Genomic DNA, 213,968 nt, shown 5'->3' on the forward strand with positions numbered 1-213,968 from the left:
GAAAACAAACTTTTATTTAAATTTGGTTTATTATAAATCAACATATAAATAAATATAATATATTTAAATTTATCAAAATCCACTTATATATTTTTTGAGTTTATAATAAATTAAGTATAGATAAATTTTCCAGGTCAAAAATAAGAATGTGAAGTGAGAAGGGATCATTAAACTAGATAGTACAAAGAATAATCTCACATTTGCCTGATTAAAGAAACATGGAATCTGTAGTTATATTTTCAACAGGACCACAACAAATTGTTCATTATTCATTAAACAAATAAGCAAATTCCTGTATATGCACAATTCAATTTTACGATCATTAAAAGCTATCGCACGTGATCTTATCATCCTTGGAAGTTCTTATCAGGACAATCAGAATAGCAAGTATTTGTTATTAAAAAAACAAAGAAGAAAAAGCCATGATAGCAAGTACTACGTAGAGTTGCAGCTCACTGCATCGAATGCCGTACTCCTTAAAAGATAGAAGCGGTTAAAATCACTCGCCTATTCTCTAAACTCAATTGTTCCAAATCATAGGTTCCTTAACAACCAATTGGCATCTTTCCACTCCAATCTTTTGTGACTGAATTGTTACTTCTTCAATCTGCAAAACTTCTCAAAAAAAAAAAAAGAAAAAAAAAACTGCAAATTTTCTCCTCTAATTAATGTGTTTTCTATTAATTTCTTCACATCAAACGCCATTGGTCAGGCCTCCCTCTTTCGGTCTCCATGCGAGAGAGGATTTTATTCGCTTAGCTCGTGTGCTAGTGCATCACGTGCAATGCCCCTTTCTCAACCCACAAGCGTTACTCATCTCTCTCTCGCACACACATACAGAGTCAAAATTTTCTCCAATAACTGTACTTAATGGTAATGTTTTTTTTTAAAAAAAAAAAAAAAACAGCAGTTTTAAATTAGTAGAGTATTTTTTTCTGTTTTCCTCAGAAAATAATCAAAGAAAACTAAATGGAAAACACAAACCATAGTGATCAATATCTATTAACACTGATCACAGCATTCAAATTGCAAAATGAGAGTTAGCAAATTTCGAAGTTCTGCTTGGGGTGGAGATGGTGATGGTAGATGCGTTGTTCCTCCTGCTGCTGTTGCTGCTGCATCATCATTTCCTTCTGCCTACGTAGCTCCAATACCTTACGGTGGGAGTTTGAGTGCTGAGTCAGTACGAATGTCGGGCTGGCCGCCGGTCTATATTCGGGGACGAGCCTTCCCGATTTGTACCTTACACCGCAGGCATTGCACAATGTTTTGGGACCCAGTGGGCCTGTGCGCCACTGTGGAGTCTTCTCTGAAGCGCAGTGGGTGCACCTCCTAACTCCACCCTCAGCCGTCGGTGATGATGCTCTATTGATCTCTTTCTTCGATTTCAATTTCCCAGTTGTAGGAGATGGAATTTCTGGTGAAGATGATATCCAGGGAGTAGCGTTGATTGCTGTGCCTCTTGAGCGTTTGCTGCGAGCCTTCGCACAAAATGATGTTTCGGATCGGATGTTGATCGTACCGGAAAGCGAGTTAGCAGGAAACTCTATGCACGAGTCGTCTACAAATTGCGATAGCCACTCCAACTCAGCCACGTCATCACTCTACAAAACCAAAACTCAAAATGAAAAGACAAAAAAAAAAAAAAAAAAAAAACACCCAGAACAAAATGTAAACCATGAACTGAAATGAAGAAGTTAGTAGGTAGCAGGGAATACAGGGACGAGAAGGTGATCGGTGAAATCCGTGGAGAGCCCGGAATTAAAGGGAGCGGAAGAAGGGAAGTGGTGAATGGAAGGATTTTCAGGTAGAGAAAGATGGCGATGGTGGTCGGTGGCGACGGAGGAAGAGGTGGAAGTGGAGGAGGAGAAGAGGTCCTCGTTGGAGAAGTCCAGGAGGTCGTCAATGCGGAAACAGTCAGGTGTGGAAATTCCGTAAACGTCCATTCTTTTTCTGTCTTTTAATTAATGATGGGGTGTGCGTGTTCGCTTCAATTCTTGGGTTTCAGCTCACCAAACCTGAGCACAGAGAGGGAGACCGAGAAGAGAGGAAAGAGAAGAAGGAATTGCTGAAGTGAGAAGTCTCAGAAGGAAAGTAAATAGAAGAAGGCACTTTAAAGGGAAGAGTGCATGGAGTATTTCATGCAATCATCGACACATGGTTTCACATGCTCAGCCTCTGGCAATAGTATGGGTGTTTTTGCATCCATGCCCCCTTCTACCTCAGCATCTGCATTACTCTAATTAACCCTTTTAACTGCCCCCTTTATATATTTCTCAATTTTTATATATTTCATGCTGGGCGGTAGGTGCAATGCGTAAATATATTTTCATAGAAATTAAAGCCAATATGATGAAGACGAAAGTGTCATATCAATTCAATCAAGTAAATATAAAAAAGGTACACCACTTTGGATAGGGTGCACCGTACGATGGGTACTTTGCTATCTGTCCGCCTCTGCCTCCGGCTCCGGTTCCGGCTCAACCGCCCTCCTCCATGATGTAGTTACTACTGCTTATGTGTTAGCAGCTATCCTTCATAATTATTCTTTTTCTAAAAACGAAAATTGAAGATTTAAAAATAAAAAATAAAAAGAGAGAAAGCGCCAGCTGGATCCAGTTGTTAGGATAGTTTTAATAATTTGAGCGAACGTAACGGAACACGGCCCGTTTCTTCCTCACAATCTTTTACTAGTATTGGTTTCACCTTTCTGTGTGCTGGGCGTTACGGAATTCCAGAGTTACGAGGGTGTGGTCCCCAGCTTACCCTTTTCAGCCGCCACGCGTTCAATTTTTTGTCTCATCTGGTAAATTTCTTGTGCAATTGGCAGTCAACCAGTATTAGGCAGAGGAATTTGACAATTTTTTTCATAAAATTTAAATTCATTGAAATTATAAAAAGGTCGAAGATAAAATATATAGAAAAATGGCAGGTGACCGTGTCTGTAAATTCATTTGCCGACAACTCAAAGTCTATGAGGTGTTGACAGATAAGGCAATTGCATGACTTATTTTTATTTTTTATTTTTATACATATTCAAGGTAAATCGTATGCATTTGTTTATCTAGTTTATAATTTAAAATTTATATAACTAAAATAATAAAAATAAGGTAAATTTATATGAAATGAGTGAATTTAAAATAAAAAATATTTTCACCTATTTTTCTAAATAATTAATGGCTATAAAATTAATATTTATATGAATAAATATTTTGTTTAGTTTCACTCTAAAATAATGTAAGAAAAAGATTTTTGTTTTTTTTTTCGAAAGAAGAAATTGAATATGGCAAAGAAGGAAGAGTGGTGGGAGAATTGAGGGTAAGTAGTATCTTAGAAAAATGGTGAGAATCATGAGAAGATAATATTTTATATTATATATAAACGCATGCAATACGTACCAAGGCTTTGGGCTTTTGGCATTGGTGGGGAGATACCTTGAATCACGTGACATGACGAGGTGAAATGATCCCAATGCAAAAGCCAATGCACGTGAACGATCATGTGCATGTGCTCCTATATTATTATTTATTCTTTATAACCATGCTACATGAACTGTCACAGCTCCAAATTCTTATATTCAAACAAAAACGTTCCCAAAGAAAAAAAAAAATCAAACTAAAACGCTGTTTTTTTTTATAAAAAATATATTATAATAAATATTATCTTAAATTAATTAATAAGTTTTTTTTATTAATATAATTATAATAAAATATGTTAATAATATCTCAAAGAAATGCATAATTTAAAAAAAAATCTTATTCCTTCTATTTGGAATAAAATTTTTATAACAATTTAATTTAATTAAATTTATTTCTTATAAAATTTTTATTTGAAATAAAAAAATTCAAAATTTTTAATTTAAAATTTTTTATTATTGTATAAAAATGAAATTGTGAATGATTTTATAAAAATTTATTTAATTTTTTTTAAAAAAATTATTGATGTCAAACGTGGAATTGAAAAACCTGAGAAAGAAATCTGTGAGATTTTATTGGGAAATTAGTCACTTTGCTATTTAAAGGAAGAGTCTATGGAGATGGAGATTTTATTAGAGTTCAATCTGTTATTTCCAGTTTATATATTAGGTAACCATTTGTTTAATAATATTATAAAAATGATTCTTTAACATGGAAAAATTAATTTTAAAAATTTGCATATACGTTAATTATAAATTTTAAATAATCACAAGTTTTTAATTATTATTTTAAATAACATTTTTGTAAAAAAAAATTCATTAAATTTTCAAGTTCAATTCTTCCAAAATACTTACTATTTTTTTAAAAAAGATACATAATAGTCATCAAACATAGAAAAGATAAAACTTAATTCAGCTATTGCGATCCACTCATAAATTATTGGGCAACGACTTTTGTTTTTCTTTGGCGTACATGAAGGAAATATGCTAAAGAATTTTGAGGAGGTGATGTCGGTGAAGATGAGCAATGGGCCATGGGGCCGACCAATTTACATGAAAATAAGATAAAAAGTAAAAGCACACATAGCTTATATAGGGCACGGGAATTCAACCCCATGGTTACGATTTTAATCAATATCAATCTATACATTATTATAAAAGTAGTTGCTGCACATGTGAAAACTATTACTTAAGGACTCCTCTTACATGCACCTTGCTCACATATTAATTAAAATTATAATAGTTATCAGATTTAGTGTTAGAATTAATAAAAATGCTTCCTCAGCAAGTTAAAAAATTTCCTATGCGATCTTCCAAGAAACAGCGGTGGTGGCCTCATTCAATTATTGCTCTCTCCTTACTGTCACTGGCCAGCCTTCTTGTTGTGTTTTAAAGAGGATGCCTTAGACACAGACTTTCCATTTCTTTAAAAATTTTGCTCCCAACTTGTGCAAATACAAGTGTTTTCTTTTTCCCTCCCAATTTTACTCGTCAGAGGAAATGTGCCCTTGCAGAAATATTAGAATTATTAGCTTTCTTTAAAATCTTTACAGGTTTATTTAAATAAAAAAACAAAAACAAAAGATCAATAATTGGGCAATGCCAGTAGATACCTCTTGTCTGCTTAATTTTAATAACGATGTCAGCGTGAGCTCCTCTTATTCCTATCCGAGAATCTAGCAATATCATGTTATTTATTGGGTAAGTTTAGGGTTCAAGAACTTGCAGCTACTGAGGAGGACAAGTGAACCCGTACAATAAAGAGCAAGGCAATGCACATGAAACCTTATGAAAGGTCACATTCACATGACATTTTTTTAAAAAAGAAATTAAAAATCTCCATAAAACTGTTCAAAAGAAAAAAAAAATAAAGCTAAAAATTTAATTCTAAAGTAATTCAGTGCAGGTAAGGCTGCAAGGGTTTATTGAGAAATAAGAGATTGCAACCCTCGTGCTCTAGACACTGGAGAGGCAGGGTTAAACTTTCAGATGTCAAGGATTCAACCATCTCATGTTACAGAAAATTTCTACTCGTTATCTTCGCGGAGGATGCAGTGAAGAATGAAAAGGTCGATCAGATCTCCAGGACACCTATGAATTAAGGATTGAAACAGTAACCAGAAAGCCGATTAGGAACCTCTGTACCTATGCACTTCAGACTTTCGACTCCCTATATTCTGGTTGTGATTTATAATTGATCCCTTTTTTATTAAGTCACCAGCTTCAACTCAGTCGACCAAAGGAAAAAGGTTATTAAAAAAAAAAATTGTGTTAACACTAGTCATGCCAGAAAAAAGGAAAACTACTAATATGATGATAATAATTAAAGTTTTCACTCGATAAACCTACAAAAACAATCACGAAAAAGAATCCAACCCATATCGTCCAACTCAACGGTACAAAATGACAAAATCAAGGGTAGCACAGTTGACAGTGGGACTTCATGGCTCGCAGGTTACTGTTTTCATCAATAACATCACACTTGAAGGCACCGTATTTGCTATATAAGATGGCTCTAGAAAACATGCATCCTTGCGTTTAAGGGCAAAACAAAGAATCATCCAAGCCCTTACTCTTGAAGGTATAACAGCAATGGGAACAGCATATCAATTTCTCTCCTCCCTTACCAGAGAAAAAAGATAGGACTAACAGAATAATAGGTCCCACCATATCTTCAAATATACTGACACTACGCCTCATCATTTTGGCTTTCATCTTTCACAAGCCTGATCATGTCATCAATTCGAAGGATGGTTATGGCTGCTTCAGTGGCAAACTAGCAATCAAGGAAAATTTATCAGAGATTTGTTATCAGAACAAAATTTCATGAATACATCATTTGTGTTTTCCACAGCAACAAACCTGAATTATCTTCACTTTGCTCATTGCAGGTTCAATAACTCCAGCTTCTAAGTTGTTACGAATGGTGCCCTTTGAAAGATCTAGCCCCATGCTGCAAGAATTTTAGTATAACAGAATGTGATGTGAGACATGGAGGGTGAAATAAGTAGAGCTAATGTTTCCCCCTTTATATAACACGTCCTGGTAAAAGCTACTAGTGATAATAGCACACACCATTTGAAGAGATCAAACATGCTGTTGACCATGCATGTTAAACCAAGCACAAGCAGTAAACCAAGCACAAGCAGTAAACCAAGCACAAGCAGTAAATACTACTAGAATGGTAAAAGCTACTAGTGATAATACCACTTTCTCCCTTTCAGGAGACATGGGTTAGGAAGCAAGTTGAGAAAAATGGAAATGGCTAACAAAATCAGATAAATGTTATAACACATGCAGAATAGTACCTTGATAAATGTTTCTTGTCAGCCTTTGTTTGAGCAGTGTGGTGGTAAGCACGTAGTTTTGCTACCAATTCAGTGGCATCCTTAGCCGCGTTGACAGCAAGTACCTGCACCAGATACCTGTCATTATTACACAACTCCATAGTTGAAAGCACCATATGCTATGCACTCATAATTTTCTACACCAAACCTTTGGTATGATCAGTAAAGCTTCAGCGAACTCTGCAATTGCCAACTGTTCTCGAGATCCTAGAGTTGTAGCAAGATACTCCAAATACACAGACAAGGCAGCCTCAACTGCACCTCCACCTGCTACTACCTGTAATAGATACAGATGTCTAATGAATAAAGCTCCGGAAGTCATTGTAATAAAGCATTCCCACATTGTGTTTTCTTAAACACAACAAGATGGATAGTTAAAGGAAAAAACCCTTATTTTAATTTAAATTTTCAAAATTTAACATCAAATGCCCACTACAACTGCAATGGGCCTCATATTCCAAACATTTCTGGGCTATATTTGTAAAAGAAAATATTTATGGGGTGGGCTCACGGCCCATTGCTCTCCCATCACAACCTTTAAAGATAAGGTTAACCTGGATATTTAAGTATTCCAAGTTAAATGTGGCAGGGCTGATGCAGCCAAGGCCCAAAATGCATTCCCTGCAATTGTTTGGAATCCAACAAGACTGATGGATGTCCGACAGTAAAACTTTTAAATGTCTTATCATCATAATAATTGTTTAGTCTCTCCAACTCTTTCTTCTTCTTTTAGAATTAATTCTATTCAGCACTTTGAAATCAAAGCACCATCAAATAATGAAATCCCAAGTTCTCAAACTAATATTATCATATATAAGCTCTATTTGTTTCAAGGAAAAAATTTTACAGAGAGAAAATTTTCCATCATTTTCTGACATTTGGGTTATTATGGGTAATGGAAAATATTTTCCTTGTCAATGAGGAAATTAAGTCATTTTTAAGGAAAAATGGAAAATAACATTCTCTTTCAAAGAAGAAACTTTTTGGACCTTGACTATATTAACACTACTAAGTTAACATCATATTTATTTTTTAAAATTACAAACAGCAATAAGAAAATAAGTTATTCTCTTGGAAAATATTTTCCATGGAAAATATCCTATTTGCCCCAAGACATCCAATTAATAATCTACACAATTTTAAAATGATCATGATATTAGCAGAGCTTCTTGCTGTGATGTAGATGGAAAAAGAAAACTAGAACTTCATTTATCATTTTAGAAGTATAAGAGAAAAACTATATAATTACAAATTACAAAGAATAATAAGCATGCATTTTCTTTTTCCTCTTTTTTCTTTAAAAAAAAATATCAGCACTTGCTATAATAATTGTAGCAGGCAGTTCCAATTGTGGCGGCATTACCAATTTCAATTTACAAGACAAGGTTAGATATTAAAATCCAACATTATGCAAAGAATATAATCAGCAAATATATTAAAGCTCACCATATTGGATTCAAGGGTCCTTTTAACAATAGATAAAGCATCATGCAGAGCTCTCTCCATTTCATCCAACATATAGTCATTTGCGCCTCTAAGGATTAGAGAAACCTAAGCACAATAAATCAATAAGACAACTTCAGAATCATGAATTCCATTGACACGGTACAACCATTATGTAATTATTAAAAAATGCAATAAACTGTAGCAAAAGACTTGCAGTTCCAATATTACCATAATTTTTAATGTTAGAGCTTTATAAATTTAGGTCAGATCGGAAAATGAGAAGAAAGTAAATCACGCACCGCACTTGTAGATTTGGTCCCTTTTATCATAATCACATCATCATCAGCAATGCGCTCTTCCACAACCTCATCAGCATATCCAAGAAGTGACTGATCAAATGTTTCCTCCCCTTCCATATCAGCAAAAGTTGATACCTAACGCCACACCCAAAGGAGCAAATGGGCAGTTAAATAAAGCACTAAAAACTGGTAGGAAGCAGTGGATAAATTAAAGAATACAATAAAAGTGACAGATCCAATCCAAACATGGTGAAACCAAAGCTAGACTTCATACTCAACAATAACCTGCATCCCCATTTGCAACCAAGGGAAAAAAAAACCAACATGCCAACATGAATTATATTGACTAATACAAATATTACCATGGTTGCACCAGTTGCCTTGGCAACATGCCGCATATCCTCTTTGCGAACACGTCTCACAGCAATAGCCCCAGCTTCCACAAAATACTGCAATAACAGTTAAAAAAAAAAAAAAAGAAGAAGAAGAAGATTAACATAATTAAAGCGGAGTGCACAAGTTAAAAAAAAAAAATCCAAGTAGTTCAAGTCAGCCTGAGCCAATCATAAGCACAGCTAACATTAAACATAAATATATAGACTTGACTGGTACTGCAGAATAGATCATATGGTTAAACAATTCTGTTAGCAGTGGCAATTGCATAACTGCACAATGCCTGCGGCTAAAGCAAGGTTTGATTAAGTTGGAAATCTTGGTTTTAAATACCGGCCGTTACATAACGTAACAACCATTATTTACAGGTTTTGAAGGAGCCCGTGGCCGTTAAGGCCTTCAAATAAAGGTGATGAAATTTTGCTGCTGCAACGGCCGTTAGTTTTCTGTTCACAGCAGGAATCTTCAGATCAGCTTTTTTTTTTAACTTCACCATAAGCCTTAGTCACACGAATATGAATTAATGGAGGGTCCTTCCACAGCAGCCTTCATTCATATTCATATTCCAACGCAAAAAACTTAAACAACATTCATATTTCTCTCAAGTTCTTTCACAGCAGCCTATATTTACTGATATCAATCAACTTCTTCTTAACACTCTTTCAAATTTCTCTCCAACTTCACTACCTTTTAAGTGTTTATTTGATATATTCATACTTATTATTTGATATATTTATACTTATTATTAAGTTGTAAATTAAGTTGTACAACTTAATAATAAGTAGAAATATATCAAATAAACACAAAACTAACCTTTACAATATGACCGTTACAAGGCTGTTTCCGTTACCCGCGACCGCGATTTGAAACCATGTTGGAAATACACTTACAGAAGCTTACCTTAAGAGCCATGTCATCAATTCCTTTCGTAGTTAAAACAACATTGGCTCCAGCTTTCAAGAGCTTCCCTATGCGTTCCTTTGTCATATCCGCTTCCCTGTCAAGCACAAATATATCAAAGCCACATTATAAATCCAATCACAAGCGCTATTCTTAAGGAATAATCTTATTATGCCAACAGCAAACAAACAGAAAGTTCAAACGGCGAGAAAGTGAACTCAATAATCAAATTATTTGAAATGCTATAATGTTGTTACAATTAGGGGTTCAGGTTCTCAAGAATTCATAATCCCCATACCGCAATGGGTGAGGGATCATTGGAAATGAAGGACAAAGACATCATATAATCTATTAAACTGTCCACTGATTGCTACAAGGCAAGTTGAAGTAAAATTTTAGAACATAAGAAACAATAACCAAAGTGTCCAAAGCAGCCTATAACAAGGTCACCTTTGACGAATTTTCTCAAGCTCCCTGGGGTCAGTGACTAAGACTTGTACTCCCAATTGCATCTTTGTCTTTTGAAGATTAAAGTCAAGGCATGCAATTCTAGCAGGTGCAACTCTTGTAGGCATACCTTGAGCAGCACGACCAGTATTTAGAGCATAGCCATTCAGTAGGTAGCTATCTTTTGCACTTTTTCCATGAGCTTTCAAAATATTGATACTCTGTAACATCAAGGAAAGTAACAACGGCATTAGAACCACCACCATGAAAGGCAAAGGAGACATACCAAATTTGATGAAATCTTTTCGGGGTAAAACATCAGTTTTGTTTTTCTTTTAAACTGTTTGAAACATGAAATCTCTAGTACTTTGACTCTTCATTTAGCCATGCTATACCTAATACTTGTGTCAACATGACAAGGCAGGGGTTACGATATAGAATGTGTCCAACACATATTCATGTACAGTTTAATAGAGCACAATTTTTCTCAAAAGATGAAGAGCATGCATTTAGATAGAAAATAGATATTTGATTGTATTTTGGATGATATATTTGGTTGTATTTGAGCATCTATTTAGACTAAAAAATATTATTATATAATTTTATTTTATATAATATAACATATCCAAACATCTTTAGAACCATGACGCCGTACTTTCAATCTACAAACTTGACAAGTCAGACACGTGTACATGTATTCATTTCTGACATCCATACCTCGGTCCATATAACATACCATGAAACTGATTAGTTATATAGACAAATAGCTGCAAGGACCTCTTACATAAGCAGGCATAAGAAAGTTTCCAGGCCAAGATATTGATGCAAAAGAAAGACTAACCTTGATTGGGTATTTGACTTCGCCTCGTGCATTGGTCATCTTTACTGCTTGCACAGCATCTACAACCTATGAAGAAATTCAGTGGAATAATTAATGGTCAAACACATGCATGTGAATTCCTTGCTAGCTCCTGTAGAAGCTACAAGCCTACAACAGAGTTTGGTCAAAACTAAAAATGTCCAGATAAGGCACATAATCATCATGAGAAACTGGTAATATCTGATAGAACTAACAGATGCAGCAACGTAGCAAGCATAACACTAGAAGCAGAATGGAGACGGGAACACAGAAGTCAGCAGAGTTCCTCTCAGCCAAAGACAGACAACAGATTCTAGATCAATCCATGAGTTTGGAACCTAAAACTGCTCTACTCATGCAACCCATTTCAGACAACAAATACAGTCACACACTGCGTTTTACAATTTTGTAATCATAAACAAGTATCAGTTGTATGGTTACACATGAATCCCTCCAAGACAATCAAGTTATATTACTTTGCCAAGAATAATCTTACCAGATTTGCAAAGAAATCACTGTCATCAGCTATCAACTTTGAGGACATGCTTGTCTTAGCACAATTTACAAGAGAATCTTTTCCAAGCTTTTCAACCTATGATACAATTCAAAATACTAGTCAATGACATTGTACATTTAATGTATCAGGAATATGCATTGTTGTAGCAGATTAAAATATGTAGCATAAAATCCATAACCAACAGTGTAAAAATAAAAGAGAGAGAGAGAGCCAAGACAACTTTTTCTAATTTTCACATGTGAAACTCTTTTGTTTAACAAGAATTCCCAACAACTCCTGAAAATAGTAGGGTTAAGAACAATGAGCTTTGGCTAAATGATTCTGGAGTCTCCTCTGAAATTAAGCACAGCAGGGATAGCAGAATGAATTCTTATGGCTCCTAGATGTCAATACATCAAGCCAAGAAAATGTCTAAAAATCCCCTATCTATCACTTAAAAGCAACTAAATTCATATATGACATTGCACAGCCATCACAATTGTGATTTTTTTTTTTTTTATCTATGCCACACAGATAAGTAGTGATACTGTTTCCCAGAACTTATACAACAGCTTCTATGGGAGAAATGATGTGCACAATTATAAAAAGAGGTACAAGGAATGGAGGCTTACCTTCACAGCCAATTTTTCATCAACATATTTACATGCCTCCCTCATAGCAAGCTGTCAACAAACAAAAGCAGTCGCAGAAGCTAAATCAATCAGGAAAAAAATCCAAAAGTAAAGCCATGCTAGATCTTTTTCCTAGATGCAATTGAAGGGTATTATATAGCATGGGGATAGAAGACAATTGAAGGGGAAAAGACAGAAGAAGGAGATTAAGAACTCACTCTGTATCCACTGATTATTGATGTTGGATGTATCTTATTCCTCACCAGATCATTTGCTCTCTGCAAAAAATTATGATCCAGTCATGGAATTCCATTCCCTTTAGAATGAATGTCAAGGAGCTTAAACTACTCATCACAAGAACAAGTAATGAACTCCAACAATAACCCAAGGCCGAAAAAGGCACAAGCTGCAATTACCTTGAGCAACTCTGCAGCAACAATAACAACTGAAGTTGTTCCATCTCCTACTTCTCGATCTTGAAGCTCCGCCAACTCGACAAGCACCTATATACCCCAGAAGAGAAAATTGAAGATCATGAGTTAGGAAGGATGAAACTAATAACTCCAGTCTACTATAATACTGATACAGCATCAAAAGAGTAAAAATGAAATTATATGTCCACCTTGGCAGCTGGATGCTCCACTTCCAACATCTTGAGGATAGTGGCACCATCGTTGGTAATTGTTACATCACCAATATCATCTACCAACATCTGTAATAATTAATCCAGGCTTTAGCACAAATTTAAATTTCAATCGACAGCAATAATGGAAGCACCACAAATGAAGGCTTTAGCACAAATTTAAATTTCAACCTATATTTATATTATGGTTATACTTGTACTGATGAAGCATTGAATTGAGGGGTGCTAGTCCTTTCGATCTTAAAAAGTGCAGTCACAAGTAAGCCTAAACGTCCCTTTAATATCGTTAAAAGAGTGCTCGCCCTATCTTTAATTTCAATCAACAGCAATAGTCAATAGCAATTGAACAGGTTTAAGGGGGGTTCAGCATTTATAGATGCAAACAGTAGGAGCCAACCAATTGTAACTAAACATCAGCTAAACATTAGCGTTATGAGATGATCAAGAAATCAATGACAATATGGAGGAGGAATACCTTGTCCAGACCAACAGGACCAAGTGAAGATTTCACAATGTTAGCTACAGCTTGACAGGCCACCACTAGAACGAGATAACCCCGACGCATAACACAGAAGAAAAAAAAAATTATTTTAGTCCAATGGCTAGGAGCACAAAGTCTATGAATATTGAGAGAGAAAATGAATGAGGAGGAAAAAAAATGAGAGAACTTGAGTGAAGAGAGTTAACCATTCTGAGTACGAACGTCTTGGCCGGATTGCCGTTCACCTAGAATGTCAAGAGGTTGTGCAGCGATTGCCATTTCTGCTGCAAGTGATGGAAACAACAAACCCTAGATCGGATCTGTGAGTGCTGGTGGAGAAGGAAACAGAAAAGTAGCTGGAATGCTCAGGAACAGCCTCTGCTTATAGGAAGGAAAGTGCTTATGTGGTCTTATCAGAAGGGTTTCGCTTGCCCCTTTGCCTGTGTTTGCACTAAAACCCTAGTTCCAGTAGAAACTAGAAAGGCTCTAAAATTAAAAAGGGAAAATAATTGTATAAATATATAAATAAAACTTCAATTTGTTTTGTTAGCCTTTGCAAAAAACAATTGTAGGTCAATATAATAATAAATAATAATATTTAGTTGACACTTAAAAAAAATAAAGATAGAAGCATAATTTCAGGCAAAATAATGCATTTATATTATATATAAAAGTGGGGAGATAGAAAAATATTGGAACTTCTTAAATTATCTCAACTATTTGTTGTTAATTATAATTTAGTTATATTAAATTTTATTATAAATTTTTTAATATTTAAATTATTTAAATTATATTTTTATCATAAGTTAAATTAATTTTTTTAAAAAATAATTATAATTATTTAAAATTTTTAAATATAATTATTTAATTATATAATTAATCTATTTAAAATTAAATTAATTGAAGAAGTTCTTGATTAAATTTTATTTATACATTTTTTAACTTTTAAAATTTTATTTATTAAAATTTAATTGTAAGTTAAATTGTATTTTTTTTTTAAATAATAAATTAAAAAATTTGTGTATAAAAATAAATAGTTTATCTTAAGAATCAAAATTTTGTATGATATATTGCATTTAGAAATAAATTAATAATTTTAATATTAATTTAATTGATTATTATCATTATTAAATTTATATATTTTTATTATTTTTCATTTCACATATAATTTATATATTTATATTATATATAAAAATGAAAAAATGAAAAATATTGATATTGCTATTATACCTCTATGTTGTTTATTTACTATACTTTAAATTTAAAAATAGATAATAATTTTATTATTTAAATAATTTTAAATTAATAAATTATTAAATACCATCTAAAATAATTTTAGATATTTTTCATTTAAAATTAATGGAGGTTTAAATTTTTTATTTTTTAATTTAATTAATTTTATTTAGTAATTAGATACGATAATTATAAGACTTAATTAATTTTATAATATTCAAATTTTAATAAAAATAAAAAATTTGAGATAAAATTGTTAAAAATAATAAATTTAAATATTAATAAAATAATTAAAATAAAATAAAAATTAAATATTAATAAAATAATTAAAGTATTAAAATAATTTCATAGTATTAAATTATTAAATTTTAAGTTTTCAATTTTTAAGTTTAATTAATTCTATTTAGTAATTAATTATTTTGAGGATGTTATACTCTTTATTGAGTTTTATTTGCATACATATTGGATCGGGTGAGTTTTATTTTTAATGTGATGAATTTATTCTTTTAATTTCTTAATATGTTGAATTTATTCTTTTAATGTTTAATTTTTATGATTTTTTTATCAAAATAGATCGATGTAATTAAAAATTTTAATTATAAATTTATTATAATAATGAGATTTTTTAATAAAGTTTTATATTATTTAAGGACAGATTATTTAATATCTTTTTTATTTTAAATTTTAAAGTAAATGATAATTTTATTATTTAAAATAATTTTAAGTTTATTTAAATTTGAAGGTAGATGATATTTTATAATTTTAAAGTATGAAGTAATTTTATCATTTATATTAATTTAAAATAAAAATTATTTGAATTTTGAGATATATATATATATATATATATATATATATATATATATATATATTAAAAAAATATTTTGTTAGTATAATGGGACTAAAATAATATATTTAAATATTTTTAAAAAATGATTTTGATAATATAAATCACAAAATAATAAGAATTATATTTTAAATTTTAAATTACATATTAAATAAACACTAAAAAATGTTATAAACGATTAGATAATATATTATATATATAATTTTCATAATTATATAATTATATTTAAATTTTAAAGTTAGTAAATGAATATTTTATTTTTATTTATATACATATATTAAAAAATTAAAATGGTGAAATAATTAATTAAAATAAATTTTAATTTTGACAATATTAAATTATTAAGTAATCATTTCAATTTTAAAAAATAAAATAAACTTTCTACAGAAAAAGGGAAATTTATTATTTGTAATCACGATTTATTTTACTCTTAATAATTTTAAATAAAATTTATATAATTTAAAATGATTATCATATTTATTAAAGATAATTAAGAATATGATTCAATTTATTAAAAGATATTAATAAAATATTAAATAATTTTAATAATAAATTTATTTAATTTATACAAATGACATTAAATATTAATATATATATATATATATATATATATATATATATATATATATATATATATATATATATTCAAATTTAAAATTTTTTACTATTATTTATATTAATATTCTAATATATCATTAGAATTTTATTTTAGTGATATTTGAGATTAATTTTATTATTATTAATGATTAAATTTTTAGATGCTGCTTTATTAAAAAATTTATAATAAATTTAATTTAATAATATTTTATTATTTCTATTAATATTATGAATAGTTTTTATATGAAACTAATTAATAATAATTTATTATAATAGTAAAATATTAATTTTTATTAATAAAAAACAAATAAAATTGAATATTATTAGAAATGGAGCCCTGTAATATTTTAATATTATGGATTTTTTTAAAAACTCTTATGGAGTTGGTATTGCTTGTCACTAAGTAATTGCTTAATTGGGCCCAATTAATTGGTTTTTATGGGCCACCGTTGATCGCATCTGGAAACAATAGTAATCAACAAGAGCGGCCACGTTCTTGTGTGAGCTGAGCTGTGCTGTGCTGGGCCTTGTCCCTTTGAAGTTGACAATTTGACGTACCTTGGCCATCTGAACTTCATACTGCACTAAAAGCTTTTATCAACATCCAATTGTTTTCCTTTAAAAAAAATTTTAAAAACAACGGATAATTGTCAATCAAATGGACCATCTCATAATTAAAGGTTAGCAGTTTTTTTTATTTAAAGTAAAAAATTAAACTAAACCTAAAGGACTAAATATAATGAGATCAATAGATACAGACACTTTAACTATAATTTAATTTGATAGTTGGATTAATCATGAATTGTGATTGATACGATGATGAGTGATTGTTTATGAGATTTCATATGGATCCTTATATGTTCAATTTTGAGGAAAAATTTAATAAAATATGAAAAAATGATTATATCTACCGGGAATGTTCATTAAAGAATATATGACGTTCAAATTAGCTCTAAAACTTTTAAAGTGATACTTTATTGGAAAGAGATAGAAAAAAAAAAGAGAAAGAGATGCGTCCAAAGAGTGTGAGAGAGAGTTAGTGACTTATTTTTTGTTGGATTAGTGGTACATACACTAATTTATCATTCTCACATCCATTGTGTCATGTCATATACCGAAGGGATGCCAAGTGTATTAGGCGCCTTATTAATAATAAACGGTTGGCTAATAAATGTGTAGTTGACAAATCTATACTTTATCTACCACTAGCGTCATGTTAATCTATTTTACCTGTATCTGCATTTATGACATCAACTATATATCAGGAGATGACCAATGTATAGAGAGGTCGGCATTCTATTCTTGTCTCATTAGGTCGCAGTCGATTCACTCGATTTATATTAAGATGAATCTCCCCTAGTCACTTATGATTGATTGGTCTTTGTTCCAATACGTAAGGCTGTAAACAAACTAAATTATTTATGAACTATTCGAGACTTGAATAAAAACTCAATCGAGCTCGATTCGATTTCTAAATGAGTCGAGTTCGAACTTAATTTTTAGACTCGTTTATTAAACGAACCAAATTTATGCTCAATAGTATTCGGCTTATTAAGGTTCGCGAATTAACTCATTAAGAAACTCGTGAACAGACTCGTTAAGAAGCTAGTGAACAGGCTCGTTATGAAGCTCGTGAACAGTCTCGTTAATATACTTGTGAACTCTTGTGAACAGGCTTATTAAGTGGCTCGTTAAGATACTCGTCGAGTATGCTCATTAAGAAATTCAGTTCGATTCGATTACACCCGCCACTTAATTTATTTACCATATGTATTGTTAATTTTTATATCTTTATTTTTTAATTATATAACTACATTATTAATTTATATATTTATTTTTCACTATATGTATTTTAAATAGATATTCTTTTTAAATTATTAAATCTCTTAATAAATTATTATTATTATTATTATTATTATTATTATTATTATTATTATTATTATTATTATCTTTATACATTTATATATGTATTTGTATGATTATTTTTTTATTTAATATTATTTGCTTAATTTTATAAATTAAAATTTTTATATAATTTAAATATAACTCAATATGATTTTATTAATAAAATTTGAGTATAATGTATATATTTATATAGTTTTATAATTTAAATTGATTATATTTATATTAATATATTTATTTTATGTAATATTTTATATTTATATTATATGTATAGTGATAAATCTTTTCCTCCTCCGGCTCTATGATATATTTAGTTTTCTTTTTGGTCCATCATATGGATCCATCAAATGGGTCTCTCAATGTTCTATTTGATGAAAGGACCTGCAAAATAAGGAAAAATGGTCAGGGGTCCACCGGGGATGCCCCGGTGGAGACCCTCTGACGTTCCAGTCAGATTTTATGAATTAGATTAGTACATTTGGGCAAGAGTTGCAGAGAGAAAAATAAAAATGGAGTCCCGCCCGGAGAAGGAAGAAGAAGAGGAGAGAGACCAGAAGAGAGATCCCCCCCACCTCTATAGTGCTACCTGTCTGTGTCCTTCAGGCCCGTACGTACGGACGTGTCAGGTCCCTTCTCCATGCAGGCGGCCATTTAATTCACCCTGGCATGCATGCGAACAAGGTTGGTGAGTGATTGGGCCTACTCCCCTATTGGGCTTGTGCTCGTATCTGATCCGGATTGCCCTGGGTCGCTGGCCCAGGCTCATGAAGTCGAGCCGCCTTTCGAGCGTATGATCTTATGGGCTTTGGACTTGTGGCCTTCTTTTGGATCCGACCTTATTCCTGGGCTAGGAAAGATCTGGAGGTTATCAATTGCCCCTTTACCTCCTCAGCAGTTATTCCATGACTGGTGAGGGGGTAAATACTTAGGCTCCATTAATGACCGTGCAGCTCGAGAACGGCTCTTGTCAAAACGTCCTTTACTTGCCTTATTTCTTTATCTCTTTACTTTGGTATTTAAATGTATGGCGATCTGGAGATGTGTTCTTGATGATGAATGATATTTCACCTCGGCCTATGCATCATCATTATTTTTTACTCAGACTGTCTTCTGGCTTTATCCATTTTACTTACTTGATGGACCAGGCTGGCTCTACTGGGACTTTGCTAGTCGAACTGACCCGGGCTAAGTGCTCAGAGTCTAGTTAAGCTTCTGACTTGCGAGTTTTTCTTATTCCTATGAGGGCATTTCTGTTTTTGACTTACGATCTCGTCATTGTTGCGAGCTCGGATACATAATACCTAGAGAAATGTCTTATTTGTATGAGTGCCCCACTTTAGATGATTTTAAATCTTATTCTTGTTACGAGCTCAGACGCCTTGTCTCTCTTGAGATAACCTTCTGGCAGTCAGTGAGGTTTGAGCTGTGTGCGCCACTGGGATAGAGAGCTCGTTCTTTTGTCGTTTTCCTCTTCCTAGGTTATTCTTGCTAAATATTTGTTTATTGCAAATTAATCTGAGTTGTGAGCACGATCCTTTGCCTTCGTTTATCCTTTTATGCGTTCCTGCATTTATGGGCCTTTTCATAGAGGGAGCTCGATTCTTTTGTATCCTAATGAGTCAGGGCTTTCTACTGCCCCATTCGGTCGTTCAGAATGGTTTATTTGGCTTTTTACATTGCTCTTGTCTCCTTGATTCTTTATCTGAGCATTTGGCTCTCGTGTATGTATCGGTTAGTTGGGTTTTTTGCCCCCGAGTGTTCCCTGGGCTGTCTACCCTTGAGCGTTTTGCGGGCTCTTTGCTGCTTAGACCTCTCTCTAGGCTAGTTGAGCTGGTTTAGTGCTAGCGGTCAATTCTCAAGGTCGGTGCCTCTTATGACTGCCCCTGATTCTTTATTTGGTTCTGTATTTTGGTATGCATTTTGCTTTAGAATTTGTCTCGCCTTAATTCAGTCTGTCTATTGGATTTACCAGTACCAGGCTCTTTTTCTTGAGATCGGCATGGTGCTTTGGCGCCGTGAGCGTTGCATCGGCCTTTAACAGGTTGCATTGTTACACGATACAGGCGTTGGGGCGACTTAATTTAATTTCGTTATATGCTGGTTACTTTGCGAGATCGAGGTCTTATTAGCCTATAATCCGAGCTCTTTCGAGAGGTCGGATTCAAATTCTTTTATTTCTATTCCAACACCCTCTTGAGGTTAGCATGGCACTTTGGCGCTTTTGGCTGTTGTGCGAGATCAAAGTCTCTTTACCATATGACTCGAGCTCCTTTGGGAGGTCGGAGTTTAGCTTTTCATTTATGGTCCCGTGCCCCAGTCTTTTATGCGAGGTCGGAACTATGTTCTTATGAGTTGATTTTGCGTGTTGTCATTGTATATTGTTGTTTGCTATGAGCATACATTATTTTTTTTTAATAAAAGGTAAAAGATTAGTCCCCTTCGTCCTCTCAGCTCGGTTTTGTGGTGCTGGCGGTCATTTTTCGAGACCAGCCACCTGCCTCACTGAGGGCTTGCTCAGGATTCAGGCTCTTAGGCCTTACTGTCACTTCCAGACTCTTTAGCTTTACATGGGATTCAGGCTCTCAGTTCGGTTTTGTGGCACCGGGAGATCTTAGGGATCCCGGTCCTATGGCACTGGGAGATCTTGGGGATCCCGGTCGCTTTTTCTCTGGGAGATCTTTGAGATCTTCGCCGGCCATTTTTGCTCTGGGAGATCTTGGAGATCTCGCCGGCCATTTTTGCTCCGGGAGATCTTCGCCGGCCGTTTTTGCTCCGGGAGATCTTTGAGATCTTCGCCGGCCATTTTTGCTCCGGGAGATATTTGAGATCTTCGCCGGCCGTTTTTGCTCCGGGAGATCTTGGAGATTTTCGCCGGCCGTTTTTGCTCCGGGAGATCTTTGAGATCTTCGCCGGCCGTTTTTGCTCCGGGAGATCTTGGAGATTTTCGCCGGCCGTTTTTGCTCCGGGAGATCTTTGAGATCTTCGCTGGCCGTTTTTGCTCCGGGAGATCTTTGAGATCTTCGCCGGCCTTGTACCTCCTTGAGGTTTTGCGCAAGATTCGGGCTCTGTGCCTGCCTGAGGTCTTTGAGCGAGATTCATGATTTTTCTGCAAAATAAAAGCTTGCACAGAGCGTATATAACGAGGATGCTCGTTGTTAATTCAATAATATTCATCAATAAATAATATGTCGCACATGTCACTTAGTTTCATATTTCGGATGAATGTAAATATTAGCTCTAACTAACAATGTTAGCTCATACAATTTAGAGATTCAATAAATAATATTTTGCATGTGTAAATTTCTTTTAAATATTCTAATTTTTAATTTTTAATTTATAAAACAATATGCTTGAACACATAAAATTTTGTAAATTTAATTTTAAGTATCATGTAAGCTTTATAATTTTACAGTCAATAATAACTATAAAATGATAAGTAAAATGAAAGCAGAGATAAGGAGCTCTCAACTTTGAAGTTTATCTGGTTGTGATGATGAATAATAATTAATTGTTTGCAGCAGGAGTGGATTGGGTGCAAGCTACTTTTAACAAATTATTTACAATGGCATCGTTGTAATATTTGTAGGGAATTTGGATACTTACCTCCGTCAAGAGCCATGTCGACCACCTATGAGTGGATCATGTGGACGCGTGGCTTTCTCCACTCTCATCAAACTCCATCTTGAAAAATTTATAATTTTAATGTTTGGCCGACTTGCTATTGTCCGAGCTCCCCACTTGTGATTTTCTGCTTGCAACCTTCCAGCTCCATTAAGAGCCACGTCGACCCCTGAGCATTAAATAATTTACGCTTATCCTCCACCCGTTTCATCATTACACAGGATGTGGATTTCGGTAGTCCGTTCCCTTCATCGTTCTGGGATTTGCCAGAGGATCATCAACTTCATTATTAGGCTTGTTTTTCCTGGCTTCAAGCGGATCACTGACCATACAGCTTCTATTCATGATCCTTTGGTGGATGGTGTGGGCTATGTGGTTCAACACCAGCATCCCAAAAGCCTTTCATAACCCAGAGATGCTGAAATTGGGATACATTTCAAGCAATCTGATGAAGAAGGTTTGGAGCGGTGGACTCCTGTGGACAAGCTTGATTCTTCGGTCCATAGCGAGGAAGATTACCAAGTCCAATTCAACAAAGGCCATAACATTTCCAGCTCTTCATCTGCAATGCCCTCTGATAAGGTTTCAGGAAAGAGAAGTAAAGTCATCGAGTCTCCCAGGGAGAAAGAGGTCCAGCTCCCCATAGTTGATGTGCATGGTAGCTCCCCTCATCAAGGGACAAAGAAAGCTAATCAGCCAACCCAACAACAAAAGAAAAGAGAGAAAGTGCCCAATTTGACGAGCTTGGCTCAAGGAAGAAGCCCGCAGAATGATTCTGTAGTTGGAGTATATGTTGCCGACCTCGATTAATTGGGACTTGCTCTGGTTAAGCTCGTGCACCAGTCAACCTAACTTGCTCTGTCGGTCCATCGAGGTCTTCCTGCTTGATTCCTTTTGTCGATCTTTCGAAAGTGACTGGCCTGACCTCTTTCACTGACCTCCTGAAGGGAACCCGCCGAAGCTCTTCCATCAATCTTTAGCCGAAGCTCTTCCACCAACTTGCCAAAGGCGGCTAGGTCGGTTCTTCTACTGACTTATCAATGAGGGCCTGACCAAGCTATTCCATCGACATTTATCTCGAGATCTTCCATCGATCCGTCAGTGATTGGCTGTCTATCTCAACCTTGCCGACTCACTTTTCCAGTCCGACCTCGTCTATTTTTTTTTTGGTTAAGAAAAAAATTAAAATTTTATACTCATATACAAACATTTCGATCTGAAGTTTTGCTTCACCAGGTTTCAAAGAAAAAATCAGCTGTAATAAAATCTAATAAATATTAAAACAAACTATCTGAAATACTATCAAAATATTCTTTAACACAATGAACCTTTCTTTTCAGCTGGGTTATTCGCTCAAACTTTCATACCTCATGTGGATCTCAATGGGTGAATCTGAAAACTTTAGAGATAGTAAAATCTCTTTCGTTTCCCACAGACGGCGCCATTTGATAAATCTTTTCCTCCTCCGGCTCCATGATAGATCTGGTTTTCTTCTTGGTCCATCATATGGGTCTATCAAATGGGTCTCTTAATGTTCTATTTGATGAAAGGACCTGCAAAATAAGGAAAAATGGTCAGGGGTCCACCGGGGATGCCCCGGTGGAGACCTTCCGATGCTCCAGTCAGATTTTATGAATTAGATTAGTACATTTGGGCAAGAGTTGCAGAGAGAAAAATAAAAATGGAGTCCCGCCCGGAGAAGGAAGAAGAAGAGGAGAGAGACCAGAAGAGAGATCCCCCCACCTTTATAGTGCTACCTGTCTGTGTCCTTCAGGCCCGTACGTACGGACGTGTCAGGTCCCTTCTCCATGCAGGCGGCCATTTAATTCACCCTGGCACGCATGCGAACAAGGTTGGTGAGTGATTGGGCCTACTCCCCTATTGGGCTTGTGCTCGTATCTGATCCGGATTGCCTTGGGTCGCTGGCCCAGGCTCATGAAGTCGAGCCGCCTTTCAAGCGTATGATCTGATGGGTTTTGGACCTGTGGCCTTCTTTTGAATCCGACCTTATTCCTAAACTAGAAAAAATATGGAAGTTATCATATAGTATAAAATAATTTAATATAAATTTATACATTTCAATAAAAATAAATAATGATATATGAATAAGAAAGGATAACATATAAATAATTAATGATAATATATTAATATTATATTAATTAATAAAATTATATAAATTTAATTAAAATTATGTAATTTGAAAATAAACACTCTCTTTCCTATTTATATATGCATATATACATCTAAATAAATATATGAGAAATTTTAAATTCTACTCCCTAATTTTTAATTCTCAGTTAAAAATAAGATGATTTATATATAAATTTATATATTTATTATATATATTTTAATTATTTTTTCATATAATATAAATATTAAAATAAATAATTGTTAAATTTAGCATTATATCAATTTTATATTAAAAATATTTTATATTATTAATTAAAAATTTATAATTAGTATTTGAATAATAAATATTATTTGATGTTATAAATAAATAAATAAATATTAAAATATTAAAATCTAAAAAATAAAAAAATAAAAAATTTAAATATTAAAATCTAAATAATAATAAAAAAAATTTAATTAACCACGTTTTGTTAACCACTACACCACAAACCCACTTTTCTAAAATCACAAGACATTATTTTATATATAAAGTATTGAACTCATCTATAAATAAAGATTTTACTTTATATTCTATTATATTTTAAATTAAGAATTTAATTATAATAGACTTTAATTAAATTATATTAAATTTTATTAAAAAACTTTTATCTTTTAATTTAAAATTTTAATATTTAAAAATTTAAATTAATTAAGTTTTATTAACGAATTTTTTAATTAGCTTTCGAGCTCGAACTTGAATTAAACTCGTTATTAATTTAACGAATTTTTTAATCGAGTTTGAATTAGGATCGTTATTAGTTTAAATGAGTTTTTCACGAGTTGAGTTTGAATCTAACTCGATTATAGTATTTAATTTTTGAGTCGAGTTCGAACTAAATATTAGAGTTCGAGTCGAGTTTGAACTTATAAAATTTTTTAATAAACGAGCATGAATTTTACAAAGTTCGGCTCTGCTTGATTCGATTATACTCCAATACAGAGTTTTGAAAAATCTTTTCATCCATTTCGAATTTTGATAGTATCAAAAGTGTTGTTCTGTTTTTTATATCTCATATATTGGACTTTTTATTGATCGGTCAGACTAGATGATAAGATTTATAGAATTTTTTTAAATTTTTATACACTGATTTTAATATATCTATTATTTATATATTATCGGAAATTAACTTAAATTAAAAGTTCCTATATTTTATCAAATCAATCATTCATGAAAACACCCTATCTATCACACAATATTACCAAAATAAACCACAAACTATCTCTTATGCATCCATCTCAATCATAACATTATAAGAGTCCCACTACAAAATTTTTAGTCATTTCTTGGATTGACTAGGTGTAGATAAACAGAGTGTGCGATAATTTTACCCTTACAACTAGACGTGAAATTAGAGAAATAAGCCAAAAAAATAAAAATAAAAAGGTGTTAAAGAATATCATTGATGCTAGAAAACAAAAATGTTGTTGTCACACATAAGAATAAAAAAAATTACTTGCGTATCACGGTAGACAAAGACATCATATTTGAAGCAAATTTTGTTTGTTGCTCTGCAATCTATGCATGCATTGGTAGGTGCGATTGATTTCTAAGTACGATACTGTAGCCAGGTATCCATCGTTCCTCGTGGTAAGTTGGTGGCCTTACATTCTTTTGCTCCAACGTTTAAATCATGTAGCCTAATTAAAGGTGAAGGGCCCCTTTAGCTCTAGAGTACTGTTGAACTTCAAGACAGATGCACTTGGCGTGTTGTTATAGATGACAAATTAATTATATACTAATCCAAATTAATAACTCAATTTATTATGAGGAATTATCAATTTCCCTTACCAATTAAAGACATCACCAAACCTTCTGGCTGGATAAATAATAATTATTAATTTTAATATATATTCATTATTTTAATTATATATATATAACTGACATTAAATACATATATTTCGTCTTATAAATGGATGCTTTAGCGACTACTGCCCAATTTTCTTTCCAAATTTAATGAAAAAATCGACTAAAGGTCACATTAAAATCTGCATGACTGTGATTTTAAAATGCTCGATATATAATAATTAGATATTGACAGTTGATAAGGGTAAAATTTATATAGAGTTTATTATAATAGATGAATATAATAAATTTATTATATGTATATTTATTTATTTATTTTAACGTACAGGGTAAATTGTATAGATTGGCGTCCTAGTAGACCAAATAGCTAGGAATACCGGTTGGTAGAAATTTGGGCTCATGCACCGCTAGCAAAGTGGGCAGGTAAACGTCGGCTGCCTTGGCTTGGAGCGGCTTCCTGCTAATTTTCTATCAATGATGTTCTAAATATTTGATTACGTCTTTGTCTATAATATTAACTTTAAACAACTTTCTTCAAGCACGTTTTAAGTCGCTTAACATTAAATAGTAAATTGTACACCATAAATTACACATACAAATATCGCATATCATCTAAAAAAATTTATGTTGTTATCAAAACTATGATAAAAAACAACAATTCTCAAAACCTTCAAGCTTCTTAGTTATTATAAATCACCCAAAATTATAAGTCACATAATTTATCCAATTATCGTCTTTCCAACCTGAAATATCACCTAAATACTTCTTATTCTTGAAAATACTCATTAAGTTATGTGTCTTATATCTATGATCTCAAATCTCTACTATTATCATATTTTCTTTTAACCATAACTTTTAAGAAATTAAGTTATAACAGAAGACCACATTTAACTAATAATCACATGTTTGAGTATTGTAGATGACCTCTTAATAAAGCAACATGGTTACTCCTTTGAATTACATATACGCAGTGAACGTCTTTTGAGATGCTCACACAATACTCTTTATGAATATGTGATTAATATACACATTCATTTCATGAAAAAAATATCGTTAACTTATTTCAAAAAGCTTGATAATCAAGCATAATAATCGATGAATTCAAAATTAATGAATCACAAGATGTGGACACGGGTTTGATTTATTGGGAGATCAATAAATTGTAATTGGTTTGATAAGAGGAAAATGACTTAAAATTTTATACAGGTCCCTTCATACTCGATATTAAGGAAAACGTCTGTAAAATATATGAAAAAAGTCAGAAGTCTACTGGAAATATTTCGGTGAAAATTTTTCGACGCTCAAGTTATATTTAGAACTTTTTTAGTAATTCATTATTGGTAAGAGGTGTAAAGAGAAAAGAAAAGAGAAAGATTCGGAGAGAATGTGTTCAAGAGTTTATGTATGAGTGTGGAAAAGAGAAAATCCGATCTCTTTTGGGTCAGATTAGTGATATATATATATACATATATGATTGTTCTGACATCCAGTATCATGTCTCATCGAATTGGACGGATACTCTCTTACAGGTGTGTCAAGGACTTATTAATAATAGACAATTCGACAATAAATGCGTAGCCGACTAGTCCATATCTTGTCTATTTGTATGCGTTACATTAATCTATTTTACTATAAACACATTTATGATTTCGGTAAAGTACTAAGGAGATGACCAATTGTAGAAAGTCACTATTCTACCCCAATTTAATCAGGTCGTGGTCAGCTCATCCCATCTCTATTGTATTGAGATGAATTTCCTTAATTACTTGTGATTGGTCGGAGTTACCTCCAATACTAAATCTTGAAAAGGTCTTTCTATCTGTTTCGAACTTTGATAGGATTAGGGATTTGATGAACTGATTTTTATATTTCACAAATTGACTTTTCTGCTGTCCATTCGGATAAATCGACTGAATTTAGAGAATTTTTAAAATCTCGTATACACGTATTATAATTTTAATAAGTCTTGTTATTTATATATGATCGGTGCTTATAATTATAAAAGATAACTAATTAAAGAATTAAAAGCTAATCTAATTAAATGAAAATAATTATAATTAACATAATGAACGTCTGAAATTAATCGAAGTTAATCGCAGAACTCTGATTGCAGTCCAAGGATTCTCGAGTCTCTTTAAAAAATATAACAATAACGGCAAAAACAATCCTTGGCACCATGTATGGATGGAGGAAAAAAATACGAGAATGAAGAAAATTTGAGAGGAAAACATTCAATTTTTGTTATAGGAAATAACGTAGAATAGAAAATATTTAAAAGAAAAAAAAAATTCACAATCCTTTCCTATTATCTCTCTAAATAAGGGAAATATGAGTAAATTTTATAATATAATAAATATTTCCCATTTTTTTGAATATTTATTAAGCTCTACTTGAATATTTAAGGCTAAAATTGTAATTTACTATCTCAAAAATGACTTTCCTTCCAATATTTTCTTTCCAATATTCAAACAAATAAAAAAAATATATCTTAATCATTATTTTTTCTCCTTGTTTTTTCTCATCCACCTAACGGTAATGTTATATTTAGATAGAAGAAAAATGAGGGATGAAGGAAATTTTAAAAGACAAATAAAAACATTTTACTCCTTTCTATATTGAGATTGAAGGAGACTTAGAATAAAAAGAAGTTTAGATTTTATATTTATAGTTATTTTTAATTTTGAATAAAAAAATTTAATTTTTAAATTTATTATAACTATAATAATTTTTAAATTAATTTTAATTAAATTTTAAATAACTCAATACACCGTGTCATTATTTTTACTATATAAATAATTTAATTTCACTCATAGATTTAGTTTAATTGTAATATCTGAATAAATCTTAGAGTTCTCAAATTCTATTATCCCAATTCCCTATTCCCCTTTCAAAAAAAAAATTGAATTAAATTTTAATTAAAATATTAAAATTTTAATTATTTAAAAATTTCAAAATCTTATTTAATTATAAAAAAACTAAGTATTTTAATTATATAATTTAAAAATTTTATGTAATTAAGAATTTAAAATATTAATTAAAATTTAATTTTAATTAATCAAGTTATTTATATAATAAAAATAATAATATATGATATCGTATAAATTAATTTAAATTTAATTAAAATTAATTTAAAATATTGTCACGCTACAACAAATTTAAAAATTAAGATTTTTTTTTCAAATTAAAAATTTAAATTATAAATATAAAAATTTATAACATTATAATTTTTTAATTTAATAAGCTTAAAAAAATAATGGTGAAATAATAAAAAGTTACTATGATCGTCTTCAATAATAAAAAGTTATCATTCATTTTCTATGTAAATAGAGAAAATTATGAAAAATAAATGAAATTAAAATTCCATCCCTATAATTACTTATTTCTCTATTTAAAAAGTTATTTTGTTCTTTTATCTTCCTTTCTAATATACAAACAAGGGGAAAAAAAAATTAATCATTTTATTTTTTCCATTTTATTTTCCTCCTTGTATATTCTTTCCTTCAACAAAGTCCCAAACAGAGTGCAAGTCTCATAATTTATAAAAAAAAAAAAAAAAAAAAAATCTCAAGAATGGCCACCTCGTCGAAGCTCGTGGCCTGCAAATTGCACGGAGAATTCTGTCGGATCCCAGGGCTCGCCTAACGAAAATCCAGAGAGCCCCCACCAGCAGCAGCGATATTATATGATCCACATGAAATGCGGGAGCTTGGCCCAGTCTCCACAAGAAGCTCTGCTGCATGAAAAAACATTTCTGATGATGGAGTTGGGTGAGGTGGATCCCCACCAACAGGAAGCAGAGCTTTTATCCTTGGATGCAGCCTAAAATTCCTGGAAATGGCTAGTAGGAGTAGTAGGACAAAAGCTCTGGCCACACGATGCAAAAGCAAAGGCAGCAAGCAAAGGCAAAAGTTTTCCATCATATGAGGCAAATGCAGTGGTGGGTGGACGTGGGCCTCACTCCTCACTCCTCACTTCTTGTGTGTTTGAGATTTTTGTGTTTCTGCTGTTAGCCTTACGAACTAGATACGTGGCATGTTGTAATATTTTTGACAGTGATACAGATCCACCCCTATCATTATTTTTTGTGTTTGCTGTCAAGTTACGTTATGTCGGGGAGCTTCTTCCATTCAGAACTGATGGCCACCAGTCCGCCCTCAGTTGATTGAATTTTACTTTCTATTTTAATTTTTTACTTCCATCTAATTTTAATTATTGAATTGTATTTTTTTGTCAACCCCTTACTTTTAATTAATATCCAAAACTAATTACTATGAACAGTTTGGTAATTAATTAGTGTCATCAATTGAGCTGGGCCATGACTGTGACGTTGCCTGCATTATTAATTTAATTGTCAATGAATAATTGAGAAACTTTCCTTGTGTCATTATATTTCACGACTTTGGTGATTCATTCCACTCGTTGCATGTTTACACATTTGTGTGTAAAGTCTTCGTCAACTCTACCATGCTTCTATTTCAACTGTTTGTTTTGGGTTTTTCCCTCTCTTCTACTCTGATTATTGGAGGTCAAATGAATGTACCAAAATATTAAAAACCATACTGAATTTATATTATAATTTTAATTATTTATTAAAAATTATACTGTACTGAAATGTATTATTCAAGTTGAAAATACTAAAAAGAAGTTTTTGAGTTAAAACTGTGATCGAGTTTCGCCTGCGCACGTTCTGCAGAGAAGAGGAGCATAGGGGGAAAGCTTTTTGTGTCTCGAGAATTGTGTGAAGTGTACGAAAGCCACGTGTACGGTGAAGAGTTGAGTAAGGGAAGAGAGTGGATGAGACTGTAGAATGGGCTAGCAGGTAATTGTGGAATTCTGGTGCAGATCTTTGGTGGTCCCAATGACCATGTAAAGGAGGAGGAGAGGTGTGTGTTTTCCTTTAGGGATACACTTGCGTGTGGTTGACGTGCACAAAAGTTGCCTTGTCCTATTGACTTGCAGCATCTTCACGGTCTCTTTTGCCAACTGACTCGCCCCTTCCCTTATCCCATGTTGTCGTTTTGAGAGGACACACCTCCTAATTCTAATTCACAACTCATTTTATAAGTTGCAATCCCCACATGATATTAAATTTTCATGGATTAATCATTTTAGACTAGCAATTAAACTTTTCAAACCAACGTGATATTGAATTTTCATTGATTAATCATTTTAGACTAGCAATTAAAATTTTCAAACCAAAAGAATTAAACTACATACTTAAAATTTCATAATACTAAGCAGTTTTTATTAGCAATAATATAAAATTTATTATTATTCGTTTTGTGAGACTTTTTTAATTTAAATTATTAATTAATTAATTTAAATTTAACTCATTAATTTTACTTTATTTCGACGCTATAGACCCATCAATAAAAGATTTTTTTTTTTAAATTTTAAAAATACTTTAAGATTATTAATTAAGGAAAAAAGAACTTGTATATTTAGTAAGATTTTATAACAAATAAATTTTATTTTGAGTATATAATAAACAGTGTGGGATAACAAAAGTTTTTAAACTTTTTTGTAATTTTAATAGACATATAATAAATCTGATGATGTTAATTCACTTACTTGTATTCGGGACTTTTATTTTTTCCGTATTGTGAATCAGCAAATGGATATTGCAACCAAGAGATGTGTTCTACTTTGGTACGTTTGAAATAACCAAAGTAGGATGCTTTGGGAGGGAGTTGGTTGCTGATCATCTCATCAAATGGTTGCTTTTGCTAATAGCTATTTACATGATTGGTGTGATGCCCGTTTGTGTTCAGTTTCTATTAATAATGGGAATGTGTCTGGTTCGACTTGTTCTCGTTGGATCCCCCACAAATTGGTTTTCTCAAATAATTAATGTAGATGCTTCAATATGTTCAGAATCTCAGTTGTGTTGTTATGGAGCTATGGTCCACGGACAGATGGTCTTTTGGTTTTTGGATATTTAGGAGTTATTCTAGGTATTTCCTCACCAATTGTTGCTGAAGCATTGGCTTTTAAGAGAGGCATTATTAATGCTTGTGACTCATCAATTTTCTCATGTCATAATAGAGGGGAATTGCCAATTAGTTTTTACTACAGTGAATTCTTCTTCTATGGATCTATCTGAAGCAGGAACTATATTTGCTGATGGTTAAACTATTTTAGTACAGACTTCTCATTTTTCTCTTAGACAAGTCAATATGTTATCTCGTGTATATTTTTTTGTGAGTCCTACCATTTGGTCTGTGCTTCACTCTATTTATAATCACTTTTTATTAGTTGATCTATGAAGTATTTTTACATTAAAAAAAATACTAATATTCAATATTACATATGTTAATTCATCATTGGTTTGTTTTGTTGGATATTAAATAAGCATGTCAGTCGCTTCAAAAAAATTATCCCTTCCGGTACCTTTCAGACATATAGAATCCTAAAGACGATGGTAATAACAGAGCTTTTCCATTACTTGAGATCCATCCTTCTCAGGATATAATTTACGTTAAGTTGGTATAAATAAGTGAGAAAATAAATTGGAAGTTAGCTAGAAAAGAATATATATAAAAAGGGTTCAAGATTCTAACTACAAACAGTATCACTACAAGAAATGTGATATTAAGTAGCACCAAACTCCATCCAAAGTGCTTGACAGAATTAGCTTTCGTATAAAACGAAGTCTCACCTGTTTTAGGAGTGTGAAATCTAACACATCCGGCTGTATTAGGGTTAGATTGCCAGCTTGGGTGGGTCAGGCTACTTCCTAAGCAAATTAATTCAAAGAAAAAAAATAAAAGCAAAGGGACCCCTTAGATCGATGGGTCATCCAACTCGCCAAATCATCTGTGCTTGAGTTTGAAATAGAGCCTCATGACCTCCTCTTCGCTTAGCAATGGTGGAAGTTTCAGCAGATCTCTCTTTTATTACGCTATATATATATATATATACCAATAAAGATTCGTAGTAGACATCCATGGTCGCGACAGTGATTGAAGTTTTCTTCCTGGGAAATCAAACGGCAAAGTTTTTGTTTTTGTTTTTGTTTTTAAATATACAAGGAACTCCGTTGAGCATTACGAGTGTTGTGGTTAATACTGATAGGTGTGTTAGTTTAGCGATAATAACAAAGGTTCAAATTTAAGGTAGGAGAGGAATCATAATCCCGCAGATTGGTAGATTTGCCAAACCCACCAAGCAGCCTCTAGCTATCAGCCCGTCGCAATCACCGTACCATCAAATTTGCATCGTGGATACCAAACGATACAAAACACTATCTGCCAGAAACAAACCACAGAACCAAATGATTCCAAGAGAGGAAAAAAGAGGGCAGTTTTTTTAGTGGCGAATTTTTCAGTTATATATAATGAGAAATGACGCAGGATATCTATCAATTTCCTTCTTGTCAGCTTCAGGATCCTAATTAATAATTAAGTATACAGACTTAACATCTTCTTTATAAGATTTAATATTAAATAAATAAAGAAAGTTTTAAGGTGGCATATCCACTTGCTCTTAAAAGCGACGGCATTCGCCTTGCACGCTTTGAATGCTAAAAGAGAAAGGGATTTGAGGCATGTTGAAGTGATGTAATCTTCATCATTTAAATATTATACAAGGCTTATTATAACATAGACGGCTGGTAAATTTTTATACTTTAATAAATAAAAAAACTTATATAATAATTAATTCCGAGAATTGACTATAATATTTAAAGGAAGCATTTTATTTAATTTAGTCCTTCCACTTATACAAATTAGGTATAAATAATTTAAATTTTAATCAATTCACTGGGACCACTAAAATTTATTATAGATCCTTTTTGGAGTAGCCTCATTTAATTCGAATATAAGTGCTATATATCAATTTTTCAAAGTTATGAATTATATTATAATTAACCAGCAAAATATCCCTTAATTTTTATTTTTCAGTTTCTTTTTTGGTGGAGTACAATGAGATATTGCCATGGGAATGAGTAATTGGAGCAGGCCAACTCATGATGACAGATCCTTCTGTGGGAATTCTTAAACAAAAAGCAGATGGAAAGACTCCTGCCTCCACGTGATGCTTATCAGCTTTTTCTCGTACAATCTTATGTATCACACAATTCTTTTTTGTCCTAATCCGTGTCCACCTTTTGTTTTCAATTTTCAACTTTATTTTTTTTTTAGTTCTAAAATTTTAAATAAAATACTAATTAAGTATGGACTATTTATAATAATAACAATTGTTATATGGAATATTCAAAAATTTGAAATCCATGAAAAGTAATGACTTTTTTAAGGGTTGAGGTGTGTGATCAGAAGCATTGCAATAGAGGTGCGAAGCAGGGTGGGGAAATTTCTCCATGGCTGCTTGCCACTTTTGATTATGGTGTTTAAAATAAAGTTGCAGCTAGGCGGTACTGTACTTTTTAATTGATGAAATTCCTAAAAACCCCTTTTATTGTCCACATAATCACGACCATACCCCTTCCTTCTTATGGCCACCATCAGTTGCCAAGTTGACCTTTTTATGTCGTCTTTGCTTCCTCTTTTTACCTCTTAACGTGTCCCAAGAAAGCCAACTCATTCTCTCCATCTGCGCGTGATTCACACACCCACTCCTTTCAACACGAAGTGTAAAAATATAAAGTTGAAATTAGAAAGTTTTCATTTCAAATTTTAAATTATATTCACATTTATTTGATTGAAATTAATCTAAAATTATAAAGATTATCTCTTCAGCATCAGCTGCTTTTGTGACTAATGCTTCCATAAGCGATGTTATCTTTCTTACCAATGTGTTTATTTAGTATTTGTCCAACTCATCTGTGCTGAAATATTTCTCGAAACTCTCACATATAATATTTTATATAAATTTCACGCCAAACTTTTAATTGACTATGGATTTGAGCAAAAAATTTCATACGTTCTCAAATTTAAAGAGAATTGCTAAAATGAATAAATAAAATTTATTTTTTTAAAAATAGTTATTTAAACTTAATTTGTCTCTAATAAATTTAATATATAAATAAATAATAAAATTTATATAAAAATGAAATAAAATTTATTTATTTATATATATAATCATTTACAAATTAAATTTATATAAAAATTATCCTACTTAAAGAGAAACGGATGATTCGGTGAATAGGAATATAAATAGATAAAATATATAAAAAATTAAACTATTTAAATTTAAATTTAATTTATATTAATAATATTTAAATTCTATTAAAAATTAATTTGAATCGATTAAATTTATTTTAAATTTAATTATTATTATCTAAATAAAATTTAAATTCATTAATTTTTATATTTTTTAATTAATAATTTTTATCAAAATATTTTTTATTAATTATTTTTATTTAAAAATTCAAAATTTTTAAAAAATTTTAATTTTAATTTTTAAATAAAAAATATAAAAAATTATAAATATTATTATAAAATATTTTTTATATTAAATTAATTATTTATATAAGCGATTATAAACGCAACATATCTTATAAATAATAACTGAATCTATATGAGTATTATTTTTCAAATTAAATCTGTTTCAATCTAATTATAACCACTTAAATCTATTTTGTTAGGATTTATTCGGATTGCATATTCAAAAACATTCAATTTATTATTAATTTTATCTGTAGTATTTGGTCAATTTAATTTAAAATTGAATTAAATTAAATAAATTAAAATTTTAATATGTATAAAAATTGAATCGATTTTAAGTAAAATCAATTTAAATCAAACTGATCTTATTTAGTTGGATTCAATTTAATTGATTGAGATTTTTAATGGTATTTTTATTTTTAATATTTTTAATTTAATTCAAATATTTTAATTTTGATTATGATATAATTTTGTATGTTATTAAAAAGAATATACTATGTTATTAATCAATTTCATTTAGTTTAATTAATTTTTTTATTAAAATTAAATTGAAATAATTATTTTTTAAAAAATAAAAATTAAACTAAATTAAAAATAATAAAAAATTAAAAAAATTTTAAATTAATTTAATTCTATAATTTTTTTTATTTAAATGGAACACTGGTCAATTTTTAATTTTTGATGTGTTCCTAAAATGCAAATTTCATGCCAAAACTAGACGGCAACGCAAGATAAGCGCTAAAAATATTAAAAGTCTTTTTTTTTTCTTCATTATGGACATCTTAGGCCTTGGTGGCTGGAAATTGAGTAATGACAAAAATTAGTATATACTTGAGTATAATATTTAGGCTCATCTTTCAACATTATTCAATAGCGGTGGTGATCAGGAAAAAAAAAACACTGTCTCAAATATTAATTAATAAATGAAAATTAGCCTTATTAATAGTTAATTGTTATAATTGAAATTAAATAAAAAAAATTATTGACGAACGCTGAGAGCTTAGTTCAAAATTACTTTTAAATAGAGTAAAACAATAAATTAGAATTAGTCCTGAAAACTAAATTATAAGCTGAGTGGACGTCACGCACCTTCGGGAAGCGCGAGGGTACCAACCATAACTGCCAAATATGAATGGCAGAAGCAATTGGCAAGAAGCAGAACAAGACAAACAAGAAAAAAAAAAAAAAAAAGAGAACAGGTAAGAAATGAAATAAAGCAAGCTTAGCCTGGGACACAACTGTCATTTTTGCAATCTCAAATTTTAAGGTTCACATCTCTCCCCCACTCTCTCTCCTAACTGAAAACGACTGCAAGCAACCTGTGGTCTAACTATGTGTTTATATTTCCCCAAGTATTTATTATTTGATGTGGGATTTATACACCGACTCAAACTATTCTCATTTTTTAATATATATCTCCCTCTCTCTATATATATATTGGAAAATGAGATAGATGTCGCTCTTGTAGTTCTCTCTTTTTGTTCTTGTTGGGTTGGGTTTATCTCTCACTAGCTTATATTCTCTCTGTTTAAGGAAATTGAAAGGCTTTTTTCTTCCCATCAATGGTGGATCTTCAAACTGTATGTTGCATGTGCGGCGACGTCGGTTTCCCTGACAAGCTCTTCCGTTGCAGCAAATGCCGCCATCGCTTTCAGCACTCGTACGCTTTTCTCCTCCATCATCATCACTTGCATCATCATCTTCTTCCATATATACATGTATGCACAAACACATGTACATCTATCTACATATTATCTCAGTCTCGGTATCGTCATCCTGGTCGTCTTTGATAGCCACCTGTAACTGAATTCATATCTTTCTCATCAAAGGTATAGATTTTTCCATACCCACCAAGCTCCGTGTCAACAACCGCCACCACAACTCCTGCCATAACCACATAGCCGACACAACCAACCTCGCTAGGCTTCTCTATTTACAAAAACACCGATTCATCATCGTATAAGATCGTCTTTCTTGTGCTATTTTCTTATATTCTTTTAATCTTGAATCCATGTTTAGATACTGCAGCAACTACTACAGTGAATTATCGGAGTCAATTGAGCTGTGTGATTGGTGCCAGAGCGAGGAGAGGAATGCTCGACACGGAAACTCTTCGAAGAAATCCGCAGTCGGACATGATAGTGGAGGAATTACCAACCGATCGGAGTATTCAGGTGACAAAATCAAGCAGCACGACCGCGAAGAGAGCACCACCGAGAAGGGAAAGAGCCCAAGCGGGGTACCTTCTCCAAGAACAGCTACCCGCAGGTACAAGCTTCTCAAGGATGTGATGTGTTAGAATGTCGACGGGGAGTGGGGGAATCAAAAACTTTTCTTGGGTGTTTATATTAGCAAATACTAGTTATATAAGCTGTTTTCTTAGTGTGTTTTCTTTTGAGTTTTTTTTTTTTTTTGTTTATGCTATGTTTTTATCAGTAAGTTGTTAATAAAATAATGCTACCTTTTTCTTCTCATTGTTATCGGTGGCACAAGTTCTCTAGCTCTACCCTTTTTCCAGACCTTATTAGCCTCTTCTGGTATAATATTGCCGCTAATGATATGGATTTTGGTAGATATATAGGTTTCGTGGAAGGAAAATTTGAGCCAACCATAACACAAGTGGCTAGTACTTATCAAAAGAATCCAATGCGGTCGGAAAATATCTTTAAAAAAATGAGAACTGGGCTGAAGACAAAGAGTTGGATAAAGATTGAGCTAATATAAATATAATATTGTTGGGTGGTGTCTTAAAAAATATAAGAGATGATAGCAGTGGTGAGTGGTGACTGTAGCGGCTAGCAAAGGTGGTCTGATTTGATAGTAAATTGGAAGGGTTTTGTGTAGGGTTTGTCTGAGTTACAGCGGGGTTCTTGGGAAGAGTTGCAGTTGCACCCCTCATTTTGGTTTGCTTTGGTGAGTGTCAGAAGAAAGAAATGAATGCAGACGGGTACCTTTTGCCTAAAGAATAGAATTCATAGTACCTAAACCTGCAAACTTTTACAGATTCATTGAAGACCTTTAATTGCTAGGCCCCCCTGTCATTGTTGGCGGAAGTAAGCCCTCAAGGGTAAGAGGGAAAAAAAAAAAAAAGATAAAAAATAAAACGATTAGAAAAAAGGTCTAACAACCTTAAATTATCTTTAGTCTAATCTATTAAAATTGATAACAGTTTTAATTCATTTAATGAAGGGAAATAAAAAAAAAAGTATATTTATGTAATCTTATATAATTATAAATCAATCAATTAATTAGCAGAAAAAATAATCCATTTATTTAATGAATGTTAAAAAGTATAAATAAATTTTCTTTTACCATATTTATTACTTTTAATGAGTTGGAAATAAGAAATGTTAGTTTTTCTTTATACAGAAACAATTTAGATATCGTTATAATTTTGTAAATATTGAAATTTATATTTTATATAGTAGAATAGTTTTGTAGATTCATATGTATATTTTATTTTTAAGTTACTGAAAAGGTTGCAAATTGTTATAATATTAATAATTTGGGATAAAATTATTAATAAAATTAAAAAATATATAAAGCTTAGAATTTAGTTTTGGTCTTAATAAAAACATAACTATATGTTGCTATAGTATGTTAGTGTGATATTTTGAATACCTAACCTGATGAAATTATAATAAAATTGACTTAGATAATTATCTAAATTTGTTATATAAATTAAATTTTATATATTTGAATTCGAATAGTTTAATTTTCAATGGATATTTTAACCGTTTACATTCCGAATCAATAAAAAAAAAACTTATATATATATATATATATAAATCCTAATTTTTCATAAATGAACGTACCTTTAAAATTGTTGTGGTTTCTAAGTGATTGCTTGACAACCATGATTTCTCAATATATTTATTTTATATAATAAGCTTGACCAGCTCGCAATATTTATTACATCCTTTATATCGTGTTCATCCTTAATTGTATGTAAATGAAAGAATTTTCAAACTCCACAGTACACAAAGCTGATAATCAATGTCTCATCCACTTTATCTGCCTTGACCATTTATAGTCCCTGACAAAGCTCATTCTCATTGGGGTCCAAAAATGACAATGAACCCATGACCTTTATCTTTCTTTTCTTTCTTCCTTAGACGACCTTGCGATAAAATTAATCAACCCGTAACCATTTGAGGCTCTTGCAATTAAATCATGTCTTTGGTTAAAATAAAAAAAGACGTGGCCAATTGGATCACTCGCAGTTTTATTTATCTACCATCTCTCTCCCCCTTACTGCTCCCAAGGCTTGTCTGATCTTCATGTGAGCCTAATTTGAAGATGAAGGGAACGCTGCTATATCTGTCTACACTTGCCTTTATTTCCAAACTATCAACAAGAGGCACATGGTTTGCTTTTTCATTAGCAAACAACTCGAAGGCGGAGATTTATTTTAACTCTCAGCCATACAATACATGTATCATCACATTTTCTATATTGTCTTAATTAATTGCTTTATTCTGAATCTACTGAGAGAGTTTACTTTTCCACCTTGGTATAAGCAAAAAAGAAAGCTGTCTAGATTTAGATCAAATCATGTTCCTGGAAACAATGTTGGGTTGGTTCTTTCTAACTTCCTAAAAAGCTCAAATTGCTAAAGGAAAACAACGCTGATACGATTTAATCTAACTTCTTACTTGCTAACATACACATGTATATTTTCTCTTAAACATGGTTGGAATGAAAACTTTGAATTTGATTATAACCTGAAGTAGCAAATTGCAGGGACGATATATTTTGCATCTTAATATGTTTAACTACTCTCTCTGAGTCTTCCGTTCAGGCATGCTATAAAAGGAAAGAACAAGAAAGAAACTAGTAAAGTTGGGACATTAACGGAGTCAAAGAGAAAGATAATGATCCAGAACTGTAAAGCAAAATGGCCCCTATAGTATCAGTTATTTTGGTAGAGATTGATCGCCATCATTCGCTTTATCTCGTATTGAAAAACATTCGATAATGCGGGAAAATCATATCCATATATATATATAAGTGGCGCTGGATATGGATATTATGGTAATTGTAAAAACACACAAAAATCTACCATGAAGATTCTGCATGATTATCAGTTGTTTGTCTTCCAGGAAAAGTAGAAATGGTTGGTTAATTAAAGGTATAAAGAAGATATGCGCAACTTCATTATCTTCTAAGGTAATAATTATGAAACAATCTCTTGCAACCAATAGAAACATGATAAAGTCGTCAAACTTAGTCCATTAGCTCCAATTAGGCTTTCCTAGTAGAGTCAGGTGGGGCATGCACTATCTCATGAGGTCGATAATTTTACTTTATTAATAAAATAAATATATTTTAATTTTTAATAAATAAATTTAGTGTAAAGGAAATAATATAATATAATAAAATTAATTAATTTATATATATAAAAAGACAAACTCGTTATCGATGGAAAAATAGACCGTCTGCTTGGACAACACTTGGATGCCATTAACATCGAAACGTCAACGCTTAATAATCTGTAGTGTTTGCTACTGTTTACTTGGTGATGATAGATATGGTTAAGAAAAGGCCATATATTTTATTTAAAATTATTTATTTATGGTTGGTGGCATGGCATGGCAGCCCATTATCGCAAGCAAACAAAGTTTGCCAATCTCACTTGTATAGATAACTTAATTAGGGATGATTCTGCAATGAGTGTGTTAAACGCAAGGATGGCCATAACGAATAACGATGTTAGTTTTTGTTTCCAACATATACATTATTATTATTATTATTATTATTATATGGTTGTCATTAGTCAATATAGTCAATGAGCATTTCCTTTCTTTTTTTTTTAAAAAAAAATTATATATATATATATGACTGTCGTGTTATCCTCCATTAATCAATTGAGCTTGGACCTGATCGAACTAAGCATCGTCTCTAACATATAAATGGTAATTTACAGGTCTGGATCCAGTACTCCAAATTTTATATAGGGGTTAATGTTACTTCCTTTCTCAATAATACTCTTTTTCTATTGAAATTATAAATATTTGAATATTTAAATATATAAAAATTACAATACCACATGGTACATCCAATTAAATATTATAACACAATAAAATATTAAAAAATGTAAAATTAAATATTAAAATCTACACTATAGACTAAGTATTATAGCTTAAGATTAATTTAAATTTATTTAAAAATGATATTATTATATATTGCATTTTATTACAGACTAATTTCCTATCAGAATATTATATATAGCACCTTTCTATCATGCTTCAAATTTTAAGTTGTGGTAGTTGATTATCGAAATGGATTCAAGGCCGACTGTAGCTTTGGTTTCTTTGTCTGATGGGCACATCTAAGTCTAGGGATTCTCTTTGTTGCAATGCAAAACTCTTCAAGTACAAATCAAACATTGCTCAGGGAGGCAAATAAGGTAGCCGACTTTTTGGAACCAAAATTTTCCTTTCTCTTGTTTTTTAAGAAAAGAAAAGGAAACTTAGATTACAAATCAACAATCATCACAAGTGATTCAACAATAAAAGGAGGAGGAGACATAAACCACTCTCTTGAATCTAGTTGAATTGGCTACCTATAGCTAACAATAAGAAATCAAATTCGTACAACGACGCACAGGATAAATGACATAATGTCTATGTCAAAAATAAAAATAGTTATTGAGGCATCCGATGGCTTAAGTTCAAGACACCCATAATTTATACCATGACGGGAGAAATTAAAATTTAATATAATGAAATTTTACATATTTATTCATACAGTTTTAGAATTACATCCATCTATTTTGACTGATTTTTATTAATTTTATTAAATTTTTATATTTAATTTTAGGATTTTTTATTTTAATATGTTACTTGATGTTTTCATTTTATTTATTATGGTTTTACGTATCAAAATAAGTTAAGGATGAAAAGAAACATTTTTAAGAGAAATCTAAATAATTTGGAGAGATTATAAAGAAACAAACAAAAATATGGAACAATTTTGTACTGTATTTTTATTATAATGTACTGGTAGACCCGTATTTTTATGGTCTACACTATTTTACTCTTTTTTACGCACTTCGCCCATGTTTTTACTAGAAGTCTAACACTACAACTTTGAATTAGAAGTCTCAAGAGAGTATAAATATATCATAATTGAAAGACTCAAGAATTTTTTGTTTATTTTTTAACACCTAAATACGGCGGAAATTACAAAAAACTCAAAAAGTAAGATTTGGAAGATTTAGAAGGATAAATCTATACATTTATAGTTTTTCTTTCCTCCCTTATCTTTTTGATTTGTTATTTACAATTATTTTATAATGATTTTGGATAATTTTTAAAGAAGTTTAATGTTGAATTCTTGAATATAAGTAACTCAATTTCTTTGCTAAAGAACTTGATATAATTTGAATTATTAATTTTTTTTAATTTATTTGAATTGATTTTTTTATCAATTTATTATTCAATTATTGAGATTAATGCTTTTGAATACTTACGAAATATTTGAATAATTTTATACAGAGATTTATATGGGAAGGAAAAGTTTTAGGAGTAAATTAAAAATTGAATATCACATAATATTAATTGAGAATGAAGATTTGATTTAAGGAGTTTTAGACAAAATAATTATAGAGTTAGAAAAATGAATTAGAGAATTATTATATTATTGAGAGATAGGTGATAATTTTTAGTTAATTAATTTGGTTTTACGCGGAAGTACGAGATAAATTTTTTTAGAATTATTTATTTTAAATTTAATAATTATAATTAAATTGTTAACTAAATAAATTAATTAAATTAACTTCAAATGAAATCGAGATATCTTAATATTTAATATATCTTAATATTTAATATTAATTGTTTCACGAATTTTGTTTTGAGTGTTTAGTTTTATTTTTTTTTTATTTTATTTCAAGTTTGCACTCATTTTTCCAAGATTGATAGTCTAAATAAAAATTAAATTTATAAATATTTTATTACTTAATTTTTAATTTTTATTAGATATAATACTCTACTCATATTTTATTATTTGAAATTGTGTGCGATATTATTTGAAATGGTGTGGATATCGCACAGAGCAGTCTTTCAAAATTAACCCAGCAAAATGAACAGACCTAGCAGCCAGCATCCCACCATAACAATATCGAACAACCATACCCATACCCATACCGGAATATATATTGAGGGCTAACATTCCTGGTCGCATCAATATTGAACTTGACCAAGATAATAATAAGCTAACTAAATTGGTACTTTATAATATTTCTTTTTAAAAAAAATAATTTTAAACAAAACAACTTCGAAAAAAATGATGCTGATATACTTGTAGATCATCAAGCACAAGTGATATAGAATCAAGGAATTTTCCAATAGAGAATTGGAAGTCGCAGTGGTTGGGAAAAAAGAAAAGAAAAAAGAGAGAATAGAGTTGGTGAAGCAGCATATCATTTTCCAACCATCCGATGGGGACACATCCTTTGCTTTTCAGAGGCGCTTCCTTACATTCCCAGAAAATTAATTGTCTAAAAACGTAATGTCCAATTCAGTTATATATAGTTGCTTGTCATTAACGGATGAACCAGTTAAAAAGTCTGTATGAAATTGTAACTAGCTAATTAATTATGTTTGAATAAAGTATTAAAATTCAACAGCTGGTGTTTTCAATTTAGGTTGTGCCATCCAATTTCACCCTATTTCTTCCATAATTAGAGAAGTAAGTTAACAAATTAATTAGTGATCAAAACTCACATTAATAAACATGCAATTACCAGAATGATTCATCACCTTTTATAAAAGAAAAGTAATTAGTTTTAGTTTATCAGTAATAAATATTTTAAAAAAATCTATAATATGACTTCAAATATAAACAAAAATAAATTCAGTGGCATTGAAAACATCTCTGGTTAGGAGAGAGATCTCCAATTCGAATCTTAATCGAATTTATAAATTCCAATCATCATTAGAGCTAAACTAAAAACAGAAAAATAAACAAAACGAATGTCACGATTTACAGTACGGGTGATGTCTATGTAAAAAATTACATGCACGAAGAAAACATTAATATTAAAGCCGTAAGCAATGAAGGAGACAGGGAATGTTCTACTCTTTGATGAACTGCTTGATTTGTAGAAATATCGGACTCTAACAAAGACCCAAGTGTGAAATTAGGGTTAGATCCATAGAGAGCTTGGACCCCTTGTATATCATCAACACTCAAATCCACCTTCTTTTTCCTAGGTTTCAAGCTTGGGTACATGACCGCCTCACGAACAGAAGAGTGAGCCAAACCCAGCAAGTGTCCAATCTCATGTATAGCCACTGATTCCAAATCTATTGCGACCTTTGATTTCTCTATTTCGAATTCAACAGCCCACGTTTCTGAAGCATCAAGATGAAACCTGCCGCTCTCTGGCGAAAATGAGTGCGCTAGCACTCCTAAAACCCCATCAAACGGTTCTCCATCTCCATGATCGCCACTGTAAAATCCTATTTTAATATCTGCGGAACCATAATCATCCGTTTCCATAAATGTTACTGGAATCACCGATCCCCATCGGCCGAAAGCACTTTTAAACACGTTCTTTATAGCCGATAAGCTCAAGTAACTGATCAAATTCTCTGGTGAGAATGCGTACGTGAGAGTCATCGGTATGCTGCGAGTCCACCTAGGTTTCCCGGGAAAATACACGTAACTTCTTTTAGCATGCAGTTTGCGAACCGTATCTGGTACTCCACATCTGGGTGCCATTATTTGCGAGAGGGTATGAGAGTCGAGCTTGCCAGTGACTGGCAGAGCTAGTTTAGCTTGATATCGGAAAACCGCAGCTTCAAACCGAGAATCAAAATTATCTGTTATGTTATTGAAATCTCGTAATTGGAGATAACCGAAATGATGGAAGTATCTTTTGAGCTCAGACATGCCGCTGACGTGGCTGCCCATCTTGGCATTGAGGAAGGTTTTGAAATTGTGCCACGTATAGTTGTTGTTGTCCTGGATGGTTGTCTCCATTGGAGGCGATAGTACCAATCCTGGTGTTCGTCTGGAGGCGTTGCATGGTGGGTTCTGGAGGAGAAATAGAACAAGGAAAGTGCTGAGATAACAAGGGAGAGATGGAAGCATGGTGAGGTATTAGGTAGTGTCGTGTTTGGGACTTTGGATTGCAGGTGTGGAGAGAAGCTAGCTTTATTGGAAAGAAATGGTTATATGGGTAATCTAAGTAGAGGGATTTAGTGATATTATCATAGTGATTAGAAAGTTAAAATGTATGATACGCAAATGAGTAGGGTCGGAGTTATGAGAGAGAGGTGAATTCATGTGAAGTTTAGAACAGCTTTTCTATAGCTTTGCTCCTTTTGTGGAGTTATATTCTGTATCCTTACAAGAATTTGATGACGATTATTCCATTATGCTTGGTTTTGTTGTTAATTAGATATCTCAATACAAATGTGTTATTAGTTCTAAATCTTAATTAAGGTTTACAAAAGAATGATATACCATTTTGGAAACTTTTAGAGAGTTTGGACCGAATTTGTTATCCAATCAACTTCACTACGTAAACTCTAAAAATCAAGTTACCTCTTGACTTTTCTTTGTATGGGTGTGCTTTTTGAGGGCTGAATATCCATCACTGTGTCTTAAACAAGATTGATTTTCAAACTGAACTGTTTTGGAATATAAAAAAGAGAGAAACTCAAGTAGATTGAGATGCATTTGGCTGAATGAATCTAATCCTTCAAAAATATAAGTACACCTAATGTTGATTGGCGGCTTTTAGACGATGTTGATTATATTAAAGTAATAATGAATGGATAATGCATGGATGTGCAATGAATTTTATTTTATTTTTTATCGTTTTCTTTTTGTGTTGAAGAAGATATAGGCTGAGGGTTCAAAGCAGTAGTGGTCGTTAGAACTTATGATTGTTGCAGTTGTGGTCTCTCTTTCTCTCTTCCATATTTTAGACGTGTGAATGACTCAATGTGCAGAGTCTGAAAACTGCATCTAAATATTTTGAACGTGTAAAGTACTCAAACTTCTTTCTTCATTCTTCAACAACGTGGCTAGCTTTTGTGTGTGACTAATTGCCAATTTGCACAGTTACGCCTTTTAGGGATGGGTTATTTTTAGTTACATGATCCAACTCAATTTTAATAGAATAAATTTGAATAATTATAATTATATTTGAAACAGATTTTAATTTAAAAAAATAATATTCGTTTGCAGGTTTAAATAGAATTTAAATTTCATGTATAAGGTATTTATTGTACAAATTTATTTATATAAATAATTAATTTAATTAAAAAATATATTTTATAATAATATTTATAAACATTTTTATATTTTTTATTTGAAAATTAAAATTTAAATATTTTTTATATAAATTATTAATTAAAATATACAAAAGGAGTTTATTCAAATAATAATAATTAAATTTGAATTAAATTTGAATAATTTAAATTAATTTTTAATTAAATTTAAAATAAATTTAAATATTATTAATATAAATTGAATTCAGATTTACAGAGATTAATTTTCAGAGGTATCCGTTTCCATCACTGACGTCTTCTTTAGCATATGTTTCCCATCGGAGAGTGAATTCAATCACTGTGTGATCATTTGGATTGAAATGCATCAGCCATCCCAACCAAACCCTTTTTTTATTATTATTTGGATAAAGGTTGACAGCCACATTACACCTGTGTTCGGCTGACCCAATAAGATAACATGGGCTATTTGTGTAGAAATTGGGCCTGGAAATGCCCAGTTAGAATTTAATGGGCCGAAAATTTAAAAAAAATAAAAAAAAGAATGAAGGCAGGCACATAGATGTAGAAGTAGTATTCCGTGTTGATATAAATATCCATGTTTTTAGAAAGTGACAAAGCATTAGCTTGATTGGTTAGTGGTTAGGAGATGGGCCCTCTACGCGGCTCAAAACCTACTTGCACAGCTGAAACAGAGCACTGGCCAGAGGTTTCTTTATGACTACAGAGATCACTGCTATAATAAAGGAGGCCCCATATTGACTCAGCTTTGATGGAACAACTTCATCGTCTCTCACCTTTACCTGTTAAGGGTATTTAAAGAAAACAATAAAAATTAAAAAAAAAAAAAAACTCCCTGTAGCTCTTTTGTAATTTTGCTAAAGTTTTTTGGTTTAGTGAAGGGTCTTAATCAGCTCATTGCTTTTTCCCTTCCAAGATTATTGGTTTTGATTTTTTGTTTTCACGCCCACATGGGTCCCAAGTGGTTCTATAGCTGAGTAGCATATATATATATTAAGTGTAAATGTGAAAATTTTTCTTATTTTCACAATTTTTATTCGTTACTTTTTTTCAAACATTTCGGCATATTTTATTAGTTAAAAAACATTAAAAACTAATTTATATTTAAATTAATGCATTTTTTAAGGAAAAAAAAATCTTAATAGTATTTTGAAAAAATATATATATTTTTAAAAATTTTCAATTTCAATCCCAACAAAAACCCTTATACCTCAGGCATCTAAAAGTATATATATATGTGGATTTTTTTATTGAAAAAAAGGGATAATGGTCCCCTCTCCTTATAAGTATGGCATGGTTTGATCCCCATTGCAATCTTTTTGGTTGTTTCATTAAAAGGAACAATATGGTCTCAAACTTCCCAGCTCTCTCAGTTGCCCAAATTCTGTAAGTACGGGCTAGAGAATTTGGAATCAAGTTTGCTGGGTTACACGTGTCAAACACCCACTTAATCAAGTACAAAGTGATAGTTTCCCTCCAACTCGCTCCCCGCTTTATGGGAAGTTGAACTCGCTCGTTTTTTGCTTTGTAATTTTCCTAGTGATTATCGAATCAAAAAGTTTATCAAGCTACCACCATTTTCACCGTACACGTGGCTTATCATGACACCTTGGCATTGATTCTTTGAAACTGGGTCCCGCGACATTGGATACCTATTTGCCCAATGCACAGTAAATGATCTATCAGTCTTTTATTTAGGATTATGGTCGGGAGGTGTGAAAATCGATTTCAGGCTTTTTAACAAAAATATTATTTTAAGCATTATAAAACAAAGTTAATTTGAAAATTTTATTTTATTCGATTAAAAACTTATAATTCAAATCATTTAAATTTTATATTTTAAATAATTAAATATTAAATAAATTCTTATACTGTGTCAAACGATAAATCTATTTTTTTATTATAAATAAAAATTTTAAAATTAAGCACCACAGGTTGGTCAATTATTAATTTGCTCACTGCTCACTTACTCGAATTCTTATCAACCCCTGTCAAGTATGTGTCGTCATTAATATATATTAATTTATGTTTCAAATAAAATATAATTTTATATTCAAAGTATTTAAAGACTAGTGTTTTGGTAATTTATAATTGGGAAAATGAAATAAATAAGAAGACAGCAATTTGTTAGATAAGGTAGAGATAATTATTAGTATTATAAAAATTATGAGTGAAAATAAAATAAAATAAAATCAATAAATTAGAATGACGTAAGTAGGTGGAATTGAGGATGACTAGTGTCCATCAATGCCAGGGAGCTCTTGTCTGCTTTTTTGCATGCAGTAGGTAAAACTGATAATTATTTCTCCTCCCTCAATAACACTCATTCATACAATACCACCCGCCTCATGAGCGCGTGATAATTTTATTTTTGTTTTTTTTGTAATTTTACCAATTCATTACACGTAATTAATCAGGGCATGACTTTTTGCTAAATGCAGGCTCTGCTCTGCGAGGTTGTCTTAACTTTTCCCCTCAAAAGAACAATAAAAAACGTAGGAAACATCCCGTGTTTGGAAGCAAAGAGGGAACAGAAAGAAAAAAGAAAAAAGAAAAAAAGAAAGAAATAAAAATCAAGGATAATGAAAGAAAATTATTCTCTCTTAAAAAAAATACCGTTTAAATGCTTTTTTAACAATACTTTTGTACAAACTGTTTGTTATTTTAAGATGTTTATAATAAAAAATGTCGATTTTATTTTTAAATTTATTTTTAATAGCCTTTATTTAATTTATTTAAGAATATTTTCTTTTCAACGTCAACTCAAATAGTAGCGTACCAAATGAAGACATAAAAGTCGTCAAGACCATCATTTCAATTTGAAACAAAATTTGCAGTTCCAATTTAATGGGCTGGGGTAGGGTGTAAATAAATTGAGTGGAACAGAATTTTAAAAATTTTCGATAAATTTTTTTAGTTTGAATTTAACTTAAATTATTTATGTGAAATTTAAATTTTATTTATTTTAAATTAATGTTTTTTTTTAAAAGGATATAAATATTATTAATTCAAAGCGATCAAAGAAACTATATGAGAAAGAGAGACATGAACCCAAACTCTTTGACCTGACTCAGAATGAGCCGATGTTATTAGAATATGAGCGACATCATTCGCAGACCTGTGAATAAAACCACATCTTGCTTCTTCATAACTGGATAGAAGCAATTTACAATCTTCAAAAGACCAAAAGGTGATAAATCATCTAACGAAGCATTGTTAATGGACACAACAAGAACCTGAGCATCCGATTCGAAAAAAACTCGATCCCATCCGCACTCTTTAATCCAGCTCAACGCCTCTCGAAAAGCCATTGCCTCAGCACACTTAACCTCCATCTGACTGCAAAAACAGCCTGCTTTAGCCGCCATAAATCTACCATTAGTATCTCGGACTACACAGCCGAAACCTAGTAAACTTCGTTGCGAGTTTAAAGAGGCATCAATATTAACCTTAATCCAACCCTGCGGTGGTGGAGACCAGACAGTCAAAGCCGATACAACATTGGTGCAGCTAGTAGAATCAGAACAGGCCCCCCTCCATTGCTGCAAAAAATTCAGTGCCATGAAGAACACACCACTCGCAGTTTGATCCTGAGCTTTCCAAACAACATTATTTTTGTTATGCCACAAAGCCCAACATATCATTAGAATAAGGGAAGCATTCTCCGCAGAAGCAGTAAGGAAGGCTAAAGAGAACCACTCCCTAAGAGAGGCAGTGGAGAATGCAGGCCAACCCAAAGGCGAACTCAACCAGCAACTGCGGACAAAAGAACATTGAACAAGAACATGCAAGACAGTCTCAGGAGCCTCATGACACAACGGACACATCGAATCAACCGGAACTCTCCTGGACTGAAGCAAAGAGAGGCAAAGAACAACATTAACTAAAGCACGCCAGCAGAAATTAAGCACTTTAGGAGGCACCTTCGTCTTCCAAAAATGACTCCATATCTCACTACCTTCCCTATGTCGAAACCCAGCAACCAGAAATCTGTAAGCACTCTTGACAGAATAGTGACCCTTGGACGTAAACTTCCAGCACCACGCATCTGGGCGCGAAGAAAGACTTAGAGGGATGTTCAAAATATAACTCCTATCTCTGTCATTGAACAACTGAGCTATTAAACTCTCATTCCATCTATGGCCGAACATAAGATCTGCAACAACAGAAAGAGTACAATTTGGAGGAGGGGGTGTAGAAACCAATGAGTCGGGCGCCTCTTTCAACCAAGGGTGAGACCAAATAGAAACTGACCTGCCCTTCCCAATTCTCCAATAAGCACCATCTTTAACCAGACTTCGAGTCGCCCATATATTACGCCACAAAAAGCTAGGATTGTGGCCCAAAGAAACTTCAAAAAAAGACGTTGTCGGAAAATAACGAGCCTTAAGAATGCGAGCCACTAAAGAATGAGGCCTGGTAATAATGTTCCAACCCTGCTTACCAAGCATGGCTAAGTTAAACTCATGGAGCGATTTAAATCCTAACCCGCCGTCCAGTCTGTGCTTCGCCATTCTATGCCAACCCAGCCAGTGAATACCACGATTTTGATCAGCACCCTTACTCCACCAATACCGGGTCATCATAAGCTGTAAATCAGCACATAAAGTCCGAGGCAGTAAAAACAAACTCATAACATAGTTTGGCAAAGCTTGGAGGATTGTTTTCAAGAGGACCTCTTTACCTGCTTGGGACAGCGCACGATGCTTCCATGAATTCTGCCGCTTTCACAAACGATCCTTAACAAAACTGAATATTTCCCTCTTGTTACTACCAACATGAGAAGGAACTCCCAAATAATTACCCAAATCCGGCTTCTCCTCAACCTAAAGCACTGAACAGATAGAATCCCGAAGAGCCACAGGAGTATACTTGCTGAAAGAAATATATGATTTTTGAAAGTTAACCAATTGTCCAGATGCGTTCTCATAGATGCGAAGAATACGCTTGAGCTCCAATGCCTCTTGAACATTTGCTCTGAAGAAAATCAAGCTATCGTCCTCGAAAAAAAGGTGGGAGATCTGCGGGCCACCCCGTGATATCCTGAACCCATAAAGACTGCCACGGTTTATACTGTCTTGCAGAAGGCGGGATAGCCCCTCAGCATAAAGAATGAATAAATCAGGCGACAAGGGATCTCCTTGCCTCAGTACCCTCGTCGGTAATATAGGGCCGATTTCTCTGCCATCATGCAGAATCCAATAACGAACACTGGAGATACAAGAAAATACCAAAGCAACCCATCCCTGCGCAAACCCCATACGGATGAGCATGTCACGAATGAAATCCTACTCCAGTCTATCATAGGCTTTGCTTATGTCCATTTTAAGGGCCCTAGATAACTCTTTCTTTCGATGAAACATATTAAATCCATGCATATTCTCAAAAGCTAAGATTATATTGTCCTGAATGCTGCGCCCAGAAATAAAAGCGCTCTGGCTTTCCGAGACAATAGACGGCAAGATGGACTTAAGCCGATTAACTATCATCTTAGTCATGATCTTATAAACCACGTTACAGAGGGCAATAGGACGCAAATCACTCATTCGCTCAGGGACACCCTTCTTAGGTATCAAAACTAAAGCAGTCTCATTCACTTTCGAGGGGAGAGACTCTGAATGCAAGCAATCAATACAAAAACGAGATACATCCCCACCAATAATATTCCAATAATGGTGAAAAAAACCAGGATTGAAACCATCTAACCCAGGAGATTTATCAATTTTCATAGAAAAAGCTGCAGATTTTACCTCGTCACAACTGTAAGGAGCTAAAAGAGATGCATTTTGATCATGTGACACCAATAACGGAACACACTGCAAAACTGGTTCAGAATTACAATCATGAGAAGTAAAGAGAGACGTAAAATATCCAGACATCACCTCCTCCAGACCCGAATTCTTATCATGCCATATGTTGGAGTCATCCAACAGTTTAACAATTGTATTTTTTCGTTTCCGAGCAGAAGCAGCACTGTGGAAAAATCGAGTATTAGCATCACCCTCGTTAAGTCAAAATTGCTTGGCATGTTGCTTCCAGAAAATCTCACGGAGATTTAAAAGATGAAAGAAACGGGATTTGGCTCGTAAAAACTCATCCATATGCACCTGTAGATAAATTTATGTTAAATTTAGATAAATTAAGTTTTTATTAAGTTTAATTATAAATAATTTATAAACAATTAAATTTATTTACATTTATAATAAATTTTAATTTAAAATTGATAAATTTAAAATTAAATAATTTTATTTAAATAAATATATATATAAATTAGCATATAAATTTATAAATAAATAACCTTTAAATTTTAACTAGTTGAATATCTATAAATTTTAAAAATATAATTAAATTATATAACTTATGTTTAAAACATAAAAATATATATAGAATTTGAATTTAATTTTTTTATAACATTAATTTCAATCTGTTTAATGAGATTTTATTTACGAGTCTGCTCCTATATTCAAAAATGAATAAAATTTATGAATTTTAATGAAATAAATATTATAAAGTTTAAATTTTATTAATTTATTAAACGAAATTAAATAATAAAGTTAAATTTGATTCATCTAAAAATCAAATTGAGCTCGATTAAAAATTTAATCGAGCCAAATTTTAAGTAACATTTGAATAATAATTTGGATATTTAAATTGGATTAACGGGTTCCTATAATATTAATTATAAATTATTTAAATTTTGATTAAATTTAAATGTTTGAAATTTTCTTTTAAAAGGTGAAATAGGATTTTGGTACGAAACTAAACTGGGGGATGTCAGTATAATTTATTCCAATCAAGATTAATTTCTGTGTACTAAACCAAAAATAAAAAGCTATTTGGTCTCAAATCTATTAAAAAAACAAAAAAAAAATGATGAAAAGTAAAATGATATTTTATTCTGCTTGGAAAGATAAAAGGAAATTGAAGAGGGTGAAGAAATGTTACACTCCTTATACCGTAAGTTTTTTTTCTTTTTTCGTTGAAACCTTATATCGTAAGTTTAATTTGAAGAGAATGCGCCTTCTCTACTGCTGTTGAAGCTTTTTTCTATTAATATGGAAGTCTCCCTTAATTTGAGTTGAGTTTGTGCTCTCTTTGTTTTTAGATTTAATAGTTGTGACCGACTCTTTTAGCTCTTCTCTTTGTTTTCTCTTCCTGGCGATTATCAAATCTGTTTAGCGGAGCTAAACTCTTGTGCTTCAATATGTATTTTTTGTTTATGAGCTTCTTGCCGCCGTGCATAGATGAAGGTCTTTGCTATTGGAAGAAGTTTCTGGTATCTGAGGAGGACAACTATCGGATTGGATTTCGGGTCAACTCAAGTATGGGAGCTATATTAAATTTAAGAGCTATGCCTTTTTCTTTTAATTCAATGAATTACATCTTCCGATTAAAAAAAAAAAAGTTTAATTTCAAAACTGAAAAGAAAATAACAATGAGGGAATAAAAGGGGTAAGTTATATAAATTGTTCTTTAATTTTGTTGTACTTTCTAACATTTTTATTCGATTTTCCATTGATGCAAATGAAAATATATTCCTTTTACTCAAAATCAAAATCAAACTATAAAAAATAAAACATATACATAACAAATATTTGGGAGAGTTAAAAAAAGCATATGTTTATATAAATATTAATTTTGTAGTTATTATTTTTTAATTTTAAATTCATCTATTCTTATACGATAATGGTTATAAAGTTAATATTCACATAAATTCATAATTTTTTGGGCCAAATTTTCTTTTTAAGGAAGACTGGTCTTTCCATAGCATCGAATTGTGCGAAGTCTACAAATAAATATTAAGTTTCAATTTTTGAATAACTTTAGCAACTTTAATGGAGGAGGAGCTCCGATAGTTATAGGCATTCCTTTGAAAAATTATTTTTCCAAGGTTCACTTTTCCTTCATTGAAGCTCGAATGCTGTTGTAAGGGACAATAACGCTTGAAATTGGAATTTATTACGGTGAGAAACAATGTGAGAAAAGAAAAGAAAAGAAAATGGTGAGAAAAATAGAAAATAATAAAGAGAAAAGTTTAAAAAAAAAGAGAAAGAAATAACTATTATTTGGCAAATTAGGGTTTCATTGTTTTATGTGGTAAGAGATCAACTTTGTTATTCATAATTCAGTGGCCTCACTTTTTGAGGAATATAAAATTCTTAGCAGTGTAAAATTTCAAACAAATTTATTTTTCTTTTCAATTGTATGGTTGGCACATAATGACAAAATCTTTAATGAAGAGGAGCCCCATGTCCTCTCGACATGTTTAATAATTTTGCAAAATCTGCAAAGTTTGTGTTTGGATGAGCATCTTATTATTACATTCCTCGCAGTCAAATTCTACAAGTCAAAGCTAAATCTATATCTTCGTGGGCATGGGCATGGGCAATGAATTTTCTTTCCTTTATATATGATGTCATTCCAAGTAACAATAATTAAAAAAAGGAAAAATTACTGTTTAGTCCCTGAAATTTAACGTAATTAACACTTTTGTCCCTCTATTTTGGCGACCCAACACTTAAGTCCCTCACTTTCTCTTCCGTCCAAATTCGTAGTCCTTCCATCCAAAATAGCCGTTTGGTCAAAGAGTCAAAGGTGAGAGGTGAAATTTTTTTCCAAAAATGCCCTTAATGAACTTATTAAAACTCCCTCAACCTGAAATCTCTCGATCTTTCTTCTCTTTCATATTCTCTCCATTTCTTTTTGCCCATTGTTGATTCTCTTTTTTTTTTTTCCTTTCTCTTTTCCATCTTTTTCTCCATCACGAATTTGATATTTGGTAGCACAGTAATTATATATGAAATTAAATCTTGTCAACTATCAAGACAATCACGTAAACCATCCAGATCTCACCATGGATTACAGGTGGGAAAAGACTTGGAAAGAAAATTTTCAACGTTGAGCAGAGAAAATTGTTGAGACAATCAGATGCAAATGAAAAGATGTCAAACAGTTTTGATCTAACACAAAATTGAAAATTTCTTGTTCTAATATTAAAACCCACATCACAAAAATAACCAAACACCAAAATCCAAACTCAAAAGTTACAACTTTCAGAGAATAACAGAACAAAAGAGAAAAAAAAACAGCAATCACAGAGACCCAAAATTGGAAAAAAAAAGTGCTAGAAGCTGAAAGGAAAATAAATTGAAGAATAGAGTTGACACAAGAAATTACTTGAAAATCAAAGGGAGTTATCATTTTCCTTTCCTAAGGAAGAGAGAATCAAGGTCAATCCTGCAACAGAGAAGCTATATTGGCGAGATTGCAATCCCGCCATCTCGCACTCACAGCTTTTCCAACTTCTACTGGGTCTCCTCACACTATCCGCCATCCCGCACTCACAGCTTTTCCAACTTCTGCCGGGTCTCCTCACACTATCCGCCATCCCGCACTCACAATTTCCTAAATTAGAAAGAAAATTATAAAAGAAATCAAGTTTCCATGGAACTTTCATCAAGTTTCCATGGAAATTTCAAGAATTATTTAATGATTTTTAAAACTCATTGAGAATAATGATTTCTAGAACTCATTGAGAATTTCAAGAAATGGAGAGAAAAAAAGAGAGAGGGAAGGACTGAGAGGAAGGAGAAGAAAAAGAGATGCGCGGAGAGGATAAAAGAAATAGAGATTATATGAGGGAGAAGAAGGATGGAGGGAAGAAATAGAAAATATATGAGGAAGAAGAAAGATGGAGGGAAGAAACAGAGAAGATACGAGGGAGAAGGATGGAGGGAAGAAACAGAAAAGATATGAAGTAGAAGAAGGGTTTAATAAGTTCATTAAGGGCATTTTTGGAAAAAATTTTCACCTCTCACCTTTGACTCTTTGACCAAACGGCTATTTTGGACGGAAGGACTACGAATTTGGACGGAAGAGAAAGTGAGGGACTTAAGTGTTGGGTTGCCAAAATAGAGGGACTTAAGTGTTGGGTTGCCAAAATAGAGGGACTTAAGTGTTAATTACGTTAAATCTCAGGGACTAAAAAGTAATTTTCCCTTAAAAAAAAATCAAGTGTAGAGTAAAATTTAATATTGGAGCCTTTTTTAAATTTTGGGTTTCTATTTCATGTCATTTTTTTTTTCTCTTTATTTTTATCCCAACCACTGGGTAAAATGGAATATTTAAAAAAAAAAAAAAAAAAACTTTTTGGCATTAAAGAATAAAATGTGAAGGTGTGGTCACGATCAAGTCAATCCTGGCAATCTCAATAGGGAAATCTTTAAGTGGAACCCACAGGGTGAAACGTGTATGGACTAGCCCAATTTAGCACTGCCCCAAACTTTACAGACTGTGTTGCATTAAATGAAGCATGGACATGATTCTTCACATCTCCATTACCTATCAAATAGGACGACTTTTTATTATTATTATTATTTTTTTTTCATTGTTTTCCTTTTTTATATAAAAAATAATGATTGCATTCTTAGCTAGAAATTCTCTAATGATTGCTTGTAATGAGATTCAATTACATTTTAGTGTGTATTAATTAGATTCATTTGGAAAGTTCAATTATGTAATAATTGATTAAAAAAATTATTGTAATAATAATTTAGTTATTGTGTTTCTCATATTTAAGTTATTTCATTAATTCTCTGTCAAGTTAAAAGGAATATCATAATAAAATAAAAAATGAATATTTAAATTTTTAAAATAAATTACTTTCTAGTCTATATATTACGTAAATTTTGATTAATTTAATACTTAAGTCATTTATCCAAATTTTCCTACGGATATTTCAATAATTTCATAGATAATTGACCAAAGAATTAGATGGAAAGACTTTTAAATAGTAATTAATATGAAAGCAAATGAATGAGAAGAGCCCACCTTCTATTGGAAGGAAAATCTTTGGTAGCATGATAATATGCGTGAAGATTATTAGAATGTGAAGTGATGAGTAGGCATTGGAGCAGAGATTTTACGTAGATATTGCAGAAAATAATCGAGAATATTTGATCTCACTCTCCAAAAAAGAGCGTGGAAAGCACGCATATTTCATGCAGGATAAGCTGGACGTAACATAAAAACCTGCAAGGCACAGGTCAGAGATTACGTGGAAAATGCATGCAAATTACTTGAGACAGGACAGTGTTGTACACGACCTTTCTAACTGCGTGTGGATATAGTACAGCAATCATATTCTGTACACTTGCTTTTCCATAAAGAGGAAAACAGTGGGCAGGGGAGAGCGGATCGACTCTCTCCACAGACTACACAGGATATCTGATCTTCTTCGGTCTCATCATTATCTCTCTCTCGAGCTCTTTATTATATAATAATAATAAATACTATTATTATAATACTATTATTTCAGTTCTTGCACATAGCTAGCAGAATCACAGAGGATTCTTCTTAATCAAAAATCATTTCAATACACCTGGATTGGGGCCCCCTTCAGTCTTCCCACGTGTACACCCTATCCCTCACACGTGCCACAACCCTCTCTCCCTCTCTTTTCAATTTGCAGCTTTTAACTCGAGCTCCCATGCCCTATTTGAATGCAACATCTAAGGAGCAGGCACTTTCATTCACTGCTCTCTCTTTCTCGCACACATTTTTCTTCTTTTAATACAAGCAGCCAGTGATTCCATACTGATTGGAATCGTTGCAGGCATTTTCTCATGCACAAAAACAGCAAATAAGCGACCTATTCACCGTAACTGAAATACGGAGTCACAGAGAAAGAGAGAGAGAGAGAGAGAGAGAGCGAGAGAGTGAAGTTTAAGTAGGTGGTACGACTATAAACACTGCTAAACAGGAAGAGAAGCTAATTTTAGAGAAAAACAACTCATGGAGAATGGCGGTAACTTGTACACTGCTCACAACAATCGTAGCAGGGGGCAGAATAGCGCTAATGCCAATCTTGTTTGGGATATGTGGGAGACTAATTCTTCAAGAATTGACTGGGGTAATTCTAGCAATGGCACCGCCTTTTTCACCTCCGCCATCGCCTCCGCAACCACCTCTGCTGCGGAGACTATCTGTTCCACGCACCCAGGAGCCGCTTCAGCACAAGCGCTGCTGTTTCCGCATCAGAGTCTGTACCACCAACACGACCACCACTATCAGCAGTTCTCCCTTTATGGCGGAGAAGGCTCCCACTTCCACCCTGACCCGCATCTTATGTGCTTGAAGCTGGGAAAGCGCCACTACTTCGAAGATAATATCCCCGTGGGTGACCGACATTTAGGCTTTTCTGTAGGCAAAAGAGGCAAACCCTACTATAGCGTGGTGGGTGGTCATGCGGGACCATCCTCATCGGCGGTGGGTGGGGTGGGTTCTGCGGCAAACGTGGCTAGGTGTCAGGTGGAGGGTTGCCAAGTAGCGTTGGTGAACGCCAAGGATTATCACAGGAGACATAAAGTTTGTGAGATGCATTCCAAGGCTCCCAAAGTAATCGTTCTAGGGCTAGAGCAGCGGTTCTGTCAACAGTGCAGTAGGTAACGTTAATAGTTACCCACCGCTCTTTTATTTGTTTGAATTGCAGTAGTTCCATCAAATAAAGAGAAATGATTATTTTTCCTTTCATTTCATTCCTTTATTATTATTGTTGTGCATGCTATATATTGAACAAATTTCTAAGGCAAAAAGTAAAGTAGGCTGATAGCGGGGTTTCTGGGGATAGGTTTCATGTAATTTCAGAATTTGATGACTCAAAGAGGAGCTGTAGAAGGAGACTGGCTGGTCACAACGAGCGAAGAAGAAAGAGTGCTCACGATTCTGTTTCCAGGAACTCTTGTCAAGGTATATATCTTTTGTTTTATTTGTTTTTGGTAAACATACATTTCTTTTCAAGTCAATACGCACATTTATTTTTTAATAATATTAATTATTCAGTTCATTAACAGTTGGGTAAATTATATATGTTGGGGATGTGAATCCCAAGAAAGACATATCCTTTGTCTGCTTTTTAATAATAGACTGGTTGAAAGCAAGTCCTTTGCTTTCCTCAAAAAAATAAAAATAAAAATAAAAATAAAAAAGCAAGCTAAGTCCTTTCTGCTTGTAATCAAGCATTTGAATACGTACACATTCAATTTAGCTTGTGATCATTCACTCTCTCCCAGTTATATATATAATGCAATTATTTGAGGATAATACACAATTAATCTGCTGCCTCAAATAGAACAAACTTGTCATGAATTGGTATTGAAAATGATAATCGGAGAGTAAAACAGAAGTCTGCTCTAGTTAATGTTTGGGATTCCTCCCATTTCAATGGAAGTTATTAGAACTGTAAAAGGAAAAATCAAATTGCTCATATTGGAAACCCCTTAATAGAAATGACTTTTGAATTACTGCAAGCAGACGTTCGTTGGCTTAGTTTTGACTCTTAAATTATTGCATTGAGTTAGAAATTCAGCCCTTAAATTATCAGCTTGTTTCCTAATAGCATTACATAAATTATGTCGAGAAATTAAATAAAAAAAAAAAAAGTTAAACTTAATGAAGCATTTGGTCAATTTCTTCCTCAACAGACAAGCTGATGGCAGGGAGCTTTCCATATTTAGCATCACCAGCAGACCGTGCTCTCTCTCTTCTGTCATCTAAGGCTGATTCTTGGGTAAATTCATCTGATCTTTCTTCAAGATCCAGCGCTGCATTGCGTGAACTCATTGCAGAAAATCGTGCTGCCATCTTGGCTAGGCAGCTGTTCCATGAACGACACCTGCAACACAATGCAATGGAAGACTTAGGTGATCATTCCCAATCCAGTTTCATCCCTCATCATAATCAAATTTTAGCTGATGCAAACAATTGGGAGCGCTTCCATGACACTGGAACACAACTTACTTTGGACCTAATGCAGGCTCCAACGTCAGCGTTCGGGTTCTTGTCTGCGAGAGGGAAAAACAGCAAGGAAGAGGAAGAAGAATGTTCTGAGTTATGGAACACTTGGGCAGGAGCCCATGTAGTTTAAACTACCACTTTCTTTCATGGATATTCTTTTCGTTGTGCGTTTTTAAGCATACTTGAACTGCTAAGTCTTATTTAATTCTTTCATCGCAGGAATATTTTTTTCTTAAAGAAAATCTAATTTGTCTCTAATTTTTGTACAATAAGCATAAGGATTGATTCAACAATGTAGAATTTCGTTTGTTAATGTATTCGGAAGAATTTAGGTTTGGGAACAAACATATCAAAACTCAACTGTTCGGAAATGGAGTTCCATGTGCATTGCTATAGTTACCAGCTATAATTTGTTTAAGTGCAACCCACTGTTTAAAAGTGCCCAAGTATTTGTCTGATTTGTTCTATCGTTCTCTAAAATTTTTAAAAAATTTAATTACAAACTCTTCAAACTATAAATACATTTGATAAAAAAAACTAATTAAATTATATTTTTATTTGATTCTTCAATTAAAAGCTTCTTTTTTTTTCGATTTAGTTATTTTCATCAAATTAAAAAAATTAAAAACCAATAGATATTTTGATTTACAATCCTTGAGTTTATGATTTTTTTGAGGGGATTTAATACATAGTTTAGCAATTTATAGTATGTCTAAAGAGAAAATTATAGAAATTAAAAAGACCAAAAAAAGCCGAACCAACAAACGAAATTGAATTTTTTAGGTTATACTCGGTAGAATTTAACCCATACTTCAATTTGGTTTGGTTAATACTATATTTTAGTTCGAAAATCCAATTATGTTGATTTAAATTCAAAATCAAATGGATCAATTGTATGCACCTACCTGATAGTGGAGGATGTGTCGATGGTCTAGTTCATCATGACGACGTTAAGGTCTAGAATCTTTTGATAGTTTTCATTTTTTGAAAGCTAAGCAAAGATAGAGCAAAAATACTGACTTTGGTTGTGCTAAACATGTTAAAAAGGTAGGTCGTGGTACAGATTGATGAAGGGGAGACCCATTAATTTGGATGAAAAATGGCAGATGTGTGCAGGAGAGATTCTGCATGGCTTAAACAGCTCAGCATTTTATCCACATATAAATATAAAATTCTATTACATCTATTATTATAATTTAAAAAGATACTAATTTCAATTAATAAATTGAATTGCACTTAATTAAAACAATACATCATATATCAAATATTTCATAAATAACTTACCAAGTGGAGTAATTAAAATAATCTATCCATGCATATAAAAGTTAGTTTAATGATAGCAATTAATAAAATAAAATAATTCTGAAAAAAATCACGTTTATTAGTCCATTTTTTAGAAGGCTAAACATTTTATTAATAAAAATTTAATATTTCAAATTTTAAAAAATTTAAAATTTGTTTAGTTGGATTCGTAAGAAAGATAATAAATATAAATATCTCTTTAAAGAATCGTCATCACCAAAACAGAAGGAAATCACAATCCCATATATCACTAAATATGTCAGTATCCATTAGTACAAAGAAAATTGAAGATTTTCTACCAAACACCAAGTCTAGAGCCATGAGAGAGTGAGGAGCAAAATCAATGAAGGTAAAATAAGGCGTGCTCTTTGGTAACCTAATAGTGCCTTTCAAATCTTGATCCCCATGTACCAATATTGAGCTAAGGGAAATAGGGAAGAATCATTAATATGGAGTCCAAACACCTACGTGCAAATGAAAACACAACCTAAAAAACAAGTATTATCTGCGTACTGAGAAAAAATAGTCATATACCTGCCAACTACCGCTTAGAGGAAACCCACACTCCGAACCATGAGAAAAAAAAGACATCGAGCACTCTTCCTAGAATTCTGTCTCTAGAAAGTCTGGAACTCACTCTCTACTCTACTCTACTCTACTCTACTCTCTCCCTCAGTATATAGGTGGCTATTTGAGGTTTGAACCAGGTGTTTGCAGAATGGCTTCTTTCCGCAAAATGATCACAGAAATGGGTAAGCGTTATCAAATCATCGATTGTCTTTTCAAAAACAGTATTATCTGCGTACACATTGTATGATTTTTGGAAGCATTCTTATACGGCCACTTCTTTGTACACCTAATTATGAAATAAATAGCAATATTGAATCTGTTTCTTTTTCCCCCAATATTCCAGTAATTTGAAGTCATATTAATGAATTATTATAATGTATATGAAGTTTGCTTTATTTACAAAGCACTTGCTTGTATTTAATATTTTTATTTTTAATATATAAAATAAATAATTTATGATATAAGAATAAAGCGCTCACTTTTACGATTTAAAGATACTTGTTTCCAAATTTTAAAGCACTCCACTCTCGCTTCTAATTTGATAGTGGTTTCGATTTCAACCGACATGAAAAGGGCTGGGCCCACACCAATCAAAAAATTTCATACTAAAAATAAATGTCAAATATATATTATATATCTGTTCGTAATTAAGGATTAAATGAGAAAGCTAGTTAAACGTCATCTGAAGAGCAGATGGAGTTATCTATTTGTCTTCATGTTAATTTGTCGCTGAGCTAATAACTCAAAAGCCTGAGGAAATTTAATTCACAATGTAGAAAATTATTTTTTAGAGGAAAAAACACATGCCCTCCTCCATAATATACCACTATCATACCACATTTCAATATATCTTTCCGTTTCTTTCTTCTGTTCTGTTGGATATTCTTTAATTAATTAAATCTCATTCTTTCACTACTTTCTTCATTAAACTTCTGCTTCCACAGCTTACAAATTTAAAAGTTAAGTTATGAAAGAGGCCGTATCTCGAACTATCATGAGCGCCTTTTTTATACGTATTGATTTTATTTCAAAAAAAAAAAAAAAAACCAATCTATATTCCTATGTATAAATCAGTTTTATTTCTATGTGACAATTATTTTTCTGAAGAAGAAGTTTAAGAACATTATACATACTAGGGCACGTTTATCTCTCGTAGCAGGTGCAGGCTCGTGGGTAGAATCCAGCCCCACGGCAGTCAGCAGCAAGCAAAGGCCGAAGGTTGAAAGGCTGAAAGGACAGAGGTGAAGAAACAGTGATCACGTGGAATGCACGTGAACCCCCTGAAAAAGCCACATCTCGCAAGATCAGGCCCAACCCCACAATATCAGGCAAGACTAGCCTAAAGGGAGCCTCCACGTGCAGGGGTTTGAAAAGTAATCCTCCATCAACAGGGGGCATCTGAGTTAGGAGTTGCATTTAAAAGAGGATGGGCTCCACATTCCCTCTATCACCAGCAACTGTAGGACCCAGCATTTATGATAGATTAAAGGAAAAAGGATACTTGGGGGGACCCACTAAACTGGCGATTGGGGAGCTATGCCCAACGCTGCACTTGTTCCACGAGGCACTCCTATTTCCACCTTTCACTTTCACTATCCCTACATATCTCCAACCTTCCGTCCCTGCCTCGCCTCCTCTGCCCACGTCACCACATTTATTTTCTCAATATTCTAATTTCCCCCTCAAACCACAATTACGCATTTATTAAAAAATAATTAAAAATTAAAATTGTGAAATTGCAAATATTAAAGTGATGGATTTTAATGAATACATAGTGTAAGGGACCGAGCAGGGGGACAACAATTTGAGGTGAAAGGTACGAGACAGAGACCTTTCTCCAAACATTTTAATTAGAGATATGATCCAAGCGACTAGATTTTTGTTTGCTTACTTTAAGGAAATATCAAATTTACAGATGGAAGAATGGTACCATTCATTTGAATTCGAATTCCTAAAGCTTTTAACGTTGGTTTTCTTCTGGCTGAAACCTTAAATCTCCAGGGAAAATTAAAGTAGCCTCAAGAAATTTTGCCCCTTCAACCCTGTGGCTATCCATCTGTAATATTCAGTGTGGGCCATATGGAAGCTTATTGCTCTAAGGCATCGACGTGATGTGAAAATTTGAGCCACCTTAAAACTCTGCAAGAAATATTGGCAGCTTCAATAATGTCATTACCAATATCATATATCTGAAAGACGAAAGGAAGGAGATGAAACAAAGGAAATTAAAATACTTAGCTTGTCGGTGAATGGACTAGAAACATTTATACGAAATTTCCGGCTGCTGTTTTCATCTCAACACTTTTGTGTATTGCATCATCATCAGGTGGAAGTTTCTTAAGACATTGCTCCACCCATCGCAGATTTGGATTCACTCGATATATATACCATGAAAATTTCTCATTTTCTGGAAAAACAAGAACAATCTCACCAAAAAAAACAAATCTTGTTTTTGTTTGTCTTCTCCTCTGTGAACCCAGAAAAGACTCAAATCTTATTAATTGTTTTTCGTCCAAGAAAGTCTTAAATATGAACATAAGCATGTATAATCGGAACGAAACTTAATTATAAAGAGTCGAAGGACCCACAATTAAATTTCCAGGAAGTTGCATGGAGGTGTACGAATCATTACAAGGAATAATTATAATAATAATACATAACCTAACACATTAATATTTTTTTTATAAATTTTATTATCCTCATGGATTCATACATTAGGTCTCATTTGATTGATGTAAATGTGTAAGAAAAAAAACAAACCTGGGATTTCAGCATCCACCTTTTTAGCCATCAATTGTTACACAGTGAGAGCAACTTTTGTCTGAGGATGTAATACGAGATGTCCATTCGAGTCACAATCATCAAGAAGTTACGTATTAGGGAGGAAATTAATGGGGAAAAAGAAGAAGGAGAAGAAAAGGAAACCAAAATGGAAACCTATAAAAAGCATATTTGCAAGAATATGTCAAGCTAAATTCTCTAATTACATGATATATAAGATCATAAAGATCCCAAGTATAGCTATTAGAGTAACTAATTCAGGAATTATTTCTATCTAGCAATCCCTCGGCAATGCTTGTATAAATATCAATCTATTAATTATTTCCACTTCCTTGTAACATAGAGACACCATTACTAATTAAAATCCTTCACTAAACTATGCTATATTGTCAATGGAGCTAATAAATGAACATGTAGGTTCATATGGGGTATTTTCATTTACCGTCTTTCAATTTATTACGCTATTTTCTCAAATTTAATTTGTATCATAAAAATTTATAATTTAAAAATCATTAAATTACATTTAAATGTCATTCAATTTCATTTGACCGGTTATTAATAAGTTACATATTTTTTTTATCATTATTTATCGACCAAACAAATGTACTAAAATTATCTCTTAAATTTTTTTATATCATAACAATTTAATATATAAATATGTTTTTTATTGCAATGTGCTTAACAATAATCTAAGATCGGTTGTTTTATTTTACTAATATAAATAAAAAGTAAAAAAATAATCCTACTAATTAGTGTTTGAATACAATTTACTAATGTAAAGTAATATATAATTAAAATTTTATCACACTAAAATAAAATAAAATTCGATTAGATGTAATGAATTCATTGTACAATAATCTCAAATGGAATTATGAAATTTTAAGCTAATATAAATAAAAAAGAAATAACTAAAAAATTAAATTTTAGTTATAAAGCATCCATATAAGTTGAAGTACGAAAAGTGAAATTTAGACATAACTTAAAAAGTAAATAGGTAAGTTGCAAAAATTTTAATACTACTTCATTGAAATTCGAAGGTTTTTATCATACAAATTGAAATATGGATTATTAGAAAAAAAAAATTGCATGGAGCTGTTTATTAAAAACCAAAGATGAGAACTTTTCAGTGGTCTGTACTAGATTATTCTTTCATTAAACATAAAATATATACTAGTGCTAATTCAACTCCGAATGAAAGCAGTTGCCACAAGTTCAGATGCACAACCAAGACTTTCACTTGATAATAAGATATAACATTACTAGCCACGACAAGCTTTCCAGCAATAGCAGGATTTTCACAATTACGAAACTACACTGATTTTACTCTCAGTTTAATTCGGTAGAAAGCCAAAGATGATGAAGTATATATATAGGAGACAACTTGGCAGCTTCATGTCTTGGCTAAATATTCCCAGAAAATTCGTATTATGTGATAATTAATATGCTTGTTACGTGTCCACTGTGCTAACTGCTAAGCTTTTGGTTGGGGAAATTCCTGGAGCAGACACGAGGGTAATAATGCAATTCCCTTAAGTGATAATAGTCCTGCACTCTCGTGCCTACCAGTCCCATTTCTGATACAAAACAGTCTCTTTTATCGGAAAATGTCCAATTTTTTTTTTTTTTTAACGCCGTAAAATAATTTAAGTTATTAATATTTTTAGGTGCAATGAATGTATGTACCACATCATTTACAACAAAAACTAGATATTTATAAATATATATATATATATAATTAGTTGATAATAATCCATTTTGATGTTATAAAATAACACCAATTCAAGGGTGAACATTGAAATTTAAGAAAACGAAAATGAAAATGAACATGAAAATTAGACGTAAACACTATGTTACTGCTCTCTTGAATTTCAGTGGCACTACTACCCACTTGAGAAAAACAGTGAGCTTGATGATGCTGAGGAAGAAGATGGAGTAGCTTGATATGTTCTTTGCTTGAAACAATCCAAAAACATTCGAGGTGGGGATACTGCCACAGTCACTGAAGACGACGGATTATGAACCCCAGAATCCGGTGGAGACCCTGTTAGTTATATGCATGTAAAAATTCAGAAAAAAAAAACAGAAGAAAACAATAAATTCAATTTCTTATCGCATTTTTCATTTGTGCATGACTGTATATAGCCAGTTTGTAATGCAATAAACAAGAATTTTGCTCACTTGTGAGATTCTCAGAGGAAGAATTGCGGGCACTTTCCGTCTGTGACTTGTGAGTTTCTTGATTTATCTGGTGTGATTTTCGCCGGCGGCGGTTATGATCCGCCAATCTCTTTCTGCAACTGCGCTTCCCATTATCAAATTCTGAAAGAAGATGGAATCTGGGAAACAATTTTACACACACCTAGTCATTGTTTTTAACATTTTAGAATTGTTCTAACACATAATGCAGCTTTTTAAAAAAAAAAACAAAAAAAAATCCAACTGCACAAGACTGCTATATCTGATCAAGGCAAAATGGACAGTACATACGTTAAAGGAAATAATAATAATAAAAAAATTATACGGACACAAATGCCCTCGGGATTTCCACTTGTACGGCATACCCAATCATTGGCAAACAAAGCATAATTCCAGGGGCATTATCGTCTGGTGGGGTGTTTCCGACTAAGTCCGGGAATGAAGTTAGAAAAAGACGGGCTTTTGTTTTGCTTCTCGCCATTGATACAAAATGAAAATATGGAAGGATCTGGTGGGTGTTTGTGTAATTTCACTAAGCTAACTTATACTATTGTAAAATAATGTCATATCATGCACCGTAATAAGAAGCAAAGCAGAGATTATTAAGAAAACCATTTACGTAAACGGAAACCAGAGCAGAAGTTTACGGACGCAAATGCCCTCGGGATTAACCCCGTGTTACTGGAAACCAATGATTGAAGGATCAGGGGCATTTGCGACATTCCAACACTCGTCTATCATCTTCCTTCCAGAGAGCTATGAAATAGTAGACCATTGATTGAAATGCAAAGAAAAAAAAATCTCGTGAATATGGGAATGCATGGGTAGGGCGTCTAGGTAATTTCATGGAACCTGCTGCACTGCTGGCAGAATCGCTGAGTCAACCCGGCAGCTATGACTGTGGACGCTTTGGAGTGGAATTCACAGACCTTATGGCGCCTATGGTAGTGCTTGGCATGGGTCAGATCGGCATTGCACCCCTCAGCCTGGCACCTGGGTGCGTTTGACGAACCGGCCTCTACTGGTCTGGCCCGGCGATAGAGGCGGTTCACGAAATCATCTTCCGCTGACGAGAAGTAGGTCCGACCGCCCAAATTCAGCCCAATCCTAGCAGTATAATCTGGGGGTCGAGAAACCTCCTCGGACTTTGGAACGAGGAAATATGAGGGACCAGCTCCGGCGGGGTTGGTGATGGGGTCAAGGGAGAGGAGGGAAGGATGGGGAGATGTGTATGAGGCGGCACCGGCGTATGCTCGTGGGTCATAAAGGGAGTTTACTTGATGTGTAGCCGGGTGGTGAAATAAAGTTGTGGGTTGTTGAACGAGGTTGTCGTTGAATGATTGAGCGGTGTAATGATCGAAAATTTGGCGGTTCTGGTCAGGGTCTTGGGTGGGTTCGTCTCCGGTGAGCATCATCGTTGATGGGTTTCCCCATTCGTATTCCAACATTTCTGCAGCAAATTACAAACTTTGTTTTCCGGTGAGAGTGTAAGCAAGGACGCTCTTAATCTGTACCAAAAAAAAAGAAGAAGGGGCAAAATTTTCAGTATAAAAAAAAAAAAGAGTTCAAAGTGCGAAAGGGAAATATGTCAGCAGCTTTCAGAAGAGATAATTGAGGAAAAAAAGCTGCACGAAAAGCTTTGATTTTGCTGTTTGTTGCTTTGAAATGAGTTTTTTTTTTTCTCATAATAATAAAATTTTTTTTCTTGAAAACATTTTGAGGGGTATATGAATTGCTTTTGGGGACATGTGATAGACAGTTAAACTCACCTATGGCAGTGTGGAACTCAGTGAAGCGATGGAGAGAATACGAATTTCGAAAACCCTAACTTGCCATTTGCAGAGTTGGACTGTTGCTTTCCCCTCTGTATTGGCGTGCACATTAAGTTCCTTCTCTGTATCTATAAGCTCTCTTTCTTTATTTAGCTGCCCAGTACTCTACATCTTCAGCTAGGCTCCCCTCTCTCTCTCTCTCTCTCTCTCTCAAAAGCCCACGCTTTTTTCAGTCCTCTGTCTCTCTCCAACGAGTCTGAGACCGAGAGCAGAGTTATGAGGCGGCTTGCAGAGAGAGGTGATTGTGTGTAAATAATAAAACTACCATTTTACCCATGTGATAGTTACATAATTATGGTGAGGCCACTGCTTGCTGCTGGGAGTGCAAGTGCTATGAATTTCTGTGTAAAAAAAAGGCATGAATGAGATAATAGAGGGCGTTGGGTAGGGGACTTTCACTCTTTTCCCCAACTTGGTAGGACTGTTTCCTTACGGTAAATATTTGCCACGCGGTGTTCCTCAATACTCTGGGCCCCTTTTACTGTTTTGGCCTGTCTAATTCTGGAGGTTTTCTTTCTTTTTTTTTTTTTTTTCTTTAAAAAAAATGCTCATTTTGGCATCATCAGTCACTCCAATGAGTTCCTGTTTCACAGTTTCTACTCTCTTTTTTTCTCTGCCTCTTTGATCACTTTCATTACCTAAGGAAATCATTCTTTTTTATTACTGAAAATCTGTTAAGCTTATGGCCTAATCAAGCAGCTTATTGGTTAACATAAGCCTCTTTTAATGCATAATGAGTGCATAACACTATACCATTAATTTTCCAAACAACGAAATTCATATAAACTACTTTTGATTTATAATCAATAACGTGTAATAATTTATCCTAGGAATTGAAGGAGTAGGTTTCCTGGAAATGAATCAAAGGTTTGGTTCGTCTCTCCCATAATTGTAAGGAACAACATTGAATAGGAGTGGCCTCACTGTCAAATCACTCTTCACCTTATTCCTTTTTAACCTCTCTTCGCCACTCTCCCATAATCCATTTCTTAAATACTTTTTTTCTTTACCCTCTCTTTAATTGGCAAAGTTATTAAAAATTTTATAATGTGAATAAATTAATTTTTTTATATTTGAGAAATTTATTAAAATATTCATAATTTTTTACTATATCAAAGACTTTAATCTTTACATTCATTTTTCTAAATATATTTTAGCACTTTTTATTTATTAAATTTTTAAATAAATAGCTATATAATCCCCAAGTCTTTGATAAAATTAAAAGATTTTTAAAAATATGAGAATTAAATTATTAATAAGGGTATTATTTTAAAATGTTTTTATAGTTTAAAAAAAAAAATCCAATGTTTAATATTGGGAGTTTACCAGCTGGGACGGAACTCAGAAAATTCTTTATTGTTCAAACTTTTAAAAAACAATGTAAAGAGCTTTTAAAAAATGTAAGGATTTTTAGTTTTTGTTTCTTAACCAAAATAATTTATATTTAAAACTATTTTTTAATAGAATAATTTATTTTTTATTTTAAAAAAATATAATAACAGTTCATTGTTGAATTTCAATTTAAAAAATAAAAAAAATTAATAAAGTTATATATACAAATTTTAATAAAATTCTAAATTGCAAAATTACTCATTTTTAAAAAGGAAAATTAATTTTTAAAATAATTTATTTTTTTATCAGAAAATATTTTTTATTAACAAGTTTTTCCGAGTTACTCAAATATTAAAAGATATATAAAAATTTTTTCCTCATTTTATGATATTTGGTGCATATTTAAAAAAATTGATCACCAAAAATTTTTTTTAATTAAAAGTAAAATATAGTTATTTTTTAGATTTTATGAATTTTATTAACATTATTATATATAAATTTATAAAAATCTATATTTTTTAAATTGAAATAAAAGAATAAAAAATAAATATTTTTATAAAGGAGTGCAGAAAAATACCCAGTATATCCTTTCACCAACAATTAACAATTGAAGCCATGAAAGTTGTTTATTAAAAAAACTAAAATTAAATCAACAGTACATAATAACAAAAGTTCTCTTTTTTCTACAATAAAAAATCATAAGGTATTTGAAATTAAATCAACGATCAATCCACAATACAAAATAATGCATTTGCTCTTTTTTAACCCCATATGAAATTAAACAACAAAACAAAAGAAAAAGAAATTAAAACTTATGGTAATTTCATTAAAAAGGAGAAAATAATAGAACTCATGATTTTAGTGGAGTTAAAAAGCAAATGCAGATTGAGGATCTTTTAAATAATAATTTCACCGGGTGATGCCTTCTACTTTAATTAAAGATGACTTGATACAGACTTACCTGAATCGATGAAGATAATAATAGGACAAAATATTTGTACTAAAGACATGAGAAAATCTAAAGCCAAAACGATAGGAAGAAATTGATAATAAAGAGGTTAGGAAGAAGAAATTGAAAGAGAAAAGTACAAGCTGAGAGGGATTGAGGGAAGGGCGGCATATCATTAAGAAAGAGGAGGGAATCAATGAACGGGGACTTGATTCAAGGGCGTACAGTACTAATGAATTTTGGTATTATCTTTAAGAAGCTAAGATTTTTGGACTGTAAAAATAATAAGAAAAAATATAAAAAATGTCATGTGTTTTTATAGATTTTTTACTTAATTTATAATTTAATTTTTATCAAAATAATAAATATAATATTATGCTGTGATCAGTAAAAAAAGATAATTTTTAGATATTTTAAAAAATATTAATATGAAAATTATATCATGATATATCAAGTTAATATAAATTAAATTATATATATTAAAATTATAATATATTTTTTTATATTTTTATTTTTTTAATTAATTAATTATCACATCGGTATGTTTTTAGCATCATATAATTCTTTCTATTTGTTATAATACCATATATATACTATTTTGATATTTGCTATTAATATGATATTATATATATTATTTTGATGGAAATTAAATTATAAATTTTGAAATAAAAATAGTAAATTATAAATATAATTTTTTTAATAATTTTTAAAATTATTTATTTAAAATAATAAAAAGATATTTCAATTATGCACGATCGTACAGGATAAATTTGCAGCATATTCCATTTAATAAGATAAGTATACTTTTATCAAGTTTTTAAGACTAATTGTTAATTGTAAAAATAATTAATTAATAAATATTGAGTCCGTTAAATTAATACATAAGTTAATATTTTTACAGTAAACTCTTTTAAAATTTCATACGGAAAAAATAACCAAACCCTTAACTAGTAGAGCAATGAAATTAAAGGTGTTAGTGTTTGACCTAATTTTCTACGGATCGTATGTAAAGGAGCTCGAAATTTCTTCGGTCGGAATTAAAAAATTGAAAATACACGTGTATATATATATAATGTTTTACAGGTCATACATAAAAGGAGTCTGATCAAAAGAAAGAAGTTTCTAGAATCCAGATCAAAAAATAAGAAAATATATTATAGGTATAAAAAAATGGATTAAATCGCAATTAATGTTCACCCTAGAGACGAGGGATGCGCTGGTTCAACAAAATCAATTACTCTAAAAAATAAAATAATGAAAAATTCATATTGGGAGTCAGCCGACATATTATCACATTCACGGAATTACCCTTTGTCAAGCATGGCCCTCGAATTGATTGCACCTTTGGTTACTTTTTGAATTCCGCATAAATTAAACGATTCCAACGCCACCCGACAACTTTAATCTCCAAAAAATGCTATTCATAATTTTCGTCAAAGTTCTCTTTAAAAAAAATTTAAACTCATAAACAAAAATTAGCTTTGACTCTGATAGTTTCAATGATATTATGCCCAAATAAAATCTAGCTTATTTATGGGCCATTATTAAAGAACTTAAACATGTGAATTTTTTAATGTAAAAAAAGTGGAAAAACGAAGGGTATAGGAGTAAATTAATGTCAGACAGGAGAGGAGACGATCGTATCCTCAACCGTACGATGTATTATTCGGTGTTGCAAGTAGTTTTGTTCATATCCGGCCCAGTGTTTTATTGTGTGCTCGCATGTCTCTGATAAAGGAGTAGTGGTTAGGTTGAGGGGAAGGTCAGAATTACAAAAGTAGCCTTGGGGAGTATGTGGTGGGATGAGGAGGAGGATGAAGAGGAGGAGGAGAGAGAGGACAGGCTGGTGGCATTTGGTGAAAGGCTGACACAGACGTTGACTCTTCTGTACGGAATGTCTACTCTTTAGTCAGAGACTTGTTTTGTTACTTCAAATTTTTACCATTTAACTGTTGTGGCTCATCTCCCGTTGTGTACGTGTAGCAGATATTCTCCTTTTATTTTATTTTTTTAATACCATAAATTGTTTAATTGTAGATTAGGTTTTGGCTATCCCAATCTAGGAAATTTTATTCCTCAATTAGAAATTTAGAATCAGTAGCGTGTAAAGAAGAAATTGCACTTCTCTGCTTTACATTACTCTTACAAGCTGCCATTAATTTTTTTTTTTAAAGTAAATCAATTATATATATATATATATATTGAATAATTTAAAATTAAATTTAACATTTTAATATGTTTCTCTTAAGACATTTTATAGAAATCTTGATATATCTATATACACGTATATTAAATTTACACATATTAAATGATTTTTATATGAAATTAATTTATATGAAACAAATATATTTAAAATAATATTAAAAAAGTTTTTAATCTCTTAATCAAACTCCAACTAGAACCGTATACATTCCGTCAAACAGCTTTACAATGTCCGTACTTCACAGACTTTTCACATTTTTTTTAACGAAAACCTGTCATCATATACCAGGAAAGAAAACATCGTGAATTCCCCGATAGTCAATTGAAAGGAATCGGTGCTCGCAAGGGGAGTGTTGAAGATTCTTTTTCTAAAATTCAAGGCATCATTTCTGAATTAGAAACAAAGGATGGCCATGGAAAGGCAATACTTTCTTTCCAGGTCTCAAATTCAGACAATCTGTTCTAGTAGAAATTGAGAGATTAAAAGAATTTGGAGATTTTCAGCATAGGAGGAAAACAACCATAATTCAATTGTATTTCAATTTCTGAATTCCATTCGTGCAAATCCTATGCTAAATGTCACCTAGAATTTACAGTAAGCACACAGAAAACTTAAAGTACATGCGTACAGATGAAAACGAAAATGGCATAGCGTATGTGCTAACCCTGGGTCTGCCCTTTCCTCCTTCGTTTTTGCACATGCAAATGGATCGATACTATAAGAAAAGTAGAAAAGCGACGAATAATCTAACCGTCTATAGGATCCAAGCCTCGTCCACATTTAATACAGTTGTTGTACAATGAAACAAATGAACAATAAACACCCAAATGAAAAGGATTATGCAGGCTTTGCATATACCCACTTGATTTCGTATGCTAATCTTCACGAAACAAGTTTGCCCAAATATAAATGCGGATTTACATCTTATAAACATAGTTGGTTCGAAGTATCAGTCTTTAAGTCATGGTAGCTGTGTGAAATTTAATGAGTTCTCTGTTCATTCAGATGCATCCCTGCACCGAGTCTTAAGCAGATTCCATAATCTATAAAGAATAACAGTGTAAAATGTGTGATAAATGCTTTAACTCTTCGTTTGAAATGAAAATTTTTATAAAAATTCAATTCAAATGATTTCTTTTTTTACCATTCTCTTATTTGGAATAAAAAAAATTAAATTATTTTTAATTTAAAATTTTTTCAACATGCATGAAAATAAAATCATACATGATTTTATAAGAATTCATTCGAATTATTTTCTTGAAAAATCATTCGAAGAGTAAAAGAATATGTTGGCAACTATTAACAAACTTTGGTTTAGGAAAACAAATGTGGCATCTAAACCAAGCTCCTAGAAGTTCATCATACACAATGTGAACATAAACCATCCAAAGGTTGCATTATATTTACTTGTTACTATTGCAAACTGCAAAGTCACATCAATGTTCTTGGTGAAAAATGAAGGCAAGAAAGAGGAAAGACAAAGCGAAAGAAAAAAGGGGGGAACAATTTTCATATGTCTATCTAGACCATGTGGAAACTTTTAGTAAAATTGGACCACATAAAAACAAGATGACAAGGTTCTTTCATGAAATCTTCAACTGTTTCAGCAGTCCCCACGAAACTTCCACACTATTTAGGTGAAAGGATAAAACTAAATGGACCCTGAAACTGACACCATTCTTTTCTAACAATTAATTTGAGTACTGAGGAAGAAAACGAGAGGAAAGAAAGAACAGAAGAAGCCATTATTTGTTATGTGGTCACATAAAAAAACATACCAAAATGACAGACTCCAGAAAATAATAGAAATACAAGCAACTACAAAAAATCTAAGCACCAGGATATAGCTTTGTTGTCTATTGATACATATGAACAAAAAACTCTTCAATGGCCAAGCTGGAAGAAAAACCCATGCAAGATTAATATTTTACACATGTAGACTCAACAAAATAAGTTTTTAGAAGCAAGAGTTTACCACTAAAGAATAAAACTTTTAGCCAAAATAAAATACACCTAATTTTCTTTCCCCAACATTTAAATACAAAGAACGATGTATCTACTTAATATAAGATTCACTCATCCACTCATCCGACTAGCCATCTTGTTGTTGAACCAAAGAATTAGACGAATTATGAAAATACATATGAATAGCTTGTTTAGTTGTCCCACATCATACTACAATTGGTGGCACAGTGAGATATCTCAGAGAATGGAATTCTAAAAGTTGCCACAGGAATATGCCATTTCGCAGCAGTTATATAAGTGAATAATCCAGATGGTGGGTTTGGTAGAAAAAAAGCAAGGGAAAAAAACTATCTTTCCTAAGCTGAAAGGATGGGAAAAACAGAAGGAAAACTATTATTGTATTCATCATCGTTTAAGAACTTGATTGTGTTAATTATTTACTTTAACTTCTTATGTCATTTATTCTGTGAAACAAAACTTACTTCGGATTGTGTGTTAATGTTACCAAAGATCTGAGCATGCCAAGATTAATCTTGTCAGCCATAGCACCTTTTTTTGAAATAGAAAAGGACCGTTCCTTTACACATCTTTGTAGTTCTTTTTAACCTCATAGTAAACTTGATCTAGATCTGCATAACACAAAGATAAGATTTGAGGAATTCATAAATTCAAATGCCATAAACTTCAAGAAGAGAAATTTAAAACCATAATGCTTGGTTTGGACTTTGGGTAACTATAAAAAGGCAGAGGAAGAAAATCAACGAGGGAAAAGGAGGGAAAAGAAGAGAATATAATTGATATTAATTTTCTCTAATGTTGTTTCAGTGTTTCACAAAGTATTGAAGAAAGCTGAATTTCCTATCTTTAGTTACATGCATGAGAAAAGGAAGACAATATTCTTCGTTTCCCTTGGTTAGTCTCAAACTTTGAGGAAAAACTTTGAGAAAAATGTTTTGTGACTTCTAAAGGAAATTGGGAAAGAAAAAAAAAGTTTCCTCTCTCAACTATTCCTTCCTCCTGTAGCATCCAAGCAAAGAAATGACTAAAATTTCATTTCATTTCTCCTCTTCCTTTCTCTTCGGTTCATAAACAAACAAAGAGCAGAGGGGATTTTTTTTTCAAAAGGAATTAAGACTTATGTACAAATCTAACATTCGATTTTTGTATATTAAGCTTAAGATTACCAACTTTATATAATTAAGGTAAAGAATACCATATTTTCTATGGAAATTTTCACCGCAATGAGAAAAGGCAAGGAGATACTCTACAGAATCTAACTTCACCGCAGTGCTCTATTACCTTGAAATAAGAATCTTCTAGCAATTCCAATTTTATTAGAACATGGTTCAATTTTTTGAGGGAGCCCCAATGCACGAGGCTCCTCTATTTGTGAGGTTTGGGGGGGATTCATATATTGTACACAACATTCCCCTTTCTTTTTACAGAGGCTACCCTTATGAATGCCATCCCATGCTACTGAACCTTGACTTCCATTGCAGTTTCAACTACATAGTGCTCTTTATTGTATTTAAATTTGTAACATTCTCAAAACAAACTCTCCACATAGATTCTTCAAGTTCTGCTTACAACAAGATGTTCTTCTCCCTTCTTTTGCCACAGGAAGTTGTTCATCCAATGTTTGTCCCGCATTAGAGGATTAATTCAACTTACACCAGGTAAAGGTGTTATGAATCCTTAAATGGCTAACACATCAAAATCAGGTGGCGAGTCAGGCCTTAACCTCCAAAGGTTTTTCTCAACATTCACTTTTCTAATTTATTTACACTACATTTAAGCTCTTTGTCTCTTCCAACTTCCAAGTGCCTTGAATTCACCATTAATTGTTGGTTACATAATTTACCAAAAACCAAATTTGGTTTCCCTCGTTTAGCCAGATAAGTGCTATAATAAATATCTAGCTGCCTTTGCTGCTTAAAGATCATATTCATGCCATTTCTGTTGGCTTAAAACAGGCAAGGGAGAATTTCGCCAATCAATTAGGATGTCCATAAATCCAGAAATTTTAGACAAACTATTAAGTTGATCGTGAATTGGACAATTTTAAGTAATATGAGTGGCTGTATGTCAAAGGGCCACCTCAAATCATAGGAGTTCATAAGAGAAGCATACCTCAAATCCACAAGGTTTCTCATACTGTTGGTGATGGTATGCATAAATTGATAACAATCTTAAGGTTTTCTATTCTTCCCTCCTCCTCGCCCCCCCCCCCCCCCAAAGGAGAAGGGGAAAGTATATTTCTTGTATATGATTAAGGGCACCACTAAGTGCAACGCTGAAGTCTTAGTCTATGATTGCAATATCTACATGATTTTGTGAACAAACACCTCATGCAAAACAGCAAATTTGCAGGACAACATCCAGAATCTAAACTATTCTTAATAGTCCCAATCCGCTAGTGGCATAGCTGATTAATGGCTTTCCTTAACAAATTACTAGCTGTCCTAACTACAAAGTTGCAGTAGAAATTTGTGGGAAGCGGACTAACACATGTTCTACCATGTTACACGGTAATTTTTTAGCAATATCTCTGTTGAGAATCCCACACATGAAATATATAAGAATACAAAGGTGAATATAATTAATTGGATTATAATATTCATTTTGATATACAAAACAACTCGGTAACTTATATAAGCCCATATAAAATGAATCAGTGATTAATATCTAGACACTCTTTCCAAATTTAACAATCTCAACTGCTCAGCAAGGGTTCCCAATCCCAGCGCTATGTTCTAACTGAACTGACACATTGAATAAGTGACAACAGACACCTACTACTCAGTTTATGTAGTATATTGATCAATTCACACATAAATCAATTGAGGATAAAAGTTCTAGAGAAAACCTGTTTCCAGGATGGTGCAAGCAGCTGAAATAGTACGGTAGCAAAGAACATCAGTTCCATGGAACATCATACAGGTGCATTTGCTTTAGTCATGATTGCCAAATGTTGCCAATAAATCCTCCACCAAAGGCCTTGATGTAGACTTCCCAAATCCTTCATGATCGACTGATAAGGTGAAGGACTCCCTTCCTCAGCACTTTTGAGTGATTCCTCGCTTTATGGGTTCAACCACCTGCATAAGTAATACTAAAAGATGAATAATCTGATGCGGAACTAAAAGAAGGTGCTCAGCGTCGGTTTCAAGCTCAACCAAGCTGTGCTGAAATTACTTCATAGTCTAATACTAATCCATCTTTTTGATGCTTTATAAGAATCCTCACCTGAATGTATCATTTAAACAGGTAAGAGAGCCAGTGCATAATCATAATAGGAATCACGCACACAACCAGAAAGTTATTTAATCTAATAAGTGAGACATAGCAAAAAAACACCTTTGACATACCTCAGGCTCAGAGAACACTGAGTAACAGCTATCTGAAACAGAATACAATCAAATTTAGGCTTTTAGAGTATGAGAACACTTCCAAGTTCCAAAATGCCAAAAGTCCGAACTATCGAAGAGAAGCGAGGAATTCTGAAGGCGTGGATTTTGGAGGGCGCAATTGCTCAGCAGAGGCACAAGACTGTTGGGTTTTCTTATTTAGATCTCCACTCCGCTCCGTTTCCCGCTGCCCAATTTTTCTTTTTTACACTGTTAAGCGCAGGTACAGTTTTCAAAAGCCAGGTTTGGTTAATGGTGTTTAAATTTTTATATATTTTTTTATTGTTTATGAGAAATAAAAAGTTACCATTTTTTGAATATTTTAAAGAAACTTGCTTTTACTCGTCAATTTGTTGATCATTAAAATTATTATATTAAAAAAAATCTCCAATATCTGCTAAATAAAGATTTAAGGTGTTTAAATTTTTAAAAAATTAAACATGATTTAAAAAAATTCATCCAAATAAAGATTAAAGCTCTATTTATTTTAAAAAATAAAATTTTCCACTTTTTAGTATTTAGATTATTAAAAAATATTTTCTATAATACAAGTTATTTTAGGTAAGTAAACGAAATCTGAGAGATTGAAAAAATATATATCTTGAATTTAGATTAACTAAGTGAAAAATATAGCTTAAATTAATGAATTGGTTCAATATTCGATCTCAAATTAGAAAAAGAAACACATAAGTATTTTACACCAAAACTAGGGTTAATGATGATTAAACATAAAACTAAGAGAATAATTGAATATATCACATAATGGAAGAGTATGTTAATTATCAAGGCATGAATAGGCAAGTGATTTCTCCTCAACAAGTTCTTTTGCAGTGGCATCCAGCTTCTCCCTGGAGAACTCATTAATGTTGAGCCCTGCAATGCAAACAACAAGACTGAAATTAGTAGTTTAATTAAATTTTTTCTGATTTGACAGGATACCATTTTAATCTTTTGGTGACTCACCCTGGACAATTGACCATTCTCCTTTCTGGCAAGTAACAGGAAACGAGTAAATAAGACCAGGTTCGATGCCGTAGGACCCATCAGAATACACTCCCATAGAAACCCATGTTCCCTGATTGGAACGTGGATAAAGAGGAAACAGAGCATTAAAAAAAAAGGAGAATATAGACTTTGTTTGCAAGTTCAATATGACAGAATCAACCTTGGGAGTGCCAAGAACCCAATCACGGATATGATCACAAGCAGCACTTGCAGCAGATAGTGCACTCGATAGTTTCCGAGCTTTGATGATGGCTGCACCTCTCTGCTGCACAAATGCAACGTACTCTGTATCTAACCTAAGACAGATTAAACAGTTGAACAATTTAAAGGCTATTAATAAACATGGGAAAGATTCTGAAGGTGTGAAGACCCAGAATTGTCATAATAGTGCAGAGACTAGAAACTTAGGCCTACCAATGATCATCTGCAATAAGTTCTTTGACAGACTTTTCACCAATGCTGGTGATTGCAATGGCATGATGAGCATCTGGGTACTGGCTGGAAGAATGGTTTCCCCATATAATTACATTCTTCACATTGCTAGCCTGAACATTTAGCCTATCTGCAATGTGGCTAAGGGCTCTGTTATGATCGAGTCTTGTGAGGCATGTGATGCTCTTTGCTGGGATGGAGGGGGCAGATTCCTTCAAGATGAGCGCATTAGTGTTTGCAGGGTTAGCAATCACTAGGACCTGCCAATTAACACTTTCAGTATAACTTGGTAGTATTTGAAAGCAAAGGAATGCAAAGCAGAAAGGTAAAAGTACAGGAACTTCAAGACACACTGTCGGAGACATGTTCAGATAATAGAAAATTTCCACTAAATTAGAATCAATAAATTGAATGGAGACAATTGACAGAGTACGTAACCTTGCAATCTGGAGCAGCATGCTGCTCCAAAGCTGAAGCTTGAGCCCTGAATATAGGCACATTTCTAGGCATTACATCCTTTCTCTCCATTCCTTCTTTGCAGGGAAAACCACCAACCATAACAGCAATATTGACGCCTCGACAAGCTTCAATTACATCAGTAGTTGCAATAATACCTGTGGAAGAACAAATGCAAGAGAATTGAGTAAACTTTTCGGAGGCAAGAAGAACTTCGTATCCACTAAAGGCCAGCTATCACATTAATGAGATAAACCTTGGAGAAGAGGAAAGGCAGCATCAATCAGTTCCATTTTCACTCCTTCCAGGGCCTTGGCGGCAGGTTCAACGTCAAGCATGTGCAGAATTACAGGCTGGTCTAGGCCTAACATGATCCCTCTTGCGATCATTGGAACAAGAGCATAGCCTATTTGTCCTATGCATGAAAAATTAAGTCGAAGTTTACAAGAAAGTTCTTATCTCTACAATTTACAGCACACTGATAACTTGCTTTCAAATGGTTAAACAAGCCCTAAATTCATTTCTTTCTCCTGATTCCCCAGAAAATAGACAAAAAGTTAAGAAAGGGAAGATTGATTACCAGCAGCCCCAGTGACAAGAATTTTGATTGCATCTTTTGCCATTGTTGCAGACCAATAACTTACTTGTCGTCTACCCGAACAAAATTAAAATAAGATGAGCTCAAGAGAGAGAAGAGAATGTTATATAGAGAAAGTAAATGTGATTACGCAGCTGCAATCATTTTGTCGATTGCAAATTACTTCATTTCCATATTTGCTTGCAAGCAATCATTAATAATTTCAATATTTAATTTCTTAAATTGATTTACAACTTATTTTAAGTTATTTATATTTTGTTTACAATAAATGTTTTATATTTATTTTCAATATTATTATTTAATTATTACTCAAAATGATTTGTTTTATAAATGAAACGATGCAATCCTCTGAGATTCACCAAGTTGATATTTATTTGCATTGGATAGGCTAAAAGCCAAATCAAGTCTATTGAACATTGAATATAGTCTAAATTAGCAAAGGAAACTGGTCCCCTCTTAATTCTGTTATTGTTGGATGTGCTACGCCGCTCTCATTATTCTCCTAAATTGAAAATAAGGGAATTGTCAATTGAGACATGAATAAGCCAATGATTTCTCTTCCATGAGCTCTTTCGCTGTTGCATCCATCTTTCCCCTTGAAAACTCGTCAATCTTAAGCCCTGCCATTGTAACAATCACAGAACACACTGCACTGAGCATAGTCATCTTACAAACCAGTTATATTCTGAAACTAGTAATGAAATAAGCACAAGTTACCTTGCACAATGGACCACTTTCCTTTCTCGCATGTAACTGGGAAAGAGTAAATGAGACCAGGCGGGATCCCATATGATCCATCAGAATACACTCCCATAGAAACCCATGTTCCCTGAAAATAAGATTCACAGATAACAGAGGTGAAAAAAAGGGCGCTGTTTGCTGACAGTTTTGCATGATCAAATAATATTCAAGACATGGACAACTAACCTTAGGTGTTCCAAGAACCCAATCACGTATATGATCACAAGCCGCACTAGCAGCAGATAATGCACTTGATAGCTTTCGAGCTTTGATAATCGCTGCACCTCGTTGCTGAACTGTGGTGATGAAATCACCGTTTAACCTGTGCAAAAATTCATTTAGAGACGTGTTATTTCTTGATACTTATCAAGAGAAATGTCAATCTCAAATCTGAAATGTCATCCTACCATTTATCATCAGCGACAAGTTCTCTGACGGGCTTCTCTCCGCTGCTGGTTTTGACTGTTGCGTGATTGACATCTGGATACTGAGTTGAGGAATGATTTCCCCAGATGATGACATTTTTCACATCACTAACTTCAACATCTAGCCTTTGTGAGATTTGGCCCAATGCTCTGTTATGATCAAGTCGTGTAAGGCATGTGATGTGTTTCTGTGGGATTGAAGGTGCAAATTCTTTCAAGATGAGTGCGTTGGTATTTGCTGGATTTGCCACCACTAGCACCTGCATAAAAGAGAAATGAAAATGCATCAACATAACAGAGTAATTATGTTGTAAATTGTTTCCTGTGGATTTGATGAATAAGAAACCACCTTGCAATCTGGAGCAGCATGCTTCTCCAAGGCTGAAGCCTGAGCTTTGTAAATTGATACATTTCTGGACATCACATCCTTCCTCTCCATACCTTCCTTTCGAGGAAATCCACCAACCATTACCGCAATATTGACACCCATGCACGCTTCAACAACATCAGTTGTAGCAATAATTCCTGTCCAATATGATACAGGAAATGATTCAAGAAACCTGAAAGGTGAGAAATCTGAATCAGCCTTAAACCAAAACCCAGATGTTATGCCTAGTACCTACCTTTGAGCAGAGGAAAGGCAGCATCAATCAATTCCATTTTCACCCCTTTCAAGGCCTCAGCTGCAGGTTCAATATCAAGCATGTGCAGAATTACTGGCTGATCAGGGCCCAGCATGACCCCCCTTGCAACCATTGGGACAATAGCATAGCCTATTTGCCCTGTAGCAGAAAACCAAGTGCAAGAATCACATAATCGTAGCTTAAAAAACTGAAAACCCAGGGAGCAGTTCAGAAATTTATCCAAATATTTGGGAAACGTAGAATCAGATTATACAGACATCTCCTTCTCCTTCTCCTTCTTTCCATTTCTTTTCAAACGAAATGACGCAGAACATTTTACTCGGAAAAAAAGAGGCAAAGCTAAAATTGAACTTGCCTGCAGCACCAGTTATCAGTACTCTCACAGGTTCCCTTTCTACATTCAGTAAGCTGCACATATATCTAATAATCTTCCAAGACAACGCAATGACAAATAAAACAACAGAAATTTTTTGAAGCAGAGCAATACAAGCCGAGTCCATCTCTTAGGAACAGACAATAGATAACAAATTGTTACTGTTGAAATCAACAACATGCGATGCTATCTTTCCAACCTTGTTTAAAGATATAGTAACAACGAAAGAAAGTATCAACCGCAAACACCTCCACAACAAGGCACAAAGATACCAAAATAAACACTATACGCCTACTGCCTACACCCATACGAAAAAAAACATACAAAAGATCTCCACATTCTGAAGAAAAGAATCCATTTTCCACATGCAAAAGGAATATATTATTTAAAAGCATTGTTGAAGAAACAACATTGCTGAACGAGTAGAAAGAGTACCAGCAGCGCCAGTAACCAAAACTCTAACTGGGTCTCTCGCCATTGCTGCGAAGATTGGCTGTCCAGATAGGAAGTCGAAAGTTCTGATGAGTTTGAAAGAGTAGCAATGGTGATACTGATGTAAGGGGTGGTGCAGGTTATATATGCGGGAAGGGATTGAGATGAGGAGACGAGATCAATAGTTTCGAATATCGAGGATAAAGATAACAGTGACGATGAGGATGAGATGCCTGCTTTCACAGTTAAAATGGGACGAGTCGCCATGAAACCTGTGAACCTTGCTTTTTTTATGCTTATGCTGGTTGGTAGGGATTGAAATGTGTAGCCAATGGCAAAAATTTACCATATTTAAAATTCGATCACATTAATAATTTTAAAAAAATTACAATTTAATTCTTATCGTACCATAAAATTTATTAATTAATTTATTAATTTTTTTAAAAATTACTATTTAATTTTTATAATATGAATAAATTAAGTAATACATTCATATTTTTTTAAAAATTTATTAATTAATCTTTTAACTAATTTTTTTATCAAATATTTTATTATTTAATTTCTATAATTTTAAAAAATTTATTAATTGGTTATTCAAGTTTTTAAAAAATTTATTAATTAATCTTTTTATATTAAAAATATTTTAAATTTTTTAAAAATACTTAATATCTAAAATTAATTGAAAGATTAATTTTTATAATATTTAATAATTAAAATTAACTGATAAATTAATTAGTAATTTTTTAAAAATATCAGAAACGTTTTAATATATTTTTAAAATTAAAGGAATAATAAATTTGATAAAATAATAATTTTATATTTAAAAAATATATTAAATTTTTTATAAAATTTACTAATTAATTTTTTTATTATTTTATTATTTAATTTTTATAATTTTAAAAATTTATTAATTAATTTTATAGATTTTTTAAAATTTATTATTTAATTTGTTTGTATTGAGAGCAGTTTAATTTTTTTATAATATTTAATGGTTAAAAATAATTTAAAAAATTAATTTATAAATTTTTTAAAATATTTTTAATATTTTAATATATTTTTTAAAATCAAAAAAATTAACTATTAAATTTCTATATATTATAAAAATTATATAATAATTTTTTAATTTTAATGTCTAAATTTAATTAAAATTCATTTTGCCAAATAATTTATATTTTAAAATTTTAATAATATGATAAAACAATTAAATTTTTTAAAATTACAATATAAATTTAAATAAAACGTTATTCTAAATGTAGATATTTTACGCTTAATTAATATTATTTTATATAAATAAATTGTGATGTTAAGTATTTGAATATTTTAATATATAAAATTTGGATCAATATAAAAATTATTTTAAATAAACTATCAGAAGCTCAAACATAAATTATTTATTAATTATAAGACATATTATATAAAATATATCAAAAAGTGTATGTTAAATTACCATCCCATCCTCATGCACATCCATATAGCAAGTGGGATTTTCCTTTACGCCAACGTAAATGGATACAGCTTATCCTCTGGTCTGGACGATGCCTGTCAATGTACTCACCGAAAAGTAGATGTATAAGGTTAGGGTATCCGTAACATTACGAGTATTCAAATCTGAACACGATTATATATATAATTTTTGAATTCGTCTTAAACCTGTTTAATATTTTAATTTTACTATTCCAAACCCGTTTAACAATATCCGCACAATACCTTTTTTACATTCAATTCAATTTAATGATAAAAACTACCAAATAAATTATCTAACAGTTGCACAACTCAGCAGGAGAAATGTTCAATGACGAGAACCAGCAACTCAGCAAATAATTTTTTTAATTCAATTCAATGACAAAAACTAGCAAATAAACTACCTAACAATCCAGTAGAAGGAGAAATGTTCAATGACAAGAATCAGCAACTCAGCAATCCAGCAAATAATGATTTATAATCAAATAATCAGATTAATTATCCATAAATTCTAAAAATCAACAGTATTATATTAATCAAATAGCAAATAATTAAATTTTTTAACATATTCAAATAATCAGATTAATAGTCCATAAATTCTAAAATTCTTTAAAAACATGCACATAAAAGATCTTGAAACCTGAAGAGAGTTCCAGCAGATGTCGCCTATTGAGGAGAGAAAGGGTTGTCTCTAGCGTCAGTGAAGTGTGGGGGAGAGAAGCGTAAATCGAAAAGAGTAGATTTCACCCGACTGGGGAGAAAGAAGGAGATATCGAGTTGTCTTCAACTGGCAAGTGGGAGATGTCGCCGCTGGAGAGAGAGAAGGAGATATCGCTGACTGCGAAGAGAAATGAGACGTCGTCGGTAATGACTGAGCTGCCGGCAGTCGTCAGTGAAGTGGGGGAGAGACGTGACTGAGAACTATGGGAAGGGAAGCAAGGGAAAGCAGAGTAAAACGAAAAAATGAATTAGGTATTAGAGTTAGTTTTGTTAGTATAGTTAATCGGATTTGGGTAACGGGTATCCGATCATCCAATCCCGAACCCTACCCCGAATCTGAGACGGGTAAAATTTTTCAAACCCGAATCTGTCCAAATACGTTTAAAAATTCAAATCCGTCCTAATAGGGTTTGGACGGATCGGATACCCATGAAAACCGTCCGCCTACCATCCCTACCGAAAAGGGCCAAAAACAAAAAAATCCATCGATTTAATTAATTATAAGTTAGATTTAACAAGATAATTCTTTTTAAATTTATGCTCCCCCCCTCTGCTGATATTATTTTTCATATATATATTAAAAGATATCATAAATATAATTAAAACAATAGATTTTATATTATATTGTTTAACATATTTTATATTTTTTATTAAATTATTTATAATTAATAAATTTATTTTTAAATATATATCAATTAAAAATATATTAGTAGATTAATAAATAACTAACTTTTGAAACTGAAAGTACTTTACAATTTAGTAGTAATGAAAAAAGAAAATAGGATTATTTCTGTGGAATGAAGGAAGGATATAATATAGTTTTTTTATTAACTAAATTAATTTTGAGCATCTTAGTTTGTTTAAAAATATTAGTTTATCTTAATTACGAATATTAACAAGGTGTTTTATATTTTATATCACTCAACTCTTATTTTAGTTATTCACCATATTTTAGTTGATAAAAAAATAATTTCATGTTAAATTAGAGTTTTAACATTACTAAGAGTAATTTTTTTCCTCTTCATAATTTTTATTTTATTTTATATAAAATATACTCTCTGAAAAGGGCCAAAAAAAAAATGTACGCAACGTCCCAATCCTGGATGAGGATAAAGATGGATCTGCAGCCAAACGATACAGAAATGCACGCAATCAGTAAAGCTGAGAACTAATTTCTGCGTTTCTCTTGCAAAACCAGAGAGAGCAAAGCAAACTCTTAAGGACAGAAAGCGTTGGAAGAAGTAGAAGACAACAATGCAGGGATTGAAGGCAGCGGCGGCCTTGCTTATAAGGCGGAGTAGAGCTGAGAGTTGGCGCGCCCTTCCCAATTACCACTACAGAAACCTATCTTCTCTTCCAAGCAATAGCTCAATCGATGATGATATCCAGAATCAAGTTGTTATTTTCCTTCTAATTCAATATCATCATCACTGTCTCTGTGTTTATTTTGTGTTTAATTAGCACTTTGGTCTTGCTATGACTGGCCGACGCAGGTATTAGTTGAAGGCGAAGCTTATTCGAGAGCCGCCATTCTCAACAGACCTTCCGCCCTCAATGCTCTGAATACGAATATGGTTCTGTTCTAGCTTTTGCCTCTTTTTTTTTTAAAAAAAAAAAAGTAATACTGGTCACTATTTAGATTAGAATTGCTCGTCTAATTATTTTCTTTTTTTAATAATAATGTTAGTGTGCGAGATTGCTAAAATTGTATAAATCTTGGGAGGATAATCCAGATATTGGTTTTGTGATGATGAAGGTAAAATTCCAACATTCGCTTATTGGTTTAGGTTTTTTTTTTTTTTTTAAAGATTGTTTAAATTAATTTCAATGTGTGCTAAGGAAAATTGGTCAATGTTTTGAATATGTGAAGGGCAGTGGCAGGGCATTTTGTGCAGGTGGGGACATTGTTTCTCTTTATCACTTGATAAAGCAAGGTAAAAAGTCGAGGCTGTTATGCCTCTGCTAACGCCTACTTGACAAAATTCTCACTTCAACCGATTCTTTTTTTTTTCTTAAAATAAAATAAAATAAAATAGAATGCCTGCGTCAGTTCATCAGCTTAAGGCTTCCATTAAAGTTAGCACACTGTTGGGTACTGTATTTGCAGGGAAGTTAGAAGACTGTAAGGAATTTTTCCGGACAATATATAGTTTCATATATGAACTAGGTACATATTTGAAGCCACATGTGAGTATTCACGACTCTCAAATCATTAACTTGTGCATACTACTATCCTCTTTGGCATTTTATATTTAGCTACCAATGAATGCATCTCTTCATGTTTCTACGTGTAGACATTTCCTCATATAGCAGACATTTTTCACGACGCCAATTATTCTGCTATAATATGACTTCTGTTATTTTAACTCATGCATTAAGAATCTCGCATCAGGTGGCTATCTTGGACGGCATTACCATGGGTGGTGGTGCTGGAGTTTCAATCCCTGGTACATTTCGTGTTGCAACTGATAGAACTGTATGTCATAGAAAACATAATGTATCTATTACTTTTCAAACATCTTGGTTATTATTATTTTTGGGAAATTTTCACTCAGTCACTCACTGAATTTAAGTCATTGTTTCATTATAGTCACTAAATTTCAATTTGTTTCAGACAAATCATTAACTTTTAAATACTTATCTTAAATAATCACTCGGGTGAGTTTCCGGCGGATTTTTTGACAAAACGCACATGTGGCATGTTCTACGTATCTATAAAAGAGGAAAAGTTTAACTCCTTTGCCACGTCAGAGAATTCCATGATGGGCTTCTACACATGTAGTGTGGGACTCCATCGTATGTGGCGCCAGAGGTTCTGAGGAAGAAGGAATACAGTAGATTCAAAGCCGATATATGGTCATGTGGGGTAATCCTTTATGTTCTCCTTGCTGGGTTCTTGCCATTTCAAGATGAGAATGTGAAGACCACTAGCTTTTTTCATCGTAAAAATATTAAACCCAGATAAAATAGGGGAGGAAGACGAATAAATTTGCAGATTTCTCATAAGAATGCCCAACAAATGCCACCATTTCAATAATCCCAGTTCTTGAATCCTAACCAAGAGGTAGCTGGTATGTTGTAGAGATAATTTGGCTCATCTGCAATATTGGATCTTGAAATATCTATGGTTTTATAGCCCAAGAGCTCCTTTTCCATCTTTGCAAGTTGTTTTTGGGAAGAATTAATCTCACTTAAGATTATAGAGACTTATTCAGAGATTAGAGAGATGTTCTTGTGGGTGTTATGGAAGATATGATTTTGATAGTATTTGGGCGAGAATGTGGAGGCATAGAGAGCAAAGAGATTAATAGCGATAACAGAGAAGATCATAAGAATGTTGACTGTGGAGGAACACACGGTTGCTCTCTTGATATGACGGACAAGGTTGAGGAATTAATGGATCAATGAGTAAAGAAGAAAGTGATTTTTTTTTTTTTATCTATAATGAAGGTTGTACAAACTCATTAGGAGAGAACTTGAAAATCTCTTGAGTTAAGTACTCAACAACTTTTAGCAAATTAATTATGTTTTCTTTAAGATAACCTTTTCTTATAAATAAGGGAAGTTATTAGCATGATTAGAACATGAAAGATTACCCTCCTACAACTAAGAAAGAGAAAGAAAATAAAATAAAACATTAACACCACTACTAACAGCACCATCAATCACTAACAACACTACTAATATCACCATTAATACATAGGAGACAACACTACTAGCAAGTAGGATATCATGGGTAGTAATAACATATGGAGCTAATTTTTCTCAACTGCATTAGTGACTTTGACTTGATCTTGCATTTAAGTATTTTTCTTTTTCTACGTGTGAATTTCTTGTATATTAGCTCTCTCCCATGTTGGCGTGCTCGTCTTCAAGCACGAGAGAGGGAATTGTTGTTTCAATTGAGTGGCAGTTTCCCAATATGGATCCTTCGCATCGTTCTCCGTTTGTTGATGACGGAAAAAATGCTTACAATGAGTTAACCGACCCAGAGGATCTTCTTGCCCATTGAATCGTGGAAAATCCAATATAGCAAATTTAGGGACCATAGGAGCGTTACTGGAAGAATCATATTATGCACAAGTTAAATTGGCTGTCCTTTTTGATTTTGAAGAAGCTCGACTTTGGTATTGCCATTTGAGGTGGATGTAGACTGTTTGGCACTAGTATCAACTCTTGTGAGGTTTTTCAATTTTGTATTGAGTTTCTCTTGTCGGAATTTATTAACAGCCTGTTTTTCAAGAAACAAAGCTGAAATTCTATTGTGTTGATGTTGGATTGAATCTCCCATAACTCCCGGCCCTGATACCAAATTGTTAGTCCTTGGAAATGGATCGAGGTATGGGTCTATTGTTGAAATTTGTTTTGGGACGAAATTTTCTTTTTGCGACTTATGATTGCAATGGAATAGGCTCCTTAGAGAGAACCTAAAAATCTCTTGAGTTGATGTACTTAAAAACTTTAGCAATTTTCCTCATATTTCTTTTATTGAATTGTTGCACTTAAATATAAGAAGGAGACATAACCATCTCGTAAAAACATAGAACCATTAAGCAACATGGAGGATCACCTTCTCACCACTGAGGAAAAACAAAAACTAACTTGCATTATCTACACATTATGGGTTAACCACTAAGAACATGGCTAAACCACTAACTACACGACTCTTGAAAATAGGACAACTTAACTTGCATGATTTGCTAACATTAGTCAAAGTCACTAATGCAGTTGTTACTACCCATGATGTCTTACTTGATAGTAGTGTTGTCTCCTATGTGTTAATGATGATGTTAGTAGTGCTTTTAGTGGTTAATAGTGCTATTAGTAGTGCCATTAGTGGTTAATAGTGCTGTTAGTAGTGTTGTTAATGTTTTGCTTTATTTTCTTTCACTTTTCTTAGTTGTAGGAGGATGATCCTCCATGTTTTGATCATGCTAATAACTTTCTTTCTTTATAGAAAGAGATTATCTCTTTCCTTTGTGTTTAAGTTCAGCTGAGATAATAAAGGAAATACTATTAATTCATGTGAGTTCTCTTTTAATGAGTTTGTACAACTTTCATCATAGGTAAAAAAAAAACAACCACTTTCTTCATTCATTGATCTATTAATTCCTCAACTTCATCCCATAACTCGATCCCATTTCTAAGGACCCTAACATTTGGTATGAGAGACAGAGGTTATGGGTGACTCAATCCAACAACTTGATCGAATTCTTGCCTTATTCTTGGAAGAGCAAGTTGCCAATAAGGCTCGCCAAGAAGAACTAAGTGCTCAATTAGAATCTTTTACCTGTGACATTACCAACTCTAATCCATCACCTGTGACTGAGGGAAGCAGCCACTCTCGCTCATCCAGAGGCAAAGGAGTAGTAAGATCAACAAGTTCAGATAATTCAGGCAATGGTATGATTATTTCAAAATTCACCAAATTAGATTTTCCTCATTCAATGGACAAGAAGATCCATTAGGATGGCTGAGTAGGTGTGAACACTTCTTTCAATACCAACAGGCCTTTGCAGAAGAAAAGGTTAGTTTAGCTTCTTTTCATTTGGAAGGTACAACTCAATTGTGATTTTTGCAGTTAATGCATGATTTTCCTAACTTGACTTGGGAAGAGTACAAGCACCAATGCAATCTCCATTTTGGGCCAACTATTGCTGACTACCAAACCCAATTTGAAATTATTGTCTCTCGAGCTAGAAGTCTCACTCAAAATAAAAAAATACAGCTTTATCTCAATGAGCTGTAAGAATACATTGCTGTGGAGGTGGAATTTCACCAACCAATAGACCTAGTCACCGCCATGAGCATGTCAAGACTCTATGAATGGAAAAATTGATCCATATGTGCTGTAAGTCCTTCAACTAATCATTTATCTCAACAAACAATGGAAGCAAAAGGTACTCGAATCATTAAGCACTTGAACCGCAATGAGATGGAGGAATGACGACGAAAAGGATTTTGTTTTAACTGTTATGAACTCTTTGTTCAAGGACATCAATGCAAGAAATTATTCTGGCTGAATTTAGTAGATGACGACCCAGGAAATATCGCAATGGACTAACTATTGGCTGAATAATTTTTAGAAATTTCCTGAGTTTGCACTTGAGGACAAGTGCATAGTGGAAGAGGGAGTAATTTAACAAATAATGGAAGTTAGTTGTCCTATTTTCAAGAGTCATGTAGTTAGTAATTTAGTTATGTTCTTAGTGGTTAACCCATGATGTAGATAGTGCAAGTTAGTTTTTGCTTTTTTCCCGGTGGTAGGAGGGTGATCCCCTGTGTTGCTTATGCTTGATGGTTCTCTGTTTTTAGGATATGGTTATGTCTCCCTCTTATATTTAAGTGCAACAATTCAATAAATCCTGTTTTCAAGAGTCATGTAATTAGTAGTTTAGTCATATTCTTAGTGGTTAACCCATGATATAGATAGTGTAAGTTAGTTTTTGTTTTTTTTCTAGTGGTAGGAGGGTGATCCTCTATGTTGCTTATGCTTAATGGTTCTCTGTTTTTAGGAGATGTTTATGTCTTCATTTTATATTTAAGTGCAACAATTCAATAAAAGAAATATGAGAAAAATTGCTAAAAATTTTTAGTACTTCAACTCGAGATTTTTAGGTTTCCTCCGAGGAGCCTGTTCCATTACAACCATAAGTCGCAAAAAGAAAATTTCATCCCTATGAAATTTCAGCAATCTAACATCCCATCTCCTATTTTCTGCGAAACTGACCCCATCTTGGCCTTCTTATGCTTCACAGAGAGAGTGATTTAGGTTGAGTACCAAGTATGGGTCTTGAAATATCAAACCCATATAAAACAGAGGAGGAAGATGAATCTTTTTCAATAGTGAAGGGGGTTAAAGAATTATGTCATGCCGAGGTTAACAGCCTCTGACATGGCAAAGAATTTCTTTTTTCTTTTTTTTAGTCATGTAGGATGTCACGTGTGCGTTTCGCCGAAAAATCCACCGAAAATTTATCCGAGTGACTATTTCAGGTAAGTACTTAGACATTGATGATTTTTCTAAACTAATTGAAATTTAGTGATTGCAACGAAACAATGACTTAAGTTCAATGACCGCGAGTGAAAATTACCCATTGTTTTTTCAAACTGTTCTGAATCTCCTTATTATTATCTGCAAAAAACTTTCAGGTTTTCGCTACTCCTGAAACTCTTATTGGATTCCACCCTGATGCTGGTGCATCCTTCTATCTCTCACATCTGCCTGGTCACTTGGGTATTCTTGCAGTAGCATATTCTCTTTTTTCTCCATGTTATTTTTCTCAAGTACACTATGCGGCAGTGGAGTATTTTATGTTCTTTGAAAGACCGAAAATGAAGGTTTCTGATTGATGAATGGTTTATTCGTGCAATATATTTTTTTCCTCCTTTTAATTTCATGTAGAAGTACCAACCTTTCAGCACCTTATTTTTTCTCCCTCGGTGTCCCTTCCCTTTAGTTACTTTGGCGACCTTCTCGTAAATGGGTGCCTGATGATTCTTGTGCTTAGCTTGAGGGATATTGCAGACTCTTTCAGCAGAATGAATATTTCTCCTTGGAGTTAATTGTCGAGTCTCAATCCTTATTTATTTTGTTTTATGTAGTGGTTGTTGATTCTCGACAAAATAAAGAGATGGGCTTCATTTCTGCTACAATATCTGACTATTTTCATGATCATTTGGATTAAAATGGTTATCGGGATGGCACTTCTTTGTCTGCTATTTGACAATATAGTATGTCAGTTGGCTATGCTGAAGTTGGGAACCAACTGTCTGAATGGATTCAGTGAAGCTAGTTGTTTGAGACGCTTAAACACATCACGATATGTCTACTTAGAAGAAATTGGTGAATGATTTAGCTAAGCTTGGAAAATGATGAGAACTACTTATTCGCTTTAGTATGATTCTGATTTGAAGTTGATCCCTGTTTTCAGGGGAATATTTGGCTTTAAGTGGAGAAACCCTCAGTGGAGCAGAAATGATTGCTTGTGGCCTAGCTACACACTATTCATATAGTGAAGTTAATACTGATGGACTCTCCTCCACATTTTTCTTGATTTCTTGTTCAGTATCTTTCCTGGTTATAAATGATTGATCTATCTTGTTATTTTGATCCTATAGAGGCTTCAATTAATTGAACAACAGCTTGGGAAACTGGTCACCGATGATCCTTCAGTCATCGAAGCAACTTTAGAAAAATATAGTGACCTTGTACATCCAGATAAGATGAGTGTACTTCACAGGTTTGTTTTAACATTTTGAAAACTTACTCATGGAAGTTGTAATTATAAGTTCTTTTTGGAATAAAGAGATGGTTCACAGCAGAAGCTGTAAAATGTCTAATCTTTATAACATGGAAGCTACAAAAAAAATGCCTATTTTATCATTAATTCATTATAATCATCAAGATAGTTGATTTCTTGTCTCATTTATTTAGGATTGAAACTGTTGATAAATGTTTCAGCCATGACACTGTTGAAGAAATATTTTATGCTCTGGTAAGCATATATTTTGAACTGCACTGTTTTTTGTTTGTTCAGAACCACAAACCCAACTGGATTTTCATAGCATGTTTTCCACAGTATTCATTTCAGAAAGTTTAGATCTGAAGGACTTGTCAATCATGGGATGGCCCTGCCAACCGTGCTTTTAGAAATGCCTCCACCAAAATAGCAAATCAAATTGCACTAATATCATTACAATTTGATAACCATTTCTCTTAGGAAAGTGAAGCTTCTGGAAGCAATGATGCATTTTGCAATTCCACTCTAAGAAGACTTAAAGAAGCGTCACCATTGAGCTTGAAGGTTTCCTTAAGATCTGTGAGTCCCCTCTGTCATGTTTCTAGGTGTCTTCTGAAATGATTACATTATAACCTGAACTGTAGCTAATGATTGTTCCAGATACGAGAGGGTAGATTTGAAACGCTCGATCAATGCTTGGTCCGTGAATATCGAATGTCCTTACAGGGAATATCCAAGAATATCTCTACTGACTTTTGTGAGGTATAAAAATTAATCTATTTGTCAATCGAACAACTATACACAATTTGTCACAATGTTTTTTGTTTTTCTAATTCCTCAGGGTGTTCGTGCGCGAATGGTGGACAAGGATTTAGCACCAAAGGTATAAATTGTCTGTACATAAATGGTGATTAAGAGGACTCAAGTATGTATCCTAGATGGACTAGGGTTTGGCATGAATAGTGGCATTTGGTAATCTGGATTAAATATTCCAATATTCAAGTGCAGAATGGAGCTGCAAGATTAGCCGATAATGTGTTCTCGTAGATAATTAAAATAAAACTGCAGTAATTGGGTCGGCTTTTCTTCAATATGCAGTGGAATCCTGCGAGCTTGGAGCAAGTGTCAGAAGACATGGTGGAACATTATTTCTCTCCTCTTAATGAACTGGAGCCTGATCTAGAGCTTCCCACAGAACAACGAGAAGCGTTCACCTAGTTATCACTAAAAGATCTTCCAGTTGATTGTGTTTTTGAGCGATAAGCAGTAGATACGTGCAATATGCAGATGATAGCAATTGAATTAACGGGTAATATCATTATTTTTTCTCTGAAAGCATCGATTTATTTGATCTTTAGTGCTACAGGCTAATGTGTCGTACAAATTGCATAGCTTTAACGCGTGGGAGTAACAAATCCAAACCAGAGTTTGTATAGGATAACAAAGACCTCAAAAAGAGTTTAAAATTTTATTTTCCATTGCTGCTATTGGTTACTGTTGATGTTGCTGCTCTCTAGCTTTGAGAGTTTTAAGCTGCATTGTTATCAGGTGGACGAAATTTGAGTCTCAATTTAATATTAAATTCTGGCTAATAATTGCACTCAATATTAAATCTTGGATTATCCAAGTGAAATTTGTAATGTTCTATTAAAAAATAATGAACTACCGCAGTCGGCCCCCTCCCCTCTATCCTTAATTGTCATTTTACAATAATTCTCATTTTAGAGAATTTTTGTTTTCAAATTATTTATCACTTTCACGTACTACTAAAATTTTCATTAGTAATTACATTATCTAGTTTTCGAGTCGCATTATAATAGTCATTTAATTATAATGTGAGAAAAGCATTAACTATATAAAAAAGACTTTTTGTGACCTTCATCTCGTTAGACGTAATCTGTCCCCACTATTACGTAGCAAACTTGTCTCAAATTTGCAATCTCATTACCTAGCACCGTAAAAGGTTGAAATGGAAACATCCAAAAAACGTAATTAAACGAACACATACCATCGTGCTTTACTATGAAACTTGAGTATGTTAATGTAATCTCCAATATATTTCTCATAGGCAAACGCAGCACTTGCGCTCCAGTGTGTTTCTATCGATTGATATTCATAGAATAGAACTATAAATGTTAACCAAACTAACAGAAACAGAAAAAGGGGGAGGGTGTGGGAAAGAGAAGAATATGAATAAGAATCTTAGTACAAAAATTGAATTTTGCTGTTGTGTGCGAGCAACTGCCAAAAATTCCTAAATAATATGATCTGATTCGAAGACCCAAAAAAAAAAAACCCAAAAAAGTTGAGGAATCTTTAGGATATCTGTGCATGGTAAATCATGAAATCTACACTGGCCGTATCTCCAAATTAGTGTGTGTACCATTTCTAGTAGATTTATTGGCTGATGTATATCCTTGGTTCATCTGTTGAGCTGGTGGAGGATTAACAACAGTCATCTGCACAGCAGCATCTTCAGATAGATGGTTCTTCATCTCCCTGTGCTCCTGACACAAGGCACACCAGTGCATGCAACAGTGCACCAGGCACGGGTCACATGGTGAATTCTGCAGAGGAGTTTCTGAACAGAGTCAGTAAATAATAATCCGATTGGTCCATAATTCTACAAGTAGGAACAGATGGGCCCTTCAAAGTTTATAGGTGTTGAAAAAAATTTTCAGAGCAAAGCCATTAGCTTAACCAACTAAAATTTTATGTATGGTAAAATGATAAGACATTTCTATGCTGAATGGGAAATTGACAAATACAAATAACAACTCCCAACTCCAAATGTATACAACGCGGCAGCCCCCTGCATTTTGATAACCCATTAAATCAAACTTAAATTGCAGAAACGTACTGCCTGTCTAACAGTCCCCAGATTCTGCGTGTAGAAGCTTTTCAGACAAATATTCAACAGGCCCATTGTGGTAAAAAACACGTTACTCAATATAAGAATAATTACATATCTTCTGTGGTGTTGCAGGCTGCAATGTCAAAAATAAACAAATACTCCAAAATTTAAGCAGCAGTTAACCAGAAAATCTCCACAACTTGGAATTCAACATTACCTTAAGATGATATTTCTTCTGCAGTGATTGTCGAAACAGCCCAGTGTATATTCCACACATCCACCAGGTAAAAAACAAACCCTCGCAAATGAGGAAAGAAGTCTTAGGATCAATACCATGGAAAAACAGAGTAGCTGCTCCAAGCGCCAGTCCACCTTCAACACACATGGCATGGCAAACACATGCATTGGACCAGGGAATATCTTCCCTCAGTGTTTCGACATTATGTCCAAACAACACACATGGGCAAAACAGTCCAGTCCGGCCTGCAACGCATGTAATAACTCAAAAATCAATTAAAAAAATGAAGTACCTTGTGGACATGGCCATAATTTCTAGCAAATCCACAAGGTAGTTAGGGCTTCGCACACAACCTTCAGGTTTCCTATTCCCAGCAATCCGAAGGATTCCCCCAATTTAATCTCTCAATGCAGAATCCAATACCTCTGGATGAGCTATGAAGCATCATAGACGTGGAAAATCTAATTTCTTTTACCGCATCTTGATTTTCTAGTCACAATAAATTATCATTCACTGAAAATCATTCCCTATGACACAGGGCTTCTATGTCTACTCAATGTAATGAGTCTCAAAAAATCGTTCTCAAAAGGGACCAAATTCTCGATTATGTTTAGAATATCAAACTGATAACAGGTTAGAAACTCACGCAAGCAAAGATAATATGACCATCCACATTCAAACGTATGAGAGAAAGGATGACTGTCCTTACTTTTTTCCATGGATGTTTCAGATGAAACTATGAATAAAATAAATAGTAAAAAAACAGGATGGATTCTTACAACTCTCAGTATCATCAGCACAGCGGCAAATCCCGGTAGTCCAATCTTCATCAGCAGGAGGCTCATAGCTTTCAGGTAGAGCCTGCCCGCATTCAATACATCTGTGAATGACTAACTGTAAAAAGGCGAGTTAGCGCAAATAAGAGATTCTGTTGCTGAGAACAAAATAGTAATAATATGATAACAGGACGGAAAATTCATAAGAAATCCCTAATTGGAAGCGCATTTCCCCCACACATCCCATGCACGTTGTGTACACAAATTTAAAGAGAAAGTGACCTCAGGAACTTGAATAGGCTGATTAAGCTCGCCGGGAGTGATATCTTCGGTCGGCGATTGATCCTTTGTCAACTTAACGTACCTTGATTGCGCATTGCCGTCAGCCATCTGATCCAAAACATGATCCAATTAAATACTAACTGTATATACACACATATATAACATATATCTGCAGAGAGAGAGAGAGAGAGAGAGAGAGAAAGCAAACCTGGGAATGAGAATGAAATTCTATTGGAGGCAAAATGAATCTACTCCAAATGTGAGAGCAGAGGATTGCAGGAATTCCTTGTATCTGGAAGATGGAAAAGAAGTTTTCTCCTATATAATTTTCTTATTTTATCTTTTACATAAATTTTCTTCACGTCTGAAACCGCCACATTGCATTTTCCTCGTGACGAATCACTATTTAAGCCGGACCCGTTAACTCAACGTCGTCGTTTGTATATTCCTTCTTTTTCATTTATCTAAATATATACAAGATTTGATATTTCAAATAATTAATAATTAAATAAATGTAATAAAAAAAAAACTTTTTGAAAGTGATGTCATAGTAATTGAATAAGTATAATTTTTATGCATCTAATATAAATTTAAATATATAAAAATATATTCAACAACTACATTGAAATTTATTAAATTATATACAGCTAAAAAGTTTAAAATAATAAATATATAAGTTTTATTGAATAATTAATATATTAATTTATATATACAGTATTATGATATATTTTCTTGCATGTCAAAATCAAAAAAAAAAATTATATATGCCTCTAAAAAATTCATTTATAAAATTAAATTTTAATTTTTTTAAGGAAGAGTTATGTTTTCTTAATTACAAAGAAAAAAAAAAAAAGGAAAGAAAGAAATTAACTTTATCTTTCCAAAGGAGAGTGGAGAGCACTCGATGAGGCTGAGAGAGCCAGAAACACCTAAACAGTAGATAGTCGGAGGAATTAACGAAAGATGGGAGGAGGAGCCATGCATATTGACCTTCAGATGATCCATTCCAACACTTCCTTATCTTCCTTCCCCTCTTTATCTCTTCCTCCTCCTCCTTCCACTACTCTTAATTTCCCAGTCCCTGTCAATAATTTTGCACCAGTTTCACAATCTTCTTCTTCTTATTATCCTAGTGGAACTTCTACGAGAAACGGCTCTGTGGTAGGGAAAGAAGAGAAAACAGCAAGCGAGTATTCCAACCGGGATATTTTCGGCCTTGTTCCATCTCACTCTGAAGTTGAAGGTGCCATGACTGCTCTGCACAAGTGAGTGATATTTGTCACGATTCAAATCTATAGTCACCTATTGGCTTTAACACTAAATGAACTTATGACTTGCTATGTGAATAGTTTTATGAAAGGGATTTCTTCGTCTGACTTGGAGTTGGTGCATCTGCTGCAAACATTGGGATGTGGTGATATCAGAAAATCGCTATCTCATGGATATGCAAGACTTTTGAATGCTTTTGGTTTGCTGCAAAGAGAGCCAATTATTATGGTAAATCTTTTTTACCAACTACAAATTTGAATTTCATATTGTAAATTGTCACTTATAGGGTTTCAAATTCACTTAGAGAGTGGTGATGTCTCTATCATCTGATAAAGCGGTGTGGGATGCTGTTATGAACAACGAGTTAGTGCGGCAGCTGCGAGAGTCATGCATCACTCCAGGTTTATCTACGTGTGATGGAGAAGAATTTTAATGGCTTAAAATTGAGTTAATTTTTGTTTAATGCTCTTCTCTTCTCTGAACTTGTTTCGCCTTCCGCAGCCGTAACCCGTAGGATACAAAGCTGTAATGAAGGAGAGGATGTGGTTACCTGTATGTTGAGATGGATTATGGACATCACTAAAGCCCAAGTTACTCGACTTATCCAGAAATTTCGGCTGTTGATGAACGAGATTTTCCAACCTTTGGAGAGGGAGAAACACACTGAAGAAAGCACAGGTGAGACAGATGACAGAATTAGATCATCGTTGCTTCTCTCCATTGTGATCCTCTTGATTGTAGTAGTGACCAGGATTCAAAGGGCTTGACCACATGATAGAGAGAAAAACAGCAACGATTTCGTGTAATGAAGTACGCTTTTGTTTAGTATATTGCTTAAATGCCAACTAAAATGCTCCTCGCTGAGATTTGAAACGCGACTTTCCATTCACAATTGAATTGATATTGCGGTGGCTATCTGCAGGCAAACAAGAAAACGCTGAAAATTCCTTTTTCTTATTCCCCTTAAAGTTGTCAAACTCGGACAATGATAAATCTATTGATGGCTATGCAGCAACCAATCAGTAACATAACACTAATGCAGAACATCCGGAGACTGACAAGACAGCCATTCTTATCAAGAAATTACATCAGTTGCATGCACCATTACGCATCTCGTTTCTTACTTAAAAAAAGGTTAAACTAAACCATTTCTTCTTTCGGTGCATTTTCATGGATCTTTTCTGATTTCACAATTAGCTTGGCATAAGCTACAAATTATGTGAAGTCACGAGTATACAAATTCATGATCAAGACATCCAATATTTTGGACCCATCAGCTCGCGATCTGCTGCAGAACCTTGAGTAGCAAGCTTCTGAATGCGAGACGAGAATTCTTCAGCCTAATTAAAAGATTAAACGGTCAGTGATCTCGCCAAGGAAAGTTAAAACGCAACAAATGCTTAGCCAACAATAACAGTAACGCTAAACCAGAACGCTTACCATAACATCTGAAAAGAAATCATATATATAAAATATAATTAAAAAATACCTAACAACCATAACAATAAGGGGAAAAGAAAACATAAATCCACAAAAGAGATCCAGTGATGAAGAAAAACAAGATGATAACCTTCTCATCAATCCACATCAAAGAACTCAGTTGATTGTTCAAGATTCGGACAACCACATCCAATGGAGTCATCTTATCAATCGTGTCCAGATCACCACCCTAAATATAGCAAAATGTAAGCATCACCAATCATAATTTGTTGAAACTCTCATTCAATCATAAATATAAAGGCTAACCTGGCTCGAGTTCAAGGTATCAATAACAGATTTTATTTGTTCAGTCATCTGCTCCAGTTCTCTCTCTATAAGCTCAGCTTGCTCGTACCTGAAATCAAAGGGGTTCAGAAACAGAACAGGCAAGGGACAAAGAAAACCTCTGTATTTATTGGCCTTTTTTCAAGACAGATACAAGTAGGTTCTCAAATAAGCATTTAAAAATAACAGAAATAAGTCTAATTAAACCCATGTACTTTCACTCAACGACTAAATAAGTCTAATTTAAAATTTTGAACCAATTAAGCCCATGTACTTTCATTAAGGACCAAATAAATCATACTTTAATATAATATTTTTTTAATAATAAAATATTATTTTTAATAATTTAAAACATCAAAAAATTAGTATTTTAATTATCATAAAAAATTTTAAAAATATATAGATATAATAAATAATTTTTACAACTACAAAAATAAAGTTTTATCATATAAAAAATATTTTTATTATTAAAAAATAATATTATATTATTTAAAAAATAATATTATATTAAATAAGAGCTTATTTGACCCTTGAGTAATAATACAATAGTTTAATTGGTCCAAAATTTTGAATTGGCCCCTGAGTAAAAGTACAGGAGCTTGGACTTGTATCCTATAATAACTGTACCCTCGGTCAAAACTTCAAAAAGTTTCAGTTTCCAAGATAACAAAAAAATGACAATTTTTGGAAGTCAAAACTGGATTAATCAATTATCAGCAGACAACTGAAAACTGGACAGCAACTTCCACTAAATTATGGTTAGATATCATGACTATAAAACGCATGTCAGATGAAAGGGAAATAAAGCATATAGTTCTTACATAGCATCTCGAGTTGATGCAGCTTCATCATCAAGAAGCAGTCCACGCTCATCCTTGTAAATTCGTTCAGCTTCTTCTTCCATACTCTGCAAAGCCTTATCAACCTAAAAACATAAATAGATTTAATTAAAAAGAATACTTAACAGAAGCTCATATAAGGTTTTGTGACTAACGCTCCCTTATTTAGATGCATATCAGTGATTAAAAGAAATTCAGAATATGGGAACAAGGAAAAAAGATTAACTAAAAGGATAAGGGCTGAATACATAAATTGGAACAAAAGCACTGCAGCATACCGAACTTTTAGTTTGACCCATCAGATCTTTTATTTTGTATCCATTGAAGTTTGTACACAAAGAAACATAGCCACCCAATGATTCCCCTCCTTCATTCCTCTCACCTTTGTTCCTTCAGAAAAAAAATGTTATCATCAATTCCACCCCCCCCCCCCTTCCTCTTTTCTTCTCCTTCAAATCCACGCAAAATCCCTCTGTTAAGGTCCCGAATTATGGATAGCGTCACAAGTCTACTTACAGTAGACAAGGCCGAAGCCATTGGTCACCCAATGATTCCCTCCTTCCTTTCTCTCACCTTTGTTTCTTCAGAAAAAAATGTTATCATCAATTCCCCCCCCCCCCCTTTTCTCCTTTCTTCTCCTTCAAATCCACGTAAAATCCCTCTGTTAAGGTCTCAAGTTATGGATTGCGTCACAAGTCTACTTACAGTAGACAAAGCCGAAGCCATTGGTTTTCCTTGATTCTTTCCCCGCCCAATTGTTGTTGTTATGAGCTCAATAAAGAGAGCTCTAACCTTTTAAACTCGATGAGAAAGAGTTCAAATCTCAATTTAGATGAAATAAATCTGCTTATTTCATTTCTGATTTTTCAGCAATATATATAGGAAATAGTGTCACTGTTTAACACAATTCACTAAGATAGCAGCCCTAAAGAATAAAAAAAATTAAAAGATAAAATAAAACAATCTAATCCTCAAATAAAAGATAAAACAATCTAATCCTAAATTAAATCAAATACTTAGCAATCTAATCCTAAAATAAATCAAGTACTTAGCAATCTAATCTTAAAATAAATCAAATACTAGAAAATAGTCCATAACATCCTCTCACTTCGAAGAGCAAGGAATGCAGCTTTCACAAGTAAAACGATGCCTTGGGGGAGCTACCTAAGGTTGAATGTAGATTTAACTGTCTCACATTTTTATTTTGCTGACATTGGATTTTGAGTTTGCTATACAGCCTATACATTGGATTGTTGCTAACATACTCTCACATATTTTCCCAACACTGAAAGAAATTATTTGATTTAAATAGTGATTCTATTAGTGTTGCAGTTGTCATCCAGGCCACTTAAACATAAATTTTGGAAACTAGTTGCTTACCTAATAGTTTTAGTTTACCTATTGTTCTACATTGAGAAACTGTTGCTTAGGCCTTTGGCATGGAATTTACCAACATAGACCAGCTATATGTATTATTTATTTGATAATAAAACATAATAACAAAAGCCTAGGAGGTGTGGATCGAGGCTCAAAGCTATTGAGAGTATGTTACAGACACCAATGGAGGAAGAAAACAAAGGGGCAGTCTCTACAGTAGCAGTCAAAGAAAATTCTGGAATTGGTTAGCAGACAAGGAGTCCTTAGAGAGAATCTTGGGACTCAAGTCACAAGGGAAAAGAAGCATTCTTTACATAAAATAAGCATCACCGAGAGGAAGGGAAGCAGGTAGTGATTTTCTTCAATTTCAGCATTGGGCTGGGGCTAGCTTGTTAGGCTAGCACGAGAATTAGTTCCATGGGGCTGCCTGTCAAACATTTCTTTTTTTGTTTTATGTTGAGTAGCATGTCCTCATTGTATTGTTGAATCTGAAATTTCCTCTTTCTACAAATACAAATTATACAATCTCCACCACAATTTCACTTCAAATCTGATTTAACTCGTTCCTAACTCCATTACACAGTATATCCTACAATATAATTGACAACATCTTTCCTTTTACCCTTTGATCTACTTGTTCAAGTGCTCTCCATGGGGAGATGGGTGCCACTGCCATTAGCTTCCACATAAGTGTTTTAGTCACAAGTCAAATGGATAATGCTGAGTATAAAAATGCCACACGGCTTTTTGCTAGTTATTAAAACAAAAAATTGAGGTTTTTGATGGGTCAAAATAAAAGTTTAAGGTGCCACCAAAAGTTTGGCATAAATTGCAGGTTTCAATTTACGCATTCAGCAAAAAATATAATTCTAAATTCCACCTGATACCGAAACAAAAGAAATATCCATTCATTTGCAATCCTACAATATTCACTTATATTTTTTTTTTCTAAGTCCTGTTTGTGCAAATAATGCTCTAGTATGGATCTCTTTGGAAGGATTTACTTTCAAGCAAACACAGTAAATGTCATCATTAGCAAGGGACGAAGTGACAGATTTATGTTGCAAAATGCCCCTTCCCCCATGCCAATAATCTAAAATGAGAGCCATGAAAAGAATATTTTCATCAGCATTGACCAAAAGAGACGTTGATGAACCATTAAAGAGGATAATAGCTGGTGGCAAAACAATGCACTTGCATCCTCCGTACGGTCTGACCATTACACTTGGGGAAACTATAGAAAATCTTTTACAGCATAATAGCACAACTAGCCAGATCCTCATTCTAGTTAGTGGCAATTAAAAAAGAAAGCTCGCAGTGATAATAGGCAAATTAAATTTGGAAGATTTACTATTTAATCCTTAAGTATTGCTATTATTAACAAATCAGTCTCTGAATTTTCATAAACGTCCTTACCTTTTCTCTCCGTCAATGAAATAATTCTCCTCCTCTCCTCCAAACGAGAAGAAGACTCCTCCTTTACTATATTTTTAATGGCAGAAAATGATGAAATTAGATGGAAGGACTATTTCGTTGACAAAGAAAAAAAATAAGAATGTTTTATTAAGTTTCTTAAAATTGAGAGACTATGGCAATAGTCAGGGACTGAATAGCAAATCTATCATTAAATTTTAGGATTACATGAAGTTACCTATTTCCAAAATTTAGATAAAATGGCAGTCATGTGGGAAAACTAACAAAATAACAAATAAAATAATCAATGTGTTTCCTCACCCACCACAGCCAATCAAGTCCCTAACAACCAGAGTTGAAATATGGCAGTTTAGTCTTTGGAGAAGAGAAATGGCAGAGGGTATTTTCTCATAGAATAGCAACCATGCTCAATCTTTATACACAAACCAAAATCGCTAACGACAATAGCATATGATAATGTAATCACTTTACCTGATCTAAATATAAAGTGAAGAAAATTTTGTGACTGAAAGCATGCAGAATAAAGTACTTATTGAAGTACCTCCTGTTGATGGGTCTCAATTAACTCCAATTGCCGTTCCAAGCTAGCTTGTGTCTCAACAACTTTTGCCACCTCAATCTGAAGAATAATTTATTATCAGATAATAAAATGAAGAGATGAGCACAAATAGAAAAACTACTGTTTTTCTTCTAACAATTTCCTTTAATCTCAATTGCCACTACAATACAAAATAATTGCTGAACATGGATACAAAAGAAAAATCAATTCAAGACATCCTTGATAAAGAGTCATCTTTCGCATAACTAACAAGGCATAAGAAGTTAAGAACCAATGCTTTGATATATGTACAATGTAATGGTATAATAACTTTGCCATGAATAATATCTACAAGGAAAATGAAGCAATTAAAACTAAGCTTTCTCATTTCATAATTCAGTTTCTCTTAACAAACAACAAGAAATATAATTACCTCAAGCCTAAGAAGAACATCACGATTGTGCAAGATCCTCTTATCCCATTCAGCTATTGCAGCAGCTTGCTTGCGAAATTTCCCGGTGCGCTCTTGCAGCTCTGCATTCCACTCTTTGATGATCTTCAAATAAATCAAAGTACATGTAGGTTTAGATAGAACGAACAAAGTGACACAAATCAAAAACTAGAAAATATACAGGACAATATCATAATAAAGACAAGGCAGTGATCAAGGGAGGGGTTGCTTTCAGCTGCGTGATTGGCCATGACCACAGAGAGTTTCAGTAGGATGTTGGCATGGTAATCAATTATAATATGGCTTAAAAACACAGCAGAAAGAAATATTTCTATGAGGTACCTCCTCAACAGTCTTGCCTGTAATCTCAGATGGTAATTTTGGTGTAGAAGATATAGCAGCGGTCACACTTGAAGTTGTCCTATAAGAAAACAGAATATGAGAGAAAAATGCAGACAAATTCTCTACCATGAGAAATTTTATGTTGATTCAAGGCCCCTGGTATAACTTATACTTGGAAGAAATAATGGGAAAAATACATGATATATAGGAAACATAAGAAAAAATTATTCATAAAGCAAGATGGAAAAGAAGTACCTAGGAAAAAAACATCTGAGGGGCAAACAAAAGGATTTCAGCAATAACAGTAAAAGCTTGGTTTAGATACTACAGAAATTGAGAACAAAAAATTTGCAACTGAGGATATTCGTACCCACTGCTGGAAGCCACAGCAAGAGGAAGTGTCATCTGAGATGTGGTAGCACTGGAACTGGAAGTTGTTGTAGCTGCAGAAGTAGAAGTAGAGACACCTGAAGAATGGTTTGCGTCAGAAGTAAGAACTTAAATCCTAAACTTGATCTAGACTCCTTAAGATCCAGACCATAAGCACCCAAATAAATAAATAAAATAGAAGACTCAAATAATTAGAACACTTGAGAATGTCTGTAAGGATGAAGATGTGCTGGCAAAAGAAGGGGAGAAAAAAAAAATAACTATGAGCTGTTTCATAAAGAACATAGGCAAAGGAAGTGCTATCATTTTGCTCTGCCTGAAGTAAAAAGCTATGATTCACCCCCTTTTTTCATAGATAAAACTTCATTAGCATCACAGAACAACCCAAACAACTTTCACGTGAGAAAGAAGAGAATCCTGATATGCATCATTGAGGGGACACTTCATCTCAACTTGACTAACAAATTGAATTGAGATTTTCCTTTACCCTTTGTTGGATTAAGGGAAATGGAGAAAAGAGAAAAGAAAAGAAATTGAATTTCTAACCTTTCCCTTTTTTGGACAATAAATAAAAGCGAGAAAAGAGGAGAAAGGATGAGAAATTTGATTTCCCAAATCCACTTCATTCACTCAAAACATTTCTCTCTAAAGAAATGGAAGGAAAATTAGATATTCACATACTATTTATATTCAAATTTCTTACATACACTTAATATCACATAAAACAAAAAATCATTCATGGCAATTAAGTAATTGTATTATGAGATAAGTTCATTTCTCCTCCATTGCAGTAAAGTATCCAAATAATAGAAAAGAAATTTAATTTCTTTTATTTTTTTTTCCACTTCATTTCTCCTCTTTAATTTCTCCTCATTTCCACTCAATAATGGATCCAAACAAAGGGTTAATCTACCCACTAGTTGTCACCTGTAATATTAAACAAAACCCTAGGCTCTACTAGCTTTCTGAAGACAAATCAATAAAGCATTTCGTGTAACTCCAGTTGTTATAACCACAAAAAGAAGAAATTGGAAAGATCAACATCTGCTTTTACAGATTTAGTAGAAATCCACTTATCTATTAATAAGCAAATAAAAAAACATGAATGCAATACTTCAGGCATATAATGACCATCTTATAACAATATACTATCTCAAGCACGAAGAAGACGTTGACACACTCACTGAATAAGGGTGCAGCAATAGTTGATTGAGCTTGTGATGTTGACGCAGGAACTGATGGTTTGGTTGATAAGGAAAATCCTGTGTAGGAACTAGTACTCCCCGAGGAAGCAGGTGCAGTGGACACACCAAAACCAGTAAAGGAACTAGTAGTTCCAGAAGAAGCAGCTGTGGTAGCTGAAGTAGCAGAAGAAGAAGCACTTGCACCAGATGCATGTAAAGTAAGCGTAGAAGCTGTGGCAGAAGAAGAAGCCACTGCAGTACCAGCAGCTGGAGTAAGAGCATTTGTGGTTGTGACTGTAGAAAACAACGGCGATGGAGATGTTGGTTTTGCAGGAAGGGTGGTGGAGACAGCAGGGGCAGATGAAGAAGCTGCATTGCTAAAGCTAAAGGAAGATTGGGACGATGCAGAAGACGGTGTCCCAAACGAAAAGCTAGAAGCGCTTACTGAAGATGCAGAAGATGGTGTCCCAACAGAGAAGCCCGAAGTGCTTGCTGATGAAGATTGTGTCAGAGGAGCTACCGTAGATGTTAAACTTGGAGTGCTTTTCGATAAGGAAAATCCTGTTGCAGCCGTGGAGAATGGCGACGCAGAGCTTGAATTCAAAGAGGAAGTTGAAGAGAACAAATTAGACGAAAATGCAGGAGTTGAAGCTGTTGTAGACGAGGCAAACAAGTTAGATGTAGTAGTGCCAATTGAAGCACCTGATGACCCAAACAGGGACGGCCCAGAACTTGTAGCAGATGAAGACGTCCCAAACAGGAATGAACCTGAACTCGCAGCAGATGAGGATGTACCAAACGGAGATGGCCCGGAACTGGCCGCAGACGAAGTTGTTCCGAACAAAGATGAACTTGTGCCAAACAGGGGTGAAGGAGAACTCGCTGCAGATGAAGTTGTTCCAAACAAGGGCGAAGAAGAACTTGCAGCAGAAGAAGTTGTGCCAAACTGGGGGGGAGCAGAACTTGCTACTGATGGAGTTGTTCCAAACAGGGGAGAAGCGCTTGTTGCAAACAATGGTGAAGACGTATTTCCCCCAAACAAGGACGTGCCGGTGCTTGATGCCGCTGACGCTGCACCAAACAGAGGCGACGCAGAACTTGGAGCTGAAGAAACAGTCCCAAACAAGGTAGACGCAGAACTAGTCGCAGATGAAACAGCCCCAAAAAGGTTTGAACCCGAGCTTGCAGAGGAAGCAGCTTGTGCAAATGGCGATGAGGTGGAACCAGACGCAGAAACAAAGAGAGATGGAGTGGAACTAGTGGCAGCGGGAGCTGATCCGAAGGAGAAGGAGAAGGAAGGGTTGGAGGAAGCGGAGGAGGATGAAGAGGTAGAGAATCCGAAACCGAATGGAGAAACGGAAGAAGCTGAGCTAGGGTTAGAGTTTGACGAAGTGTTGAGGGAAAAAGACAATGGGGTGGAGGAAGAAGAGGAAGATGAGCTAGGGTTTGCAGAAGCGAAAGGGGAAGATCCGAAAGATAATCCGGAACCAGTGGTTGTGGATCCAAACGGAGAAGTTGAGGATCCGAATGAGAATGGAGATGAGGAAGATGATTGAGAAGAGGATGAGAAAGAGAAGCCTGACATTGTGGCGCTCTCTTTCCCTTTTTCTTTCAGAGGGATTACTGAGTTCTGTGTTTTGAAAGGAGGGGTTTTTGGAGGGTTTGGTTCTTGAAAGTAGAAAACCCCTTTCAATTCGATTAATCAATATGATCCAACCACGGACTGGAAAATGAACCAGAAGGTCTGAAAATGTCCAAATTTTTTGGGCCATACACTTACTCGTGGGCTTTTTAACAACTGCTCTTGGCCTTCGTTTGAAATGAGATTTCTTAAAATAATTAAATTTTTTAGTTTAAAATTTTTAATTTGTGTTTAACAGGAACGAGAGTTTGTAAAGATTTTTTTAGATTTTTTAACAACATCCAAAATCCTTTATTTCCAATTTATTAAATTAGTGAATCAAAAATATTTTCTTTTTAAAATCTTTGAATATTTTTAAAAAGAGTTCATTCCTTTTAAATTATAGAAAATTTTAAAATTTACTTTATAAATCTTAGTTATATTATTTCTGACTAAATAAACTAATTGTTGAATTGAAAATGATGAGATTTTAAATAGCACGATAAATATTAAAAATATATAATTTTAAATGCTAATATAAAATTGTGATATGAAATAAAATAAAATAAATATTTATGTAAAAAAGTGAGGATAAAAAATGATAAGATTTGAAAACTGAGAAAAAAGTTGTAATTCTTAAATATTAATGTAGAATTAATCATAAGAATAAAATCGATTAAAAATCTAACAACATGATAACCACCTGGCTTTCCTAGCCTAGGAATAAGGACGGATCCAAAAGAAGACCACAAGTCCAAAACTCGTCAGACTATACGCTCGAAAGACGGCCCGATTTCACAAGGCCGGAACCAGCAACTCAGGGCAATTCGGATCAGATACGAGCACAGACCCAATAGGGAAGCAGGCTCAATCACTCACCAACCCTGTTCGCATGCGTGACAGGAATAATTAAATGGCCGCCTGACATGGAGAAGGGGTCTGACACGTCCGTACGTACGAGCCTGAGTGATATAGACAGGTAGCATAATAGCAGGAACAGGAGCAGGTAGAAAGGGGGGATCTCTCTTTTCTACTCTCTCTTCTTCTTCCGCCTCCTTCCTGGACTCCATCTTTATTTTTCTCTCTGCAACTCTTGCCTAAATATACTACTCTAATTCATAAAATTTGACTTGAACGTCGGAGGGTCTCCACCGAGGCATCCCCGGTTGACCCCTGACCGTTTTTCCTTATTTTGCAAGTTCTTTCATCAAATAGAATATCGAGAGACCCATTTAATGGACCCATACGATGAACCAAGAAGAAAACCAGATCTATCATGGAGAAGGAGGAGAAAAAGATTTATCACAACATATTTTCAATAGTTTTAAAATAATGCTTAATTGTTTTCTTTTTTTTATAGGAGGGAGAGATCCTAATTAAATTAATCTAGGCCAACCAACTCCAATACAATCTGCATTTAGTAAGTCAGCTTCATAGTCGGGATTATCCAACCACACAAACTCAGCCTCTCCTGCCACTGCTAATATCGCAAAATGATCTGCAACACTATTAGTTTCTCTAAAAATCTTTTTAACTTCCACCTCCCAATCTTGCTGCAGAAGTCTATTGATGTTTCTTAATAAATTAGCAATTCTGAAAGCTCTTTGACATTGTCCTTGAACTAAAGCCACAGCAGCTGCACAATCAGATTGTAATTTAATTTTCTTCCACCCTATTTCCCAAGCCAACCTTAAAGCACTGTAAATTCCCCACAACTCCGCTTCCAAATGATCACATCTACCCAAAGCAAGCGTAAAACCACCAAGCCAGCGACCGAAATGATCCTTGAAAATACCAGCACAACCTCCACCATGAGAATTCACACTACCATCTGTGTTAATAGTTACCCATCCTAAGCCACCTGGTTGCCAAGCAATGAAAGATAAATACTTCAATCCATCATTGTGCAACGAGTCTCTCTGCCATGCCACCTGAACCGTTTTAGCCTCCTTCAAAATAAAATTCAACGAGATCTCAGAGTGGTGAGAATCACGATCAAAGACAAAGGAATTTCGCCACTTCCATAGCCACTATAGACCGACGGCAAACACAATATCCCAAGAAATACCATTGATCTGAACATCAATACTCTGTAAATTAGAGGCCAGCCACATAAACACATCATTGGTACAAAAGAAATTATTCTCAATTTGTTCAGCACCAAGCTGATTCCACAATCGCATTGCCAAAGGACAATCTCTTAAAGCATGGAAGACCGTTTGCAGTGCAGAAGAGCATAAGGCACAACCATCAAAATTAGTGAAACCTCTCTTCTTCCTCTATACGTTACACATGATTTTTCCATGAGCAACCTCCCACATAAACATTCTAACCCATTGTGTTCCTCTAGCCTTCCATATCCATTTCCAAACCCGCTGATGGTCTTTCCCATTAGAATTTAAAAGAACTTCATATTCTGATTTAACAGAATACCTACCCGATGAGTTTCTGCTCCAAATCACGCCATCAGCATTCTCAACACCATTAGATAGACTTAACGGTTGCAAGAAACTCAAAATATTTTGGGGAAGAACTTCTCTCAAGACATCCCAATTCCATCCTACACCCTCAATCTAGTAGTTGCGAATCTTGTCTAATAGACTCAAATGGGAAGCAGGCACCAAAGCGAACTCAATTAAAGATCCTATAGACAGCCATGAATCTGTCCAAAAGAGTATCTCATTCCCAGAAACCACATTGTGACTGATTCCTTTACGAAGAAGTTCCAAACCAAAACACACTGCCCTCCAAATCATAGATGCTCCACTTTTCATCTTCATATCCCATGAAGCTCTACCAGCAGCATATTTCTTAAATAAATATTTAGCCCAAAGCTCATCAGAACTATGCAAAGCTCGCCATGCCAGCTTGCCCACAAGCGCCTGGTTCATATGTCTCATACAACGTATACCCAGTCCACCCATATGTTTAGGCTTAGTCACTGTCGCCTAATTGACCAGGTACAACTTCTTATCACTATAATTTCCATGCCATAAAAAGTCTTTATATATCTTTTCCATTTCTTTGCAAACTTAAACAGGAAGCACTATAGTTTGCATTAAGAACACCGAAATTACATTAAGAACCGAGCTAATCATAGTAACCCTCCCTGCTTTAGAAAGCGTAAAGCCCTTCCAGCCATACAATCTATGTTTCATCTTGTCAATGATTTTAAGGCCGGCAAACAATTGTTAGTCGGATAAATTTTATTTTAGTTAATATATATATACGTGAGTAATTTAGTGTTTTTAAATACAATTATATTAATGATTACGGTTATTAAGAATAATTACTATATTGTTATTATTTATCAAATGAGTATTATACTTATTTTTTTGTGATATTGTTAATTTTTTTAAGCAATTGTATTATACTTGTTTTTATATTTTGTATAATTTAATTATAATTAATTTTATTTATAAATTTTAAAATAAATATATAATAACTAAATACAAATATTATTCTTGTATTATTTTAAAAATTGCTTAAACAGTTTAACTAGTCTACAAATAATGATTCATATATAACATAATTTAGAAAAAAAATCCATTTTTTTATCATTACTTTTGATTAGTTGAACTAGTTTTTTTAAAAAATAAAAGATTGAAAAATCTATCAAAAGTATCATTTAAATATATGAAATAATTTAATATAAAGTCATTATAAATATATATAAAAAGTTTAAAATCGAAAATAACATTCAAATTAGGATTTCGAAATAAAACTAGTTACTGTAAGGAAGCGTATCACCACCGATGGAAATAACCAAAGTTAAAGCCTCAAGAACATGCTAACTTCTATCCATTGAACCTCCAACAACGAAAGCAGCATGTTACTCATAAACAAGAATCCAAAGCATCGTGAAAAACATTAAAAAAATATATATATTATGGAAAACTAAAAATAGAGAGAACTGATTAAATTGTTATAACTAAAGATATTTCTTTATGATGTTGAAAAATCATACTAAATAAAAATGAGAAGCAAGTATTAAGAAATAAAAATAAGTCAAAACCACCACTGCGGATAAGGAGGAAATTTGGACAAAGTCTTGATATTAAGAACATATGTCGGAAAGGTCATCCATCTAAGTGTCAACAACTATAGAACCTCAAGTTACTTTGGATTCAATTTTTAAATAACCACAACTATAATTCATAACTAATTAAATCTATTGAAGTATCTATTAATATTAGAAAGATAAAAAAAAAAAACAAAACAAAATTTATTTACACTCGCCCAAATGGTAGAGAACCACTTACATCCCGGTGGGATAAAAGAGTAAGGAAAACTATGTTCATAAATAAAAACTTTGTCCTGAAAAAATAAAAGATCACAAGACTCCGAGAACTGTAATAGTTAAAGAGCAAATTTACTTCATCAAATACTGGTCGGGACAATTTACTCATAGTGAACCAAATAAATTTGAAATAGTTGTGGTTATAAAAAGAAAAAAATCCAATTCATATAAAAGCCCCTCAATTCAACAACAGATGCATAACAATATCAATCTAATTTGATATATTACTAGTGTATATATAACTTAAAGTATAATAATTTATTTTATATAAATTAAATATCCATTATAAAATTCATATTAAATATCATTATTATTCATTTTATTTGCTTATATTATAAGCAATCTCACAGTAAATATTTAATTTAAATGCCAATAAACTCTCATCTTATATATGTATGTGTGTAAACAAAGTTTAAAACTTTGTTTCAGTAGTATCAGCCCAAAAACCATGAAAACCAAGTGGGAAATTTAAATGCCCGGGGACCTCAAATCTTGCTACTAATGCATCAGCTTCCCCAATCCTCTTTGGATTCAAAATCACAAGATAGCATCTCTGTATTGCCACTGCATACTGCAAAGCAACAAAAAAAAGGAGCATATTGGTAAGGTTGATTCATCCCACAAGGCCACAATATTCATACTTTAGAGCATTAATTAACATGCTGAGTTCTCACCTCAACTACGAGAAGATACCCATCGTCTTCTTCTCCTGGCTTGGGAACAAATATAGGCTCACCGATAAACTTCCGAGCACCAGCAGACCATGTCTTTATAGACTCATCTCGTACATTCAACTTCACCACCATATCAAATGGGAAATGTGGCAATGTCTGGCGAGACCCCGAAGAAGTTGCTGCGTATATGTAGGTGTTCTTATTGCCAGAAAATGTTGGATTAATGATGGGAAAATCTGCAGGCTTCTTCCATTTATTCAAGGGCTCCACACTACATCTTTGACAGCTTCCATCAGCATTCAAGTTAATAGATACCTGAATTTTACAAATTTTTTTGTTTCATTACTTAAATATCAACAGTAAAATATTTTATTTTTTTGCTGTCATGGATGATTATTACCTGAACTAGATGAGGCAATAACTCGTTTCCTCGTTCTCTCACGTTCATAATAGAAGGGTCTAGTCTCCCACTTTGCCAATCATACCCTGTCAACACCACAATTAATCAGATTAATTACAAATTTTGACCATATCAATCACTTGTCTATTGAAGCAATTAACTTACCAAACATTCTTTTGAAATTGAACCATTGATAGGAGCAACAGCAAGCATGTACTTGGACCTCCAAATTCCCATTGTCATCCATGACCTCAAAAGCATTGCCGACGTGCAGCAGCCACATCTGTGAAGGTGCTTCTACAGGCACTCTCCAGTCTCGGTAGCCAAAGGATTTATCAGGAGAACGAGGAAGTAAATATATGGGAGAGGTTGACTTGCTAGGGTTCACTGACAGGGCAGATATCATGGGAGACAACCCACAGACTGCCGCCATTGATCCTGCAATTAAATTACAGATTGGCTTATTCTAATGGCTAAAAATATATTATTCACTTGATAGATTCATATTTTGAGTTTCATTCTCTCAGTTCATACTATCACAAGATTTCAATTAAAAAAAAAAAAAAATCTTACCGCTAACATCAAGTTTAATTCGATTGGCAAAGAGTATGTAATGAGTATCTGTAAATGCCCAATCATGTATCATCAAATGATCGGGAATGTTGAATTCTCGTCTTTGTAGTAATTTGAAATTTGAATCATATTCTGAAAAGGAAATTAAAAAAAAAATTATTCTGATTATTTATATAGCATTTAATATGATATATATAAAAATAATTAATTAGTAGTAGTTTGTATATAAATATAAAGCTTACCATAAAACGTAAAATTACTGCGAGGCAGTAACATATCCTCCGCATTGCATGACAAGGTAAGAAGCCTATTTTTCTTGCTGTCCAGCTTATAATGAGACAACAATCTTTTGGGTGGCATCTTGAAAACTCCTATTCAAAGTTACCAAAATAGGCAATCATTAACATATAATACATCAATTTATTATATAAAAATAATTTATTGATTAAAAAATAATAATAATAATTTAATTAGATTGGATTGGGGTATTTTTTTCAAATGAAGACAAACTATTGATTTTTCAAAAAATATAAAAAAAATATACTAACTAAACAAAAATAATTTTCACACCTCATAAAAATTTTAAAATTTTTAATTGAATTATTTCTAATTAAATAAAATTTAAGTGTTCAGATCAAAATAATTTAAAATCCATGACGCATTTGCGGAATGTAAATATGTGAGGCACTCAAACTCCATTCGCAATTGTAATAACATAAAGTAATAATTACAGCTAGTTAAAACTATTTTATAAAAAATTATTATTTTAGAGGTTACTGTTGTAATTAAAATATTTTCAAATAATATTTCTCAACGATGGATAAATAGTACTACTAAATAAATCTTTCCAAATAGCTTGAGCTTCTATAAACATTAATAATTCATGACCAAGAAAAAACAAAAGAAAATTTAAAAAGTAGTTGAAGAGATTATTTGGTTGGTGCATTTTTCATAGAGACGTTTTTTTTATTTGTAAGAAAATTATCTCAATTAATGCGACCTATGAAAATCATGCTGTAACGCCATTTAATCAACAAAAGTTTTCTGAATCAATGAAATACATACGCACCATACAGTATCGGCTTCAATAAACCTGCGGCTATATCCAATAGATCGCCGTTATGATTTACTCCGTCCGTCGCTAGATCACAACCATCGACCAAATCAAATCTCCCAATCGTATCCAACGTCCCTGATTCAATCTCATAAGGAATCCCGCCTTCCCACAAGCACAATAGCCTCCCACCCCACTTGAGTACGCTAGTATTGGCTACATTTTTCATGACCTTGGTATTTCCGAGCCTCTGACCCCCTTTTAAGACAGAAAATGGGCCCCGATGAGTAAATCGCCACGTGCCAGTCTCTGGATCGTGTTCCTCCACCTGAGCCTCTGTCTTCACGTACCTAGCCATGAACTTCAAATCCGCAGAGACTTCATCAATAATAAATGCCCTAAGGTACCCATGACCATCCAAAGGATGCACCGTGGATCCATGGTCATCGGTGAAAAGACCAGGCCCGGTTAGATAATACGTACCGGAAGGGAAGTCCGGCGGGATTGCACCGTCTACAGCTCGAAGGGTGACTGGCTCCACAGTCTCAAAACGTTGAGACACAAATAAAAATTGATAATCCCAAAACGCAGCGACTGAATCATCTATAGCACTTTCCAAGGCTAAGTGGCTATTATCAGTAGAAGAAATGGATATAGCTCTTTGTATTTTGGTTCTCGACGGCGTTGGAATCCGGTACAACGGAGGGAGTTCTATCGGAGAAGGGAACTTTGTCGGAATAATATGAGATGGCTTGGCCTGCATATTCTCCGAAGAATAAAACAAGAATTTTGGAAGCAAGTGAGAGTTTGATCTGAGGGTGAAAAGCGAGAGTGCATATATATAGGATTGTGATTGGATAATTAGGATCAATTATTTGTCTTAATTACGGATTTGCCAGCCCTTCATGTGCATGGTGGTGGACTATGTGTTGAACCTAGGGATGGCCACGAGTAGATCGAGGTTCAAATCTAAGATTTAGACACATTAAATTGGATACGATTTTTTTTTTTCAATTTAATTTGATTAATTTATTAAAAATTTAAAATATTTCTTAATTAAAATTTTTGATTCAAAATTAAATTGAATTAAGGATTTTAATCTAATTACAATTTAATTTGATTTAATTTAAAATTACACCTATTTATTATAATTTAGAAATAAAGAGTGTCGGGTGTAGTTGGAGTTACCATTCAGACCACTTAAGAAATGGCAGACATGCATATTGTCTAGTTTCTTACTTTTGCTTTTTTTAATCTTATGGGAGGAATATTAAAACCCCAATGATATTAGATATTTGTCAATTTATTTATTTTTTTCTCCTCCTCTGTTGTATTTGGGACGGATTTTTCTAGATTTTGCATATGAGCTTCAAGTTGCGTCTTACTTTATATTCATCAGCAATATGTATTTTAAGACTGCAAATACAATAAATTTTACAATAATAATGGAGACAAAAAATAATGTACATATTTAATTTAATTTAATGATAGTAACTTTCATAAATTAAATTTAATTATAGTATCAGGTTAATAGTTAATTGTACATAATAATATTGATATAATATTTAATAATACATGAGATCAACGCTACTGTAGAAATTATTTTTGCTCTAATATTCTATAGAGCGAAGTTGAAAATACAATTGAAGGTTGGTACTTTATTTCTCAACTATTACTAAAGTCTCCTATCAATAGCATTAGTAAGCTCAAATACTTATAAGAAGAAGCCAACTCTTATATATAGAATATGAGTGAGATATTTCAGCTCTAGATTTAACGGTATATGTCTATTAAATAAGATATGAAATTTTGTAAAATTTATCGACTGACTAATAGTTGAAGTATAAACCTGTAAAAATACAATAAATTATTTGCTTTTTCTTTCACGACACATGCAAATAATATAGTGTTATTAGTAAAGAGACCATCAATCAGTATCTAATAAGTGTCTAAAAGAGACTTTAATACTTTTAAAAAAACCACAATGATGAGCCGACAACAAAAAAGAAAGTGTCTAAGAAAAAAAATAAAAACAGATACATCTAATTGTAAGTTTTATACATATTAAGTTTCAAAGCCATGAAATGCAAATGACTTTGTGATGTTTTGAGATAATGAAATACTTCACGAGTAATTACAATATTATCCCGAATAGCTCGATTTGGGATAAAAACATCATAGTATGCAGGAATAAGGGAATGTATCAACAAAGTTTGAAATAACTTTATATACAAAATTGTACAAGCTAATACCAATAAAGTTACAACACTTCAAAATAAAAATAATATTAGTCCTATTGAATTCTAGAAAAAGTCACAAGCAAAAAACTAATGAAAACATAACAAAGAGATGAACCCAAAATATGTCAAATTTTTTTTTGACATTAAAGACTAGAAAAACAATCAAAGCCTGGGGCTTTATAACAATTCAATTGGAAACATTTGTTCTTATTTATCATCAGCTAAAAGAGATAGAAGTGCCTCATTAATTGTCGGTGTACCACGTGTGGAATAAGATTTAAAACATGATCACAATTATAAGGTGTCACTGTTGTATACAAGTGACAAAATAAATCTCTGATAAAATATTGAATCTCAATCTCTCGTCCAATCCAATCATCGCTCAATGCTTAAAGGAGAATATAATAATTATATTGTCAATATTGAATATTAGGCAACTAAAAAACATCTTATGTTTCTATTCTCTCCCTAAAGCCATTGGATTTGAGACTGTTGTTTTTGTTGTATCTCGTCCCAAAATGAAAGTTCATGGAGTTGAGCAAGCAATTGAGCTTAGATAATTTTATTAGTAGGATCAGCCAGTCAAGAATAAACATCCATCAATTTGTTGCTAAATCAAACATAACTCATGCGAATAATGATGAAAATGAAACACATGCGATCCACGATCAAGAACAACTTATGCTAATTGAATCACATCGGGGCATCGAGAATGCATCGACCATTTAGATTCAAACTGAAACAAACATTTTCATTTAGCAATCATGCCAGTATCAAGGAAAGTTACTAGAGGATGATAATCTGATTTTAACAAAGTCTCATGTAGAACTCGAGCTTTAAGAAGACATTCAATCCAATTAGAAGTGCTTCACTATCTAAATATTATTGAATTGTTTGATGACCAAAACGCTTAATAAAATGGGTGAAGGTGGAACCTTTCCATGCCCATCCAAGTAAAGAATAAACTGCATAAAATTATCAAAATATGCTGCTTGAGATGATCGTACATAACATCCACCCATTTTATCATCTTAACTTCAAATGGAGTTAAAATTTCCAATACAATACTAAAGAAAATCCTGCATATTATAGAGACATTTTAGGTCATCTCTAAGTTTGGATAAAGTCGCGTCTTGTTGCAATATGCATGTGTTCACTTAGATATGATTATGATTCAACTGTTAAGTAATTGTTGATTGAGTCATTCAAGTATAGATGGTCCACACAATAATACGTGATGGTGTAAAAAATAAAATAAACAAAAAAAAAATCAACTACATAATTGTAATCATTAAAATTTTATTTAACGGCCGAAACTCTTGATAAAATAAGAAAAGAGATCAGTTGTAGACTTAAAAATTTAAATAAGGGATTCAATTTAAATAAATAATCAAATAGAATAAAACACATGAAATACATATGGAAATAAATCTAAATTAAACTTATATACTTTTATTCAAGTGTCAAATAAATTCATATATTTTTACTATAAGGTCAAAATAAGGTCAATTCAATTTTTTAATCAAATAAATCTATGTATTTTTACTTAAGAGCCAAACAAATAATGATCTAATATATATTTTTAATAATAAAATACATTTTTTTATAATTTGAAATATTACAAGTTTAATATTTTAATTAATAAAAGTAATAGTAAATAATTTTTAAAGATTTTTTATATATAAAATATTTTATTATTAAAAAATTATATTAAAGTCGAGATTTATTGTGCATTTAAACGAAAATATGAGGATTTAATCGATAAAAAAATTAAATTGAATTTACGACCAAAAATATAGAGGTTTAGTCAGCCTTATTTTCAAATAAATATAAAAATTAAAGATTAATTTTTTATTAAAAATTAATAAATACTATAATTAAATTATAATCATCCTTATCTATTTTATTTCGAAACATATCTTTCAATGTAAGCCACCAATTAATCATTTAGTGGTTTATCTATTATGAGTTGACTTTTAATAATATTTATTGTAAAAAAAAAAAAAAACCTCTTTCCACTTTAGTTGAATTATACAAATCCTACTATTTAGGCTATGTATAATTAGTTTATTAATTTTAAAAAATATATTAAAATATTTTTACTGTTTTAAAAATCTACTAATTAGTCTATTTTATTAATTTTACTCATTAAATATTTTACTAATTAGTTTTCATTATTTAAAAAATTTAATTAATTATTTTTTCAGTTTTATAAAAAATTTACTAATTAATCTTTTTATATTAAAAATACATTAAACTTTTTTATAATATTTAACAATAAAATTAATAAGGAGACTAATCAATAGACTAAATATTTTAATATATTTAAAAAATTGAGAGATTAATTAGTAAATTTTTACATAATATAAAAATTAAATAGCAAATTTCTATAAAGAAATTAAGTCCTTATATTATAATAATATTTCAATTAACATAAAAATAGTAACTAATTTTTAAGATACAAAATGAAATTTTTATTATTATAAAATAAAATTATATTAAATAAATACTTATTTAATCCTTAAAAAATACAAAAAATATAATTGAACAAAAAATTAAATTAAACTTATTTAATTTTTAAATAAGAATATAAAAATTTAATTGGACTTACTCTCATTTATTTTCTGTGATGAAAAAAAAAACCTCCCAAATGAGCAGATCTAAAAATAAAGGTGGATAGAATAAATAATTGCCATAATACTGAAAATGAGAGGACTACGCATTATGTATTACATTTTATTAGAACTTATAATGTTTAAAAGTACTCTTTTAAAAAACTATTTTAACTAAAACCTGTTTAAGTTTAATTTGTAACTAATTTATAATATACTAATCAAAAATATTTTTTTACTAATCTTCGTTTACAATACCAAATAAATCCTAAAATATAAATATATATATATTATATAAAAAAAAGAGCACTGAGAAAGACAATGATGAGGATTTTGATACCGTGAGTGGTGTTGGTGGGATTCTGCGGAGATGATGACAAATGAGAGACCACAAACCCTACTTTGGCCGTCGATTGTGGAATATTGGAATCTGATGACCACATCAAAACCACTTCTGACACACTTCCAAATTAGGAACATTTCGCATATTTATGCATGGATGAGCTTCTATTGTTTTCCATTTTTGATTCTCCTCTTCTCGGAGTAAAACTTGTTTCTTTGTCATTTGATTTGATTTTAGTGCTCCCGCAATTTTAATGTTTCCTGATTCCTCAACATTTTAAGGAGATTCTACCATTTACCTCATGGTAAATTGTCTCATTTCACTATTTGAGAATTCCCTAATTAGTTCATCTATACAAATTAACTTTATTTATAATGCTTTGCTGTCTTAATGGCTTTCAATGAATCTTGAAAGAACCAATCGCCTAGTACTAATGATCTAACTAGAACTATAAGCGAGTGTCATCACCAATTGGCCAGATCACTCCATTCTTAATATGCTGCCAAGCATCCTGAAGTCTCCACTAAAGATGAGCTATTGTTATTTTGGATCGGAAAACCTCAGCCCATAAGTTTGGGCATTAAAGCCCAACCAATTTTCCGAGAAAAAACCTTTGTTCAAGAAACTAGGTCCAGAATACAAGCCCCTTGCTAGTTTTTATTTGTGAGCCAATATGTTAAGATCAAGGGCAGCCCTAGATTGGTATGGAATCCCAAACGAAACTCCTGCAAGCCTCCTCAGCTTCAAGGCAAGTATGAGACAATAACTTAGGAGAGATTGGTTTAATTTATGAAAATTAGTTTATAAGTACTGATTATTTATAAGTTATTTAAAATTTTAAATAATTATATATTTAGTTTAAATGTTTATAATTGGCTGATAATCAAAAAATATTAAATAAAATATATAATAAAATTTTAAAATTAAATGAAAATAATACCATGATTTGATAAATTAACTTATAAATTTAGTGCTTATTATCAAAATGAAAAACTGTCCTTTCTAGCTTATTTTTTTCAAGAAAAAAAAAGTCATAAATAAATTTGACATTTAATTTTTCAAATTTATAAATTTAAACAAAATCATCTAGGTAAAACCACCTCTACCCCATTTGATATTAAGATTAGGATAAAAAAATAATTTTCAGAAAAAAATCATTTTAAATGCTGTTGAAGGAAAAATTATTTTTATTATTTTAATGTTCATATAATTAAATTATATTTCAAATAATTTTTAATCAAATTATATTTTCAAACTGTTTTATAAAAAAAATTAAACAATAATGCTAATAAGGAGTATCAAGTAATATATTTATATATCATCAAATCTGACCAAGGGGACCGTACCACCCTCCCGATCTTTCACTTTAATAGTATAAATAATTTTATACTTACATTCTTATAATTCGGCGCCCAGACCAAAAAAAGAAAAAGGTAGTTTTATTTTTTTTTTAAAACAAAAAAATCTAAAAAGCTAGTTTTCTTAAATTTTAAATAATTTTTTTATATGTTGAAATATATAACTTACAGTGCTTTCACCTTTACAATTGAATTTGAAATAGTTTAAATAAAAAAATAATAAAAAAAAAAGCTTAGATTGAACTTATAAGGTGAAATTAGCATTAATCCTTAAGTACTATTGGACCGTTTTCCCTGCGTTTCTGAATCTGCTGAGGTAGGCATCGTAGTCGGGATCGGGAAAACTCTGCAAATAGTGTATTGGGCTAATGGCAAAAATCTGAAATTTCCTTATCAACGGATTTTACCGCTTTGTTTTTTTAAAGAAAAAAAAAATTTTTTTTTTAAATAGAGATCAAAATTTTTAAAAAAATAAAATATAAAACCTCACACATTTAGTAAAATATATTTATCATAAAAATAAGTATGTGAATATAAAAAAAATTCAAATCTTTATAAGTTGATGTATATTTTAATTTAATTTTTTAGAATAGTTTTAATATTGTTTAGTATTGCTTTATTTATATCATATTTTTTAATTTTATTTAAAGGTAATTATTGAAAAAATAATTTTTAATTAATATTTGATAAAACATATTTAAATATTAAATTTCATTAAAAAATAATTATGTATTTAAAATTTTAATATATATATATATATTACTAGCAAACAAAAAGTATAAAATTTTTCTTCCCCGTTTTTTTCACCTTGTTTACAAATTTTACTAGAATAAAAAATAAACATCGGAAGAGAGAAGAACCTTTCAAGAGTTTCTGGAATTTGTAAATTCTTAACTTTCGCGGGGGGAATCTGTCCTATCCATTGCGGCCCAAATCTATTGCAAACCACGCTGTCTTCTATTCTACTTCTCCGCTCACCCTTCGCCGTTAAGATTTCCGATTCTCTCTCTGCCTTCTGAACAAATAATATTTTAAAACCTTTTACGAATTCTCTGATTCGCAATTCTAAACCTGCCCAGTCTCCTGGTAAGGCACTAATCCAACTTTCTAATTCAGGCCTTCGGCTTTCTGAATTTTGTGTAATTTTTTTTTTCAGATTATTCGTTGATTTGTCTTATTTTCATTGCGATATGATTTTACAATTATTTGCGTCCATGGCTCTAGAATCGCCTATATTTTCCGTGTATACATTGGATTTGAACATGCAATGTTGATGGACCATAATACGTCATCATTTTTTTTTTGGCAATTGTTCGGTTATAATAAAAGGAAGCATTGAAGGAGCTTAGTTTTGTTGCTTTTCATGAAATGAAGAAAAGGTTTGTGGGTGTTCGGCATATCCGTTGAAAATCTAATTTGTTCTGCTTTCGTCTGTGTTTGTTTGAAGAAGGTGTCCATGGGAGAAGCTGGACGTCCGAGAACAAGCAGAGAATCAAGCCCCTCATGGACGGTTAGTTTTTATTTATTGTTATTATTTTTTAAAATTATGTGTGTTGTTTCTTTGTAGTAATCAAAATTCTAATGAGTTCATAGATAAATTAGGTAGTTCGAATGTGTAGGAGATTATGATTTTTGTTAAAATAAAACTTGTGGACCTATATGTAATTTGGTAGTTTTCAATTGGTAAAGATGAAAATGAATTTTGCATGACATCAAGAACATTGATGCTTCGTTTGGAATAAATCATTTGCAAGAAATGATTCAAATGAATCCGTGCAGTTTATTCTTTTGAAATATATATATATTTTTTTAAAAAGGTTAAAAAAATTGAATTTCATTCAGAACAGTAGATTATCCTAAGAACGGTTAATACTAGACTCTGGCTAGAGGCTGATTCAAACCTCAAACTGGACCAGACCTGGCCCCGGTCAAACCATGGACTGGCCCGGGTTAACGGTTCATGGGCTCAAAATGACCTTGAAATTATTAGTAGGCTGGTTTGGTTCTCTCTTTTGGTTCTAAAACGATACTGGTGGTCTGGTTTGAATCATATTTAGAAAAAGGTGACATGGTACATGCAGGAAGGTGCCACATGGACCGGATCACTTATAAAATGATACCAGAATTGCCTCAAATCGGAACCTCCATTGAACCAGACCGAACTTGTTCCTGAACCATCTTGAACTGGAAGTGGACCTGGCTGAAACTGCCAGGGCCAGTTCAATTCATTCCCTTTGTCAATTCTGTACTGCTGGAACCGGCCTGGACCAGACTGGTGGCCAGCTGTAGTTGATAGCTTGCTGTAATACATAGCATCAGCAAATGCTTCATTTAATTTAGTTAATCTTTCAGAGAGTTTTCCTTAATTGAAGTAATTATATGAAAAGCTTTACATTTTATATTAGAGCTATTATTTTTTCAGGCACTGAATGATGATCCGTGGAATGATACATTCATTCCTCAACTATTTACAACAGTACCAGCTCTCAATGAAGCTGCATCTTACCTTGCTCAAACAACTTCATTACTAACTCGTTGCTTCTCTGATTATTCTTGTAAGCTTGTTTTACTTAATTGGATACTTCGTTTGTCAACATATGTGCATGCACTCACACATAGGAACAGACACACACACACACACATCAAAATATATTTAATTATGTACTCATCCATCAAAAATTTATTATTTGTATTTTTCTGTTGTTTTGGGATTGCTGACCAAACTGCTTTGAACTGCTAATTATTTTTCCTCTTCTTTGATGCAAAACAGACATCAGTCCAGAACTGCGTACTGTTTGAGCAGTCTAAAATTAGCATAGAAGAAATTGCAGTTACAAAATTGTTCATTATCCTGATAATTTACATGTTCAAGAATGGTTGATGCCAGTTTTTTCCCCTTGCCTTTTGATTACATCGGACTTGCTAATATTCATTCAATCTTCATGTCCATTCCTTTTTTTTGAAATGTGAACTTAGTTGAAGTTATAAAACTAGTATTTCACATCTTGTTATCACCGGTAGGAACAAGCTTTTTAAAGTATAAAAAACCTTCCATATGTTGTAATTATGTAATGGAACTACTGAACTGGAAGAGATCCAAAGTGGTAAATGTCAACTTTCAAGATAGCATTTGTTTGCTTAATCATTATTTTTGGTTATTACTGAAGTTTGCATCACTTGATTAGAATTATTTGGAACTGTTACATTGGGATATTCTTCTATAGATTCTGCGAATTCAATTAGAGATGCACAGGAGTTAGTGACATTTTCTTCTGAACAAGCTGATGAGGAGTATGCAGATGGTGATTTCCCATCTCCAAGTCGAAGGCATTCATTTTTTTCGGAATCATCTACATCTGTGTCTGCCACTGCTCCGCCTCCTATCCATGATGGAATAACAAGAATCCCTTTGGAAGGCCCATCTCAAAATGCTAATGCAGCTGTACCATCAAATCACAGTGGCCAAAATGGCATTTCCCTTTTTCAAGGGTATTGATTCTCTTATTTCTTTTACTACTAATTGGGGATGTCAATGTGAAAATAGATTTCAAAAAATGGGATGTTAGGTACTAAGTCTCCAATTATTATATGTTCAATATTGATAATTATAACTCATAATATGGATAAGTTTCATTTTGTGGAATTTTTGGGTTCTTTGGGAGCAGGGGTTGGGAAAGTTTGGAGATAAACCCTAGGTTCAAACTTAGCAGAGAAAGGGAAACAAAAAAAAATTTTTATTGGGTTGAAGATGCGAGGATTTTGTGGTCCTGATGGCCTGCCAGGCTTTTAAATATTGGTTAACATGTACTGGATCAGTTGATATGAATGGAATCTTTAGTCTTTTGAGGTGGGATAAACCATCACAAAGCAAGTGGATTCACACCATTTGGACTTTTAGTCTAATTTGGGAATATGGATCAAATATGACCAATACATAACAGGTTAAATGGCCTCAATCTCTCTCTCTCTCTCTTTTCTTTTTGGGAGGGTGGGTGGGAATGTTAAATCATGAAGAATCATTTCTTTTTAAAGTTCACAGTAGGACCAGCCAATACAGTTCAATTCTATAAGAATCTTGTTTTTTCTGTAGCATTTCAATATCTGCATCCCTGTTGCTTGCTAATTTGTTGGGCAGGTAGAGTAGTTTCCTTTATCTCTTTTCAACTACTCATGATGATTCCTTTCAGGCTTATTGAGAGAGCACGGAGGACTGTTCGTGGATCTGCCGATGATATAGGATGGATGAAACGCGCTTCAGGGATGCCTCCAGTTGAAGATGGCACTGAAAGGTTTATGGAAATTCTTGATAACATTAGGTATATGAGCATTTCTTTTTCAACTTTAATATGTTATTATAGTTCATTTTTCAGTCAATGATTCTCCTGTTTTTTTGTTCTGTCAGGCATGGTCTGCACAAGTTGCCAAATTCAATGGTTTACTTGTTGGTTCCAGGTAGCAATTATATACTGGATGCTAGGTTTACAATGTGAAAAAGTTATTGTTCATTTTCTGCCAATATCACATGCATTATGATCATCACTGTTGCATCATGAATCCTGCACGTGAGAGTGAGATGCTTTGTATTTAGTTTCATACATGCCTGGGCAAATGTACCTTTTTTCCTGCAGAATTTCTTAAATCATACAAAATAATCATATTAAAGTTTGTTAACAAGTTTTCATCATCTGTTAGCTCAGCATGTCTTCGGGATCTTGAATATTGTATGTATACAAAAACCATTGTTTTGGAGTGACAAAAAGCAACAGCAGCTCTGAAACTAATCTTTTGGCAATATAACAGATTTCTCAATCATTGCTAGAGAGAAATTTTATGTTACAGTGACAACAGCTGTGTAATCAGTGAGCTTACCTATATTGGTATCTTTCTTCAGGAGGCTTCATTAATAAGAGGCCATTTGTTGCCCTCTGTGATTTTACTTAAATGACAAAACCATTTATATTTAAATACTGTATATTGAGAGCGTGGTTTTGCTTTCTGGTTTTCTTGATTCTGTAGTTCTAATTTCCTATTAGTTTTCAGAAACTCAAATGGTTAACGGAATTTTAATTGGTTGTTTTGCAGGTCTTTTCAGTAATCATGGACCACTTTATTTTGTTAATACAAAAATGAGTTTTTCTAAGATGGGCCTAGCCTGTCACATTGCAAAGATTCATAGTGAGGTATCCTTGTGTTTTCTTGGTGATATTCTTCCCTTGTACAATCATGTTCAAAATCCTTTACTAAGCTTGTAATGATCACAAATTAGGCTTCAGTAGAGAAAAATGCCAGAGAGATAAAAGAGTACATCGAGGAAATCTATTGGGGTTCAAATAAACAGGTCATGCTTCTTGGACATAGTAAAGGAGGAATAGATGCAGCTGCTGCTTTATCATTGTATTGGTCTGAATTGAAAGATAAGGTCGCTGGATTGGTATTAGCGCAAAGTCCTTATGGTGGTAGTCCAATAGCTTCAGATATTTTACGTGAAGGACAACTTGGTGATTATGTTAATGTGCGAAGACTTATGGAGATTATAATATGTAAAGTGATTAAGGTATGCCCGATTTTTATTCATTGTCTTTAAAAAATTATCCCCCGGGATTTGTCTTTTGTTTGTTTGAATATTATTTGAGAAATTGCTAAAAGATAATAGACTCGTGATCTTTTTTTAATATAATGAAGACTTACAAAATCAATTTGTGCTTGTTTTTGTTGCAGTTCTCTTGATATGTCTTTTTAGTTTCACCCCTTAAAAATGAGAAATCTTTTCATATATTTGATTTATTTCCCTGTTAGCAATGAAATTTTGTTAGGAAACATGGATTACAATAGCCAACCCTTAGTCTTATTTCCCCTTTTGTCATGGCACTGGCACATGAAATTGTAAAAAGCAACTTAATAAACAATCCATCAAATAGGCTAGTAATGGATATGCTTCATTAATTGCTCAGAAAGTGAATTGTGTAATTACGTAGAACCATGTTTATAATTTAGATAGAATAGTTTAAAGATAAGATCACACAAATATAATTGACTAATTTTATGGAGATGATCTTGTACCGAATGGAGTAAGATAAGATTTATCAAAATTTGAAAGCTTTTATGGAGATGATCTTGGTGCAAATATATTGGATTATTGCTGATCAATGTGTGTATTTAAGCAGCTATCCCTGCAAGTGCTCAAGTTAAAAGTGGTTCATGAGGAGGGATAGAATCAAGGAAGAAAGAAAGAAACAATTACACCTTATGATTTAACAAGTATTGATGCAGATAACATAAAAGGAGAGGTGATTTGAATTGTGGAGTCCAATCGGTCAGGATATGGATTTTGATCAATATTTCTAGGATTTTTTGGGGATTATTTTTAAAAATAATTCCTCTTGTGAGGATTCTTTCCAGTAATATGTTTTTGTTGCGAAATTTATTTTCTTCTCTGTGGAGTTTGCTAATTTTGTGTTATTTGCAATGCTAAAGGGTGATCTACAAGCTTTGGAAGACTTGACTTATGAGAGGAGGAAAGAATTCTTGATGAAACACCATTTGCCAAGAGAACTTCCTGTTGTGTCATTCCACACAGAGGCCGGGGTTAGTCCTGCAGTTCTATCCACATTATCCCATGTTGCTCATGCAGAGTTACCCCTGGTGGGCGAGCCAGCGAAACTACCTGTAGTAATTCCCCTTGGTGCTGCGATGGCTGCATGTGCCCAGCTGCTGCAAATCAGGTATGGCGAGAAGAGCGATGGGCTTGTCACATGTTGTGATGCCGAAGTCCCTGGATCCGTTGTGGTGCGCCCTAAACGCAAATTGGACCATGCTTGGATGGTCTACTCATCATTGAATGACGATTCCTCTGAAGCAAGTGCTTCTCAAGTGTGCGAAGCCTTATTGACGTTGCTTGTGGAAGTTGGACAAAAGAAGGGACATGAACGTGCAATGAAAGACGAGTGAACCTCATGCCATTTATGCCTTTCATCTAATCCTTATGCTACTACTTGTACATCAATAGATAGCCCTTGGTGCCATTTAAACTTGCAAAAATAGAATCCTTAGTCCCCCAAAAATGATAAAATGATAGATGTGCCTTTTTCCTTTGCTTAGCTCTATGTTGACTTGGTTCTGATTCATCTTATAGGGTTTGACGGTATCCTTGTCTTGGGTGAAAATGAATACAGTCTCCTATATACTTCTTGGCTTCAGAAGGTTTAGCTTGTGAAATGCAGATCAAAATATTTAGTGCTTATGATGCTTGTAATTTTTTTAAAATTGCTTTTGATAAGGTATTTGGCCGATTCTATATATGGTTTTAAAAAAAAAACAACTCTTTCAGGATTTGTGGCGGCTCTTTTTAATAATGTTGAATTCAAATATTTAACATGTATTCTCTTTTTTGGTTTAGGAGGTCACTATATTTAACACTTACTTTCTGGTATGGAGGTGGGCATTGAATAAATAGAAAATTAAGTATTTGTGATAATCGAACACATAAATTAATTTGAATACAATTGGTATGATTTATTTTGGTTGGTTGAGTTTTTCTAACGGTTTTTTAATTTTTTAAATTTTATTTTTAATATTTTAAAATTCAATTGAAATATTTTAATTTTGGTTATAGTATTTATTTTCTATATTATCAAAATAATATAATATTATTAATTGGTTCAATTTTATTAAATTTTTATGATTAAAATTAAATTAAATTGAAATATTAAATTTTATAAATTTTAATTAACTAAAAGAAAATATATGATTAAGCATAATCAAATAAAGTTGCATAAACATGTGTGTATCACACTTAAATTTACTTAACGTGTATTAAATAAAAGAATGATCTCCAATCGATTAAATATTAAATGAATTATTCAATCATGTATTAAATAAAAAAATGATTTTCGATCGTACTAAATATTAAATGAATTAACCGATAAATGAGCATATTGATAAATCTTGGTTAAGTACAGTGATATAACTTAACATGAGGGTTGTATGGAGGGAGAACATAAAAGCTGAAGCTATCTTATAAAATTCAATTTTCACATTGTCTTCACTTCATAACTTTCCATTCCACTTTCTTAAACACTTTAAACACTGATCATTACTCTCCTTATTGAATACCCTCACTCTCATACATCCAAATTTGACCCTTCCTCACATAACACGTGTTTTTTATGTTTATGTAGATCTTATAGTTATCATGTAGTAGCACGTAAAGTTAATTTAGCTTTATATTTAAAACTCTAGGTAATTACGTATTCTATTTTAAGTAGCTAAAAAATAATTGATATTTTAAGCATATTTAATATTAAAATTATTAGAAAAAGTGTTAAATAAGTTGTGGTTAAATTATTTTATAAATTTAGTATTTTTTATTTATAAATTATAAAAATATTATAAACAAACAGATTAACTTATGTCTAAATATTATAAGATAGTTTGATTGTCATTTAACTATTAAATTAATTCGTTAAATCGTATTTCTTATATAATTTTTAAAATTATTTCTATAAAATATTGAATATAAATTAAAATTTCAATAATTGAAGTTTAAAAAATATTTTATGAATTGATTGGGGTGATGTAGCGTGATTATATGATAGCTGTACGTAATAATTTCATAAGTCGAGTTTCATTTTATATTTAATATTTTATAAAAGTGAATTTAGGGAGTGGTAGTTTTAGAGAATTAGGCTTAGTTTTTGATTTTGGTTACAATGTGTGTCTATTAGCAAGACAATAATTTTTAAAGATAGTGGGGTGTAATTTGATTATTTTATGAGATTTGGATTTGTAATCTGATTTCATTTAATGGAAAACTAGAAAATCATATGAAGGAAGGAGTTACTTTCTCATATATTTTGAAATAGCCAATAAAAATATCTTATATTATTTGTGCAATTGATTGATTCGATTTAAAAACAAAAGCGAATCAATAAAATTAAATTAAATTGAATAAAGAAATGATGTTTTTTTATTTTTTAAGGAAGGATTATATTAAGTAAAAGATGCCAATAAGGCAATGCAATATTAAATTATTATACCTAAAGGGATTGATCCAGAGTAATTTTCCCAGCTGACCTAGGGGCAATAGCATCAGCATCCCGTTTCGCAGCTAAGCGAGATATATCTGATATTAAACTAGCTATTTGACAAAATACATATTTCTCATCCACTGAATCAATAACATTTTTGGCATCTTTCTTAATGATGACAAAACTAAAATGTTCTGTCCTTGCAAGAACAACTTCTCTGTATTCTAAAAATTCCAGAGTTGTTGGATCCATAACTCTTGAAAAAAACTTTAAAGTTGTATCTACTGTTTGTTCATATTCATTTCTAACTATCACTCTTATAGCACTAAAAATTCTATCTTTTTATACTGATGTGAAAATAAACTTTTCAATTGTATTTATGGCTACATTCGTAATTTATCCCCTAAAAGTTGACTTTCTAATAAAAATCAAATTATTTTGATTTTTTAAATAAATTAAAGTAAGTTTCATAATTATTAGATCTTTTAACTCCTGAAAAAGCTTTAAAATTGCATTTCTATCTATAACTATTGTAGCATTAAAATTCTCTTAAGCGTGACTATATTTTTTCACTGTTGTGGAAACAAACTCTTTAATTGCATTTATATATATATTTTTTTACTGAAGCACTTATAGCTCCCTCTAATAACTTATTCACTAAAAATTGGTTTTTTATTAAAAACTAAATTATTACGTTTTTCCGGATAAACCAAAGTATGTTGGCATTTCAACCCAAAAAATTGTTGGATTGTTGTTTAGTTCCTCATTTCCCTATACGAGGAAAGGTTTAGATGGAAAACATGTTACCTAAATTAGCAAAAAGGAAAAAAAGTAACTAAAAAATGTAAAAATTTTAATATCTCCAAAATTATTTAAATAAATTTATATGGCCAGCAATATCAATCAATTCTTGAATTCCAAAGCAGAAATCAAAATTAATACCTTTTTTTCTCAATGCGTAATCATATTTATTCAAATTCATCAGTTGGATTTGGTTGGTTAGATTTGTTTTACGGTAAACCTAATACTTTTTTCCTGGCAAAAAAAAAAAGAAAAAAAAAAAAGAAAGAAAAAGTGGAGGGCAGAAACTTGGTCGCGCTCAATACCAAAACTACCCTTCTACCATTTACGAAATTTCGAGCTCCTTGTGCAAATTACGTTCTTTCTCCTCTTGCAGCTCTAACAAGAGGGATCGGCTATAGAGAGAGATAGAGAGAGTAAGGAGAGAGAGAGAGAGACAGACAGAAACAGAGAGGGGGAGGAGGAGGAGGAGGGGGAGGGATCGAGCTCTCAATCAAAGATAGACGTACAAATTCATGGATATATAAACAGAGGTTTGGATTAGGGTTGTGGAAGTAAAACAAAATTGGGTGTAAATTAGGGTTTCGAGAAATTAATAGTCTAGTATTTTCTATATTTAATTAGTCTTTATATTTGCTCTCCTATTTTTGGATTGTGAGGAAAATTGGTGTGCCCTTATGTGAGTGAAGCTGCTGTGGGTGTGGGGAGTTCGGTTTTCAATGGGCAGCACTGGCGAACCAGACCGTAAACGGCGTCACTTCGGTTCCATATCACCCACGGGTGCCATGGCTAAGAAGCAGCCATCCTCGCTCTTCTCCGAGGACAAGAAGGTGTTAGCTTTGTGCTCAGTCGGTTTCTAATTTCTCCAAATTTCTTATTATTTAATTACAAAAATTATGTAGGTTTTCTTTCGATGGTTAATTTATGGTTCTGCTTTGCTGATCAGATTTTGTTTGATATCTGAAATGTCACGCATCTGTAGTTAGTATGCTTTTCACCGTAAATATTAATCGACTTAATTATTAATCTATGAGAAATGGTTGCTTATGGGCGTAAAAAACACTAATCCTTTTGTTTTTAGCTTTGTTTGCTGGGGACCTGAACTTGTGCTATTTCAGTGCTTTTCTGAAAAATTGGACATCTATTCTTGTTACTTGATTTAGATGCTTGAAGTGGGATGGAACTTATCTCTGTTAACCTTTTCCTTGGGATTGATGGTAGGGTACAATATTGATGCAAACGTTGAAGAACTCCTCTGTTTTGAGTGTTAAAATTATATAATCTCCAGGTTATTTAGAATTATATAATTTTTAGGGTTTACTAGTCAATAAATCTGTTTGGTAATTACATTTTGCTGTTCCTTTAGTGTTTCTGGTTCTGGTGGTTTGTTAGATCATTTGATAATACCGCAGTTGCCTTCCCCGTTTTTGTTTAATTACATTTCTTTGGATGAGGATTTTATTTTGCACTTGTACTGATTGGAGATCCCATTCATTGATCTGTACATGGTTGCTTTCCATGTGAGCAAGCTGAATTGAAAGAGATAAAAGTAACATGCCAAAGTCTACCGAACTAAAATCTAGTTGTGAGCTGTGACTAATTGATGTTGTTGGTTAGATGATTCCTTTTGATTTTGATTTTATTTTCTTTTTGATTTTAATTTTTAATTTTTAACTTTCTTTGATATTCCCTTGCAATAGCATGCAGAAAACCAATTTGATTTTTCTTCATTGAACATATAGTCCATTGTATTCCTTCTTTAACTTGATTATAGTGGTTGTAACTGCTTAATTCTGTTTTCATGTTTTGAATCCTGAGATAAATGAATTCTCAAACTTTTTCCAACTTTGGATTTTAAAATGGTATATTGAAAATGCTTCATGCTTCTGTAATGTCTGATATTTAGATATCTAAGATGTAATGCAATTAGCATATAGCTTATCTGTGTTGAGCTCATACTTCATCTTTGATGGTGTAGCTTGATGCTACTGTTCTCCAATTTCAAAATCAAAAGCTTGTACAGAAGATAGAAGCTCGAAAGATCGAGTATTCTTCACTAGAGAATAGGTTCTCTCAACTAAAGGAGAAACAACAGCCTTACGATTCCACATTGAAATCTGTCCATAAGTCTTGGGAACTGGTAATTTCTTTGTAGTATGTTGTTCTGCTGTATTTTGTGTTCTTTTACTCTTCTCTCCTTTTTCTAAAGAAAAAAAAAAGAAAGAATTGTTCTTTTTTATTTATGCGTACAGAATTGGATATTACTTTCTGAGAAATTGGCTTCATGTTTTCACAATAGCTAGTTACTGACTTGGAAGCATGTTCCACCTGCATAAGAGAGTCTAGCATTGGGCAACAATCTGGGCGTTTATCAATTACTGAGGGTGAGCAGATTCCCTACAACATTCCCCCCTCCCTCCCCTAACACAGACACACACGCACACACACACACACACGCACACACACACACAGGTGTGGTTCATGAACTACTTTATTATGTGGACCTGGAAAATATTAAATGAAGGTTGTCATTCAATAATAAGCATTTGCTGTGAGGGCATTGGATTAGCTAACAAAATCTGCCACCTCCTGCTTCCTGTGGTCTCGGATTGTTTTATGCATGGCGAGAGCTGATAAAACACTTTTTTGGCACACAATGTGATATATACCTTCAAATTTCATCTTGCACCGTCTCTGCCTAGTGGTTCTTGGCATTGGACTTATGCACACTTGTCTTAGCATGGTACCTTATTCTTGTTATTTAAAGGAAAAAGTAGCCAATTTATTTTATGTAAAACTATGAGTACCTATTCACTCTTCAATTTAAAAGCTATGCAATATGAGGGAAGCTCAATGCATCTTTTGTTAGCATAGCATATTTTCATGTGTAAATAAACATGAAGTGGCAGTTGTGTATGGATTGGGAGATTTCAGCACTCCGCTATTAAAGCATATTGCATTTTCTGATAGGGTGTTTCAAATTGCTTGTCAGATGGGGTGTCATCTTCTTTTGAGGAAGCTTTCCTTAGCCGACTTGTAGAAACGGGTGCAACTGAAACTTCCTCTGCAAATGATTGCCTCAATTCGATGAAAGAAGATGAAGAAAATGCTTCTGAAAAAATTAAGAACATTTTATTTAATATAGTGGCTGCAATCAATGGCATTTGGCAGCAAAAGGATGGATTACATGCGAATAAGATTTCTGAGCATGGTAAGAGTTTAGTTTGCTGGTGCATTGTGGATATCTGTTGCGGGCTGCCCCCTTTTATTTTTTTCTGTGTCCCATGTGTACTGCTTCTTTTGCTAGGTGCAGGCAGGCATAAGGAATCTTGTGAGTTGGTGGCAGAGGTTAAAAACTTGAGATTGGCACTAAGTGAACTTCATCTCAAGCACAAATCAGTGGCAAGGGAATTGCAGAGTTGTAGAGACATTGATGCAAAAAGTAAAGCTGAACTTAAGCAGTTAAAAGGTATCATTCCATTGTACACAGCTGAAAGCTATTTTAATAAATGTACATACCTCATGCAAGATCTATGGAGCATCAGGTCCTACCTTTTGTTTATATGGGCTTATCTGTTTATGCATCAACAAATATGCAGATGCATGTTTATATTCACTTGCATGATCATGTGTAGATTTTCTATTTTTTCTTTTATTTTCTTCTGAACTGTAAGACTTTTTCTTTTTGATTACAATAATGCAATTTGTCTTACATCTTTTATCCTCTGACACTGTCTTTTGAACTATTTCCACTAATGCTCGAGTGTTATGAAATTAGGACAACGGTTGTTTTTTGCTTAAATGGGTATATGACTGATCAAGTGATGTAACGAGCATTATATGTTGTTTACTTATATGTTATGGATTTATTTATTTATTTTCCATTTGCGTCTGTAAGTTTGACTGTCTGTCTTTTTCTTTTCATTTATTTTTTCCCCAAAGGGGAACTGGACAGTGCTGTTTCAGAATTAGAAGAGAGTAATTTGAAACTGGCAACACTTAAAGCTGAAGAAGATGCAACAAAAGGGACGTTTTTCCCTGTACTAAACCTTGGAAGTAAGCCTGTTCCTGGTGACAAGGCAAGAGATAAACAAAAGAATATGAAAGAAATGGAGTCTGCTCTCAAAGAGCTTCTAGTAAGTTTTTCCTTTTCTCCTTACCCTTTTTCTCTGTGGATCACTTGACCTGGAAAAGTACATATATTAACAAATATAAGCTCACAGGATGAAGCTTCTTCCCGGCTGCTGAAATTGAAATGTCTTCATGATGACAGGATAAAAATATTGCAACAGCTATCCAATTTGCAGGTTTTCTTTTTGAAAGACTATCGATATTACTTCTTAGTACGAATATAGTGCTAATGATATCTCAATATTGCAATCCTGCTTATCGAGTAACATCAGAAGAAGGGGGGATTTTTTTACTTTGCAGGACTCATTGAAGAATGTGAAGTGTATTTCTTCTTCACAAGGATACATTTTGGTGAGGGATCAATTGGAAAAGTCAAAATCAGAAGTTCTCCAGTATCAGGCCTTATATGAGAAACTACAGGTTGTAACTGGTCGGTAGTTTCATTTACGCCTTAGACTGTCATTTTCTTTATACGGATATGGGTGTGATACTGATGATACTCGTCTACCTTGGGATCACAGGTTGAGAGGGATAACCTTTTCTGGAGGGAGGAGGAATTGAACATGAAAAATGATTTAGTTGATGTTTTTCAAAGATCTTCTGCAGTTGTTGATTCTAGAATTGCTTATTTAGAGACAGAGATACAAAGACAGATCAAGGAGAGAATTATGATTGAGACTAAGCTGGAAGAGGCATCAGGAGAACTTGGTAAGTGGCAGCTAGATTCTTTGATATGATCACCTTGCAATAGTTTATAATTCTGCCTTCTTACCTTCAATTGTGTGCTCAAATCTGATGGAGTTGCTCTATTTCAGGAAGAAAAGAAATCATTGCTGAATTCAAAGCCTTGGTTTCCTCATTTCCTGAGGAAATGGGAAATATGCAACGTCAATTGAGTAATTACAAAGAGGCTGCTTCCAATATTCATTCTTTACGGGCTGATGTGCAGTCTCTTTCTACTGTTCTTGATAGGAAGGTGGGTACATTATGGTTTGTGTGCACATTTACATTTTTGTCTCCAGTTGAAGTATCCAGAGCTTTTTTTCCTGTAGCAGGTAAAGGAGTGTGAACATTTGTCTTACAGATCCAAAAATAAAGTTGCTGAGATACAAAAGTTGCAATCTGTGGTATGTCATGTTTTCACTCTTCCAGGTTATTTGAATTTTATCACACTTAATTTTGGAGGAATTTTTTTTGCCTGCAAAGCTTCTTTTGCTTTCATATATTAATTTTCAAGGCCTGGTTAGCATTGGGGGTCAAATTTGAACTGAATGGTATTGTTTTTAGCAGTGGTGCATGTGTAGAGGTGGGCACATGCTCCGGTTGGTCATTAATTAGGTTCTGTTGCTCACTACTTCTTTCCGTGCATGTGTATGGCAAATCCTGTATCCCTTTTATGTTCAGAAAAAAGATGACCAGATTTCCTGATTCTCTTTTGTTGGAATCTTGCTTAGTTATTAATAGATATCGGATTATTGGTATCTTCTAGTTTGCTGGGCTGACAGCTACCAAGATAACTTCGTTGTTAGGTTCTGTTGGGTATTGCTATTTGAGTTGTTGAAAAAAAAGACCACCTTACATATATTAGTTAGAGGCTACTAAAAATTAGTTTTAAGGTAAATTTGACATGTTTTAGTCATAAGAGCTCTAACACAACTAAAATGCTTCTTATTTTCCCAATATCACCAGTGGTGCTTTTTCAAAAGCAGTTTTACCACAAAGTAAAATAGGCACATAAGAGGGCAAATACTGGGATGTGACGAGTTAATTAGGAAACTTTTCCTTTAATATAGCAGGTCCTTCATCTTTCTTTCTGCAGATATTATTTACCGTGTTTTGGTTTATAAATTTACCACCATTTTCTTTGGTTGCAGGTTCAAGATCTGAAGCAAAGTGATCTGGAGTTGAAACTGATATTGGAAATGTATAGATGTGAATCTGGTGATTCTAGGTTAGATCTGGTTCTCCTACTTCCTCTTTAAATCCATGTATTCATGTGATTGAAGGGACTTTTGACATTTCTAACCGGAAATAGTTCATAGTTGCTTAATTCAATTTGCCTTGTTATGAATTTTTTAGATATTTGTCTTATGCTGGAAATTGAATAAAGTGAACTCAAGAGCTTCAAGTTAACTGGTCTTCTGATGAATCCTTTTTTTAATTCTATTATACTGCTAGCAATGGTAGATGTCTTGTACAACTAGGATAAAGAACTCATACTGCTCAGCTGCCCCATCTTCCTTGTCATGGTTGGTTTGATGATGTGAAAATGAATGCTAGTTTTGAAGTTTACTTTGCAAATGCAGGGATGTTGTGGAAGCCAGAGAACTTGAATACAGGGCTTGGGCTCAAGTTCAAAGTTTGAAGTCCTCTCTTGATGAGCAAAATTTAGAATTACGAGTGAAGACAGCTAACGAAGCTGAGGCCATATCTCAGCAGAGGCTTGCCACGGCAGAAGCTGAGATTGCTGATCTGAGACAGCAATTGGAAGCTTCCAAAAGGTAAAATTTAACTTATTGTAGAGAGGTGAATTCTGTTATTTTGTCCTCTTATTAGATGCTCAAGTAACTTATCTGTGGTGATCAATATTTATTTATTTTTTCTCTACTGTGCAATTATTTGTGTTCAAAACATGCTTGTTTTGAACACTTTTCCCGATAAACCTTTTAAAGATTTCCACTCTTGAATTTAAAATTTTCCCATTTCTTTTTAATTCTTTTAGACAAGCAAGCAAACAATCTTTCTTTTGAAGGTAATTGAACCAGTTACCAATGTTTGTTAATAAATTTCTTAAAATGATAAAGTTAAACAGCTGAGTGAGCATCTTATTTTCTTTTTTTGGTTTGCTTGGTGGAAGTATCATATGATGTTTATCATGTGGTATTTATTAAAATGAGATCTGCAAATGTTATTTATTGCTATTTCAGGGATATGTCTAGAATTTCTGATGTTCTGAAATCCAAAAATGAGGAAAATGAGGCCTACTTATCTGAAATAGAGGTTAGTTTACAGCTGACAGTTATGGGATTTTTGCTCTTTCTTCAATCTTAGCATTGATGAAAATCATTAATCTGGTTTTTCTCTTTTTCTTCAGACAATTGGACAAGCATATGATGACATGCAGACACAAAACCAGCATCTGTTGCAACAAGTCACAGAGAGAGATGACTATAATATTAAGGTGATTGGCTATTCAGAACCCATCTTGCATCTTTGAAAATTTTGTTTAGCGATGCTAAGTTACGGATAACTGTGAATGCTTGTAGCTTTATGGTCCTCAGTTGTGGGTTGCGTGTATGCTTTCTTGTCTGGCAATGTATTGGAATTCCATTGTCAATTTTCTTCTTCGTATATATGGGCCTAATAATTTGAATTGTCAAAGATGCATAAGCTCTCAATTTAAGATTTATGTGTTAAATTACAATTTGCATGCATTATTTGTAAAAGGCATGACAGATGCTAATGTGTTGAGTGATTGATTGTGTACACTGTGTGATCAGAGAAAATTAATATCTTCATATGGATTGATTTAACTCACCCCAAAAGCTAGCTCAAGGGGAGGAGTGCCTATGGCCCATATAAGGGGCACATTACCCCCTTTCCACAACCGATGTGGGATTCAATACACCCCCACGCCCATAATTTTTACCGGTGCGTGGCACATTTATAGGGCGCCCAACATCGGATGGGGAGGCTCTGATACCATGTTAAATTTGGACCAGGCCTAACTCACTCCAAAAGCTAAAGCTAGCTCAAGGGGGAGGAGTGCCTATGGCCCATATAAGGGGCACATTACCCCTTTCCAAGGCTAGCTTTATTGTGTGTTAGAGTTAGGAACAAGAGAAAGATAATTTGAAAAGAAAATTGGAGAAATGTAATCTTGTATCGAGTAAACAATGACAGAAATGCCTTGCAAGGTAATGCAAAATTACAGATTTTCCTTTCTGTTGAATTCTCCCCAAACTTCTAAAGGAAATACAAGACATAAGAGAAATAAATCCCAGGAGAATGGTCTCCCGAACTAGCAAGCTAGCCCCAGCTACACAGCTGCAAATTAAGATGAAATATTCCATACCCCCTTTGTTAAGCATGCTCCCCTTTATATAAGTCTCTTGCTCCTCTATTTTGTTAGCATCTCCATGTGGCAAGGCCTCCTTAAATCACCCTAACAGAAAAACTACTCTGCCAGCTAATGTCCTTGTATGTTACTAGAATCTTCTTTTCTATTCCCTTTTAATCCTCTTCTTTCTTTTCTGCAATATACTTACAATTGCCTTGAGCTTTTATTCCCTTTTCTGCATCTCTATCACATTCAATCTTGGAGAGGCAATCAGGTTGTTCTTGGCAAATATGTAGGCAATGCCATTCTATCAGACTTCTGATGGATGTATCCCTAAGAAGTGGACAATAATACCTTTAAAATAAATGATACACTTGGATAAATTTGAGATGTAGGAATCAAGTTCAGTTACAGCATTCATGTCTAGTTTGTCTGGAATTATTAGTTTTAAATAATCGTAAGGGCTATTTTTGTGTTAGTTGCATATATAATATGTGGTTCTGTTTCCTTCTTTGCATCCATTCAGACATCTGTTTGCTTATACCTTCTCCAGGGTTTATTAAGAGTTCATTGTGGGGTTAACATAAAGAAATATTTATTTGTTTTCTGCCCTGTTTCAGCTTGTTTTGGAGGGTGTGAGGGCAAGACAGCTGCGGGACTCTCTACTCATGGACAAACGAACCATGGAAAGGGAGATTCAACAAGCTAACCTTTCTCTTGATTTCTACAATGTGAAAGCTGCAAGGATTGAAGATCATGTATTTTTTTTAAATAACATTTTGTTGCGTAATCACCTTATATGGAGAGTTCATGTATATTGACTAATGCAAACCTCTGTCTTGCAGTTAAAAGTTTGTTTTGACCAGGTTCATAAACTTAAAGAAGAGAAGTTTCAAAACTCAAGTACATTGGAAAATACTCAAAAGCGATTATTGGATGTGAGAAAATCATCTAATCAAGCAAGAGACACACTGGAGGACTCACAATCCAAGGTTGGAAGAAGTCGAGCGGCTCTTTTGGAATTGCAGATAGAACTAGAGAGAGAGAGGTAAGGAATGATATTTTCTTGCCTTTCTTTCCAATTTGTTCCAAATGCAGGCATGCATCCATCATTATTCATTTATCAGGTTTGACAAGAGAAGAATAGAAGAGGATTTGGAAGTATCAAGGAGAAAGGTTTCATGTCTACAAGCGCAGATTGATAGTTCATCAATTCTAGAAAAGCTTCAGCAAGAACTTAAAGAATACAGGGAAATTGTGAAGTGCAGTATCTGCCTTGAAAGACCAAAAGAGGTACAGCTTCCCTGCTTATTTTATGGATCTGGTGTAACTTGTTTATTAGAAAGGGTTACCCAGTTCACGAAACATTCCACATTTGTGGACTCTGGGGAGGCTATTTCCATGGCTTGAACCCGTGACCTTCAAGTCACAAATGGAGCAACTTCAGTATAGGATATAAAAAAATAAAGGGAAAATTACTTTTTAGTCCCTGAGGTTTAACGTAATTAACACTTCTGTCCCTCTATTTTGGCAACCCAACACTTAAGTCCCTCACTTTCTCTTCCGTCCAAATTCGTAGTCCTTCCGTCCATTTAAACCGTTTGGTCAAATAGTCAAAAGTGAGATGTGATGATTTTTTCCAAAAATACCCTCTTTCAATGTAAAATTCCAGAAGAAGAAGAAGAAGAAGAAGAAGAAGAAGAAGAAGAAGAAGAAGAAGAAGAAGAAGAAGAAGAAGAAGAAGAAAAAGTTGCTGGGTAGGAAGAAGAAGAAGAAGAAGAAGAAGAAGAAGAAGAAGAAAGAAGAAGAAGAAGAAGAAAAAGTTGCTGGGTAGGAAGAAGAAGAAGAAGAAGAAGAAGAAGAAAGAAGAAGAAGAAGAAGAAGAAAAAGTTGCTGGGTAGAAAGAAGAAGAAGAAGAAGAAGAAAAAGAAGAAAGAAGAAGAAGAAGAAGAAAAAGTTGCTGGGTAGGAAGAAGAAGAAGAAGAAGAAGAAGAAGAAGAAGAAGAAGAAGAAGAAGAAGAAGAAAAAGTTGCTGGGTAGAAAGAAGAAGAAGAAGAAGAAGAAGAAGAAGAAGAAAGAAGAAGAAGAAGAAGAAGAAAAAGTTGCTGGGTAGAAAGAAGAAGAAGAAGAAGAAGAAGAAGAAGAAGAAAAAGAAGAAAAAAGAAGAAAAAGAAGAAAGAAGAAGAAGAAGAAGAAAAAGTTGCTGGGTAGGAAGAAGAAGAAGAAGAAGAAGAAAGAAGAAGAAGAAGAAGAAGAAGAGGGTTACTTTGGTCAATTCACGTGTCCCAAACGGCTATTTTAGACGGAGGGACTACGAATTTGGACGGAAGAGAAAGTGAGGGACTTAAGTGTTGGGTCGCCAAAATAGAGGGACAGAAGTGTTAATTACGTTAAACCTCAGGGACTATAAAGTAATTTTCCCAAAAATAAATAAATTAAATTAAATAAAAAATAAATAAATTAAATTAAATATGAATATTTTTTATATTTTATGACACTTTATTATTATCATAAAAAAATTATATATTGATTATCATGTGAGCTGGGTATTTGCTTTTCAAAGTTTGAGTATTTAGTCAATATATAATTTTCTCTATTAAATTGAATATTATATTTTAAATATTATATATATATTTGGAGTAGGGATATTTATGTTATTTTTATAGTCACACTCTATTTACTTTATGGGAATTTAACATACCAGCCAAACGTATTCAAATTACACTTCCTAGGAAATAATTTCCCTGGAAGTACACTTCCTAGGAAATTAACTTCCCGAGACTAGGCCATTTTGAACCAAACGAGGCCTTAGATTAGAGACATTGTGGAAGTTATATTGATCATTCCTAGGTATTAAGTTATGTTCATTTGTTGAAAATGGCAAGGACATGCTATTGCTTATGGAAAATAGTTTTCCAATTTTCTGCCATGAGAAATTAAGAATATTTATTTATGCATCAAAATGGTGTCTTACTGAAAACTAGAGCAAGAAAAAAGTTCTCTAATTTTCTAAAATTAGATGAACTTGATAGTTTTCTGAAGTCTCTTTAAAATTGGAAGTGAGAAAAATGGTATCTCATATTTCATGGAAAATTACAGTTAATTAATATTTTGACTTGTGTTACAGTTGAATCAGTCATCATTGGTTTTCTTTCAGATGCACTAATAAGAAGTTCCGATGTTGTCTCTTTTTGTTTCCATCAGGTTGTCATTACAAAATGCTACCACTTGTTCTGCAATACGTGTGTACAAAGAATTGTGGGAAGTCGTCACCGAAAGTGTCCGGCATGTGCCACAAGTTTTGGATCTAATGATGTGAAGCCTGTTTATATCTGAGATGGATAAGTTGTCCTGGGCTCTGCTTGTTTATGAGACTCGGTTCTCAAATTTGACTCGCTCTTGCCTGTGTGCCTTGAGCAAAAAGGCTTGAGCTATGGGTCCCGCAGGTTCATGTCTATTGTTATGATAGAGAATTGTGGAGAGAGAATGATGACAGGATCCAGTGCCCCCATCTGTCTAATTATAAACACTTAGAAATCATCTTTAGATTGGGTTTAGTTTAGGTTGTGATTTTGCATAGTTTATTGATTTCACTGTGTTGACAATTCTTGTTTCTTCTTATAACTGCTTAGAGCCACTGGAATCTTTCAATTTATTATTTGCAGATATTCAGAATCGATGAAATGCTATGGCCCAAGGCATTGGAGATTGTGCTATCCATAAGAATGACAAGTGATGTTCTAATCCTCTATAATGGCATCTTGGTGCACTGCATTGGTAATTGATGCCAGTTTTCTCCATTGCTGAAAATATAGAGCGTTAACCAATTGTTTTGCTGTACAGGTTTACAGTAAATGCGTTAGATTTTTTTGTTTTTTGAAACATCAGTTCATGTCCTCCTGGTTTACAAACTAGTGATATTTATAATAACAATAAGAGTAATTGTTGTCATAATGATTAGTTGTGCAGGATTTCTTAGCATTTCTCTCATTTATGTACAGGCTTCAGAAAGAAATAATTGTTTTCTACTAGGTAATTTTTCTGATATGCTTTTTTTTTTTAAAAAAAAAAAGTGAATTGAATAACCTTGACCTCGAGGTCTCCGTTCCTGAATAATATGCAGCCTGGTGTGGACCAAAAATTATGGGAGGGCGTACTCTGGTATCTGAATTGATTTGATGATTGTTCAGCAACTGCTTTTAAGTCTCTGTTTGAATAGAAGTCCATTAATAAGGAAAGCTGAAAATTACTAAAACAGCCGCATTATTTATCTCATGGGAAGAAGCTCCTGTCTCTCGAAATGCATCGTAGCATTTCCATTATCGCCTCTATTCATTTGATTTGATTTGATTTCAAAGTGTCCGTTTTGGGTGTGGATGATCAGGAGAAATATGACGGGTGAAGTTATTGTTGGAAAAAAAAACCCTTAAAACTATTAAAATTTAACAAAATAGTATACTAAAATTTTTTTTAATCATAAATGACAAGATATTTTTCTGCTTCAAATTGTTTATCTAATAAACTCTAAAACGATTTATATATTTTTATTTTAAATGCTAAATGAAGCCTGTTTTGGAAAGTTCATTTCGCATTGTAATCTTCTCTATTTAAGTTTTTAAATTTCTTGCAGATTTATAGAAAATATATTTTGAGAAAAATATTTTTTATGAAAAATATTTTTAATGAAATAATTTATTTTTTATTATTTAATTTTAATTTAAAAATAAAATTTATATATAGAGATTTTAATAAAGATATTAAGAGCCTGAAAATGACTTATTTTTAAAAGAAAATTGATATTGTCTTTAAAATGATTTATTTTTTATTTGATTAAAAAAGATTTTTTATTAATTAAATATTTTAAATGCTAAAAAATATTTATATAAAAAATATTTTTTGAAATTAAGTGAGATTAAAATTTGATCCATAAGTATCAAATACTTATTTGAAATACTTTATTTTTAGTGAACCAATTTAATAATAAAATTTAGTCTTTAGTGAACTAAGTATACATGTGATTAAAATATAAAAAAATTAAGCAAATTAGAATATTTAATTTTTTTTAAACTTGAAATTTTATGAATTTGTGGAATCGCCATCTCCTCCATTCTTTTTAGTGAACTGTGAACCTAATCCTTCGAAAAAAAAAAACTGTGAAACTAATCATTCTGTTAGTGAACCTAGTCTTGCTTTGATTGCTCTCAAGGCAAGGCAAGGGCACTTCACTTTTCACTGCAGAAATAAAGAGAGAATATAGAGAGTTGCAACCAGCAAATTCCTTGTCTCTAAGTCCCCCCCCAAAATATCTTTGCATTTGTGGTGGCCCTTTCTCCTCCACTCCAATCTGAAGCACTCCAGAGTAGACACATGGCTCCATTGGTTTTTAATTATTTCTTGGAATTCCAAAGCTCCTTCTCCTTCTCAAAAATATTTTAATTACAAGTTAAAAATCACTATCAGACCCTCCCAAAAAGGTCTCATCTTTTATAAAATATTGATATTAACATATCACACACGGTGCACATGGCAAAGCCAACAATTATTATAAACAAACCAATCAAGAAGCTCCTCCTCTTCCTCTCATCCAAATTGTCCTATAAAAGAACAATCATGCATCCCTCTATTGGGCCCCTCTCCTTCAGCCCACAGAAAATTGAACTCTGATTTTCATAGTATAATATAACTGTACATTAAATAATTACAGTTTCCACAAAAACAACATTGGATTCCTTAGTTCTCTTATTCGAACAAGGGTATCTTCCTTGTACACGAAACATCGCTGTCTTTGATTCAAGGAACTCGCCTTTCTTCCTTTCTCTTTTGGTTGAATTACAAAAACATCCCTTGGAAACAACATTAATAATAATAATAAGATGCATCAAATTAAAAGCATATATACAAGGAAGAGGACATGTGATGATTAAGAAGCAGCTCTTTCCAACTTAAAAAGGAAAAACAAGGTTAGATTCTTTGCTCTTTTGGCCACTTTGTAATAATCCCATTTGAAAAAAATTTATCATTAAACCATTTTCCATTTTCTCACATCATTATCCCTTTTGATGGTTCCTTTCTGGTTTACATATACACATGAATATGAAGAAACTCCAGCGTCATTGTTTTTGATTTTGACCACACCCACCTTTAGCTTTTGACGATTCTAATGCACGTGAATTCACGCCGTTACCTTTTCTGATCTCAACGCCTACTTACTTTTTCCTTTAATTTAATATCTATATTAATTACGCTAGTCTCATAATTTTATATAAATTTTTAAATTTCGTTTATAAAATTATTACCATAAAAATAACTTTCAACATTTTATGCCTTAATTAAGTTGAATGTATGCTCATCGAGTTTCTGATTTTATTTGCAAATAACTTTTTAAAATATTTTTTAATATATATAAATAAATAAAAATTATAAGACATAGAAACTACTTGACTTCAATTTTGATATTAATTAGAAATTAATATGAATTATTATAGAGAAGTGAAGCTTACGTGAGGATGATGTCAATATTTGCTTTATGTAGTGAAGGAAGAACATTATAGCAGTTAGGGCTTGCACATCTCATAAATGGTAATCAATGTATCTGTCCGTTGGGCCAATGCATGAAAATTACGCTTCATGCGTACATTATCAGTACTTGGGATTGCAAATGCCATATCTTGTTTGGTAAATTGATGAATACTTCCAATTTTATTTTTTTTAAAAAAAAAAAAACCTTATGATTTAGTGACAAACTCAATTATGTTAGAATTTACCAAACCATTAGAAAGAGGGCGTGTGATGCCGCTAGCGTTGCATGACCACAAAGTACCTGCAAATAATGAATTGGTCTTTGGAAATTTAGAAATAGAACACATCAATTAGAGGCAGCAGCAAAAACCCAAAACCAAGCCAATAGATATACTCTAGAAGATGAAGCAATTGCAAGCAAAGACAACTCAATCAAATTGTTTCAAGAATAGTTTATGATAAGAGGAAATTAATCAAGGTACTTCAGCAACAGGATTAAACCACCTGAGACGGAATCTGGGATTTGAATTAGAAGCATTGGAGTCAATGATGATGGGAGTCAAATAGCAGGTCTCAGAGAGGTTGAACTCGGTAGCCACAGCTTGCAACCAATTTTCTTCTTTTTCTTTTATTAAAATTAGTAAAAAAAATTGAGGAATTAATTACTCATATTTCCTCCTGCATATTGATCAAATTGATCATAAAATATAAAGCTAAATTTGCATAATGAGATAAAAGGAAGGGGGGGGGGATTTTGCAATTAATTAGTTAGTGAGACCAACACATGAAAATGGGGGAATAGATGGCATTTTGATGGTGGCCAATAAGAGAAGGAAACGTAAGAAAAATGATGGGGAAGTAGAATACAAAGAAGATATTGATGGTGAGATCAAGTCTCACTAATAATTAATGCATAGTGGATTGAATAAGTCTAATTGAATGGACCCTTTTGCTTTTCTAATTAGATCACACTTTCACTAAAGATGGCTACTTTGAATAAAAAAATAGTAATAACTTTAGTTAGATGGAGTTTTTTTTTTTTTTAATTATTTGGAGGTGAGATGTGAGATGGAGGTTGTCACCTTGTATGGGTGCCTAAATACATGTCCACACACTTTGGGAATCTAAATTACTTTCTTTGCCCTAATCATGCAAGAAAAAAGTGATGTTGGCAAATATATTCCACACCAAGATTTTTCTCTCTATGTATGAACACAATAATTTCTTTTATATATCTTAGTAATTACTAAAATGTAAAGAAAGATAAAGAAAAAGAAAGAAAGCAAAGCTTCCAAAGGCATCATTGCCATATGATGCAATTCAAGCTCTTTTGAGTTTTTTTTTTCAAATAATAAAATATTAAAGTTTAAAGAGATGAATGATGTGATATAATAATCATTTAAAATAAATCCTAAACTGTTAACATAGACCAAGTTCACATGGTATAAGTTAAAATGTTATTTAAAAAGAAGATCAGAACACTTTAATATTCGATACTCTGTCATGATTCACTCCAGTCGAGTCTTTCATGAAAAGTTATCGTTAATGGATATAATTTCTTCGTTATGCCTATAATTATAGAATTTCTTATCTACTAGTCAAATTTCTAAAATGTTTAATAACTGATTTTATCTTATTAGAGTATAAAAATAAACATGTATAGAATTCAAGATATACATTATTACACACTCATGTTAAACTCAAAACAATCTATTATATTTGTCCATTCTAGTAATTTATTAATTTGAGTGTCTGGTGACTTTTCATAGGCGCCAACCACTTCACTCCTTTTTTTCTGCAAATTGAACAATAGCAATTCAGTTTTATTTTCGGTAAGATTAATTACTATGAAAGATTAATTATTTTTAAATTTAAAGTCATGGAAGTTTAATTTATGAATTTTTGGGTATCAACAAGTCTACCTAGCAAGAATGTTTTTCTTTCAAGTCAATTGCACTATATATACATACACCCTAGATGAGAAACCTCTTGAGGAAGGTAAACTATTATATTATATAAAGCATGTTAATATATAAGTTAACTATATCATATTTTCTTGTCAGAGAATAGCCTGATTAGTTTTTCTACACTTTGTTCTTTGTTCGGGAGAAATTTTTTTTTCAAGTAATGGAAGAAGGCTTTTCAAAAATTAAAAATCTTAAATCTGTGTTTAGGAAAACTTCCTCCAATTTCAATCAACCAATTGCAAATTTGAATAATAACATTTGGAAAAAAGGGAAAAATATCATCTTTATTGTGCTTATATATTACAATGAAGTAAAAGTTTTACCGCCCTCGTGTTGTTTCAATGCAGAAACGTACTGTGATCTTCCAACAATTCCAGAGAGAACCCAACTGGTACAGATAGAAATTCTGGGTTCAAATGAGACTTTTCTCAACTGGGTTTCTTTTTGTTGATAGGATTGGTGCAGCGACTTCAATGGTTAAATGTATCCAAATTGTCTACGGTTTTTACTTTTGGTGTCAAAAAAATTTCTCTAATAGTACTCCCATAAGTATGGCTCCTCCAGCCGGAAGCCGGTATCCGCTGCACACAGCTGCCATGATGAAGAATATTGGCAAAATCCATTCCTTAGATCAACTCCGTCGATGAACAAATCCGGCAGGTCAAACAATGTGTCATCAGGATCGGCAGAAGGAGAGCATGTTGATTCTTGCGTGTTGTCCAAGGCCAAATTATCTGATTCTGATATGTTCTCAGCTTCAGCTTGGCACTGCATCCTTTCTGGGAAAGCTAAGGTTGCTGCCTTGGCAGCGGCAACTTGAATGTCTTTGGGAGACTTGGTGATCGGACGGGGAAGTTCGTGAGCTAGTTCCGGGAAATTCAGGTAAGCAGAGCTCCCCTTGATGGTTAGAGCAGCTACATCATGGGCTCGAGCCGCCATTTCAGCTGTAGGATATGTTCCAAGCCATATTCTTGATTTCTTCCTTGGCTCTCTGATTTCAGACACCCATTTGCCCCAACTCCGCATTCTTACTCCTCTATAAGTTGGGTGCTTGTTTCCGTTCTCATTGTTAGTCTTTTGCTTTTTCTGGCTCTCATCTTGAGCTTTCATGGGAGCTGCATGGTTTTCTTTGGTTTTTGAGCCTGAAAAGGTTTTTGAAGAAGAGGAGGAGGACGACGAGAAAGAAGAAGAAGAGGAGGAGGAAGATGAAGATGAGGGAAGGAAATTGTCGTGAGCATCAATCTCTACGTTGATATGCTTTTCCATGAGAGAAGCTTAGCTGCGGAGCTAAAGAGAAATGTTGAGTGGTAGGCACAAAATATAGGGAGGCATATAGCTTTTTATTATTATTTTCATAAATAAAAAGAAAAAGGATTAAAGAGAAAATAAAAAGAAGTATTCGGGTCCATAACATAAAGGCTATGTCCAGCTCAGCTAATTTGTTCCCCATGTGGCAATTGAAAATTTATATATTAATCCCTCGGAAACTTGTTGCATCAGTTTTGTACCTCTTTTGCACAGATGATCATGAGATCACTAATCCTTTTTCTAGTTTTCATGTCTATGCAGTTTCGGCCTCTTATTTTCAATGTTTCCTTCTCATTTCGGGAATGGTAGGCCATCCATGTTTTGCTTCGGCACCCCCTCCTGGGCTCCTCCACGCATTTCAACTTTCCTTTTCTTTTCTTTATTTATTATTATTATTATTATATATATATATATATATTAGCTTTATTTAGATTTAATTTTATAATTTAAAATTAATTAAATCTGAAATCTTTCAAAAAGTTGAATTAACTACTGCTGATTTAGCTTATAAGTGCAATTCTAATTAATTTGAGATTAGAAGTTTATTTAAGATGTAGATTTTATTTATTTAGAGAAAATAATATATATTTAAAAAATATTTTATGTAAAAATAATTTTTATATGATAAAATAATTTATTTTTATTATTTAATTTTAATTTAAAAATAAAATTTATTAATAAATTTTTATATAAAAATTTTAATAAAAATATAAAAATGATTTATCTTTCAAAAAAATTAATTTTTTTATTAAAAAATATTTATTTATTTTTTCATGAGCGAATATTTATTGAAATTTGAAAGGAGTTTAGACTTTGTTGATATGTCCACTTCAACTAGACCCATAAAGTTCTCAACTATGTAAATGCATAATTATATATAATGACATCTTGTGGTGTACTGAACATTAATTGGATAGAAAATTAAAGATGAAGTAGCTAAGAAAATAAATTAACCAATTGAAATCTGATACGTGGCCTCTCATTTAACGAAGAAAAGGAGGCTGTAATAAAGGCTCAAACGGAGCAGTTTGGAGGTGGCAATGAAGAGTGTACAGGTGTCTTGTGTTAGAAGGCAATAAGACAAGCAATGCAGCGGACAGGACAAACACATGAAGAAACAGCGATACATATAATCATCAAATTACATATAACTAATTTTGATTTCCATTTAAAATAATCCCACTAATTAATAATCATCTTGAATTGAAATTCTAACTGAAAATACGACGGATCAATCACAGGTGTGTATACTTTTAAAAAAGACACACATCACAATCTGACACATGGCTCACACATGGCAATGGATCCACTGCCAGATTTTCCACCCAATGGGTGGTCAACCCTGCAAGCAATTCTTTCTCCTTTTTCTTTATCCTGTTAAATTTTATCCTTCAGCATCATCTTTGGCTGTATCTAAGGGTAATGATAAAACAACATATATAATTAATATTTTCTGTTATAAATATAAAATTATTTTTTATTACCTTCATTTGTTTTTTCTTAACGATAAAAATTTATTGCATTAAATTTTCAGTCCGCTACATTCAAAGACAATTAAAGAAAATAAATCAAAGTTTCAACTAAAAATAACCCTAAGCTTTTTAAGGAAAACTTACTTCTTAACCTCTCTCATTTCTCCTTTAACTACAAAGAGAGGCCAAAATCAAAGAAACCCATATCTCCAAAGGCACAAATCCTGCCTGCCACTATCAACGTTAAGCGCACTTCCATTGAGGCGGCGATAGATGGTGACACTTGTTGCCGAAGAAGAGATTAATGATAGCTTTAGCATTGGAGGACAAAAAATTTTAAATTAAAATAAAAATAAAAAGAAATATGTGCTTTAATTTAATTTCCAGAATAAGTGCCTCCTGGATTTTGATCGGCAGGTCTCCATCTCTCATAATTTCAGAGAAACCAACGCATGCACGCCCTGACTAGCTCGCTGGGTAGGTTGATTCCTTTTCTCGAAGGTTACATGTGTTGGATGGATTTTTCATTCCCTAGTTAGTAAGTGGACAAAGTGAGTAGTTGTGAGAAGAGAATGATCGACACAGTGAGTAGTTATGATGCTGTTGGCGAGTTGTCGTACAAAATTAAAGAGAAAGAAAGAAAGAAGACGAGAGAGAGAGGAAGGGAGAGGGAGAGGGAGTGGCGGAGATAATAGAAGGAAATTGGTCCTTATTTTCAAATAGCAACTAATTAGTGATTAAAATTTTAATGGCTATTTCACTATTTTTTAATAGAAATAATGAGAGGGAGAAGTGAAGAGAAATAAAGCAGTTATATTGAAAGTTTAATTTTAAAGGAGAAATAAGACAAAAACATTAATTTTTCGGCCATTGATTATGCATATATGTCGTACAATGCCATAAGTCTTTGTATGTATCCATGAAGAACACTTCAGACATGCATTGCGTAGCAGGGAGCAGCTCTGTATGTCGTCCTCCATGCGTGTCATGTTAAGGACGGTGACGGCCGGTGGTCCAATTCTTGTACATGATTTGGTGATCTTTATTCTCTCAGAACTTGCCTGAGCAGTGACTTCATCCTCTGGGACCTGTAGTTGCAGTGGTTAGTTCAAAATCCAAATGAAAGAGTGAGGTGATCGATTTCTTTGTCCCATTCTTACCAAAACAATGGAAGCTCAGCTCAGCTCAGCTCTGTGTGTTGTGCCCCAAACTGCTAGAGATCATTGTGGGGAACTCCCACTAAACATACTGACAATAATGCATTCCAATGTACAAAATCTTACATAATGCTCAACCTAACTTTGGGCCACACACCAAATCCTGTTTGCTGTAAACCAATATTTCTTGTACTTTTAACTCACTCACTTATTTCTAAATAGTCTTTTTTAATATTAAATGTAAAAAAAAAAAACAACTATTTTTAACATTTTTTTTAGCTGCCTCAGCTAAATTTAGCACTACTACTATTTTTCTTTTTAAATATACATTTGATTTTTTTAAAAAAATAAATTAATTAACCTAATAAATATTGAGATGAGTAATTCGTTTTTTTTCAAACAATTTAATGGTAGTAAATAATGGTACACTGTCTTGCCAATTGGCCAAGATCTATCTAGTTAATTAGCAAGTTCCTGACAAGTTTTTACTATTTAACTGGAATAGATAAGATAGGCATTTGGCTGAACTCAAGAACCTTCGTGCATGTAATAATTTCAACCCAATATAATGTCTTGTCTGAAACGCACTTGCTTAAAGTCACCATCAACGATTAAGACTGTAATTAATCATTAAGGAATACAATTCTCAAAAGGCATTTACCAGATCTGGAAAAAGAAAATTTTATACTAAATTAAACCATTAATCTGTGATAAAACCAAATTGCATTTCTTTTATGGTTTTCCTAATAAAAAAAGTATGTTAGCTTATTATATTATTTTCCCGTTGGGATTTTTTGCGTAATTTTTGGCTGTTTAGATGTTAATTAAATAAGATTACAATTTGAATAAATCATATAAACTTTCAGGTTCGATGAATTTTTACCAAACTTTTCTTATACCCATTAAATTAAAGAATCAATTCTGATGAGTGATCACTTGTGGGACTCCCACATGGCTGCTCAGCTGTTGTATTGTTCCCTTCATCAGGGGGCTGATGTATTAACTTGTCCAAAGAAAATCAGATTGGACAAGTAAGCTTTTAAAGACGACGACAGAAACACATGGAAGTTAAAGATATAATTAACATGATGTTTAAATTAAAAGAACAAATAAAATTTAGTCTTGAAAAAGGACCCCACTAAAATGTCAAATCATATGTTGCAAAATGGTGGATGGTGTAGATAAGCATTATTAAATTGTAAAATGAAAGGCCAAGGCCAAGCTGGAATCCTCAAAGAGTCATAATCCATGTTTCTGTAGCTTGGCCTTAGACGCTGGGAGAGCTTTTGTCCGAATTATGATTCCTGGTACTCTTAAACATGTGCACTAACAGTTGATTACCCTCAATCATCACGAAAGAAAACCAACCAAAATTTTCTTTTTTCTAAAGAAAAAAAGAAGGGAAAAAAATGGAGGGTGACAGAGAGAGAGAGAGATTTCACCAAGCACACACATCCGCTGATCATATCAGATGATTTCCTACTTTCCTTAATTAACTTAAGAGGTACTTTAAGTTAGTTTATGAAAATTAATATACTTTATAAAATTTTAATAATTATATATTTAATTAAAGTGTAATGGTTGACTTCAGTAGAATTCAAATTTACAACTACATTTTATCATTAAATTGGTGAAAATTTTTTATATCTCAAGCCGTAGCTCCTACCGTCAGTCATCACAATTTTGAGCAACAAAAATATTATTCTTCATGAATTTTACATATTTTTACAGCGTTTATCATATTTAGGATAAGAACCTTCGCTGAAACAAAGTGATTTCCCCTTTTTTGTTTATGTATGTAATTAATAACACGATCGTATTTACAATGACATTCATCTCCAAGCCTCTGATTGCTAGTAAAATTGTTCACTGATGTGTACACAGACTTAGCCATGTATAGGTTAATACAATTCAGAATTCTAAGAGCAAATGTTTTAATTTAGAAAGTTATACGAATCAAACCATTTATAAACTATTTAAAATTTGATCTAATAAAATATTTACCGAATTCAAGACAAATTAAATTTAAACTTAATTTTTAAAATGTTGAAATTTCATAATATTAATCTTAACTAAAACTCATAAATTCAATTTATTTTCAAATTGATGAGCAAATTCACAAACTCATAAATAAATTCATTACAAAAATTAAAATTAATCTCATAAAAAAGCTAAGTACAAACTTTCACAAATCAAATTTAAATTTTTTTATATCATAATTTAAATACTTTTAAAGTTTACAGATTAAATTATTTTCTAAAATAATAATTTAAATACACTTCTAATGCTTAAAAATAAAATTTACATGCCAACTTGTATATATATATTTATTTAATTAAAATTATTTAATTTTAAATTTATTAATTTTAAATTAAAATTCACTATACCTTTAAATAGAACTTGAGCTTGAAAAAATTTTAATAATAAAAAACTAAACTTCAAACTCTTTAAAACTAGGCTCAGCTCAGTTCATTTGTATCCTACTTTAATCATATGTTCTGCAATCCTGAAGTATGCCAACTACTGTAATTTAACTCCACCATCAAAACTTGTAACAACCGGAGAAGAATGGCACAAACCATATGTAGGTCGCACCATATATGGTGTAATGATACTGTTATAAGCCAAAAACACCCAATTTGTAATGATGGCAATTAGCTGCTGTAACCAAAAGGCAGTCCTGGCTTACTGCTGAGCACATTGCACACCCGGCATTGGCGACTCATCTTCATCTTCATCTTCATCTTCATCATATGCCTCATACCGCTGCTGCTGTCTCCGCCTCTTATCTTCCTCATTCATATTGACATCGTGCAAGATGGTCTCTTCGCACTCATCAAGCTCCATATCAGACAAGTGCTTTCTTGACCTCAAGGGAAGTATGGCCTCTATACTACGGCACTGCTCAGGGGATAGCACCCCTGAGTCTGGAAAATCCACATTGAAATGGATATAAAGTTTACCTTTCATGAAGGGCCTGCCATATTGCGGCATTCCCTCATCATTGATTGCTTTGTAGTGACCTGCATTCAAAACAATCGAAATGAACAAACAAGGAACAAGATCACAAGAATGAAATTCCACAAAGACATACCATTGAAGGCCACGAATAATACCAGGTTTTATGACCTCGCCAGGATTTGATTTGATCAGAAGTTGCCTGCCATCAAGGTGAGTCAGGACAAACTGAAATCCACAGAGAGCCTCTGTTAAATTGAGTTTGTGCTCCACAACAAGATCATCAAGCCTCCGCTCAAACTTAGGGTGATCTTTCAGTTGCAATACAAAAACAATATCTCCAGTAATTGTATCAGGCTGAAAAATGGTACAAACAAAATTATGAGAATCTTCAAGTTATTGCTAAAAGGGATGGTTGTGACGTTCCAAACTATAAAGATTACTATTTTATTGTATATACAGAGTTCTGTGTGAAATTGTCAAAAGCTAGAACACATTGATCATTCTGTTCAGATGTGTACAAAAATTGGAGTAAGGTGTTCCCAACACCCAAGTTGGTAATTAAAAAATGCAACCTAATTAAAAAATGCAACCTCCTCAACTGACATGAACATCCAAGACATAATTCTGTAGCTAAATGATTCCAAAAGCTAACATGTTATTTCTATTCCATGTTCACAGTCACACTTTACACACTGCCTTTCAGATTTCAAAGAAACCATTTAGGTATTGTTATGATCAATTTAGCAAGAGAAGCACAAACTAAAACCAATTTGGATATCAATTTAACTTACTGCTGCATCAGCCTGACCCTCAAAAACTATTTTCTGGCCATGTTGCATCCCCTTCTCAACATGTATCTCCAGCACCTTCTTCTCTTGATGTACCTTGCTTCCCCTACACCGTGGGCATTTATCCTTCTCAGTGATGATCTCACCTGCACCAATGATAGGTACAATCCACAAAAAAGCACCATCAAAATGAAGAAAGTGGAATACATCTGTATGAAAAAAGGCCAAAATGAATAAAGTGAATCAGTAGTTTCATTCAACTACCTGAACCTCTGCATTCAGGACAGATATGTTGCATCTGCTGAACCATGCCTAGTCCAATGTGTCGTGTTGTAATTTTCATTCCTGAACCTTGGCATCCATAGCACGCTCCAGAAGCCCCACTCTTTGAACCCTTCCTGGAACATTTAGAAATAAAAAAAATAAGTAATTTTTTAGCCCTCTTCACTGGCCACGCACGCTCCTATGATTTAGAAATCACCAAGGAGGGGGAAAAAGGATTGGTTGCTTCACACACAATTGAGGCCTCATGATCCGTTGCTTTAACATTGGTCCTTTGCCCCAAGATTTTCATTTTCCATAAGTTACGCGTGTGTCTTCGAGCATGACAATAACAGTTATATTGAAATTACATAAAAAAGAAGAAGAAGGAGGAGGAGGAGAAGACATCTGGAGAGGGTAAGGCACAATACAAAAGCAACTCAGTGCAAAGGAGGTATGAGAGGACATTAGGGAACAAAATCAGGCATGTTAAGAAAAGAAGGATGACTGCATCAAAAAGAACACTACCATATAATATGATCAGATGAAACCTTAACCACCAATTCACTATGATGAGTTCAACTGATTAATCTGAAGTAGAATGAGATGGTGGCAAAAAAAAAATGGTCCCCAAAAAAAAAAGTAACCCATCAATTACCTCAAAAAAAAGGAACATTGTATGCACATACTACCTAGAAAACAAGCCAAAAGGATAGAAGGAGAGGATGGAATGACAAGTACATACCCTTTACATTTGGGGCACAAAATATTTCTAGAAAGAGAGAGTTTCTTGGTTGTTCCATTATACAAGTCCTCTAAGGAAACCATAAGAGGATGCACAATATTATCACCACGCTTCTGCCTTCTTCCTCTTGAGCTGCCTGCCCCTACAAGATCCAGACATTAGTGACCTTCCAATCCAATAGATTAATAATTTAATATAAACAGAGGAATAGAAGACATAAAGGAAGGAAGAGGGAGGGGGAGTATAGAACAAGAAATGCCAGTAAGCGCTCTCATACCACCAAAAGCTCCTCCGCCAAAAAGGGAATCAAATATATCAAATGGGTTATGAACACCACCACCTCCTCCCATCCCTTCCTTCAGTGCATCTTCACCATATTGGTCATATATATCTCTTTTCTCTGGATCACTAAGAACTTCATATGCATGACCTAGCTCCTTGAACTATAGAAAAGACCAACAGAGATTAGACACGCAAACCCATGTCAATCCACACTTTCAGATTTGTCTCCTGCAGCAATGCTGCCAGCAGTTTTTTGTAATTATAGAAATTCAGATCTTAAAGGGGAAAAAAAAAACATATTTCATTCTTGGATTTGTTCAAATCTTATTTAAAGATAAAGAATCATCACCATACCCAAAAACAGAAAAAAGATAAAAAGAAGATAAAAACACGAAGGAGAATTTGAATATCTTATTCATTTAGAACATCAGCGGATGATCGACAGGTAATGTCATCATACAACGCTGTCTTAGCTAGACGTGATGTAGCTAGACGTGATGTAGATCCAAAGACCAGGCCTCTTGTAGTTTGATAATGAATTCAACTAAGCCTTGGTAATTGGACAAACAAGAAGTCCAAAATAATAGTTATAATTAAACCATCATGAAGCAACGGAGGACCTACCTTCTCAGGATCTCCACCTTTGTCAGGATGATTCTTTATGGCGGATTTCCTATAAGCCTTCTTCACTTCATCTTGACTTGCGTTCTTTGAGACACCAAGAATCTCATAATACTTGGTGTTATTACTCCTCCTTCCACCATACCCAAACATGATTCAGTGACTTGAATACCTCTGCTTCAGAGTTGAAGAGTTGGACCAGCAAACTGAATAACAATCAGCAAAGTTCAATATAAAGTTCAGAAATTCCGGGATGACATCACAATTCATGCATTTCTGGAGGATGTTAAAACAAGTTGAATTGATATTTCCCAACAATTGCTTTTTCACTTAGTAGAAAATAATTGCGCCTCTTTGTAATTAGTATACAAAGAGAGCACAATTAAAATTTGAATTAGGTACTTTATTCAGTGAAATTACTAAAAATGAGCAAACAATCAGAACTGAATATATATATATCTACACTTGCAAATTTCAATATATATATATATATATATATATATATATATGGGCAAGTCTTCCAATAAGCTCATGTATAAAGGGTAAGCAAGGCACAAAACATTCCCACACAAGTAAGGCTCTGGGCGTGGTTTATGCATGCAGGCAGGGAGACTGTTTTCTATGGCTGAAATCCATGATCTCATTTCAGAAAGAAAGAAACTTTACCGTTGCACCAAAGCCACCCTCATACAAAAATACAAAATCTCACACACATTAATAAAAGAGAAATCCAATCGAGGAACATAAATCTTAAATCACATCTATTCAGCTCGGAAATTGAGATCACTCTTAAAAGGGGTCCAAATTGAAACAACCCGAATAAGCTCATAGCGTGTAAAGCAAGTGGCAAAAAACAGCATCGGTATCCAATCAAAAACTAACGTATACGGTGATAATTTTTTCTTAAAGAAAAAGGAACCCGGCAATTATTGAAGTCGACAGAGAGAATCTCAACCCTATTTAATAAAAGCCCGAGGCAAAGATCAAAGGAATAAAAAATTACTCAGAAAGAACAAGGAACTGAAGTTTAGACAGAGAAAAGATACCTTAAAAAGTTAAAAGGGATGATTGTGGAGTTGAGTATGTAGAAAAAGAGAGAGGGAGCCGCTTGCAATCCCTCGAGTCTGTCCTTGGAAAGCACGAAACTGCTTAGTTTTTCTCTTCTCGCCGCTTGTTGCTGAAGTAATACAGGCAAGGCAATAGTTTGGACGTTTAGTGTGGCCACACGCCTTTTATTGATTCCACTCCTTTATAAGCCGCCGCCTTTTTGTTGAACTCTGTCTCTCAATAGAGTGCCAACCCGTTCTTGATACGGTGATTGATCTTAACCGTACAGCCTAAATATCAGACGGTGTTTAGGTGCCTAAAGGGCTAGTGGTGCGGGATAGCTGTGCGCTGTTCATAATTGCTGGCTTTAGGTAAAAACGAGGTCGTCCCGACAACCCCGTGTGGCCACTAAAGAATCGACACGTTTTCTATTTTACTAGGGGAGGTCACGAGTCACGACGAGGTTCATGGATTTTATAGTTAAAAAATAAATATTAGCAGTAGTATTTTTTTAAATGATGGTCTAATACTCTTTATATTATGGTTTAGTATTGTATTTCTCTCTTAATTAAGTATTAATTGAGAGCCAACATAATAAGGTGGTGTGTAGCTTAGTTTCCTGGAGATTTTTATTTTTTATGTTTTAACAAATTTGATCTTATTGAACAAGTGATTGGGCTTTCAAAAATATTAACTTTCTGACGAGCCCTGATTCATGAAGGCTATACAGTTAGTTCATCTTTCCTTAAATTTGTGTTAGGTTTTCTCCGGGCTGTCCATATAATGGGCCATAGTCATTTCTGCCATCTAAAGCCATGTCCCTTATCTCACTGTAATTCATTTACCAGCTTAAATTTTTCAAAAAAAATTTTCTATTGTCATTTTCTTTTCTTTTTCTATAAATAAATTTTATTTTACAAATAATTATTTATTTTGTAAATTAAGTAAATTTTAATTTAATAAACCTAAAACGAGTGTGGATTTGTATTATTCATAATACTCTTTATAGGCCTTTTTTTACAAGAGCTATTTCTACAAATTTTAAAAATCTTTCTTATTATTTTATTTTCTTATTTTAATTAGTTAATTTTTTTAAAATATATACTGATAGAAAGAAAATTATTAAAAATTAATATAATTGCTGGATGCAAAAGATAATTAAATTAAATTAAAGAGTCTTATTATAATTTAATTATTTAATTACTGTCAAAACTTTAAATGGTAATAGGAGTTGATTTTAAAAAAATAAGTGTTTATTTTTTATTTTATTATAATTATATTTATATTTATATAATTAAAAATTAACATAATTACTATCTCATTTTTCACATTAACACTATATTATTCCATCACGTCAATAAAATTTAGAATTTATCAAAAACTTTACGTATATTACTTTTTATAATTTCACTCTATATTTTTATTTTTTATTAATTAAAATTTATTTTTTTAATATTTGATAAATACATAATACTGTTATTTATATTATTAAAAATTTATAAAATTATTAAGTTACTTTTTTTTTCATATTTAAAAATTATTATTTATATTATTATTTAATTTTTTAAATTTTTATCAATAATTTTATAATAATAATTTATTTTAATATTATTTTAATTAAAATAATTATTAATTGATTTTTTAATATATCTAATATATTTATTATTTAGTATTACTTTTAAAATTATCGTTAAGAAAAATAACTTTATTAAATATTTTAGTTATAAAGTATTTAAAAAATTTTAAAATAATACTATATCATGATTTAATTTAAAAATATCAAAAATAATAAAATAATCTTCTAACTTTTTTAAGTACTCTGTTAGCTCTCGAGTATAATACTAATTCACTATGTTTTTTCTAAATTATATTAATATTTAGAGTAAATTTAAAAAAATTAATAATATATAATTTAAATATTTAATTATTTGACTTGATTTGATTAAATAGCTAAAAAATATATAATTCATCTAAAATCATAAATCCAATATCCAATCATTTATCTCTTAAAAAATTATTAATAAAATAGATATTTATTTAAAAAATTATATACTTTTAAGTTTATTGTTATTCTAACTTAAAATTTTAAATTATTATTAATTTTATTTAAAAATTTACTGATTAATATAATAATTTACGTGATAATTCTATTAGTTTTTAACGGTATAAATAATATTAAAATATAAGTAACATAATTTTAAAAAATTAGAATTTAATTAATTAAAAAAGTAATTACAATTAAATTAAAAGTTTTAATTTTTTTACCATTAGTTTTAATAAAATTAGAAAGAATTATTACGAGTAAATAGGATATAGGCCCAGCATCATGGCACTTCCTCGTGCCTGGTTAAAGATTTCTGAGAGAAGGACCCAGTGAATCTAGATCCTCGACCGTTAGAATTGACTTGTCATACTAAGGTGATCGAAGGATCTAAGCTTCAGAATTTTGCTTCGCCATTACTTCTTCTAGACAGTCCATGATCTCCCTTTTTTTTTTCTTAAAAATAATTTATAATTTGGTATATTACAAAAAAAAAAAGGTTGTAAAAAGTGATATATTCAACAGAACAGTTGGTCAGTACAAAGAATAGCAGTATCATGTCATGAGAATTGCAGCTAAAGAAACTAGTTAGAGTTCGTCTTCCACTACAGAGATGAAAACAGCTCTGTGATTGACCACTGCTAAGGGCTTGGAAGCGGTTCAATATTGTCAAAAACGTCCGAAGGGAAGTCATCGAAGAAGGTACCATGAGTTGTTGGACTCCTTGCTTCCCTCCCACCATTTATACAACTTGAAACTGGACCAAATAATGGCGGCCCCAGTGAAGGCTGTGCTCCCAGTTCAGGAGCATCTACTGCTCCAAACATATTGAATAGGAAAGGATCATCAAGTCTGGCCAACAGTTCCTGGCTTTCTGGAGAGAATGTGAGGTCTGGTTGGTTTTGTGAGATTTCAGGGAAGGGAATTTGCGTCTGGGCCTCCATTTGAGCAAGATTTGCTTCATAGCTAGGCAACTCGGTCTTAACAAGATCTGCATGGAATGGCAATGGCACCGTAGAGACAGGCTCAGTGGTTTCAATGAATGATGATGAACATGACTGTGCCTTTGTAGATGATTCTTCCTCCATTGAAAAGCTGAACACCGGAGCCTTAACATAGAAGAAAAACCAAACAAAACAGAACAAAACAGAACAGAGCTTTTCATGCATGATAAACTGGCACGACTAGATAAACAGAGCCGATATTTTTGCCCTTCGATTTAATGCTTCTTGATTCTCCTATGACTTCCATTATACCTCCCTTAAATGCAATTTAATAAATTGAACTCAAAATAACCATTACCCAGAGGTAGAATTCAAGTCCAAGTAATCCAATTTGTTTACCTGGTGAGTGGGAACTTCATGAAAGACAGAAACTTCCTTTTTAGCCTTCCGCGGCTTGAAGTTAGAGGAGGAGGAAGAAGACGGCGTCGCTGAAGTCTGTAGAATCCTTGCTAGCCTCTTCTGTCTGCTACTCCAGAAATTCTTCACATCATTATCAGTTCTACCTGGCAAATACGTTGCTATTTTGGCCCATTTGTTCCCAAACTGTGCCTGCAACTCTATCACCACTCTCTCTTCCTCCATTGAAAACTTGCACCCACTACACAAACGACACCATCCATTATAAAAATACGCCACAAAAATCTGAGAATTGCAATCGAGAAATAGCAAAACAAATTGGAGATAACACCGTGATCAGAATTTTATATCCAAACGATTGCATGAGAAGATAGAGAGTAGAGAATTAATCAATTACTTCTTCAAGTTGGGCCTAAGCTTGTTGACCCAACGGAGGCGGCAAGACTTGCCGGTCCGCTGCAAGAGGCCTTTGGATCGAATGGAGCTCCAATCACGAGCGCCGTATCTCTGAACATGGTTAATGAGCACTTCATCCTCCTCCGCTTTCCATGGCCCTTTCCTTATCTCGTCTCTCTTTGCTTCCATTGATTGTTGCTCGTCACTTTGGAAGATTAAAGATTCATTCACTGCGGTATGCCTTTCTCTTTCTCTGTTTTTATTTTTTATTATTTATTTATTTTTATTTTCTTGGCAGTGACGGTTTAGGCGGTTACTTCCACTACTATCCACTAATAAGCCCACATTCCCAAATTTTTCTCTAGTTCGAAATTTATATGAAATTACCTTTATATCCTTTTACGTTTTGGATTGATCCATTCAAGTTTGGGCCGAGCCTCTTTTGTAGCCGAACCTTTTTGCTTGTATAAAACACCAGATTCTAGATGTTAGTCATTATAAATAATATATATTTTTTAATTTAAATACATTTTAATTATAAAACTCTAATTGCTTTCAAAAAAAAAAAATTTATAAAACTCTTAACCATTTTATTTTCAACATTTTAAAAAAAAAATTTCGCCCCTACCTTAAACTTCAACTCAGACTGTGTTTTAGAATCAGTCAAAAAATAGTCTATTGGAAAAAAATTCAAATTTTGTAGAAATTAATATTTATAATCAAAACTTGAAATTTTAATAATTAATCTAAATCTTATTAATTAGTCACGTAAGAAGTAAATTAAATCTTAAAAGTTAATGATAAATTATCATATAATTTATAATATTTTGGTTGGTTAATAAAATAGTTAATTAATTTAAATATAAATTATTTTATATTTATTTCATATAATTTTTTAAAAATATTTATAATATTGAAATTCATATGCATAATTTCAAAAGTTAATAAAAGTTTTAAACATTGTTAAAAATAATTTAACAACATTAATTTACTATTTAAATACTTATTTAATGAAAAGTAAAACATGGTAAATTTAAATTAAAAATAATTTTCAAAATTCTTTAATTAATGAGAAAGAGTAATAACATCATAGTAAATTAATAATGACAAATAAAGATATAATTACATTAAAAATATCTATTTTGAAAAAAATATTTTATTAATCAAATAAAAAATTGAAAACTATATTATAATTTATATTAATTTTTAAAGTTTTAGATAATAAATTATAATTATAATTATACATGCAAATTGACGAAGATGTTAAGATTTTTACGCTCAATAGAACTTAAAAAAAAATCCCCATTTTCCCTATCCATATCAACATAGCACTAAAACTTCACAATGCATCAGCAACAGTTACAAACTCAATTACCAACTCACCATGCAATGTAAAAAGAGAAAGTATTTTCTGAATTCTATCTCACAAAAAGATTTCCTGCCTCTGCAATGCATTACCGTGGATAATTATTTGTTGCCAAGAAAAAAAATGGACATTGTTGTTTTTGAATCCAAGTCTTTCTAATATATGTTATCTAACCAGTAACTAATCAACAGTGTGACAAATACGCCCTTGGAGACTATGTACACTTGAAGAAGGACCGTAGTATCAACAAATGTTAGACATCACTCGCTTCAACACCAGTATCTTCATGGCATCTATCAGACCCTTTACTTGCTACAGAGCCAACATTTACAGTTCCTCCAGAATAGATGCTCTCAGCAACACTACCATCGACAATATCTGACTGGTTGGCATCACCTTTCCCATTTGCAGCACTTTTCTGAAGCCTACAACTGGTCAAAACCAAATTATTGTTCGAAGATGTTTCCTCATGAGAACCAGTTTCTTGAACTGTGGCCTCGATAGGAGGATGTTTGTCACTCTCATTGAACGTTGAGGAGGAATTTAGCAGTGTTTCCGACTCCATCATGCTGTCAACTGCACTGGGATCGTGACCACAATCAGGATTAAGCATCACCTTATCATGCACACCATTTAATGAGGAAGTATTATCAATAGATTGATGGTTCTCAGTTTTGCTTCCATTTTCACTTTCTGGTTCTGTCGCTTCATTCTTCGTGGTGCCTGGAGTTGCAATCATACCAATCATTTGTGGCTCAACAACCTTGGATGACGGTGGGGAGGCCTTGTTATATACAACATCAGCATCTGATGTATTAGTGATTACTGATAGCTCAGAATCGTTGTTGCAAATATCATTCTGATTAGCGACACTTTGCCCTGTAAACTCTGCCAGTGGTGGAGGGATGTCAATGGATTGCAGTTCCATATGCACCGTGCTATCATGTTCAACCTCAGCTTGATCAGTCAAAACTTCATCTCTAGGTGGGCTCTTGCTGCTGGAACCCATGTCATTTGCAGTTTTGTCTCTGTTTTCCCTGACATCACTAGTTATAACCTCATCAACAGGGCACAACCTCGATGAAGGTATACAATTAGATGATGGGTCAATATCCATCTCAGCACAAGTAGTTTCTTCTCTAATACTCTCACCAAAAGCACTAGTAACACCACCAGGACCCTCATTTCTTTCCCCACGATCATCTTTATTATGGGATGATACATCTTCCTCCATTAAATGACACTCATTCGCTAATTCTCTATCATGATTTGCATAATTCATCCCACCCGGCTGCTCAAGATTATCCAAGGCTTTGTTCTGACTAGGGTCCACAATAACATGGCTGCTATCAAAATCAACTAGTGCATCTAGTTGCTTCTGTACAGCAACGGCTAGAGAAACAGCATGATCACGAATCAGAGAATCATGAGGTGGACAGTATAGCATATCAGTCAAGGCCTTGTTGAACTGAAATAGGCTAATAGATGACTTCCTATACCCTTTGTTGTAGTGCATTCTTATAACTTTAGATACATGCTCACATATGTTGCCCATTTCTGACCAACTGCAATCACAAATAGCAAAATCTGAACCAGGATTCCAGACAACATGAACCCTATCTCGATCAAGCTGGTCAGTAACTTTTGCACATCTACCTTCTACAATGACATCAAGGTCTGGAATCTTAAATGATTTGCGCCAAGCTGTTAAACCACTGTCCCACTCATCTTTCCAATATCTTGCAAAATCATCCTTTTCTGAGTACTCATCAAGCCAGAAGTAGGAATGCACTTTTGTACCCAACTTATCAACCAACCAGTCAGCACGCTGATAAACAATGGGATCCTTCTCATTCAGTAACCTTACTTTCAATTGGTTGTGGTAAAGTTCCATTGCTGTACATGTCTCCTGGCTGGCCAGTGGAAGAGTTTTCAATGCAGTTGTCCACATCCCTGGTACAGAATACATTGTATGTTAAATATAAGCCTCATGTATAAAAATTCCACCATTTCCAACTAATGATAGCCATATTTCAATTAAATCCATGTAATCCATTTGATTCCATTACAAATAACCAACTCCATTGGCAAACCAAGTATGCAAACAGATCACGTATTGGCAATGGCATTTAACAATCAGGAAATAGAAAGAAATGCTAGCACTTAATTAAAATAGAAAGAAAGTTAAAAACAATGAAAAGGTAATGTACCTATTCTAGGATACCAGACTGCTTTGAAGTAGTCCACGAAATCAGAGCCATCAACAAAATCTTCCATGAAAACCTCAAATAAATCATTTGTTCCATGTCCTCTGCAAATACCATCTACTGCTTCTCCAAGCCGTCTCAACATCTGAACACGCATCTCTGTTTCAGAGCATCTTTTTACTAAGTTCTTGTGCCAAGCATGACGAACACGCCAAAATGATATCAGTACAGAGCACTGAAACACATCCCTGAGAAGAATGAAATGAAATATATTGCTTTCCAGTGTTTTGCAGCAACAGGATATAGCCACACAGTCATTGATCTTAACCACTAGAGCCACGGTTGAAATTAAAAATTTTGAACTAAACCCCAATCTAATCTAACAAACTCACATGATTGATTCACTATTCACTATTCAATGAATTATAGCACTTTAAACATTAACCGCTTTGCTGCCCACAGTAATAAGCAAGAGATGGCATCAGGACTAAAAACTAAAACAGAAATAGGTTAATCTTAAGCAGACGTGCTCATCATACTTGTAAACAAAGTCTCAAAAATTTTATTAAATCTCAATAGTGATGCTAACAATCTAAGCCAATGAATTTGCAACCCTAATCACATTAGGTTTAGTAACCCTAAATCAATTTTAATTCGCAATTATAAGTTAAAATAAACTTCCTAAACGAAATACTGAATCTCATAGAATTTTATAAATATCTTAATTAATAATACTAAATAATATAGATTTCTACTTCTAATTTTACATGGAATATACATCCTATGTCTTCTAGGTTGATTCTTCTTCCAATATTGCATCACTTTTTCTATCAAACAACTGTAGAATATCCAGGCATAAACTCACCTATATTCAGATGATATACAAAAATGTAAACAAAAACAAAACAAATAAAATAAAAAGCTAATAGCCAACCTGATAGCAAGGATATCTGTTGAAGGATCATCCACTATGAATCCAGCCAACTTCCATGTAGGATCCTTTGTGCGGACCCTATTGTAAAGTGCTCTCATCCATTTATATGCATCTGCAGTAGCAAATCTCGGTGTTATTATCCAAGCTACTGGAATGGCCTTCCTGTCTGAGTTGAACACGACTAGACTGTGAACAGGATACTAAATGGAATAAACAAAAAGCAAACGGTTAGCATAAAAAATATTTAAAAGTCATCTAGACCACAATGACAAGTGGATTAAGATTGCATAAACAATGAGAACAAACCTTCAATTTGTTTGTTCCAAACCTTGAATCAGAAGCCAGAAGACTGCGATTGCCAAAACGGATCATTTGCTGCAACTGCCACTCCGTTTGGATACCCAAAGTGAAAGGATCCGAATCAGAAAAATCTTCATAAAAGAATACATGACTCTGGTGGCTTTCAACCCACATGCTAATGCTTACTGCATCATCTGTATCCAATTCATATGTAGAGCGACGGATGCTCCTTTCCTGTCGTCGCACATACCTATGAGTTAGAAGGTCATCACGATTACATGGACCACCTTGTTTCTCTACCGATTCATTATGTCTCTGCATTATGGTCTCTACAGAAACCCCGACATATAGTAAAGATAGAACACGAAGTCGAAGATCCTCCGAGATATATGGGGCAAACATGGCACGTGTTCCTTCAGCCTTCTTGTCTTGTGGGCCATGGCAGGGCAACCCTTTCTTATCCACATGCTTGTCTTGATTATATATGACAAGTGCTACCGATGGTTCAGCAATTAACCGCTTCACAATGAAGTGGCAGGTGCACCCTCTTTTAGTATTTGGTCGACCAGCATTTTTCTTCTTTGGGACATAAGTAGTCCTACTTGGTCGTACTATGCCACCTTTCCGGTGATCATCAGGACCAAATGAACACCAATACCTAAAGATTCAAATAGATCATTCAAGGCATATGTCCCAGAATCACCTAGTGAAACTGCTAAATGCATATAGTATAACTTACAGTATGTATTCAAGAATGCCATCAACCTTTTGCTTGTAAGAAGTTTCTGGAGGCCGGCGTCTCCTTGCTTCAACATGAAATCTTGTAGGACAATCTTTATTTGCTGATTCACCCCTTACAAAATCATCTACCCTAGCAAAAGGGATAAGAGCAAGTCTATCTATATTGTCACGCCAACCTTCAATCTTAGACCATACAAGCTCAGCAGCAGAAAATTCCAAAGTTGGAGGATTCTGCACAGGAAGGGACAGGATCTCATCCCATCTGGCCATCTGGAATGCACAGAAAAGACCATGACTACTATTAGTAAGGGGAGACATTAAGAATTCATTAATCAGTAAATACATTATTGGCATTGGACAATTGAAGGCCTCCATCTTACTTACTAGTCGTAAACTCAAGTTAATGAAATCAAAATAAAATTTCTCTAATATATAGTATCACAAACTTAAAACAACCGCTGCATCAATATTGGATAAAATTAACGTATAGCCTCCAAATATAGAAGAAAGTATCAAATTAAATTTACATTTGCATTGAAGGATATGCTTATATCTACAATAACAGTAAGATTACAAACGACCATAAAGAGCAACATCAAAACTTAGGCCACTCAGACTTAAAAGAATGATCCATCCTTGGTTGATTTTATGCCCTATACAAGTCCTCTGCCGGGCTCTAGAACATAATATACAAAGAGTCAAATTACTGAAAATGGGGAAAATCACTTGAACATTCCATTGAGTAACTTCTATTCAAATTATTCCCATCGAAAAGCTAACTAATGACTATTAGTAATACTTGCAGCATCAAGTTGAAATGAAATAAAAGCAACTGCGTTAGCTTCACATTTAATCAAATTTTCATCTTAATCAAGCAGACTAGTCAAAACTAACTCAGGTGAGTGAAAAATATGCGACTTCAAAAGCATTCATTTCCTTAGTTTTCTGACGTTCCTTAGGTCTCAAACGAGTGCCTTACAGTTATTCAGGTGATGGCAAGCGTATATGTACAGAGAGAACTTACCGGCAAGAAAGAGAGCTAGTGGCGGCAAGGAGATACCGGCGGCAGAAATGTGAGGAATTGAAATGATAAAAGAGAGCACGACAAAAAAGAAGAAGGGTTTTAATTATTTTTCTCCTAAGAGGAAAAAAAAATCTGAATTTTAATTTCCTTCTGTCCCTGTCTGGCTGGGTCTGTATATGTGCTGTCTATTGCTTCTTTCCCGTCTCAGGCATACGCAGCTGCTTCTCTTCTCTCGGCGTTTTGAGGGTACACAGAGCAGAGGTTCAAAACAAGCCTATCTACTAATGGGCCATTTTGGACTTTCTTTGTGGGGCAATCTTTTAAGTAGAGAGTCCAATATCACAGAACGGGTTAACTCGTCTAGGGTAATCGGATTTCTTGTACGTGCGATTTTTTGATGGCACGTGTCTGAAATAAAACCCCCAAAGTACGTCGTGCTTCTATTGGGTTTTTTGGGTTTTACCAGTTCGTCGGCCTCTCTTTCTCTCTGAAATTCTGGTTTATCAGGCTTGAATATCTCTCTATTTTAATTTTTGGGATTTATCTTTCATTGGTTGAACCCTCCTTAGAGCTAAATTATCGATCTGCATAAGCAAAAGGGCCTACTTGTTTGTTGAATTAAATTTTTGTTTTTTTTAATATTCATTTGGAAATGGACCATTTTAGGAGATCAACAATGTCGCTTCGGAGCAGATGCAATGGTCTCTTGAAATGCCAAAATGGGTTGTCTTCACTTTTGGAGCGGAAGCCTATAGAGCGTGTATCTGATGTGGGTTTGGCTGCTTTCTCATCATCTATGGCTACGCAGAAAACGTCAGCTGGTAATTCGATTAAAAGGGTGAGTTTTTTTTTTTTCTTTTTGGATAATTTTTCTCCTGTCCAGTTATGAGACCTTGTGCTTTCTTCCTGAGGATTGATACTTCAACTTTAAGAGCTTCTCTGCCTTTTGCGAGAAGGCCGTTCTTGCTTGTGTTACGTGTATAGTAGTTCTTCACGTGACATAATCTAAAAAGCAAAAAATTAGCTTTAGCTATGCATATTTTATTTTCTGTCTAACAAACAAATGAGTTTGTGGATGTTTTGTTTTAAAGATTGTGAGACTTACCTCAAACTTGAACTTTCCTTTTTGTTATCATAGAGTCGAAGCTGAATAATTATGGTGCTTGTTGTTTGATAGGGCTTAATTAATAGTTGCGTTTAAGTTAGATGAACTCTGCACCAAATTTCTTTCCCTTTCCTTTTGTTTTCTTGAGAAACTCATAAGTCTTCTGTTCCTAAACTCCCTAACTGAGGCATTTCTATGAAAAAAACTAATCCAACCAGCTGTCCTATGTATTCTTTTAACCGCTGGTTGTCAAAAGTAGTTTCTCCTTATGCATAATCATTTGATTTCAAGTACGTTAACTGTGGTGTATTAATATTCAAATTTGAATGTACTTTGTGTTGTTATGACAGTTGCCAGTGGCATTTAAGTCGGTTTGTGGGAGACAACCAACTGCCGATGCCAACTATAGGTCTATGGTAAGTTGATTTGTTCCTCTGCACTCATTATGCTTTAAAATGTATTTGAGACTGATTCTTTGCTCCATTTTATTTTGCAGGAGATGCTTCATGCTTATGGTTAGTGACTAACTGATTCCTACGCTGCACCTAGAATCAGGATTATCACTTTCTATTTTATTTGCGTGCTTCAGAAAATTTTTATTCTCCATTAGGTCCTCCTTCTGCAGTTGGTTCATATTTGTGTTAGATGCTTTCAAAATGGTCTGTGGTTCTCTTCAAGGTTTCATTTCATGAATCATGATTATCCATGTTGTTATCTGAAACATCAGATTAGTTTAGATCAGATTTCGATCTGTCCATTTTTCTTCTTGGTTTATCATTTTGTTTATTTTCACCAAGTCAGATTCACATTTATCTTATCCCTTGTCTGGTGAGACTAGGAGTTGACTGCAGGATGTAGAAAAGATTGTTTTTCTCTCTAATATTTCCTTATGGTTTTTATTATTACATTATAATTTTGGTGTCTTGATTGGTTTGCTGGATCATTGTGAAATTCATACTAGGTTCCGAGATCTTTTAATATTATCTTGGTTTTTGGATTACTTGGTCTCATTTTTCTTATAGCAAATAAAACAATGAACCTCTTCCCCCCCCCCCCGCCCCCCCCATTCAGCTTTGTTTTAAATTTCTTCATTTTCTTTTCAAGGTAAAAAGGAATATATGTTATGTGTCCTCTTAGTTGTATCTTCTCTTCTTAAATAATGCCATTTTGCATATAATATGATAGGTTCTTGTACTGCAATAAGCCATTTTGTACATCTATGTGATTTCTGCGTTCTGTAAGCCTTGCAGTTTGCACATTTTGTAGACCTATGTGATTTATATTTTAATAGTAAAGATAAATGTCACTCATTAGTGCCCAAACTAGGGCCCGATCCCTGTACCCAAGGCACTTATGATAGAGTCATTTCACTAGTCATATACTTCCAAATTTTATCCTTTGTAGAAGAAAATAATTTAAGATATTCTCGTGATGTAAGGGACTACTAAAATGAAATGAATCCTAGCAGCCTTTCAAAGGTGTCACCCCCTCCAAGATAAAAAGGATTTGTAGCTATGCAAGTCAAACTCAAACAAGACATGGTCGTGCGCCAAAAGTTTTCATTTTGATTTAGTTTCAAGTATGCATATTTACTTGCTTCCAGATATATTAAGGGAGTAGAACTTTACATTGACGCTTCTCCTCTTTCACAATTTATTTCTTGACAGTAATGTTTGGCAGGTAATAATTTTCTTTGTGGAGGGCACCTTGATAAGGATTGCATGGTTGGCCTTGGATCACAATTCCAACTCATGACAATATGTGGAGCAAGCACTGTTAAGGCTTGCCATGCTAGATCATTTGCATCAAAAGCTCAGCAAACAGATAAAAAAACATCTGAGGTTTGAATTCAAATTGGATAATGAACTCTTATTTTTATGTTGCACTTGTTTTTAGCAGGTCAGCATAATAGTTGGAATCAATATTTTTCATCCAGTTCTGTCATCTTGTTCGATATTTCTGTGTAATTCATTAAATGCAGGCATTAACCGATAAAAATAGAATGTGGGCTTTTAAAAAAAAAAATCACTCCACATGTAGCTTTATATATCTTTTATTTTCTTTCTTTTTTTTTTTTTTGTTCATTCTCATCGTTGACCATAGCTGTCTTTCTCTTTCTATAGGAAATTATGAAAAGTAAGTTTTGCGAAAAATACATAAATGCATCTGAATCGTTCTGATATAAAAATATTTCACTCGTTTCCAGTGAAATAATAGCTGAAATCGTTGTTCTCTGCATTTTAAGTTTTCTTATCATAAATTTGTTCCATGGTTTCTTCCGTGGGAACAGACTAGAAAAGAGGTATCTACTGTTGAGGATCCCTTTGATGCTCCTACATATAATATTCCAGAGAAGCCCGTGACGTTTGCAGAGGGGGCATCCTACAGTATAATAATCCTTGCAGGACTTGGAGTTGCAGCTGCTGCAGGTTATGCCGTTTTCAAGGAACTTATATTTGAACCAAAAGAGTAAGAATTAATTTCCTTAAATATTGTGGTTAGAATTTAGGGATTTAACTTTTGCTAGCAAGTAGCAACTACTTCCCTTAATTAAAATATGTTATGTTTAGAATTTAGGAATTTAATTTTGTGCTTTCTAACTTTGGTTCCACCCTGATTTAAACATGGTCTATCACAGGTACAAGATTTTTAACAAGGCTCTGAAAAGGATTCAAGATGATGCTCAGGTTTGTGAATGCCAGTGTATATGGTCTTCAACTTACGATTTGTTAAATGAGGGTTCATTTTTACATGGCTTGTTTTGTTCACCTAAAAATAAGGTCCAAGCATGAGGCTTTAGCCTGAATAAACAAAAAATTTTATGATTTTGCAGTAGTGGCATTTGCACCTGCAAAAACCACCTGTCATATAGCTATTATATGCAAATAAGGACAGGCATAGTTCCTGAACGCTGGGGTAGGTGAAACTGAGAGCTGATTGATTCAGGGTAGGTGAAACTGAGAGCTGATTGATTCAAAGCTATTTAAAATGCTATCCTCAAAATCATCAAGGGTTCTGAATATCATACGCAAGGATTTTGGGAATCTAATGTGTGATTAACAGGCAAATTGTTATGGTGGTACTAATTTGCATTTATTATCCTGTAATCTGTACCATGACATGACACTACCATGTAGCTTCAACTGTGGTTAATATTTTTATTTCAATTATTGGGTTCACTTGCTTTACAGGTCAGGGTGAGGATTGGATCCCCCATTACAGGTTATGGTCAGGAAAGTCGGAATCGTGCGGCTCGCCAACGAATTCCCAATAAGATTTACACTGATGAGGATGGCGTGGAGCATGTCCTGGTAACAATGAGAATTTCTTTTGGTAGCAAGGAGAACACGCACAAATAATAATAAATAAATGCCTCTTCCCTTCTGAAAATAGAAAAAAAAAAAAAAAAAAGGAAAAACTGTAAAGACTATTTGCAATGAAAAATCTAAAATTTTTCGCTATTTTATAATTTAATTTAAAATTTTAAAAGTTAGATAAAATTTATAATAAAATTGTAAATTTTATTGTAATTATATTCAAGGTTAAAATTTAAATTGAGAAGAGTATATTTTGTTGACGAGGTGTGGATTATTATTTTATTATAATTGTATGCCATGTGGATAAATGCTAAATCTAAAATTTTATGTTATTTTGCAATTTAATCTAATTCTTTTAAAAATTGGTATAATTTAATTCAAAAATTTTTAATTTATTTTTCTTTGTCTCCATCTGACCTTGTGAAAAAATCACAACTTTAACTTCTGTTCTCTACTAATTCTAATAGAGATTTGGTTTCTACTTTTTAAAAATTTTATCAGGTTTTGATCACAATAAATTTTATTATATTCGTTTTAAGAAACTATATTAATATAATAAAAAAATAAAAATTATGATTGTATTGTCTATAGTACTAGTAATCTTCTGTTAATACTCAATAATAAGTAAGCATAGATATAAGTATAGATTTTATATTAAGAGTATACATGATTAAAATTCAAAAGATTTAAGAGAATTAAAACTAGAAAATAAAAAGAAATTGTATTATAGTTTCTTATACCAAATCAAGTATAATAATAGAGTTTTAATTTAATGGTGAAAAAGAGTAAATTAAGGATTTAAAGTTGAATTATATTAAATTTTAAAGTTTTGGATTAAATTATAAAATAGTTAAAAATTTTAGATTTTTTATACTAATAGCATTTATTTTCGTAAAATAGTTGATATTATGTTATCACGATAGCAAAATACTCTTTTTAAGTTTAGATATAATTGTAATAAATTTTGTAATTTTGAATAATTTATTAATTTTTAAAATTTTGAATTAAATTGTAAATTAATGAAAAATTTTAAAATTTTCATGCAAATAGCTGAATAAGTAATGATGATGATATTGACATTTAAATATATTTTCATTTGAAGTGATCATATGTATGCCTTAAATCTGAATGTAGGTTAATTTTTATATTCGGGGGCCGCATGGAGCTGGCAAAGTTTCTGCAGAGATGTTTAAAGACAAGGTGGACAAGCAATGGAAATATACATACTTGATTGTCCAGATTATGCAACCCTCCCAGTCGCAATTGATTCTCGAGTCTTACATGCCAGCACCTGCCCCTGTGCCTTCGTAGAACATGTGTAGTTTCCAAGCTTACAAAGGTTTCGTTGTACCAATTTATTGCACAGTACATCCATGACTAATTCTCATCAAGCTGATGCAAAATTTCCGAATTCTGTATAAAAGAGATTTAGTCTTAGCTTTCTGGAGCGCTTGGTTTTTGACCTTAGCTGGTGGTCTTTATTAACTTTCAAAGAGAATAACTCAATAGCTTTTGAGAAATGATTTGAGTGGTTCCTACTTTTCATTTCCCATATGAATTTTGCAACATTGTGTAACTTTGAATTCCAATGCAGCCTAATTTCAATATTTCATGGCTTTTTTTCGTGCTAATTGCTTAACCATCTGATCACTCAGCTTCAAACTCAAAGGCTGGGAGATGGAGAATAAAATCGTAAATCTTGCCTATAAATAAACAAGCAGGTGACTAAACCACGGAAAAAGAAATGCAGACATCACTAGAAGAATTTGAACATGGTATTCTGTGTATGTTAAAATCAAGTGTCATTCAACTAAAATAAAGACCTAAATCACTCTACATTCTTGATGCTTCTTCACTTGGCCATTCCAATGGCAAAGAACCATCTGCATACTCCATGTGAAGTAAGCCCCCACTGTCATCTTCACTTGGACGATAAAGAACCATCTGCTTCTTCAATGCAAGTAAAGCTGTGTCCGCAACCTTGAGACCTTGCTCTTCTGCCAAAACAAATGGCAAGCAACGATCATTTGCCATATAACAATTGTCGAGTGCCCACCCAACGAGTGACGGTATCAAAATTGGGAGAGTACAACGCTTACTCTTCTCGTGACCTTGGAGGTATCCCAAGTCCGGTCCTCAAATTAGCTCCCATTTCCACAAGGTCCTCCACCTGCAAAAATTTATGCATTCCGCAATCAACGCAAAATTACACAGAAGATGTAATCAAATTGGAGATATTAGATCTCTTATATACACCAGACAACAAGCATACGATAAGAGGGAGAGGCGAGACCTTGTGGATGCCAGAGGCTTGAAGGGCAGCAAATGAGGCGGAAGCAGCGGAGCCGACAAAGAGAGAGGCGACCGCGAAGGCTTTAAAAGGCATTAGGCGAGAGTCACCGGCGTAGCCTTTCCGATATGATGACATGCCCCACACGAATTGGGTACAGCTTGCCAACGCCCACCACGACCACCCCGGGATCACATTCCCGTCCGCATCAACGCGGCGGCTCCCTTTCTCGTCCATTTTACTCACCCAGTGTCGAGACTGGAGAGCCACCCCATGGGTCTTTATTTCCGAGAATAATGGGCCTCCAATGTACACAGCTTCTCTTTCTTATTATGGCCCATCGGCCTTCTACCTATTTCCTGAAAAAGGCTGAATCACATTTTATTTATGAATTTTTGTGTGACTATTTTATTTTAATTTATTTAACTCATATTAAAATTTAAATTGAAGAAATATTTTTTTTTATTCTTTTCAACTCTTTCTCCTGTTTATATTTTTATTTAAAGAATTATGATATAAAGTCTCTTTGTTCATGTATGCATTCACATATGTTAATCACTTAATTCCGAGAAAAATGAATTCGTAGTTTTTCTTGTGTAGAGTTTTGAATATAGTACAACGCCAATATTCAAAATCTTAAAATTCTTCATATCTTAAATAATTTATATAATTCTTATAATTAACTTCAGGAATTAAAAAAGGAAAGTCCTTAAAATATTTGAATCTGTTTGGAGAAGAAAAGAAAATTGTTCTTTTTTTGAAATATTTTAAATATTGTTGAAAAAATAGTTTAAAAAATTATATTTAAGAAATTCTATTCCCAGTAGCTGTTTAGAGTAGTACCCAACATTCTTTGTTTTTCTTTAAGAAAAAAATTAAAATTTTTCTGACATGATATTATATTTACTCAAATTATTATTTTATATGGAAGTGCTAAGTTCAAATATAAAGAAAATACGAATAGAATAAAGATTTAATATTTTATTTATCTCAAATCAACTATATATATTATCTTAATTTATGCTATAAGATTGATATTGAAAAATATTTGATCAATCCCCATCTCAATCTATAAGGAAATGCTCTTTTCTTGTTCAGTATGTAATTTTAGTATTTTATTATTTTATGAAGTTTTAAAGGAAAAAAAAAAATTTTCATAACTTTTTTTTTTTATTTCTTTTAAAATAGGAACGGGATTGAAGGAATAAAATATGATACCTTTCAAATTAATTAGATTTACTTAAATGTCTAAGCATGTGAGTGCACTCATAACTTAAATCATTCAAATTTTGTTACAAGAAATAAAAATTTCAAAAATACAACTTTTCTTTCTCACATAAACAATAAAATTAATGACAAATTGAAATGAGTGCAAAGGAATAACTTATTACAACGAGGACTTCAAATTCAACCAAGAGATAAAAATCTAAAAAAGAAAAATAACAAGTCCAAGCGCAAAGGAAACAGAAATTACTATAGTGCAAGGACAGAGCAAATGGCTTGTATCAAAGTGAGAGCCAGGAGTAGAACAGCAGCAACAGTCCCAGTCCCTCTCCAAAGATCACCAAAATAAATGCTTCTAAGTGTAGCCATTGTATGGTTGCAACAATTCTCATAGTACCCATTCAACTGTTCAGACAGAGAATAGTAACAGGAGTGGCATTCTGCAATTTGATTACACAGATTATTAACCAGGTTGGCCACAGCAGCACTGTTGCCTAGCCCATTAACAATTATTTTCTTCCCAACAAACAAATCCACATCTTCAGCTGTGTCAATAAGAAAATCCCACAGCCTAATGTAATTGCAGATGTAAGTTTCATATGGATAATGACACTGCTCAAGAGCCATCAGATTTCGAACCACAAATTCTGTGGTATCATCAATTTCAAAGCAAGGAATTTGCAACTCAGCTCTCCAAAGACAAGTTATTCCCTTTTCAAATTTAACCTTCAGGAAACATTCATTTGGAGCTGGCTTCAGCTTCAATCCTGCCTGGTGCAGCTTGGTTATGCTACGGAGATTTCCAATGCTTTTAGGCTTCATCGGAGGATGCCCAAAAGACCAAAAGTATCTAACCAAATCAGTGAAATGTAATGGTTTTTTGTCCACAGGGTTTGGAATCAGTTCTATTTTCCTGGGCTTGTAGATAGAGAAGTATCTGCAGGTGAGGTCAAGAAAAGATGGGTAGTCTTTTTCAACAAATTTCTGTCTGGCAAAGTCGTAGATTTTCTCGAGAAAGGAGAAGGGTAGCTGATTTTCCAGCAAAACTAAGTCTTGTTGTACATCAGTTCTCAGCCATGGCTTCCCTATTATAAAATCTTTGGCATAGTTTTCTGCTTTGTGATTTCTCAAGAAGAGCTCAAGGATGAAAACACTATCTAACAGAATCATATTAATCAACTCAGTGCTGCAGATTTCAGAACTATCATCGTAAAAACCTCGGAAGTCTTTTTCACTAACTGTATTAATAAGATCAATGGAAAAATCTCTTTGTGTTTTAGTAGTCTGCCTTTTGCAAAATTCTTTTAAATATCTAAGCTTTTGGATTTCCATAGGCTTGAGATCTGGTTTGTGGTGGTGAATAGGGCCTATAGAAACTACCTGAGGAGTGTAGGCTGCTTCATTGATTTTGCGAAGTGTAGGGGGCACCCTGTAGACACAAACATCGTCGGAAAAGGTTGTCTCTAGATTTGCTGGAATCTCAATTACTAGTTGGTTGAGTGGATTTTGAGTTTGCTGGGCTGAATTATCCTCCCCCATCTGTCAACATATATTGAGAATTTAGCGGGGCCCACAAGAAAACATATTATTTTATAATTCATGCAGACCAGTATAATTAAGAATTGTCATATAAGCTATCTAAGAATAAAATGAAGAGCTCATATATAATAATAATAATAATTAACTGACTTGAATGGGTAGGGCTTACTTGCCGACAATGTCAAGACGAAGGCTGCAAATGGCCCCGACAGAGAACGAAGGAAAAACAAACAGTAGAAGACATTGATATAGAAGGATAAGAAGAATAAAGTAATATGAGCATAAATAGATTCTTAGCCTCAATAAGAAGAGAGGAAAGCTCGAAGCAAAGTATAATCCCACAAAACAGTCCTTCAATAATGAATGTAAAATAAATAAATAAATAAATCAAAGAGGGCATAAAGAAAACGAAGAGAAGAATCTTCATTTTTAGGATAATAATTTTCTTTCCATTTAAAGGAAATATGCTAGTGGTTTGTATGGGTTTTCGAATCAGTTATAAGTTGAAAACCACGTTAATGTATATATCAGTATAGAATATTAGAATGGATTGAGGGTTTATTTTTAACTATGAATTCAAAATTTTAGAAGAAGTAAATTCAAATCAGTGAAATGTAATGATTTTGAGTTCATAGAGTTTGGGGTTTTGAGAAATATATGTAGTTGAGGTTTTCTAGAGTTGTATCTTTTATCAAACCTTTATGGCCTCATTCAAGGATTACACGCCATAACCCCTCTCCACAGCAAGACGCGAGCTAGTAAGGACAGCCCAAAGCTCTGTGATGATATGAGATTTGGGGTCACGCACACATGAATGATGGTCGGATTCAATGAAAAAATCAATGTAATGAAGATTGTTCGATCTGAAAATAAATGAGAGTTAATGAATTTGGTCCTAAATTTAGAGAGATTAAAGTTTCTGTAAAGTGTAAGATAGGGATTCAATGAAAAAATTAGAAATATCTTGAATTTGGATTAGATAAGTGATATATATATATATCATGGTCATTTTAACACTCTGCATGAATTGAACATAACGTTTTTTTTTTTTATAAATATGTCAAACGATTTATTAATGGTGAGTAATTGACTGAAAATTTAGAATCGATTAGTTCATACTCTATTTATCCTGCGAGTCATATCAGTTTAATTTATCTCACGTGCATTTATAGTCCCAATAATATACCGAGAAAACATAAATATTTTACTCTAATTTCTTCATATTGTGTCCAGCTTATTATCCATATGTGTTGAGATGATTCTGCTCGATTACTAAAATCAATCAACGCGAACTCATATCTCAATCAAAAGGGTTTTATATAAATCGATTAACGTAAACTCATATCTCAATCAAAAGGGTCTTATATTTATCACCACCTATGAAAATAATGTATTTCTTTAAATTCAAAATAAAACCCTGAATCCAGTTATCACAGCCATCTCTAATAAGCTCATCGCCGAAGGCCAGACTAGAGGACGTTCTGCCTAGTTTGCTTCACCGTTGATGTTAAACCAACGAACATGTTTTCATTCTTGTCTTCATAAATTTCGGCATGCAACACTGTTGAATACTTAACTTAATAAACTATAAATTTTTTTTTCCGAAATGGAATAAACTATAAATTTAAAATTATAATTAATATGTTATATTAAATAATTAAATTTTAAATTATTTTATTAAAATTTAAATTGTTTATTATTTGTTTAGATTTTTTAATTATATTGTGATCGTATAAATAGTAATGTAATAATTATAAGACAATTTAGTGTGAATCAAATCTTTTTTTTTGCTCTCCCAAAAACCAACACCACCAAACAAAAGGATCCACCGTGATCCTCGAGCCACATTTTTCCACATCTGAGCTATTCAGCCCAATGTCAAGCTCCTAAACCACCATCAGTGAAACTAGACCACTCCATTAGAGATTGAAGACGTCTCCGGAGTTCCCGCACAGTTGGACAATCATGCATGACATGAAAAAACTATTAGCCTCTTATTATTCATTACCAATTTATTATTATTTGGCTACATAATTTATTTAATAAATTGTACTGTATGAATAATTGCATAATAGATTATATAATTTTTATATTTTCTATGAGAATATAGACATTTTAAATAGATAGACTGAATGTTAAAGAGATAAATAAAATGAATATAAAATTATGAAGGCAAAATAACTTTGTAAAAATAAAATAAGTAAATTATACACGTGGATAATAAAGTATAATGAGTTGTCAAATGTATAGTGGTAGGGTGCTATTCTTTTCAAGTTTATTGAAATTAAAGCATAATAAATCCCCATAATCCATGTGGAATCTTCTTGAGCCATGCCACGATCGCCATATGCCAAGCGGTATTTTACATCTTGTTTAGATGATTTTTTTTATTAATTGTTAATCACTGCAGCCAAACTTTTTTTAATGTGCCGTCATTGTTGCGTGCTTCCACGCTCTAATAAATTTTTCTGATAAAAATAAACACGTAACTCCAATTTTAGGCCTCAATAAAAAGATTTTTTTAAAAAAAATCAAAGAGCATCATCACTGGGAGAACAAATAAATTACGGCTAAGATTTTCACTGAAATTTCAGTATGAACATTAAATAAAATTTTAATCAGATACAAGGACTTTCACATTTTGTTTAGAATCTGAAAATTTTGTAAAAAAGTAATTTCATGTAATCAATTAAAAATAACTTGAAAAACATACATTTTAAAAAAATTAAAATCATACAGAATAATTATTTGAAATCTCCTTCGCAAAATAAGATCAAAAGAAAGTTTAATGGCACCATTTTAAATTAGAACTTTCTACAAACAAAATTTGATTCCCAAGCACTGAATGCACCTTGAAGTTCAGGTATCTTATCGTGAAGCTCCCTGCCTCTGAAACCAGCAGAGCAATTTGCTATTAAATGCAATGCCAATCAACTGATACCACTCGTAATAATCCCCAAATATTATTCATCTCAGAAAAAAACGCATCTGTGATGATAATGATGACGATCAACATATGCAGAAAGTTTGAGCACCTCAATTCTCCTCCGCAGCTTGTTACAAAGGCCCAAAGCACCTCAAGCAGAGTCGATTCTTAACTTGCACCTATATTGCATCCCTTGCACACATATCAGCACGCTTTGGAATGGAAAAGTAGTAACTGTTCAGCAAATAAAGCGCATGTATTCACTGTTATTTTACACTCCTGAGCTGAACAGCTTCAACCTCCTACCGTCACAGCTGCTACTTTATTTCTGTAATTGACAGATAACAATAAATTTCAACCTTCCTTTGTCTGCAAAATTAACAGGATCCATGGAAAATGAACAATTTTTCATGCGAAAGAACTGCATGCCTACAAGACCACTACACTTAAACCCCCCAATAACAACAACTGAAACCTAGCTGATAAAAACAATCTAGCGAACCATAATAGAAAGAATTCTTAAATACTACATCTTTCTACTGCTTTGAGTGCTTGAAAAGGAGAACACATCAAAGCAATGGAAATTCCAAGTTTATAAAATATTAACACAGCGATAACAATCAACAAGTACCCTGCTTAAACATGAACTAGAACTGTAGAAGATGAAAGCTACTAGTTCTAACCATAACATATGCAAATGTACACCTACAGTTATTATAGCTTGTTGCAATTCTTGGTTCCTCTAGGTTCTAGGGTTAAATTCCAAAAGGATAACAATGCCTACCTAGTATCTACATCATAAGGTGTGAAAACACTTGAGGCCCTAAGATGCACGTTCATTGTTCTTTTTTAGTTTTGCAAATGAATGGGGAGTTTACAGTGATAGAGAGAGAGGGCTTCTCCACAAATACACTTCAAATTATGATCAGTCAGAACTCCTCAGACCATGCATGTTATGTGAAATGAAACGAGTCAGAGAAAATCAAAAGTATTTGCTCAACCCAGCTCTCAACATGGATGATATCAAATTTTATCATTATAAATCAGATCAAAAAATTGAGATATAATCAAGAAAAACCCAACTAAAACTTATATCAGGATAAGCCCACTCCATTTGAGCACCTATCTATGTGTCTCATGATTAAAGATCATAACTCCAAGACCTTCCTAAGTGACTTTCAGAATTGATCTGGAAAGGTATTTAATAATTTGCAGATGACATTAACACATCTAATACACAATGTTGATCTTACAAAGCAAGCTGAGAAGTCTAGATAACTGTTCTGTCTATATCATAAAAATTCAATTTAAAAGGCATTAACATGCTCCAAAGTTGTTCTTCCATGGCATGCTTCCACTATCACATTAACCTCATCATTAAATTGCCTAGTTTTAGGCTAATTCTTAAAATTTATGGCTCAGATCCTGGACCACTTCTACCATCAATTGCTGATCTCATATGACTACTATACAAACCCTGTGATCCAGAATCCCATTGCAATGATTGTACAATAAAATTGCTTTCGTACCAGTCAGTTGATCTCGTTGCACCACTTGATTGTACAATCTCACTGATAACAATGCTGCACAAATAACTTGTACAGCTTTCAAATAAGAAAGGATAACCAGCATCAAGCTACAACCAATAACTTTTTACGAACTAGTTTTTATCAAATAGATAAAGAGCCAGTGAACTTGTACTATTTCAAGAGGAAAACAACAGAGATAATAAGTACTTAAGACAACCATGTCCGAAACTAAATAAGGTTCCAACACTCTACACAGGTAAAATATACCATTATTTCAGCCTGATAACTATGCTCATAAGTTTTTATTAACAAGCATGTTCTTGATCTAGGATGAAAAGGAGAGGAGAGTAGGATCAGGCTAAAATTTTAGCTACAAACTGCATCAATCAAATAAGCTGAAGAGTATAAAATGATAAAAATAGGAGCTCATAAACTACATCACACACTTTCCAGTATGATCCTCATGCACTCCCAAGAATTGTTTGACAGATGAAGGCAATGAATTCTGAGTGGGCATCAGTTTACAAATTCTGAAGGATTCCATAAATCTGGATGAAATTCTTAATTGTTATAGTTAATAAGAAGATTAAAAAAATCTAAGTATGATTACATATAATGTGGGCACACAATGCAATGCATTAGATAAAAAAGATTCTGCTTAAATGTAACAAATAACCAACTCAACTTTTAAAAGCCACACATCTTGCTATTAATAATACATAACACAGTATCACAGTTCACCAGTAGCAACAATACCACATTTAATTATCAAAAGTAAAGCTTTCCTTAAATTGATAAGGACTGTTAATCTATTTTTTTTTCTCTCTTTTTAGCTCTATACTAAATGTGCATTGGAAAGAAAGTAAAATGCAGAAATCAAACGTGGGAGTTAATCACTGCATCACCCGCCAACTATTTGGGATATTGAAGATATTTCAACATGTCAGCTAATGAGAAAAAAATCTCTCACCTACTATCATGCAAAATAAACAGTCTAAAAGAGCGTTTGATTTCATTAACTGATAATATAAACACTGATATTAAAATTTCTACCTTTTAGATTGATAGTCCTTATGTACAAACTATGATACAAGATGAGCTACTTAAAAACATGACTATTTCAAACTTGCAGTGAGCTCCTTGCTGTACAGAGAGAAGGCGCAGAAACAAGGGACATTTGTTACCCTTTTATCTTCATACGCTCACAATGTTTTACTCTATAAGCTGATGTGAACAAGTTGGGAAGTCATTCACCTTCAAGTTCCCAGTTTATATGTCGAAATCATCTAACCCTGTATGAACAGCAGAATTCAATCATCAACTCTATAAAAAGCACAAAAGAACTAACTTGTAATGACAACGTGATCCAAATTACAATTCCATGATCACATAATGTAAATTGCTTAAAGTCCATCAAATGAAGCCATCTTCTCTTCTTTGATGACATTGTTTTCTTTACTAAGAAGTAAGCTTAACAAAGATTAAGTCTCTCACAATTTTCTAATACAAACAGCATTTTACTCAAACTTTTTTATTCCCTTTTCAATGGCTTACTTATCTATCCAAAAAAAAAAAAAAAAAAAGAGTTGACAATCCAGAAACATCAATATTGAACCTTCAGAGGAGTATCAGAAACTTTATATGCATCGGGCGTGATCGAAGCCAACCACAATCCAGGAAACAAGCACTGCAAAACCATCATAAAAACAGGACTTGTTAGCTAATCGAAACTTCAGTAAGCTTAAGGACAAGCATCACATAAAGATGCTGAATTTCCATGAATAAAACAAGAATATAGAAACAAGGAAATTTGACTTACATCAAGTTGTTTCTGCACATGCTTAGATCTCTTCCTGGGTCTTCTCGCAGGCTTTGACCCAGTCAAGGCATAGACATCCTCTTCGATTTCCTCTTTGGTAAGCGGGATCGAGAACCTTAGCTTTTTGTCCTTCTCTTTCTCTTTCTTCTCAGACACCTTAGCATCGTTGGCATTCCGAGACCTAGTCAATTCAGGGCGAATTGGCTCCTTAGCTTTGGTTTCCGGCTCGACAGCTCCAGCTCCAGCAATCTTTGGAACACCTCCATTCCCATTGGGAGCCTTGGTCACCGCTCTTCTCGGCCTCAGATTCCATGTCTTCGTTATCGTTTCCTCCGCATCGTCTGCAACTGAGGTCTGATCCCCCGCATCGGCAGAATCGTCAGCGCACTTGCTGCTCTTAGTCCTGATGCGAATAAATATCTTAGATATCTTATCGGAATTGTCAACCGCAGTATCCGAAACTTCCGATTTCCTCTCAGATTTCTCGGTCCTCTGATCAGGAGACGCAACCGAGTTCCCAGTTTTTACGCCGTCAGAGACCGGATTCCCGTCAGGATTGGCGGTGTCACGGTGGGGGGATTTATGAGAGGAATCAACAGCGAGCTTACGAAAGCGGTAGTTATTGGTGTGGTTCATTGACCATTTGAGATCCTGTAAAGGGAAGTTATGAAGAGGCTGGTGAGACTTAAGAGTTGAAGAAGCCATGGCTGTGAATTCAGCAGCGTCTGTATGAGCCGAGGTTTGGGTTTCGGGGACTGAACGAAACACCATTGATGGATGGGAAGAGCGAGAGAAGCTCCTCTTCTCTCCGATACACTTGAAGGTTGAATGAAGTGAAACAGAGGTTGCTGGCCTTACAAAAGAAAGGAGTTAAAGCTGAGAAGTTTTGATTGGGTAGGCAACTGCAATGGAGAAAACTGAATTCTAAAAAGTCGAGAGAATTGAAGTGAAAGAGACAGAGAGGAATCTAAACCCTAAGGCCAAAGCAATGGAAAAAATGAGGGGAGATGAAGCATGTGTGTGCAAGGGAGCAGCAGTTACTTGTGCAATGCCTCTGACTCCTGCCTCTTGGCTCTTGCCTCCTGGAACTGCAATCAAAACCGAGAGCCATTTATTTTATTTATTTATTTATTATTTCCATATGCCGACATTGCCCTCTGTGTGGATTTTTATTTGCGACGGTTGAGATTTATTTGAGAGTCAGGTGCGGTGGCAACTGTGCAGTTGAGTCTTTGTTTGGCAAACAATGCAGGACTGGCTTTGGATTTCGGAATTGACCATAAATAAGAAGCATGTTTTCTTTTTGGCGGGTTGGTGCGGGTCCTTCCAAGCTTTTTAACATCAGATGAATTTTATTTAAAAATAAATTTAATCGTTAGTCTAATTTGATTCAGAATAAATGAAAATAATCTAAAAAGTAATTATAAAATTACAGATGCAACCGGCAGCAAGCATTTATTGAAAGAAGGATACGTGAAAAAAATATAAATGTAGATTTTTACAGGCCCGCGACTTGCACTTGTATCAAATAGAAAAGGGGACCAGTGGAGTAGGCAAATCAGGCATATTTGTGGTTTATATTTGAAATCATTGTTCAATAATCCACAACCACTCGTTAATTTATAGCACATAACATACACTTTACACAGCAGGCAGCCGCCTGTATATGAAAAATACACACGTGCATACAAAAATATATATAGGAAAACTATTCTATGATCGCCAACAGAGTTTGAGCAAATGTATCCATCTCAACAGTCCAAATCTTGTCATTGTCATATCCTGCGTTGTAGCTGTTGGATTATTTTTCCTGATTGAGTTATTGTTACTTGTTTAGAAACACGATCTACTAAGCCAGAATCCTTAAATAACCACATTCAACCAAGCAGTTAATGGACTTGTTAATTGCATATTTATATATACATATATATTCAATCATAGCTCTCACTATGGCTAAAACAACTGAGAGTTGCAAATACTAATAAAATCAGTACCAGGAAAAGGCTAGGAACCATGGTCCATAGTGGAACATCCGATGTAGTGGTCATCCAGCGAGTAAGAAATAAATCTAAAAGACAATATATGGCAATTCAGGAAGCTTAATGACAAATTTTTGTCTACTGATTATTAAAATTGTTTTTTTAATTATAATTAAATTCTAATATTTATTCAAGTCAAACATCTTAATTTAATCAAAGAATTTTGGCGGGCGAACCGCATTGTAATCGATACCAGTGCTTTCATAATAGAACTCGAATTCGTTGATGGGAGGGATGTAACAGAGGAATTTTCGCGCGGACTTGGAGAAATCGGAGGCCTAGAAGTCAATGTTGGCAATGAGACTGCGAAGGGACGCGGGAGTTCTTGCTGATGAGCTCCGCGCAGCTGAAAGGCAGTGACCTCCTGGAGTGGAGGTAGTCAGTGAGAGTCTCTGAGCTTCCCGCAGCTTGGGGTCTGTAATTTGAGCTAATTTTAAACAAGCTCGGGAGCCTTGGGAGAGAGCTGAAGTAGCGGCAAAGCTGGGTGTAGAGAAATTTCGAGATGGTCTTTGAAGAAGCTTCCATGGAAGTAGGTATCCTCAAAACCTAGCACTTGCAGAATGTATGGATCCCAAACCGAGACAAAAACGCTGTATTTGTTAATTAAGAGGTTTGGGTTAAAATCCTTCCTTTGAGATTTCTTTCGATTGACATTTCGCTCAGGCCTCAATGTATTGTCTCTACCCTTACGCGCAATAATATCCCCACCCCACATCGACAATTATGGCCCAAACGGGAGAAGTTCTGGTGAACACTGCTCCACCTATCGCCTGGCCCCCACCGGAAGTCTCAGCAACGGCCATGAATTAGAAGTTGCAGCGGTCTCCACAGCAGGTGAGACGGAAGGATCGGCCCGAAAACGAGCCAAAAGCGGAAGAGGTTATATTTAGGATCGTATTGCCGTCGAGGCAGATCGGGAAGGTCATTGGTAATAACAGGTTCGCAGGGCGGTTTTTTGATAGGGATATCTCGTCAAAACATTGAGAGATGAATTCATCCGGTGCCACCGTCACGGTACTGGCTCCAAATCTGTTGCCGCTTTGTAAATACCAGTCAATATGTTTTAGTGTAAAGGTTTTATAATGAATTATATTGAATCAAGCTTGATGTATGTGATATTAACTATATTAGAGCATTTAACGATGGCTCTAGCGTGAGTTTTATGTATATAATTGATGTTTAATGCATAGGTCGAGTTTGGTATAAAAAGTTTAAATTTTTATGAAAATGTATGAGATTATCATGTGGACAGAATGTATAGTAGGTTTGTTATGGGTTCTGGCGACATTAAGTCGATCTGAATTTCAGTACCGGTAGCGGTCCAATTTCTGGGTCGTTACACCGGCCATTAAGTTGCCAGGTCGACTAGTCATTCATCAAGTCGATAGATCGTTTGGTCATTAGTCGGTCAGTTAGCAAGTTGTCATTCATATCCTATCATTAGTCGACAGGAAGTAGCTAGATTATCTTATTTTGGTCAATTATATGAACCAGCAAGTACAATCATATGGAAATGAAGGGAGTAAGGATTTATTGGTATTTCATAGTGGACCAGTGACAAGGAGAAAAGCTAAAAAAAACTTGAAAAAAATTATGATTTTACACATTTAAGAACAAATAACACAAGAATTGGCTGAATTTATTATTGGCAAATTAATGTCTCGTGGAGCTTGAAGATACATCTAAACTACTCACCTTGCTTGAGGTGTGTAATGATGATGGCGTTGCTTTGTATTATTGTGTTGCTTTGTATTATTTTTTTAAACATTTGCTTTATTTTAACTTTATTTGAACTTGTATTTGTCCATAATTTATCTTCTAAGTTTTAAAGTGTTTGAGTCATGTTTTGGACTTATATTTTATTATTTATGAGTTTGATGTGTTATTTTAGCGTATGAATGGGTTTAAACCTTGTGCGTAGTTTGGCCAAGTCTAAGAAAAGCGTTTTAGAGTTTTATTTTTTTTCCTACTATATAGGAATAAAGAACACTTAAAAAGGGGACAAATGAAAATTTTAGAATTCTCCTTCATATTTTTGGTGTGTATTGCTTTGAGTAAGAGTGAGAATTTGCTTTCATCAATATCATCAAGAATCTTGGCTAACTTATCAACTATTCATTATGGTGTTTATCAGATTTTTATATGAATTCTTCTATTATTAGTGTTTCAGCTTCTTTAAGTGTGGGTGTCATAGAAATGAGTTTATCAAATTTTTGGATTTCATATTTATTTGTGCGTGTGAATTTGAGACTTATATTATAGGGTTCAACATCAGTTAGTATTAGAGGCAAAGTGAGCTAAATTCTTATTTATCTTAGATTTTAGAGTTTTCATTTTTCTTCCTTATTGAATTTGGTGAAGAATCCTTGTGTCCATTTGCTGCATCTTTTGATTATTTAAATCTTTATCTAATATCATTTTAGAAGACAAATTCAAAATTTATAATAAAAAAGAAAATTTCAATGATTACTCTTGTTTGACCAAAATTCTTTGTCTGAGTTTCTTAATATTGGCCGAAATCTTTATTGTCTTATTTATCTTGATATTTGGCTAAAATTTGTGACTTCTTCCTAATTTTCTCTTGATCGAAAATTTATAAATTACTTTCTATTTCATTTATATTATCTTATTTTTCTCAATTGATAGTCGAAATTTATGAGAATTAATTTTGAATTTTGAATTGGTTTGAATCCATATTTGGAGATAAAAGACAATTGCACCTGAATTGATTTGATATCAAATCATTCTTTTAATATCAGAAAACTCAATCATAATGTTGTTTGTGAAAAAAAAAATTTTCTGATTCTATTAGTAGGTTTTGATACTTGCCTTTTTTTGAATAGATTTAAATAGATCCATATTTAATTTGTTCTGTAGTGAATTAAATTTATATTTTAATCAGATTCATTTTCATTGATTTTTAAATCTCTATTTTTTGTTTAAGCTTGCTTTTGCTTTCTTCACATTACTGGAGTATTGTTTGTTTATATTTATACTCTAGGTGGTAATTTTCAAGTAGTACAAAATTATATTCGTGTTTTATTTTCCAAATTGTCAATGCCTTCTTTTTAGTTTTGTGTGCTTCCTTCTTTGTTTAGGGTTTTTTATTTATTTCTTTAAACGCACTATGTGATTGGTTGGTTGACTTTAAATTCTGAAATTCAATTGAAGAATCAACAAAGGAGTTATAAGAGTACAAATACTTGAGTGCTTTTATTTCCAATACCATATTTGCTAGTTCTCTTTGTTCGTTGTTGGTTTAAAGCAGGATGAGTAAAGATAAGAATGTAGTGGATAGTACTGATGAAAGTGAACCGAACATGGCTAATGATTATAAGCTCTTTAAAAAGTTAGTTGGTGGTGAGTTTCAAAGGCTCTATAGAACTCTTGAGAGGATGACTGAAACTATGGAGAGTTTGAAAGTCTCACAGGTTTTCACTTCTACAAGGATTGTAACATCCAAAAAAAAATAAAAAAAATAAAAAATAAAAAAAAATAAAATAAAAAATAATAAAGAAATAAATAATAAATAAGTAAAAAGAATATGAATAAAGAAAATAAAAAGAAAAGAAAAGAAAAAATAATATGACAATGTTTAAAAGTAAGGTTTTAAAGTGGTGTTGTAAAATGATAAAGTATTATAGTTGCATAATTGACAGTGACACTGTATTGCACGTTTTTGTCCCTGTTTAAATGTATAAATTATTTAAAGTGTGGCCCTGATAAGTTTGATGGGAATTGTGAGTTAGTTTAAGGGTGTGGCATGCCATATACAGATCTTGCAGTACTGCACTACAGTTACACTGATTCTTGGGATACAATGAGATATCCTACAGTTATAGAATCGGCTTTTGAGCCATACAGTTATTTGGCACCTTGTGCCCTACAGTTACAGTTTCCTTATCTGACTTAACAGTCCCATTTAAATTTATAGGGGCCAACAAAAATATAATAAATAATTAACAGTATTAAGAGAAAATAAAACTTTTTACATGATGAAGGAACAAAAAAAAAAAACAAGGATTATGAAACTAAAACATGTATATATATTTGTGCATGAATAATAGGATTTGGATTATTTCAAAATATTTGTTGTATAGTTATTTATTATTTGTTGGCATTACTGTTATTACATGAAGTTTGATTTAAATGTTTATCTATAAAAAAAAAAAAAGGTTGAGCACCGCTAAGCAAATTGCTTAGCGCATTGGAATTTAGTTTTCCTCGCGCAGGTTGTAGATTTAAGGAACAGTAGAGCAAGATCTGCATCAAAAAATTACATCATTGAGTATCCTGGGGTATATTTTGTAAATTTTTATATGAACTTGATTGTGGAAATATGGCATGTATATAAAGTTTTAGAGATAAATGTGTATATGGTTTGAATTAGATGTATTTGAATATTTTAATGTTGATGTAAATATTGGTTATTCGTATATATTTTTGTGTTGAGATTAATGAGATGGTTTATGAAGTGTTTGATCTAAATTGAAATTGTGTTGATGGTGAAAGGAGTTTGGGGGTTAAGGTTGAAATTGATAGAAGTGTGATATTACTATTCACAGGTGGGATTAAGTTCATATTTTAGAGGAAACTCTGCCGAATTTTTGGTTTTTTAAAAAAAAAAACAAAAAACCCATGATTTACATGATATAAAATAAAGGAAAAATAAGAGAATTGTTACAGAATGTAATATCTCCGGCTCAGTTAATTAAATAACCGGGTAGGGGGTGTTACATTTAGTGGTATCAGAGCAGGTTTAGTCGACTCTAGGCAATATGTGGAGTAATAGTTAGGTATATGAATATGTACATGCCATATATATTCAAGATATGATGTAACTCTGATGTAACTCTGATGCAGATCTATTTTCTGAATTTTAACATTATAGGATGTCTGAAGAATTGAGAGAACTTCAAGTTGGAGAAGAAGTAGAAAGTCATGTACCGACTGAGGCTACCGGCCATGCACTGCCACAGGCTCCTCCTGGTGCTAGAAGGCCAGAGCAGGAGGCCTTATTACAACAATTAACAGAGATTTTCAGGCAAGTGGCCGGAGTAGCTCAGCCAGCTATAGTTCCTCCACCGGCTCCTGCACCAGCACCAGCTAGGTCGCCTATCGATAAATTGAGAAAATATGGTGCCACAGAATTCAAAGGACGAAAGGAAGATGATGCATCCACAGCAGAATATTGGTTGCAAAGTACAGACAGGGTGCTTCAGCAGCTACAGTGTTCCCCAGAAGATAGTCTACTATGTGCAGTGTCACTACTGAAAGAAGAAGCCTACCAATGGTGGGATACTGTGGCACAGACAGTGCAACCAATGCAGAGGACATGGGAATTTTTCTTGAATGAGTTCAGGAAAAGATACGTAGGAGACATATATATGGAGGAGAGAAAAGGGGAGTTTATCTATTTGAGGCAGGGACGTATGACAGTAGCTGAGTATGAAAGGGAGTTTATTCGATTGAGCAGATATGCCAGGGAGATGATTCCTACAGAGGAGGCAAAATGTAAAAGATTTGAGCAAGGGTTAAACACTGAGATCAGGATGCTTCTAGTTGCTCTTCAGATCAGAGATTTTTCAGCACTGGTGAATGCAGCTTTAAATGTAGAGAAAGTGAGGGAAGAAGACCAGAGTAGAAGACAGAGGAGTCAGCAAAAAAGGACTCACAGTCAGAGTTAGAGTCAAGGGCAAATGATAGCTTCACAGGGCTCTAGTAAGAGACAGAAAAGTTTTCAACCTGCTAGATCAAGCCAGTCTCAATGGCAAGGCTAAAAATCAGCTCAGAGTTTAGCAAGTGGGTCTGTTCAACAGACTGCTTCTGTGGCCAGTTCAGGAGGCTCAGGAAGAAATCTTCCACCAGAGTGCAACCATTGCAGAAGGAGACATACTGGTACTTGCAGACTGCTGACAGGAGCCTGTTTCATATGTGGGTCTATGGATCACATTATGAGGGATTGTCCTAAGAAGCAGACAGCCTCAACACCAGCAACTGAAAGAACTGCACCAGTAACTCAGAAGACAAGAAGCAAAGGTAGAAGTGAGCCGACAGGTACCTCTAGTCAAAGAGTGTCAGAGACTGTGGATAGACCGGAATCTAGAGCACCTGCCAGAGCCTATGCCATCAAAGCCAGAGAGGATCAGGATTCCCCAGATGTTATCATGGGTACATTTTCTATCTTTGGCCAGTCTGTTCATGCTTTAATAGATCCTGGTTCCACACATTCTTATATTTGCATGCCTATCACAAATAAAGAAGAACTACAAGCAGACATACTAGACCAGGATATAGTGGTAACTAATCCTCTTGGCCACAGTGTGGTTGTCAGTAAAGTATTTAAAGATTGTCCCATCTTGATTCACGGTCACATTTTTCATGGAGATTTGATTGAATTACCTTTTCGGGAGTTTGATGTGATCCTAGGAATGGATTGGTTATTTAAAAACCAAGTTATAGTTGATTGTAGAAAGAAGAGAATCACGCTAAAGACACCAGAAGGTGAAGAAGTAGTAGTTGTGGGCGAGAGATCAGATTTTCTCTCCAATGTTATTTCTGCTACTGCAGCCAGAAGAATGATAAGAAAGGGTTGTGAGGCCTACTTAGCCTGTGTTTTGGAGGCTAAGAAGGAGAAACCTATGGTGCAAGATATACCTACTGTTTGCGCCTTCTCTGACGTCTTCCCAGACGAATTACCAGGATTACCTCCAGAAAGAGAAGTAGAATTTGCCATAGAAGTTGTACCAGGCACTACACCCATATCAATTGCTCCGTATAGGATGGCTCCCACAGAATTAAAAGAATTAAAAGTGCAGCTACAAGAATTACTCGATAAGGGTTTCATACGCCCCAGTATCTCTCCCTGGGGTGCACCAGTGCTATTTGTTAAAAAGAAGGATGGTTCACTGAGATTGTGCTTGGACTACAGACAACTCAACAAGGTGACTGTCAAGAATAAATATCCACTGCCCCGTATAGATGATTTGTTTGATCAGCTAAAGGGAACGGGTGTCTTTTCTAAAATTGACCTAAGATCAGGTTATTATCAGCTCAGAGTAAAGGATGCAGATATTCCAAAGACTGCATTCAGGACTCGATATGGGCATTATGAATTCCTTTTCATGCCATTCGGATTGACTAATGCTCCAGCTGCATTTATGGACCTGATGAATCGTATCTTTCACCCTTTCTTGGACCAGTTTGTTGTTGTGTTCATAGATGACATTCTTGTCTATTCAAAGACAAAAGAAGAGCATGATAGGCACTTGAGGATTGTGTTACAAACGCTAAGGGAGAAACAACTTTATGCTAAATTCAGCAAATGTGAATTTTGGCTGAATGAAATATCTTTTCTGGGACATGTAGTATCTGCAGAAGGCATAAGGGTCGATTCCAAAAAGATAGAGACTATCCTTGCATGGAAGCCACCCAAGAACATTACAGAGGTCAGAACCTTTTTGGGGTTAGCCGGTTATTACAGAAGGTTTGTAAAAGGATTCTCTCAAATAGCTGCTCCACTGACAAGATTGTTGCAGAAAAATGTCAAGTTTGAATGGAATGACAAGTGTCAGGCCAGTTTTGATCGATTAAAGGCTATGCTCACAGAGGCACATGTCCTTACACAACCAGTGTCAGGTAAGGACTTTGTGATTTATAGTGATGCTTCTCACAATGGACTTGGTTGCGTGTTGATGCAAGATGGAAAGGTTATTGCTTATGCTTCCAGGCAATTAAAGTCACATGAAAGAAACTATCCCACTCATGATTTAGAATTAGCAGCCATAGTCTTTGCATTAAAGATCTGGAGGCATTACTTATATGGCGAAAAGTGTTACATTTATACAGATCATAAAAGCCTAAAGTACTTGCCAACTCAAAAAGAGTTAAATTTGAGACAAAGGAGATGGATGGAGCTGTTAAAAGACTACGATTGTATTATTGACTACCACCCTGGCAAGGCAAATGTGGTGGCAGATGCTCTTAGCAGAAAACATTTGCTTGCACTCAAAGCTATGAATGCTCACTTGACATTGGCTAGAGATGGAGCTGTAATTGCAGAATTGAAAGTTAGACCCAGTTTGCTTCAACAAGTCCAGGAAGCTCAGAAGGAAGATAAAGATATTGCAGCGAAGGTAAGACAAATACAGGAAGGGAAGGATAATGGGTTTGAAATTAAAGCTGATGGTTGCTTATATTACCAAAACAGAATATGTGTGCCAGACATAACCGAGTTAAGGAAGAGTATACTGGAAGAGGCTCATAGTAGTCCATATGCAATGCATCCTGGTAGTACCAAAATGTATCAAGATTTGAAGAAAAGCTATTGGTGGCCAGGAATAAAAAGAGACATAGCAAAGTTGGTTTCGAAATGCTTAACTTGTCAGCAGGTAAAGGCAGAGCACCAAGTTCCTTCTGGTTTGCTACAACCAATCTCTATACCAGAATGGAAATAGGATCGAGTTACTATGGATTTTGTCACGGGTCTGCCACTCACACCAAGAAAGAAAGATGTTGTATGGGTGATTGTTGATAGATTGACGAAGTCTGCACATTTTCTACCTGTCAGAACAAATTATTATCTTGAGAAATTAGCAGAATTGTACATAAAAGAGATAGTATGGCTGCACGGCGTACCTATCTCTATCATATCTGACAGAGACCCGAGGTTTACCTTAAGATTTTTGGAGAAATTGCATGAAGCTTTGGGTACCAGATTGAACTTCAGTACAGCTTTTCATCCCCAAACAGATGGTCAGTCAGAGAGGGTAATTCAGATCTTAGAAGACATGTTAAGGAGCTGTGTAATTGAATTTGAAGGAAGCTGGGAAAAGTATCTTTCCTTAATGGAATTCGCTTACAACAACAGCTACCAGTCCAGTATTAAAATGGCACCTTATGAAGCATTGTATGGGAGGAAATGCAGGACTCCTCTATGCTGGACAGAGCTAAGTGAAGGAAAACTTGTGGGTCCTGACTTGATAAGACAAACAGAAGAAAAGGTTAAGATCATCAAGGAGAGGTTAAGGGCAGCATCAGACAGACAAAAGTCATATGCAGATAAGAAAAGAAAGAATATAGAGTTTTCAGTGGGCGATAAAGTATTCCTTAAAGTTTCACCTTGGAAGAAAGTGCTGCGATTTGGAAAAAAGGGCAAACTGAGTCCTAGATTTATCGGTCCTTATGAAATTATGGAACGTGTAGGACCGGTAGCCTACAAGCTAGCTTTACCACCAGAACTTGATAAGATACACAATGTCTTTCATGTCTCAATGCTTAGAAGATATAGATCAGATCCCTCTCATATCCTCCCAGCAGAATCTGTGGATGTACAGCCAAACTTGTCATATGAAGAAGAACCTGTGAAAATTCTAGCAAGAGAAATAAAAGAGTTGAGAAACAAAAGAATTTCTCTTGTTAAAGTTCTGTGGAGGAATCACAAAGTAGAAGAAGCAACTTGGGAAAGCGAAGATATTATGAAAGCACAGTATCCTCATCTCTTTAATACAGGTAAAATTTCGAGGACGAAATTTTTATAAGAGGGGTAGAGTTGTAACATTCAAAAAAAAATAAAAAAAATAAAAAATAAAATAAAATAAAATAAAAAATAATAAAGAAATAAATAATAAATAAGTAAAAAGAATATGAATAAAGAAAATAAAAAGAAAAGAAAAGAAAAAATTAATTAAATTAAATTTTAATTTAAAGCCGAGTGGCACAACCAAATAAAATTAAAAAAAAAAGAGAAAAAGAAAAAAAAAGAAAAGAAAAGAATAAAGGAGAAAAGACTAGAAGCTTTCCCATTTTTGTTTTCTCCTCCTTCCCGTGAACAATCAACCATGAAACCCACTTCTCCCATCTTTTCTCTTTTACACTAATTTCTTCAAATTTCATCTCTAATCAACTCTCCATCTTCTCCCAACACCTTTCCAAAGAAGAATTTGAAGAAAAGAAGGGAAATTAAAGAGAAATTTCAAGGGTGAGGGGGGAATGAATAGTAACCAAGGATTAGGAATTGAAAGGTATGTTAGGGGTTTTTGTTGTAGGGTTATTTCTTATTATTTTATGTGAATATTTATGAGAAATATTGTATTAATTTGATTTATTGGTTTATTTTTTTTCATGAGAAAGAAGTGGAAAGGAAAAGTGAAAGTTCCAAAGGGAAAGAAAAGGAAGAGTAGAGAAGTAAAGCTTGTAGAATATTTTGGAAATTCTAAGGTTTGTGCTCAACCCCATTTGAATCAATTCAAGAATTTATTAATTAGGTTTTATTTGAAATTTTACTACCCTAATAGAAAGACCAAGTGAATAATAGATTAATTATATTTGTATAATAAAAGTTTGAGAAATAATAGATTTAATAGATAGAAAATTTTAAAATTAATATGTAATTTAATCACAAATTAGGTTATGGAACAAATGAAATGACTTATATTCTTGGATAGAAAAAGAATTTGGTTAGATATAGGAACAAGAAAAAAAAGAAGAAGAAGAAAGAATTTTAGAAAAAAAAAAAGAAGAGAAAGATATTAGATTAGATGACAAAAAAATATATAGAAATTAAAGGAATAAGAAAAGTGAGATATAGTGTAAATATGATGTTTAAAAATAATAATAAGAATGTGAGATACAAATAGAAATTCAAAGAAAAAAAAATGAAATAAGGTATATTGTGATAAATAAATAAGTAAAAAGAAAAAAAAATTATATTAAAAAAAATAAATAATAATAATAATTAAAAAGAATAATAATGAATTAATTAAGGATTAAAGTATGAATTTATAATTTATGTAGGTATATTAAATTAATAGAATTATATAATATGACAATGTTTAAAAGTAAGGTTTTAAAGTGGTGTTGTAAAATGATAAAGTATTATAGTTGCATAATTGACAGTGACACTGTATTGCACGTTTTTGTCCCTGTTTAAATGTATAAATTATTTAAAGTGTGGCCCTGATAAGTTTGATGGGAATTGTGAGTTAGTTTAAGGGTGTGGCATGCCATATACAGATCTTGCAGTACTGCACTACAGTTACACTGATTCTTGGGATACAATGAGATATCCTACAGTTATAGAATCGGCTTTTGAGCCATACAGTTATTTGGCACCTTGTGCCCTACAGTTACAGTTTCCTTATCTGACTTAACAGTCCCATTTAAATTTATAGGGGCCAACAAAAATATAATAAATAATTAACAGTATTAAGAGAAAATAAAACTTTTTACATGATGAAGGAACAAAAAAAAAAAACAAGGATTATGAAACTAAAACATGTATATATATTTGTGCATGAATAATAGGATTTGGATTATTTCAAAATATTTGTTGTATAGTTATTTATTATTTGTTGGCATTACTGTTATTACATGAAGTTTGATTTAAATGTTTATCTATAAAAAAAAAAAAAAGGTTGAGCACCGCTAAGCAAATTGCTTAGCGCGTTGGAATTTAGTTTTCCTCGCGCAGGTTGTAGATTTAAGGAACAGTAGAGCAAGATCTGCATCAAAAAATTACATCATTGAGTATCCTGGGGTATATTTTGTAAATTTTTATATGAACTTGATTGTGGAAATATGGCATGTATATAAAGTTTTAGAGATAAATGTGTATATGGTTTGAATTAGATGTATTTGAATATTTTAATGTTGATGTAAATATTGGTTATTCGTATATATTTTTGTGTTGAGATTAATGAGATGGTTTATGAAGTGTTTGATCTAAATTGAAATTGTGTTGATGGTGAAAGGAGTTTGGGGGTTAAGGTTGAAATTGATAGAAGTGTGATATTACTATTCACAGGTGGGATTAAGTTCATATTTTAGAGGAAACTCTGCCGAATTTTCGGTTTTAAAAAAAAAAAAACAAAAAACCCATGATTTACATGATATAAAATAAAGGAAAAATAAGAGAATTGTTACAGAATGTAATATCTCCGGCTCAGTTAATTAAATAACCAGGTAGGGGGTGTTACAAGGATGCCTCAAATAACTCTTAACCCAGATAGGTCCCAAGTCCGAGAGCCTCAAGTCCGAAGTGAATTTGATGATACAAGAGATAATGTTGGACAAGGAAGGGGAAGAGGTGAAGTTCGGAGCGGTATTAGAATTGATGTTGGGAGGAATAGAGGTGGAGATGCTAGACTTGATCAATATGATAATGAGGCCAAGACTTACCAAACCAACATAATTTATAACGACCCGAAATCGGACCGCTACCGGTGCTAGGATCCAAATCGACTTAAGGTCGCCGGGACCCGTAGCAAGCCTAACATACAACCTGTCATACCTGATAAATCTCATACATGATCATACATTTACATAAGAATTTTAAACTTTCCATCTACCAAGCTTGACCTGTGCATACACCATAACTATAAATATAAAACCCCACACTAGAGCCCTCATCAAATGCTCTAGTGGGGCAACATATCAAACATCAAGGTTGGTTTAACATTAATAAGAACATTTCATAAAGATCATGTATCAAAAGAGATTAACCATAAACTCTAAGGTCAAGCACAATACTAATCCTCAATACAAATCTGTACAATATCTTACATTACAATACGTTACATTATCTTTCATGTCCACAACTAACTATTACATACACTATGCCTTTACTCTTGCTGACCTCCCGATCTATTCTGAACCTGCAAGCCTGGGGGGTTAAGGGAAAGGGGTGAGCTACTAGAGCCCAGTGAGCAGAATAGTAAAACAATATATTAAAACATGTGCTTTCATGGAATGCATCACATCACAAACAATTCACATCAAGGATAGACTTGTCACCAATAGCCCTTTACATAATCCAACAGTGCTAGGACGTAGAATGGGTCTCTGGTCTTTCTCTTACATCGTGCCAGGGCGTAGAATGGGCCTCTGGACTTCCATACCGTATCGTTATCATCATGCCATATCAAAGGCTAATGGGTCATCCAATATCCATCCACAACAATATCATATTATGCAATGCAACATATTCGTGAATTCTAATGCAAGCAACCTAGTATATCTCATGGCATTCGTGATACATGGATATGCTCGAAATTTAATTACTTTGAAAAATAAAGATCCATTCTACTCACCTCAGGCTGACTTTGAAAAGACTTTGAAGCAGCTATCTCACTGTTGGGGTCTTCGGTTCCTTGGGTCCGAACCTACACAGGTGGACTCAAATAAGGGACCAAACAAACACTAATATGAATCTAAACATATCCCTAAAAACCCTCTAAAACATCATAAAACACTCATAGAAAACATGCAAAGGAAGGCTGGACATAGCACTTTCGGTGGCAGGTTCGGCGGCCGAAAGTCCCTCCAGAGCCGAAAGTCACTTCAGATCTGAAAGTCAGGCATTTTCGGGGGCAGGGTTCGGCGGCCGAAAGTCCTTCCAGAGCTGAAAGTCACCCACTTTTGGGGGCAGGTTCGGCGGCCAAAACTCCCCTCTAGAGCCGAAAGTCCAACTTTCGGAGGTGAGTTTAGGCGGCCAAACTTGCCTCCATAGGCAGGTTCGGCGGCCGAACATGCTTCGGCTGCCAAACCTGGGTCCTCTAAAATGGTAGAACCCAAGCCACAAACACTCATCCAGCCACCCAAAACCTCTAAACTCAAACCAAACCACTCAAAATCATACATAAACACATCCTCAAGCAATTAGGGGCTTAAAACTAACCTATACCCCAACAACATCAACATTTAACATACATTAACATACATTTCATCATTTAATTCACATAAACCCTAACATTTTACAACTACTCTAAACATGCATCCAACACCCTTCAAACCCCTCAAAACTCACTACAAACATGAAAGAAGGGTAGGATCTACTCTTACCTCTTGAAAATCGAGAGGGGAGGCGATCCAAACTCGGAGATGGGGAGAAATCGAGCTCCGGGTCTCCAAGCTTCCAAACTTCGATCTAAGCTCAAAAATCTTCCAAGTTAAGACTTGTTAAAACTTGAAGAGATTGAAGGAAAAACTCAAAATCAACCAAAGGAGGGCGAAATCTCACCTTTGCCCGAAAATAGAGAGAGAAAACTCGCCCATTTTCGGACAAGGGGTCTTTTATAGGTAGTTGACCAGACCACCTTCGGGGGCCAAAAGAGCTTCCGCAAGTCACCAACATTCGGCGGCCGAACCTGGCTTTTCCAACCTTGATATTTTCTTTTAAAACTCAATTTCTTTCTTTATTCAAAGCATAAAACATATAAAAACATTTTATAAAAATATGATTTTACCCTACTAGAGGGTTCTGACATTCGAGATTCTGCCGAAAAGCAGGAATTCCGATGCTGGGGTCTAGTCGGGTATTACATAATTGATGGTGGCTTGGACTCTATAAGGATGAAAGTTCCTGAATTTAAAGAGAATAACAATGTTGAAGAGTACATTGAATGGCAGAGAAAAGCTAAGCAGATATTTGAGTGTCATAACTATATTAAGGAGAAGAAGTCTCATATAGCCGTTGTTGAGTTTATGGGTTATGCTTCTTTCTTATGGGATAAATTAAAATCTACTAGGAGGAATAAGAGTTTAAGGGCAGTTCCACCATGGAAAGATTTGAAAAAGTTGATGCGCTAGAGATTTATTCTTTAATGCTATTATAGGGATTTGTATAACAAGTTGGCAAGACTGGTGTAAGGAGGGAAGAGTGTAGAAGAATACCACAAGGAGATAAAGATGATGATAGCTCGGTTCATATTGAAGAGGATGAGCAGATAATGATGTCCAAGTTTCTAGGTGATTTTAACCTCTACATTGCTGAAAAACTTGACATGTACCAATACAATACCATGAGAATATATTTGACAAAGCAATAAAAATAAAAAAGTGTTACAAAAGCAATCTTTGTGATCACATCATTATACATTTACAATTTAATGGCACGAACGATTTTTATCACTATTTCTTCATAATTTAATTTTTTTTAATACAAAATATTTTACACTGTCCACCGATATAATCATATCAAAATTAATTATGAGTCTGCCTAAAATATAGAATAGTCATTTTTCTTTATAATTTACTTACAATAGTTGAAAAAATTACAAACTAAATAAAAAATTACAAGCTAAACTAAAAAATTATAATATATATATATATATATATATATATATATATATATATATATATTAAATTTAAGATATTTATTTATAAATTTTTTAATAAAATAAATTTTAATATAAAATTAAAATTTTTTAATTTTTAAAATTTATCCCTATATAAAATCTTTCTAACAACATATATAAAAATTTTATAAATTATTTTATACTTTTATAATACTTTTATCCCTATATTTTTTTCGAACACCATATATATTAATTTTTTAAAATTATTACATTTTCAATATAATTATAAATAATAAAAATTTATTATAACAATTAATAATATGTTATATTTTTTAATAAAATAAATTTTAATATAAAACTAAATTTCTCAATTTTTAAAATTTATCCCAATACAAAATTTTCCCAATAACTTATATAAAAATTTAAGAAATTTATTTATAATTTTTTTCTATTTTTATAATATTTTTATCCCTATAAATTTTTTTCAACACTATATATTTTTTATACATTTTTTTATTATTTATCACATTATTATAAATAATAAAAATATTTTATATATTTTTTATAATATTTTTATATTTTAAATAAATACAATCATAATTTTTTTCACAAATAAATCTAAAATTTAAATTTTACTACTACTTTACATACAAACTACAAATTTTCCAAAAATATAAATATTTTACTAATTAATTGTAAATTTAAGAAATTTTTTTGTAATTTTTTATGCTTTTATAATATTTTTATCTCTATAATTTTTTTTCAACACTATATATACTAATTTTTTTTAAATTATTATATTTTCAACACAATTATAAGTAATAAAAAATTATTTTTTCTACTTTTATAATATTTTTATCTTTATAAATTTTCTTTCCAACACTATATATACTAATTTTTACATTTTCTTATTATTTATCACATTATTATAAATAATAAAAATATTTTACAGATTTTTATAATATTTTTTATATTTTAAATAAATACAACCATCAATTTTTTCACTTATAAATCTAAAATTTAAATTTCACTACTAATTTATGTACAAATTACAATTTTTTCAAAAATATAAATATCTTACTAATTAATTACAAATTTAAAAAAATTTATTTGTAAATTTTTTTTATTTTTATAATATTTTTATCCCTATAATTTTTTTTCAACACTTAATTTTTTTAAATTACTACATTTTCAACATAATTATAAATAATAAAAATTTATTATAACAATTAATAATAGGTTAATTTTTTAATATCCCAAGTAAATTTCCCTTGATTCAATCTCACATCTTCAACTGTGCATGATGAGATAGCTGGACTTGAACATTTTCTCCTTCGTCATTTCCCAACAGCTCTGAAACCTGCCCATTGGTAATCAATCAGTGGATTTTTTTTCAGATACTTAGGAGAAGTGAGTTTAATCCCTTGGGTTGGTTTGGTTTGATCTAGCAGTTGCTTTCTTTGGTTTGATCCTTTGGATTGATTTGCTGTGTTGGGTTGGACTTTCTTTGGATTTTCTATCTGTTTTCTTCTGTGGTACTCTTGTCCATTGGGCCTTACCAATGCAATACTTTTGAAGAAAGAAAAAAAGGATAAATGGAATGGATAATTATTCAACTCATCATGCCATGAATTTTTCATTCTTTTTGAAGCTAATCTAGAAAAAGTAGTCAAATGATTTAACAGTTCCAAATATTACCGACTGCTGATTACTATTTTAGGGTTCCAGTTCCCCACACAAAACTGAGATTGCTTAGTATAGTAAAAGCCGTAATCTGCTGTAAATGAGAATGCTTCTTTTTCTAAACTCTTTTTAACCCTCTCTCCTGAAACAGCAAAACCCTAATTCATGGAAGAATGATGGCTAATTAACGAAATGATCCATGACATTTGAAAAATATCACCAATAAGGACAATTATTCTACCAAATTTTAATTTTTTTAAAAAATACTTATTTATTGTAAATTAGTCATCTATTGTTTGCATTGCTCCACTACAGATGAGTTGTTATACTATTCATTTAGAATGATTTATTTTCTAATAAAAAAATTTAAATAAATTTTTATAAAATTATTTTTTAAAAAAATAAAATTTTTTTAATTTATAAATAATTAAAATCTTCCATTTTAAATAAAAGAATTGTTATATAAAAATTAATTGAGTTGAATTATTATGAAACTTTTTATTTCAAAAGAAGTAATAAAAATTTATTGATGTTGATCACTGATTTAGAAAGGCAAGTAATTTGATAGATTAATATCTTTTATGTATTATATTCTTTTTTCATATTTTTTTAATTGAAGCACTATATAAAAATTATAATTATGATGAATTTTCTCCATGGCAAGAAATTTGATTTACACTAAAATGAAGATAGAATTGAGATACACATAAGCAAATTGTTAAAAATCAAATAATTGTTTTATAATTAGAAAAAAAAAAAAAAACTAAGCATTGTAGTTTATCAAACTTCATGGGTTATTTTGTTAATTATACAGTACATGTCAAAACTTGGTGTTTTAATTGGGCCGAATATTGCGTCGGTCGGTAGTCTTGGGTCAGAACCTGTCCACAAAAGGCCGTTTAAAACCAATTTAACGATTGATTTCGGTGGGCCCCACCACTGAATTGCTCGGGTACATAAGTAAATTCATATATAACATAGACATAGTACTTTTTTTTTTTTTCAAGGTATAGACATAGTACTCGGCAACACCCCGCACGTGCAGTCAAAGGTAACCATGCATATGAGGAGAAAATTCCATATTCCATGTTTCGTACTACACCGCACGTGCTATCACTATCTGATTGTCTTTTTTTTTTTTTTCGTAAATCTCCAGCATCAACGGCCGATTAAGTGGGAATATTCATCCGACGGTGTGGAGCACATGCATTTTTGTTTTCCAAATTCTGTGGGGATTAAAATATGGTTGGTTTGAATACTGACCTCATTCACAGCTGCATGTGAGCACACGTGTGTGGCCCCTCGCAGTTTGGTGTTTTCTCGTACAAGAGATTGCAAATGCAATTGCACCAACCACCAAAATTAATTTGTGTCTTATAGACTGTAATGTAACCTCGATTGCAAATCTGAGTGATGATCTCATACTCTCTTTAAATTTATTGGCAAATGCTATCTGTTTGTTTCTCTTGATCTACACGTTTGAGATTGTTGAACCGATAACATGCTTATGGAATAATTGTTGTGGAGCTGTTTGTTGGCATGCATGGGTTTGTTTTGCTATGCTCTTCAACGTTGGTGCATTGGAACTTGGAAGCATGCATGACCTTCCTCTAGCCGGTTAGGCCTGGAGCCAGCTTTGATGATTTATTGGTTAAAGCCTTTTTTTCATGCTTAACGAAGTCTAGTTCTGCCTTTTGAGAAAAGCTAAAATTTTTTTTTTTTAATAATTGGAAAAGATTATGAAAAATAAAAGAAAATAAATTAATTTTCTCTCATTTAAAAAGAAAAGGAAGTAAAATTGTTTTTTATAAAATTACTACTACTCTTTATTATTAAATAAAGTTAAAAAATTACAGGGCATGCATGCGATTTAAAATTGAAACAATTTTTGAATTAAAAATAAAGAGATTGGAAATAATAATAATAATAATATAATAATAATAATAGTAAAGGAGAGTGTATCCAATGATTGGAAAAGATTGGGTGTCCGGTAAGGCAGGAACAGGAGGACACGCATGGCTGTAATTGAAGAAGAGATTGGGACCACGTGTCATTTCTTATTTCTATCAATACAAATCATCCCTCAAAAGCAACACATGCCTGTCCACGTGAACTCTGTCACCTCTCACCCTCCTTTACTTATTCTCATGTCCTCACGTGCTTTTCCTTTTGTTCCTCTCCCCTTGTTGCATCCTCTTCCGTCCTCTCATCGTCTCCTCCCACCAACAATCATTCTGAAATACCTAAATTCTATTCTTAATATAATTACCAAAATATTCATTTTATAAGTTATAAAATCAAATACTTTATTATTAAATATAAAACGATAATATTTATTATTATTTCACAATAAAATTATAATATATTTTTATATAAAAAATAAAAAATAATAAAATTTATAATTATAAAATCTCTAATATTAAGCAACCGACTCACTTATCAACATTTAATTCATATATTAACCTATTTACTTCTTTATAATCTATAATACTCCTCTTAAATTTGAGTATAAAAATCAATTATACTCAACTTATTACATATAAAATTAACTCATGAATAGTATTCGGTGAACAAAATCTTAAATATCCAAATGTTATCAATCTAAATAAATAAAATCCTAAATCTCCAAATATTACTTTTTATGGATAATTCAAATGAACCGAATTCTAAGTTTCCACACATTACCCTTTATTGGTAACCAAATGAATAGAACTCTAAATTTTTAAACCTTATCCTTTATTGTTAATCCAAACGAATAAAATCTCAAATTTCTAAATGTTACCCTCCAAATTTTAGTCTTTATTTGTAACAGCCCGGAAACCGATACTCCTCTGTAACGGTCCAAATTGCTCGGCGCTAGGATCCAGATCGGCTTAAGGCCGCCTAGACCCGTAGCAAGCCTGCTACTGAACTCTGTGAACCTGATCAATCCCATACATGATCCAACTAGAACACTAGCTTTTAAAACATTTGCTGTAAAACCACCAGGCTTAACCTTAAAACCACAGCCGTCAAGGCCTACACCAGTGATCTACTACTAAGCTGAAAACATAGAACCCTTTCTCTTAGGGTCACCATAATATAGGCTAATCTTACTTTCCATTATGGGTCAAGGGGTTTGATACCCTTTCTTCCCTCTGTCAAGGGGTTTTATACCCTTTCTTCCCTCTCAAATAGGTCAAGGGGTTTTATACCCTTTCTTCCCTGATCACTGGAGTTTTATAAACACAGCATATGTTAAGCCTAGGTTGCCGCATGTATCATCAAGAAACGTAAAACAGGATATATGCAGAAACTAGGGATTCACCATACACGGGGCAAAGCACAACTCTAGACATTATCTCATTAGACTCTATCTCTTTCTCTCCTGCTCTTTCCATGCATAACCTGTATATACCTCATGCTAACACATCATGTCCATACATCATGTCCACTACTATACTATACAAACAAACATAACATAACATAACATAACATCTCATCACTTCATCTTTACATCGTCTTACATAAACATATACATCAAGCTTCTCTTATACATATACATGCCACACTCTATCACAACCTAGCTATGCTATACGGCAACCCAAGCTGCAACTCTGCTTAGACTCTGATATCTCCATAGCTCACTCTGATGCACTCTGGCCCTGCAAAACTGGGGTTAAGGAAATGGGGTGAGCTACTAGAGCCCAGTGAATAGAAACCATAAAACAGTTCATTCATTACATGCTTTCATGGAATGTGTCACAGCACAAACATATCACATCTCGGATTAGACATGATCCCAGAACTCCCTCTGTCGGTGCCCGGTCCCTACGGACTCTCAGGTCACTACATGTACTAGAGCCCGGCCCCTAACTGCGGAGCTCCCAAAGGTCTTATCTAGACATAATAGGTAGCGGGCTACTGAGATCGCCTTGGTCCATCCCATCAACAAGAATAATGCAATGCAGCATATTCATGATCTCTAATGCAGTACATCCTAATATCATATGGCATCCATGATGCGTGTCTCATGCTCATGCTCATACTGTCACTATCTGTAATCATTAGCTTTACAACATGCCTAGTGAGTTCTACTCACCTGAAGCCAAGATGTGACTACCTCTGGGCCAACTCTCACACGGAAGCTAAACACCTCGCCTCAGGTCCGATCCTACACAGGTGGACGCACATGAGGTGCCAAACAACTCTAACATAACTCGAAAATATCTCCCAAACAACTCCCCAAAAACCCCCTAACAGACCCTAGCACAATCACACAAAGCAGGCAAAAGAAGGCTGGACAGGACACGTTCGGCTGCAGGTTCGGCGGCCGAATGTCCTCTCCAGAGACGAAACTCGCCTACTTTCGGCGGCCGAAGCTCCTCATTTGGCGGCCGAAGCCTTCGGGGGCAAGGTTCGGGGGCCAAAACACACTCCAGAGACGAAAGTCTCTAACCTTCGGCGGCACCTTCGGCGGCCGAACCTCCCCTCCAGAGACGAAAGTCCAATCCTTCGGGGGCAGGTTGAGGCAGCCGAAACCACCTCCTCAACACGTTCGGCGGCCGAACCCTCCTTCGGCGGCCAAAGCTGGGTTCTCCAGTTAGGCAGAACCTAGCTCACCTCAAGCATAACTTCCCCCAAACCTCACTCAACATGCATCTCAACACACATAGCAAGCATATACTCAAATCTATGCACAAAGGGGTCCAAAACTACCTAAAAACCCCAACAAACAACACCTATAACACATAAACATACTCATGCATAAAAACCCTCAAAAACATCTTTTTACCCCTAACCATGCAACTCTACCCTTTCCCTCCATAAAACTTGCTTAAAACACTATAAAACATAAGGATCAACACTTACCTCTTCAAGAACAAAGGCTGGTGTGATCCTAGCTTCAAAACATGGAGAAACCAAGCTCCTCAAGCTTCAAGCTCCACAACTTCCTCTTTTTACTCAAAACCTTCAAAACCAAGTGAAAACTCATGAAAACCTTGCAAGATTTGAGGAAATATCATGAAAACAGCCAAGGAGAGCATAAACCCCACCTTTGACCATCAAGAGAGCTTCCAACACCCTCCATGGCCGGTCAAAGGAGTTTAAATAGGTGACCAACCGCCTTTCCTTCGGCACGATAAAACATAAGGATCAACACTTACCTCTTCAAGAACAAAGGCTGGTGTGATCCTAGCTTCAAAACATGGAGAAACCAAGCTCCTCAAGCTTCAAGCTCCACAACTTCCTCTTTTTACTCAAAACCTTCAAAACCAAGTGAAAACTCATGAAAACCTTGCAAGATTTGAGGAAATATCATGAAAACAGCCAAAGAGAGCATAAACCCCACCTTTGACCACCAAGAGAGCTTCCAACACCCTCCATGGCCGGTCAAAGGGGTTTAAATAGGTGACCAACCACCTTTACTTCGGCTGCCGAAACTGCATGCAAAACCATGCAACGTTCGACGGCCGAACTTGGAATTTCGGAAGCCAAACCCAAGGCACTTTCGGCGGCCGAACCTGCATTTTGCCTCCTTAGTATTTTCTCGTTAAAACTCATTTCCTTTCCTTTCACAACACTTAAAACACTTAAAACATGTTAGAAAACCTTGTAGAAAACTTCAGTTTACCCTTGCAATACCCCTCCAAAACGAATCCGACATCCGAGATTCCACCGAACGGTAGGAATTCTGATACCTGAACGAGCCGGGTATTACATTATTAGTAATCAAAATTAACAAATTTTTAAATCTCTAAATGTTATCATGAGTAATCCAAATGAATAGTATCAAAAAACATCTCCACCCAACACTTAAATAGTAAACGAACCATAAATCTAATATAAATCTAATAAGAAGGCTGCAAGACGACTTTAGTATCCTTTTTGTGTAGACGGTGAAAGACAAATATTATCCTATATGGATAATATAAAAGAACAAGAGTCTCAAATTTTTAAAAATTTAAAACTTGACGAGAGAAAAAAAATTTTATATAAAAATGACTCTAATATCATATAAAATAATAATATTTATTGTTATTTTACAATAAAATTACAATCTATTTATATATAAGAAACGATATCTAATAAAAAAATTAAATTTATAATTATACTCATCTTTTAATATTTATTTTTTATATTAATATAAATTTATAATATTAAAAATAAATAAAAAAAAGATTTCCCATGTACGAGAAGCAACTTGCGCAAAGAAACAGTGCTTTTTATTCCCACATGCAAGTCATGAATGATGATGGCAGTTCAACGAGACAGCCTTATCCTTCTGCTACGCTCAGTTAGCAATCCATTTTAATTTCATTTTTAAATTAAGATCATTTTAAATTAATTTGATTAAAATTAATTTTATAATTAAGCTTTACATTTTTCATAATATAGAAGATACCCCACTATTAAATTAATAAATTGAAATTCCTATACAAAAGAGCCAACAACCAAAATTATAGTGTACATCCAGCAGTGGGGCATGATGATGATGATCATAAGTGTGATTCTAATCATTATCTAATTAATTGAGTGATTAAGGATTAAGAATCTAGCAGAAAACCTGGAGAATACTGTTTGATGGACATGGACTCCATAATTAGATTGGAAACACAGCGTGGGACAGCTAGCACACGTGGGAGAAGGAACTCAATCATCTACCGACAAACTTACCCTCTTTCTCATCTCATCTCATCTCATCATATCAAATTCAACTTTTCCCATTACTAACATCATTAGGTTTCATCCATTTTAAATTAAATTAAATTAATTAATTTTAATTAGAGTTTTTACCTAAAACCAAAGATAACTTTAAAAACTAAATGACCGTGATTTGCAAGCGCCTTAGAGGACCAAACCGATTTTAGCAAATGGATTGGAGAGAGAATCTAATGATTATAGCGAAGTGCGTGTCTGGTTGTCAAGCGACAGAGTGACACGCACAAATATTTACATAGGCCACGTGGCTACACGTGGCACGAATATTACAAAATAACACGCACGAGTATTTACATGAACCACGTGGCACGAGTATTACAGAATGACACGCATGAGTGTTTACATGAGCCACGTGTAGCCACGTGGCACGAATACCACACGTTAATTCATGTGAAACTGTTCCGCTCCACGTGACCACGACGCCTGTCTCTCTGTCTCCCGCTCAACCTCCACCCACTTGTGTTGGATTCCCCTGTTGGCTCAACCAAAGTTTACCCACTTTAAATTAATAATTCTGATTACTTCATGAAACTTTTTGCACATCCATCCTACGATTTTAGGAGATTTTTTTTCTTGACTAATTATGATCCTTTTCTAGCTTTTTTTTGGTGCAATTTTAAATTTAATGTTGATGTGTAAATTAAGTAGTTTGATTAATTTTTTTACACTTATAAAAAATTAAAAATTAAGTGAAAGTTTTGAATTTAATTTTTTTATCTATTTTTTAAATATTTATGTTTATAATGAAAATACAAAAGTTCTCTAATATTCCTTTTTTTTTTTCCCTTATTATGCTCTTAATGCATTTGGTTTATGTTGAAAAGGGGGTGTTTGAGTCCGGGATGGGAGTGAAGTGTCAGTTGCATAACAAGTAGCACAGACTCCGTTGCAACAACCACATACTTAATGCTAACAATGGTAAAAATTGCTATGTACCAATTTTAATTTAATAATTTTAATATTTAATTTATCCTAAAATTAAATCATTCACAGTTTATCTTAAATTTAATTACATTGATTATAATAGTTTATACTTCTTACATTAAATAATATACCCTTAATATTTTATATATTTTTTAATATTTTAAATAATATAAAAATAAAAATAAATTTATTATAACGGACGACAATGGGTCGGATAATTTTAAATATTCAATTCGACTTTATTAAAATAAAATTATGTTAAATAGTTATAATTGAATCTGAGATAAATTCAATTTAAAAAGTAATATTTATAATAAATTTAAATTTTATTTATAAAGTATACACTATTTAAATTTATTTATATATATAATTAATTTAATATAAAATATATATTTTATAATAATATTTATAAATTTTTCATATATTTTTATTTAAAAATTAAAATTTAGATAATTTTTAAAAATATTAATTTTTTTAAATGAAAATTATTAATAAAAAATATTTTTATATAAATTATTAATTAAATTATATGAAATTGAATGAATTTAAATTTTATTTAAATAAAATAATTTAAAATGAATTTGAATAATTTATATTAATTTTTAATTAAATTAAAAATAAATTTAAATATTATTAATATAAATCAAATTTAAATTTAAATTTTCACAACTATTCTTTATCCTTGAAGAAGTTATAGAAGCATTACAAGATCATAAATAACAAAAAGACAAAACGTTAAATCTCATTATTATGAGACGTTAAGTTGAGAAAACTTGAGCCATTAATTAAATGTGAGAAACAAAATACCAACTCATTCAATTACGGGAAACAGAAGACATCAAAATAGCATTGAATGACTCTTTCAAATGTTTGCATTCCATGCGATTGCTCCCTCCCTATCCTATTTAGTATTTAGCTCAGTGTCCAACCTTTTACACGCGCTTACACGTCCTCTCATTAATGATATTTTCATGATTTAATTTAATTTGATACTTTCTCTATATATGGGTCCTTCTGGATGGAGATGCTTTTGTCACGTGATTAAGCATCATCATCTGATGATTTTATGTGCGTGCAACCCGCGCGTGGTAGCCAGCTATCCTCAGTCAACGGTCAGCGACCGAGAAAGCCACTTTTTAAGCGAAGTTAATAAAGACCTAGACAAAGACTTACCTCTGGTTAAATATCTCCTTTAACACATTTTTCTCTCTCCGTTGTTAATAAAAGAAACTCCGTTACAACTTCAAAGTTGCAACTTAATAAACTTCTTTAACCATGGTTTACATCTAATCTGTCCTTAACCAGACTGACTTCTACCATAGATATAGAGACCTGCCTGTCCCTTCGGTCTGAACTGGTTTTGGGTTCAAT

The 213,968-nt window shown here is 33.1% G+C and overlaps 24 protein-coding genes and 3 long non-coding RNA genes across 60 annotated transcripts; 8 read left to right on the forward strand and 19 right to left on the reverse strand.

Moving 5' to 3' along the window:
* Positions 1-864: 864 nt before the first annotated feature.
* Positions 865-2,381, reverse strand: LOC110614856 (GATA transcription factor 4). The gene is made up of 2 exons (XM_021756540.2): positions 1,719-2,381; positions 865-1,604 (listed from the first exon to the last, which is right to left on the reverse strand). The coding sequence occupies exons 1-2, from the start codon at positions 1,944-1,946 to the stop codon at positions 1,041-1,043; spliced, it is 792 nt and encodes a 263-aa protein (XP_021612232.1). The 5' UTR covers positions 1,947-2,381; the 3' UTR covers positions 865-1,040.
* A 3,318-nt stretch (positions 2,382-5,699) lies between these two features.
* On the reverse strand, positions 5,700-13,850 carry LOC110615681 (T-complex protein 1 subunit alpha). Its single transcript, XM_021757688.2, has 17 exons — positions 13,565-13,850; positions 13,353-13,417; positions 12,857-12,946; positions 12,651-12,737; positions 12,453-12,512; positions 12,235-12,285; positions 11,603-11,698; positions 11,089-11,154; positions 10,251-10,468; positions 9,801-9,897; positions 8,870-8,956; positions 8,508-8,642; positions 8,209-8,313; positions 6,911-7,039; positions 6,724-6,827; positions 6,278-6,368; positions 5,700-6,191 (listed from the first exon to the last, which is right to left on the reverse strand). Exons 1-17 carry the CDS (start codon positions 13,635-13,637, stop codon positions 6,105-6,107), a joined length of 1,641 nt encoding a protein of 546 aa, XP_021613380.1. The 5' UTR covers positions 13,638-13,850; the 3' UTR covers positions 5,700-6,104.
* Positions 13,851-36,245: 22,395 nt separating this feature from the next.
* LOC110615944 lies at positions 36,246-37,346 on the forward strand. 2 transcript variants are annotated; one of them, XM_021758198.2, is made up of 2 exons: positions 36,246-36,532; positions 36,892-37,346. In XM_021758198.2, the coding sequence occupies exons 1-2, from the start codon at positions 36,435-36,437 to the stop codon at positions 37,169-37,171; spliced, it is 378 nt and encodes a 125-aa protein (XP_021613890.1). In that variant the 5' UTR covers positions 36,246-36,434; the 3' UTR covers positions 37,172-37,346. The 2 variants fall into 2 exon arrangements, with proteins under 2 accessions (XP_021613890.1, XP_021613891.1); XM_021758199.2 differs by having other exon boundaries at positions 36,255-36,532; positions 36,901-37,346.
* Positions 37,347-43,713: 6,367 nt separating this feature from the next.
* Positions 43,714-45,061, reverse strand: LOC110616172 (metalloendoproteinase 4-MMP). Its single transcript, XM_021758518.2, has one exon. The coding sequence runs from the start codon at positions 44,968-44,970 to the stop codon at positions 43,888-43,890; it is 1,083 nt and encodes a 360-aa protein (XP_021614210.1). The 5' UTR covers positions 44,971-45,061; the 3' UTR covers positions 43,714-43,887.
* Positions 45,062-57,614: 12,553 nt separating this feature from the next.
* On the forward strand, positions 57,615-60,185 carry LOC110615140 (squamosa promoter-binding-like protein 7). The gene is made up of 3 exons (XM_021756862.2): positions 57,615-58,579; positions 58,765-58,883; positions 59,618-60,185. The coding sequence occupies exons 1-3, from the start codon at positions 57,930-57,932 to the stop codon at positions 60,058-60,060; spliced, it is 1,212 nt and encodes a 403-aa protein (XP_021612554.1). The 5' UTR covers positions 57,615-57,929; the 3' UTR covers positions 60,061-60,185.
* A 1,271-nt stretch (positions 60,186-61,456) lies between these two features.
* Positions 61,457-62,127, reverse strand: LOC110614450. The gene is made up of 2 exons (XR_002487789.2): positions 61,767-62,127; positions 61,457-61,653 (listed from the first exon to the last, which is right to left on the reverse strand). It is a non-coding gene; the product is annotated as an uncharacterized LOC110614450 (long non-coding RNA).
* Positions 62,128-66,273: 4,146 nt separating this feature from the next.
* Positions 66,274-68,876, reverse strand: LOC110614832 (squamosa promoter-binding-like protein 8). The gene is made up of 4 exons (XM_021756511.2): positions 68,549-68,876; positions 67,632-68,287; positions 66,762-66,919; positions 66,274-66,624 (listed from the first exon to the last, which is right to left on the reverse strand). Exons 2-4 carry the CDS (start codon positions 68,225-68,227, stop codon positions 66,464-66,466), a joined length of 915 nt encoding a protein of 304 aa, XP_021612203.1. The 5' UTR covers positions 68,228-68,287; positions 68,549-68,876; the 3' UTR covers positions 66,274-66,463.
* A 4,948-nt stretch (positions 68,877-73,824) lies between these two features.
* Positions 73,825-78,784, reverse strand: LOC110615055. The gene is made up of 2 exons (XR_006350634.1): positions 78,429-78,784; positions 73,825-78,158 (listed from the first exon to the last, which is right to left on the reverse strand). It is a non-coding gene; the product is annotated as an uncharacterized LOC110615055 (long non-coding RNA).
* A 249-nt stretch (positions 78,785-79,033) lies between these two features.
* On the reverse strand, positions 79,034-81,190 carry LOC110616095 (malate dehydrogenase). Of its 2 annotated transcripts, XM_021758418.2 has the most exons (7): positions 80,941-81,190; positions 80,617-80,775; positions 80,343-80,518; positions 79,887-80,164; positions 79,633-79,768; positions 79,431-79,542; positions 79,034-79,340 (listed from the first exon to the last, which is right to left on the reverse strand). In XM_021758418.2, exons 1-7 carry the CDS (start codon positions 80,981-80,983, stop codon positions 79,243-79,245), a joined length of 1,002 nt encoding a protein of 333 aa, XP_021614110.1. In that variant the 5' UTR covers positions 80,984-81,190; the 3' UTR covers positions 79,034-79,242. The 2 variants fall into 2 exon arrangements, with proteins under 2 accessions (XP_021614110.1, XP_021614109.1); XM_021758417.2 differs by having other exon boundaries at positions 79,431-79,768.
* A 126-nt stretch (positions 81,191-81,316) lies between these two features.
* On the reverse strand, positions 81,317-83,850 carry LOC110616328 (malate dehydrogenase, cytoplasmic). 2 transcript variants are annotated; one of them, XM_021758725.2, is made up of 7 exons: positions 83,577-83,850; positions 82,748-82,906; positions 82,474-82,649; positions 82,107-82,384; positions 81,886-82,021; positions 81,676-81,787; positions 81,317-81,578 (listed from the first exon to the last, which is right to left on the reverse strand). In XM_021758725.2, exons 1-7 carry the CDS (start codon positions 83,617-83,619, stop codon positions 81,484-81,486), a joined length of 999 nt encoding a protein of 332 aa, XP_021614417.1. In that variant the 5' UTR covers positions 83,620-83,850; the 3' UTR covers positions 81,317-81,483. The 2 variants fall into 2 exon arrangements, with proteins under 2 accessions (XP_021614417.1, XP_021614416.1); XM_021758724.2 differs by lacking the exon at positions 83,577-83,850 and adding an exon at positions 83,124-83,561.
* Positions 83,851-86,860: 3,010 nt separating this feature from the next.
* On the forward strand, positions 86,861-95,482 carry LOC110616327 (3-hydroxyisobutyryl-CoA hydrolase-like protein 1, mitochondrial). Of its 19 annotated transcripts, none has more exons than XR_006350678.1 (15): positions 86,861-87,149; positions 87,248-87,328; positions 87,442-87,510; positions 87,625-87,688; positions 87,862-87,941; positions 88,147-88,251; positions 92,907-93,095; positions 93,360-93,600; positions 93,689-93,774; positions 93,876-93,997; positions 94,192-94,252; positions 94,478-94,576; positions 94,642-94,759; positions 94,839-94,880; positions 95,006-95,106. XR_006350678.1 is itself a non-coding variant. In XM_021758714.2 (15 exons), the coding sequence occupies exons 1-15, from the start codon at positions 87,009-87,011 to the stop codon at positions 95,042-95,044; spliced, it is 1,521 nt and encodes a 506-aa protein (XP_021614406.1). In that variant the 5' UTR covers positions 86,868-87,008; the 3' UTR covers positions 95,045-95,149. The 19 variants fall into 19 exon arrangements, 17 of the variants coding, with proteins under 17 accessions (XP_021614406.1, XP_021614405.1, XP_021614403.1 ...); XR_002488187.2 differs by having other exon boundaries at positions 86,862-87,149; positions 95,096-95,482; XM_021758714.2 differs by having other exon boundaries at positions 86,868-87,149; positions 94,658-94,759; positions 95,006-95,149.
* A 391-nt stretch (positions 95,483-95,873) lies between these two features.
* On the reverse strand, positions 95,874-99,151 carry LOC110616330 (cell number regulator 6). Of its 3 annotated transcripts, XR_006350679.1 has the most exons (7): positions 99,019-99,151; positions 98,356-98,611; positions 98,148-98,255; positions 97,869-97,983; positions 97,069-97,334; positions 96,858-96,984; positions 96,434-96,564 (listed from the first exon to the last, which is right to left on the reverse strand). XR_006350679.1 is itself a non-coding variant. In XM_043956594.1 (6 exons), the coding sequence occupies exons 3-6, from the start codon at positions 98,253-98,255 to the stop codon at positions 96,346-96,348; spliced, it is 708 nt and encodes a 235-aa protein (XP_043812529.1). In that variant the 5' UTR covers positions 98,356-98,611; positions 99,019-99,151; the 3' UTR covers positions 95,879-96,345. The 3 variants fall into 3 exon arrangements, 2 of the variants coding, with proteins under 2 accessions (XP_021614418.1, XP_043812529.1); XM_043956594.1 differs by lacking the exon at positions 96,858-96,984 and having other exon boundaries at positions 95,879-96,564; XM_021758726.2 differs by lacking the exons at positions 96,858-96,984; positions 99,019-99,151 and having other exon boundaries at positions 95,874-96,564; positions 98,356-98,456.
* On the forward strand, positions 98,995-100,310 carry LOC110615146. The gene is made up of 4 exons (XM_021756869.2): positions 98,995-99,412; positions 99,497-99,644; positions 99,721-99,817; positions 99,918-100,310. The coding sequence occupies exons 1-4, from the start codon at positions 99,111-99,113 to the stop codon at positions 100,181-100,183; spliced, it is 813 nt and encodes a 270-aa protein (XP_021612561.1). The 5' UTR covers positions 98,995-99,110; the 3' UTR covers positions 100,184-100,310.
* Positions 100,311-100,453: 143 nt separating this feature from the next.
* Positions 100,454-109,428, reverse strand: LOC110615145 (nuclear pore complex protein NUP62). 2 transcript variants are annotated; one of them, XM_021756868.2, is made up of 9 exons: positions 107,736-109,426; positions 106,532-106,628; positions 106,162-106,240; positions 105,802-105,924; positions 105,372-105,449; positions 102,002-102,105; positions 101,163-101,250; positions 100,987-101,085; positions 100,454-100,756 (listed from the first exon to the last, which is right to left on the reverse strand). In XM_021756868.2, the coding sequence occupies exons 1-9, from the start codon at positions 109,318-109,320 to the stop codon at positions 100,664-100,666; spliced, it is 2,346 nt and encodes a 781-aa protein (XP_021612560.1). In that variant the 5' UTR covers positions 109,321-109,426; the 3' UTR covers positions 100,454-100,663. The 2 variants fall into 2 exon arrangements, with proteins under 2 accessions (XP_021612560.1, XP_043812521.1); XM_043956586.1 differs by lacking the exons at positions 100,454-100,756; positions 100,987-101,085; positions 101,163-101,250; positions 102,002-102,105 and adding an exon at positions 102,139-104,878 and having other exon boundaries at positions 107,736-109,428.
* Positions 109,429-113,961: 4,533 nt separating this feature from the next.
* Positions 113,962-117,154, reverse strand: LOC110615144 (carotenoid cleavage dioxygenase 7, chloroplastic). The gene is made up of 7 exons (XM_021756867.2): positions 116,373-117,154; positions 115,546-115,674; positions 115,304-115,435; positions 114,896-115,168; positions 114,731-114,816; positions 114,331-114,645; positions 113,962-114,227 (listed from the first exon to the last, which is right to left on the reverse strand). Exons 1-7 carry the CDS (start codon positions 117,118-117,120, stop codon positions 114,069-114,071), a joined length of 1,842 nt encoding a protein of 613 aa, XP_021612559.1. The 5' UTR covers positions 117,121-117,154; the 3' UTR covers positions 113,962-114,068.
* A 6,576-nt stretch (positions 117,155-123,730) lies between these two features.
* Positions 123,731-130,150, forward strand: LOC110615821. 4 transcript variants are annotated; one of them, XM_021757968.2, is made up of 9 exons: positions 123,731-123,996; positions 124,358-124,420; positions 125,333-125,465; positions 126,135-126,399; positions 127,098-127,226; positions 127,313-127,362; positions 127,993-128,090; positions 128,177-128,464; positions 129,385-130,150. In XM_021757968.2, the coding sequence occupies exons 2-9, from the start codon at positions 124,367-124,369 to the stop codon at positions 129,856-129,858; spliced, it is 1,491 nt and encodes a 496-aa protein (XP_021613660.1). In that variant the 5' UTR covers positions 123,731-123,996; positions 124,358-124,366; the 3' UTR covers positions 129,859-130,150. The 4 variants fall into 4 exon arrangements, with proteins under 4 accessions (XP_021613660.1, XP_021613662.1, XP_021613663.1 ...); XM_021757970.2 differs by having other exon boundaries at positions 126,192-126,399; XM_021757971.2 differs by having other exon boundaries at positions 126,210-126,399.
* Positions 130,151-133,111: 2,961 nt separating this feature from the next.
* LOC110615222 (E3 ubiquitin-protein ligase BRE1-like 1) lies at positions 133,112-144,646 on the forward strand. 3 transcript variants are annotated; one of them, XM_043956645.1, is made up of 19 exons: positions 133,112-133,567; positions 134,716-134,877; positions 135,037-135,121; positions 135,730-135,948; positions 136,051-136,206; positions 136,680-136,873; positions 136,961-137,044; positions 137,169-137,288; positions 137,390-137,576; positions 137,684-137,844; positions 137,921-137,995; positions 138,743-138,819; positions 139,175-139,369; positions 139,796-139,868; positions 139,963-140,049; positions 141,549-141,686; positions 141,774-141,976; positions 142,056-142,221; positions 144,133-144,646. In XM_043956645.1, exons 1-19 carry the CDS (start codon positions 133,457-133,459, stop codon positions 144,262-144,264), a joined length of 2,625 nt encoding a protein of 874 aa, XP_043812580.1. In that variant the 5' UTR covers positions 133,112-133,456; the 3' UTR covers positions 144,265-144,646. The 3 variants fall into 3 exon arrangements, with proteins under 3 accessions (XP_043812580.1, XP_043812578.1, XP_043812579.1); XM_043956643.1 differs by having other exon boundaries at positions 133,114-133,567; positions 136,045-136,206; XM_043956644.1 differs by having other exon boundaries at positions 133,115-133,567; positions 136,045-136,206; positions 137,924-137,995.
* A 5,025-nt stretch (positions 144,647-149,671) lies between these two features.
* Positions 149,672-150,756, reverse strand: LOC110615057 (ethylene-responsive transcription factor ERF039-like). The gene is given in 2 exon segments (XM_043956646.1): positions 149,672-150,041; positions 150,043-150,756. Coding segments are annotated over 2 exon segments (795 nt in total). The 5' UTR covers positions 150,681-150,756; the 3' UTR covers positions 149,672-149,884.
* Positions 150,757-152,185: 1,429 nt separating this feature from the next.
* Positions 152,186-153,489, reverse strand: LOC122723754. Its single transcript, XR_006350894.1, has 2 exons — positions 153,355-153,489; positions 152,186-153,282 (listed from the first exon to the last, which is right to left on the reverse strand). It is a non-coding gene; the product is annotated as an uncharacterized LOC122723754 (long non-coding RNA).
* Positions 153,490-155,757: 2,268 nt separating this feature from the next.
* LOC110615921 (dnaJ protein homolog 2) lies at positions 155,758-160,261 on the reverse strand. Of its 3 annotated transcripts, none has more exons than XM_021758138.2 (8): positions 160,056-160,261; positions 159,013-159,215; positions 158,384-158,549; positions 158,107-158,242; positions 157,365-157,498; positions 157,104-157,246; positions 156,468-156,666; positions 155,758-156,374 (listed from the first exon to the last, which is right to left on the reverse strand). In XM_021758138.2, exons 2-8 carry the CDS (start codon positions 159,160-159,162, stop codon positions 156,037-156,039), a joined length of 1,266 nt encoding a protein of 421 aa, XP_021613830.1. In that variant the 5' UTR covers positions 159,163-159,215; positions 160,056-160,261; the 3' UTR covers positions 155,758-156,036. The 3 variants fall into 3 exon arrangements, with proteins under 3 accessions (XP_021613830.1, XP_021613828.1, XP_021613829.1); XM_021758136.2 differs by having other exon boundaries at positions 158,107-158,248; positions 160,056-160,258; XM_021758137.2 differs by lacking the exon at positions 160,056-160,261 and adding an exon at positions 159,676-159,996 and having other exon boundaries at positions 158,107-158,248.
* A 2,305-nt stretch (positions 160,262-162,566) lies between these two features.
* On the reverse strand, positions 162,567-164,383 carry LOC110616052 (transcription factor DUO1). The gene is made up of 3 exons (XM_021758358.2): positions 163,856-164,383; positions 163,441-163,699; positions 162,567-163,206 (listed from the first exon to the last, which is right to left on the reverse strand). Exons 1-3 carry the CDS (start codon positions 164,041-164,043, stop codon positions 162,739-162,741), a joined length of 915 nt encoding a protein of 304 aa, XP_021614050.1. The 5' UTR covers positions 164,044-164,383; the 3' UTR covers positions 162,567-162,738.
* A 755-nt stretch (positions 164,384-165,138) lies between these two features.
* LOC110614393 lies at positions 165,139-170,707 on the reverse strand. Its single transcript, XM_021755914.2, has 6 exons — positions 170,427-170,707; positions 169,401-169,672; positions 168,668-169,319; positions 168,362-168,561; positions 167,431-167,675; positions 165,139-167,173 (listed from the first exon to the last, which is right to left on the reverse strand). Exons 2-6 carry the CDS (start codon positions 169,670-169,672, stop codon positions 165,474-165,476), a joined length of 3,069 nt encoding a protein of 1,022 aa, XP_021611606.1. The 5' UTR covers positions 170,427-170,707; the 3' UTR covers positions 165,139-165,473.
* A 152-nt stretch (positions 170,708-170,859) lies between these two features.
* Positions 170,860-176,400, forward strand: LOC110614394 (probable mitochondrial import inner membrane translocase subunit TIM21). The gene is made up of 8 exons (XM_021755915.2): positions 170,860-171,264; positions 171,882-171,947; positions 172,028-172,046; positions 173,212-173,372; positions 173,822-174,000; positions 174,170-174,218; positions 174,723-174,842; positions 175,983-176,400. The coding sequence occupies exons 1-8, from the start codon at positions 171,079-171,081 to the stop codon at positions 176,157-176,159; spliced, it is 957 nt and encodes a 318-aa protein (XP_021611607.1). The 5' UTR covers positions 170,860-171,078; the 3' UTR covers positions 176,160-176,400.
* A 205-nt stretch (positions 176,401-176,605) lies between these two features.
* Positions 176,606-177,403, reverse strand: LOC110614396. Its single transcript, XM_021755916.2, has 3 exons — positions 177,142-177,403; positions 176,948-177,018; positions 176,606-176,845 (listed from the first exon to the last, which is right to left on the reverse strand). Exons 1-3 carry the CDS (start codon positions 177,373-177,375, stop codon positions 176,770-176,772), a joined length of 381 nt encoding a protein of 126 aa, XP_021611608.1. The 5' UTR covers positions 177,376-177,403; the 3' UTR covers positions 176,606-176,769.
* A 1,043-nt stretch (positions 177,404-178,446) lies between these two features.
* On the reverse strand, positions 178,447-180,145 carry LOC110616113 (UPF0481 protein At3g47200). Of its 2 annotated transcripts, none has more exons than XM_021758437.2 (2): positions 180,071-180,145; positions 178,447-179,901 (listed from the first exon to the last, which is right to left on the reverse strand). In XM_021758437.2, exon 2 carries the CDS (start codon positions 179,899-179,901, stop codon positions 178,612-178,614), a length of 1,290 nt encoding a protein of 429 aa, XP_021614129.1. In that variant the 5' UTR covers positions 180,071-180,145; the 3' UTR covers positions 178,447-178,611. The 2 variants fall into 2 exon arrangements, with proteins under 2 accessions (XP_021614129.1, XP_021614130.1); XM_021758438.2 differs by having other exon boundaries at positions 180,052-180,109.
* A 5,202-nt stretch (positions 180,146-185,347) lies between these two features.
* Positions 185,348-187,284, reverse strand: LOC110616348. Its single transcript, XM_021758745.2, has 3 exons — positions 186,176-187,284; positions 185,972-186,043; positions 185,348-185,648 (listed from the first exon to the last, which is right to left on the reverse strand). The coding sequence occupies exons 1-3, from the start codon at positions 186,944-186,946 to the stop codon at positions 185,643-185,645; spliced, it is 849 nt and encodes a 282-aa protein (XP_021614437.1). The 5' UTR covers positions 186,947-187,284; the 3' UTR covers positions 185,348-185,642.
* A 4,516-nt stretch (positions 187,285-191,800) lies between these two features.
* Positions 191,801-199,910, forward strand: LOC110614775. 2 transcript variants are annotated; one of them, XM_043957148.1, is made up of 3 exons: positions 191,801-193,070; positions 193,106-194,385; positions 198,349-199,910. In XM_043957148.1, exon 2 carries the CDS (start codon positions 193,107-193,109, stop codon positions 193,899-193,901), a length of 795 nt encoding a protein of 264 aa, XP_043813083.1. In that variant the 5' UTR covers positions 191,801-193,070; position 193,106; the 3' UTR covers positions 193,902-194,385; positions 198,349-199,910. The 2 variants fall into 2 exon arrangements, with proteins under 2 accessions (XP_043813083.1, XP_043813084.1); XM_043957149.1 differs by having other exon boundaries at positions 199,685-199,910.
* The last annotated feature ends 14,058 nt before the right edge of the window (positions 199,911-213,968 follow it).

Source organism: Manihot esculenta, chromosome 5 (genome assembly GCF_001659605.2).
Source record: "Manihot esculenta cultivar AM560-2 chromosome 5, M.esculenta_v8, whole genome shotgun sequence".
Lineage (NCBI taxonomy): Eukaryota > Viridiplantae > Streptophyta > Magnoliopsida > Malpighiales > Euphorbiaceae > Manihot > Manihot esculenta.

What these genes read in the sequence shown, in the direction of transcription:
- LOC110615144 (XM_021756867.2), bottom strand. Translation starts at nt 117,120, where the DNA reads ATGCAGGCCAAGCCATCTCATATTATTCCGACAAAGTTCCCTTCTCCG. An exon ending in ATTGAAGCCGATACTGTATG is followed by an intron (nt 115,675 to 116,372) that starts GTGCGTATGTAT and finishes AACTTTGAATAG; the next exon opens with GAGTTTTCAAGATGCCACCC. An exon ending in CAATTTCAAAAGAATGTTTG is followed by an intron (nt 114,817 to 114,895) that starts GTAAGTTAATTG and finishes TGGTGTTGACAG; the next exon opens with GGTATGATTGGCAAAGTGGG.
- LOC110615921 (XM_021758136.2), bottom strand. Translation starts at nt 159,162, where the DNA reads ATGTTTGGGTATGGTGGAAGGAGGAGTAATAACACCAAGTATTATGAG. An exon ending in AAGGTGGAGATCCTGAGAAG is followed by an intron (nt 158,550 to 159,012) that starts GTAGGTCCTCCG and finishes TCTTTTCTATAG; the next exon opens with TTCAAGGAGCTAGGTCATGC. An exon ending in TCCTGAATGCAGAGGTTCAG is followed by an intron (nt 157,247 to 157,364) that starts GTAGTTGAATGA and finishes TCATTGGTGCAG; the next exon opens with GTGAGATCATCACTGAGAAG.
- LOC110616052 (XM_021758358.2), bottom strand. Translation starts at nt 164,043, where the DNA reads ATGGAAGCAAAGAGAGACGAGATAAGGAAAGGGCCATGGAAAGCGGAG. An exon ending in CTTAGGCCCAACTTGAAGAA is followed by an intron (nt 163,700 to 163,855) that starts GTAATTGATTAA and finishes TCGTTTGTGTAG; the next exon opens with TGGGTGCAAGTTTTCAATGG. An exon ending in ATGAAGTTCCCACTCACCAG is followed by an intron (nt 163,207 to 163,440) that starts GTAAACAAATTG and finishes TTCTATGTTAAG; the next exon opens with GCTCCGGTGTTCAGCTTTTC.
- LOC110616328 (XM_021758724.2), bottom strand. Translation starts at nt 83,268, where the DNA reads ATGGACTCGGCTTGTATTGCTCTGCTTCAAAAAATTTCTGTTGTTTTA. An exon ending in ATGCTGCTCCAGATTGCAAG is followed by an intron (nt 82,385 to 82,473) that starts GTGGTTTCTTAT and finishes TCTTTTATGCAG; the next exon opens with GTGCTAGTGGTGGCAAATCC. An exon ending in GGGTTCTTGGAACACCTAAG is followed by an intron (nt 81,788 to 81,885) that starts GTTAGTTGTCCA and finishes TCTTATTTTCAG; the next exon opens with GGAACATGGGTTTCTATGGG.
- LOC110614396 (XM_021755916.2), bottom strand. Translation starts at nt 177,375, where the DNA reads ATGGACGAGAAAGGGAGCCGCCGCGTTGATGCGGACGGGAATGTGATC. An exon ending in AAGCCTCTGGCATCCACAAG is followed by an intron (nt 177,019 to 177,141) that starts GTCTCGCCTCTC and finishes AAATTTTTGCAG; the next exon opens with GTGGAGGACCTTGTGGAAAT. An exon ending in CCTCCAAGGTCACGAGAAGA is followed by an intron (nt 176,846 to 176,947) that starts GTAAGCGTTGTA and finishes TTGTTTTGGCAG; the next exon opens with AAGAGCAAGGTCTCAAGGTT.
- LOC110614856 (XM_021756540.2), bottom strand. Translation starts at nt 1,946, where the DNA reads ATGGACGTTTACGGAATTTCCACACCTGACTGTTTCCGCATTGACGAC. An exon ending in CCGATCACCTTCTCGTCCCT is followed by an intron (nt 1,605 to 1,718) that starts GTATTCCCTGCT and finishes TTGGTTTTGTAG; the next exon opens with AGTGATGACGTGGCTGAGTT.
- LOC110615821 (XM_021757968.2), top strand. Translation starts at nt 124,367, where the DNA reads ATGGGAGAAGCTGGACGTCCGAGAACAAGCAGAGAATCAAGCCCCTCA. An exon ending in AATCAAGCCCCTCATGGACG is followed by an intron (nt 124,421 to 125,332) that starts GTTAGTTTTTAT and finishes TTATTTTTTCAG; the next exon opens with GCACTGAATGATGATCCGTG. An exon ending in TAATATGTAAAGTGATTAAG is followed by an intron (nt 128,465 to 129,384) that starts GTATGCCCGATT and finishes GCAATGCTAAAG; the next exon opens with GGTGATCTACAAGCTTTGGA.
- LOC110615146 (XM_021756869.2), top strand. Translation starts at nt 99,111, where the DNA reads ATGGGAGGAGGAGCCATGCATATTGACCTTCAGATGATCCATTCCAAC. An exon ending in GCCATGACTGCTCTGCACAA is followed by an intron (nt 99,413 to 99,496) that starts GTGAGTGATATT and finishes CTATGTGAATAG; the next exon opens with TTTTATGAAAGGGATTTCTT. An exon ending in AGAGTCATGCATCACTCCAG is followed by an intron (nt 99,818 to 99,917) that starts GTTTATCTACGT and finishes CGCCTTCCGCAG; the next exon opens with CCGTAACCCGTAGGATACAA.
- LOC110616330 (XM_021758726.2), bottom strand. Translation starts at nt 98,255, where the DNA reads ATGGCTGACGGCAATGCGCAATCAAGGTACGTTAAGTTGACAAAGGAT. An exon ending in AGCCTATTCAAGTTCCTGAG is followed by an intron (nt 97,984 to 98,147) that starts GTCACTTTCTCT and finishes GCCTTTTTACAG; the next exon opens with TTAGTCATTCACAGATGTAT. An exon ending in TGCTGATGATACTGAGAGTT is followed by an intron (nt 97,335 to 97,868) that starts GTAAGAATCCAT and finishes CATGCGTTGCAG; the next exon opens with GCCGGACTGGACTGTTTTGC.
- LOC110614394 (XM_021755915.2), top strand. Translation starts at nt 171,079, where the DNA reads ATGGACCATTTTAGGAGATCAACAATGTCGCTTCGGAGCAGATGCAAT. An exon ending in CTTATATTTGAACCAAAAGA is followed by an intron (nt 174,001 to 174,169) that starts GTAAGAATTAAT and finishes GGTCTATCACAG; the next exon opens with GTACAAGATTTTTAACAAGG. An exon ending in GGATTCAAGATGATGCTCAG is followed by an intron (nt 174,219 to 174,722) that starts GTTTGTGAATGC and finishes CTTGCTTTACAG; the next exon opens with GTCAGGGTGAGGATTGGATC.
- LOC110616095 (XM_021758417.2), bottom strand. Translation starts at nt 80,983, where the DNA reads ATGGCAAAAGATGCAATCAAAATTCTTGTCACTGGGGCTGCTG. An exon ending in TGCCTTTCCTCTTCTCCAAG is followed by an intron (nt 80,519 to 80,616) that starts GTTTATCTCATT and finishes GTTCTTCCACAG; the next exon opens with GTATTATTGCAACTACTGAT. An exon ending in CTTATTGCAGATGATCATTG is followed by an intron (nt 79,769 to 79,886) that starts GTAGGCCTAAGT and finishes AATCTGTCTTAG; the next exon opens with GTTAGATACAGAGTACGTTG.
- LOC110616348 (XM_021758745.2), bottom strand. Translation starts at nt 186,946, where the DNA reads ATGGTGTTTCGTTCAGTCCCCGAAACCCAAACCTCGGCTCATACAGAC. An exon ending in ATGTGCAGAAACAACTTGAT is followed by an intron (nt 186,044 to 186,175) that starts GTAAGTCAAATT and finishes ATGGTTTTGCAG; the next exon opens with TGCTTGTTTCCTGGATTGTG.
- LOC110614832 (XM_021756511.2), bottom strand. Translation starts at nt 68,227, where the DNA reads ATGTTGGAATACGAATGGGGAAACCCATCAACGATGATGCTCACCGGA. An exon ending in TTCTGCCAGCAGTGCAGCAG is followed by an intron (nt 66,920 to 67,631) that starts GTTCCATGAAAT and finishes ATTGTTTCCCAG; the next exon opens with ATTCCATCTTCTTTCAGAAT. An exon ending in TTCCTCTGAGAATCTCACAA is followed by an intron (nt 66,625 to 66,761) that starts GTGAGCAAAATT and finishes TATAACTAACAG; the next exon opens with GGTCTCCACCGGATTCTGGG.
- LOC110615140 (XM_021756862.2), top strand. Translation starts at nt 57,930, where the DNA reads ATGGAGAATGGCGGTAACTTGTACACTGCTCACAACAATCGTAGCAGG. An exon ending in TTCTGTCAACAGTGCAGTAG is followed by an intron (nt 58,580 to 58,764) that starts GTAACGTTAATA and finishes TTCTGGGGATAG; the next exon opens with GTTTCATGTAATTTCAGAAT. An exon ending in TTCCAGGAACTCTTGTCAAG is followed by an intron (nt 58,884 to 59,617) that starts GTATATATCTTT and finishes CTTCCTCAACAG; the next exon opens with ACAAGCTGATGGCAGGGAGC.
- LOC110616113 (XM_021758437.2), bottom strand. Translation starts at nt 179,901, where the DNA reads ATGGGGGAGGATAATTCAGCCCAGCAAACTCAAAATCCACTCAACCAA.
- LOC110615145 (XM_021756868.2), bottom strand. Translation starts at nt 109,320, where the DNA reads ATGTCAGGCTTCTCTTTCTCATCCTCTTCTCAATCATCTTCCTCATCT. An exon ending in TATTGCTGCACCCTTATTCA is followed by an intron (nt 106,629 to 107,735) that starts GTGAGTGTGTCA and finishes ACCATTCTTCAG; the next exon opens with GTGTCTCTACTTCTACTTCT. An exon ending in GCTGTGGCTTCCAGCAGTGG is followed by an intron (nt 106,241 to 106,531) that starts GTACGAATATCC and finishes GTTTTCTTATAG; the next exon opens with GACAACTTCAAGTGTGACCG.
- LOC110614775 (XM_043957148.1), top strand. Translation starts at nt 193,107, where the DNA reads ATGTCTGAAGAATTGAGAGAACTTCAAGTTGGAGAAGAAGTAGAAAGT.
- LOC110614393 (XM_021755914.2), bottom strand. Translation starts at nt 169,672, where the DNA reads ATGGCCAGATGGGATGAGATCCTGTCCCTTCCTGTGCAGAATCCTCCA. An exon ending in TTGGAACAAACAAATTGAAG is followed by an intron (nt 168,562 to 168,667) that starts GTTTGTTCTCAT and finishes TATTCCATTTAG; the next exon opens with TATCCTGTTCACAGTCTAGT. An exon ending in ACAGATATCCTTGCTATCAG is followed by an intron (nt 167,676 to 168,361) that starts GTTGGCTATTAG and finishes CATTCTTCTCAG; the next exon opens with GGATGTGTTTCAGTGCTCTG.
- LOC110615944 (XM_021758198.2), top strand. Translation starts at nt 36,435, where the DNA reads ATGGTGGATCTTCAAACTGTATGTTGCATGTGCGGCGACGTCGGTTTC. An exon ending in CGCCATCGCTTTCAGCACTC is followed by an intron (nt 36,533 to 36,891) that starts GTACGCTTTTCT and finishes ATCCATGTTTAG; the next exon opens with ATACTGCAGCAACTACTACA.
- LOC110616327 (XM_021758711.2), top strand. Translation starts at nt 87,009, where the DNA reads ATGCAGGGATTGAAGGCAGCGGCGGCCTTGCTTATAAGGCGGAGTAGA. An exon ending in TTGAAAGACCGAAAATGAAG is followed by an intron (nt 93,096 to 93,359) that starts GTTTCTGATTGA and finishes TGTTTTATGTAG; the next exon opens with TGGTTGTTGATTCTCGACAA. An exon ending in AAGATGAGTGTACTTCACAG is followed by an intron (nt 93,998 to 94,191) that starts GTTTGTTTTAAC and finishes TCATTTATTTAG; the next exon opens with GATTGAAACTGTTGATAAAT.
- LOC110615681 (XM_021757688.2), bottom strand. Translation starts at nt 13,637, where the DNA reads ATGGCAATCGCTGCACAACCTCTTGACATTCTAGGTGAACGGCAATCC. An exon ending in CTTGAGAAAATTCGTCAAAG is followed by an intron (nt 9,898 to 10,250) that starts GTGACCTTGTTA and finishes TGTGCTTGACAG; the next exon opens with GGAAGCGGATATGACAAAGG. An exon ending in AGGCAACTGGTGCAACCATG is followed by an intron (nt 8,643 to 8,869) that starts GTAATATTTGTA and finishes GTGTGGCGTTAG; the next exon opens with GTATCAACTTTTGCTGATAT.
- LOC110616172 (XM_021758518.2), bottom strand. Translation starts at nt 44,970, where the DNA reads ATGCTTCCATCTCTCCCTTGTTATCTCAGCACTTTCCTTGTTCTATTT.
- LOC110615222 (XM_043956643.1), top strand. Translation starts at nt 133,457, where the DNA reads ATGGGCAGCACTGGCGAACCAGACCGTAAACGGCGTCACTTCGGTTCC. An exon ending in GCGTTTATCAATTACTGAGG is followed by an intron (nt 135,122 to 135,729) that starts GTGAGCAGATTC and finishes ATTGCTTGTCAG; the next exon opens with ATGGGGTGTCATCTTCTTTT. An exon ending in TGTGAATCTGGTGATTCTAG is followed by an intron (nt 138,820 to 139,174) that starts GTTAGATCTGGT and finishes TTGCAAATGCAG; the next exon opens with GGATGTTGTGGAAGCCAGAG.